This window comes from Somniosus microcephalus, unplaced genomic scaffold (genome assembly GCF_052327205.1).
Source record: "Somniosus microcephalus isolate GS21.2 unplaced genomic scaffold, FLI_Smic_1.0 scaffold59, whole genome shotgun sequence".
Classification (NCBI taxonomy): domain Eukaryota; kingdom Metazoa; phylum Chordata; class Chondrichthyes; order Squaliformes; family Somniosidae; genus Somniosus; species Somniosus microcephalus.
In genome coordinates this window covers 343,994-625,876 of record NW_028225246.1, presented here as the reverse complement: position 1 = coordinate 625,876, position 281,883 = coordinate 343,994, and the positions used below count along the sequence as shown (strand labels likewise).

Below are 281,883 nucleotides of genomic sequence, written 5' to 3'. Positions count from 1 at the left end.
AGCATTACTATATATATCTAACCCGTGCAGCACCTGCCTTGGGAATGTTTGATGGGACAGTGTAGAGGCAGCTTTTTGTCTGTATCTAACCTGTGCGGTACCTGCCTTGGGAGTGTTTCATGGGACAGTGTAGAGGGAGCTTTACTCTGTATCTAACCCGTGCAGTACCTGCGTTGGGAGTGTTTGATGGGACAGTGTAGAGGGAGCTTCACTCTGTATCTAACCCGTCTTGTTCCTGCCCTGGGAGTTTTTGATGGGCTGGTTTAAAGAGAGCTTTACTCTATCGATTCTGTAGCAAACCTTGATAGATTGCAAGTCCGGGGATTCAGCACATACACAGCGCAGACGGAAACACGGAACTTGCGGGGCCTCTACCAAGGCCTAAGTCGTTGGTACGGAGACCATGATTTCAGGGCCATTATCTTTGTTTGATGTAATCCTTCACTCCTGTGTATAAGACAGTGAGTCTCACGGCCTAAAATTCATTCAAATCTCAGTAAGAATACCCAGAACAGACTTTAATTGTCTTTTATTTGCTTCATTTTTCTAAGGTGTACCCAGATATCTGCAGACCAACATTCATCCGCATGTGAATCCCTCCTCTGCATTTAAATCAAATCACGGTAACACTTTTATTTAATCTACCGAGGTTCAGTATTGAAATATACCAGGAGATCCAGGCACGTTTTGATAAAGCAGATTAACAATGAGTTCAGTGGGGAAATTTAGCAAACAACAGGCCGATTTTAATATGATAAGGCAGGATCTGTCCAAAGTGGACTAGGAACAGCTACTTGACAACCCTCTGTCTCAGCCCCAAACTAATCCCACTGCCCTGCTCTCTCCTGTTAGCCCTTTATCAATCGCCAACCGAATCCCACTGCCTCGCTCTCTCCCCATAGCCCTGTATCAGTCCCCAACCTAATCCCACTGCCCCGCTCTATCCCCATAGCCTTGTATCAGTCCCCAACCTAATCAGACTGCCGCGCTCTCTCCCCATAGCCCTGTATCAGTCCCCAACCTAATCCCACTGCCCCGCTCTCTCCCCATAGCTCTGTATCAATCCCAAATTAATCCCACTGCCCCGCTCTCTCCCCATAGCTCTGTATCAATCCCAAACTAATCCCACTGCCCCGCTCTCACCCCATAGCCCTGTATCAAATCCCAAACTAATCCCACTGCCCCGCTCTCTCCCCATAGCCCTGTATCAATCCCAAACCTAATCCCACTGCCCCGCTCTCTCCCCATAGCTCTGTATCAATCCCAAATTAATCCCACGACCCCGCTCTCTCCCCATAGCCCTGTATCAATCCCAAACTAATCCCACTGCCCCGCTCTCTCCCCATAGCCCTGTATCAATCCCAAATTAATCCCACGACCCCGCTCTCTCCCCATAGCCCTGTATCAATCTCAAACTAATCCCACTGCCCCGATCTCTCCCGATAGCCCTGTATCAATCCCAAACTAATCCCACTGCCCCGCTCTCTACATAGCCCTGTATCAATCCCCAAACTAATCAAACGTCCCCGCTCTCTCCCCATAGCCCTGTATCAATCCGCAAACTAATCCCACTGCCCCGCTCTCTCCCCATAGCCCTGTATCAATCCGCAAACTAATCCCACTGCCCCGCTCACTCCCCATAGCCCTGTATCAATCCCAAACTAATGCCAGTGCCCCGCTCACTCCCGATAGCCCTGTATCAATCCAAAACTAATCCCCATGCCCAGCTCTCTCCCCATAGCCCTGTATTAATCCCACTGCTCTGCTCTCCCCCCATAGCCCTGAATCAATCCCAAACTAATCCCACTGCCCCACTCTCTCCCCATAGCCCTGTATCAATCCCCAAACTAATCCCACTGCCCCACTCTCTCCCCATAGCCCTGTATCAATCCCCAAACTAATGCCATTGCCCCGCTCTCTCCCCATACACTGTATCAATCCCCAAACTAATCCCACTGCCCTGCTGACTCCCCGTAGCCCTGTATCAATCCCCAATCTAATCCCACTGCCCCGCTCTCTCCCCATAGCCCTGTATCAATCCCGAAGTAATCCCACTGCCTCGCTTTCCCCTCATAGCTCTGTCTTGATCCCAAACTAATCCCACTGCTCTGCTCTCCCCCCATAGCCCTGAATCAATCCCAAACTAATCCCACTGCCCCACTCTCTCCCCATAGCCCTGCATCAATCCCAAACTAACCCCACTGCCACGTTCTCTCCCCATAGTCCTGGGAGTGTTTGATGGGACAGTGTAGAGGGAGCATTGCTATATATATCTAACCCGTGCAGCACCTGTCTTGGGAATGTTTGATGGGACAGTGTAGAGGGAGCTTTTTGTCTGTATCTAACCCGTGCAGTACCTGCCTTGGGAGTGTTTGATGGGACAGTGTAGAGGGAGCTTCACTCTGTATCTAACCTGTGTTGTTCCTGCCCTGGGAGTTTTTGATGGGCTGGTTTAAAGACAGCTTTACTCTATCGATTCTGTAGCAAACCTTGATAGATTGCAAGTCCGGGGATTCAGCGCATACACAGCGCAGACGGAAACACGGAACTTGCGGGGCCTCTACCAAGGCCTAAGTCATTGGTACGGAGACCATGATTTCAGGGCCATTATCTTTGTTTGATGTAATCCTTCTCTCCTGTGTATAAGACAGTGAGTCTCACGGCCTAAAATTCATTCAAATCTCAGTAGGAATACCCAGAACAGACTTTAATTGTCTTTTATTTGCTTCATTTTTCTAAGGTGTACCCAGATATCTGCAGACCAACATTCATCCGCATGTGAATCCCTCCTCTTCATTTAAATCAAATCACGGTAACACTTTTATTTAATCTACCGAGGTTCAGTATTGAAATATACCAGGAGATCCAGGCACGTTTTGATAAAGCAGATTAACCGTGAGTTCAGTGCGGAAATTCAGCAAACAACACGCCGATTTTAATATGATAAGGCAGGAACTGTCCAAAGTGGACTGGGAACAGCTACTTGACAACCCTCTGTCTCAGTCCCAAACTAATCCCACTGCCCTGCTCTCTCCTGTTAGCCCTTTATCAATCGCCAACCTAATCCCACTGCCCCGCTCTCTCCCCATAGCCCTGTATCAGTCCCCAACCTAATCCCACTGCCGCGCTCTCTCCCCATAGCCCTGTATCAATCACAAACTATTTCCACTGCCCTGCACTCTCCCCATAGCCCTGTATCAATCCCCAACGTAAGCCCACTGCCCGCTTTCTCCCCATAGCCCTGTGTTATATCCAAACAAATCCCACTGCCCGCTTTCTCCCCATAGCCCTGTGTTATATCCAAACTAATCCCACTGCCCCGCTTTCTCCCCATAGCCCTGTATCAATCCCCAAATTAATCCCACTGCCCCGCTTTCTCCCCATAGCTCTGTATCAATCCGAAACAAATCCCACAGCCCCGCTCTCTCCCCATAGCCCTGTATCAATCCCCAACATAAGTCCACTGCCCTGCTTTCTCCCCATAGCCCTGTGTTATATCCAAACAAATCCCACTGCACCGCTCTCTCCCCATAGCCCTGTATCAATCCCAAACTATTCCCAATGCCTCACTCGCTCCCGATAACCCTGTATCAATCCCAAACTAATCAGACTGCCCTGCTCTCACCCCATAGCCCTGTATCAATCCCCAAACTAATCCCACTGCCCTGCTTTCTCCCCATAGCCCTGTATCAATCACAAACTATTTCCACTGCCCTGCTCTCTCCCCATAGCCCTGTATCAATCCCCAACGTAAGCCCACTGCCCGCTTTCTCCCCATAGCCCTGTGTTATAGCCAAACAAATGCCACTGCCCGCTTTCTCCCCATAGCCCTGTGTTATATCCAAACAAATCCCACTGCCCCGCTTTCTCCCCATAGCCCTGTATCAATCCCCAAATTAATCCCACTGCCCCGCTTTCTCCCCATAGCCCTGTATCAATCCCAAACAAATCCCACTGCCCCGCTCTCTCCCCATAGCCCTGTATCAATCCCCAACGTAAGTCCACTGCCCTGCTTTCACCCCATAGCCCTGTGTTATATCCAAACTAATCCCACTGCACCCTCTCTCCCCATAGCCCTGTATCAATCCCAAACTAATCCCACTGCCCAGCTCTCTCCTCTAGCCCTGTATCAATCACAAACTAATCCTACTGCCACGCTCACTCCCCATTGCCCCGGATCAATCCCATGCTTATCCCGCTCCTGATCACTATCCAGTGATCTCTGTGTTAGAGAGATGGGAAATCAGCCAGGATTCCTGCTCCTGATCACTGTCCAGTGACCCATGGGTTAGAGAGAGATGGGAAATCAGCCAGGGTTCCTGCTCCTGATTACTGTCCAGTGACTCCTGGGTTAGAGAGAGGGGAAATCAGCCAGGGTTCCTGCTCCTGATCACTGCCCAGTGACCCCTGGGTTGGAAAGAGGGGAAATCAGCCAGGGTTCCTGCTCCTGATCACTGCCCAGTGACCCCTGGTTTAGAGAGAGGGGGAAATCAGCCGGGGTTCCTGCTCCTGATCACTGCCCAGTGACTCCTGGGTTAGAGAGAGGAGGAAATCAGCCAGGGTTCCTGCTCCTGATCACTGACCAGTGACCACTGGGTTAGAGAGCGGGGAATTCAGCCAGGGTTCCTGCTCCTGATCATTGTCCAGTGACCCCTGGGTTAGAGAGAGGGGAAATCAGCCAGGGTTCCTGCTCCTGATCACTGTCCAGTGACCCCTGAGTTAGAGAGAGGGGAAATCAGCCAGGGTTCCTGCTCCTGATCATTGTCCAGTGACCCCTGGGTTAGAGAGAGGGGAAATCAGCCAGGGTTCTTGCTCCTGATCACTGCCCAGTGACCCCTGGGTTAGAGAGAGAGGTGAAATCAGCCAGGGTTCCTGCTCCTGATCACAGTCCAGTGACCCCTGGGTTAGAGAGAGAGGGGCAATCAGCCAGGGTACCTGCTCCTGATCACTGCCCAATGACCACTGGCTTAGAGAGAGGGGGAATCAGCCAGGGTTCCTGCTCCTGATCGCTGTCCAGTGACCCCTGGGTTAGAGAGAGGGGAAATCAGCCAGGGTTCCTGCTCCTGATCACTGCCCAGTGACCCCTGGGTTAGAGAGAGGGGAAATCAGCCAGGGTTCCTGCTCCTGATCACTGCCCAGTGACCCCTGGTTTAGAGAGAGGGGGAAATCAGCCGGGGTTCCTGCTCCTGATCACTGCCCAGTGACTCCTGGGTTAGAGAGAGCAGGAAATCAGCCAGGGTTCCTGCTCCTGATCACTGACCAGTGACCACTGGGTTAGAGAGCGGGGAATTCAGCCTGGGTTCCTGCTCCTGATCATTGTCCAGTGACCCCTGGGTTAGAGAGAGGGGAAATCAGCCAGGGTTCCTGCTCCTGATCACTGTCCAGTGACCCCTGAGTTAGAGAGAGGGGAAATCAGCCAGGGTTCCTGCTCCTGATCACTGTCCAGTGACCCCTGAGTTAGAGAGAGGGGAAATCAGCCAGGGTTCTTGCTCCTGATCACTGTCCAGTGACCCCTGGGTTAGAGAGAGAGGTGAAATCAGCCAGGGTTCCTGCTCCTGATCACAGTCCAGTGACCCCTGGGTTAGAGAGAGAGGGGAAATCAGCCAGGGTACCTGCTCCTGATCACTGCCCAATGACCACTGGCTTGGAGAGAGGGGGAATCAGCCAGGGTTCCTGCTCCTGATCGCTGTCCAGTGACCCCGGGTTAGAGAGAGGGGAAATCAGCCAGGGTTCCTGCTCCTGATCACTGCCCAGTGACCCCTGGGTTAGAGAGAGGGGAAATCAGCCAGGGTTCGTGCTCCTGATCACTGTCCAGTGACCCCTGGGTTAGAGAGAGGGGAAATCAGCCAGGGTTCCTGCTCCTGATCACTGCCCAGTGACCCCTGGGTTAGAGAGAGGTGAAATCAGCCAGGGTTCCTGCTCCTGATCACTGTCCAGTGACCCCTGGGTTAGAGAGAGGTGAAATCAGCCAGGGTTCCTGCTCCTGATCACTGTCCAGTGACCCCTGGGTTAGAGAGAGAGGGGAAATCAGCCAGGGTTCCTGCTCCTGATCACTGCCCAGTGACCCCTGGGTTAGAGAGAGAGGGAAATCAGCCAGGGTTCCTGCTCCTGATCACTGTCCAGTGACCCCTGGGTTAGAGAGAGAGGTGAAATCAGCCAGGGTTCCTGCTCCTGATCACTGCCCAGTGACCCCTGGGTTAGAGAGAGAGGGAAATCAGCCAGGGTTCCTGCTCCTGATCACTGTCCAGTGACCCCTGGGTTAGAGAGAGAGGTGAAATCAGCCAGGGTTCCTGCTCCTGATCACTGCCCAGTGACCCCTGGGTTAGAGAGAGGGGAAATCAGCCAGGGTTCCTGCTCCTGATCATTGTCCAGTGAACCCTGGGTTGAGAGAGTGGAAATCAGCCTGGGTTCCTGCTCCTGATCACAGTCCAGTGACCCCTGGGTTAGAGAGAGAGGGGAAATCAGCCAGGGTTCATGCTCCTGATCACTGTCCAGTGACTCCTGGGTTAGAGAGTGGAAATCAGCCAGGGTTCCTGCTCCTGATCACTATCCAGAGATCCCTGGGTTAGAGAGAGGGGAAATCAGCCAGGGTTCCTGCTCCTGATCACAGTCCAGTGACCCCTGGGTTAGAGAGAGAGGGAAATCAGCCAGGGTTCCTGCTCCTGATCACAGTCCAGTGACCCCTGGGTTAGAGAGAGAGCGAAAACAGCCAGGGTTCATGCTCCTGATCACAGTCCAGTGACCCCTGGGTTAGAGAGAGGGAAAATCAGCCGGGGTTCCAGCTCCTGATCACTGCCCAGTGACCCCTGGGTTAGAGAGAGAGGGAAATCAGCCAGGGTTCCTGCTCCTGATCACTGCACAGTGAACCCTGGGTTAGAGAGAGAGGGAAATCAGCCAGGGTTCATGCTCCTGATCACAGTCCAGTGACCCCTGGGTTAGAGAGAGGGGAAATCAGCCAGGGTTCATGCTCCTGACCACTATCCACTGACCCCTGGGTTAGAGAGAGAGGGAAATCAGCCAGGATTCCTGCTCCTGATCACAGTCCAGTGAACCCTGGGTTAGAGAGAGGGGAAATCAGCCAGGGTTCATGCTCCTGATCACTATCCACTGACCCCTGGGTTAGAGAGAGGTGAAATCAGCCAGGATTCCTGCTCCTGATCACTGCCCAGTGACCCCTGGGTTAGAGAGAGAGGGAAATCAGCCAGTGTTCCTGCTCCTGATCACTGCCCAGTGAACCCTGGGTGAGAGAGAGTGGAAATCAGCCTGGGTTCCTGCTCCTGATCACTGCCCAGTGACCCCTGGGTTAGAGAGAGAGGGGAATTCAGCCAGGGTTCCTGCTCCTGATCACTGTCCAGTGACCCCTGGGTTAGAGAGGGGAAATCAGCCAGGGTTTCTGCTCCTGTTCACTGCCCAGTGACCCCTGGGTTAGAGAGAGGGGAAATCAGCCAGGGTTCCTGCTCCTGATCACTGCCCAGTGACCCCTGGGTTAGAGAGAGGGGAAATCAGCCAGGGTTCCTGCTCCTGATCACAGTCCAGTGACCCCTGGTTTAGAGAGAGAGGGCAATCAGCCTGGGTTCCTGCTCCTGATCACAGTCCAGTGAACCCTGGGTTAGAGTGAGAGGGCAATCAGCCTGGGTTCCTGCTGCTGATCACTGCCCAGTGACCCCTGAGTTAGAGAGAGAGGAAATCAGCTGGGGTTCCTGCTCCTGATCACAGTCCAGTGACACCTGGGTGAGAGAGAGTGGGAAATCAGCCAGGGTTCGTGCTCCTGATCACTGTCCAGTGACTCCTGGGTTAGAGAGAGGGGAAATCAGCCTGGGTTCCAGCTCCTGATTACAGTCCAGTGAACCCTGGGTTAGAGAGAGGGGAAATCAGCCAGGGTTCCTGCTCCTGATTACAGTCCAGTGACCCCTGGGTTAGAGAGAGGGGGAACCAGCCAGGGTTCCTGCTCCTGATCACTGTCCAGTGACTCCTGGGTTAGAGAGAGGGGAAATCAGCCAGGGTTCCTGCTCCTGATCATTGTCCAGTGACCCCTGGGTTAGAGAGACAGGTGAAATCAGCCAGGGTTCATGCTCCTGATCACTATCCAGTGACCCCTGGTTAGAGAGAGAGGGAAATCAGCGAGAGTTCCTGCTCCTGATCATTGTCCATTAACCCCTGGGTTAGAGAGAGGGGAAACCAGCCCGGGTTCCAGCTCCTGATCACTATCCAGTGACCCCTGAGTTAGAGAGAGGGGGAACCAGCCAGGGTTCCTGCTCCTGATCACTGTCCAGTGACCCCTGGGTTAGAGAGAGAGGGGAAATCAGCCAGGGTTCCTGCTCCTGATCACTGTCCAGTGACCCCTGGGTTAGAGAGAGAGGGGAAATCAGCCAGGGTTCCTGCTCCTGATCACTGCCCAGTGACCCCTGGGTTAGAGAGAGGGGAAATCAGCCAGGGTTCCTGCTCCTGATCACTGCCCAGTGACCCCTGGGTTAGAGAGAGAGGGAAATCAGCCAGGGTTCCTGCTCCTGATCACTGTCCAGTGACCCCTGGGTTAGAGAGAGAGGTGAAATCAGCCAGGGTTCCTGCTCCTGATCACTGCCCAGTGACCCCTGGGTTAGAGAGAGAGGGAAATCAGCCAGGGTTCCTGCTCCTGATCACTGTCCAGTGACCCCTGGGTTAGAGAGAGAGGTGAAATCAGCCAGGGTTCCTGCTCCTGATCACTGCCCAGTGACCCCTGGGTTAGAGAGAGGGGAAATCAGCCAGGGTTCCTGCTCCTGATCACTATCCAGAGATCCCTGGGTTAGAGAGTGGGGAAATCAGCCAGGGTTCCTGCTCCTGATCACAGTCCAGTGACCCCTGGGTTAGAGAGAGAGGGAAATCAGCCAGGGTTCCTGCTCCTGATCACAGTCCAGTGACCCTTGGGTTAGAGAGAGAGCGAAATCAGCCAGGGTTCATGCTCCTGATCACAGTCCAGTGACCCCTGGGTTAGAGAGAGGGAAAATCAGCCGGGGTTCCAGCTCCTGATCACTGCCCAGTGACCCCTGGGTTAGAGAGAGAGGGAAATCAGCCAGGGTTCCTGCTCCTGATCACTGCACAGTGAACCCTGGGTTAGAGAGAGAGGGAAATCAGCCAGGGTTCATGCTCCTGATCACAGTCCAGTGACCCCTGGGTTAGAGAGAGGGGAAATCAGCCAGGGTTCATGCTCCTGATCACTATCCACTGACCCCTGGGTTAGAGAGAGAGGGAAATCAGCCAGGATTCCTGCTCCTGATCACAGTCCAGTGAACCCTGGGTTAGAGAGAGGGGAAATCAGCCAGGGTTCATGCTCCTGATCACTATCCACTGACCCCTGGGTTAGAGAGAGGTGAAATCAGCCAGGATTCCTGCTCCTGATCACTGCCCAGTGACCCCTGGGTTAGAGAGAGAGGGAAATCAGCCAGTGTTCCTGCTCCTGATCACTGCCCAGTGAACCCTGGGTTAGAGAGAGAGGGGAATTCAGCCAGGGTTCCTGCTCCTGATCACTGCCCAGTGACCCCTGGGTTAGAGAGAGAGGGGAATTCAGCCAGGGTTCCTGCTCCTGATCACTGTCCAGTGACCCCTGGGTTAGAGAGGGGAAATCAGCCAGGGTTTCTGCTCCTGATCACTGCCCAGTGACCCCTGGGTTAGAGAGAGAGGAAATCAGCCAGGGTTCCTGCTCCTGATCACTGCCCAGTGACCCCTGGGTTAGAGAGAGGGGAAATCAGCCAGGGTTCCTGCTCCTGATCACAGTCCAGTGACCCCTGGTTTAGAGAGAGAGGGCAATCAGCCTGGGTTCCTGCTGCTGATCACTGCCCAGTGACCCCTGAGTTAGAGAGAGAGGAAATCAGCTGGGGTTCCTGCTCCTGATCACAGTCCAGTGACCCCTGGGATAGAGAGAGAGGGAAATCAGCCAGGGTTCCTGCTCCTGATCACAGTCCAGTGACACCTGGGTGAGAGAGAGAGGGAAATCAGCCAGGGTTCGTGCTCCTGATCACTGTCCAGTGACTCCTGGGTTAGAGAGAGGGGAAATCAGCCCGGGTTCCAGCTCCTGATTACAGTCCAGTGAACCCTGGGTTAGAGAGAGGGGAAATCAGCCAGGGTTCCTACTCCTGATTACAGTCCAGTGACCCCTGGGTTAGAGAGAGGGGGAACCAGCCAGGGTTCCTGCTCCTGATCACTGTCCAGTGACTCCTGGGTTAGAGAGAGGGGAAATCAGCCAGGGTTCCTGCTCCTGATCATTGTCCAGTGACCCCTGGGTTAGAGAGACAGGTGAAATCAGCCAGGGTTCATGCTCCTGATCACTATCCAGTGACCCCTGGTTAGAGAGAGAGGGAAATCAGCGAGAGTTCCTGCTCCTGATCATTGTCCATTAACCCCTGGGTTAGAGAGAGGGGAAACCAGCCCGGGTTCCAGCTCCTGATCACTATCCAGTGACCCCTGAGTTAGAGAGAGGGGGAACCAGCCAGGGTTCCTGCTCCTGATCACTGTCCAGTGACCCCTGGGTTAGAGAGAGAGGGGAAATCAGCCAGGGTTCCTGCTCCTGATCACTGTCCAGTGACCCCTGGGTTAGAGAGAGAGGGGAAATCAGCCAGGGTTCCTGCTCCTGATCACAGTCCAGTGACCCCTGGGTTAGAGAGAGGGGAAATCAGCCAGGGTTCGTGCTCCTGATCACTGTCCAATGACCCTTGGGTTAGAGAGAGAGGTGAAAGCAGCCAGGGTTCCTGCTCCTGATTACAGTCCAGTGAACCCTGGGTTAGAGAGAGAGGGGAAATCAGCCAGGGTTCTTGCTCCTGATCACTGTCCAGTGACCCCTGGGTTAGAGAGAGAGGTGAAATCAGCCAGGGTTCCTGCTCCTGATCACAGTCCAGTGACCCCTGGGTTAGAGAGAGAGGGGAAATCAGCCAGGGTACCTGCTCCTGATCACTGCCCAATGACCACTGGCTTGGAGAGAGGGGGAATCAGCCAGGGTTCCTGCTCCTGATCGCTGTCCAGTGACCCCTGGGTTAGAGAGAGGGGAAATCATCCAGGGTTCCTGCTCCTGATCACTGCCCAGTGACCCCTGGGTTAGAGAGAGGGGAAATCAGCCAGGGTTCCTGCTCCTGATCACTGCCCAGTGACCCCTGGGTTAGAGAGAGAGGGAAATCAGTCGGGTTCCTGCTCCTGATCACTGTCCAGTGACCCCTGGGTTAGAGAGAGAGGTGAAATCAGCCAGGGTTCCTGCTCCTGATCACTGCCCAGTGACCCCTGGGTTAGAGAGAGAGGGAAATCAGCCAGGGTTCCTGCTCCTGATCACTGTCCAGTGACCCCTGGGTTAGAGAGAGAGGTGAAATCAGCCAGGGTTCCTGCTCCTGATCACTGCCCAGTGACCCCTGGGTTAGAGAGAGGGGAAATCAGCCAGGGTTCCTGCTCCTGATCATTGTCCAGTGAACCCTGGGTTGAGAGAGTGGAAATCAGCCTGGGTTCCTGCTCCTGATCACAGTCCAGTGACCCCTGGGTTAGAGAGAGAGGGGAAATCAGCCAGGGTTCATGCTCCTGATCACTGTCCAGTGACTCCTGGGTTAGAGAGTGGAAATCAGCCAGGGTTCCTGCTCCTGATCACTATCCAGAGATCCCTGGGTTAGAGAGAGGGGAAATCAGCCAGGGTTCCTGCTCCTGATCACAGTCCAGTGACCCCTGGGTTAGAGAGAGAGGGAAATCAGCCAGGGTTCCTGCTCCTGATCACAGTCCAGTGACCCCTGGGTTAGAGAGAGAGCGAAATCAGCCAGGGTTCATGCTCCTGATCACAGTCCAGTGACCCCTGGGTTAGAGAGAGGGAAAATCAGCCGGGGTTCCAGCTCCTGATCACTGCCCAGTGACCCCTGGGTTAGAGAGAGAGGGAAATCAGCCAGGGTTCCTGCTCCTGATCACTGCACAGTGAACCCTGGGTTAGAGAGAGGGGAAATCAGCCAGGGTTCATGCTCCTGATCACTATCCACTGACCCCTGGGTTAGAGAGAGAGGGAAATCAGCCAGGATTCCTGCTCCTGATCACAGTCCAGTGAACCCTGGGTTAGAGAGAGGGGAAATCAGCCAGGGTTCATGCTCCTGATCACTATCCACTGACCCCTGGGTTAGAGAGAGGTGAAATCAGCCAGGATTCCTGCTCCTGATCACTGCCCAGTGACCCCTGGGTTAGAGAGAGAGGGAAATCAGCCAGTGTTCCTGCTCCTGATCACTGCCCAGTGAACCCTGGGTTAGAGAGAGAGGGGCATTCAGCCAGGGTTCCTGCTCCTGATCACTGTCCAGTGACCCCTGGGTTAGAGAGGGGAAATCAGCCAGGGTTTCTGCTCCTGGTCACTGCCCAGTGACCCCTGGGTTAGAGAGAGGGGAAATCAGCCAGGGTTCCTGCTCCTGATCACTGCCCAGTGACCCCTGGGTTAGAGAGAGGGGAAATCAGCCAGGGTTCCTGCTCCTGATCACAGTCCAGTGACCCCTGGTTTAGAGAGAGAGGGCAATCAGCCTGGGTTCCTGCTGCTGATCACTGCCCAGTGACCCCTGGGTTAGAGAGAGGTGAAATCAGCCCGGGTTTCTGCTCCTGATCACTGCCCAGTGACCCCTGAGTTAGAGAGAGAGGAAATCAGCTGGGGTTCCTGCTCCTGATCACAGTCCAGTGACCCCTGGGATAGAGAGAGAGGGAAATCAGCCAGGGTTCCTGCTCCTGATCACAGTCCAGTGACACCTGGGTGAGAGAGAGAGGGAAATCAGCCAGGGTTCGTGCTCCTGATCACTGTCCAGTGACTCCTGGGTTAGAGAGAGGGGAAATCAGCCAGGGTTCCTGCTCCTGATTACAGTCCAGTGACCCCTGGGTTAGAGAGAGGGGGAACCAGCCAGGGTTCCTGCTCCTGATCACTGTCCAGTGACTCCTGGGTTAGAGAGAGGGGAAATCAGCCAGGGTTCTTGCTCCTGATCATTGTCCAGTGACCCCTGGGTTAGAGAGACAGGTGAAATCAGCCAGGGTTCTTGCTCCTGATCACTATCCAGTGACCCCTGGTTAGAGAGAGAGGGAAATCAGCGAGAGTTCCTGCTCCTGATCATTGTCCATTAACCCCTGGGTTAGAGAGAGGGGAAACCAGCCCGGGTTCCAGCTCCTGATCACTATCCAGTGACCCCTGAGTTAGAGAGAGGGGGAACCAGCCAGGGTTCCTGCTCCTGATCACTGTCCAGTGACCCCTGGGTTAGAGAGAGAGGGGAAATCAGCCAGGGTTCCTGCTCCTGATCACTGTCCAGTGACCCCTGGGTTAGAGAGAGGGGAAATCAGCCAGGGTTCGTGCTCCTGATCACTGTCCAACGACCCTTGGGTTAGAGAGAGAGGTGAAAGCAGCCAGGGTTCCTGCTCCTGATTACAGTCCAGTGAACCCTGGGTTAGAGAGAGAGGGGAAATCAGCCAGGGTTCCTGCTCCTGATCACAGTCCAGTGACCCCTCGGTTAGAGAGAGGGGAAATCAGCCAGGGTTCCTGCTCCTGATCACTGCCCAGTGACCTCTGGGTTAGAGAGAGAGGGGAAATCAGCCAGGGTTCCTGCTCCTGATCACTATCCAGTGACCCCTGAGTTAGAGAGAGGAGGAAATCAGCCAGGGTTCCTGCTCCTGAACACTATCCAGTGACGCCTGGTTAGAGAGAAGGGAAGTCAGCCTGGGTTCCTGCTCCTGATCACTGCCCAGTGACCCCTGGGTTAGAGAGAGAGGGAAATCAGCCAGGGTTCATGCTCCTGATCACTATCCAGTGACCCCTGGGTTAGAGAGAGGGGAAATCAGCCCGGGTTCCTGCTCCTGATCACTGCCCAGTGACCCCTGGGTTAGAGAGAGAGGGAAATCAGCCAGGATTCATGCTCCTGATCACTGCCCAGTTACCCCTGGGTTAGAGAGAGGGGAAATCAGCCAGGGTTCCTGCTCCTGATCACAGCCCAGTGACCCCTGGTTTAGAGAGAGGGGGAACCAGCCAGGGTTCCTGCTCCTGATCACTGTCCAGTGACCCCTGGGTTAGAGAGAGGGGAAATCAGCCAGGGTTCCTGCTCCTGATCACAGTCCAGTGACCCCTGGGTTAGAGAGAGGGGAAATCAGCCAGGGTTCGTGCTCCTGATCACTGTCCAATGACCCTTGGGTTAGAGAGAGATGAAAGCAGCCAGGGTTCCTGCTCCTGATTACAGTCCAGTGAACCCTGGGTTAGAGAGAGAGGGGAAATCAGCCAGGGTTCCTGCTCCTGATCACAGTCCAGTGACCCCTCGGTTAGAGAGAGGGGAAATCAGCCAGGGTTCCTGCTCCTGATCACTGTCCAGTGACCCCTGGGTTAGAGAGAGAGGGGAAATCAGCCAGGGTTCCTGCTCCTGATCACTGCCCAGTGACCTCTGGGTTAGAGAGAGAGGGGAAATCAGCCAGGATTCATGCTCCTGATCACTGTCCAGTGACCCCTGGGTTAGAGAGAGGGGAAATCAGCCTGGGTTCCTGCTCCTGATCACTGCCCAGTGACCCCTGGTTTAGAGAGAGAGGGGAAATCAGCCAGGGTTCCTGCTCCTGATCACAGTCCAGTGACCCCTGGGTTAGAGAGACAGGTGAAATCAGCCAGGGTTCCTGCTCCTTATCACAGTCCAGTGACACCTGGTTTAGAGAGAGAGGGGAAATCAGCCAGGGTTCATGCTCCTGATCACTATCCAGTGACCCCTGGGTTAGAGAGAGGGGAAACAGCCAGGGTTCCTGCTCCTGATCATTGTCCAGTGACCCCTGGGTTAGAGAGAGAGGGAAATCAGCCAGGGTTCCAGGTCCTGATCACTATCCAGTGACCTAGAGAGAGGGGGAACCATCCAGGGTTCATGCTCCTGATCATTGTCCAGTGACCCGTGGGTTAGAGAGAGGGGAAATGAGCCAGGGTTCGTGCTCCTGATCTCTGTCCAGTGATCCCTGGGTTAGAGAGAGGGGAAATCAGGCAGGGTTCCTGCTCCTGATCACTGCCCAGTGACCCCTGGGTTAGAGAGAGGGGAAAATCAGCCAGGGTTCCTGCTCCTGATCATTGTCCAGTGACCCCTGGGTTAGAGAGAGAGGGAAATCAGCCAGGGTTATTTAAATCATGTTGCGAGAAAGGGAAGTAGTTTGTGCCCCCGTTTGTACCTCAGACTCTTAGAGACGGAGGGAACGGCAACAGAAAAAGAGGAAACAACATCTCCAAAAACTGATCCCAGCTCATCGCCAAGGCTGGGGATAGATAACCTCGCCGCCTTCTTAGGAAGTTTAACCACTTTATTCACTTTCTGATTGGAGCTCCGTTTGGAATTAGACTTTATTTTGTCGGATGTTTAACGACAGCATTGAAGGGGGAAGGAGAAACTTGGAGCAACTTCTTCTGTCAAAGCTGCAGTGAGACTTGAAAGATTTTAACGATTTTTAATGAACTTTTCACCAAAAATGAGTGTAAAAAACACTTTTTCCCCCTAAGTTTCGAACATGATTTTGGAAGAGACTGAAGCAAAAGCCAATTTCCCCCTCACCTAAACAAGTTTCAACCAGGTCTTGAAGTCCAAACGCTTTTAAAGTGCTCTGAAATGGTTAAAATGTTTTCAAATTGAAATATCTCAAGATTTGATTTTGAGTGATTGACTAAAGTGAGTAGCTTTACACAAACTTGCAACCATGGTGTTGTGGAGGGGGAAGGTAGGGGAGGATTTGTAGGAGTTACAGATTACTTTTTAATGACTTTTTAAAAATATACCATTAAGACATTTAGGAAGAGAACCAAGAAAGGGGAAAAACACAAACCATTTTATAATGTCTCGTTCGATAGTCCTAACAAGTCGCAGGAATAACGTAAATATAGATTTCCTCTTAAACATTTAGTGGAGTGTTAATTGAAGCAAGAGTTATGTAATGATGTATAAAAATTGCAGGAAGCTACTTTAGAAGAAACCACTCTTTGTTTATTGAGAGAGACACAGAAAATACATTGATTAAAGTGATAACGTACAATTCGATTTGGTTTGAATGTTTGAAATAGGAGATTAAAATTTGTGAGTATAATGAAGTTTGTTTCCTGCTTTTAATTGCGAAGTACCTAAAATAATTCAACACTCCTTGTGACAAGAGCAGGGATTAATATTGTGGAGAATGTTTGAGAGAAAAACATTAGAAGCGAAATTGGTCAATTATAAATCTTTACGTCAACATATCAGTAAACATTTGCAAGTCAGTCTGACTGGTTTTGCTGTCCAGGAAGAAAAACAAGTGTTTATTTCTGTTAAGTCATAGCTTTGCCTGCTTTTTGTTCATAATTCAGTGACACAAATTGTGTGTATATTTGTAAATTGTAAAATAACAGCAATAAATCACATTTCTGTGACATTCTTTCTGTCTTAAACGATTCAATTTGTGGCTCGGAATCTAGAAGCTTCTTTACCTGAAAGGTTTGAATGGTTAAAGTTGATCTCAGCTATCAAAAGCTGTTTGCGACATTCCTGCATTGTGGAACAGCATGATGTCTTTGCAGAGACAGGAATTCGCATTGTTGAATGGAGGTTTTTCTGATCAGTTGCATCCTGTGTAGATCAGAAACAGGTAAAGATGTTCATAGTAAACAGCCCAAGACAATGAAATGCTAAAACAATGTCTGGCCAATGTCAGAGACTTCAAGCACAGGACATGTGGAATATACAAAACCCCATAGCCCTGTATCAATCCCAAACTAATCACACTGCCCCGATCTCTCCCGATAGCCCTGTATCAATCCCAAACTATTCCCAATGCCTCGCTCTCTCCCCATAGCCCTGTATCAATCCCCAAACTAATCCCACTGCCCCGCTCTCTCCCCATAGCCCTGTATCAATCCGCAAACTAATCCCGCTGCCCCGCTCACTCCCCATAGCCCTGTATGAATCCAAAACTAATCCCAAAGCCCCACTCTCTCCCCATAGTCCTGTATCAATCCCAAACTAATCCCAATGCCCCGCTCTCTCCCCATAGCCCTGTTTCAATCCCCAAACTAATCCCACTGCCCCGCTCTCTCCCCATAGCCCTGTATCAATCCCAAACTAATCCCACTGCCCCGCTCTCTCCCCATAGCCCTTTATCAATCCCAAACTAATCCCACTGCCCTGCTCTCTCCCCACAGCCCTGTATCAATCCCAAACTAATCCCACTGCCCCGCTCTATCCCCATAGCCCTGTATCAATCCCTAAACTAATCCCACTGCCCTGCTCTCTCCCCATAGCCCTGTATCAATCCCCAAACTAATCCCACTGCCCCGCTCTCTCCCCATACCCTGTATCAATCCCCAAACTAATCCCACGGCCCTGCTGACTCCCCATAGCCCTGTATCAATCCCCAATCTAATCCCACTGCCCCGCTCTCTCCCCATAGCCCTGTATCAATCCCAAACTAATCCCAGTGCCTCGCTTTCCCCCCATAGCTCTGTCTTGATCCCAAACTAACCCCACTGCCCTGCTCTCCCCCCATAGCCCTGCATCAATTCCAAACTAATCCCTCTGCCCCAGTCTCTGCCCATAGCCCTGCATCATTCCCAAACTAACCCCACTGCCACGTTCTCTCCCCATACCCCTGGGAGTGTTTGATGGGACAGTGTAGAGGGAGCATTACTATATATATCTAACCCGTGCAGCACCTGCCTTGGGAATGTTTGATGGGACAGTGTAGAGGGAGCTTTTTGTCTGTATCTAACCCGTGCGGTACCTGCCTTGGGAGTGTTTGATGGGACAGTGTAGAGGGAGCATTACTCTATATCTAACCCGTGCTGTACCTGCCTTGGGAGTGTTTGATGGGACAGCATAGAGGGAGCTTTACTCTGTATCTGACCCGTGCAGTCCCTGCCATGGGAGTGTTTGATGGGACAGTGTAGAGGGAGCTTCACTCTGTATCTAACCCGTGTTGTTCCTGCCCTGGGAGTTTTTGATGGGCTGGTTTAAAGAGAGCTTTTCTCTATCGATTCTGTAGCAAACCTTGATAGATTGCAAGTCCGGGGATTCAGCGCACACACAGCGCAGACGGAAACACGGAACTTGCGGGGCCTCTACCAAGGCCTAAGTCGTTGGTACGGGGACCATGATTTCAGGGCCATTATCTTTGTTTGATGTAATCCTTCACTCCTGTGCATAAGACAGTGAGTCTCACGGCCTAAAATTCATTCAAATCTCAGTAAAAATACCCAGAACAGACTTTAATTGTCTTTTATTTGCTTCATTTTTCTACGGTGTACCCAGATATCTGCAGACCAACATTCATCCGCATGTGAATCCCTCCTCTGCATTAAATCAATTCACGGTAACACTTTCATTTAATCTACCGAGGTTCAGTATTGAAATATACCAGGAGATCCAGGCACGTTTTGATAAAGCAGATTAACAATGAGTTCAGTGGGGAAATTTAGCAAACAACAGGCCGATTTTAATATGATAAGGCAGGATCTGTCCAAAGTGGACTGGGAACAGCTACTTGACAACCCTCTGTCTCAGTCCCAAACTAATCCCACTGCCCTGCTCTCTCCTGTTAGCCCTTTATCAATCGCCAACCTAATCCCACTGCCCCGCTCTCTCCCCATAGCCCTGTATCAGTCCGCAACCTAATCCCACTGCCCCGCTCTCTCCCGATTGCCCTGTATCAGTCCCCAACCTAATCCCACTGCCCTGCTCTCCCCCCATAGCCCTACATCAATCCTAAACTAATCCCACTGCCCCGCTCTCTCCCCATAGTCCTGCATCAATCCCAAACTAATCCCACTGCCCCGCTATCTCCCCATAGCCCTGTATCAATCCCCAAAACTAATCCCATTGCCCCGCTCTCTCCCCATAGCCGTTTATCAATCCCAAACTAATCCAACTGCCCCGCTCTCTCCCCATAGCCCTGTATCAATCCCAAACTATTCCCACTGCCCCGCTCTCTCCCTATAGCCCTGTATCAATCCCAAACTAATCCCACTGCCCCGCTCACTCCCCATAGCCCTGTATCAATCCGCAAACTAATCCCACTGCCCCGCTCACTCCCCAAAGCCCTGTATCAATCCCAAACTAATCCCAGTGCCCCGCTCACTCCCGATAGGCCTGTATCAATCCTAAACTAATCCCAAAGCCCCACTCCCTCCCCATAGCCCTGTATCAATCCCAAACTAATCACACTGCCCCGATCTCTCCCGATAGCCCTGTATCAATCCCAAACTATTCCCAATGCCTCGCTCGCTCCCGATAACCCTGTATCAATTCCAAACTAATCACACTGCCCCGCTCTCTCCCCATAGCCCTGTATCAATCCCCAAACTAATCCCACTGCCCCGCTCTCTCCCGATAGCCCTGTATCAATCCCAAACTATTCCCAATGCCTCGCTCGCTCCCGATAACCCTGTATCAATCCCAAACTAATCAGACTGCCCTGCTCTCACCCCATAGCCCTGTATCAATCCCCAAACGAATCCACTGCCCCGCTCTCTTCCGATTGCCCTGTATCAATTCCAAACTAATCACACTGCCCCGCTCTCTCCCCAAAGCCCTGTATCAATCCCCAAACTAATCCCACTGCCCCGCTCTCTCCCCATAGCTCTGTATCAATCCCAAACTAATCCCACTGCCCTGCACTCTCCCCATAGCCCTGTATCAATCCCAAACAAATCACACTGCCCCGCTCTCACCCCATAGCCCTGTATCAAATCCCAAACTAATCCCACTGCCCCGCTCTCTCCGGATAGCCCTGTATCAATCCCAAACTAGTCCCACTGCCCCGCTCACTCCCCATAGCCCTGTATCAATCCCCAAACTAATCCCACTGCCCCGCTCTCTCCCCATAGCCCTGTATCAATCCCCAAGCTAATCCCACTGTCCCGCTATCTCCCCATAGTCCTGTATCAATCCCAAACTAATCAAACTGCCCCGCTGTCTCCCCATTGCCCTGTATCAATCCCAAACTATTCCCACTGCCCCGCTCACTCCCCATAGCCCTGTATCAATCCCCAAACTAATCCCACTGCCCCGCTCTCTCCCCATAGCCCTGTATCAATCCGCAAAATAATCCCACTGCCCCGCTCACTCCCCATAGCCCTGTATCAATCACAAACTAATCCCAGTGCCCCGCTCACTCCCGATAGCCCTGTATCAATCCAAAACTAATCCCAATGCCCTGCTCTCTCCCCATAGCCCTGTTTCAATCCCCAAACTAATTCCACTGCCCTGCTCTCTCCCCATAGCCCTGTATCAATCCCAAACTAATCCCACTGCCCCGCTCTCTCCCCATAGCCCTGTATCAATCCCAAACTAATCCCACTGCCCCGCTCTCTCCCCATAGCCCTGTATCAATCCCCAAACTAATCCCACTGCCCTGCTCTCTCCCCATAGCCCTGCATTAATCCCCAAACTAATCCCACTGCCCCGCTCTCTCCCCATAGCTCTGTATCAATCCCAAACTAATCCCACTGCCCTGCACTCTCCCCATAGCCCTGTATCAATCCCAAACAAATCACACTGCCCCGCTCTCACCCCATAGCCCTGTATCAAATCCCAAACTAATCCCACTGCCCCGCTCTCTCCGGATAGCCCTGTATCAATCCCAAACTATTCCCACTGCCCCGCTCACTCCCCATAGCCCTGTATCAATCGCCAAACTAATCCCACTGCCCCGCTCTCTCCCCATAGCCCTGTATCAATCCCCAAGCTAATCCCACTGTCCCGCTCTCTCCCCATAGTCCTGTATCAATCCCAAACTAATCAAACTGCCCCGCTGTCTCCCCATTGCCCTGTATCAATCCCCAAACCATTCCCACTGCCCCGCTCTCTCCCCATAGCCCTGTATCAATCCGCAAAATAATCCCACTGCCCCGCTCACTCCCCATAGCCCTGTATCAATCACAAACTAATCCCAGTGCCCCGCTCACTCCCGACAGCCCTGTATCAATCCAAAACTAATCCCAAAGCCCCACTCTCTCCCCATAGTCCTGTATCAATCCCAAACTTATCCCAATGCCCCGCTCTCTCCCCATAGCCCTGTTTCAATCCCCAAACTAATTCCACTGCCCTGCTCTCTCCCCATAGCCCTGTATCAATCCCAAACTAATCCCACTGCCCCGCTCTCTCCCCATAGCCCTGTATCAATCCCAAACTAATCCCACTGCCCCGCTCTCTCCCCATAGCCCTGTATCAATCCCCAAACTAATCCCACTGCCCTGCTCTCTCCCCATAGCCCTGTATCAATCCCCAAACTAATCCCACTGCCCTGCTGACTCCCCATAGCCCTGTGTTATATCCAAACAAATCCCACTGCCCGCTTTCTCCCCATAGCCCTGTGTTATATCCAAACTAATCCCACTGCCCCGCTTTCTCCTCATAGCCCTGTGTTATATCCAAACTAATCCCACTGCCCCGCTTTCTCCCCATAGCCCTGTATCAATCCCGAAACTAATCCGACTGCCTTGCTTTCCCCCCATAGCTCTGTCTTGATCCCAAACTAATCCCACTGCCCTGCACTCCCCCCATAGCCCTGAATCAATCCCAAACTAATCCCACTGCCAAACTCTCTCCCCATAGCCCTGCATCAATCCCAAACTTTTCCCAATGCCTCTCTCTCTCCCGATAGCCCTGCATCAATTCCAAACTAATCCCTCTGCCCCACTCTCTGCCCATAGCCCTGCATCATTCCCAAACTAACCCCACTGCCACGTTCTCTCCCCATAGCCCTGGGAGTGTTTGATGGGACAGTGTAGAGGGAGCATTACTCTATATCTAACCCGTGCAGCACCTGCCTTGGGAATGTTTGATGGGACAGTGTAGAGGGAGCTTTTTTATCTGTATCTAACCCGTGCGGTACCTGCCTTGGGAGTGTTTGATGGGACAGTGTAGAGGGAGCTTTACTCTATATCTAACCCGTGCTGTACCTGCCTTGGGAGTGTTTGATGGGACAGCGTAGAGGGAGCTTTACTCTGTATCTAACCCGAGCAGTACCTGCCTTGGGAGTGTTTGATGGGATAGTGTAGAGGGAGCATTACTCTATATCTAACCCATGCTGTACCTGCCTTGGGAGTGTTTGATGGGGCAGTGTAGAGGGAACTTTACTCTGTATCTAACCCGTGCGGTACCTGCCTTGGGAGTGTTTGATGGGACAGTGTAGAGGGAGCTTCACTCTGTATCTAACCCGTGTTGTTCCTGCCCTGGGAGTTTTTGATGGGCTGGTTTAAAGACAGCTTTACTCTATCGATTCTGTAGCAAACCTTGATAGATTGCAAGTCCGGGGATTCAGCGCATACACAGCGCAGACGGAAACACGAAACTTGCGGGGCCTCTACCAAGGCCTAAGTCGTTGGTACGGAGACCATGATTTCAGGGCCATTATCTTTGTTTGATGTAATCCTTCACTCCTGTGTATAAGACAGTGAGTCTCACGGCCTAAAATTCATTCAAATCTCAGTAAGAATACCCAGAATGGACTTTATTTGTCTTTTATTTGCTTCATATTTCTAAGGTGTACCCAGATATCTGCAGACTGCATGTGAATCCCTCCTCTGCATTTAAATCAAATCACGGTAACACTTTTATTTAATCTACCGAGGTTCAGTATTGAAATATACCAGGAGATCCAGGCACGTTTTGATAAAGCAGATTAACAATGAGTTCAGTGGGGAAATTTAGCAAACAACAGGACGATTTTAATATGATAAGGCAGGATCTGTCCAAAGTGGACTGGGAACAGCTACTTGACAACACTCTGTCTCAGTCCCAAACTAATCCCACTGCCCTGCTCTCTCCTGTTAGCCCTTTATCAATCGCCAACCTAATCCCACTGCCCCGCTCTCTCCCTATAGCCCTGTATCAGTCCCCAGCCTAATCCCACTGCCGCGCTCTCTCCCCATAGCCCTGTATCAATCACCACACTAATCCCACTGCCCCGCTCTCTCCTGTTAGCCCTTTATCAATCCCCAACCTAATCCCACTGCCCCGCTCTCTCCCCATAGCCCTGTATCAGTCCCCAGCCTAATCCCACTGCCCTGCTCTCTCCCCATAGCCCTGTATCAATCCCCAAACTAATCCCACTGCCCCGCTCTCTCCCCATACCCTGTATCAATCCCCAAACTAATCCCACTGCCCTGCTGACTCCCCATAGCCCTGTATCAATCCCCAATCTAATCCCACTGCCCCGCTCTCTCCCCATAGCCCTGTATCAATCCCAAAGTAATCCCACTGCCTCGCTTTCCCCCCATAGCTCTGTCTTGATCCCAAACTAATCCCACTGCTCTGCTCTCCCCCCATAGCCCTGAATCAATCCCAAACTAATCCCACTGCCCCACTCTCTCCCCATAGCCCTGCATCAATCCCAAACTAACCCCACTGCCACGTTCTCTCCCCATAGTCCTGGGAGTGTTTGATGGGACAGTGTAGAGGGAGCTTCACTCTGTATCTAACCCGTCTTGTTCCTGCCCTGGGAGTTTTTGATGGGCTGGTTTAAAGAGAGCTTTACTCTATCGATTCTGTAGCAAACCTTGATAGATTGCAAGTCCGGGGATTCAGCACATACACAGCGCAGACGGAAACACGGAACTTGCGGGGCCTCTACCAAGGCCTAAGTCGTTGGTACGGAGACCATGATTTCAGGGCCATTATCTTTGTTTGATGTAATGCTTCACTCCTGTGTATAAGACAGTGAGTCTCACGGCCTAAAATTCATTCAAATCTCAGTAAGAATACCCAGAACAGACTTTAATTGTCTTTTATTTGCTTCATTTTTCTAAGGTGTACCCAGATATCTGCAGACCAACATTCATCCGCATGTGAATCCCTCCTCTGCATTTAAATCAAATCACGGTAACACTTTTATTTAATCTACCGAGGTTCAGTATTGAAATATACCAGGAGATCCAGGCACGTTTTGATAAAGCAGATTAACAATGAGTTCAGTGGGGAAATTTAGGAAACAACAGGCCGATTTTAATATGATAAGGCAGGATCTGTCCAAAGTGGACTGGGAACAGCTATTTGACAACCCTCTGTCTCAGCCCCAAACTAATCCCACTGCCCTGCTCTCTCCTGTTAGCCCTTTATCAATCGCCAACCTAATCCCACTGCCCCGCTCTATCCCCATAGCCTTGTATCAGTCCCCAACCTAATCAGACTGCCGCGCTCTCTCCCCATAGCCCTGTATCAGTCCCCAACCTAATCCCACTGCCCCGCTCTCTCCCCATAGCTCTGTATCAATCCCAAATTAATCCCACTGCCCCGCACTCTCCCCATAGCCCTGTATCAATTACAAACAAATCACACTGCCCCGCTCTCACCCCATAGCCCTGTATCAAATCCCAAACTAATCCCACTGCCCCGCTCTCTCCCCATAGCCCTGTATCAATCCCAAACCTAATCCCACTGCCCCGCTCTCTCCCCATAGCTCTGTATCAATCCCAAATTAATCCCACGACCCCGCTCTCTCCCCATAGCCCTGTATCAATCCCAAACTAATCCCACTGCCCCGCTCTCTCCCCATAGCCCTGTATCAATCCCAAATTAATCCCACGACCCCGCTCTCTCCCCATAGCCCTGTATCAATCTCAAACTAATCCCACTGCCCCGATCTCTCCCGATAGCCCTGTATCAATCCCAAACTAATCCCACTGCCCCGCTCTCTACATAGCCCTGTATCAATCCCCAAACTAATCAAACGTCCCCGCTCTCTCCCCATAGCCCTGTATCAATCCGCAAACTAATCCCACTGCCCCGCTCTCTCCCCATAGCCCTGTATCAATCCGCAAACTAATCCCACTGCCCCGCTCACTCCCCATAGCCCTGTATCAATCCCAAACTAATGCCAGTGCCCCGCTCACTCCCGATAGCCCTGTATCAATCCAAAACTAATCCCAAAGCCCCACTCTCTCCCCATAGTCCTGTATCAATCCCAAACTGATCCCAGTGCCCCGCTCACTCCCGATAGCCCTGTATCAATCCAAAACTAATCCCAAAGCCCCACTCTCTCCCCATTGTCCTGTATCAATCCCAAACTAATCCCAATGCCCCGCTCTCTCCCCATAGCCCTGTTTCAACCCCCAAACTAATCCCACTGCCCCGCTCTCTCCCCATGGCCCTGTATCAATCCCAAACTAATCCCACTGCTCTGCTCTCCCCCCATAGCCCTGAATCAATCCCAAACTAATCCCACTGCCCCACTCTCTCCCCATAGCCCTGTATCAATCCCCAAACTAATCCCACTGCCCTGCTCTCTCCCCATAGCCCTGTATCAATCCCCAAACTAATGCCATTGCCCTGCTGACTCCCCGTAGCCCTGTATCAATCCCCAATCTAATCCCACTGCCCCGCTCTCTCCCCAAAGCCCTGTATCAATCCCGAAGTAATCCCACTGCCTCGCTTTCCCCTCATAGCTCTGTCTTGATCCCAAACTAATCCCACTGCTCTGCTCTCCCCCCATAGCCCTGAATCAATCCCAAACTAATCCCACTGCCCCACTCTCTCCCCATAGCCCTGCATCAATCCCAAACTAACCCCACTGCCACGTTCTCTCCCCATAGTCCTGGGAGTGTTTGATGGGACAGTGTAGAGGGAGCATTGCTATATATATCTAACCCGTGCAGCACCTGCCTTGGGAATGTTTGATGGGACAGTGTAGAGGGAGCTTTTTGTCTGTATCTAACCCGTGCAGTACCTGCCTTGGGAGTGTTTGATGGGACAGTGTAGAGGGAGCTTCACTCTGTATCTAACCTGTGTTGTTCCTGCCCTGGGAGTTTTTGATGGGCTGGTTTAAAGACAGCTTTACTCTATCGATTCTGTAGCAAACCTTGATAGATTGCAAGTCCGGGGATTCAGCGCATACACAGCGCAGACGGAAACACGGAACTTGCGGGGCCTCTACCAAGGCCTAAGTCATTGGTACGGAGACCATGATTTCAGGGCCATTATCTTTGTTTGATGTAATCCTTCTCTCCTGTGTATAAGACAGTGAGTCTCACGGCCTAAAATTCATTCAAATCTCAGTAGGAATACCCAGAACAGACTTTAATTGTCTTTTATTTGCTTCATTTTTCGAAGGTGTACCCAGATATCTGCAGACCAACATTCATCCGCATGTGAATCCCTCCTCTTCATTTAAATCAAATCACGGTAACACTTTTATTTAATCTACCGAGGTTCAGTATTGAAATATACCAGGAGATCCAGGCACGTTTTGATAAAGCAGATTAACCGTGAGTTCAGTGCGGAAATTTAGCAAACAAAAGGCCGATTTTAATATGATAAGGCAGGAACTGTCCAAAGTGGACTGGGAACAGCTACTTGACAACCCTCTGTCTCAGTCCCAAACTAATCCCACTGCCCTGCTCTCTCCTGTTAGCCCTTTATCAATCGCCAACCTAATCCCACTGCCTCGCTCTCTCCCCATAGCCCTGTATCAGTCCCCAACCTAATCCCACTGCCGCGCTCTCTCCCCATAGCCCTGTATCAATCACAAACTATTTCCACTGCCCTGCACTCTCCCCATAGCCCTGTATCAATCCCCAACGTAAGCCCACTGCCCGCTTTCTCCCCATAGCCCTGTGTTATATCCAAACAAATCCCACTGCCCGCTTTCTCCCCATAGCCCTGTGTTATATCCAAACTAATCCCACTGCCCCGCTTTCTCCCCATAGCCCTGTATCAATCCCCAAATTAATCCCACTGCCCCGCTTTCTCCCCATAGCTCTGTATCAATCCGAAACAAATCCCACAGCCCCGCTCTCTCCCCATAGCCCTGTATCAATCCCCAACATAAGTCCACTGCCCTGCTTTCTCCCCATAGCCCTGTGTTATATCCAAACAAATCCCACTGCACCGCTCTCTCCCCATAGCCCTGTATCAATCACAAACTATTTCCACTGCCCTGCACTCTCCCCATAGCCCTGTATCAATCCCCAACGTAAGCCCACTGCCCGCTTTCTCCCCATAGCCCTGTGTTATATCCAAACAAATCCCACTGCCCGCTTTCTCCCCATAGCCCTGTGTTATATCCAAACTAATCCCACTGCCCCGCTTTCTCCCCATAGCCCTGTATCAATCCCCAAATTAATCCCACTGCCCCGCTTTCTCCCCATAGCTCTGTATCAATCCGAAACAAATCCCACAGCCCCGCTCTCTCCCCATAGCCCTGTATCAATCCCCAACTTAAGTCCACTGCCCTGCTTTCTCCCCATAGCCCTGTGTTATATCCAAACAAATCCCACTGCACTGCTCTCTCCCCATAGCCCTGTATCAATCCCAAACTATTCCCAATGCCTCACTCGCTCCCGATAACCCTGTATCAATCCCAAACTAATCAGACTGCCCTGCTCTCACCCCATAGCCCTGTATCAATCCCCAAACTAATCCCACTGCCCTGCTTTCTCCCCATAGCCCTGTATCAATCACAAACTATTTCCACTGCCCTGCTCTCTCCCCATAGCCCTGTATCAATCCCCAACGTAAGCCCACTGCCCGCTTTCGCCCCATAGCCCTGTGTTATAGCCAAACAAATGCCACTGCCCGCTTTCTCCCCATAGCCCTGTGTTATATCCAAACAAATCCCACTGCCCCGCTTTCTCCCCATAGCCCTGTATCAATCCCCAAATTAATCCCACTGCCCCGCTTTCTCCCCATAGCCCTGTATCAATCCCAAACAAATCCCACTGCCCCGCTCTCTCCCCATAGCCCTGTATCAATCCCCAACGTAAGTCCACTGCCCTGCTTTCACCCCATAGCCCTGTGTTATATCCAAACTAATCCCACTGCACCCTCTCTCCCCATAGCCCTGTATCAATCCCAAACTACTCCCACTGCCCAGCTCTCTCCTCTAGCCCTGTATCAATCACAAACTAATCCTACTGCCACGCTCACTCCCCATTGCCCCGGATCAATCCCATGCTTATCCCGCTCCTGATCACTATCCAGTGATCTCTGTGTTAGAGAGATGGGAAATCAGCCAGGATTCCTGCTCCTGATCACTGTCCAGTGACCCATGGGTTAGAGAGAGATGGGAAATCAGCCAGGGTTCCTGCTCCTGATTACTGTCCAGTGACTCCTGGGTTAGAGAGAGGGGAAATCAGCCAGGGTTCCTGCTCCTGATGACTGCCCAGTGACCCCTGGGTTGGAAAGAGGGGAAATCAGCCAGGGTTCCTGCTCCTGATCACTGCCCAGTGACCCCTGGTTTAGAGAGAGGGGGAAATCAGCCGGGGTTCCTGCTCCTGATCACTGCCCAGTGACTCCTGGGTTAGAGAGAGGAGGAAATCAGCCAGGGTTCCTGCTCCTGATGACTGACCAGTGACCACTGGGTTAGAGAGAGGAGGAAATCAGCCAGGGTTCCTGCTCCTGATCACTGACCAGTGACCACTGGGTTAGAGAGCGGGGAATTCAGCCTGGGTTCCTGCTCCTGATCATTGTCCAGTGACCCCTGGGTTAGAGAGAGGGGAAATCAGCCAGGGTTCCTGCTCCTGATCACTGTCCAGTGACCCCTGAGTTAGAGAGAGGGGAAATCAGCCAGGGTTCCTGCTCCTGATCATTGTCCAGTGACCCCTGGGTTAGAGAGAGGGGAAATCAGCCAGGGTTCTTGCTCCTGATCACTGTCCAGTGACCCCTGGGTTAGAGAGAGAGGTGAAATCAGCCAGGGTTCCTGCTCCTGATCACAGTCCAGTGACCCCTGGGTTAGAGAGAGAGGGGAAATCAGCCAGGGTACCTGCTCCTGATCACTGCCCAATGACCACTGGCTTGGAGAGAGGGGGAATCAGCCAGGGTTCCTGCTCCTGATCGCTGTCCAGTGACCCCGGGTTAGAGAGAGGGGAAATCAGCCAGGGTTCCTGCTCCTGATCACTGCCCAGTGACCCCTGGGTTAGAGAGAGGGGAAATCAGCCAGGGTTCCTGCTCCTGATCACTGCCCAGTGACCCCTGGGTTAGAGAGAGAGGGAAATCAGCCAGGGTTCCTGCTCCTGATCACTGTCCAGTGACCCCTGGGTTAGAGAGAGAGGTGAAATCAGCCAGGGTTCCTGCTCCTGATCACTGCCCAGTGACCCCTGGGTTAGAGAGAGGGGAAATAAGCCAGGGTTCCTGCTCCTGATCATTGTCCAGTGAACCCTGGGTTGAGAGAGTGGAAATCAGCCTGGGTTCCTGCTCCTGATCACAGTCCAGTGACCCCTGGGTTAGAGAGAGAGGGGAAATCAGCCAGGGTTCATGCTCCTGATCACTATCCAGAGATCCCTGGGTTAGAGAGAGGGGAAATCAGCCAGGGTTCCTGCTCCTGATCACAGTCCAGTGACCCCTGGGTTAGAGAGAGAGGGAAATCAGCCAGGGTTCCTGCTCCTGATCACAGTCCAGTGACCCCTGGGTTAGAGAGAGAGCGAAATCAGCCAGGGTTCATGCTCCTGATCACAGTCCAGTGACCCCTGGGTTAGAGAGAGGGGAAATCAGCCAGGGTTCATGCTCCTGATCACTATCCACTGACCCCTGGGTTAGAGAGAGAGGGAAAATCAGCCGGGGTTCCAGCTCCTGATCACTGCCCAGTGACCCCTGGGTTAGAGAGAGAGGGAAATCAGCCAGGGTTCCTGCTCCTGATCACTGCACAGTGAACCCTGGGTTAGAGAGAGAGGGAAATCAGCCAGGGTTCATGCTCCTGATCACAGTCCAGTGACCCCTGGGTTAGAGAGAGGGGAAATCAGCCAGGGTTCATGCTCCTGATCACTATCCACTGACCCCTGGGTTAGAGAGAGAGGGAAATCAGCCAGGATTCCTGCTCCTGATCACAGTCCAGTGAACCCTGGGTTAGAGAGAGGGGAAATCAGCCAGGGTTCATGCTCCTGATCACTATCCACTGACCCCTGGGTTAGAGAGAGGTGAAATCAGCCAGGATTCCTGCTCCTGATCACTGCCCAGTGACCCCTGGGTTAGAGAGAGAGGGAAATCAGCCAGTGTTCCTGCTCCTGATCACTGCCCAGTGAACCCTGGGTGAGAGAGAGTGGAAATCAGCCTGGGTTCCTGCTCCTGATCACTGCCCAGTGACCCCTGGGTTAGAGAGAGGGGAAATCAGCCAGGGTTCCTGCTCCTGATCACAGTCCAGTGACCCCTGGTTTAGAGAGAGAGGGCAATCCGCCTGGGTTCCTGCTGCTGATCACTGCCCAGTGACCCCTGAGTTAGAGAGAGAGGAAATCAGCTGGGGTTCCTGCTCCTGATCACAGTCCAGTGACCCCTGGGATAGAGAGAGAGGGAAATCAGCTAGGGTTCGTGCTCCTGATCACTGTCCAGTGACTCCTGGGTTAGAGAGAGAGGGAAATCAGCCAGGGTTCGTGCTCCTGATCACTGTCCAGTGACTCCTGGGTTAGAGAGAGAGGGAAATCAGCCAGGGTTCGTGCTCCTGATCACTGTCCAGTGATCTCTGTGTTAGAGAGAGAGGGAAATCAGCCAGGGTTCCTGCTCCTGATCACAGTCCAGTGACACCTGGGTGAGAGAGAGAGGGAAATCAGCCAGGGTTCGTGCTCCTGATCACTGTCCAGTGACTCCTGGGTTAGAGAGAGGGGAAATCAGCCCGGGTTCCAGCTCCTGATTACAGTCCAGTGAACCCTGGGTTAGAGAGAGGGGAAATCAGCCAGGGTTCCTGCTCCTGATTACAGTCCAGTGACCCCTGGGTTAGAGAGAGGGGGAACCAGCCAGGGTTCCTGCTCCTGATCACTGTCCAGTGACTCCTGGGTTAGAGAGAGGGGAAATCAGCCAGGGTTCCTGCTCCTGATCATTGTCCAGTGACCCCTGGGTTAGAGAGACAGGTGAAATCAGCCAGGGTTCATGCTCCTGATCACTATCCAGTGACCCCTGGTTAGAGAGAGAGGGAAATCAGCGAGAGTTCCTGCTCCTGATCATTGTCCATTAACCCCTGGGTTAGAGAGAGGGGAAACCAGCCCGGGTTCCAGCTCCTGATCACGATCCAGTGACCCCTGAGTTAGAGAGAGGGGGAACCAGCCAGGGTTCCTGCTCCTGATCACTGTCCAGTGACCCCTGGGTTAGAGAGAGAGGGGAAATCAGCCAGGGTTCCTGCTCCTGATCACTGTCCAGTGACCCCTGGGTTAGAGAGAGAGGGGAAATCAGCCAGGGTTCCTGCTCCTGATCACTGCCCAGTGACCCCTGGGTTAGAGAGAGGGGAAATCAGCCAGGGTTCCTGCTCCTGATCACTGCCCAGTGACCCCTGGGTTAGAGAGAGAGGGAAATCAGCCAGGGTTCCTGCTCCTGATCACTGTCCAGTGACACCTGGGTTAGAGAGAGAGGTGAAATCAGCCAGGGTTCCTGCTCCTGATCACTGCCCAGTGACCCCTGGGTTAGAGAGAGAGGGAAATCAGCCAGGGTTCCTGCTCCTGATCACTGTCCAGTGACCCCTGGGTTAGAGAGAGAGGTGAAATCAGCCGGGGTTCCTGCTCCTGATCACAGTCCAGTGACCCCTGGGTTAGAGAGAGAGGGAAATCAGCCAGGGTTCCTGCTCCTGATCACTGCCCAGTGACCCCTGGGTTAGAGAGAGGGGAAATCAGCCAGGGTTCCTGCTCCTGATCATTGTCCAGTGAACCCTGGGTTGAGAGAGTGGAAATCAGCCTGGGTTCCTGCTCCTGATCACAGTCCAGTGACCCCTGGGTTAGAGAGAGAGGGGAAATCAGCCAGGGTTCATGCTCCTGATCACTGTCCAGTGACTCCTGGGTTAGAGAGGGGAAATCAGCCAGGGTTCCTGCTCCTGATCACTATCCAGAGATCCCTGGGTTAGAGAGAGGGGAAATCAGCCAGGGTTCCTGCTCCTGATCACAGTCCAGTGACCCCTGGGTTAGAGAGAGAGGGAAATCAGCCAGGGTTCCTGCTCCTGATCACAGTCCAGTGACCCCTGGGTTAGAGAGAGAGCGAAATCAGCCAGGGTTCATGCTCCTGATCACAGTCCAGTGACCCCTGGGTTAGAGAGAGAGGGAAATCAGCCAGGGTTCCTGCTCCTGATCACAGTCCAGTGACCCCTGGGTTAGAGAGAGGGAAAATCAGCCGGGGTTCCAGCTCCTGATCACTGCCCAGTGACCCCTGGGTTAGAGAGAGAGGGAAATCAGCCAGGGTTCCTGCTCCTGATCACTGCACAGTGAACCCTGGGTTAGAGAGAGGGGATATCAGCCAGGGTTCATGCTCCTGATCACTGCACAGTGAACCCTGGGTTAGAGAGAGAGGGAAATCAGCCAGGGTTCATGCTCCTGATCACAGTCCAGTGACCCCTGGGTTAGAGAGAGGGGAAATCAGCCAGGGTTCATGCTCCTGATCACTATCCACTGACCCCTGGGTTAGAGAGAGAGGGAAATCAGCCAGGATTCCTGCTCCTGATCACAGTCCAGTGAACCCTGGGTTAGAGAGAGGGGAAATCAGCCAGGGTTCATGCTCCTGATCACTATCCACTGACCCCTGGGTTAGAGAGAGGTGAAATCAGCCAGGATTCCTGCTCCTGATCACTGCCCAGTGACCCCTGGGTTAGAGAGAGAGGGAAATCAGCCAGTGTTCCTGCTCCTGATCACTGCCCAGTGAACCCTGGGTGAGAGAGAGTGGAAATCAGCCTGGGTTCCTGCTCCTGATCACTGCCCAGTGACCCCTGGGTTAGAGAGAGGGGAAATCAGCCAGGGTTCCTGCTCCTGATCACAGTCCAGTGACCCCTGGTTTAGAGAGAGAGGGCAATCCGCCTGGGTTCCTGCTGCTGATCACTGCCCAGTGACCCCTGAGTTAGAGAGAGAGGAAATCAGCTGGGGTTCCTGCTCCTGATCACAGTCCAGTGACCCCTGGGATAGAGAGAGAGGGAAATCAGCCAGGGTTCGTGCTCCTGATCACTGTCCAGTGACTCCTGGGTTAGAGAGAGAGGGAAATCAGCCAGGGTTCGTGCTCCTGATCACTGTCCAGTGACTCCTGGGTTAGAGAGAGAGGGAAATCAGCCAGGGTTCGTGCTCCTGATCACTGTCCAGTGATCTCTGTGTTAGAGAGAGAGGGAAATCAGCCAGGGTTCCTGCTCCTGATCACAGTCCAGTGACACCTGGGTGAGAGAGAGAGGGAAATCAGCCAGGGTTCGTGCTCCTGATCACTGTCCAGTGACTCCTGGGTTAGAGAGAGGGGAAATCAGCCCGGGTTCCAGCTCCTGATTACAGTCCAGTGAACCCTGGGTTAGAGAGAGGGGAAATCAGCCAGGGTTCCTGCTCCTGATTACAGTCCAGTGACCCCTGGGTTAGAGAGAGGGGGAACCAGCCAGGGTTCCTGCTCCTGATCACTGTCCAGTGACTCCTGGGTTAGAGAGAGGGGAAATCAGCCAGGGTTCCTGCTCCTGATCATTGTCCAGTGACCCCTGGGTTAGAGAGACAGGTGAAATCAGCCAGGGTTCATGCTCCTGATCACTATCCAGTGACCCCTGGTTAGAGAGAGAGGGAAATCAGCGAGAGTTCCTGCTCCTGATCATTGTCCATTAACCCCTGGGTTAGAGAGAGGGGAAACCAGCCCGGGTTCCAGCTCCTGATCACGATCCAGTGAACCCTGAGTTAGAGAGAGGGGGAACCAGCCAGGGTTCCTGCTCCTGATCACTGTCCAGTGACCCCTGGGTTAGAGAGAGAGGGGAAATCAGCCAGGGTTCCTGCTCCTGATCACTGTCCAGTGACCCCTGGGTTAGAGAGAGAGGGGAAATCAGCCAGGGTTCCTGCTCCTGATCACTGCCCAGTGACCCCTGGGTTAGAGAGAGGGGAAATCAGCCAGGGTTCCTGCTCCTGATCACTGCCCAGTGACCCCTGGGTTAGAGAGAGAGGGAAATCAGCCAGGGTTCCTGCTCCTGATCACTGTCCAGTGACACCTGGGTTAGAGAGAGAGGTGAAATCAGCCAGGGTTCCTGCTCCTGATCACTGCCCAGTGACCCCTGGGTTAGAGAGAGAGGGAAATCAGCCAGGGTTCCTGCTCCTGATCACTGTCCAGTGACCCCTGGGTTAGAGAGAGAGGTGAAATCAGCCGGGGTTCCTGCTCCTGATCACAGTCCAGTGACCCCTGGGTTAGAGAGAGAGGGAAATCAGCCAGGGTTCCTGCTCCTGATCACTGCCCAGTGACCCCTGGGTTAGAGAGAGGGGAAATCAGCCAGGGTTCCTGCTCCTGATCATTGTCCAGTGAACCCTGGGTTGAGAGAGTGGAAATCAGCCTGGGTTCCTGCTCCTGATCACAGTCCAGTGACCCCTGGGTTAGAGAGAGAGGGGAAATCAGCCAGGGTTCATGCTCCTGATCACTGTCCAGTGACTCCTGGGTTAGAGAGGGGAAATCAGCCAGGGTTCCTGCTCCTGATCACTATCCAGAGATCCCTGGGTTAGAGAGAGGGGAAATCAGCCAGGGTTCCTGCTCCTGATCACAGTCCAGTGACCCCTGGGTTAGAGAGAGAGGGAAATCAGCCAGGGTTCCTGCTCCTGATCACAGTCCAGTGACCCCTGGGTTAGAGAGAGAGCGAAATCAGCCAGGGTTCATGCTCCTGATCACAGTCCAGTGACCCCTGGGTTAGAGAGAGAGGGAAATCAGCCAGGGTTCCTGCTCCTGATCACAGTCCAGTGACCCCTGGGTTAGAGAGAGGGAAAATCAGCCGGGGTTCCAGCTCCTGATCACTGCCCAGTGACCCCTGGGTTAGGGAGAGAGGGATTTCAGCCAGGGTTCCTGCTCCTGATCACTGCACAGTGAACCCTGGGTTAGAGAGAGGGGATATCAGCCAGGGTTCATGCTCCTGATCACTGCACAGTGAACCCTGGGTTAGAGAGAGAGGGAAATCAGCCAGGGTTCATGCTCCTGATCACAGTCCAGTGACCCCTGGGTTAGAGAGAGGGGAAATCAGCCAGGGTTCATGCTCCTGATCACTATCCACTGACCCCTGGGTTAGAGAGAGAGGGAAATCAGCCAGGATTCCTGCTCCTGATCACAGTCCAGTGAACCCTGGGTTAGAGAGAGGGGAAATCAGCCAGGGTTCATGCTCCTGATCACTATCCACTGACCCCTGGGTTAGAGAGAGGTGAAATCAGCCAGGATTCCTGCTCCTGATCACTGCCCAGTGACCCCTGGGTTAGAGAGAGAGGGAAATCAGCCAGTGTTCCTGCTCCTGATCACTGCCCAGTGAACCCTGGGTGAGAGAGAGTGGAAATCAGCCTGGGTTCCTGCTCCTGATCACTGCCCAGTGACCCCTGGGTTAGAGAGAGAGGGGAATTCAGCCAGGCTTCCTGCTCCTGATCACTGTCCAGTGACCCCTGGGTTAGAGAGGGGAAATCAGCCAGGGTTTCTGCTCCTGATCACTGCCCAGTGACCCCTGGGTTAGAGAGAGGGGAAATCAGCCAGGGTTCCTGCTCCTGATCACTGCCCAGTGACCCCTGGGTTAGAGAGAGGGAAAATCAGCCGGGTTCCTGCTCCTTATCACAGTCCAGTGACCCCTGGTTTAGAGAGAGAGGGCAATCAGCCTGGGTTCCTGCTGCTGATCACTGCCCAGTGACCCCTGAGTTAGAGAGAGAGGAAATCAGCTGGGGTTCCTGCTCCTCATCACAGTCCAGTGACCCCTGGGTTAGAGAGAGGGGAAATCAGCCAGGGTTCGTGCTCCTGATCACTGTCCAATGACCCTTGGGTTAGAGAGAGATGAAAGCAGCCAGGGTTCCTGCTCCTGATTACAGTCCAGTGAACCCTGGGTTAGAGAGAGAGGGGAAATCAGCCAGGGTTCCTGCTCCTGATCACAGTCCAGTGACCCCTCGGTTAGAGAGAGGGGAAATCAGCCAGGGTTCCTGCTCCTGATCACTGTCCAGTGACCCCTGGGTTAGAGAGAGAGGGGAAATCAGCCAGGGTTCCTGCTCCTGATCACTGCCCAGTGACCTCTGGGTTAGAGAGAGAGGGGAAATCAGCCAGGATTCATGCTCCTGATCACTGTCCAGTGACCCCTGGGTTAGAGAGAGGGGAAATCAGCCTGGGTTCCTGCTCCTGATCACTGCCCAGTGACCCCTGGGTTAGAGAGAGGGGAAATCAGCCTGGGTTCCTGCTCCTGATCACTGCCCAGTGACCCCTGGTTTAGAGAGAGAGGGGAAATCAGCCAGGGTTCCTGCTCCTGATCACAGTCCAGTGACCCCTGGGTTAGAGAGACAGGTGAAATCAGCCAGGGTTCCTGCTCCTTATCACAGTCCAGTGACACCTGGGTTAGAGAGAGAGGGGAAATCAGCCAGGGTTCATGCTCCTGATCACTATCCAGTGACCCCTGGGTTAGAGAGAGGGGAAATCAGCCAGGGTTCCTGCTCCTGATCATTGTCCAGTGGCCCCTGGGTTAGAGAGAGAGGGAAATCAGCCAGGGTTCCAGCTCCTGATCACTATCCAGTGACCTAGAGAGAGGGGGAACCATCCAGGGTTCATGCTCCTGATCATTGTCCAGTGACCCGTGGGTTAGAGAGAGGGGAAATGAGCCAGGGTTCGTGCTCCTGATCTCTGTCCAGTGATCCCTGGGTTAGAGAGAGGGGAAATCAGGCAGGGTTCCTGCTCCTGATCACTGCCCAGTGACCCCTGGGTTAGAGAGAGGGGAAAATCAGCCAGGGTTCCTGCTCCTGATCATTGTCCAGTGACCCCTGGGTTAGAGAGAGAGGGAAATCAGCCAGGGTTATTTAAATCATGTTGCGAGAAAGGGAAATAGTTTGTGCCCCCGTTTGTACCTCAGACTCTTAGAGACGGAGGGAACGGCAACAGAAAAAGAGGAAACAACATCTCCAAAAACTGATCCCAGCTCATCGCCAAGGCTGGGGATAGATAACCTCGCCGCCTTCTTCGGAAGTTTAACCACTTTATTCACTTTCTGATTGGAGCTCCGTTTGGAATTAGACTTTATTTTGTCGGATGTTTAACGACAGCATTGAAGGGGGAAGGAGAAACTTGGAGCAACTTCTTCTGTCAAAGCTGCAGTGAGACTTGAAAGATTTTAACGATTTTTAATGAACTTTTCACCAAAAATGAGTGTAAAAAACACTTTTTCCCCCTAAGTTTCGAACATGATTTTGGAAGAGACTGAAGCAAAAGCCAATTTCCCCCTCACCTAAACAAGTTTCAACCAGGTCTTGAAGTCCAAACGCTTTTAAAGTGCTCTGAAATGGTTAAAATGTTTTCAAATTGAAATATCTCAAGATTTGATTTTGAGTGATTGACTGAAGTGAGTAGCTTTACACAAACTTGCAACCATGGTGTTGAGGAGGGGGAAGGTAGGGGAGGATTTGTAGGAGTTACAGATTACTTTTTAATGACTTTTTAAAAATATACCATTAAGACATTTAGGAAGAGAACCAAGAAAGGGGAAAAACACAAACCATTTTATAATGTCTGTCGTTCGATAGTCCTAACAAGTCGCAGGAATAACGTAAATATAGATTTCCTCTTAAACATTTAGTGGAGTGTTAATTGAAGCAAGAGTTATGTAATGATGTATAAAAATTGCAGGAAGCTACTTTAGAAGAAACCACTCTTTGTTTATTGAGAGAGACACAGAAAATACATTGATTAAAGTGATAACGTACAATTCGATTTGGTTTGAATGTTTGAAATAGGAGATTAAAATTTGTGAGTATAATGAAGTTTGTTTCCTGCTTTTAATTGCGAAGTACCTAAAATAATTCAACACTCCTTGTGACAAGAGCAGGGATTAATATTGTGGAGAATGTTTGAGAGAAAAACATTAGAAGCGAAATTGGTCAATTATAAATCTTTACGTCAACATATCAGTAAACATTTGCAAGTCAGTCTGACTGGTTTTGCTGTCCAGGAAGAAAAACAAGTGTTTATTTCTGTTAAGTCATAGCTTTGCCTGCTTTTTATTTATAATTCAGTGACACAAATTGTGTGTATATTTGTAAATTGTAAAATAACAGCAATAAATCACATTTCTGTGACATTCTTTCTGTCTTAAACGATTCAATTTGTGGCTCGGAATCTAGAAGCTTCTTTACCTGAAAGGTTTGAATGGTTAAAGTTGATCTCAGCTATCAAAAGCTGTTTGCGACATTCCTGCATTGTGGAACAGCATGATGTCTTTGCAGAGACAGGAATTCGCATTGTTGAATGGAGGTTTTTCTGATCTGTTGCATCCTGTGTAGATCAGAAACAGGTAAAGATGTTCATAGTAAACAGCCCAAGACAATGAAATGCTAAAACAATGTCTGGCCAATGTCAGAGACTTCAAGCACAGGACATGTGGAATATACAAAACCCCATAGCCCTGTATCAATCCCAAACTAATCACACTGCCCCGATCTCTCCCGATAGCCCTGTATCAATCCCAAACTATTCCCAATGCCTCGCTCTCTCCCCATAGCCCTGTATCAATCCCCAAACTAATCCCACTGCCCCGCTCTCTCCCCATAGCCCTGTATCAATCCGCAAACTAATCCCGCTGCCCCGCTCACTCCCCATAGCCCTGTATCAATCCCAAACTAATCCCAGTGCCCCGCTCACTCCCGATAGCCCTGTATGAATCCAAAACTAATCCCAAAGCCCCACTCTCTCCCCATAGTCCTGTATCAATCCCAAACTAATCCCAATGCCCAGCTCTCTCCCCATAGCCCTGTTTCAATCCCCAAACTAATCCCACTGCCCCGCTCTCTCCCCATAGCCCTGTATCAATCCCAAACTAATCCCACTGCCCCGCTCTCTCCCCATAGCCCTTTATCAATCCCAAACTAATCCCACTGCCTTGCTCTCTCCCCATAGCCCTGTATCAATCCCAAACTAATCCCACTGCCCCGCTCTATCCCCATAGCCCTGTATCAATCCCCAAACTAATCCCACTGCCCTGCTCTCTCCCCATAGCCCTGTATCAATCCCCAAACTAATCCCACTGCCCCGCTCTCTCCCCATACCCTGTATCAATCCCCAAACTAATCCCACGGCCCTGCTGACTCCCCATAGCCCTGTATCAATCCCCAATCTAATCCCACTGCCCCGCTCTCTCCCCATAGCCCTGTATCAATCCCAAACTAATCCCAGTGCCTCGCTTTCCCCCCATAGCTCTGTCTTGATCCCAAACTAACCCCACTGCCCTGCTCTCCCCCCATAGCCCTGCATCAATTCCAAACTAATCCCTCTGCCCCAGTCTCCGCCCATAGCCCTGCATCATTCCCAAACTAACCCCACTGCCACGTTCTCTCCCCATAGCCCTGGGAGTGTTTGATGGGACAGTGTAGAGGGAGCATTACTATATATATCTAACCCGTGCAGCACCTGCCTTGGGAATGTTTGATGGGACAGTGTAGAGGGAGGTTTTTGTCTGTATCTAACCCGTGCGGTACCTGCCTTGGGAGTGTTTGATGGGACAGTGTAGAGGGAGCATTACTCTATATCTAACCCGTGCTGTACCTGCCTTGGGAGTGTTTGATGGGACAGCATAGAGGGAGCTTTACTCTGTATCTGACCCGTGCAGTCCCTGCCATGGGAGTGTTTGATGGGACAGTGTAGAGGGAGCTTCACTCTGTATCTAACCCGTGTTGTTCCTGCCCTGGGAGTTTTTGATGGGCTGGTTTAAAGAGAGCTTTTCTCTATCGATTCTGTAGCAAACCTTGATAGATTGCAAGTCCGGGGATTCAGCGCATACACAGCGCAGACGGAAACACGGAACTTGCGGGGCCTCTACCAAGGCCTAAGTCGTTGGTACGGGGACCATGATTTCAGGGCCATTATCTTTGTTTGATGTAATCCTTCACTCCTGTGCATAAGACAGTGGGTCTCACGGCCTAAAATTCATTCAAATCTCAGTAAAAATACCCAGAACAGACTTTAATTGTCTTTTATTTGCTTCATTTTTCTACGGTGTACCCAGATATCTGCAGACCAACATTCATCCGCATGTGAATCCCTCCTCTGCATTAAATCAATTCTCGGTAACACTTTCATTTAATCTACCGAGGTTCAGTATTAAAATATACCAGGAGACCCAGGCACGTTTTGATAAAGCAGATTAACAATGAGTTCAGTGGGGAAATTTAGCAAACAACAGGCCGATTTTAATATGATAAGGCAGGATCTGTCCAAAGTGGACTGGGAACAGCTACTTGACAACCCTCTGTCTCAGTCCCAAACTAATCCCACTGCCCTGCTCTCTCCTGTTAGCCCTTTATCAATCGCCAACCTAATCCCACTGCCTCGCTCTCTCCCCATAGCCCTGTATCAGTCCCCAACCTAATCCCACTGACCCGCTCTCCCCCCATAGCCCTACATCAATCCTAAACTAATCCCACTGCCCCGCTCTCTCCCCATAGTCCTGCATCAATCCCAAACTAATCACACTGCCCCGCTATCTCCCCAAAGCCCTGTATCAATCCCCAAAACTAATCCCATTGCCCCGCTCTCTCCCCATAGCCGTTTATCAATCCCAAACTAATCCAACTGCCCCGCTCTCTCCCCATAGCCCTGTATCAATCCCAAACTAATCCCACTGCCCCGCTCACTCCCCATAGCCCTGTATCAATCCGCAAACTAATCCCACTGCCCCGCTCACTCCCCAAAGCCCTGTATCAATCCCAAACTAATCCCAGTGCCCCGCTCACTCCCGATAGGCCTGTATCAATCCTAAACTAATCCCAAAGCCCCACTCCCTCCCCATAGCCCTGTATCAATCCCAAACTAATCACACTGCCCCGATCTCTCCCGATAGCCCTGTATCAATCCCAAACTATTCCCAATGCCTCGCTCGCTCCCGATAACCCTGTATCAATCCCAAACTAATCAGACTGCCCTGCTCTCACCCCAAAGCCCTGTATCAATCCCGAAACGAATCCCACTGCCCCGCTCTCTTCCGATTGCCCTGTATCAATTCCAAACTAATCACACTGCCCCGCTCTCTCCGGATAGCCCTGTATCAATCCCAAACGATTCCCACTGCCCCGCTCACTCCCCATAGCCCTGTATCAATCCCCAAACTAATCCCACTGCCCCGCTCTCTCCCCATAGCCCTGTATCAATCCCCAAGCTAATCCCACTGTCCCGCTCTCTCCCCATAGTCCTGTATCAATCCCAAACGAATCAAACTGCCCCGCTGTCTCCCCATTGCCCTGTATCAATCCCCAAACTAATCCCACTGCCCCGCTCTCTCCCCATAGCCCTGTATCAATCCGCAAAATAATCCCACTGCCCCGCTCACTCCCCATAGCCCTGTATCAATCACAAACTAATCCCAGTGCCCTGCTCACTCCCGATAGCCCTGTATCAATCCCAAACTAATCCCACTGCCCCGCTCTCTCCCCATAGCCCTGTATCAATCCCAAACTAATCCCACTGCCCCGCTCTCTCCCCATAGCCCTGTATCAATCCGCAAAATAATCCCACTGCCCCGCTCACTCCCCATAGCCCTGTATCAATCCCAAACTAATCCCAGTGCACCGCTCACTCCCGATAGCCGTGTATCAATCCAAAACTAATCCCAAAGCCCCACTCTGTCCCCATAGTCCTGTATCAATCCCAAACTAATCCCAATGCCCCGCTCTCTCCCCATAGCCCTGTTTCAATCCCCAAACTAATCCCGCTGCCCCGCTCTCTCCCCATAGCCCTGTATCAATCACCAAACTAATCCCACTGCCCCGCTTTCTCCCCATAGCCCTGTATCAATCCCGAAACTAATCCCACTGCCCCGCTTTCTCCCCATAGCCCTGTATCAATCCCAAACAAATCCCACTGCCCCGCTCTCTCCCCATAGCCCTGTATCAATCACCAAACTAATCCCACTGCCCCGCTTTCTCCCCATAGCCCTGTATCAATCCCGAAACTAATCCCACTGCCCCGCTTTCTCCCCATAGCCCTGTATCAATCACCAAACTAATCCCACTGCCCCGCTTTCTCCCCATAGCCCTGTATCAATCACAAACTATTTCCACTGCCCTGCTTTCTCCCCAAAGCCCTGTATCAATCCCAAACAAATCCCACTGCCCCGCTCTCTCCCCATAGCCCTGTATCAATCCCCAAACTAATCCCACTGCCCCGCTCTCTCCCCATAGCCCTGTATCAATCCCCAAACTAATCCCACTGCCCCGCTCTCTCCCCATAGTCCTGTACCAACCCCAAACTAATCCCACTGCCCCGCTCTCTCACCATAGCCCTGTATCAATCCCAAACTAATCCCACTGCCTCGCTTTCCCCCCATAGCTCTGTCTTGATCCCAAACTAATCCCACTGCCCTGCTCTCCCCCCATAGCCCTGAATCAATCCCAAACTAATCCCACTGCCCCACTCTCTCCCCATAGCCCTGCCTCAATCCCAAACTTTTCCCAATAGCCCTGCATCAATTCCAAACTAATCCCTCTGCCCCACTCTCTGCCCATAGCCCTGCATCATTCCCAAACTAACCCCACTGCTACGTTCTCTCCCCATATCCCTGGGAGTGTTTGATGGGACAGTGTAGAGGGAGCATTACTATATATATCTAACCCGTGCAGCACCTGCCTTGGGAATGTTTGATGGGACAGTGTAGAGGCAGCTTTTTGTCTGTATCTAACCTGTGCGGTACCTGCCTTGGGAGTGTTTCATGGGACAGTGTAGAGGGAGCATTACTCTATATGTAACCCGTGCTGTACCTGCCTTGGGAGTGTTTGATGGGACAGCGTAGAGGGAGCTTTACTCTGTATCTAACCCGTGCAGTACCTGCGTTGGGAGTGTTTGATGGGACAGTGTAGAGGGAGCTTCACTCTGTATCTAACCCGTCTTGTTCCTGCCCTGGGAGTTTTTGATGGGCTGGTTTAAAGAGAGCTTTACTCTATCGATTCTGTAGCAAACCTTGATAGATTGCAAGTCCGGGGATTCAGCACATACACAGCGCAGACGGAAACACGGAACTTGCGGGGCCTCTACCAAGGCCTAAGTCGTTGGTACGGAGACCATGATTTCAGGGCCATTATCTTTGTTTGATGTAATCCTTCACTCCTGTGTATAAGACAGTGAGTCTCACGGCCTAAAATTCATTCAAATCTCAGTAGGAATACCCAGAACAGACTTTAATTGTCTTTTATTTGCTTCATTTTTCTAAGGTGTACCCAGATATCTGCAGACCAACATTCATCCGCATGTGAATCCCTCCTCTGCATTTAAATCAAATCACGGTAACACTTTTATTTAATCTACCAAGGTTCAGTATTGAAATATACCAGGAGATCCAGGCACGTTTTGATAAAGCAGATTAACAATGAGTTCAGTGGGGAAATTTAGCAAACAACAGGCCGATTTTAAGGCAGGATCTGTCCAACGTGGACTAGGAACAGCTACTTGACAACCCTCTGTCTCAGCCCCAAACTAATCCCACTGCCCTGCTCTCTCCTGTTAGCCCTTTATCAATCGCCAACCGAATCCCACTGCCTCGCTCTCTCCCCATAGCCCTGTATCAGTCCCCAACCTAATCCCACTGCCCCGCTCTCTCCCCATAGCTCTGTATCAATCCCAAATTAATCCCACTGCCCCGCACTCTCCCCATAGCCCTGTATCAATTACAAACAAATCACACTGCCCCGCTCTCACCCCATAGCCCTGTATCAAATCCCAAACTAATCCCACTGCCCCGCTCTCTCCCCATAGCCCTGTATCAATCCCAAACTAATCCCACTGCCCCGCTCTCTCCCCATAGCCCTGTATCAATCCCAAATTAATCCCACGACCCCGCTCTCTCCCCATAGCCCTGTATCAATCTCAAACTAATCCCACTGCCTCGATTTCTCCCGATAGCCCTGTATCAATCCCAAACTAATCCCACTGCCCCGCTCTCTCCCCATAGCCCTGTATCAATCCGCAAACTAATCCCACTGCCCCGCTCTCTCCCCATAGCCCTGTATCAATCCGCAAACTAATCCCACTGCCCCGCTCACTCCCCATAGCCCTGTATCAATCCCAAACTAATGCCAGTGCCCCGCTCACTCCCGATAGCCCTGTATCAATCCAAAACTAATCCCAAAGCCCCACTCTCTCCCCATAGTCCTGTATCAATCCCAAACTAATCCCAGTGCCCCGTTCACTCCCGATAGCCCTGTATCAATCCAAAACTAATCCCAAAGCCCCACTCTCTCCCCATTGTCCTGTATCAATCCCAAACTAATCCCAATGCCCCGCTCTCTCCCCATAGCCCTGTTTCAACCCCCAAACTAATCCCACTGCCCCGCTCTCTCCCCATGGCCCTGTATCAATCCCAAACTAATCCCACTGCTCTGCTCTCCCCCCATAGCCCTGAATCAATCCCAAACTAATCCCACTGCCCCACTCTCTCCCCATAGCCCTGTATCAATCCCCAAACTAATCCCACTGCCCTGCTCTCTCCCCATAGCCCTGTATCAATCCCCAAACTAATCCCACTGCCCCGCTCTCTCCCCATACCCTGTATCAATCCCCAAACTAATCCCACTGCCCTGCTGACTCCCCGTAGCCCTGTATCAATCCCCAATCTAATCCCACTGCCCCGCTCTCTCCCCATGGCCCTGTATCAATCCCAAACTAATCCCACTGCTCTGCTCTCCCCCCATAGCCCTGAATCAATCCCAAACTAATCCCACTGCCCCACTCTCTCCCCATAGCCCTGTCTCAATCCCCAAACTAATCCCACTGCCCTGCTCTCTCCCCATAGCCCTGTATCAATCCCCAAACTAATCCCACTGCCCCGCTCTCTCCCCATACCCTGTATCAATCCCCAAACTAATCCCACTGCCCTGCTGACTCCCCGTAGCCCTGTATCAATCCCCAATCTAATCCCACTGCCCCGCTCTCTCCCCAAAGCCCTGTATCAATCCCAAAGTAATCCCACTGCCTCGCTTTCCCCCCATAGCTCTGTCTTGATCCCAAACTAATCCCACTGCTCTGCTCTCCCCCCATAGCCCTGAATCAATCCCAAACTAATCCCACTGCCCCACTCTCTCCCCATAGCCCTGCATCAATCCCAAACTAACCCCACTGCCACGTTCTCTCCCCATAGTCCTGGGAGTGTTTGATGGGACAGTGTAGAGGGAGCATTACTATATATATCTAACCCGTGCAGCACCTGCCTTGGGAATGTTTGATGGGACAGTGTCGAGGGAGCTTTTTGTCTGTATCTAACCCGTGCAGTACCTGCCTTGGGAGTGTTTGATGGGACAGTGTAGAGGGAGCTTCACTCTGTATCTAACCCGTGTTGTTCCTGCCCTGGGAGTTTTTGATGGGCTGGTTTAAAGAGAGCTTTACTCTATCGATTCTGTAGCAAACCTTGATAGATTGCAAGTCCGGGGATTCAGCGCATACACAGCGCAGACGGAAACACGGAACTTGCGGGGCCTCTACCAAGGCCTAAGTCATTGGTACGGAGACCATGATTTCAGGGCCATTATCTTTGTTTGATGTAATCCTTCTCTCCTGTGTATAAGACAGTGAGTCTCACGGCCTAAAATTCATTCAAATCTCAGTAGGAATACCCAGAACAGACTTTAATTGTCTTTTATTTGCTTCATTTTTCTAAGGTGTACCCAGATATCTGCAGACCAACATTCATCCGCATGTGAATCCCTCCTCTTCATTTAAATCAAATCACGGTAACACTTTTATTTAATCTACCGAGGTTCAGTATTGAAATATACCAGGAGATCCAGGCACGTTTTGATAAAGCAGATTAACCGTGAGTTCAGTGGGGAAATTTAGCAAACAACAGGCCGATTTTAATATGATAAGGCAGGATCTGTCCAAAGTGGACTAGGAACAGCTACTTGACAACCCTCTGTCTCAGTCCCAAACTAATCCCACTGCCCTGCTCTCTCCTGTTAGCCCTTTATCAATCGCCAACCTAATCCCACTGCCCCGCTCTCTCCCCATAGCCCTGTATCAGTCCCCAACCTAATCCCACTGCCGCGCTCTCTCCCCATAGCCCTGTATCAATCACAAACTATTTCCACTGCCCTGCACTCTCCCCATAGCCCTGTATCAATCCCCAACGTAAGCCCACTGCCCGCTTTCTCCCCATAGCCCTGTGTTATATCCAAACAAATCCCACTGCCCGCTTTCTCCCCATAGCCCTGTGTTATATCCAAACTAATCCCACTGCCCCGCTTTCTCCCCATAGCCCTGTATCAATCCCCAAATTAATCCCACTGCCCCGCTTTCTCCCCATAGCTCTGTATCAATCCGAAACAAATCCCACAGCCCCGCTCTCTCCCCATAGCCCTGTATCAATCCCCAACATAAGTCCACTGCCCTGCTTTCTCCCCATAGCCCTGTGTTATATCCAAACAAATCCCACTGCACCGCTCTCTCCCCATAGCCCTGTATCAATCCCAAACTATTCCCAATGCCTCACTCGCTCCCGATAACCCTGTATCAATCCCAAACTAATCAGACTGCCCTGCTCTCACCCCATAGCCCTGTATCAATCCCCAAACTAATCCCACTGCCCTGCTTTCTCCCCATAGCCCTGTATCAATCACAAACTATTTCCACTGCCCTGCTCTCTCCCCATAGCCCTGTATCAATCCCCAACGTAAGCCCACTGCCCGCTTTCTCCCCATAGCCCTGTGTTATAGCCAAACAAATGCCACTGCCCGCTTTCTCCCCATAGCCCTGTGTTATATCCAAACAAATCCCACTGCCCCGCTTTCTCCCCATAGCCCTGTATCAATCCCCAAATTAATCCCACTGCCCCGCTTTCTCCCCATAGCCCTGTATCAATCCCAAACAAATCCCACTGCCCCGCTCTCTCCCCATAGCCCTGTATCAATCCCCAACGTAAGTCCACTGCCCTGCTTTCACCCCATAGCCCTGTGTTATATCCAAACTAATCCCACTGCACCCTCTCTCCCCATAGCCCTGTATCAATCCCAAACTAATCCCACTGCCCAGCTCTCTCCTCTAGCCCTGTATCAATCACAAACTAATCCTACTGCCACGCTCACTCCCCATTGCCCCGGATCAATCCCATGCTTATCCCGCTCCTGATCACTATCCAGTGATCTCTGTGTTAGAGAGATGGGAAATCAGCCAGGATTCCTGCTCCTGATCACTGTCCAGTGACCCATGGGTTAGAGAGAGATGGGAAATCAGCCAGGGTTCCTGCTCCTGATTACTGTCCAGTGACTCCTGGGTTAGAGAGAGGGGAAATCAGCCAGGGTTCCTGCTCCTGATCACTGCCCAGTCACCCCTGGGTTGGAAAGAGGGGAAATCAGCCAGGGTTCCTGCTCCTGATCACTGCCCAGTGACCCCTGGTTTAGAGAGAGGGGGAAATCAGCCGGGGTTCCTGCTCCTGATCACTGCCCAGTGACTCCTGGGTTAGAGAGAGGAGGAAATCAGCCAGGGTTCCTGCTCCTGATCACTGACCAGTGACCACTGGGTTAGAGAGCGGGGAATTCAGCCAGGGTTCCTGCTCCTGATCATTGTCCAGTGACCCCTGGGTTAGAGAGAGGGGAAATCAGCCATGGTTCTTGCTCCTGATCACTGTCCAGTGACCCCTGGGTTAGAGAGGGGAAATCAGCCAGGGTTCCTGCTCCTGATCACTATCCAGAGATCCCTGGGTTAGAGAGAGGGGAAATCAGCCAGGGTTCCTGCTCCTGATCACAGTCCAGTGACGCCTGGGTTAGAGAGAGAGGGGAAATCAGCCAGGGTTCCTGCTCCTGATCACAGTCCAGTGACCCCTGGGTTAGAGAGAGAGGGGAAATCAGACAGGGTTCTTGCTCCTGATCACTATCCAGAGATCCCTGGGTTAGAGAGAGGGGAAATCAACCAGGGTTCCTGCTGCTGGTCACTGCCCAGTGACCCCTGGGTTAGAGAGAGGGGAAATCAGCCAGGGTTCCTGCTCCTGATCACTGTCCAGTGACTCCTGGGTTAGAGAGGGGAAATCAGCCAGGGTTCATGCTCCTGATCACTATCCAGAGATCCCTGGGTTAGAGAGAGGGGAAATCAGCCAGGGTTCCTGCTCCTGATCACTGCCCATTGACCCCTGGGTTAGAGAGAGAGGGAAATCAGCCAGGGTTCCTGCTCCTGATCACTGCCCATTGACCCCTGGGTTAGAGAGAGAGGGAAATCAGCCAGGATTCATGCTCCTGATCACAGTCCAGTGACCCCTGGGTTAGAGAGAGAGGGAAATCAGCCAGGGCTCATGCTCCTGATCACAGTCCAGTGACCCCTGGGTTAGAGAGAGGGGAAATCAGCCAGGGTTCATGCTCCTGATCACTATCCACTGACCCCTGGGTTAGAGAGAGGGGAAATCAGCCAGGATTCCTGCTCCTGATCAATGCCCAGTGACCCCTGGGTTAGAGAGAGAGGGAAATCAGCCAGGGTTCCTGCTCCTGATCACTGCCCAGTGAACCCTGGGTTAGAGAGAGTGGAAATCAGCCAGGGTTCCTGCTCCTGATCACTGCCCAGTGACCCCTGGGTTAGAGAGAGAGGGGAATTCAGCCTGGGTTCCTGCTCCTGATCACTGCCCAGTGACCCCTGGGTTAGAGAGAGAGGGGAATTCAGCCAGGGTTCCTGCTCCTGATCACTGTCCAGTGACCCCTGGGTTAGAGAGGGGAAATCAGCCAGGGTTCCTGCTCCTGATCACTGCCCAGTGACCCCTGAGTTAGAGAGAGAGGAAATCAGCTGGGGTTCCTGCTCCTGATCACAGTCCAGTGACCCCTGGGATAGAGAGAGAGGGAAATCAGCCAGGGTTCCTGCTCCTGATCACTGTCCAGTGACCCCTGGGTTAGAGAGAGGGGGAAATCAGCCAGGGTTCCTGCTCCTGATCATTGTCCAGTGAACCCTGGGTTAGAGAGAGAGGGAAATCAGCCAGGGTTCCTGCTCCTGATCACAGTCCAGTGACACCTGGGTGAGAGAGAGAGGGAAATCAGCCAGGGTTCGTGCTCCTGATCACTGTCCAGTGACTCCTGGGTTAGAGAGAGGGGAAATCAGCCCGGGTTCTAGCTCCTGATCACTGTCCAGTGACCCCTGGGTTAGAGAGAGGGGGAAATCAGCCAGGGTTCCTGCTCCTGATCACAGTCCAGTGACACCTGGGTGAGAGAGAGAGGGAAATCAGCCACGGTTCGTGCTCCTGATCACTGTCCAGTGACTCCTGGGTTAGAGAGAGGGGAAATCAGCCCGGGTTCCAGCTCCTGATTACAGTCCAGTGACCCCTGGGTTAGAGAGAGGGGGAACCAGCCAGGGTTCCTGCTCCTGATCACTGTCCAGTGACTCCTGGGTTAGAGAGAGGGGAAATCAGCCAGGGTTCCTGCTCCTGATCATTTTCCAGTGACCCCTGGGTTAGAGAGACAGGTGAAATCAGCCAGGGTTCCTGCTCCTGATCACTATCCAGTGACCCCTGGTTAGAGAGAGAGGGAAATCAGCGAGAGTTGCTGCTCCTGATCATTGTCCAGTAACCCCTGGGTTAGAGAGAGGGGAAACCAGCCCGGGTTCCAGCTCCTGATCACTATCCAGTGACCTGTGCGTTAGAGAGAGGGGGAACCAGCCAGGGTTCCTGCTCCTGATCACTGTCCAGTGACCCCTGGGTTAGAGAGAGAGGGGAAATCAGCCAGGGTTCGTGCTCCTGATCACTGTCCAACGACCCTTGGGTTAGAGAGAGAGGTGAAAGCAGCCAGGGTTCCTGCTCCTGATTACAGTCCAGTGAACCCTGGGTTAGAGAGAGAGGGGAAATCAGCCAGGGTTCCTGCTCCTGATCACAGTCCAGTGACCCCTCGGTTAGAGAGAGGGGAAATCAGCCAGGGTTCCTGCTCCTGATCACTGCCCAGTGACCTCTGGGTTAGAGAGAGAGGGGAAATCAGCCAGTGTTCCTGCTCCTGATCACTATCCAGTGACCCCTGAGTTAGAGAGAGGAGGAAATCAGCCAGGGTTCCTGCTCCTGAACACTATCCAGTGACGCCTGGTTAGAGAGAAGGGAAGTCAGCCTGGGTTCCTGCTCCTAATCACTGCCCAGTGACCCCTGGGTTAGAGAGAGAGGGAAATCAGCCAGGGTTCCTGCTCCTGATCACAGTCCAGTGACCCCTGGTTTAGAGAGAGGGGGAACCAGCCAGGGTTCCTGCTCCTGATCACTGTCCAGTGACCCCTGGGTTAGAGATAGAGGGGAAATCAGCCAGGGTTCCTGCTCCTGATCACAGTCCAGTGACCCCTGGGTTAGAGAGAGGGGAAATCAGCCAGGGTTCGTGCTCCTGATCACTGTCCAATGACCCTTGGGTTAGAGAGAGATGAAAGCAGCCAGGGTTCCTGCTCCTGATTACAGTCCAGTGAACCCTGGGTTAGAGAGAGAGGGGAAATCAGCCAGGGTTCCTGCTCCTGATCACTATCCAGTGACCCCTCGGTTAGAGAGAGGGGAAATCAGCCTGGGTTCCTGCTCCTGATCACTGCCCAGTGACCTCTGGGTTAGAGAGAGAGGGGAAATCAGCCAGGGTTCCTGCTCCTGATCACAGTCCAGTGACCCCTCGGTTAGAGAGAGGGGAAATCAGCCTGGGTTCCTGCTCCTGATCACTGCCCAGTGACCTCTGGGTTAGAGAGAGAGGGGAAATCAGCCAGGATTCATGCTCCTGATCACTGTCCAGTGACCCCTGGGTTAGAGAGAGGGGAAATCAGCCTGGGTTCCTGCTCCTGATCACTGCCCAGTGACCCCTGGTTTAGAGAGAGAGGGGAAATCAGCCAGGGTTCCTGCTCCTGATCACAGTCCAGTGACCCCTGGGTTAGAGAGACAGGTGAAATCAGCCAGGGTTCCTGCTCCTTATCACAGTCCAGTGACACCTGGGTTAGAGAGAGAGGGGAAATCAGCCAGGGTTCATGCTCCTGATCACTATCCAGTGACCCCTGGGTTAGAGAGAGGGGAAATCAGCCAGGGTTCCTGCTCCTGATCATTGTCCAGTGGCCCCTGGGTTAGAGAGAGAGGGAAATCAGCCAGGGTTCCAGCTCCTGATCACTATCCAGTGACCTAGAGAGAGGGGGAACCATCCAGGGTTCATGCTCCTGATCATTGTCCAGTGACCCGTGGGTTAGAGAGAGGGGAAATGAGCCAGGGTTCGTGCTCCTGATCTCTGTCCAGTGATCCCTGGGTTAGAGAGAGGGGAAATCAGGCAGGGTTCCTGCTCCTGATCACTGCCCAGTGACCCCTGGGTTAGAGAGAGGGGAAAATCAGCCAGGGTTCCTGCTCCTGATCATTGTCCAGTGACCCCTGGGTTAGAGAGAGAGGGAAATCAGCCAGGGTTATTTAAATCATGTTGCGAGAAAGGGAAATAGTTTGTGCCCCCGTTTGTACCTCAGACTCTTAGAGACGGAGGGAACGGCAACAGAAAAAGAGGAAACAACATCTCCAAAAACTGATCCCAGCTCATCGCCAAGGCTGGGGATAGATAACCTCGCCGCCTTCTTCGGAAGTTTAACCACTTTATTCACTTTCTGATTGGAGCTCCGTTTGGAATTAGACTTTATTTTGTCGGATGTTTAACGACAGCATTGAAGGGGGAAGGAGAAACTTGGAGCAACTTCTTCTGTCAAAGCTGCAGTGAGACTTGAAAGATTTTAACGATTTTTAATGAACTTTTCACCAAAAATGAGTGTAAAAAACACTTTTTCCCCCTAAGTTTCGAACATGATTTTGGAAGAGACTGAAGCAAAAGCCAATTTCCCCCTCACCTAAACAAGTTTCAACCAGGTCTTGAAGTCCAAACGCTTTTAAAGTGCTCTGAAATGGTTAAAATGTTTTCAAATTGAAATATCTCAAGATTTGATTTTGAGTGATTGACTGAAGTGAGTAGCTTTACACAAACTTGCAACCATGGTGTTGAGGAGGGGGAAGGTAGGGGAGGATTTGTAGGAGTTACAGATTACTTTTTAATGACTTTTTAAAAATATACCATTAAGACATTTAGGAAGAGAACCAAGAAAGGGGAAAAACACAAACCATTTTATAATGTCTGTCGTTCGATAGTCCTAACAAGTCGCAGGAATAACGTAAATATAGATTTCCTCTTAAACATTTAGTGGAGTGTTAATTGAAGCAAGAGTTATGTAATGATGTATAAAAATTGCAGGAAGCTACTTTAGAAGAAACCACTCTTTGTTTATTGAGAGAGACACAGAAAATACATTGATTAAAGTGATAACGTACAATTCGATTTGGTTTGAATGTTTGAAATAGGAGATTAAAATTTGTGAGTATAATGAAGTTTGTTTCCTGCTTTTAATTGCGAAGTACCTAAAATAATTCAACACTCCTTGTGACAAGAGCAGGGATTAATATTGTGGAGAATGTTTGAGAGAAAAACATTAGAAGCGAAATTGGTCAATTATAAATCTTTACGTCAACATATCAGTAAACATTTGCAAGTCAGTCTGACTGGTTTTGCTGTCCAGGAAGAAAAACAAGTGTTTATTTCTGTTAAGTCATAGCTTTGCCTGCTTTTTATTTATAATTCAGTGACACAAATTGTGTGTATATTTGTAAATTGTAAAATAACAGCAATAAATCACATTTCTGTGACATTCTTTCTGTCTTAAACGATTCAATTTGTGGCTCGGAATCTAGAAGCTTCTTTACCTGAAAGGTTTGAATGGTTAAAGTTGATCTCAGCTATCAAAAGCTGTTTGCGACATTCCTGCATTGTGGAACAGCATGATGTCTTTGCAGAGACAGGAATTCGCATTGTTGAATGGAGGTTTTTCTGATCTGTTGCATCCTGTGTAGATCAGAAACAGGTAAAGATGTTCATAGTAAACAGCCCAAGACAATGAAATGCTAAAACAATGTCTGGCCAATGTCAGAGACTTCAAGCACAGGACATGTGGAATATACAAAACCCCATAGCCCTGTATCAATCCCAAACTAATCACACTGCCCCGATCTCTCCCGATAGCCCTGTATCAATCCCAAACTATTCCCAATGCCTCGCTCTCTCCCCATAGCCCTGTATCAATCCCCAAACTAATCCCACTGCCCCGCTCTCTCCCCATAGCCCTGTATCAATCCGCAAACTAATCCCGCTGCCCCGCTCACTCCCCATAGCCCTGTATCAATCCCAAACTAATCCCAGTGCCCCGCTCACTCCCGATAGCCCTGTATGAATCCAAAACTAATCCCAAAGCCCCACTCTCTCCCCATAGTCCTGTATCAATCCCAAACTAATCCCAATGCCCAGCTCTCTCCCCATAGCCCTGTTTCAATCCCCAAACTAATCCCACTGCCCCGCTCTCTCCCCATAGCCCTGTATCAATCCCAAACTAATCCCACTGCCCCGCTCTCTCCCCATAGCCCTTTATCAATCCCAAACTAATCCCACTGCCTTGCTCTCTCCCCATAGCCCTGTATCAATCCCAAACTAATCCCACTGCCCCGCTCTATCCCCATAGCCCTGTATCAATCCCCAAACTAATCCCACTGCCCTGCTCTCTCCCCATAGCCCTGTATCAATCCCCAAACTAATCCCACTGCCCCGCTCTCTCCCCATACCCTGTATCAATCCCCAAACTAATCCCACGGCCCTGCTGACTCCCCATAGCCCTGTATCAATCCCCAATCTAATCCCACTGCCCCGCTCTCTCCCCATAGCCCTGTATCAATCCCAAACTAATCCCAGTGCCTCGCTTTCCCCCCATAGCTCTGTCTTGATCCCAAACTAACCCCACTGCCCTGCTCTCCCCCCATAGCCCTGCATCAATTCCAAACTAATCCCTCTGCCCCAGTCTCCGCCCATAGCCCTGCATCATTCCCAAACTAACCCCACTGCCACGTTCTCTCCCCATAGCCCTGGGAGTGTTTGATGGGACAGTGTAGAGGGAGCATTACTATATATATCTAACCCGTGCAGCACCTGCCTTGGGAATGTTTGATGGGACAGTGTAGAGGGAGGTTTTTGTCTGTATCTAACCCGTGCGGTACCTGCCTTGGGAGTGTTTGATGGGACAGTGTAGAGGGAGCATTACTCTATATCTAACCCGTGCTGTACCTGCCTTGGGAGTGTTTGATGGGACAGCATAGAGGGAGCTTTACTCTGTATCTGACCCGTGCAGTCCCTGCCATGGGAGTGTTTGATGGGACAGTGTAGAGGGAGCTTCACTCTGTATCTAACCCGTGTTGTTCCTGCCCTGGGAGTTTTTGATGGGCTGGTTTAAAGAGAGCTTTTCTCTATCGATTCTGTAGCAAACCTTGATAGATTGCAAGTCCGGGGATTCAGCGCATACACAGCGCAGACGGAAACACGGAACTTGCGGGGCCTCTACCAAGGCCTAAGTCGTTGGTACGGGGACCATGATTTCAGGGCCATTATCTTTGTTTGATGTAATCCTTCACTCCTGTGCATAAGACAGTGGGTCTCACGGCCTAAAATTCATTCAAATCTCAGTAAAAATACCCAGAACAGACTTTAATTGTCTTTTATTTGCTTCATTTTTCTACGGTGTACCCAGATATCTGCAGACCAACATTCATCCGCATGTGAATCCCTCCTCTGCATTAAATCAATTCTCGGTAACACTTTCATTTAATCTACCGAGGTTCAGTATTAAAATATACCAGGAGACCCAGGCACGTTTTGATAAAGCAGATTAACAATGAGTTCAGTGGGGAAATTTAGCAAACAACAGGCCGATTTTAATATGATAAGGCAGGATCTGTCCAAAGTGGACTGGGAACAGCTACTTGACAACCCTCTGTCTCAGTCCCAAACTAATCCCACTGCCCTGCTCTCTCCTGTTAGCCCTTTATCAATCGCCAACCTAATCCCACTGCCTCGCTCTCTCCCCATAGCCCTGTATCAGTCCCCAACCTAATCCCACTGACCCGCTCTCCCCCCATAGCCCTACATCAATCCTAAACTAATCCCACTGCCCCGCTCTCTCCCCATAGTCCTGCATCAATCCCAAACTAATCACACTGCCCCGCTATCTCCCCAAAGCCCTGTATCAATCCCCAAAACTAATCCCATTGCCCCGCTCTCTCCCCATAGCCGTTTATCAATCCCAAACTAATCCAACTGCCCCGCTCTCTCCCCATAGCCCTGTATCAATCCCAAACTAATCCCACTGCCCCGCTCACTCCCCATAGCCCTGTATCAATCCGCAAACTAATCCCACTGCCCCGCTCACTCCCCAAAGCCCTGTATCAATCCCAAACTAATCCCAGTGCCCCGCTCACTCCCGATAGGCCTGTATCAATCCTAAACTAATCCCAAAGCCCCACTCCCTCCCCATAGCCCTGTATCAATCCCAAACTAATCACACTGCCCCGATCTCTCCCGATAGCCCTGTATCAATCCCAAACTATTCCCAATGCCTCGCTCGCTCCCGATAACCCTGTATCAATCCCAAACTAATCAGACTGCCCTGCTCTCACCCCAAAGCCCTGTATCAATCCCGAAACGAATCCCACTGCCCCGCTCTCTTCCGATTGCCCTGTATCAATTCCAAACTAATCACACTGCCCCGCTCTCTCCCCATAGCCCTGTATCAATCCCCAAACTAATCCCACTGCCCCGCTCTCTCCCCATAGCTCTGTATCAATCCCAAACTAATCCCACTGTCCTGCACTCTCCCCATAGCCCTGTATCAATCCCAAACAAATCACACTGCCCCGCTCTCACCCCATAGCCCTGTATCAAATCCCAAACTAATCCCACTGCCCCGCTCTCTCCGGATAGCCCTGTATCAATCCCAAACTATTCCCACTGCCCCGCTCACTCCCCATAGCCCTGTATCAATCCCCAAACTAATCCCACTGCCCCACTCTCTCCCCATAGCCCTGTATCAATCCCCAAGCTAATCCCACTGTCCCGCTCTCTCCCCATAGTCCTGTATCAATCCCAAACGAATCAAACTGCCCCTCTGTCTCCCCATTGCCCTGTATCAATCCCCAAACTAATCCCACTGCCCCGCTCTCTCCCCATAGCCCTGTATCAATCCGCAAAATAATCCCACTGCCCCGCTCACTCCCCATAGCCCTGTATCAATCACAAACTAATCCCAGTGCCCTGCTCACTCCCGATAGCCCTGTATCAATCCCAAACTAATCCCACTGCCCCGCTCTCTCCCCATAGCCCTGTATCAATCCCAAACTAATCCCACTGCCCCGCTCTCTCCCCATAGCCCTGTATCAATCCGCAAAATAATCCCACTGCCCCGCTCACTCCCCATAGCCCTGTATCAATCCCAAACTAATCCCAGTGCACCGCTCACTCCCGATAGCCGTGTATCAATCCAAAACTAATCCCAAAGCCCCACTCTGTCCCCATAGTCCTGTATCAATCCCAAACTAATCCCAATGCCCCGCTCTCTCCACATAGCCCTGTTTCAATCCCCAAACTAATCCCGCTGCCCCGCTCTCTCCCCATAGCCCTGTATCAATCACCAAACTAATCCCACTGCCCCGCTTTCTCCCCATAGCCCTGTATCAATCCCGAAACTAATCCCACTGCCCCGCTTTCTCCCCATAGCCCTGTATCAATCCCAAACAAATCCCACTGCCCCGCTCTCTCCCCATAGCCCTGTATCAATCACCAAACTAATCCCACTGCCCCGCTTTCTCCCCATAGCCCTGTATCAATCCCGAAACTAATCCCACTGCCCCGCTTTCTCCCCATAGCCCTGTATCAATCACCAAACTAATCCCACTGCCCCGCTTTCTCCCCATAGCCCTGTATCAATCACAAACTATTTCCACTGCCCTGCTTTCTCCCCAAAGCCCTGTATCAATCCCAAACAAATCCCACTGCCCCGCTCTCTCCCCATAGCCCTGTATCAATCCCCAAACTAATCCCACTGCCCCGCTCTCTCCCCATAGCCCTGTATCAATCCCCAAACTAATCCCACTGCCCCGCTCTCTCCCCATAGTCCTGTACCAACCCCAAACTAATCCCACTGCCCCGCTCTCTCACCATAGCCCTGTATCAATCCCAAACTAATCCCACTGCCTCGCTTTCCCCCCATAGCTCTGTCTTGATCCCAAACTAATCCCACTGCCCTGCTCTCCCCCCATAGCCCTGAATCAATCCCAAACTAATCCCACTGCCCCACTCTCTCCCCATAGCCCTGCCTCAATCCCAAACTTTTCCCAATAGCCCTGCATCAATTCCAAACTAATCCCTCTGCCCCACTCTCTGCCCATAGCCCTGCATCATTCCCAAACTAACCCCACTGCTACGTTCTCTCCCCATATCCCTGGGAGTGTTTGATGGGACAGTGTAGAGGGAGCATTACTATATATATCTAACCCGTGCAGCACCTGCCTTGGGAATGTTTGATGGGACAGTGTAGAGGCAGCTTTTTGTCTGTATCTAACCTGTGCGGTACCTGCCTTGGGAGTGTTTCATGGGACAGTGTAGAGGGAGCATTACTCTATATGTAACCCGTGCTGTACCTGCCTTGGGAGTGTTTGATGGGACAGCGTAGAGGGAGCTTTACTCTGTATCTAACCCGTGCAGTACCTGCGTTGGGAGTGTTTGATGGGACAGTGTAGAGGGAGCTTCACTCTGTATCTAACCCGTCTTGTTCCTGCCCTGGGAGTTTTTGATGGGCTGGTTTAAAGAGAGCTTTACTCTATCGATTCTGTAGCAAACCTTGATAGATTGCAAGTCCGGGGATTCAGCACATACACAGCGCAGACGGAAACACGGAACTTGCGGGGCCTCTACCAAGGCCTAAGTCGTTGGTACGGAGACCATGATTTCAGGGCCATTATCTTTGTTTGATGTAATCCTTCACTCCTGTGTATAAGACAGTGAGTCTCACGGCCTAAAATTCATTCAAATCTCAGTAGGAATACCCAGAACAGACTTTAATTGTCTTTTATTTGCTTCATTTTTCTAAGGTGTACCCAGATATCTGCAGACCAACATTCATCCGCATGTGAATCCCTCCTCTGCATTTAAATCAAATCACGGTAACACTTTTATTTAATCTACCAAGGTTCAGTATTGAAATATACCAGGAGATCCAGGCACGTTTTGATAAAGCAGATTAACAATGAGTTCAGTGGGGAAATTTAGCAAACAACAGGCCGATTTTAAGGCAGGATCTGTCCAACGTGGACTAGGAACAGCTACTTGACAACCCTCTGTCTCAGCCCCAAACTAATCCCACTGCCCTGCTCTCTCCTGTTAGCCCTTTATCAATCGCCAACCGAATCCCACTGCCTCGCTCTCTCCCCATAGCCCTGTATCAGTCCCCAACCTAATCCCACTGCCCCGCTCTCTCCCCATAGCTCTGTATCAATCCCAAATTAATCCCACTGCCCCGCACTCTCCCCATAGCCCTGTATCAATTACAAACAAATCACACTGCCCCGCTCTCACCCCATAGCCCTGTATCAAATCCCAAACTAATCCCACTGCCCCGCTCTCTCCCCATAGCCCTGTATCAATCCCAAACTAATCCCACTGCCCCGCTCTCTCCCCATAGCCCTGTATCAATCCCAAATTAATCCCACGACCCCGCTCTCTCCCCATAGCCCTGTATCAATCTCAAACTAATCCCACTGCCTCGATTTCTCCCGATAGCCCTGTATCAATCCCAAACTAATCCCACTGCCCCGCTCTCTACATAGCCCTGTATCAATCCCCAAACTAATCAAACGTCCCGCTCTCTCCCCATAGCCCTGTATCAATCCGCAAACTAATCCCACTGCCCCGCTCTCTCCCCATAGCCCTGTATCAATCCGCAAACTAATCCCACTGCCCCGCTCACTCCCCATAGCCCTGTATCAATCCCAAACTAATGCCAGTGCCCCGCTCACTCCCGATAGCCCTGTATCAATCCAAAACTAATCCCAAAGCCCCACTCTCTCCCCATAGTCCTGTATCAATCCCAAACTAATCCCAGTGCCCCGTTCACTCCCGATAGCCCTGTATCAATCCAAAACTAATCCCAAAGCCCCACTCTCTCCCCATTGTCCTGTATCAATCCCAAACTAATCCCAATGCCCCGCTCTCTCCCCATAGCCCTGTTTCAACCCCCAAACTAATCCCACTGCCCCGCTCTCTCCCCATGGCCCTGTATCAATCCCAAACTAATCCCACTGCTCTGCTCTCCCCCCATAGCCCTGAATCAATCCCAAACTAATCCCACTGCCCCACTCTCTCCCCATAGCCCTGTATCAATCCCCAAACTAATCCCACTGCCCTGCTCTCTCCCCATAGCCCTGTATCAATCCCCAAACTAATCCCACTGCCCCGCTCTCTCCCCATACCCTGTATCAATCCCCAAACTAATCCCACTGCCCTGCTGACTCCCCGTAGCCCTGTATCAATCCCCAATCTAATCCCACTGCCCCGCTCTCTCCCCATGGCCCTGTATCAATCCCAAACTAATCCCACTGCTCTGCTCTCCCCCCATAGCCCTGAATCAATCCCAAACTAATCCCACTGCCCCACTCTCTCCCCATAGCCCTGTCTCAATCCCCAAACTAATCCCACTGCCCTGCTCTCTCCCCATAGCCCTGTATCAATCCCCAAACTAATCCCACTGCCCCGCTCTCTCCCCATACCCTGTATCAATCCCCAAACTAATCCCACTGCCCTGCTGACTCCCCGTAGCCCTGTATCAATCCCCAATCTAATCCCACTGCCCCGCTCTCTCCCCAAAGCCCTGTATCAATCCCAAAGTAATCCCACTGCCTCGCTTTCCCCCCATAGCTCTGTCTTGATCCCAAACTAATCCCACTGCTCTGCTCTCCCCCCATAGCCCTGAATCAATCCCAAACTAATCCCACTGCCCCACTCTCTCCCCATAGCCCTGCATCAATCCCAAACTAACCCCACTGCCACGTTCTCTCCCCATAGTCCTGGGAGTGTTTGATGGGACAGTGTAGAGGGAGCATTACTATATATATCTAACCCGTGCAGCACCTGCCTTGGGAATGTTTGATGGGACAGTGTCGAGGGAGCTTTTTGTCTGTATCTAACCCGTGCAGTACCTGCCTTGGGAGTGTTTGATGGGACAGTGTAGAGGGAGCTTCACTCTGTATCTAACCCGTGTTGTTCCTGCCCTGGGAGTTTTTGATGGGCTGGTTTAAAGAGAGCTTTACTCTATCGATTCTGTAGCAAACCTTGATAGATTGCAAGTCCGGGGATTCAGCGCATACACAGCGCAGACGGAAACACGGAACTTGCGGGGCCTCTACCAAGGCCTAAGTCATTGGTACGGAGACCATGATTTCAGGGCCATTATCTTTGTTTGATGTAATCCTTCTCTCCTGTGTATAAGACAGTGAGTCTCACGGCCTAAAATTCATTCAAATCTCAGTAGGAATACCCAGAACAGACTTTAATTGTCTTTTATTTGCTTCATTTTTCTAAGGTGTACCCAGATATCTGCAGACCAACATTCATCCGCATGTGAATCCCTCCTCTTCATTTAAATCAAATCACGGTAACACTTTTATTTAATCTACCGAGGTTCAGTATTGAAATATACCAGGAGATCCAGGCACGTTTTGATAAAGCAGATTAACCGTGAGTTCAGTGGGGAAATTTAGCAAACAACAGGCCGATTTTAATATGATAAGGCAGGATCTGTCCAAAGTGGACTAGGAACAGCTACTTGACAACCCTCTGTCTCAGTCCCAAACTAATCCCACTGCCCTGCTCTCTCCTGTTAGCCCTTTATCAATCGCCAACCTAATCCCACTGCCCCGCTCTCTCCCCATAGCCCTGTATCAGTCCCCAACCTAATCCCACTGCCGCGCTCTCTCCCCATAGCCCTGTATCAATCCCCAACGTAAGCCCACTGCCCGCTTTCTCCCCATAGCCCTGTGTTATATCCAAACAAATCCCACTGCCCGCTTTCTCCCCATAGCCCTGTGTTATATCCAAACTAATCCCACTGCCCCGCTTTCTCCCCATAGCCCTGTATCAATCCCCAAATTAATCCCACTGCCCCGCTTTCTCCCCATAGCTCTGTATCAATCCGAAATAAATCCCACAGCCCCGCTCTCTCCCCATAGCCCTGTATCAATCCCCAACATAAGTCCACTGCCCTGCTTTCTCCCCATAGCCCTGTGTTATATCCAAACAAATCCCACTGCACCGCTCTCTCCCCATAGCCCTGTATCAATCCCAAACTATTCCCAATGCCTCACTCGCTCCCGATAACCCTGTATCAATCCCAAACTAATCAGACTGCCCTGCTCTCACCCCATAGCCCTGTATCAATCCCCAAACTAATCCCACTGCCCTGCTTTCTCCCCATAGCCCTGTATCAATCACAAACTATTTCCACTGCCCTGCTCTCTCCCCATAGCCCTGTATCAATCCCCAACGTAAGCCCACTGCCCGCTTTCTCCCCATAGCCCTGTGTTATAGCCAAACAAATGCCACTGCCCGCTTTCTCCCCATAGCCCTGTGTTATATCCAAACAAATCCCACTGCCCCGCTTTCTCCCCATAGCCCTGTATCAATCCCCAAATTAATCCCACTGCCCCGCTTTCTCCCCATAGCCCTGTATCAATCCCAAACAAATCCCACTGCCCCGCTCTCTCCCCATAGCCCTGTATCAATCCCCAACGTAAGTCCACTGCCCTGCTTTCACCCCATAGCCCTGTGTTATATCCAAACTAATCCCACTGCACCCTCTCTCCCCATAGCCCTGTATCAATCCCAAACTAATCCCACTGCCCAGCTCTCTCCTCTAGCCCTGTATCAATCACAAACTAATCCTACTGCCACGCTCACTCCCCATTGCCCCGGATCAATCCCATGCTTATCCCGCTCCTGATCACTATCCAGTGATCTCTGTGTTAGAGAGATGGGAAATCAGCCAGGATTCCTGCTCCTGATCACTGTCCAGTGACCCATGGGTTAGAGAGAGATGGGAAATCAGCCAGGGTTCCTGCTCCTGATTACTGTCCAGTGACTCCTGGGTTAGAGAGAGGGGAAATCAGCCAGGGTTCCTGCTCCTGATCACTGCCCAGTCACCCCTGGGTTGGAAAGAGGGGAAATCAGCCAGGGTTCCTGCTCCTGATCACTGCCCAGTGACCCCTGGTTTAGAGAGAGGGGGAAATCAGCCGGGGTTCCTGCTCCTGATCACTGCCCAGTGACTCCTGGGTTAGAGAGAGGAGGAAATCAGCCAGGGTTCCTGCTCCTGATCACTGACCAGTGACCACTGGGTTAGAGAGCGGGGAATTCAGCCAGGGTTCCTGCTCCTGATCATTGTCCAGTGACCCCTGGGTTAGAGAGAGGGGAAATCAGCCATGGTTCTTGCTCCTGATCACTGTCCAGTGACCCCTGGGTTAGAGAGGGGAAATCAGCCAGGGTTCCTGCTCCTGATCACTATCCAGAGATCCCTGGGTTAGAGAGAGGGGAAATCAGCCAGGGTTCCTGCTCCTGATCACAGTCCAGTGACCCCTGGGTTAGAGAGAGAGGGGAAATCAGCCAGGGTTCCTGCTCCTGATCACAGTCCAGTGACCCCTGGGTTAGAGAGAGAGGGGAAATCAGACAGGGTTCTTGCTCCTGATCACTATCCAGAGATCCCTGGGTTAGAGAGAGGGGAAATCAACCAGGGTTCCTGCTGCTGGTCACTGCCCAGTGACCCCTGGGTTAGAGAGAGGGGAAATCAGCCAGGGTTCCTGCTCCTGATCACTGTCCAGTGACTCCTGGGTTAGAGAGGGGAAATCAGCCAGGGTTCATGCTCCTGATCACTATCCAGAGATCCCTGGGTTAGAGAGAGGGGAAATCAGCCAGGGTTCCTGCTCCTGATCACTGCCCATTGACCCCTGGGTTAGAGAGAGAGGGAAATCAGCCAGGGTTCCTGCTCCTGATCACTGCCCATTGACCCCTGGGTTAGAGAGAGAGGGAAATCAGCCAGGATTCATGCTCCTGATCACAGTCCAGTGACCCCTGGGTTAGAGAGAGAGGGAAATCAGCCAGGGCTCATGCTCCTGATCACAGTCCAGTGACCCCTGGGTTAGAGAGAGGGGAAATCAGCCAGGGTTCATGCTCCTGATCACTATCCACTGACCCCTGGGTTAGAGAGAGGGGAAATCAGCCAGGATTCCTGCTCCTGATCAATGCCCAGTGACCCCTGGGTTAGAGAGAGAGGGAAATCAGCCAGGGTTCCTGCTCCTGATCACTGCCCAGTGAACCCTGGGTTAGAGAGAGTGGAAATCAGCCTGGGTTCCTGCTCCTGATCACTGCCCAGTGACCCCTGGGTTAGAGAGAGAGGGGAATTCAGCCAGGGTTCCTGCTCCTGATCACTGTCCAGTGACCCCTGGGTTAGAGAGGGGAAATCAGCCAGGGTTCCTGCTCCTGATCACTGCCCAGTGACCCCTGAGTTAGAGAGAGAGGAAATCAGCTGGGGTTCCTGCTCCTGATCACAGTCCAGTGACCCCTGGGATAGAGAGAGAGGGAAATCAGCCAGGGTTCCTGCTCCTGATCACTGTCCAGTGACCCCTGGGTTAGAGAGAGGGGGGAAATCAGCCAGGGTTCCTGCTCCTGATCACAGTCCAGTGACCCCTGGGTTAGAGAGAGAGGGGAAATCAGACAGGGTTCTTGCTCCTGATCACTATCCAGAGATCCCTGGGTTAGAGAGAGGGGAAATCAACCAGGGTTCCTGCTGCTGGTCACTGCCCAGTGACCCCTGGGTTAGAGAGAGGGGAAATCAGCCAGGGTTCCTGCTCCTGATCACTGTCCAGTGACTCCTGGGTTAGAGAGGGGAAATCAGCCAGGGTTCATGCTCCTGATCACTATCCAGAGATCCCTGGGTTAGAGAGAGGGGAAATCAGCCAGGGTTCCTGCTCCTGATCACTGCCCATTGACCCCTGGGTTAGAGAGAGAGGGAAATCAGCCAGGGTTCCTGCTCCTGATCACTGTCCAGTGACCCCTGGGTTAGAGAGAGGGGAAATCAGCCAGGGTTCATGCTCCTGATCACAGTCCAGTGACCCCTGGGTTAGAGAGAGAGGGAAATCAGCCAGGGCTCATGCTCCTGATCACAGTCCAGTGACCCCTGGGTTAGAGAGAGGGGAAATCAGCCAGGGTTCATGCTCCTGATCACTATCCACTGACCCCTGGGTTAGAGAGAGGGGAAATCAGCCAGGATTCCTGCTCCTGATCAATGCCCAGTGACCCCTGGGTTAGAGAGAGAGGGAAATCAGCCAGGGTTCCTGCTCCTGATCACTGCCCAGTGAACCCTGGGTTAGAGAGAGTGGAAATCAGCCTGGGTTCCTGCTCCTGATCACTGCCCAGTGACCCCTGGGTTAGAGAGAGAGGGGAATTCAGCCAGGGTTCCTGCTCCTGATCACTGTCCAGTGACCCCTGGGTTAGAGAGGGGAAATCAGCCAGGGTTCCTGCTCCTGATCACTGCCCAGTGACCCCTGAGTTAGAGAGAGAGGAAATCAGCTGGGGTTCCTGATCCTGATCACAGTCCAGTGACCCCTGGGATAGAGAGAGAGGGAAATCAGCCAGGGTTCCTGCTCCTGATCACTGTCCAGTGACCCCTGGGTTAGAGAGAGGGGGAAATCAGCCAGGGTTCCTGCTCCTGATCACTGTCCAGTGACCCCTGGGTTAGAGAGAGGGGAAATCAGCCAGGGTTCCTGCTCCTGATCACAGTCCAGTGACACCTGGGTGAGAGAGAGAGGGAAATCAGCCAGGGTTCGTGCTCCTGATCACTGTCCAGTGACTCCTGGGTTAGAGAGAGGGGAAATCAGCCCGGGTTCTAGCTCCTGATCACTGTCCAGTGACCCCTGGGTTAGAGAGAGGGGGAAATCAGCCAGGGTTCCTGCTCCTGATCACAGTCCAGTGACACCTGGGTGAGAGAGAGAGGGAAATCAGCCACGGTTCGTGCTCCTGATCACTGTCCAGTGACTCCTGGGTTAGAGAGAGGGGAAATCAGCCCGGGTTCCAGCTCCTGATTACAGTCCAGTGACCCCTGGGTTAGAGAGAGGGGGAACCAGCCAGGGTTCCTGCTCCTGATCACTGTCCAGTGACTCCTGGGTTAGAGAGAGGGGAAATCAGCCAGGGTTCCTGCTCCTGATCATTTTCCAGTGACCCCTGGGTTAGAGAGACAGGTGAAATCAGCCAGGGTTCCTGCTCCTGATCACTATCCAGTGACCCCTGGTTAGAGAGAGAGGGAAATCAGCGAGAGTTGCTGCTCCTGATCATTGTCCAGTAACCCCTGGGTTAGAGAGAGGGGAAACCAGCCCGGGTTCCAGCTCCTGATCACTATCCAGTGACCTCTGCGTTAGAGAGAGGGGGAACCAGCCAGGGTTCCTGCTCCTGATCACTGTCCAGTGACCCCTGGGTTAGAGAGAGAGGGGAAATCAGCCAGGGTTCGTGCTCCTGATCACTGTCCAACGACCCTTGGGTTAGAGAGAGAGGTGAAAGCAGCCAGGGTTCCTGCTCCTGATTACAGTCCAGTGAACCCTGGGTTAGAGAGAGAGGGGAAATCAGCCAGGGTTCCTGCTCCTGATCACAGTCCAGTGACCCCTCGGTTAGAGAGAGGGGAAATCAGCCAGGGTTCCTGCTCCTGATCACTGCCCAGTGACCTCTGGGTTAGAGAGAGAGGGGAAATCAGCCAGGGTTCCTGCTCCTGATCACTATCCAGTGACCCCTGAGTTAGAGAGAGGAGGAAATCAGCCAGGGTTCCTGCTCCTGAACACTATCCAGTGACGCCTGGTTAGAGAGAAGGGAAGTCAGCCTGGGTTCCTGCTCCTAATCACTGCCCAGTGACCCCTGGGTTAGAGAGAGAGGGAAATCAGCCAGGGTTCCTGCTCCTGATCACAGTCCAGTGACCCCTGGTTTAGAGAGAGGGGGAACCAGCCAGGGTTCCTGCTCCTGATCACTGTCCAGTGACCCCTGGGTTAGAGATAGAGGGGAAATCAGCCAGGGTTCCTGCTCCTGATCACAGTCCAGTGACCCCTGGGTTAGAGAGAGGGGAAATCAGCCAGGGTTCGTGCTCCTGATCACTGTCCAATGACCCTTGGGTTAGAGAGAGATGAAAGCAGCCAGGGTTCCTGCTCCTGATTACAGTCCAGTGAACCCTGGGTTAGAGAGAGAGGGGAAATCAGCCAGGGTTCCTGCTCCTGATCACTATCCAGTGACCCCTCGGTTAGAGAGAGGGGAAATCAGCCTGGGTTCCTGGCTCCTGATCACTGCCCAGTGACCTCTGGGTTAGAGAGAGAGGGGAAATCAGCCAGGGTTCCTGCTCCTGATCACAGTCCAGTGACCCCTCGGTTAGAGAGAGGGGAAATCAGCCTGGGTTCCTGCTCCTGATCACTGCCCAGTGACCTCTGGGTTAGAGAGAGAGGGGAAATCAGCCAGGATTCATGCTCCTGATCACTGTCCAGTGACCCCTGGGTTAGAGAGAGGGGAAATCAGCCTGGGTTCCTGCTCCTGATCACTGCCCAGTGACCCCTGGTTTAGAGAGAGAGGGGAAATCAGCCAGGGTTCCTGCTCCTGATCACAGTCCAGTGACCCCTGGGTTAGAGAGACAGGTGAAATCAGCCAGGGTTCCTGCTCCTTATCACAGTCCAGTGACACCTGGGTTAGAGAGAGAGGGGAAATCAGCCAGGGTTCATGCTCCTGATCACTATCCAGTGACCCCTGGGTTAGAGAGAGGGGAAATCAGCCAGGGTTCCTGCTCCTGATCATTGTCCAGTGGCCCCTGGGTTAGAGAGAGAGGGAAATCAGCCAGGGTTCCAGCTCCTGATCACTATCCAGTGACCTAGAGAGAGGGGGAACCATCCAGGGTTCATGCTCCTGATCATTGTCCAGTGACCCGTGGGTTAGAGAGAGGGGAAATGAGCCAGGGTTCGTGCTCCTGATCTCTGTCCAGTGATCCCTGGGTTAGAGAGAGGGGAAATCAGGCAGGGTTCCTGCTCCTGATCACTGCCCAGTGACCCCTGGGTTAGAGAGAGGGGAAAATCAGCCAGGGTTCCTGCTCCTGATCATTGTCCAGTGACCCCTGGGTTAGAGAGAGAGGGAAATCAGCCAGGGTTATTTAAATCATGTTGCGAGAAAGGGAAATAGTTTGTGCCCCCGTTTGTACCTCAGACTCTTAGAGACGGAGGGAACGGCAACAGAAAAAGAGGAAACAACATCTCCAAAAACTGATCCCAGCTCATCGCCAAGGCTGGGGATAGATAACCTCGCCGCCTTCTTCGGAAGTTTAACCACTTTATTCACTTTCTGATTGGAGCTCCGTTTGGAATTAGACTTTATTTTGTCGGATGTTTAACGACAGCATTGAAGGGGGAAGGAGAAACTTGGAGCAACTTCTTCTGTCAAAGCTGCAGTGAGACTTGAAAGATTTTAACGATTTTTAATGAACTTTTCACCAAAAATGAGTGTAAAAAACACTTTTTCCCCCTAAGTTTCGAACATGATTTTGGAAGAGACTGAAGCAAAAGCCAATTTCCCCCTCACCTAAACAAGTTTCAACCAGGTCTTGAAGTCCAAACGCTTTTAAAGTGCTCTGAAATGGTTAAAATGTTTTCAAATTGAAATATCTCAAGATTTGATTTTGAGTGATTGACTGAAGTGAGTAGCTTTACACAAACTTGCAACCATGGTGTTGAGGAGGGGGAAGGTAGGGGAGGATTTGTAGGAGTTACAGATTACTTTTTAATGACTTTTTAAAAATATACCATTAAGACATTTAGGAAGAGAACCAAGAAAGGGGAAAAACACAAACCATTTTATAATGTCTGTCGTTCGATAGTCCTAACAAGTCGCAGGAATAACGTAAATATAGATTTCCTCTTAAACATTTAGTGGAGTGTTAATTGAAGCAAGAGTTATGTAATGATGTATAAAAATTGCAGGAAGCTACTTTAGAAGAAACCACTCTTTGTTTATTGAGAGAGACACAGAAAATACATTGATTAAAGTGATAACGTACAATTCGATTTGGTTTGAATGTTTGAAATAGGAGATTAAAATTTGTGAGTATAATGAAGTTTGTTTCCTGCTTTTAATTGCGAAGTACCTAAAATAATTCAACACTCCTTGTGACAAGAGCAGGGATTAATATTGTGGAGAATGTTTGAGAGAAAAACATTAGAAGCGAAATTGGTCAATTATAAATCTTTACGTCAACATATCAGTAAACATTTGCAAGTCAGTCTGACTGGTTTTGCTGTCCAGGAAGAAAAACAAGTGTTTATTTCTGTTAAGTCATAGCTTTGCCTGCTTTTTATTTATAATTCAGTGACACAAATTGTGTGTATATTTGTAAATTGTAAAATAACAGCAATAAATCACATTTCTGTGACATTCTTTCTGTCTTAAACGATTCAATTTGTGGCTCGGAATCTAGAAGCTTCTTTACCTGAAAGGTTTGAATGGTTAAAGTTGATCTCAGCTATCAAAAGCTGTTTGCGACATTCCTGCATTGTGGAACAGCATGATGTCTTTGCAGAGACAGGAATTCGCATTGTTGAATGGAGGTTTTTCTGATCTGTTGCATCCTGTGTAGATCAGAAACAGGTAAAGATGTTCATAGTAAACAGCCCAAGACAATGAAATGCTAAAACAATGTCTGGCCAATGTCAGAGACTTCAAGCACAGGACATGTGGAATATACAAAACCCCATAGCCCTGTATCAATCCCAAACTAATCACACTGCCCCGATCTCTCCCGATAGCCCTGTATCAATCCCAAACTATTCCCAATGCCTCGCTCTCTCCCCATAGCCCTGTATCAATCCCCAAACTAATCCCACTGCCCCGCTCTCTCCCCATAGCCCTGTATCAATCCGCAAACTAATCCCGCTGCCCCGCTCACTCCCCATAGCCCTGTATCAATCCCAAACTAATCCCAGTGCCCCGCTCACTCCCGATAGCCCTGTATGAATCCAAAACTAATCCCAAAGCCCCACTCTCTCCCCATAGTCCTGTATCAATCCCAAACTAATCCCAATGCCCCGCTCTCTCCCCATAGCCCTGTTTCAATCCCCAAACTAATCCCACTGCCCCGCTCTCTCCCCATAGCCCTGTATCAATCCCAAACTAATCCCACTGCCCCGCTCTCTCCCCATAGCCCTGTATCAATCCCAAACTAATCCCAGTGCCCCGCTCACTCCCCAAAGCCCTGTATCAATCCCAAACTAATCCCAGTGCCCCGCTCACTCCCGATAGGCCTGTATCAATCCTAAACTAATCCCAAAGCCCCACTCCCTCCCCATAGCCCTGTATCAATCCCAAACTAATCACACTGCCCCGATCTCTCCCGATAGCCCTGTATCAATCCCAAACTATTCCCAATGCCTCGCTCGCTCCCGATAACCCTGTATCAATCCCAAACTAATCAGACTGCCCTGCTCTCACCCCATAGCCCTGTATCAATCCCCAAACGAATCCCACTGCCCCGCTCTCTTCCGATTGCCCTGTATCAATTCCAAACTAATCCCACTGCCCCGCTCTCTCCCCATAGCTCTGTATCAATCCCAAACTAATCCCACTGTCCTGCACTCTCCCCATAGCCCTGTATCAATCCCAAACAAATCACACTGCCCCGCTCTCACCCCATAGCCCTGTATCAAATCCCAAACTAATCCCACTGCCCCGCTCTCTCCGGATAGCCCTGTATCAATCCCAAACTATTCCCACTGCCCCGCTCACTCCCCATAGCCCTGTATCAATCCCCAAACTAATCCCACTGCCCCGCTCTCTCCCCATAGCCCTGTATCAATCCCCAAGCTAATCCCACTGTCCCGCTCTCTCCCCATAGTCCTGTATCAATCCCAAACGAATCAAACTGCCCCGCTGTCTCCCCATTGCCCTGTATCAATCCCCAAACTAATCCCACTGCCCCGCTCTCTCCCCATAGCCCTGTATCAATCCGCAAAATAATCCCACTGCCCCGCTCACTCCCCATAGCCCTGTATCAATCACAAACTAATCCCAGTGCCCTGCTCACTCCCGATATCCCTGTATCAATCCAAAACTAATCCCAATGCCCCGCTCTCTCCCCATAGCCCTGTTTCAATCACCAAACTAATTCCACTGCCCTGCTCTCTCCCCATAGCCCTGTATCAATCCCAAACTAATCCCACTGCCCCGCTCTCTCCCCATAGCCCTGTATCAATCCCAAACTAATCCCACTGCCCCGCTCTCTCCCCATCGCCCTGTATCAATCCCCAAACTAATCCCACTGCCCCGCTCTCTCCCCATACCCTGTGTCAATCCCCAAACTAATCCCACGGCCCTGCTGACTCCCCATAGCCCTGTATCAATCCCCAATCTAATCCCACTGCCCCGCTCTCTCCCCATAGCCGTGTATCAATCCCAAACTAATCCCAGTGCCTCGCTTTCCCCCCATAGCTCTGTCTTGATCCCAAACTAACCCCACTGCCCTGCTCTCCCCCCATAGCCCTGCATCAATTCCAAACTAATCCCTCTGCCCCAGTCTCCGCCCATAGCCCTGCATCATTCCCAAACTAACCCCACTGCCACGTTCTCTCCCCATAGCCCTGGGAGTGTTTGATGGGACAGTGTAGAGGGAGCATTACTATATATATCTAACCCGTGCAGCACCTGCCTTGGGAATGTTTGATGGGACAGTGTAGAGGGAGGTTTTTGTCTGTATCTAACCCGTGCGGTACCTGCCTTGGGAGTGTTTGATGGGACAGTGTAGAGGGAGCATTACTCTATATCTAACCCGTGCTGTACCTGCCTTGGGAGTGTTTGATGGGACAGCATAGAGGGAGCTTTACTCTGTATCTGACCCGTGCAGTCCCTGCCATGGGAGTGTTTGATGGGACAGTGTAGAGGGAGCTTCACTCTGTATCTAACCCGTGTTGTTCCTGCCCTGGGAGTTTTTGATGGGCTGGTTTAAAGAGAGCTTTTCTCTATCGATTCTGTAGCAAACCTTGATAGATTGCAAGTCCGGGGATTCAGCGCATACACAGCGCAGACGGAAACACGGAACTTGCGGGGCCTCTACCAAGGCCTAAGTCGTTGCTACGGGGACCATGATTTCAGGGCCATTATCTTTGTTTGATGTAATCCTTCACTCCTGTGCATAAGACAGTGGGTCTCACGGCCTAAAATTCATTCAAATCTCAGTAAAAATACCCAGAACAGACTTTAATTGTCTTTTATTTGCTTCATTTTTCTACGGTGTACCCAGATATCTGCAGACCAACATTCATCCGCATGTGAATCCCTCCTCTGCATTAAATCAATTCTCGGTAACACTTTCATTTAATCTACCGAGGTTCAGTATTAAAATATACCAGGAGATCCAGGCACGTTTTGATAAAGCAGATTAACAATGAGTTCAGTGGGGAAATTTAGCAAACAACAGGCCGATTTTAATATGATAAGGCAGGATCTGTCCAAAGTGGACTGGGAACAGCTACTTGACAACCCTCTGTCTCAGTCCCAAACTAATCCCACTGCCCTGCTCTCTCCTGTTAGCCCTTTATCAATCGCCAACCTAATCCCACTGCCTCGCTCTCTCCCCATAGCCCTGTATCAGTCCCCAACCTAATCCCACTGACCCGCTCTCCCCCCATAGCCCTACATCAATCCTAAACTAATCCCACTGCCCCGCTCTCTCCCCATAGTCCTGCATCAATCCCAAACTAATCACACTGCCCCGCTATCTCCCCAAAGCCCTGTATCAATCCCCAAAACTAATCCCATTGCCCCGCTCTCTCCCCATAGCCGTTTATCAATCCCAAACTAATCCAACTGCCCCGCTCTCTCCCCATAGCCCTGTATCAATCCCAAACTAATCCCACTGCCCCGCTCACTCCCCATAGCCCTGTATCAATCCGCAAACTAATCCCACTGCCCCGCTCACTCCCCAAAGCCCTGTATCAATCCCAAACTAATCCCAGTGCCCCGCTCACTCCCGATAGGCCTGTATCAATCCTAAACTAATCCCAAAGCCCCACTCCCTCCCCATAGCCCTGTATCAATCCCAAACTAATCACACTGCCCCGATCTCTCCCGATAGCCCTGTATCAATCCCAAACTATTCCCAATGCCTCGCTCGCTCCCGATAACCCTGTATCAATCCCAAACTAATCAGACTGCCCTGCTCTCACCCCATAGCCCTGTATCAATCCCCAAACGAATCCCACTGCCCCGCTCTCTTCCGATTGCCCTGTATCAATTCCAAACTAATCACACTGCCCCGCTCTCTCCCCATAGCCCTGTATCAATCCCCAAACTAATCCCACTGCCCCGCTCTCTCCCCATAGCTCTGTATCAATCCCAAACTAATCCCACTGTCCTGCACTCTCCCCATAGCCCTGTATCAATCCCAAACAAATCACACTGCCCCGCTCTCACCCCATAGCCCTGTATCAAATCCCAAACTAATCCCACTGCCCCGCTCTCTCCGGATAGCCCTGTATCAATCCCAAACTATTCCCACTGCCCCGCTCACTCCCCATAGCCCTGTATCAATCCCCAAACTAATCCCACTGCCCCGCTCTCTCCCCATAGCCCTGTATCAATCCCCAAGCTAATCCCACTGTCCCGCTCTCTCCCCATAGTCCTGTATCAATCCCAAACGAATCAAACTGCCCCGCTGTCTCCCCATTGCCCTGTATCAATCCCCAAACTAATCCCACTGCCCTGCTCTCTCCCCATAGCCCTGTATTAATCCCCAAACTAATCCCACTGCCCTGCACTCTCCCCATAGCCCTGTATCAATCCCAAACAAATCACACTGCCCCGCTCTCACCCCATAGCCCTGTATCAAATCCCAAACTAATCCCACTGCCCCGCTCTCTCCGGATAGCCCTGTATCAATCCCAAACTATTCCCACTGCCCCGCTCACTCCCCATAGCCCTGTATCAATCCCCAAACTAATCCCACTGCCCCGCTCTCTCCCCATAGCCCTGTATCAATCCCCAAGCTAATCCCACTGTCCCGCTCTCTCCCCATAGTCCTGTATCAATCCCAAACTAATCAAACTGCCCCGCTGTCTCCCCATTGCCCTGTATCAATCCCCAAACTAATCCCACTGCCCCGCTCTCTCCCCATAGCCCTGTATCAATCCGCAAAATAATCCCACTGCCCCGCTCACTCCCCATAGCCCTGTATCAATCCCAAACTAATCCCAGTGCCCCGCTCACTCCCGATAGTCCTGTATCAATCCCAAACTAATCAAACTGCCCCGCTGTCTCCCCATTGCCCTGTATCAATCCCCAAACTAATCCCACTGCCCCGCTCTCTCCCCATAGCCCTGTATCAATCCGCAAAATAATCCCACTGCCCCGCTCACTCCCCATAGCCCTGTATCAATCCCAAACTAATCCCAGTGCCCCGCTCACTCCCGATAGCCGTGTATCAATCCAAAACTAATCCCAAAGCCCCACTCTGTCCCCATAGTCCTGTATCAATCCCAAACTAATCCCAATGCCCCGCTCTCTCCCCATAGCCCTGTTTCAATCCCCAAACTAATCCCGCTGCCCCGCTCTCTCCCCATAGCCCTGTATCAATCACCAAACTAATCCCGCTGCCCCGCTCTCTCCCCATAGCCCTGTATCAATCACCAAACTAATCCCACTGCCCCGCTTTCTCCCCATAGCCATGTATCAATCCCAAACAAATCCCACTGCCCCGCTCTCTCCCCATAGCCCTGTATCAATCACCAAACTAATCCCACTGCCCCGCTTTCTCCCCATAGCCCTGTATCAATCACAAACTATTTCCACTGCCCTGCTTTCTCCCCAAAGCCCTGTATCAATCCCAAACAAATCCCACTGCCCCGCTCTCTCCCCATAGCCCTGTATCAATCCCCAAACTAATCCCACTGCCCCGCTCTCTCCCCATAGCCGTGTATCAATCCCCAAACTAATCCCACTGCCCCGCTCTCTCCCCATAGTCCTGTACCAACCCCAAACTAATCCCACTGCCCCGCTCTCTCACCATAGCCCTGTATCAATCCCAAACTAATCCCACTGCCTCGCTTTCCCCCCATAGCTCTGTCTTGATCCCAAACTAATCCCACTGCCCTGCTCTCCCCCCATAGCCCTGAATCAATCCCAAACTAATCCCACTGCCCCACTCTCTCCCCATAGCCCTGCCTCAATCCCAAACTTTTCCCAATAGCCCTGCATTAATTCCAAACTAATCCCTCTGCCCCACTCTCTGCCCATAGCCCTGCATCATTCCCAAACTAACCCCACTGCTACGTTCTCTCCCCATAGCCCTGGGAGTGTTTGATGGGACAGTGTAGAGGGAGCATTACTATATATATCTAACCCGTGCAGCACCTGCCTTGGGAATGTTTGATGGGACAGTGTAGAGGCAGCTTTTTGTCTGTATCTAACCTGTGCGGTACCTGCCTTGGGAGTGTTTCATGGGACAGTGTAGAGGGAGCATTACTCTATATGTAACCCGTGCTGTACCTGCCTTGGGAGTGTTTGATGGGACAGCGTAGAGGGAGCTTTACTCTGTATCTAACCCGTGCAGTACCTGCGTTGGGAGTGTTTGATGGGACAGTGTAGAGGGAGCTTCACTCTGTATCTAACCCGTCTTGTTCCTGCCCTGGGAGTTTTTGATGGGCTGGTTTAAAGAGAGCTTTACTCTATCGATTCTGTAGCAAACCTTGATAGATTGCAAGTCCGGGGATTCAGCACATACACAGCGCAGACGGAAACACGGAACTTGCGGGGCCTCTACCAAGGCCTAAGTCGTTGGTACGGAGACCATGATTTCAGGGCCATTATCTTTGTTTGATGTAATCCTTCACTCCTGTGTATAAGACAGTGAGTCTCACGGCCTAAAATTCATTCAAATCTCAGTAGGAATACCCAGAACAGACTTTAATTGTCTTTTATTTGCTTCATTTTTCTAAGGTGTACCCAGATATCTGCAGACCAACATTCATCCGCATGTGAATCCCTCCTCTGCATTTAAATCAAATCACGGTAACACTTTTATTTAATCTACCAAGGTTCAGTATTGAAATATACCAGGAGATCCAGGCACGTTTTGATAAAGCAGATTAACAATGAGTTCAGTGGGGAAATTTAGCAAACAACAGGCCGATTTTAAGGCAGGATCTGTCCAAAGTGGACTAGGAACAGCTACTTGACAGCCCTCTGTCTCAGCCCCAAACTAATCCCACTGCCCTGCTCTCTCCTGTTAGCCCTTTATCAATCGCCAACCGAATCCCACTGCCTCGCTCTCTCCCCATAGCCCTGTATCAGTCCCCAACCTAATCCCACTGCCCCGCTCTCTCCCCATAGCTCTGTATCAATCCCAAATTAATCCCACTGCCCCGCACTCTCCCCATAGCCCTGTATCAATTACAAACAAATCACACTGCCCCGCTCTCACCCCATAGCCCTGTATCAAATCCCAAACTAATCCCACTGCCCCGCTCTCTCCCCATAGCCCTGTATCAATCCCAAATTAATCCCACGACCCCGCTCTCTCCCCATAGCCCTGTATCAATCTCAAACTAATCCCACTGCCTCGATCTCTCCCGATAGCCCTGTATCAATCCCAAACTAATCCCACTGCCCCGCTCTCTACATAGCCCTGTATCAATCCCCAAACTAATCAAACGTCCCCGCTCTCTCCCCATAGCCCTGTATCAATCCGCAAACTAATCCCACTGCCCCGCTCTCTCCCCATAGCCCTGTATCAATCCGCAAACTAATCCCACTGCCCCGCTCACTCCCCATAGCCCTGTATCAATTCCAAACTAATCACACTGCCCCGCTCTCTCCCCATAGCCCTGTATCAATCCCCAAACTAATCCCACTGCCCCGCTCTCTCCCCATAGCTCTGTATCAATCCCAAACTAATCCCACTGTCCTGCACTCTCCCCATAGCCCTGTATCAATCCCAAACAAATCACACTGCCCCGCTCTCACCCCATAGCCCTGTATCAAATCCCAAACTAATCCCACTGCCCCGCTCTCTCCGGATAGCCCTGTATCAATCCCAAACTATTCCCACTGCCCCGCTCACTCCCCATAGCCCAGTATCAATCCCCAAACTAATCCCACTGCCCCGCTCTCTCCCCATAGCCCTGTATCAATCCCCAAGCTAATCCCACTGTCCCGCTCTCTCCCCATAGTCCTGTATCAATCCCAAACGAATCAAACTGCCCCGCTGTCTCCCCATTGCCCTGTATCAATCCCCAAACTAATCCCACTGCCCTGCTCTCTCCCCATAGCCCTGTATTAATCCCCAAACTAATCCCACTGCCCTGCACTCTCCCCATAGCCCTGTATCAATCCCAAACAAATCACACTGCCCCGCTCTCACCCCATAGCCCTGTACCAAATCCCAAACTAATCCCACTGCCCCGCTCTCTCCGGATAGCCCTGTATCAATCCCAAACTATTCCCACTGCCCCGCTCACTCCCCATAGCCCTGTATCAATCCCCAAACTAATCCCACTGCCCCGCTCTCTCCCCATAGCCCTGTATCAATCCCCAAGCTAATCCCACTGTCCCGCTCTCTCCCCATAGTCCTGTATCAATCCCAAACTAATCAAACTGCCCCGCTGTCTCCCCATTGCCCTGTATCAATCCCCAAACTAATCCCACTGCCCCGCTCTCTCCCCATTGCCCTGTATCAATCCGCAAAATAATCCCACTGCCCCGCTCACTCCCCATAGCCCTGTATCAATCCCAAACTAATCCCAGTGCCCCGCTCACTCCCGATAGTCCTGTATCAATCCCAAACTAATCAAACTGCCCCGCTGTCTCCCCATTGCCCTGTATCAATCCCCAAACTAATCCCACTGCCCCGCTCTCTCCCCATAGCCCTGTATCAATCCGCAAAATAATCCCACTGCCCCGCTCACTCCCCATAGCCCTGTATCAATCCCAAACTAATCCCAGTGCCCCGCTCACTCCCGATAGCCGTGTATCAATCCAAAACTAATCCCAAAGCCCCACTCTGTCCCCATAGTCCTGTATCAATCCCAAACTAATCCCAATGCCCCGCTCTCTCCCCATAGCCCTGTTTCAATCCCCAAACTAATCCCGCTGCCCCGCTCTCTCCCCATAGCCCTGTATCAATCACCAAACTAATCCCGCTGCCCCGCTCTCTCCCCATAGCCCTGTATCAATCACCAAACTAATCCCACTGCCCCGCTTTCTCCCCATAGCCATGTATCAATCCCAAACAAATCCCACTGCCCCGCTCTCTCCCCATAGCCCTGTATCAATCACCAAACTAATCCCACTGCCCCGCTTTCTCCCCATAGCCCTGTATCAATCACAAACTATTTCCACTGCCCTGCTTTCTCCCCAAAGCCCTGTATCAATCCCAAACAAATCCCACTGCCCCGCTCTCTCCCCATAGCCCTGTATCAATCCCCAAACTAATCCCACTGCCCCGCTCTCTCCCCATAGCCCTGTATCAATCCCCAAACTAATCCCACTGCCCCGCTCTCTCCCCATAGTCCTGTACCAACCCCAAACTAATCCCACTGCCCCGCTCTCTCACCATAGCCCTGTATCAATCCCAAACTAATCCCACTGCCTCGCTTTCCCCCCATAGCTCTGTCTTGATCCCAAACTAATCCCACTGCCCTGCTCTCCCCCCATAGCCCTGAATCAATCCCAAACTAATCCCACTGCCCCACTCTCTCCCCATAGCCCTGCCTCAATCCCAAACTTTTCCCAATAGCCCTGCATCAATTCCAAACTAATCCCTCTGCCCCACTCTCTGCCCATAGCCCTGCATCATTCCCAAACTAACCCCACTGCTACGTTCTCTCCCCATAGCCCTGGGAGTGTTTGATGGGACAGTGTAGAGGGAGCATTACTATATATATCTAACCCGTGCAGCACCTGCCTTGGGAATGTTTGATGGGACAGTGTAGAGGCAGCTTTTTGTCTGTATCTAACCTGTGCGGTACCTGCCTTGGGAGTGTTTCATGGGACAGTGTAGAGGGAGCATTACTCTATATGTAACCCGTGCTGTACCTGCCTTGGGAGTGTTTGATGGGACAGCGTAGAGGGAGCTTTACTCTGTATCTAACCCGTGCAGTACCTGCGTTGGGAGTGTTTGATGGGACAGTGTAGAGGGAGCTTCACTCTGTATCTAACCCGTCTTGTTCCTGCCCTGGGAGTTTTTGATGGGCTGGTTTAAAGAGAGCTTTACTCTATCGATTCTGTAGCAAACCTTGATAGATTGCAAGTCCGGGGATTCAGCACATACACAGCGCAGACGGAAACACGGAACTTGCGGGGCCTCTACCAAGGCCTAAGTCGTTGGTACGGAGACCATGATTTCAGGGCCATTATCTTTGTTTGATGTAATCCTTCACTCCTGTGTATAAGACAGTGAGTCTCACGGCCTAAAATTCATTCAAATCTCAGTAGGAATACCCAGAACAGACTTTAATTGTCTTTTATTTGCTTCATTTTTCTAAGGTGTACCCAGATATCTGCAGACCAACATTCATCCGCATGTGAATCCCTCCTCTGCATTTAAATCAAATCACGGTAACACTTTTATTTAATCTACCAAGGTTCAGTATTGAAATATACCAGGAGATCCAGGCACGTTTTGATAAAGCAGATTAACAATGAGTTCAGTGGGGAAATTTAGCAAACAACAGGCCGATTTTAAGGCAGGATCTGTCCAAAGTGGACTAGGAACAGCTACTTGACAACCCTCTGTCTCAGCCCCAAACTAATCCCACTGCCCTGCTCTCTCCTGTTAGCCCTTTATCAATCGCCAACCGAATCCCACTGCCTCGCTCTCTCCCCATAGCCCTGTATCAGTCCCCAACCTAATCCCACTGCCCCGCTCTCTCCCCATAGCTCTGTATCAATCCCAAATTAATCCCACTGCCCCGCACTCTCCCCATAGCCCTGTATCAATTACAAACAAATCACACTGCCCCGCTCTCACCCCATAGCCCTGTATCAAATCCCAAACTAATCCCACTGCCCCGCTCTCTCCCCATAGCCCTGTATCAATCCCAAATTAATCCCACGACCCCGCTCTCTCCCCATAGCCCTGTATCAATCTCAAACTAATCCCACTGCCTCGATCTCTCCCGATAGCCCTGTATCAATCCCAAACTAATCCCACTGCCCCGCTCTCTACATAGCCCTGTATCAATCCCCAAACTAATCAAACGTCCCCGCTCTCTCCCCATAGCCCTGTATCAATCCGCAAACTAATCCCACTGCCCCGCTCTCTCCCCATAGCCCTGTATCAATCCGCAAACTAATCCCACTGCCCCGCTCACTCCCCATAGCCCTGTATCAATCCCAAACTAATGCCAGTGCCCCGCTCACTCCCGATAGCCCTGTATCAATCCAAAACTAATCCCAAAGCCCCACTCTCTCCCCATAGTCCTGTATCAATCCCAAACTAATCCCAGTGCCCCGTTCACTCCCGATAGCCCTGTATCAATCCAAAACTAATCCCAAAGCCCCACTCTCTCCCCATTGTCCTGTATCAATCCCAAACTAATCCCAATGCCCCGCTCTCTCCCCATAGCCCTGTTTCAACCCCCAAACTAATCCCACTGCCCCGCTCTCTCCCCATGGCCCTGTATCAATCCCAAACTAATCCCACTGCTCTGCTCTCCCCCCATAGCCCTGAATCAATCCCAAACTAATCCCACTGCCCCACTCTCTCCCCATAGCCCTGTATCAATCCCCAAACTAATCCCACTGCCCTGCTCTCTCCCCATAGCCCTGTATCAATCCCCAAACTAATCCCACTGCCCCGCTCTCTCCCCATACCCTGTATCAATCCCCAAACTAATCCCACTGCCCTGCTGACTCCCCGTAGCCCTGTATCAATCCCCAATCTAATCCCACTGCCCCGCTCTCTCCCCATGGCCCTGTATCAATCCCAAACTAATCCCACTGCTCTGCTCTCCCCCCATAGCCCTGAATCAATCCCAAACTAATCCCACTGCCCCACTCTCTCCCCATAGCCCTCTATCAATCCCCAAACTAATCCCACTGCCCTGCTCTCTCCCCATAGCCCTGTATCAATCCCCAAACTAATCCCACTGCCCCGCTCTCTCCCCATACCCTGTATCAATCCCCAAACTAATCCCACTGCCCTGCTGACTCCCCGTAGCCCTGTATCAATCCCCAATCTAATGCCACTGCCCCGCTCTCTCCCCAAAGCCCTGTATCAATCCCAAAGTAATCCCACTGCCTCGCTTTCCCCCCATAGCTCTGTCTTGATCCCAAACTAATCCCACTGCTCTGCTCTCCCCCCATAGCCCTGAATCAATCCCAAACTAATCCCACTGCCCCACTCTCTCCCCATAGCCCTGCATCAATCCCAAACTAACCCCACTGCCACGTTCTCTCCCCATAGTCCTGGGAGTGTTTGATGGGACAGTGTAGAGGGAGCATTACTATATATATCTAACCCGTGCAGCACCTGCCTTGGGAATGTTTGATGGGACAGTGTCGAGGGAGCTTTTTGTCTGTATCTAACCCGTGCAGTACCTGCCTTGGGAGTGTTTGATGGGCTGGTTTAAAGAGAGCTTTACTCTATCGATTCTGTAGCAAACCTTGATAGATTGCAAGTCCGGGGATTCAGCGCATACACAGCGCAGACGGAAACACGGAACTTGCGGGGCCTCTACCAAGGCCTAAGTCATTGGTACGGAGACCATGATTTCAGGGCCATTATCTTTGTTTGATGTAATCCTTCTCTCCTGTGTATAAGACAGTGAGTCTCACGGCCTAAAATTCATTCAAATCTCAGTAGGAATACCCAGAACAGACTTTAATTGTCTTTTATTTGCTTCATTTTTCTAAGGTGTACCCAGATATCTGCAGACCAACATTCATCCGCATGTGAATCCCTCCTCTTCATTTAAATCAAATCACGGTAACACTTTTATTTAATCTACCGAGGTTCAGTATTGAAATATACCAGGAGATCCAGGCACGTTTTGATAAAGCAGATTAACCGTGAGTTCAGTGGGGAAATTTAGCAAACAACAGGCCGATTTTAATATGATAAGGCAGGATCTGTCCAAAGTGGACTAGGAACAGCTACTTGACAACCCTCTGTCTCAGTCCCAAACTAATCCCACTGCCCTGCTCTCTCCTGTTAGCCCTTTATCAATCGCCAACCTAATCCCACTGCCCCGCTCTCTCCCCATAGCCCTGTATCAGTCCCCAACCTAATCCCACTGCCGCGCTCTCTCCCCATAGCCCTGTATCAATCCCCAACGTAAGCCCACTGCCCGCTTTCTCCCCATAGCCCTGTGTTATATCCAAACAAATCCCACTGCCCGCTTTCTCCCCATAGCCCTGTGTTATATCCAAACTAATCCCACTGCCCCGCTTTCTCCCCATAGCCCTGTATCAATCCCCAAATTAATCCCACTGCCCCGCTTTCTCCCCATAGCTCTGTATCAATCCGAAATAAATCCCACAGCCCCGCTCTCTCCCCATAGCCCTGTATCAATCCCCAACATAAGTCCACTGCCCTGCTTTCTCCCCATAGCCCTGTGTTATATCCAAACAAATCCCACTGCACCGCTCTCTCCCCATAGCCCTGTATCAATCCCAAACTATTCCCAATGCCTCACTCGCTCCCGATAACCCTGTATCAATCCCAAACTAATCAGACTGCCCTGCTCTCACCCCATAGCCCTGTATCAATCCCCAAACTAATCCCACTGCCCTGCTTTCTCCCCATAGCCCTGTATCAATCACAAACTATTTCCACTGCCCTGCTCTCTCCCCATAGCCCTGTATCAATCCCCAACGTAAGCCCACTGCCCGCTTTCTCCCCATAGCCCTGTGTTATAGCCAAACAAATGCCACTGCCCGCTTTCTCCCCATAGCCCTGTGTTATATCCAAACAAATCCCACTGCCCCGCTTTCTCCCCATAGCCCTGTATCAATCCCCAAATTAATCCCACTGCCCCGCTTTCTCCCCATAGCCCTGTATCAATCCCAAACAAATCCCACTGCCCCGCTCTCTCCCCATAGCCCTGTATCAATCCCCAACGTAAGTCCACTGCCCTGCTTTCACCCCATAGCCCTGTGTTATATCCAAACTAATCCCACTGCACCCTCTCTCCCCATAGCCCTGTATCAATCCCAAACTAATCCCACTGCCCAGCTCTCTCCTCTAGCCCTGTATCAATCACAAACTAATCCTACTGCCACGCTCACTCCCCATTGCCCCGGATCAATCCCATGCTTATCCCGCTCCTGATCACTATCCAGTGATCTCTGTGTTAGAGAGATGGGAAATCAGCCAGGATTCCTGCTCCTGATCACTGTCCAGTGACCCATGGGTTAGAGAGAGATGGGAAATCAGCCAGGGTTCCTGCTCCTGATTACTGTCCAGTGACTCCTGGGTTAGAGAGAGGGGAAATCAGCCAGGGTTCCTGCTCCTGATCACTGCCCAGTCACCCCTGGGTTGGAAAGAGGGGAAATCAGCCAGGGTTCCTGCTCCTGATCATCCATACATCATCCATCCATACAAAGGGAGGAATTCCATTAAGACCTATCCCCTTTAATTCCAATAAAATGGCATATTGGCTGTTTCAACAACATTCAGAAAAGGCAGAAGCCATGGAGTTAGAAAGGCTCCGAAGAATCCAGATCTGATTAGATTATTGTCCTAGTTAGGACAAAAGGGGGGAATGTGGAAACTGACATCATACTTAGCATGCTGGGTAGAATAAAATGGCCAAGTAAAAGTAAGCTGATCATTTGGTAACAAGATTCAGACATAATTAAGCTGATCATTTGGTGACAAGATTCAGACATAATTAAGCTGATCATTTGGTAACAAGATTCAGACATAATTAAGCTGATCATTTGGTAACAAGATTCAGACATAATTAAGCTGATCATTTGGTAACAAGATTCAGACTGAACCTCCTGACAGAATATATGATTAACTAACCTTGTCTGGAGATATTTCTGTTCTGCTGACCTTTTGATTGTCCTTCTGCCAAATTCTTAATTTGTTTAACTCTTAATTTGTTTTAAAATGATACAATACCATCACACGTGATTTATAGAACACTTGCTTGTTTGAATGTATAAATATGCTGCATTCACAGATGTTCTCTGGAGTTGTGAGCCTAGCCATTGACTGGGCTCTCGCTCCCCTTATGCAAGTAAAATAAAGCTTTGCTTATCTGACGGTGCTTACGTGTTTCAGAGTCTTACTCGGAGTCAAGATTTCGACAGGAGAGAGTATTCAGTTGCTCTCACTATGGGAAGAGGTTCAGGCAGTCATCTCACCTCATTGAGCACCAGTGCATTCACACTGGGGAGAGACCGTTCACCTGCCCTGTGTGTGAGAAGGGATTCACTAATTCATCCACCCTGCTGATACACCAGCACATTCACACTGCGGAGAGACCGTTCACCTGCCCTGTGTGTGAGAAGGGATTCACTAATTCATCCACCCTGCTGATACACCAGCACATTCACACTGCGGAGAGGCTGTTCACCTGCCCCGTGTGTGAGAAGGGATTCACTAATTCATCCACCCTGCTGATACACCAGCACATTCACACTGCGGAGAGACCATTCACCTGCCCCGTGTGTGAAAAGGGATTCACTAATTCATCCACCCTGCTGATACACCAGCACATTCACACTGCGGTGAGGCCGTTCACCTGCCCCGTGTGTGAGAAGGGATTCACTAATTCCTCTGGCCTTCTGAGACACCAGCGCATTCACACTGGGGAGAGGCCATTCACCTGCTCCGTGTGTGGGAAGAGATTCACTCAGACATCCAACCTGCTGACACACCAGCGAGTTCACACTGGGGAGAGGGCGTTCACCTGCTCAGTGTGTGAGAAGGGATTCAATCAGTCATCCATCCTGCTGAGACACCAGCAAGTTTACAAGTGACTGCAGCGGTTCGATTCTGCTGTTTTTGCTGCTGTTAATCACATCCAGGACTGAACCATGTTCATTCTGACAGTTGGGGTTTGTTTCTGCTGATGTTAATAACCCCTATAACTGGGCTGGATTTTAATATTCTGGATATATAGCTGATTGCGTTGTTGGGGCTGCAGAGTCCCTTTAAGTACTGCTGTCTGATCTTTCCCCTTAATTTCTGATGAGTGTTCCTGAAATATTTTACAATAAAATTATGAACTTTTACTTCAATTGTATATTAATCTTTGCTATAAAATCTACAATTCATTGTCTGAAAGATTCCATTGATTATCATCTCCAATTAGAAAGTGCTGATTAATCCTCGCTGACAACTCTTACTGACTTGCACATTACACACAGTGGCACCTCCGTTATCCACCAGAAAGAAGGGGAATGGGAATTGGTGGAGAATCGAGAGTCCCCAAATGTTGCCCCTCCCGTCTGGTACAGCAATCCCCTCGGCACGGGAATGGAGACAAGTCCAGTTATAGTGGCGGGATGAGTTAAAGGTATTTACTCAGACGGGCGGAAGGTGGGAAGTGGTGTTCCACGGGGATTGGTGCTGGGACCACTGTTGTTCACCATTTACATGAATGATTTGGACTTGGGAATCAGAAGTACAATTTCAAAATTTGCTGATGACACTAAATTGGGGGGTGTAGTTAATACTGAGGAAGACTGCGATAGCATCCTTGTAGAATTATTCAGTTGTGTTCAGTAAATAGCACCATCTGTTAATTTGCTTTGACTGATCACATCACTATATAGTTACGTGAAAAACAGAAATCATTAAAAGCTCCCAATTTCAGAATTGTTAGTTTCAAACTCAACTTCTTCCAAGTACAATCTAACATTTCAAAAATTGTAATGGATGTAGGCGAGATATTGGACTGTTGTCTTACACAATCCAAACACAGTGACACACAGACAGATGGGCAGGTGTAGCTTCACAGCGTATCCTTTCAAGCCTCAGTAAAAAGTGGCAGACTGGCAATCCATTGTTCACTAATGGAGTTGTGATCTTTGTAAATTAAGAAATGGAAATGTGTCAAAGAGTTGATTAACAGAGTGGGGCATCATCTTCCTTTGATTTCTATTTCTGACACCAGGCAACAGAAAAAGGTCATTACAACACGACATAAACAGACTCTTCAGGTGTGAGACATCAGACTTCAGAACAACACGTCTGCCAGCTCTGGCCACAAACCTCAGTACAGTCAACCTTTCAGCAGCTGCAGCCCTGATTAAATAACTAGTAGTTTAACATGTCTAGTAGAACTTTTGTATCAAAATAGAAGAAATGTATTTGTGACACACACACAATTAATAATTAAATCACAATGTGACTGTGAGGATCGATTATCGCATCTTGATACCTTCTATGTCCACCAGTCGAGGAAGGTATCAAGTGAACCGGTGGACACCACCTGCTCCCTCTCCAGGGCCACCCGGGCAGGGACAAGACCATGGGAGAGAGGCAGGCAGCCAGAGTGACCCCCCCATGGGCCCCGTCCATCCTGGGCCTACAAATTGCTGTTTTCACCAGGCCCAAGAGCAGGTCCAGGAGAAGATCCTCCCACTTACCCACCCCCACTCCGCACCAGGCGGCCAAAGATTAGGAGCGTGGGGCTAAAGTGTAACCAAGAGTTGAGGAGCAGCCCCTTCAGGTAACTATACAGGGGCTGCAACCTCTCACACTGAATATATACACGGCACGTGGACTCCTCCATGCCGCAGAAAACACATCTGATCTTGGAGTCCAGAAAGGAGCTTAAACTGTTGCACACGACAGCTCCCTGCAACAGTCTCCACCCCAGATCCCCAATGGTGCTGGGAAGGACTCCCGCATAGAGAGCCCTCCACTGGGGACCCTCGCCTCTGTCAGACAGCAAGATGACTCGCCAGTTTGATTGAGATTGGGCAATAAACAAAATTAATCAAAAAATGACACAGAAACCCGAGTCCCCGGGTCCTCAGCCCTGGTGTGAAGTACGCTGGCCACCAATTTTCCATTACTAACTCGCACCTCAGGCCCCGCCCAGTCTGGTTTAATTACTAAATGTATTCTAACTCAGGTTTCAGGCCTGTCATTCTGAGGGAAACAAGGCCTCATTTATTGCTGTGTCCCACCCGAGCGGCTGTTAATGGCTTTAATAAAATGGCAGCAAGGTTTTTTATAAAGGTGGAAAGAGGTGAAAAACGCAACTAGCGATACCTCAAAACTCATGGACAGAGAAATCCACTTCATCAGCGCCCCTGCGACAGGACTCAATATTCACCCCCTCCACCACTGGTGCACTGTGTCTGCAGTATGTACGGTCTACAAGATGACCACGGTCAGGCCGTGTGGAGTCAAGGGCCAGGCAACAGAATGGATGGAAAGATCGCTACAAACTTCCCTTAACTCCAACCCTCTGATTTCTGTTTTGTAGCCAGCTTTCCATCCATTCTGCTGCCTGGCCCTTCACTCCACATGGCCTGACCTGGGTCATCTTGTCGATCTTACATACTGTTATGGACAGCAAGCTGGTCACAAAACAGAAAACAGAGAGTAGGGGTTGGGAGTAGCTACTCAGACTGGCAAAAGGTGGGAAGTGGTGTTCCACAGGGATCGGCGCTGGGATCACTAATGTTCACCATTTACATAAACGATTTGGACACGTGAATCAGAAGAACAATTTCAAAGTTTGTCGATAACACCAAATTGGGAGGTAGAGTTAATACTGAGGAAGACAAAATGCAAGAAGACATTAATAAATTTCAGAATGGGCGTGTAATTGGCAAATGAATTTCACTGTAGGTCAGTGTGAGGTGGTGTGTTAATGAATTTCACTATGGATCAGTGTCAGGTGGTGTGTTAATGAATTTCACTATAGATCAGTGTGAGGTGGTGTGTTAATGAATATCACTATAGATCAGTGTGTGGTGGTGTGCTAATGAATTTCACTATAGATCAGTGTGAGGTGGTGTGTTAATGAATTTTACTATAGATCAGTGTGAGGGGGTGTGTTAATGAATTTCACTATAGATCAGTGTGAGGCGGTGTGTTAATGAATTTCACTGTAGATCAGTGTGAGGTGGTGTGTTAATGAATTTCACTATAGATCAGCGTGAGGTGGTGTGTTAATGAATTTCACTATAGATCAGTGTGAGGCAGTGTGTTAATGAATTTCACTATAGATCAGTGTGAGGGGGTGTGTTAATGAATTTCACCATAGGTCAGTGTGAGGTGGTGTGTTAATGAATTTCACTGTAGATCAGTGCAAGGGTGTGTGTTAATGAATTTCACTATAGATCAGTGTGAGGTGGTGTGTTAATGAATTTCACTATAGATCAGTGTGAGGTGGTGTGTTTTGGTGGGAATAAGGAGGCCACTCACTACTTGGACAAGGGGGTGAAATTGGGTTGCTTTGTGCCTCCCGCAATATTCAGCAGGAGGTTAGCGGCGGAGGTAGTCGGTAGCTCCCTGCGGCACTGCACCGCCGGCAATGACGTAATCGCCACGCGCAGCACCCCGGCTGCAACCTTGGGTTGCGACCCCTGACCTATCGCCGGACGCTATGTCCGACAGGGTCAGGGGTCGTTTCTGCAGCCGTGGCGATGCCACTTAAAGGGCAGGTGTCGGGCAGCAACTTTTTGTTTTGGCCGACAGCCAGCACCTGCCCCCTTCCCCTTTCTTCTTCGGGGTGTCGGCCGCGATCGCATAGCCCGGCGCTCCTCTTGATCTGACACCCCACTCCCCGGTGGTCCAGCATGGCCCCGGTGTGCGCAGTGCTAGGCCCCTCCCCTTTAATTAGGGAGGGAGGTCTGCTATGACATGGTGCTATGTGCCGACGGGCATGGTGCTGTTACACGAAGCGCCATCAAATTCACTGGTAGCGCCTCAAGAGGGAGGAGAGCGCTTCCAGTAGCACCCTGCCTCCTGCCTGGGGCGCTACCACTGAACTTAATGCGCAGGGGCGCTAACTTTTTCGGGGTGCTAAAATTAGCCCCGGCGCCACCAAATTTCTCCCTAAGAGTCTAAATGGGCTGGAGGAGCAGAGGGATCCAGGGATACAGATACACAAATCACTAAAAGTAGCAACACAGGTTAATAAGGCCGTTAAAAAAAAGCACTGGGCTACATTCGTAAACGAGCCTCCTGTTCCGTGCCTAGGAGCTCTGAACCATGGCAGAGAGCGGCTGGGACACTTTTCTCACACGCCTCGAGATTAACCCGCACGGCAACTTTGCTGTCAGTGAAGAGAGACAAGAAAGACCAATGTGCCGTTTGCTCCTCTCAGTGTGGCCCTGAAGGACTGTGTCCAGGCTGGAGTTCTGTTCCCACCGTACGATCCGCCCCCAGATTGCCCTTTCTGAGCTCCAGCCAGGTGATGCTAAACACTCAGGTGGGAAAGACAAAAATCTACAACAATGTGCTTAAAACAAAGTTGATTTATTTGACATCTATCCAGAATATTAAACTCCAGCCCAGTTCCCGGAGTTATTAACATCAGCAGAAACAATCCCCACCTGTCAGAATGAACATGGTTCAGTCCGGGATGTGATTAACAGCAGCAACAACAGAATCCAACTCCTGCAGTCACTTGTGAACCCGCTGGTGTCTCAGCAGGTGGGATGAGCGAGTGAATCCCTTCCCACACAGAGAGCAGCTGAACGGCCTCTCCCCAGTGTGAACTCGCTGGTGTCTCAGCCGGTGGGATGAGTTAGTGAATCGCTTCCCACACTCAGGGCAGGTGAACGGCCTCTCCCCAGTGTGAACTCGCTGGTGTGTCAGCAGATGGGATGAGCGAGTGAATCCCTTCCTGCACTCAGAGCAGGTGAATGGCCTCTCCACAGTGTGAACTTGTTGGTGTGTCAGCAGGTTGGATGACTCAGTGAATCCCTTCCCACACTCAGAGCAGGTGAACGGCCTCTCCCCAGTGTGAGTGCGCAGGTGTATAGTGAGCTCAGATGACCGCCTGAACCCAGTCCCGCATTGAGAGCACCTGAACGGTCTCTCCCCAGTGTGAACACATTGATGGCGTATCAGTTCCCAGGAACCTTTATAGCACTTCCCACAGTCCGAGCATTTAAAAGGTCTCTCATCAGTGTGAACTTGCTGGTGTCTCAGCAGGTTGGATGAGCGAGTGAATCCCTTCCCACACACGCAGGTGAACGGCCTCTCCCCAGTGTGAACTCGCTGGTGTGTCAGCAGGGTGGATGACTGAGTGAATCCCTTCCCACACTCAGAGCAGGTGAACGGCCTCTCCCCGGTGTGAACTCGCTGGTGTGTCTGAAGCTCAGATGACTGAGTGAATCCCTTCCCACACTCAGAGCACGTGAACGGCCTCTCCCCAGTGTGAACTCGGTGGTGTGTCAGCAGGTGGGATGACTGAGTGAATCCCTTCCCACACTCAGAGCAGGTGAACGGCCTCTGCCCGGTGTGAACACGCTGGTGTCTCAGTAGGTTGGATGAATTGGTGAATCCCTTCCCACACACGGAGCAGGTGAACGGCCTCTCCCCAGTGTGAGTGCGCTGGTGTCCCGATAGGTCAGATGACTGAGTGAATCCCTTCTCACACATGGGGCAGGTGAACGGTCTCTCCCCAGTGTGAACACGCTGGTGTATCAGCAGGTTGGATGACTGAGTGAATCCCTTCTCACACACGGGGCAGGTGAACGGTCTCTCCCCAGTGTGAACACGCTGGTGTATCAGCAGGTTGGATGAATTAGTGAATCCCTTCCCACACTCAGAGCAGGTGAACGGCCTCTCCCCGGTGTGAACGGTGCTTTTTGCTTCCATATTCAAAGGCCGATGATATTCAGTTCCTGATGAATCGAGTGACTGTCAGATCTTGACGTGATGTTTGGTTTGAGTTTCCCGTCTGCAAATCCTTCCCTTCTAATACCCTGTAAAATAAATTTAAAACAGGAAGCGTGAGAGAGAACCCACTAAAGAGGCAGGTTGTGAAATTGAGCTCAACGAAGCTGGTTATTTGTGGGGCCGGCACTAGAAAAAAGTGACCATGAAAGCTGCGGGATTGTCATAAAATCCCACAGGTTCACTAATGTCCCTCAGTGAAGGGAATCTGCCACCTGGTCTGGGACTCTGGCCTCTATGGGAAGAGAGAGAGAGAGGTGGGAGTGGGAGGGGGCAAAGGAGATGGACTTTATACATCTGCAACTCGACCAGAACTTTGACAGAACCTCCAAAACCTGCAACCTCCAGCACCTAGAAGGACAAAGGCAGAAGGTGCATGGGAGCACCATCATCTCCAAGTTCTCCCAGTCACACACCATCCTGACTTGGACATATATCGCCGTTGCACATCATCACTGGGTGAAAATCCTGGAACTCCTTACACAACAGCATTGTGGGAGTACCTTCACCACACGGACTGCAGCGGTTCAAGAAGGCGGCCCACCATCACCTTCTCAAAGGGAAGATGGGGATTGGCAACATATTCTGGTCTTGCGAGCGACGCACACATCCCAAGAATGAATTAAAACAAATCTGTATATGTAAAATGGATTAAAAGCCTCTACAGAAATACTTGTTCCTAAAACAATATTCTTTTACATTGTAGGGACAGTGTCTGTGTAACAACCTAATCTCCCCCAGAATCCACCTCCCTTGACTGTCACACATTGGAAATTGGTGGGTCCTCCTGGACTCAGAAGTACTGGGGGTTAAACCCAGCAGCTTCTCCTCCATCTCCACTCCAGCTCAAACTGAAGCAACAAAAAGACCTACACAGGCGGCCAGGGACCTACCTTCCGTCAGCCTGCAATAAAACTCTTCCTGACAGCCGCTGACTAATGGCGGCCGCAGCATCCACAATTCACCGCGCCCCAGAAACCGCTCTATCCACTGATTTACCCGCTGAGAGTACGCATGCTCCCCGGGGCCGCGGGCCATTCTGGGATCCTGGCTCCTGTCCTTTGCCCCAAGTCGGACTTGGTGGAACCGGCTGAAAAAACCGGGAAGCGGCGGCTCGGATGGGGGAGGCGCTGCACCCTGGGTTTCCTGGTGCCAGGGCCCTGGCCGCACGTCCACCGGGCCCGGCCGCTCTGATTCTGATTGAGTTTTTTGATGAGGAAACAGAGAGGGTTAATGAGGGCAATGCGGTTAACATGTTGTACATGGATTTCCAAAAGGCGTTCGACAAGTGCCACATAATAGGCTTGCCAGCAAAGTTGAAGCCCATGGAATAAAAGGGACAGTGGCAGCATGGATACGGAATTGGCAAAGTGACAGGAAACAGAGTAGTGCTGAACGGTTGTTTTTCAGACTGGAGGAAGGTATACAGTGGTGTTCCCCAGGGGTCGGTACTAGGACCACTGCTTTTCTTGATTGATATATATGTGACGTAGACTTGGGTGTACAGGGCACAGTTTCAAAATATGCAGATGACACAAAACTTGGAAGTATAGTGAACAGTGAGGAGGATAGTGATAGACTTCAAGAGGACATAGACATGCTGGTGGAATGGGCGGACACATTGGCGATGAAGTTTAACGCAGAAAAGTGCGAACTGATATATTTTGGTAGGAAGAATGAGGAGAGGCAATATAAACTAAAGGGTATAAGTCTAAAATGTGTGCATGAACAGAGAGACCTGGGGGTATGTGTGCACAAACCATTGAAGGTGGCAGGGCAGGTTGAGAAAGCAGTTCAAAAAGCGTGCGGGATCCTGGGCTTCATAAATAGAGGCATAGAGTCGAAAAGCAAGGAGGTTATGATGAACCTTTATAAAACACTGGTTTGGCCTCAACTGGAGTATTGTGTCCAATTCTGGGCACCGCATTTTAGGAAGGATGTGAAGGCCTCAGAGAGGGTGCAGAAAAGATTTACAAGAATGGTTCCAGGGATGAGGGACTTCAGTTCGGTGGATAGACTGGAGAAGCTGAGGTTGTTCTCCTTAGAGCAGAGAAGGTTGAGATGAGATTTGATAGAGGTGTTCAAAATCACAAGGGTTCTGGACAGAGTAGATAGAAACTGTTCCCATTGGTGGAAGGGTCGACAACCAGAGGACACAGATTTAAGGTGATTGGCAGAAGAACCAAAGGCGACATGAGGAAAAACTTTTATACTCAGCGAGTGGTTAGGATCTGGAATGCACTGCCTGAAAGGGTAGTGGAGGCAGATTCAATCACGGCTTTCAAAAGGGAATTGGATAAGTACCTGAAGTAAAGGAATTTGCCGAGTTACGGGGAGTGGGACGAGCTGAAGTGGTCTTGCAGAGAGCCGGCACGGGCTCGATGGGCTGAATGGCCTCTTTCTGTGCTGTAACCATTCTGATTCTATAAAATATTAGAAAGTTTGTTCTACAGAAGCACGGGGTTTATCTGCTTTTATTGATGAATTTAAAAAGTCTCTATTAAAACCTGAGCCAGTGTGTTGTGAGCCAAGGAGCCTTGTGTCCAATGCGGGGAATAAAGGCCCACAGCCTCCCCGGGCCCTGAACAAGTGACTGGAGAAACTCGCTGCCCCGCGGATCAGACAATCAGCCGGTGCTAGTCCCGCCCCTCGGGCTCTCCGATTGGTTGGAGGACCCGCCGCCGGCTCGCTCCTCCAGCCCCGTCCCGCTCGCTCCCTATTGGTCGGAAGCTCCCGTCAATCAGGCCCTGGGCCCGGGTCACGTGTCCCCGAGGAGATCACGTGCTCCGTCCAACTGCCGCCACTCGGCCTCTCAGGTTTTTCTATTTCTCTTTATTCTCTCCCGATCCACCACTTCCCCCCCCACCCCGCGTGATTCTCCACCCAATCGGAGCGGAGAAAACTCACTTTGCGTCACTGATCGCGACTCTGGAACCGACACCAAGGCCTTTCCCGGAATGGCCCGCGCCGACTCCGTCCGGCAGGATCCAAGTGCGCAGGCGCAGCTCTGAGTGGGGGAGGGGGGTTGGTCTCCTCTGGGTATGCGCGGTTATTACCCTTGGTGACCGGGAGGGGTCGCTGTGCCGGACTCGGCCCAAACCGCCGCTCCGTGTGCGCATGCGCAGACTATCGTCTGTCAATCAACCATCAGCCAGAAGAGGTCGCTGGTGAGACCAGTGAAGAAAGAAACACTTGCATTTCTATGGCGCCTTTCACCACCACTGAACGCCCCAAAGTGCTTTACAGCCAATGAAGTACTTTTGAAGTGCAGTCACTGTTGTAATGTAGGAAATGCGGCAGTCAAATAGCGCACAGCAAGCTCCCACAAACAGCAATGTGATGATGACCAGAAAATCTATCTTATTGTTAACTCTGTTTCTCTCTCTACGGATGTTGCCTGGCCTGCTGAGTGTTTCCAGCATTTCCTGTTGTTATTTCAGATTTCCAGCATCCGCAGTATTTTGCTATTATCCTTTTGTTACATTGATTGAGGGATAAACATTGGCTAGGACACCGGGGATATTTCCCCTGCTCTTTCCCACATTACAACAGTGACTACACCTCAAAAGTACTCCATTGGCTGTAAAGCACTTCAAGACATCTGCTGGTCATGAAAGCACTATATAAATGCAAGTCTTTCTTTCTCAAAATAGTGTCATGGGATCTTTTACATCCACCTGAGAGAGCAGACAGGGCCTCACTTTAATGTCTCATCTGAAAGACGCCACCTCTGACAGTGCCTCAGTACTACACTGGAGTGTTCGCCTGAATTTTTGTGCTCAAGTCTCTGGAGTGGGACTTGAACCCACAACCTTATGCCTCAGAGGCAAGAGTGCTACCATAGAGTCATAGATTTATACAGCACAGAAAGGGGCCCTTCGGCCCATCGTGTCCGCGCCGGCCATCAAGCCGTCTATTCTAATCCCATTTTCCAGCACTTGGTCCGTAGCCTTGTATGCTATGGCGTATCAAGTGCTCATCTAAATGCTTCTTGAATGTTGTGAGGGTTCCTGCCTCTACCGCCCTTTCAGGCAGTGAGTTCCAGATTCCAACCACCCTCTGGGTGAAAAAGTTTTTCCTCCGATCCCCTCTAAACCTCCTGCCCCTTACCTTGAAACTATGCCCCCTGGTTATTGACCCCTCTACTAAGGGGAAAAGTTCCTTTCTATCTACCCTATCTATGCCCCTCATAATTTTGTACACCTCAATCAGGTCCCCCCTCAGCCTTCTCTGCTCTAAGGAAAACAACCCCAGCCTGTCCAGTCTCTCTTCATAGCTGAAGTGCTCCAGCCCAGGTAACACCCTGGTGAATCTCCTCTGCGCCCTCTCCAATGCAATCACATCCTTCCTATAGTGTGGCAACCAGAACTGCACACAGTATTCCAGCTGTGGCCTAACTAGCGTTTTGTACAGCTCCATCATAACCTCCCTGCTCTTGCCTTCATTAGCCGAGGCATAGAATATAAGCATCCCATATGCCTTCTTAACCACCCTATCTAGCTGTCCTGCTGCCCTCAGGGATCTATGTACATGCACACCAAGGTCCCTCTGATCCTCTGTCCTTCCTAGGGTCCTACCATTCATTGTATATTCCCTTGTTAGTCCTCCCAAAATGCATCTCCTCACACTTTTCAGGGTTAAACTCCATTTGCCACACTGCTGCCCATCTAACCAACCCGTCTATATTCTCCTGTAGCCTGAGGCTTCCCTCCTCGCTATTTACCATTCCACCAATTTTTGTGTCATTTGCGAACTTACTGATCATACCTCCTACATTCATATCTTAATCATTAATGTACACTACAAACAGCAAAGGACCCAGACCCTGTGGTACACCAGTGGACACAGGCTTCCAGTCACGAAAACAACCTTCAACCATCACCCTCTGCCTCCTGCCACTAAGCCAATTTTGAATCCAATGTGCCAAATTGCCCTGGATCCCATGGGCTTTTACCTTCTTGACCAGTCTCCCTTGTGGGACTTTGTCAAAAGCCTTACTAAAGTCAATGTAGACCACATCAACTGGACTGCCCTCATCCACACACCTAGTCGCCCCCATCGAAAAATTCAGTCAAATTGGTTAGACATGATCTCCCCCTGACAAAGCCATGCTGACTATCCTTGATTAATCCTTGCCTCTCCAAGTGGAGACTAATTCTGTCCCTCAGAAGTTTTTCCAATAATTTCCCTACCACTGATGTTAGGCTCACTGGCCTGTAATTCCCTGGTTTATCCCTACTACTACCCTTCTTGAATAATGGTACTACGTTAGCTGTTCTCCAGTCCTCTGGCACCTCCCCTGTGGTCAGAGAGGTTCTGAAAATTTGTGTCAGAGCCCCTGCAATCTCCTCCCTTGCCTCACACAGCAGGCTGGGATATATCTCATCTGGGCCTGGGGGTTTATCCACTTTTAAGCCCGCTAAAACCACTAGTACCTCCTCCCTCTCAATACTAATTTGTTCAAGTATATCACAATCCCCCTGCCTGATTTCTATGCCTGCATCGTCCTTCTCCATAGTGAACACAGATGCAAAATATTAATTTAAAACCTCACCTACATCTTCTGGCTCTACACACAGATTGCCACTTTGGTCCCTAATGGGCTCTACTCTTTCCCCGGTTATCCTCTTGCCCTTAATATACTGATAAAACACCTTGCGATTTTCCTTTATTTTGCCTGCCAGTGTTTTTTCATGACCCCTCTTCGTTCTCCTAATTTCTTTTTTAAGTACCCCCCTGCACTTTCTATGCTCCTCTAGGACTTCCACTGTTTTTAGTCCTTTGTATCTGCCAAAAGCCTTCCTTTTTTTCCGAAACCATTCTTGTATGTCCCTCGACATCCAGGGTTCCCTGGGCTTGTTGGTCCCACCCTTGACCTTTACGGGAACATGTTGGCGTTGTACTCTCCCTATTTCCTTTCTGAAAGTCTCCCACTGCTCTGATGTGGATTTTCCTACAAGTAGCTGATCCCAGTCCACTTTGGCCAGATCCTGCCTTATCATATTAAAATCGGCCTTCCCCCAATTTAGAACCTTTATTTCCGGTCCATCTTTGTCCTTTTCCATAACTACTTTAAATCTCACCAAATTATGGTCACTGTCACCAAAATGCTCTCCTACTAACCCTTCTACCACTTGCCCTGCTACATTCTGTCGAATTAGGTCCAGTACTGTAATGTATGTACCTTTAAGGGGAGAACTACTTTTTACAGCTCCTGTATACTGTAAGTACCGGCAGTGACCACACCTGTATATAAACCCTGAGTAGTGATCTGTACAGTTAGTTTTAGAGTAACCCTCATTCAGTAAACACCTGTTGAATCGTTCTCTGCAGTCTTTTGTCTGATTATTGAAGGACACAACATTAAGATACACGGATCTAACAGTGGCGACGAGCAAGTTCGAACCTACCTGCAACTCCGGATCACCTCCTAGGGATTCGCTCCTGGAGAACAGTGGAAGAAGATCGAGTCCAGAAGCACGGGCTTCGACCACGGGCAACCGCCCAGTCATCCAGCGGAGATTTGAGCATCGCAGGGGAGGCTGTCGAGAGCCAGGCTTGGCTTTCCAGTCACGGTGGTCCAGCAAAACGGGCTGGCAACAGGTACTGCGCAGATACTTTCCGGACAGCGACGGGCTAGAGCCCGACCGAGCGGCACAGAAAAAGGCCGAGCAGCGTTGACGGGGGAGAGAGGGCAGAGCGCACAGGGCGCAGCCGGTGTTCAGGACCGAGCGGCGTCAACGGGGGAGAGAGGTGAGAGAGAGCAGAGCGCAGCCGGTGTTCAAGGGCCGAGCAGCGTCAACGGGGGAGAGAGGCGTGCAGGAAAACGCGCAGAGCGCAGCTGGTGTTCAAGGGACGAGCAGCGTCAATGGGGGAGAGGCGCGCGTAGGAAAACGCGAAGCGCTGCCATTGCCACGAGGACCACAGAGAGCGGCGTTGGCAGCAGCGCAGGAGCAGCGCACGAAACCCACAGGGCGTCACCATTTGCCACGAGGACCGGCGAGAGCGGCATTGGCAGCAGCGCGGGAGACGCAATTTTAAGCCGCAGCGGGGAAGAAGGGAAAGCGCGGGAGACACCATTTTAAGCTAGTCTACCCACACCCAAAAATGCCGAAGAGTGGCAGTATCACAGCGTACGACAATGAAGTCGAAGATTGGACGACATATGTCGAACGCATAGAAATATACTGCAAGGCGAATGAAGGAAGTGCCAGGTGACAAGAAAGCGCTGGTATTGTTGAATTCAATGGGTGCAAAAACGTACGGCTTACTACGAAACCTAGTAACCCCAGAGAAGCCAGTAGAAAAGGATTTTGAAAACATAGTGTCAATCCTACAGGACCACTTAAACCCCACACCGCTGCTAATAGCAGAAAGATTTAAGTTTCACAAAAGGAACCAGCATAAAGATGAAAGTAATGCTGAGTATTTAACGGAACTCCGCAAGCTATCGAAACACTGCCAGTTTGGAACGGGACTAGCAGATACTTTAAGGGACAAATTTGTGTGTGGGCTTCAAAGTGAAGGAACCCAGAAATGGCTTCTATCAGAAAAGGATCTTACGCTGGACAAGGCTTTCAGCATTGCAGTATCACACGAAGCAGCAGCACGGGGCGCTGCAGAGATACAATGGAGACCGCAAGAATATGGCACAAATGAAATGTCATACGGAACAGTGAAGTGCTATCGCTGCGGCAGAACAACACACGACCATAATGATTGCTGGTTCAAGGACAAAGTGTGCAGACAGTGTGGAAAAGTAGGACACATAGCAAGAGTCTGCAGGTCGGGAAAGAAAACCAGCAGCAAGAAATCTCCACAGGAGAAGTACAAGAAGGTACATAAGGTGATGGAGAGTAGTTCAGACAAACAGAAGAGTGATACAGACTCCGGAAGCAAGGAGCTGGGTTGTCTGAAACTACATAATGTGATCAAAACGGAGGATCACCAAACTATCTGGGTCACGCTCAAGATAGCAGGAGTCCAAGTGAAAATGGAATTGGACACAGGATCAGCCATAACAGTCATAAACCGAAGGGACTACAAGCGGCTATTCTCACATATACCCTTGAGGGATACAAAGATTGTCTTGAAGACGTACACGGGGCAAAAAGTCTACCCCAAAGGAAAAATAAGGGTGAAAGTTATATATAACGGCAAGGAAACACCAAAAATGGACCTATATGTATTGCCAGATGGAGGACCACTACTACTAGGACGTGAATGGATCCGGAAGGTACAGCTAGATTGGCATTCCATACAGGCACTGACTGTGGCTGACAAAAAGGATGATGACGTCACACCTGGGCGACTGTCAAAGATCCTAACTGACGTGAAAGAAGTGTTCCAGCAAGGACTCGGAACACTAAAAGGCATGACAGCGATGATTAAAATTGAAGAAAACGCAAGCCCAAAATTTTTTAAGGCCAGACCGGTACCTTATGCGATCCGCCCAGCCGTCGAAGCAGAGCTGGAGAGTCTGGAACGTTCAGGTGTACTGTCCAAGGTAGGCTGGAGCGAGTGGGCTACACCCATTGTCCCTGTGATGAAAAAGTCATTGAGCAGCACGCCTGGGGAACCAAGGAAGGTTCGCATCCGTGGGGACTTTAAGGTAACAGTGAACCCGGTCCTTCACACCGTACAATATCCACTTCCGCGGATTGAAGATATTTTCGCCTCGCTATCTGGAGGGAAACGCTTCACTAAGATTGATCTGGCCCAGGCGTATCTGCAAATGGAGGTAGAAGAAGCATCAAAAAAATACCTCACAATCAAGAACATAAGAACATAAGAACAGAAGAAATAGGAGCAGGAGTAGGCCAATCGGCCCCTCGAGCCTGCTCCACCATTCAATAAGATCATGGCTGATCTGATCCTAACCTCAAATCTTCTATCACTCTCCATCCACCCGAGCCCATGTGATCTCCCGGGAGAGGCGAAAAACCAGATAAAAGACCCAATGGCCAATTTGGGAGAAAAGAATCTGGGAAATTCCTCTCCGACCCATCTAGGCGATCGAAACTCGTCCAGGAGATCACTCTGTCCCTATATATTCTCCAGTACTTACCTTCTGTAAAGGCGATCTCCACCCCAGCCAGGAACAGGAATAAAACCATCTCCTGAAATCTAACACAGAATTAGAACACAGTAGGAGCAGAACCAGGCTACACGGCCCCTGGGCCCACTCCACTACCCACAGGGCCATGACCATTCCAAACCTAGACTCATGTCCAATTTCCTGCCTGCTCCCCGTAACCCTTAATTCCCTTTACTTCTAGGAAACTATCTATTTCTGTTTTAAATTTATTTAATAATGTAGCTTCCACAGCTTTCTGGGGCAGCAAATTCCACAAACCTACCACCCTCTGAGTGAAGAAGTTTCTCCTCATCTCAGTTTTGAAAGAGCAGCCCCTTATTCTAAGATTATGCCCCCTAGTTCTAGTTTCACCCATCATTGGGAACATCCTCACCGCATCCACCCGATCAAGCCCCTTCACAATCTTATATGTTTCAATAAGATCGCCTCTCATTCTTCTGAACTCCAATGAGTAGAGTTCCAATCTACTCAACCTCTCCTCATATGACCATCCCCTCAGCCCCGGGATTAACCGAGTGAACCTTCTTTGTACTGACTTGAGAGCAAGTATGTCTTTTCTTAAGTATGGACACCAAAACTGTATGCAGTATTCCAGGTGCGGTCTCACCAATACCTTGTACAACTGCAGCAATACCTCCCTGTTTTTATATTCTATCCCCCTAGCAATAAAAGCCAACATTCCATTGGCCTTCTTGATCACTTGCTGCACCTGCATACTAACTTTTTGAGTTTCGTGCACCAGGACCCCCAGATCCCTTTGTACTACAGTACTTTCCAGTTTCTTGCCATTAAGATAATAACTTGCTCTATGATTTTTCCTGCCAAAGTGCATAACCTCACACTTTCCAGTATTGTATTCCATCTGCCAAATCTCTGCCCACTTACTTAGCCTGTCTATGTCCCTTTGCAGGTTTTTTATGTCCTCCTCACTCACTACTTTCCGTCCCATCTTTGTATCATCTGCAAACTTTGATATGTTACACTCGGTCCCCTCCTCCAAATCGTTAATATAGATTGTAAAGAGTTGGGGACCCAGCACTGACCCCTGCGGAACACCACTAGTTACTGGTTGTCAGTCTGAGAACGAACCATTTATCCCAATTCTCTGCTTTCTGTTAGCGAGCCAATCCGCTACGCACGCCAGAATATTACCCCCAATCCCGTGATTTTTTATCTTGACCAATAATCTTGTGTGTGGCACCTTGTCAAATGCCTTTTGGAAGTCTAAACACACTACGTCCACTGGTTCCCCTTTATCCACCCTGTATGTTACTTCCTCAAAAAACTCAAGCAAATTTGTCAAACATGACTTCCCCTTCATGAAACAATGCTGAGTTTGTCCTATTAAATTATGTTTATCCAAATGTCCCGTTACTGTCTCCTTAATAATGGACTCTAACATTTTACCAACCACAGATGTTAGGCTAACAGGTCTATAGTTTCCAGCCTTCTGCCTACTACCCTTTTTAAATAAGGGTGTTACATTAGCAGTATTCCAATCTGCCGGGACCTTTGCTGAGTCCAGGGAGTTTTGGACAATTATTACCAATGCATCCACAATCCCTACCGCCACTTCCCTCAAGACCCTAGGATGCAAGCCATCAGGTCCAGGGGATTTATCCGCCTTGAGTACCATTATTTTACCAAGTACCACTTCCTTAGTGGTTTTAATCGTATTTAGCTCCTCCCCCGCTAGGGCCCCCTGTTTGTCCAGTGTTGGGATATTCTTAGTGTCCTCTACCATAAAGTCTGATACAAAATAATTGTTCAGCGTTTGCCATCTCCATGTTTCCCACCATTAATTTCCCGGTCTCATCCTCTAAGGGACCAACATTTACTTTAGTCACCCTTTTTCTTTTTATATAACTATAGAAACTTTTGCTGTCTGTTTTTATATTTTTTGCTAATTGACTTTCATAATCTATCTTCCCTTTCTTAATCAATCTTTTAGTTATGTTTTGCTGTCTTTTAAAGACTTCCCAATCTTCTATCCTCCCACTAGATTTGGCTACCTTATATGCCCTTGTTTTTAGTCGGATACTATCCTTAATTACTTTACTTTGCCACGGATGGCTATCTTTTCTTTTACACCCTTTTTTCCTCAGTGGAATATATTTTTTTTGGAAGTTGTAAAATAACTCCTTAAATGTACACGACTGATCATGTACCGTCTTACCCTTTAATCTATTTTCCCAGTCCACTCTAATCAATTCCGCTCTCATACCTTCATAGTCTCCTTTATTCAAGCTCAGCACGCTTATTTGAGATCCAACCTTCTCACCCTCTAATTGAATATGGAATTCAACCATGTTATAGTCACTCATTCCAAGGGGATCCTTTCCTAGGACATTTTTAATTAATCCTGTCTCATTACACAGGACCAAATCTAAGGTTGCTTGCCCCCTGGTTGGTTCAGTTACATACTGCTCAAGAAACCCATCCCTAATACACTCAATGAACTCATCCTCAAGGCTGTTTTGCCCAATTTGATTTGTCCAGTTAATATAATTAAAATCCCCCATAATTATAGATGTTCCCTTATTGCAAGCCTCAACTATTTCCTGATTAATACTCCGTCCAACAGAGTTGCAACTGTTCGAAGGCCTATAGACTACATCCACTAGTGTTTTTTTCCCCTTATTATTCCTTATCTCCACCCAAACTGTTTCACTATCCTGCTCCTTTGACCCAATATCATTTCTCTGTATTACAGTGATTCCTTCCTTTATTAACATAGCCACCCCACCTCCCCTCCCTTCCTGCCTGTCCTTCCTGATTGTTAAATAACCTGGTATGTTTAATTCCCAGTCATGGTCACCCTGCAGCCATGTTTCTGTAATGGCCACAAGATCATACCCATATGTCGTTATTTGTGCCATTAACTCATTCATTTTGTTACGAATGGTACGTGCATTCAGATAAAGAACTTTCAAATATGTTTTGTAACACTTAGTTCCTGTTTTTTCCCCTTTTAGTACTTTACTTTTTACTCCATACCTTCTGTCCCTTCCTGACACGTTCTGTTTTTTAATTCCCCCACTGCTACCTAAGTCTATGACCTTCTTTGTTGTCATTTCTATTATTTGCTCTCTAGAAACCTCCCCCCAACTAATTAGTTTAAAGCCCTCTCTACAGCCCTAGTTATATGATTCGCCAGGACTCTAGTCCCAGCACTGGCCAAGTGGAGTCCATCCCAACGGAACAGCTCCCTCCTGTCCCAGTACTGGTGCCAGTGTCCCAAGAAGCAAAACCCATTTCACAGCAGCAATCACAGCAACCTCACAGTGCAGATAGAGGCCATTTCGGCCCATCGAGCCTGCACCGACACATATCCCACCCGATCCCCGTAACCCCTACACCAACACATATCCCACCCTATCCCCGTAACCCCACGTATTTAATCCCCCTAACACTAAGGGTCAATTTTATCATAGCCAATCAACCTAACCCGCACATCTTTGGACTGTGGGAGGAAACCGGAGCACCCGCACGCAAACATGGGAAGAATGTGCAAACTCCACACAGACAGTCACCCGAGGCCGGATTCGAACCCAGGTTCCTGGCGCTGTGAGGCAACAGTGCTAACCACTATGCCGCACCAGTCTTTGAGCCACGCACTTAACTCTTTAATTTTATTTATCCTAGCCAAATTCGCTCGTGGCTCAGGTAATAACCCAGAGACTATTACCCTTGAGGTTCTGTTTTTTAATTTGACCCCTAGCTGCTCATACTCCTTTAACAGAACCGTCTTCGTTGTCCTATCTACGTCGTTTGTACCAACATGGACCACGACAACTGGATCCTCCCCCTCCCACTCCAAGTTTCTTTCCAGCCCAGAAGAGATGCCCTTAACCCTGGCACCGGGCAGGCAACACAGCCTTCGGGACTCCCGCTCTTGACTGCAGAGAACCCTATCTATCCCCCTAATGATACTATCCCCAACCACTACAACATTTCTTTTTACTCCCTCCACTTGAATGGCCCCCTGTACCACGGTGCTGTGGCCAGGTTGCTCATCCTCCCTGCAGTCCCCGCTCCCGCCCTCACAGGGAATCAACACCCATAAAGGTCTCTACCAATACAACTGGCTGGTATTCGGGGTAGCATCAGCTCCCGCTATTTGGCAGAGGGCAATGGAACAAGTCCTGCAAGGGATCCCAGGGACCCAGTGTTATTTGGACGACATCCTGGTCATGGGCGAAAATGACAGTGATCACCTTGCCAACCTGGAGCAGGTGCTCACTAGATTGCAGGAATATGGGCTGTGAGCTAACCGCCCCAAATGCGAGTTTTTTAGAAAACAGATCTCGTATTGTGGCCACGTTATCAATAAAGAGGGGTTACATAAGAACATAAGAAATAGGAGCGGGAGTAGGCCAATCGGCCCCTCGAGCCTGCTCCGCCATTCAATAAGATCATGGCTGATCTGATCCTAACCGCCAATCTACTATCACAGAACCATCTCCTGAATCTAACAGAATTAGACACACGAAATAGGAGCAGGATCAGTCCCCAGAGAAGATTGAGGCAGTAGTCAAGGCTCCAGCACTGGAAAATGTGTCACAACTGAGGTCGTTCCTCGGGCTGGTAAACTACTACCATAAGTTCTTGCCAAATTTGTCTACAATACTACACCCACTGAACACCCTACTGCAAACTGGGGTGCCATGGAAGTGGAGTGACGAATGTAGACGAGCTTTCCAGAAGAGCAAAACACTAATCACATCGAAAGAGGTATTGGCCCATTACAACCCGGCATTACCAATTCGGTTGGCATGTGATGCGTCACCCTACGGCATTGGAGTGGTGTTGTCGCACAAATTCTCAGACGGCTCAGAGAGGCCAATAGCCTTTGCGTCACGATCACTAACCTCAGCCGAGCGTAACTATGCCCAGATTGACAGGGAAGCCCTCAGCCTAGTGTGGGGAGTGAAAAAGTTCAATCACTATCTGCATGGGCAGAAGTTCACCTTGCTGACTGACCACCAACCACTTATCTCCATCTTTAATCCAAAGAAGGGCGTTCCGGTGATGACTGCACAACGGCTACAAAGATGGTCCCTTTTTCTAGGGGCGCACCAATATGAAATCGAGTATAAGGGCACGAAACAGCATGGAAACGCTGATGGGCTATCACACCTGCCACTGCCTACTGCGGAGGAAGCACCAGCAGTGGATCCTGTCAAAATATTTCATTCGACTATAATTGAATGCTTGCCAGTAACTAACTCTAGTATAAAGAAGGAGACCCGAAATGACCTGACACTGTCTCGGGTATATGATTTGACGGTGAAGGGATGGCCAGCACATGGCGACTCACTGTTGCCAGCATTCTCATCCAGAAGAGAACAGCTGTCAGTATGCCAGGCGACCTTGATGTGTGGATCCCGAGTGGTAATTCCACCCAAGTTAAGGGAGAGCGTGCTCAATGAGCTTCACAAAGGTCATCTGGGAGGGGTAAAAGTGAAAAGCCTAGCCAGGGCTTATGTCTGGTGGCCGGGAATCGATAAACAAATCGAGGACCTGACGAAGAGCTGCTCAGGATGCCAGAAAGTCCAAAATGCACCACCACAGGCCCCTCTACACCCATGGGAGTGGCCCTCATCTCCATGGCAATGGGTGCATATTGATTTTGCTGGTCCATTCATGGACTCAATGTTTTTAATAGCCGTGGATGCGCACTCGAAATGGCCTGAGGTCATCAAAATGTCCTCCACCACCACGGAGAAAACTATTGCAGTCCTACGGACCATTTTTGCCAGGAATGGCTTGCCAGAACAGATTTGCTCCGACAATGGAACACAGTTTGTGTCCGAAGCGTTCCGGAGGTTCTTGAAAAAGAATGGGGTAAGGCATTACACATCCGCCCCGTATCATCCAGCCACAAATGGATTGGCTGAGCGGTTCGGACAAACCTTTAAGAAGGCAATAAAGGCTATGTACAATGACAACATTCTGCTGCAGCACAAGGTGGACAATTTCCTGTTTGCCTACCGGAATGCGACACATGCAGTCACCAACCAGGCCCCAGCCATGATGTTCTTTAAGCGAAGGTTAAGATCTCGCCTGGACTTGCTCAGACGAAACGTACGAAGAGATGTTGAGAGTAAGCAATTCCAGCACATCCATGAGAAGCCAACAAGGAGCTTCAATGTAGGGCAACCAGTCTTGGCCCGCGACTACCGAACAGAAAAATGGCAGCCAGGAACGATATGCACAGGGCAGGGCCCACTAATGTACACAGTGGACGTTGGGGAGAGCATCGTGAGATGCCATGCTGACCAGATCCTAGAGTCACAAGAACAAGTCAACCCCATGCCTCGCCCATACGTACCTGGTGATGAACCCGACATACAGGTAGCATCTACCCCAGAAACAGTAGCATCGGAAGCTGATGAACCAACAGACGACAGGGGGCCAGAATCGCCTCCGCACCAAGAGCAAGACACTTGGGAAAGGCGCTATCCAGAAAGGATCAGGAAGCCTCCCCAAAGACTGCATTTATAAATAGACTATTTTCAGCTAATGTTGCATGTTAAAAGTGCTAATTGTAATTAGTTTGATATTTAATTGTTAAATGAGTGTTATGGTACTGTTAATCTAAAAGTGGAGGAATTGTAATGTATGTACCTTTAAGGGGAGAACTACTTTTTACAGCTCCTGTATACTGTAGTACCGGCAGTGACCACACCTGTATATAAACCCTGACTGGTGATCTGTACAGTTAGTTTTAGAGCAACCCTCATTCAGTAAACACCTGTTGAATCGTTCTCTGCCGTCTTTTGTCTGATTATTGAAGGACACAACATTAAGATACACGGATCTAACAAGTACTGCCCCCTCTCTTGTAGGACTTTCTACATGTTGGCTGAAAAAGCTCTCCTGGATGCACTTTAAGAATTCCACACCCTCTAAGCCTTTCACACTCTGACTATCCCAGTTGATATTGGGGAGGTTGAAATCCCCAACAATTATTACCCTATTATTTCGACACTTCTCGGAGATTTGCCTACATATCTGTTCCTCAATCTCCCCCTGACTGTTTGGAGGCCAAAAGTACACTCCCAGCAAAGTGCTTGCCCCCTTTTTCTTTTTAAGTTCTACCCATATGGCCTCATTAGAGGAACCTGCTAAGGTATCATCCCTCCTTACAGCAGAAATTGACTCCTTGATTGATATTACTAACCTGATTTTTGGTCAACTCTTGGAGTATTCACGTTTAATAAATCTGCGGGAGAAGGAGTCGCTTCACTTGTACTGGTGCCTGGGGCCTGATCACCTTCCCCAGGAGCAAGGCCTTGACGCTGACTTTGTTCACTTGTACTGGTTCCTGGGGTCTGATCACCTTCCTCAGGAGCAGGGCCTTGATTCTGGGGGTGTTCTGTTGCACCGCTTGGTGTACTTGAGAAGAGCCCCATCAGGGCGAGTGCGGTAGGGTCAGGGGGTGAGTGCGGGAGGGTCAGGGGGTGAGTGCGGGAGGGTCAGGGGACGAGTGCGGAAGGGTCAGGGGGCGAGAGCGGGAGGGTCAGGGGGCGAGTGCGGGAAGGTCAGGGGGCAAGTGCGGGAGGGTCAGGGGGCGAGTGCGGGAGCATCCATCTCCAGGGCCAGTGTGTATCTGAGTCAATGGGACTCACTGTGACCTTTCTCCCCAGTCCATCTCCAGGATCAGTGTGTATCTGAGTCAATGGGACCCTCTCTGACCATTCTCCCCAGTCCATCTCCAGGACCAGTGTGTATCTGAGTCAATGGGACTCTCTCTGACCTTTCTCCCCAGTCCATCTCCAGGATCAGTGTGTATCTGAGTCAATGGGACCCTCTCTGACCTTTCTCCCCAGTCCATCTCCAGGACCAGTGTGTATCTGTGTCAATGGGATTCTCTGACCATCCTCCCCAGTCCATCTACAGGACCAGTGTGTATCTGAGTAAATGGGAATCTCTCTGACCTTTCTCCCCAGTCCATCTACAGGACCAGTGTGTATCTGAGTAAATGGGAATCTCTCTGACCGTTCTCCCCAGTCCATCTCCAGGACCAGTGTGTATCTGGGTCAATGGGACTCTCTCTGACCTTTCTCCCCAGTCCAACTCCAGAACCAGTGTGTATCTGACTCAATGTGACTTTCTGACCTTTCTCCCCAGTCCATCTACAGGACCAGTGCATATTTGAGTCAATGGGACTCCCTCTGACCTTTCTCCCCAGTCCATCTCCAGGACCAGTGTGTATCTGGGTCAATGGGACTCTCTCTGACCTTTCTCCCCAGTCCATCTCCAGGACCAGTGTGTATCTGAGTCAATGGGACTCTCTCTGACCTTTCTCCCCAGTCCATCTCCAGGACCAGTGTGTATCTGAGTCAATGGGACTCTCTCTGACCTTTCTCCCCAGTCCATTTCCAGGACCAGTGCGTATCTGAGACAATGGGACACTCTCTCAGCTTTCTCCCCAGTCCATCTCCAGGACCAGTGTGTATCTGAGTCAATGGGACTCTGACCTCTCTCCCCAGTCGATCTCCAGGACCAGTGTGTATCTGAGTCAATGGAACACTCTCTCACCTCTCTCCCCAGTCCATCTCCAGGACCAGTGTGTATCTGAGTCAATGGAACTCTCTCTGAACTTTCTCCCCAGTCTATCTCCAGGACCAGTGTGTATCTGAGTCAATGGGACTCTCTCTGAACTTTCTCCCCAGTCCATCTCCAGGACCAGTGTGTATCTGAGTCAATGGGACTCTCTCTGACCTATCTCCCCAGTCCATCTCCAGGACCAGTGTATATCTGAGTCAATGGGACTCTCTCTCACCTTTCTCCCCAGTCCATCTCCAGGACCAGTGTGTATCTGAGTCAATGGAACTCTCTCTGAACTTTCTCCCCGGTCCATCTCCAGGACCAGTGTGTATCTGAGTCAATGGGACTCTCTCTGAACTTTCTCCCCAGTCCATCTCCAGGACCAGTCTCTATCTGTGTCAATGGGACACCCTCTGACCTTTCTCCCCAGTCCATCTCCAGGACCAGTGTGTATCTGAGTCAATGGGACTCTCTCTGACCTTTCTCCCCAGTCCATCTCCAGGACCAGTCTCTATCTGTGTCAATGGGACACCCTCTGACCTTTCTCCCCAGTCCATCTCCAGGACCAGTGTGTATCTGAGTCAATGGGACTCTCTCTGACCTTTCTCCCCAGTCCATCTCCAGGACCAGTGAGTATCTGAGTCAATGGGACTCTCTCACCTTTCTCGCCAGTCCATCTCCAGGACCAGTGTGTATCTGAGTCAATGGGACTCTCTCTGACCTTTCTCCCCAGTCCATCTCCAGGACCAGTGTGTATCTGAGTCAATGGGACTCTCTCTGACCTTTCTCCCCAGTCCATCTCCAGGACCAGTGTGTATCTGAGTCAATGGGACTCTCTCTGACCTTTCTCCCCAGTCCATCTCCAGGACCAGTGTGTATCTGAGTCAATGGGACTCTCTCTGACCTTTCTCCACAGTCCATCTCCAGGACCAGTGTGTATCTGAGTCAATGAGACTCTCTCTGACCTTTCTCCTCAGTCCAACTCCAGGACCGGTGTGTATCTGAGTCAATGGGACTCTCTGACCATTCTCCCCAGTCCATCTCCAGGACCAGTGTGTATCTGAGTCAATGGGACTCTCTCTGACCTTTCTCCCCAGTCCATCTCCAGGACCAGTGTGTATCTGAGTCAATGGGACTCTCTCTGACCTTTCTCCCCAGTCCATCTCCAGGACCAGTGTGTATCTGAGTCAATGGGACTCTCTGACCTTTCTCCTCAGTCCATCTCCAGGGCCAGTGTGTATCTGAGTCAATGGGACTCTCTGACCTTTCTCCCCAGTCCATCTCCAGGACCAGTGTGTATCTGAGTCAATGGGACTCTCTCTGACATTTCTCCCCAGTCCATCTCCAGGACCAGTGTGTATCTGAGTCAATGGGACTCTCTCTGACCTTTCTCCCCAGTCGAACTCCAGGACCAGTGTGTATCTGAGTCAATGGGACTCTCTGACCTTTCTCCCCAGTCCATCTCCAGGACCAGTGTGTATCTGAGTCAATGGGACTCTCTCTGACCTTTCTCCCCAGTCCATCTCCAGGACCAGTGTGTATCTGAGTCAATGGGACCCTCTCTGACCTTTATCCCCAGTCCATCTCCTGGACCAGTGTGTATCTGAGTCAATGGGACTCTCCCTGACCTTTCTCTCCAGTCCATCTCCAGGACCAGTGTGTATCTGAGTCAATGGGACTCTCTCTGACCTTTCCCTCCAGTCCATCTCCAGGACCAATGTGTATCTGAGTCAATGGGACTCTCTCTGACATTTCTCCCCAGTCCATCTCCAGGACCAGTGTGTATCTGAGTCAATGGGACTCTCTCTGACCTTTCTCCCCAGTCCATCTCCAGGACCAGTGTGTATCTGAGTCAATGGGACTCTCTCTGACCTTTCTCCCCAGTCCATCTCCAGGACCAGTGCGTATCTGAGTCAATGGGCCTCTCTCTGACCTTTCTCCCCAGTCCATCTCCAGGACCAGTGTGTATCTGAGTCAATGGGCCTCTCTGACCTTTCTCCCCAGTCTATCTCCAGGACCAGTGTGTATCTGAGTCAATGGGACTCTCTCTGACCTTTCTCCCCGGTCCATCTCCAGGACCAGTGTGTATCTGAGTCAATGGAACTCTCTCTGACCTTTCTCCCCAGTCCATCTCCAGGACCAGTGTGTATCTGAGTCAATGGGATTCTCTCTGACCTTTCTCCCCAGTCCATCTCCAGGACCAGTGTGAATCTGAGTCAATGGTACTCTCTCTGACCTTTCTCCCCAGTCCATCTCCAGGACCAGTGTGTATCTGAGTCAATGGGATTCTCTCTGACCTTTCTCCCCAGTCCATCTCCAGGACCAGTGTGAATCTGAGTCAATGGGACTCTCTCTGACCTTTCTCCCCAGTCCATCTCCAGGACCAGTGTGCATCTGAGTCAATGGGACTCTCTCTGACCTTTCTCCCCAGTCCATCTCCAGGACCAGTGTGTATCTGAGTCAATGGGACTCTCTCTGACCTTTCTCCCCAGTCCATCTCCAGGACCAGTGTGCATCTGAGTCAATGGGACTCTCTCTGACGTTTCTCCCCAGTCCATCTCCAGGACCAGTGTGTATCTGAGTCAATGGGACTCTCTCTGACCTTTCTCCCCAGTCCATCTCCAGGACCAGTGTGTATCTGAGTGAATGGGATCCTCTCTGACCTTTCTCCCCAGTCCATCTCCAGGACCAGTGTGTACTTGAGTCAACGAGACTCTGTCTGACCTTTCTCCCCAGTCCATCTCCAGGACCAGTGTGTATCTGAGTCAATGGGACTCTCTCTGACCTTTCTCCCCAGTCCATCTGCAGGACCAGTGTGTATCGGAGTCAATGGGACCCTCTCTGACCATTCTCCCCAGTCTATGTCCAGGACCAGTGTGTATCTGAGTCAATGGGACTCTCTCTGACCTCTCTCCCCAGTCTATCTCCAGGACCAGTGTGTATCTGAGTCAATGCGACTTTCTCCGCAGTCCATCTCCAGGACCAGTGTGTATGAGTTAATGGTACTCTCTCTGACCTTTCTCCCCAGTCCATCTCCAGGACCAGTGTGTATCTGAGTCAATGGGACTCTCTCTGACCTTTCTCCCCAGTCCATCTCCAGGACCAGTGTGTATCTGTGTCAATGGGACTCTCTCTGACCTTTCTCCCCAGTCCATCTCCAGGACCAGTGTGTATCTGAGTCAATGGGACTCTCTCTGACCTATCTCCCCAGTCCATCTCCAGGACCAGTGTGTATCTGAGTCAATGGGACTCTCTCTTACCTTTCTCCCCGGTCCATCTCCAGGTCCAGTGTGTATCTGAGTCATTGGGACTCTCTCTGACCTTTCTCCCCAGTCCATCTCCAGGACCAGTGTGTATCTGAGTCAATGGGCCTCTCTCTGACCTTTCTCCCCAGTCCATCTCCAGGACCAGTGTGTATCTGAGTCAATGGGCCTCTCTCTGACCTTTCTCCCCAGTCCATCTCCAGGACCAGTGTGTATCTGAGTCAATGGGACTCTCTCTGACCTTTCTCCCCAGTCTATATCCGGGACCAGTGTGTATCTGAGTCAATGGGACTCTCTCTGACCTTTCTCCCCAGTCTATATCCGGGACCAGTGTGTATCTGAGTCAATGGGACTCTCTCTGACCTTTCTCCCCAGTCTATATCCGGGTCCAGTGTGTATCTGAGTCAATGGGACTCTCTCTGACCTTTCTCCCCAGTCTATATCCGGGACCAGTGTGTATCTGAGTCAATGGGACTTTCTCTTACCTTGCTCCACAGTCGATCTCTGGAAGCTCTTTGAATCGGAAGGGTTCTCTCTGGTTGGTGCTCACAATCCTGTGTTGGTTCAGCTGCTGTCGTTCCTCAGTCTACAATCCCTGTTTACTCTCAGCTGAGCACCTTCCTCAATCACACCATCATTCACCGGGAGATCTAATTGTGGCAGAGCAGCAAATAAGAACAATATTGAAAGCGTGAAATAATGTAATGTAGTCTTTTAATCTGCTTACTAATAATTCAATTTGAAGGCCGAGTATTTGTTTGATTTTGTGCCTTTCCTCAGATCCCCAGTTGCGGGGCTGTGTGTTTAGTTTGGAGATTCTCCTGACAGTAAATTTTCGGCCTCCTGAGACTCCCCCATTCTCACTGCTCTGGGCGGAAATGCGCCATTTTCTGTGCGAGTTACTGACCGGAGCGGTGACCTAAACTCGGGGCTGAGCAGCCGCTGTCGGGCCGAGATCCCTCAGTCACAGAGCGGGCCCTGTAACCCAGGCAACCAGCCTGTTTCTCAGCGGCTAGCGCCGCTCGGCCCAGCACACAGCTAACCCAGGTTCAGCAGGGGAGCGGCACTGCGCCTGCGCCGGAGGGCAGGGGAGCGGCACTGCGCCTGCGCGGGAGGGCAGGGGAGCGGCACTGCGCCTGCGCCGGAGGGCAGGGGAGCGGCACTGCGCCTGCGCGGGAGGGCAGGCGAGCGGCACTGCGCCTGCGCCGGAGGGCAGGGGAGGGGCACTGCGCCTGCGCGGGAGGGCAGGGGAGCGGCACTGCGCCTGCGCCGGAGGGCAGGGGAGCGGCACTGCGCCTGCGCGGGAGGGCAGGCGAGCGGCACTGCGCCTGCGCCGGAGGGCAGGGGATCTGCAGTGCGCCTGCGCCGGAGGGAGGGCAAGGGAGCGGCACTGCGCCTGCGCGGAAGGGCAAGGGAGCGGCACTGCGCCTGCGCGGAAGGGCGAGGGAGCGGCACTGCGCCTGCGCGGGAGGTAGGGCAAGGGAGCACCACTGCGCCTGCGCGGGAGCGAGAAAGGGAGCGACACTGCGCCTGCGCGCTAGCGAGTAAGGGAGCGGCACTGCGCCTACGCCGGAGTGCACGGGAGCGGCAGTGCGCCTGCGCCGGAGAGAGGGAGAAAAGGAGCGGCACTGCGCCTGCGCGGGAGAGGGCAAAGGAGCGTCACTGCGCCTGCGCGGGAGAGTGTAAGGGAGCGGCACTGCGCCTGCGCGGGAGAGAGTAAGGGTGCGGCACTGCGCCTGCGCTGGAGAGAGTAAGGGAGCGGCACTGCGCCTGCGCTGGAGAGAGTAGGGGAGCAGCACTGCGCCTGCGCGGCAGGTTGATGTCGCACGAACGCATCACTGTCGCTCCCAGTGGTGGGAGGACTACATCGCAACATATTGTCAGGAGGCGGCGATTCAGCCCCTCCAGCCTGTTCCACCAGCCAATTCCATTCACTCCAGCTGATTTCAAGAAAGGGCTGAGCATACTGGATACAACAAGCACCCGACAACACCCCGGACTAGCCGCGCCTCTAGCCAAGCTATTCCAGTACAGCTACAACACTGACATCGACCCGACAATGTGGAAAACTGCCCAGGTATGTCCTGTCCACAAAAAGCAGGACAAATCCAACCTGGCCAATTACCGCCCCATCAGTCGACCCGCAATTATCAGCAAAGTGATGGAAGGTCTCATCGACAGTGCTATCAAGCAGCACTGACTCACCAATAACCTGCTCAATGATGCCCAGTTTGGGTTCCGCCAAGACCATTTGGCTCCCAACCTCATTACAGTCTTGGTCCAAATATGGACAAAGGAGCTGAATACCAGAGGTGAGGGGAGGTGAGAGTGACTGCCCTCGGCATCAAGGCTGCATTTGACCAACTGTGGCATCAAGGAGCCCTAGTAAAACTGAAGTCAATGGGAATCGGGGGGGGGAACCTCCACTGGCTGGAGTCTTACCTAGCACAAAGGAAGATGGCTGTGGTGATTGAAGGTCAATCATCTCAGCCCCAGGACATTGCTGCAGGAGTTCCTCAGGGCCGTGACCTAGACCCAACCATCTTCAGCTGCTTCATCAACGACCTTCCCTCCAACATGAGGTCAGAAATGGGGATGTTCGCTGATGACTGCAGCGAGGTGATTTACTTTCTATGTTACCTTACACTGTACACACACAGCCCGAGAATGGCCTCTCCCTTCCCCCACTCACTCCATGTTCCGGAAATATTTCCTGCTTCAATCTGTCTCGTACAAACAGCCCCGACTGCCACTGAACTTACCCCGACACAAAGCCCATCTGCGGACACAGTCCCAGTGCGATGAGCTGCTGTGAGGAGGCTGCTGTTTGCTTCCTTACTCGTGTCGTGATATATCCACTCCCTGATGTGTTCAGCGATCATCAGCCAAGCACAGAAGAAACGGCCCCCGCTGGCAGAGCTGGGGGAGGGGAGCTCGCAGGGGCCCTTCCTGTCACTTTAAACACTGTGTGGGGAGAGGGGGAGGAGCAGGCAAGTTTTTATCACGCATGCTCAGACCTCTCTCCTGATGCAAATTAAAAGAAGCAACAGCAAAAAAAAACAACTTTGAACTTATATAGCACGTTTAAATTAATAAATCGTCCCAATGAGCTTGACAGGAGCGTTATCAAAGAAACATTGTCACTGAGACAGATAAGGAGATATTAGGAGAGGGGAAAGTGACTCTGGACACACGTCAGTTGCTGCCGGTGAGTGTGAGAGTGGCTCGAATCCTGTCCCTCAGAGCGATTTGTTTCCCCAATACTGTATGGAAGGATGGAGGGGAAAAAGCTCTGTCAATCTCTGACACTGAACTGCTGCTGAGTGGGGAGTTTAATCAGTCTCTGCCTGTCTCCGCTGGGTGAGTCGCCGACAGATACCAGACAAGTTCCCTGGCCTGTGTGACTGTCAGCCCCTGTGTCTGTCTCTGTGCCTTGTGTACAGGATCAATCCCCAGTCCCTCTATCCCCCAGCCCTGCCTGTTATATCTGGATCGATGCCGAACCTCTCAGTTTTCGGTCTATTGAAACCGAGTTCAGGGCATGTGTGGTGAACAGAATGTCTCAGTATTTCTGTGAATAATACTATCCTCTAAAAGCAGGCTAGGATCCACACAGACAAACTGTGACACGTTCCTGCTCCTAAATCTCGGTAACAGAGAGTGCGTGGACAGCCTGGCTCAGAATATGAACATTCAGTCTGATACAGTCTCTCTGTCTCTCTCTCTCTGGTTGCTGTCTCTGGGTGTTGAGAATGGAATGCATTGGACCCCAGTTGCTCTGTTCTGTTCCTCAGTTTCAGAGAGAGAGAGAGAGAGAGAAGCTAGAGGGGCTAGGACAAATAAAATTAGAGAGTTAAATGCGTGGCTCAAAGACTGGTGTGGGAGAAATGGGTTTTACTTCCTGGGACACTGGCACCAGTACTGGGGCAGGAGGGAGCTGTTCCGTTGGGATGGGCTTCACTTGGCCAGTGCTGGGACTAGAGTCCTGGTGGATCATATAACTAGGGCTGTAGAGAGGGCTTTAAACTAACTAGTGGGGGGGAGGTTCCTAGAGAGCAAATAATAAAAATGACAACAGAGAAGGTAATAGACTTAGGTAGCAGTGGGGAAATTAAAAACCAGAGCGTGTCAGGAAGGGGGAGAAGGTATGGAGTAAAAGGTAAAGTAATAAAAAGGGCAAAAGCAGGAACTAAGTGTCACAAAACATATTTGAACGTTCTCTATCTGAATGCACGTAGCATTCGTAACAAAATAGACGAGTTAATGGCACAAATAACTACATATGGGTATGATCTTGTGGCCATTACAGAAACATGGCTGCAGGGTGACAATGCCTGGGAATTAAACAGACCAAGTTATTTAAGAACATAAGAACATAAGAAATAGGAGCAGGAGTAGGCCAATCGGCCCCTTGAGCCTGCTCCGCCATTCAATAAGATCATGGCTGATCTGATCCTAACCGCCAATCCACCATCACAGAACCATCTCCTGAATCTAACAGAATTAGACACACGAAATAGGAGCAGGATCAGGCTACACGGCCCCTGGGCCCGCTCCGCTACCCACAGGGCCATGACCGATCCAAACCTAGACTCATGTCCAAATTCCTCGGCCTCGGGCGACTGCCTGTGTGGAGTTTGCACATTCTCCCCGTGTTTGCGTGGGTTTTCTCCGGGTGCTCTGGTTTCCTCCCACAGTCTAAAGATGTGCGGGTTAGGTTGATTGGCCATGATAAAAATTGACCTTTAGTGTTAGGGGGGATTAAATACTTCGGGTTACGGGGTTACGGGGATAGGGCTTGGGTGGGATGGCTGTTGGTGTAGGGACCGGGTGCTAAGGTTTGGATGATCAGCCATGATCTCGTTGAATGGCGGAGCAGGCTCGAAGGGCCGAATGGCCTACTCCTGCTCCTATCTTCTATGTTTCTATGATGTAGCTTCTACAGCTTTTTGGGGCAGCATATTCCATGGACCTACCACCCTCTCAGTGAAGTAGTTCCTCCTCATCTCAGTTTTGAAAGAGCAGCCGCTTATTCGAAGACTATGCCCCCTAGTTCTAGTTTCACCCATCATCGGGAACATCTTCCCCGCATCCACCCGATCCAACCCCTTCACAATCTTACATGTTTCAATAAGATCGCCTCTCATTCTTCTGAATTCCAATCAGTAGAGTCCCAATCTACTCAACCTCTCCTCATATGTCCATCCCCTCATCCCTGGGATTAACTGAGTGAACCTTTTTGTACTGACTCGAGAGCAAGTATGTCCTTTCTTAAGTATGGACACCAAAACTGTACGCTCTACGATTTTTCCTGCCAAAGTGCATAACCTCACACTTTCCAGTACTGTATTCCATCTGCCAAATCTCTGCCCACTTACTTAGCCTGTCGATGTCCCCTTGCAGGTTTTTTATGTCCTCCTCACTCACTACTTTCCCTCCCATCTTAGTATCATCTGCAAACTTTGATATGTTACACTCGGTCCCCTCCTCCAAATCGTTAATATAGATTGTAAAGAGTTGGGGACCCAGCACTGACCCCTGCGGAACACCACTAGATACTGATTTAGCACTGACTGAGCTGGGAAACTCCAACTAACCCCGAGAATCGGCAGCACATGCCGAGCGGAGAGGAAAACCTGTCCCAGGAACTGTAAATCTGGGAACAGATTGTGCTGTGAATGAGCAGAGTGAACATTGTGTCAACGAGAGGGTGTTAAAGGGGCGGGTGGGTTAGACTAGTGTCACTGTGTTTGTGTGTCCGTGCTCATCGCCGGATTTCAGAGACACTCTTCTGTAAACTTCAAAGATTTCCCTGTCATAGGATCGCCCTGCTCCCCTGCTCATCCCTGAAGTGGGAATTAAACGTGAAGTTTTATTTGATTTCAAATTTCAGTCAAAAAACAGAGGACATGTCGGCGATGGGGTGAGAGAGCGCGATCAGTGCAGCAAAGAAACGGTTTTAAATCGAAATTGCTGCCTTTAATTCTGATGAAACTTTCTCGGCAGCAAACACCCCGGTCTTCGAGACAGAAAGAGGCCAATCTGGGAATGTGGAGTGCCCGAGTTTAATTGGAATCGGAGAGTTAATGAGGAGAGAGAAACAGAGAGAGGCTGGAGGGGCCGGGAGCTGACAGCAGGATGTCTCCGCCCCGTCCACTCGCTGCCTTTAAGTTGCTCTGTGCCGCCGCCTCTCGTCTCATTTCTGACCCAGCTCTGACTGTCAGAGAGATTTTCTACAGAGTCGCCGACATGACCGAGATCGCAGCCGCCGAAACGGCTCCTCCTGCCGCCGCCGCTCAAACCAAGGCTCCCAGCAAGAAGAAGAAGGCGGCTCCCCGCTCCAAGCCAGCCGGTCCCACGTTGGGCGAACAGATCCTCAAGGTTGTGGTGAGTGGCAGCGATCGCAAGAGGATGTCCCGTGCGGTGATAAAGAAGGCTCTGGCTGCCAAAGGCGTCGATGTGCTGAAGCTCCGGTCCCAGATCAATTTAAGTGTCAAGAGGACAGTGTTAAACGGCTTCCTGGAGCAGACCAAGGGCACGGGCGCCACGGGTTCCTTCAGGCTCGCTAAGAAGGAATCCCAGTGGAAAGAGGGAAAGAAGGTGAAGAAACCAGCAGCCAAGAAATCTGCAGTAACGAAACCAGCAGCCAAGAAATCTCCAGCCAAGAAGTCTGCAGTGAAGAAACCAGCGGCCAAGAAATCTGCAGTAACGAAACCAGCAGCCAAGAAATCTCCAGCCAAGAAGTCTGCAGTGAAGAAACCAGCGGCCAAGAAATCTCCAGCCAAGATACCTGCAGCCAAGAAACCAGCAACCAAGAAATCGCCAGCCAAAAAACCAGCAGCCAAGAAACCAGCAGCCAAGAAATCTCCAGCCAATAAACCAGCAGCCAAGAAAAGGAGCGCCAAGAAGGCATCAACGTCACAAAAGACAGCGAAAGCGGCGGCTGGGAAGAAGACGGCGGTGAAGAAGACTAAGAGCCCCAAGAAGGCCACAGGCGGAATGGTGAAGGCAGCCAAGAAGGTGGAAAAACCCAAGGCCAATCCCAAATCAGCAAAGTCTCAGAAAGCAGCGACCAAAAGAAAATTAAAAGGACAACTTGTAAACATCTGAACACAAAGGCTCTTTTCAGAGCCACCCATGTCTTTCCAAAAAGAGCTGATCACAGAATCAGGTGATCCATGTCCTGGGGCCGGGCTCAGATTCCCGATTGAAATAATTTCAAATGAACCCCGGCTCCCTGGTGTAGGGGTTTCGCAAAATCCCTCAGCCCCGAAGATCAGGAAATATTAATCCACATCGTGGACGAAGACTTTGCGTGATTTAAATTGCCTCTGGGTTGGACAATGTTTTAAAACATACCCAGAATCGCAGGGGGGCTGCGTTGAGCTGGGAGGCGCATGGTGAACACCAGAATCGAGGAACTTTGTGGGAAAATATCGCACACTCTTTAAGACAGCACATTTTATTTTAAAAATGTAGTCTTGAGTTTTGAACTGTGTAAATTGCCCAGGGCATAAAAATGGCTGAACAGGAACAGAATTTTGAGCAGGAAAAAGGACAGACAGGCCATTAGCATTTGAATGGGTCCCGAGCTGTCAATCACCCTGTGGTATTGGGCGGGTCAGGTAACCTACAAGCTGTTTGTTTACAGAAACTGCTGCAAGAATGTTTACACAAGGAAGTAACCACTTGAGACTGCAGTTTCAGTGACCACAATGGGTTTCTGTTTACATAGTGATACAACCCCATTCAAACCCATCAGGATGAATGAAGACACGTTCAAAACCCCTGCAGTTTTATCGACAGCCATCACAGATAATGGCAACTTTATTCAAACCCATCCCAGACAAGTGGATGGTTTGGATCCCTTTGTTTTAGCCCAGAAAGCTCCGGATGTGGGCGGGAACATTTCGGCCCCAAAATTGGGGTATATAGAGATAGGTTCTCGGAGGCATCTCTCTCTCTCTCTCGCCTGCCTCCGTGTGCCTTCTACAGCGTGGGAGTCTGTCCGAAGAAGTAAGAACACCAGCGGTATACTTTTAAAACACTGGGGTGTTTCTTTACTTCAGGCCAGTGAAGATCTCGTGGGGCACGGAGCTGGCATTATAGTGGTGAGCATACATTTTTCTGGCCTTCCACAAGGCAACTTAGGGTAGGCTTAGGGGTGGGGGTCAAGTGGTGATTTCATTAAGAATTGTTATTTTAGTCGTTTTCCCTCGTTGTGTCCGTTTTTCCCCCCTCCCCTATTTAAGCCATTTTAATGTGATTACTTTAATCGTGTGGTGTAGTTTCTTTAGTTTAATAAAATTTGACTTTCTCTCATCCAGACCATTTGTCCGTTTTAATATATCATTAATTATAAGTTCCTCCAGTCAGAACTGGAAGGGGTGGTTTAGCGATTCGAAACCGCTGACTGGAATTGGCCACAGATGAAGGCAAAGGCTGCCTGACCAGGTAAATTACCGTAAACCAGGTAAAGGAAGGTAAATTACCATAAACCAGGTAAAGGATGCCCCCCTACACTGGTGACTCGCTGACATTCGCTGGACCCACCCCTCCCCCAGTGTCTGCAATAAAACACAGTGTTACGGGGCGCTGTGGGTGCCCGTGTGTCACGCGGCACAAAAGCCCACTCAGAGTCCGGAAAGTACCTTCAACACAATTTTATTACAAGTTAACAGGGGAACCCCTATCCATAGACAGATGTTCCCCGATTGTTACAATCCATTGCCTTTGATACCGTTTTTGCTCTAAGTCGTGGCTTACATCAGACAGTTGGCTTCGGGTGCAAACTCTTGCGACGCTTGTGCACATTCTGACCTTTACATTAGTCTTGTGACCCCATACATTATCTTCACCTCATTCCTTAATTAGTAACTAATGGTTTGGGTACCTTACTCAATTCGTAACTCAGAGTATGACCATTTGACCACATTACACCACACTTCCCTCTGGGACATGTACAAAACAAGTCTTTATATGGTTGGATGTATGCTCGGTTCCTTGATTCCCTTATTTTTAACTAATGAGCCCCTTTCTCCCTTTTAACCCTTTCAGTCCCCCCTTTTGGTCCTGATTAATTCCTTTTAATCATTGACCAACCCAATTATTTCTCCTATTATGGTGTCCTGCCGGGGTGGTGATCAAATCCAACCCATTGGGTCACCTTGTTTATATAATCATGTTATCCTGATTTCTATGCCTCCTACATCTTTACCATCTGCATATTATCCATCCACTTACATAGGTTTTAATCATTAAGTTTATTAGTACTATACATCCGTTAAGCAGTTCTTTCTCCCAAGCCTTCGCTCGTTCATAGTAATAGTCCGTCTGCTCGATGGGAATCTGCCCAGGAGGTTTCTGCAACAATCACCACCGAACAGCACACATTGCTATTTTATCAAGGCTGTGTACATTTCTTCCATCTCCTTTCTACGTTTTTTACAGGCGGTGCATGCTGCTATTCCTAGTCCTATTGCCAAAGCCAATTGTACTATCACTAATATGTGAGAAGTAATGCAGATCCATGGGTGGATGTTGACATTCATCCCCCAATCCCACAGCTTCTTATACCATGGGACTTCCTGTAGTTCTACTTCTATGTTCCTTTCTAGTTCCCCAAGATCCTTTTGCAACCTTACGTATTGTTTCACCATTTTACTTAAGCCCTCTTTTATCTCTTGCATATCCTCTTGCAGGCGAGTTATCGGAGCCCCCACCGGGTCTTCATAATTGACCAATTCGTCCATTAAACTATCTGGCACATTTAGTTTCATTTCTTCCCTTGAGTGCACATACACCAATCTGGATCTTTGGTGTGAAGCAGAAGTTAGGCATTGTGATCACACATACAAGGTTACTATCTTGGTACTCAGCCTCTGTGGTGGCTATACAATACTCCCCTCTGCCTCTATATCCCAAGCGGGTGTAATGGTGACTGACATGTGAAACTTCCAACATGTACCTCTCTGTCTTATTGTTGCTGCACTCATCCTTAGGGCCTTCTCCTACCGGATGTGGGTGTATCGTAAGCATACCTCTCCCATGGCATCCGTTTAGGGAGACTCCTCTTACAGTACCATTCTTCCTGATGGCATAGGTATCAATTGGATAGTATCGGAGGTACGTCTCACCCTTCACTGGGCCTATGTTTGTTACCTGGTATCGTGGGTGTGGAGCCATGTCTAGTCTCACCATTGGTATCATGAGTACCATGCCAATCATTGCTGTCACTTCTGCTTCGCATTTTTGCACACTGGATATACTCTAGTCATCCCCTTGAGGGTACAAGCACTGAGAGGGCCTGGATTCTGGCTCAGGCCATAGAGCTGTGTGCTGTTAATCCAGTCTGGTACCTCACCCCGCTGTATCTGTGCCAGATTATGTCTTAACCGTCCGGTGGTCCATTGGCCACAGGCATGGCATGAGCCTCTCCCTACATCATTTTTGCCTGTTACTCATCTCTATGGCTTAATTTGTTGATAGTGCTGGCATGGTCTTCTTCAACTTTGATTCCTTTGAGTAATTTCCTTATCGTATGTCCTCCCAACTCTGATTCTTGTTGGACCAAACCGGTTTCTTTCTCTAAAATCTGTTGTATTACCCTTTTTAATTGTTCCACACTACTCTGGACTCCTTATATATCTAGGGCATTAATGAATGACGTCCCGTATTTATTCCCATGAGTACATCATTTCCTAAGCCCCTCTTAATTCTTTGGTGGATGCAGCATGTCCCCTGAAACTAGTAGCCCCTGTTGCATCAGCAGCTTGGTTAATTACATCCCTTACCATATATGCATATAATTTTCTAACTTTAGTAAATCTTTCACAATATCCTGGCCATTGTAGCATGGTTAAGTTCATTAGTACCGGTACAATTTCATGTCTCACATTATCATACAATTGCTCTCCCTTGGTAAATAACACCAGTCCATTTTTGGGCCCAGGCGTCAATTTCGGACACCTTTGTTCTTCAGGTGTCATTGTGATTGGGGGTATTGTTGGTTTTAGGGTTACTTCTTGTGGTGTGATCCCTGTTGTTGTTGGTTGTGGTGCTGTAACAGTTCCTCGTGGAGTCTCCACTAGGGGATCTTAACTTGCTGTCCATTTCTTCCAGCCCGTTATTTGGACTTACAAGTGTTAGCATCAGAGTCGTTATAATAATCCATCTCACTGGATCCATGTTTATCTGTAATTTAAACCGAGGTCGGGTCATCTTCTGAGCTCTTTCCCCGAGAGGAGAGGGTGGAATGGGGCTTTTTAGTGTTAAACACATTATTTGACCCTTATGTCTCTGGGTCCTCCGGTTCCTGCGGATTTAAGGTTACTGGTTTCACCTGGGTCCAGTGTTTCCAACTGGTCCCTCCTTTTTCTTTGATACATACACTGGTTAATGTTTTGTATGCAATCTCATATGGACCTCCCCACCGTGCACCTAACCCCTTTTTATGCCAGATTTCCTTTTCACCCTTACTTTCTTCTTTTTGGACCTGGGCTATATCTATTGTACCTTTCACTGTCTGCAGGCTAGCCATTTGCTGTTCTGGTTGGTAGCACGGTGGCATAGTGGGCAGCACGGTGGCATAGTGGTTAGCACTGTTGCCTCACAGCGCCAGGGACCCGGGTTCGAATCCAGCCTCAGGCGACTGTCTGTGTGGAGTTTGCACATTCTCCCCGTGTTTGCGTGGGTTTACTCCGGGTGCTCCGGTTTCCTCCCACAGTCCAAAGATGTGCGGGTTAGGTTGATTGGCTATGATAAATTGACCCTTAGTGTTAGGGGGATTAAATACGTGGGGTTACGGGGATAGGGTGGGATATGTATTGGTGTAGGGGTTACGGGGATCGGGTGGGATATGTGTCGGTGCAGGCTCGATGGGCCGAAATGGCCTCTATCTGCACTGTGTGGTTTCTGTGATTTCTGTGATTTCATGTGCAGCCAAATTTGCTGCCTCGTCTGCCTGGTGATTACCTTCAATGTCCTTATCCCATACCCCTCTAAGGAACTGATGTGCTTTTACTTTAATTATGGTTACTTCTTCGGGTAATTCCACTGCTTCCTGTAGAGCTTTTACCCATTCTAAATTCTTCACTGGTTCACCGGTGGTCCCTATGTATCCATGATTGGCCCATGCTGTCATATAATCATGCACTATCCCAAAGGCATACCGACTATCAGTATAAATGTTAACTATTTTTCCTTGGCTAACCCTATGTCCAAGATATTGAACCTCTTTCCTTGCCACCTGGGCCTTCCCCGGCAATGCCTTCAATCCTGTTTTCTGCAGGGCTCCCAAGGTTTTGGCTAATGTTACCAGGTGATCCGTTATATTCTCCAAGGCTAATAGTATATCATCTACATACTGGAGGATAGTAAATCTTTCGGCAGTCAAGTCTATTCCTTCCACAATTTGTGCCATTGCCTTGTGGAATATTGCAGGGCTATTGTGGAATCCCTGTGGCAATTGGGTCCATGTATATTGTTTCCCGCCCACTGTAAAGGCTAATTTATTCTGGGCCGTCTGATCAATTGGTATACTCCAAAAACCATTCACTATATCCAATACTGTAAAGACTTTGGCTTCCGGAGGTATCTCGTACATTATCGTGTTTGGGTTGCTTACTATGGGATCGATTTTGGGTGTTACCTTGTTTAAAGCGGTATAATCTATCGTCATTCAGTGTGATGCATCTGGCTTTTTAACTGGCCATACCGGACTATTAGTGGTTGACTCAATTTGCTTTATTATACCTGTTTCTTCCAGCGTCTTTACTATTTCTTGGATTGCTTCCTCAGCTTCCTTTTTATAGGGTACTGTTTATGTGCCCTTTATTCTTCTCCTGGTATAGCAATGGGATCCATTTTTAATCTACCACAATCTTGCTTAGTCTTAGCCCAGACTCCCGGGAATAGGCTACAAATTAGTTCCCCAGCATTGGTTTTGTCCCATTGTTGCATCATTTGGGTGGCTGCCGCCACCCGGGCATGTGCTTTAAGACCCAGCCATGGCCTTCCCATCTCATTTTCCCACCTGATTGAATGTTCTCGAGGCCTTAAAACTATTTCTAACACCCTTCGGATATCCATTCCTAGGATTGTTCCTTCCGGGTTGGGGCATACCCAAAATTGCACTGGCACCAATCCTCCCAGCATTTCTACCTCGCTTTGTTTTCCTATCAATTTTCTATCCCCCACTCCACCAATTATTATTGTATTCTTATTTGTGGGTAATTTAATGTCGGTTATCGATACTTTGGCTCCTGTATCTATTAACATTTGGCGCTGCCTGCCCCCTAACCGCCCATTAATATACATTCATGGCGCCTCTGTCCCAACTCCGGGGGTTGCCCAGCCTCACTTTGAATGCATCGCTCTCCTCACCAACTGGACTACCTCGTCCTCGCTCCATCCTTGCGAGGGGCTATTCCCTAGGGCTCCAGTTTTCTGCCAAGGGGCTTTTCCTTCCGCACCTCCCCCCTTAGCCCAACACATTTCCCTTGTGTGGCCCTTTCTTCCACAATTCCTGCATTCTTCTGACCTCCTTCCACTTTCTGTTTCCTTTTTCTTAGGGCAATCCTTAACCTGGTGGCCTTCTTTTCTGCATCCGTAGCATTGTCTTCCTGTACCTGATGCGGCCGCCACTCTTCCCTCTTTTTTTGCCCCTCTATCCTTATTTTTATTTTCTATTTCTCCTGCCCACTTAATTACTTTGGCATAATCCTTTCCCACTGGGAGTCCTAATTTCAGAACCTCCTGATGTTCTGGTCCTAATCCTTCTTTTAGAATTCGGAGGAATACTTCATCATCCCGACTTCGGTATGGTCCCAGTCCTGAATATTCTGTACTTGTCATTCACATATTTCACAACTGACTCCCCTTTCTCCTGTCTTCAGCTTAAAATTATTCCCCAGTTATTATCTCCTTCACCCAGTTTCTCTTTTACCTGAGCCATAAAGTGCCTAATGCGGTTTGACCTTTCTCCCTGATCACTTTTCGTCCATATCCCATCCCTATAGTCTCCGGGCAGTTGCTCCAAATATGTCCCTGGTAATTTTGCTCTTACCATAACGTGGACATCTTTCTCATGGAGGTTATGGACCATTATCATCTGTTCCAGTTTTTTCCAAAATTCCGTATTAGCACGTGTGGGTTTCAGTTCTGGCAATTGATCCAGAACCATTTGTAACTCCATGGGGTTAAAAGGCCTATGATCTTCCACCATTCTGGTGGTTTCAGTAGGTTTTGTGTCTGCGCCTGCCTCGGCTGGTGGTGGAGTTTTTACTGTCACATGCCGACGACGGACTGGGGCAACCCTAGCTTCTTCTATTGCCTCCTTTTCTTCCTGACTATATTTGAATTCTTCTAATGAGGGATAGGCAGGGGGCTGACCTAGAGGTAATTCCGGGTTGCGTTCAACCACCCAGGACCATTTATCCTCAGGGTCTCCTGTATTAATGGCCTCCAATAAATGCTGTGCCATACTTTTTACTTGGGCTGCCTCTACCTGCTTCTTTAATAATTCTACCTGCCGTGTTAACTGCTGTATTTGTTCTTTCAGTTGTTTTTCTAGGTCTTCCTTATCCTTCATTGTTTTATGTAGGTCCTTACACCTCTCTTTCCATTTTTGTTTCTTTTCTCCCCGTCTTTTCCCTATGGCTAAACATACTACTATCACTTTTTCTTCTTTATTTCCTTTTTCTGCCTGCCACCATTGTTCTTGATATAGCTCTTTAGCGTTTTCATCAAACCCATGTTTTTCCATTTTCTTTAATATTCCCATGTTTTTCCACAAGTACCTCATCGGGGGTTTTACATCTTACTCCTTCTTTCAGTGGCTTCAGTTGCTTACGTGCCTCTGGCACTGTTACCTTTGCGGTCGCCATCCCTCTTTCTTGGGTTTCGACTGACTTCACAATCCCATGATCACGGCTTACGTTCACTACGCCCTTTTAACCCCTGGCCATCACGTGGGGCTACTGTCGTCTTAATTTCGGCTCAGGCTGGGTGTCTGAGATATGCCCTGTCACCCGATCTTGTCGATCAACCAGCTTCTGCCCAACTTTCTTTCCTGCTTATGGCTTCCACCTATCTGGTGTCCCTATTTTAGTTACAGTTCCTCGTAACTTTTACAACGGTCCTTTTCACCCATCAGTCACTCCCTCTAAGAGTACCTGACACTCATGCATGCACTTCCCCGTAAGTCAGTTTTTCTGCTTCCCTTTTCCCACCGGTTGTCTTTATGCTGTAAAGCACGTTCTGGACTCCTCCCTTATTTTCAGATTCTTTTGATCTCAAGTGGCGGTGTTCCATTAATGGACTGCTTGGGTTTCCCCCGATGTTCCCGGAGCCACTGGCAGGTCCTGCCAACTACGCCAAGTTGTTACGGGGAGCCGTGGGTGCCCGTATGTCACGCAACACAAAAGCCCACTCAGAATCTGGAAAGCACCTTCAACACAATTTTATTACAAGTTAACAGGGGAACACCTATCCGTGGACTTTGCCTTTTATTCAGTTTTTGCTCTAAGTCGTGGCTTACATCAGAAAGTTGGCTTTGGTGCAAATTCTTGCGACCCGTGTGCACATTCTAACTGTTTCCATTAGTCTTAGGACCCCATACGTTATCTTCACCTCATTCCTTAATTAGTAACTAATGGTTTGTTTACCTTACACAATTCGTAACTGAGAGTTTGACCATTTGACCACATTTCAACATACTTCCGTCTGGGACATGTACAAAACACTCTTTGTATGGTTGGATGCATTCTCAGTTACTTAATTCCCTTATTTTTAGCTAATGAGCCCCTTTCTCCCTTTTAACCCTTTCAGTAAAGCTCCATCTATATTGCCCCACCAAACACACCCAGGGCAGATACAGCACGGGTTAGATACAGAGTTAAGCTCCCTCTACACTGACCCATCAAAAACTCCCAGTGCAGGTACAGCACAGATGAGATACAGAGTAAAGCTCCCTCTACACTGTACCATCAAAAACTCCCAGTGCAGGTACAGCACAGATGAGATACAGAGTAAAGCTCCCTCTACACTGTACCATCAAACACTCCCAGAGCAGGTACAGCACAGGTCAGCTACAGAGTCAAGCTCCCTCAACACTGTCCCATCAAATACTCCCAGGGCAGGTACAGCACAGGTTAGTGTAGTGTATGTACCTTTAAGAGGAACTATGTTTTTTTGAAGCCCCTGTGTACTGTAGTACCGGTAGTGACCACTCGGGTATATAAGCCTGTATAGCGTCTTGTATAGTTAGATCACCTCCAGACTTTGTTCAGTAAACACTTGTTAAATCAACTCCTGCATTCCGTGTCTCCATTAACACACAGATTCAACAGTTAGATTGAGAGAAAAGCTCCCTCTACACTGTCCCGCCAAACACTACCAGGGCAGGTAGAGCATGGGTTAGATACAGAGTAAAGTTCCCTCTGCACTGTTCCATCTACACTCCCAGGGCTTGTCCAGCACTGGTTAGATAAAGAGTAAAGCTCGCTCTACACTGTCCCATCAAACACTGCTAGGGCAGGTACAGCATGGGTTAGATACAGAGTAAAGCTCCCTCGACACATTCCCATCAAACACTACCAGGGCAGGTGCTGCCCGGGTTCGATACAGAGTAAATCTCCATCTACACGGCCCCATCAAACACTCACAGAGCAGGAACAGCACGGGATAGATACGGAGTAAAGCTCCATTTACACTGTCTATTCAAGCACTCCCAGGGCAGGTACAGCATGCGTTAGATACAGAGTACAGCTCCCTCAACACTGTCCCATAAAAAATTCCAAGTCCAGGTACAGCACGGGTTAGACACAGTGTAAAGCTCCCTCTGCACTGATCCATGAAACAATCCCAGGGCAGGTACAGCACGGCATAGATACAGAGTAAAGCTCCCTCCACACTGTCCCATCAAACAGTCCCAAGGCAGGTACAGCACGGTTTAGATGCAGTGTAAAGCTCCATCTAGACTGCCCCATCAAACACTCACAGGAGAGGTACAGCACGGGTTAGATACAGAGTAAATCTCCCTCTACACTGTGCCATCAAACACTCCCAGGGCACGTATGGCATGTGGTAGATACAGAGTAAAACTCCCTCGACACTATCTCATCAAGCATTTCCATTGCAGGTCCAAAACGGTGTTAGATACAAAGTAAACCCCCCTCTACACTGTCCCATTAAACACTCCCAGGGCAGGTACAGCACGGGTTAGATACTGAGTAAAGCTCCATCTACACTGTCCCATCAAACACTCCCAGGGCAGGAACATCACATGTTTGATACAGAGTAAATCACGATCTACACAATCGCGTTAGACTCTCCTAGGGCAGGTACAGCACGGGTTAGATACAGAGTAAAGCTCCCTCTACACTCTCCCATCAAACACTTCCAGGGCAGGTAAAGCACGGGTTAGATGCAAAGTAAACCTCCCTCTACACTGTCCCATCAAACACTCCTAGGGCAGGTACAGCACGGGTTAGATACAGAGTAAAGCTCCCTCTACACTCTCCCATCAAACACTTCCAGGGCAGGTAAAGCACGGGTTAGATGCAAAGTAAACCTCCCTCTACACTCTCCCATTAAACACTCCCAGGGCAGGTACAGCACGGGATAGATACAGAATAAAACACCCGCTACATTGTCAAATCAAACACTCCCAGGGCAGGTACAGCACGGGTTAGATACAGAGTAAAGCTCACTCTACACTGTACCATGAAACACTCCCAGGGCAGGAACAGCACGGGTTTGATACAGAGTAAAGCTACCGCCACACAATCGCGTCAAACTGTCCTCGGGCAGGTGCAGCACGAGTTAGATACAGAGTAACGCTCCCTCTACGCTGTCCCATCAAACACTCCCGGGGCAGGTACAGCAAATGGTAGTTAAAGAGTAAATCTCCATCTACATTGTCCCATCTCATACTCCCAGTGCAGTTACAGCACTGGTTAGGTACATAGCAAAGCTCCCTCTACACTGTCCCATCAAACACTCCCAGGGCAGGTACAGCACGGGTTAGATACAGAGGTAAGCTCCCTCTACACTGACCCATCAAACACTCCCAGGGCAGGTACAGCACGGGTTCGATACAGAGTAAAGCTCCCTCTACACTGACCCCACAAATACTCCCAGGGCAGGTGCATACGCTGGTTAGATACAGAGTAAAGCTACATCTACACTGTCCAATCAAAAACTCCCAAGGCGTGTTTGCAGGCTGACATGGCTGCACGATGTCACAAGGACACTCTGTATTACGACACCGACAATGGGACACACACAAAATGAAACACAGGAATCCGGAAAGGGTGTTTCTGGCCACACAAATGGAGGGACAGAGAAAGACACTGGTGAAACAAAAGAGAGAGAGAGAGACAGACAGAGCGATTAACACGAGGCAGAGACAGAGACTGAGGGAAAACCGAGACTGCGAGAGAAACAGAGAGGGAGGTAGACAGCCAGGGAAACGGAGACTGAGATGAAAAGAGAGACTTGCATGATGGTGCGTTCTGCTGTGCAAAGAAATTCCCTGTAGTGTAAAGATGTTCCCTGTTATATAAAATTGGTCCCTCCTGTGTAAAGATGATCGCTGCTGTGTATAGATTTTCCCTGTTGTTTAGAGATTTTGTCTGCTTTGTAAAGATGTCCGCTATTGAGTAATGTGTTTCCTGTTGTGTAAAGGTTCTCCGTGTTGTGTAACGGGGTTCCGTTTTGTGTGAAGGTATTGCCTGTTGTGTAAAGGCCAAGAGCACCATCTGGTGCTGGCGACACGGCGCTGCAGGAATGCGTTGAGAGAAAGGGTAAGGCCAAGTTTGCAGCATTTGCAGCTTATGTTGGTGCGAATAAAGTGTTTTGAAAGTTGTGTTGCAGGTTCTTGTGTTTTTTGCAAGAAGGAAGTTGCTGTAAGTAAAGCATAAATTGTGATAACAAAACCTGACGCACTGAGCCTGAAATTTATCATAATTTAAGAGAAGAGAACAATAGGAAAAATTTGCCCTCCTAATCACAACTTCCCCAGACTAATGGTATGAAAAACACATCTGACTCTCATCCTGAAGTCAGAGTCCAGATCCCCTCCCCACCCTTTTCGTTTGCAGAATGGATCTTCTCTTAACCATGTCTTAATGTAACTTTCGCTGTCTGGATAGGTTCGATTGACAAAAAGATACTGGTGTTAAATTAATTGGATTGCAGCACAGGAACAAATGGGAGGTGCTGTTGAACCGGCAAGATTGGAAGGGCGAACGGGGAAACGACGGAGAGATGGTGGGTGCGAGAGTGACAGCAACGGGGGGCGCGGTCGATAGATTGCAAGAAATGGAAGAAAGAGTAAACGTGGTGCACATCTGAATAAGTGAGAGGCAGCAGGTGTGGGGACGAGTGAGTGAACGGTCTGAATCCAGTTGGTTGGGTGACGGTGTTTGCAGTGTTCGGTGCGGGGTTCGGGCCAATTATGGAGCAGAGGAAATTCTGCGATTCGGATCAGCCTGTCAATAGCAACTGAAGGAAAAGGTGACCCAAAACCGGCATGCCTGCCTGGTTTACTGCTGGTGGTGAAGCGACGAAATTTATAAATGTCGCAATATCTGGCAGCGGTGGGATTCGAACCCACGCCCCCGAAGAGACTGGAGCCTTAGTCCAGCGCCTTAGACCGCTCGGCCACGCTACCACGTCAGTGCGCTAAGGAATCTGAAACTAGTGACTGGTGATTGAAATGTGGCCTGGTCTTGTAAATAGCAGGGGAAACAAACGGAAATTAAATTCGTGGACGGCAAACTCACTTCTGATGCAACCCACTATATCAGAAGCAGCTACGTGTTCACAAGGCAACGCTAATAAATAAAAGTTTGCTGCAACACACCCATTGTAAATTTCATTCAAAATTTATCCCTGTTGTGTGTTGGAAGCAGGAAGTTGGTGTAAGTAAAGTGTGATAAAATTAAGTGCGTTTGATTGGGGTAGCAATAGAGCATTTTATTGTTGGTGTATATAAGAATGCAACTAGCAGAAGAAGGCTTACGATCAATCGACCTCTGGGTTATGGGACCAGCACGCTTCCGCTGCTACACTCTGCTGTCGGTTAACAAACAATCCCGGCTGGTGCTTAGGTTCCGATGCCCCACAGTGCTGTGTGTTAGCGAGACAAATTTCAGCATCCAGCCTGTGTTGAAAACTATAGCACGGCCCTGAAACCGCCCAGAGACCCGGACCCCGCAGCACCCGTGTTTGCAGGCTGACATGGCTGCACGATGTCACAAGGACACTCTGTATTACGACACCGACAATGGGACACACACAAAATGACACACAGGAATCCGGAAAGGGTGTTTCTGGCCACACAAATGGAGGGACAGAGAAAGACACTGGTGAAACAAAAGAGAGAGAGAGAGACAGACAGAGCGATTAACACGAGGCAGAGACAGAGACTGAGGGAAAACCGAGGCTGCGAGAGAAACAGAGAGGGAGGTAGACAGCCAGGGAAACGGAGACTGAGATGAAGAGAGAGACTTGCATGAAGGTGCGTTCTGCTGTGCAAAGAAATTCCCTGTAGTTCCCTGTTTCTAAAATTGTTCCCTCCTGTGTAAAGATGATCGCTGCTGATTATAGATTTTCCCTGTTGTTTAGAGATTTTGTCTGCTTTGTAAAGATGTCCGCTATTGAGTAATGTGTTTGCTGTTGTGTAAAGGTTCTCCGTGTTGTGTAACGGGGTTCCGTTTTGTGTGAAGGTATTGCCTGTTGTGTAAAGGCCAAGAGCACCATCTGGTGCTGGCGACACGGCGCTGCAGGAATGCGTTGAGAGAAAGGGTAAGGCCAAGGCTGCTCCAAGTTTGCAGCAGTTGCAGCTTATGTTGGTGCGAATAAAGTGTTTTGAAAGTTGTGTTGCAGGTTCTTGTGTTTTTTGCAAGAAGGAAGTTGCTGTAAGTAAAGCATAAATTGTGATAACAAAACCTGACGCACTGAGCCTGAAATTTATCATAATTTAAGAGAAGAGAACAATAGGAAAAATTTGCCCTCCTAATCACAACTTCCCCAGACTAATGGTATGAAAAACACATCTGACTCTCATCCTGAAGTCAGAGTCCAGATCCCCTCCCCACCCTTTTCGTTTGCAGAATGGATCTTCTCTTAACCATGTCTTAATGTAACTTTCGCTGTCTGGATAGGTTCGATTGACAAAAAGATACTGGTGTTAAATTAATTGGATTGCAGCACAGGAACAAATGGGAGGTGCTGTTGAACCGGCAAGATTGGAAGGGCGAACGGGGAAACGACGGAGAGATGGTGGGTGCGAGAGTGACAGCAACGGGGGGCGCGGTCGATAGATTGCAAGAAATGGAAGAAAGAGTAAACGTGGTGCACATCTGAATAAGTGAGAGGCAGCAGGTGTGGGGACGAGTGAGTGAACGGTCTGAATCCAGTTGGTTGGGTGACGGTGTTTGCAGTGTTCGGTGCGGGGTTCGGGCCAATTATGGAGCAGAGGAAATTCTGCGATTCGGATCAGCCTGTCAATAGCAACTGAAGGAAAAGGTGACCCAAAACCGGCATGCCTGCCTGGTTTACTGCTGGTGGTGAAGCGACGAAATTTATAAATGTCGCAATATCTGGCAGCGGTGGGATTCGAACCCACGCCACCGAAGAGACTGGAGCCTTAATCCAGCGCCTTAGACCGCTCGGCCACGCTACCACGTCAGTGCGCTGAGGAATCTGAAACTAGTGACTGGTGATTGAAATGTGGCCTGGTCTTGTAAATAGCAGGGGAAACGAAAGGAAATTAAATTCGTGGACGGCAAACTCACTTCTGATGCAACCCACTATATCAGAAGCAGCTACGTGTTCACAAGGCAACACTAATAAATAAAAGTTTGCTGCAACACACCCATTGTAAATTTCATTCAAAATTTATCCCTCTTGTGTGTTGCAAGCAGGAAGTTGGTGTAAGTAAAGTGTGATAAAATTAAGTGCGTTGGATTGGGGTAGCAATAGAGCATTTTATTGTTGGTGTATATAAGAATGCAACTAGCAGAAGAAGGCTTACGATCAATCGACCTCTGGGTTATGGGACCAGCACGCTTCCGCTGCTACACTCTGCTGTCGGTTAGCAAACAATCCCGGCTGGTGCTTAGGTTCCGATGCCCCACAGTGCTGTGTGTTAGCGAGACAAATTTCAGCATCCAGCCTGTGTTGAAAACTATAGCATGGCCCTGAAACCGCCCAGAGACCCGGACCCCGCAGCACCCGTGTTTGCAGGCTGACATGGCTGCACGATGTCACAAGGACACTCTGTATTACGACACCGACAATGGGACACACACAAAATGACACACAGGAATCCGGAAAGGGTGTTTCTGGCCACACAAATGGAGGGACAGAGAAAGACACTGAAGAAACCAAAGAGAGAGAGAGAGAGACAGACAGAGCGATTAACACGAGGCAGAGACAGAGACTGAGGGAAAACCGAGGCTGCGAGAGAAACAGAGAGGGAGGTAGACAGCCAGGGAAACGGAGACTGAGATGAAGAGAGAGACTTGCATGAAGGTGCGTTCTGCTGTGCAAAGAAATTCCCTGTAGTGTAAAGATGTTCCCGGTTATATAAAATTGTTCCCTCCTGTGTAAAGATGATCGCTGCTGTGTGTAGATTTTCCCTGTTGTTTAGAGATTTTGTCTGCTTTGTAAAGATGTCCGCTATTGAGTAATGTGTTTCCTGTTGTGTAAAGGTTCTCCGTGTTGTGTAACGGGCTTCCGTTTTGTGTGAAGGTATTGCCTGTTGTGTAAAGGCCAAGAGCACCATCTGGTGCTGGCGACACGGCGCTGCAGGAATGCGTTGAGAGAAAGGGTAAGGCCAAGGCTGCTCCAAGTTTGCAGCATTTGCAGCTTATGTTGGTGCGAATAAAGTGTTTTGAAAGTTGTGTTGCAGGTTCTTGTGTTTTTTGCAAGAAGGAAGTTGCTGTAAGTAAAGCATAAATTGTGATAACAAAACCTGACGCACTGAGCCTGAAATTTATCATAATTTAAGAGAAGAGAACAATAGGAAAAATTTGCCCTCCTAATCACAACTTCCCCAGACTAATGGTATGAAAAACACATCTGACTCTCATCCTGAAGTCAGAGTCCAGATCCCCTCCCCACCCTTTTCTTTTGCAGAATGGATCTTCTCTTAACCATGTCTTAATGTAACTTTCGCTGTCTGGATAGGTTCGATTGACAAAAAGATACTGGTGTTAAATTAATTGGATTGCAGCACAGGAACAAATGGGAGGTGCTGTTCAACCGGCAAGATTGGAAGGGCGAACGGGGAAACGACGGAGAGATGACAGCAATGGGGGGCGCGGTCGATAGATTGCAAGAAATGGAAGAAAAATGTAAACGTGGTGTACATCTGAATAAGTGAGAGGCAGCAGGTGTGGGGACGAGTGAGTGAACGGTCTGAATCCAGTTGGTTGGGTGACGGTGTTTGAAGTGTTCGGTGCGGGGTTCAGGCCAATTATGGAGCAGAGGAAATTCTGCGATTCGGATCAGCCTGTCAATAGCAACTGAAGGAAACGGTGACCCAAAACCGGCATGCCTGCCTGGTTTACTGCTGGTGGTGAAGCGACGAAATTTATAAATGTCGCAATATCTGGCAGCGGTGGGATTCGAACCCACGCCCCCGAAGAGACTGGAGCCTTAGTCCAGCGCCTTAGACCGCTCGGCCACGCTACCACGTCAGTGCGCTAAGGAATCTGAAACTAGTGACTGGTGATTGAAATGTGGCCTGGTCTTGTAAATAGCAGGGGAAACAAACGGAAATTAAATTCGTGGACGGCAAACTCACTTCTGATGCAACCCACTATATCAGAAGCAGCTACGTGTTCACAAGGCAACGCTAATAAATAAAAGTTTGCTGCAACACACCCATTGTAAATTTCATTCAAAATTTATCCCTGTTGTGTGTTGGAAGCAGGAAGTTGGTGTAAGTAAAGTGTGATAAAATTAAGTGCGTTTGATTGGGGTAGCAATAGAGCATTTTATTGTTGGTGTATATAAGAATGCAACTAGCAGAAGAAGGCTTACGATCAATCGACCTCTGGGTTATGGGACCAGCACGCTTCCGCTGCTACACTCTGCTGTCGGTTAACAAACAATCCCGGCTGGTGCTTAGGTTCCGATGCCCCACAGTGCTGTGTGTTAGCGAGACAAATTTCAGCATCCAGCCTGTGTTGAAAACTATAGCACGGCCCTGAAACCGCCCAGAGACCCGGACCCCGCAGCACCCGTGTTTGCAGGCTGACATGGCTGCACGATGTCACAAGGACACTCTGTATTACGACACCGACAATGGGACACACACAAAATGACACACAGGAATCCGGAAAGGGTGTTTCTGGCCACACAAATGGAGGGACAGAGAAAGACACTGGTGAAACAAAAGAGAGAGAGAGAGACAGACAGAGCGATTAACACGAGGCAGAGACAGAGACTGAGGGAAAACCGAGGCTGCGAGAGAAACAGAGAGGGAGGTAGACAGCCAGGGAAACGGAGACTGAGATGAAGAGAGAGACTTGCATGAAGGTGCGTTCTGCTGTGCAAAGAAATTCCCTGTAGTTCCCTGTTTCTAAAATTGTTCCCTCCTGTGTAAAGATGATCGCTGCTGATTATAGATTTTCCCTGTTGTTTAGAGATTTTGTCTGCTTTGTAAAGATGTCCGCTATTGAGTAATGTGTTTGCTGTTGTGTAAAGGTTCTCCGTGTTGTGTAACGGGGTTCCGTTTTGTGTGAAGGTATTGCCTGTTGTGTAAAGGCCAAGAGCACCATCTGGTGCTGGCGACACGGCGCTGCAGGAATGCGTTGAGAGAAAGGGTAAGGCCAAGGCTGCTCCAAGTTTGCAGCAGTTGCAGCTTATGTTGGTGCGAATAAAGTGTTTTGAAAGTTGTGTTGCAGGTTCTTGTGTTTTTTGCAAGAAGGAAGTTGCTGTAAGTAAAGCATAAATTGTGATAACAAAACCTGACGCACTGAGCCTGAAATTTATCATAATTTAAGAGAAGAGAACAATAGGAAAAATTTGCCCTCCTAATCACAACTTCCCCAGACTAATGGTATGAAAAACACATCTGACTCTCATCCTGAAGTCAGAGTCCAGATCCCCTCCCCACCCTTTTCGTTTGCAGAATGGATCTTCTCTTAACCATGTCTTAATGTAACTTTCGCTGTCTGGATAGGTTCGATTGACAAAAAGATACTGGTGTTAAATTAATTGGATTGCAGCACAGGAACAAATGGGAGGTGCTGTTGAACCGGCAAGATTGGAAGGGCGAACGGGGAAACGACGGAGAGATGGTGGGTGCGAGAGTGACAGCAACGGGGGGCGCGGTCGATAGATTGCAAGAAATGGAAGAAAGAGTAAACGTGGTGCACATCTGAATAAGTGAGAGGCAGCAGGTGTGGGGACGAGTGAGTGAACGGTCTGAATCCAGTTGGTTGGGTGACGGTGTTTGCAGTGTTCGGTGCGGGGTTCGGGCCAATTATGGAGCAGAGGAAATTCTGCGATTCGGATCAGCCTGTCAATAGCAACTGAAGGAAAAGGTGACCCAAAACCGGCATGCCTGCCTGGTTTACTGCTGGTGGTGAAGCGACGAAATTTATAAATGTCGCAATATCTGGCAGCGGTGGGATTCGAACCCACGCCCCCGAAGAGACTGGAGCCTTAGTCCAGCGCCTTAGACCGCTCGGCCACGCTACCACGTCAGTGCGCTAAGCAATCTGAAACTAGTGACTGGTGATTGAAATGTGGCCTGGTCTTGTAAATAGCAGGGGAAACAAACGGAAATTAAATTCGTGGACGGCAAACTCACTTCTGATGCAACCCACTATATCAGAAGCAGCTACGTGTTCACAAGGCAACGCTAATAAATAAAAGTTTGCTGCAACACACCCATTGTAAATTTCATTCAAAATTTATCCCTGTTGTGTGTTGGAAGCAGGAAGTTGGTGTAAGTAAAGTGTGATAAAATTAAGTGCGTTTGATTGGGGTAGCAATAGAGCATTTTATTGTTGGTGTATATAAGAATGCAACTAGCAGAAGAAGGCTTACGATCAATCGACCTCTGGGTTATGGGACCAGCACGCTTCCGCTGCTACACTCTGCTGTCGGTTAACAAACAATCCCGGCTGGTGCTTAGGTTCCGATGCCCCACAGTGCTGTGTGTTAGCGAGACAAATTTCAGCATCCAGCCTGTGTTGAAAACTATAGCACGGCCCTGAAACCGCCCAGAGACCCGGACCCCGCAGCACCCGTGTTTGCAGGCTGACATGGCTGCACGATGTCACAAGGACACTCTGTATTACGACACCGACAATGGGACACACACAAAATGACACACAGGAATCCGGAAAGGGTGTTTCTGGCCACACAAATGGAGGGACAGAGAAAGACACTGGTGAAACAAAAGAGAGAGAGAGAGACAGACAGAGCGATTAACACGAGGCAGAGACAGAGACTGAGGGAAAACCGAGGCTGCGAGAGAAACAGAGAGGGAGGTAGACAGCCAGGGAAACGGAGACTGAGATGAAGAGAGAGACTTGCATGAAGGTGCGTTCTGCTGTGCAAAGAAATTCCCTGTAGTTCCCTGTTTCTAAAATTGTTCCCTCCTGTGTAAAGATGATCGCTGCTGATTATAGATTTTCCCTGTTGTTTAGAGATTTTGTCTGCTTTGTAAAGATGTCCGCTATTGAGTAATGTGTTTGCTGTTGTGTAAAGGTTCTCCGTGTTGTGTAACGGGGTTCCGTTTTGTGTGAAGGTATTGCCTGTTGTGTAAAGGCCAAGAGCACCATCTGGTGCTGGCGACACGGCGCTGCAGGAATGCGTTGAGAGAAAGGGTAAGGCCAAGGCTGCTCCAAGTTTGCAGCAGTTGCAGCTTATGTTGGTGCGAATAAAGTGTTTTGAAAGTTGTGTTGCAGGTTCTTGTGTTTTTTGCAAGAAGGAAGTTGCTGTAAGTAAAGCATAAATTGTGATAACAAAACCTGACGCACTGAGCCTGAAATTTATCATAATTTAAGAGAAGAGAACAATAGGAAAAATTTGCCCTCCTAATCACAACTTCCCCAGACTAATGGTATGAAAAACACATCTGACTCTCATCCTGAAGTCAGAGTCCAGATCCCCTCCCCACCCTTTTCGTTTGCAGAATGGATCTTCTCTTAACCATGTCTTAATGTAACTTTCGCTGTCTGGATAGGTTCGATTGACAAAAAGATACTGGTGTTAAATTAATTGGATTGCAGCACAGGAACAAATGGGAGGTGCTGTTCAACCGGCAAGATTGGAAGGGCGAACGGGGAAACGACGGAGAGATGACAGCAATGGGGGGCGCGGTCGATAGATTGCAAGAAATGGAAGAAAAATGTAAACGTGGTGTACATCTGAATAAGTGAGAGGCAGCAGGTGTGGGGACGAGTGAGTGAACGGTCTGAATCCAGTTGGTTGGGTGACGGTGTTTGCAGTGTTCGGTGCGGGGTTCAGGCCAATTATGGAGCAGAGGAAATTCTGCGATTCGGATCAGCCTGTCAATAGCAACTGAAGGAAAAGGTGACCCAAAACCGGCATGCCTGCCTGGTTTACTGCTGGTGGTGAAGCGACGAAATTTATAAATGTCGCAATATCTGGCAGCGGTGGGATTCGAACCCACGCCACCGAAGAGACTGGAGCCTTAATCCAGCGCCTTAGACCGCTCGGCCACGCTACCACGTCAGTGCGCTGAGGAATCTGAAACTAGTGACTGGTGATTGAAATGTGGCCTGGTCTTGTAAATAGCAGGGGAAACGAAAGGAAATTAAATTCGTGGACGGCAAACTCACTTCTGATGCAACCCACTATATCAGAAGCAGCTACGTGTTCACAAGGCAACACTAATAAATAAAAGTTTGCTGCAACACACCCATTGTAAATTTCATTCAAAATTTATCCCTCTTGTGTGTTGCAAGCAGGAAGTTGGTGTAAGTAAAGTGTGATAAAATTAAGTGCGTTGGATTGGGGTAGCAATAGAGCATTTTATTGTTGGTGTATATAAGAATGCAACTAGCAGAAGAAGGCTTACGATCAATCGACCTCTGGGTTATGGGACCAGCACGCTTCCGCTGCTACACTCTGCTGTCGGTTAGCAAACAATCCCGGCTGGTGCTTAGGTTCCGATGCCCCACAGTGCTGTGTGTTAGCGAGACAAATTTCAGCATCCAGCCTGTGTTGAAAACTATAGCATGGCCCTGAAACCGCCCAGAGACCCGGACCCCGCAGCACCCGTGTTTGCAGGCTGACATGGCTGCACGATGTCACAAGGACACTCTGTATTACGACACCGACAATGGGACACACACAAAATGACACACAGGAATCCGGAAAGGGTGTTTCTGGCCACACAAATGGAGGGACAGAGAAAGACACTGAAGAAACCAAAGAGAGAGAGAGAGAGACAGACAGAGCGATTAACACGAGGCAGAGACAGAGACTGAGGGAAAACCGAGGCTGCGAGAGAAACAGAGAGGGAGGTAGACAGCCAGGGAAACGGAGACTGAGATGAAGAGAGAGACTTGCATGAAGGTGCGTTCTGCTGTGCAAAGAAATTCCCTGTAGTTCCCTGTTTCTAAAATTGTTCCCTCCTGTGTAAAGATGATCGCTGCTGATTATAGATTTTCCCTGTTGTTTAGAGATTTTGTCTGCTTTGTAAAGATGTCCGCTATTGAGTAATGTGTTTGCTGTTGTGTAAAGGTTCTCCGTGTTGTGTAACGGGGTTCCGTTTTGTGTGAAGGTATTGCCTGTTGTGTAAAGGCCAAGAGCACCATCTGGTGCTGGCGACACGGCGCTGCAGGAATGCGTTGAGAGAAAGGGTAAGGCCAAGGCTGCTCCAAGTTTGCAGCAGTTGCAGCTTATGTTGGTGCGAATAAAGTGTTTTGAAAGTTGTGTTGCAGGTTCTTGTGTTTTTTGCAAGAAGGAAGTTGCTGTAAGTAAAGCATAAATTGTGATAACAAAACCTGACGCACTGAGCCTGAAATTTATCATAATTTAAGAGAAGAGAACAATAGGAAAAATTTGCCCTCCTAATCACAACTTCCCCAGACTAATGGTATGAAAAACACATCTGACTCTCATCCTGAAGTCAGAGTCCAGATCCCCTCCCCACCCTTTTCGTTTGCAGAATGGATCTTCTCTTAACCATGTCTTAATGTAACTTTCGCTGTCTGGATAGGTTCGATTGACAAAAAGATACTGGTGTTAAATTAATTGGATTGCAGCACAGGAACAAATGGGAGGTGCTGTTCAACCGGCAAGATTGGAAGGGCGAACGGGGAAACGACGGAGAGATGACAGCAATGGGGGGCGCGGTCGATAGATTGCAAGAAATGGAAGAAAAATGTAAACGTGGTGTACATCTGAATAAGTGAGAGGCAGCAGGTGTGGGGACGAGTGAGTGAACGGTCTGAATCCAGTTGGTTGGGTGACGGTGTTTGAAGTGTTCGGTGCGGGGTTCAGGCCAATTATGGAGCAGAGGAAATTCTGCGATTCGGATCAGCCTGTCAATAGCAACTGAAGGAAACGGTGACCCAAAACCGGCATGCCTGCCTGGTTTACTGCTGGTGGTGAAGCGACGAAATTTATAAATGTCGCAATATCTGGCAGCGGTGGGATTCGAACCCACGCCCCCGAAGAGACTGGAGCCTTAATCCAGCGCCTTAGACCGCTCGGCCACGCTACCACGTCAGTGCATTAAGGAATCTGAAACTAGTGACTGGTGATTGAAATGTGGCCTGGTCTTGTAAATAGCAGGGGAAACGAAAGGAAATTAAATTCGTGGACGGCAAACTCACTTCTGATGCAACCCACTATATCAGAAGCAGCTACGTGTTCACAAGGCAACGCTAATAAATAAAAGTTTGCTGCAACACACCCATTGTAAATTTCATTCAAAATTTATCCCTGTTGTGTGTTGCAAGCAGGAAGTTGGTGTAAGTAAAGTGTGATAAAATTAAGTGCGTTTGATTGGGGTAGCAATAGAGCATTTTATTGTTGGTGTATATAAGAATGCAACTAGCAGAAGAAGGCTTACGATCAATCGACCTCTGGGTTATGGGACCAGCACGCTTCCGCTGCTACACTCTGCTGTCGGTTAACAAACAATCCCGGCTGGTGCTTAGGTTCCGATGCCCCACAGTGCTGTGTGTTAGCGAGACAAATTTCAGCATCCAGCCTGTGTTGAAAACTATAGCATGGCCCTGAAACCGCCCAGAGACCCGGACCCCGCAGCACCCGTGTTTGCAGGCTGACATGGCTGCACGATGTCACAAGGACACTCTGTATTACGACACCGACAATGGGACACACACAAAATGACACACAGGAATCCGGAAAGGGTGTTTCTGGCCACACAAATGGAGGGACAGAGAAAGACACTGAAGAAACCAAAGAGAGAGAGAGACAGACAGAGCGATTAACACGAGGCAGAGACAGAGACTGAGGGAAAACCGAGACTGCGAGAGAAACAGAGAGGGAGGTAGACAGCCAGGGAAACGGAGACTGAGATGAAGAGAGAGACTTGCATGAAGGTGCGTTCTGCTGTGCAAAGAAATTCCCTGTAGTGTAAAGATGTTCCCGGTTATATAAAATTGTTCCCTCCTGTGTAAAGATGATCGCTGCTGTGTGTAGATTTTCCCTGTTGTTTAGAGATTTTGTCTGCTTTGTAAAGATGTCCGCTATTGAGTAATGTGTTTCCTGTTGTGTAAAGGTTCTCCGTGTTGTGTAACGGGCTTCCGTTTTGTGTGAAGGTATTGCCTGTTGTGTAAAGGCCAAGAGCACCATCTGGTGCTGGCGACACGGCGCTGCAGGAATGCGTTGAGAGAAAGGGTAAGGCCAAGGCTGCTCCAAGTTTGCAGCATTTGCAGCTTATGTTGGTGCGAATAAAGTGTTTTGAAAGTTGTGTTGCAGGTTCTTGTGTTTTTTGCAAGAAGGAAGTTGCTGTAAGTAAAGCATAAATTGTGATAACAAAACCTGACGCACTGAGCCTGAAATTTATCATAATTTAAGAGAAGAGAACAATAGGAAAAATTTGCCCTCCTAATCACAACTTCCCCAGACTAATGGTATGAAAAACACATCTGACTCTCATCCTGAAGTCAGAGTCCAGATCCCCTCCCCACCCTTTTCTTTTGCAGAATGGATCTTCTCTTAACCATGTCTTAATGTAACTTTCGCTGTCTGGATAGGTTCGATTGACAAAAAGATACTGGTGTTAAATTAATTGGATTGCAGCACAGGAACAAATGGGAGGTGCTGTTCAACCGGCAAGATTGGAAGGGCGAACGGGGAAACGACGGAGAGATGACAGCAATGGGGGGCGCGGTCGATAGATTGCAAGAAAGAGTAAACGTGGTGCACATCTGAATAAGTGAGAGGCAGCAGGTGTGGGGACGAGTGAGTGAACGGGCTGAATTCAGTTGGTTGGGTGATGGTGTTTGTAGTGTTCAGGCCAATTATGGAGCAGAGGAAATTCTGCGATTCGGATCAGCCTGTCAATAGCAACTGAAGGAAACGGTGACCCAAAACCGGCATGCCTGCCTGGTTTACTGCTGGTGGTGAAGCGACGAAATTTATAAATGTCGCAATATCTGGCAGCGGTGGGATTGTCGAACCCACGCCCCCGAAGAGACTGGAGCCTTAATCCAGCGCCTTAGACCGCTCGGCCACGCTACCACGTCAGTGCATTAAGGAATCTGAAACTAGTGACTGGTGATTGAAATGTGGCCTGGTCTTGTAAATAGCAGGGGAAACGAAAGGAAATTAAATTCGTGGACGGCAAACTCACTTCTGATGCAACCCACTATATCAGAAGCAGCTACGTGTTCACAAGGCAACGCTAATAAATAAAAGTTTGCTGCAACACACCCATTGTAAATTTCATTCAAAATTTATCCCTGTTGTGTGTTGCAAGCAGGAAGTTGGTGTAAGTAAAGTGTGATAAAATTAAGTGCGTTTGATTGGGGTAGCAATAGAGCATTTTATTGTTGGTGTATATAAGAATGCAACTAGCAGAAGAAGGCTTACGATCAATCGACCTCTGGGTTATGGGACCAGCACGCTTCCGCTGCTACACTCTGCTGTCGGTTAACAAACAATCCCGGCTGGTGCTTAGGTTCCGATGCCCCACAGTGCTGTGTGTTAGCGAGACAAATTTCAGCATCCAGCCTGTGTTGAAAACTATAGCATGGCCCTGAAACCGCCCAGAGACCCGGACCCCGCAGCACCCGTGTTTGCAGGCTGACATGGCTGCACGATGTCACAAGGACACTCTGTATTACGACACCGACAATGGGACACACACAAAATGACACACAGGAATCCGGAAAGGGTGTTTCTGGCCACACAAATGGAGGGACAGAGAAAGACACTGAAGAAACCAAAGAGAGAGAGAGACAGACAGAGCGATTAACACGAGGCAGAGACAGAGACTGAGGGAAAACCGAGACTGCGAGAGAAACAGAGAGGGAGGTAGACAGCCAGGGAAACGGAGACTGAGATGAAGAGAGAGACTTGCATGAAGGTGCGTTCTGCTGTGCAAAGAAATTCCCTGTAGTGTAAAGATGTTCCCGGTTATATAAAATTGTTCCCTCCTGTGTAAAGATGATCGCTGCTGTGTGTAGATTTTCCCTGTTGTTTAGAGATTTTGTCTGCTTTGTAAAGATGTCCGCTATTGAGTAATGTGTTTCCTGTTGTGTAAAGGTTCTCCGTGTTGTGTAACGGGCTTCCGTTTTGTGTGAAGGTATTGCCTGTTGTGTAAAGGCCAAGAGCACCATCTGGTGCTGGCGACACGGCGCTGCAGGAATGCGTTGAGAGAAAGGGTAAGGCCAAGGCTGCTCCAAGTTTGCAGCATTTGCAGCTTATGTTGGTGCGAATAAAGTGTTTTGAAAGTTGTGTTGCAGGTTCTTGTGTTTTTTGCAAGAAGGAAGTTGCTGTAAGTAAAGCATAAATTGTGATAACAAAACCTGACGCACTGAGCCTGAAATTTATCATAATTTAAGAGAAGAGAACAATAGGAAAAATTTGCCCTCCTAATCACAACTTCCCCAGACTAATGGTATGAAAAACACATCTGACTCTCATCCTGAAGTCAGAGTCCAGATCCCCTCCCCACCCTTTTCTTTTGCAGAATGGATCTTCTCTTAACCATGTCTTAATGTAACTTTCGCTGTCTGGATAGGTTCGATTGACAAAAAGATACTGGTGTTAAATTAATTGGATTGCAGCACAGGAACAAATGGGAGGTGCTGTTCAACCGGCAAGATTGGAAGGGCGAACGGGGAAACGACGGAGAGATGACAGCAATGGGGGGCGCGGTCGATAGATTGCAAGAAAGAGTAAACGTGGTGCACATCTGAATAAGTGAGAGGCAGCAGGTGTGGGGACGAGTGAGTGAACGGGCTGAATTCAGTTGGTTGGGTGATGGTGTTTGTAGTGTTCAGGCCAATTATGGAGCAGAGGAAATTCTGCGATTCGGATCAGCCTGTCAATAGCAACTGAAGGAAACGGTGACCCAAAACCGGCATGCCTGCCTGGTTTACTGCTGGTGGTGAAGCGACGAAATTTATAAATGTCGCAATATCTGGCAGCGGTGGGATTGTCGAACCCACGCCCCCGAAGAGACTGGAGCCTTAATCCAGCGCCTTAGACCGCTCGGCCACGCTACCACGTCAGTGCATTAAGGAATCTGAAACTAGTGACTGGTGATTGAAATGTGGCCTGGTCTTGTAAATAGCAGGGGAAACGAAAGGAAATTAAATTCGTGGACGGCAAACTCACTTCTGATGCAACCCACTATATCAGAAGCAGCTACGTGTTCACAAGGCAACGCTAATAAATAAAAGTTTGCTGCAACACACCCATTGTAAATTTCATTCAAAATTTATCCCTGTTGTGTGTTGCAAGCAGGAAGTTGGTGTAAGTAAAGTGTGATAAAATTAAGTGCGTTTGATTGGGGTAGCAATAGAGCATTTTATTGTTGGTGTATATAAGAATGCAACTAGCAGAAGAAGGCTTACGATCAATCGACCTCTGGGTTATGGGACCAGCACGCTTCCGCTGCTACACTCTGCTGTCGGTTAACAAACAATCCCGGCTGGTGCTTAGGTTCCGATGCCCCACAGTGCTGTGTGTTAGCGAGACAAATTTCAGCATCCAGCCTGTGTTGAAAACTATAGCATGGCCCTGAAACCGCCCAGAGACCCGGACCCCGCAGCACCCGTGTTTGCAGGCTGACATGGCTGCACGATGTCACAAGGACACTCTGTATTACGACACCGACAATGGGACACACACAAAATGACACACAGGAATCCGGAAAGGGTGTTTCTGGCCACACAAATGGAGGGACAGAGAAAGACACTGAAGAAACCAAAGAGAGAGAGAGACAGACAGAGCGATTAACACGAGGCAGAGACAGAGACTGAGGGAAAACCGAGACTGCGAGAGAAACAGAGAGGGAGGTAGACAGCCAGGGAAACGGAGACTGAGATGAAGAGAGAGACTTGCATGAAGGTGCGTTCTGCTGTGCAAAGAAATTCCCTGTAGTGTAAAGATGTTCCCGGTTATATAAAATTGTTCCCTCCTGTGTAAAGATGATCGCTGCTGTGTGTAGATTTTCCCTGTTGTTTAGAGATTTTGTCTGCTTTGTAAAGATGTCCGCTATTGAGTAATGTGTTTCCTGTTGTGTAAAGGTTCTCCGTGTTGTGTAACGGGCTTCCGTTTTGTGTGAAGGTATTGCCTGTTGTGTAAAGGCCAAGAGCACCATCTGGTGCTGGCGACACGGCGCTGCAGGAATGCGTTGAGAGAAAGGGTAAGGCCAAGGCTGCTCCAAGTTTGCAGCATTTGCAGCTTATGTTGGTGCGAATAAAGTGTTTTGAAAGTTGTGTTGCAGGTTCTTGTGTTTTTTGCAAGAAGGAAGTTGCTGTAAGTAAAGCATAAATTGTGATAACAAAACCTGACGCACTGAGCCTGAAATTTATCATAATTTAAGAGAAGAGAACAATAGGAAAAATTTGCCCTCCTAATCACAACTTCCCCAGACTAATGGTATGAAAAACACATCTGACTCTCATCCTGAAGTCAGAGTCCAGATCCCCTCCCCACCCTTTTCTTTTGCAGAATGGATCTTCTCTTAACCATGTCTTAATGTAACTTTCGCTGTCTGGATAGGTTCGATTGACAAAAAGATACTGGTGTTAAATTAATTGGATTGCAGCACAGGAACAAATGGGAGGTGCTGTTCAACCGGCAAGATTGGAAGGGCGAACGGGGAAACGACGGAGAGATGACAGCAATGGGGGGCGCGGTCGATAGATTGCAAGAAATGGAAGAAAAATGTAAACGTGGTGTACATCTGAATAAGTGAGAGGCAGCAGGTGTGGGGACGAGTGAGTGAACGGTCTGAATCCAGTTGGTTGGGTGACGGTGTTTGAAGTGTTCGGTGCGGGGTTCAGGCCAATTATGGAGCAGAGGAAATTCTGCGATTCGGATCAGCCTGTCAATAGCAACTGAAGGAAACGGTGACCCAAAACCGGCATGCCTGCCTGGTTTACTGCTGGTGGTGAAGCGACGAAATTTATAAATGTCGCAATATCTGGCAGCGGTGGGATTCGAACCCACGCCCCCGAAGAGACTGGAGCCTTAATCCAGCGCCTTAGACCGCTCGGCCACGCTACCACGTCAGTGCATTAAGGAATCTGAAACTAGTGACTGGTGATTGAAATGTGGCCTGGTCTTGTAAATAGCAGGGGAAACGAAAGGAAATTAAATTCGTGGACGGCAAACTCACTTCTGATGCAACCCACTATATCAGAAGCAGCTACGTGTTCACAAGGCAACGCTAATAAATAAAAGTTTGCTGCAACACACCCATTGTAAATTTCATTCAAAATTTATCCCTGTTGTGTGTTGCAAGCAGGAAGTTGGTGTAAGTAAAGTGTGATAAAATTAAGTGCGTTTGATTGGGGTAGCAATAGAGCATTTTATTGTTGGTGTATATAAGAATGCAACTAGCAGAAGAAGGCTTACGATCAATCGACCTCTGGGTTATGGGACCAGCACGCTTCCGCTGCTACACTCTGCTGTCGGTTAACAAACAATCCCGGCTGGTGCTTAGGTTCCGATGCCCCACAGTGCTGTGTGTTAGCGAGACAAATTTCAGCATCCAGCCTGTGTTGAAAACTATAGCATGGCCCTGAAACCGCCCAGAGACCCGGACCCCGCAGCGCCCGTGTTTGCAGGCTGACATGGCTGCACGATGTCACAAGGACACTCTGTATTACGACACCGACAATGGGACACACACAAAATGACACACAGGAATCCGGAAAGGGTGTTTCTGGCCACACAAATGGAGGGACAGAGAAAGACACTGAGGAAACCAAAGAGAGAGAGAGACAGACAGAGCGATTAACACGAGGCAGAGACAGAGACTGAGGGAAAACCGAGACTGCGAGAGAAACAGAGAGGGAGGTAGACAGCCAGGGAAACGGAGACTGAGATGAAGAGAGAGACTTGCATGAAGGTGCGTTCTGCTGTGCAAAGAAATTCCCTGTAGTGTAAAGATGTTCCCGGTTATATAAAATTGTTCCCTCCTGTGTAAAGATGATCGCTGCTGTGTGTAGATTTTCCCTGTTGTTTAGAGATTTTGTCTGCTTTGTAAAGATGTCCGCTATTGAGTAATGTGTTTCCTGTTGTGTAAAGGTTCTCCGTGTTGTGTAACGGGCTTCCGTTTTGTGTGAAGGTATTGCCTGTTGTGTAAAGGCCAAGAGCACCATCTGGTGCTGGCGACACGGCGCTGCAGGAATGCGTTGAGAGAAAGGGTAAGGCCAAGGCTGCTCCAAGTTTGCAGCATTTGCAGCTTATGTTGGTGCGAATAAAGTGTTTTGAAAGTTGTGTTGCAGGTTCTTGTGTTTTTTGCAAGAAGGAAGTTGCTGTAAGTAAAGCATAAATTGTGATAACAAAACCTGACGCACTGAGCCTGAAATTTATCATAATTTAAGAGAAGAGAACAATAGGAAAAATTTGCCCTCCTAATCACAACTTCCCCAGACTAATGGTATGAAAAACACATCTGACTCTCATCCTGAAGTCAGAGTCCAGATCCCCTCCCCACCCTTTTCTTTTGCAGAATGGATCTTCTCTTAACCATGTCTTAATGTAACTTTCGCTGTCTGGATAGGTTCGATTGACAAAAAGATACTGGTGTTAAATTAATTGGATTGCAGCACAGGAACAAATGGGAGGTGCTGTTCAACCGGCAAGATTGGAAGGGCGAACGGGGAAACGACGGAGAGATGACAGCAATGGGGGGCGCGGTCGATAGATTGCAAGAAAGAGTAAACGTGGTGCACATCTGAATAAGTGAGAGGCAGCAGGTGTGGGGACGAGTGAGTGAACGGGCTGAATTCAGTTGGTTGGGTGATGGTGTTTGTAGTGTTCAGGCCAATTATGGAGCAGAGGAAATTCTGCGATTCGGATCAGCCTGTCAATAGCAACTGAAGGAAACGGTGACCCAAAACCGGCATGCCTGCCTGGTTTACTGCTGGTGGTGAAGCGACGAAATTTATAAATGTCGCAATATCTGGCAGCGGTGGGATTCGAACCCACGCCCCCGAAGAGACTGGAGCCTTAATCCAGCGCCTTAGACCGCTCGGCCACGCTACCACGTCAGTGCATTAAGGAATCTGAAACTAGTGACTGGTGATTGAAATGTGGCCTGGTCTTGTAAATAGCAGGGGAAACGAAAGGAAATTAAATTCGTGGACGGCAAACTCACTTCTGATGCAACCCACTATATCAGAAGCAGCTACGTGTTCACAAGGCAACGCTAATAAATAAAAGTTTGCTGCAACACACCCATTGTAAATTTCATTCAAAATTTATCCCTGTTGTGTGTTGCAAGCAGGAAGTTGGTGTAAGTAAAGTGTGATAAAATTAAGTGCGTTTGATTGGGGTAGCAATAGAGCATTTTATTGTTGGTGTATATAAGAATGCAACTAGCAGAAGAAGGCTTACGATCAATCGACCTCTGGGTTATGGGACCAGCACGCTTCCGCTGCTACACTCTGCTGTCGGTTAACAAACAATCCCGGCTGGTGCTTAGGTTCCGATGCCCCACAGTGCTGTGTGTTAGCGAGACAAATTTCAGCATCCAGCCTGTGTTGAAAACTATAGCATGGCCCTGAAACCGCCCAGAGACCCGGACCCCGCAGCACCCGTGTTTGCAGGCTGACATGGCTGCACGATGTCACAAGGACACTCTGTATTACGACACCGACAATGGGACACACACAAAATGACACACAGGAATCCGGAAAGGGTGTTTCTGGCCACACAAATGGAGGGACAGAGAAAGACACTGAAGAAACCAAAGAGAGAGAGAGACAGACAGAGCGATTAACACGAGGCAGAGACAGAGACTGAGGGAAAACCGAGACTGCGAGAGAAACAGAGAGGGAGGTAGACAGCCAGGGAAACGGAGACTGAGATGAAGAGAGAGACTTGCATGAAGGTGCGTTCTGCTGTGCAAAGAAATTCCCTGTAGTGTAAAGATGTTCCCGGTTATATAAAATTGTTCCCTCCTGTGTAAAGATGATCGCTGCTGTGTGTAGATTTTCCCTGTTGTTTAGAGATTTTGTCTGCTTTGTAAAGATGTCCGCTATTGAGTAATGTGTTTCCTGTTGTGTAAAGGTTCTCCGTGTTGTGTAACGGGCTTCCGTTTTGTGTGAAGGTATTGCCTGTTGTGTAAAGGCCAAGAGCACCATCTGGTGCTGGCGACACGGCGCTGCAGGAATGCGTTGAGAGAAAGGGTAAGGCCAAGGCTGCTCCAAGTTTGCAGCATTTGCAGCTTATGTTGGTGCGAATAAAGTGTTTTGAAAGTTGTGTTGCAGGTTCTTGTGTTTTTTGCAAGAAGGAAGTTGCTGTAAGTAAAGCATAAATTGTGATAACAAAACCTGACGCACTGAGCCTGAAATTTATCATAATTTAAGAGAAGAGAACAATAGGAAAAATTTGCCCTCCTAATCACAACTTCCCCAGACTAATGGTATGAAAAACACATCTGACTCTCATCCTGAAGTCAGAGTCCAGATCCCCTCCCCACCCTTTTCTTTTGCAGAATGGATCTTCTCTTAACCATGTCTTAATGTAACTTTCGCTGTCTGGATAGGTTCGATTGACAAAAAGATACTGGTGTTAAATTAATTGGATTGCAGCACAGGAACAAATGGGAGGTGCTGTTCAACCGGCAAGATTGGAAGGGCGAACGGGGAAACGACGGAGAGATGACAGCAATGGGGGGCGCGGTCGATAGATTGCAAGAAAGAGTAAACGTGGTGCACATCTGAATAAGTGAGAGGCAGCAGGTGTGGGGACGAGTGAGTGAACGGGCTGAATTCAGTTGGTTGGGTGATGGTGTTTGTAGTGTTCAGGCCAATTATGGAGCAGAGGAAATTCTGCGATTCGGATCAGCCTGTCAATAGCAACTGAAGGAAACGGTGACCCAAAACCGGCATGCCTGCCTGGTTTACTGCTGGTGGTGAAGCGACGAAATTTATAAATGTCGCAATATCTGGCAGCGGTGGGATTCGAACCCACGCCCCCGAAGAGACTGGAGCCTTAATCCAGCGCCTTAGACCGCTCGGCCACGCTACCACGTCAGTGCATTAAGGAATCTGAAACTAGTGACTGGTGATTGAAATGTGCCTGGTCTTGTAAATAGCAGGGGAAACGAAAGGAAATTAAATTCGTGGACGGCAAACTCACTTCTGATGCAACCCACTATATCAGAAGCAGCTACGTGTTCACAAGGCAACGCTAATAAATAAAAGTTTGCTGCAACACACCCATTGTAAATTTCATTCAAAATTTATCCCTGTTGTGTGTTGCAAGCAGGAAGTTGGTGTAAGTAAAGTGTGATAAAATTAAGTGCGTTTGATTGGGGTAGCAATAGAGCATTTTATTGTTGGTGTATATAAGAATGCAACTAGCAGAAGAAGGCTTACGATCAATCGACCTCTGGGTTATGGGACCAGCACGCTTCCGCTGCTACACTCTGCTGTCGGTTAACAAACAATCCCGGCTGGTGCTTAGGTTCCGATGCCCCACAGTGCTGTGTGTTAGCGAGACAAATTTCAGCATCCAGCCTGTGTTGAAAACTATAGCATGGCCCTGAAACCGCCCAGAGACCCGGACCCCGCAGCACCCGTGTTTGCAGGCTGACATGGCTGCACGATGTCACAAGGACACTCTGTATTACGACACCGACAATGGGACACACACAAAATGACACACAGGAATCCGGAAAGGGTGTTTCTGGCCACACAAATGGAGGGACAGAGAAAGACACTGAAGAAACCAAAGAGAGAGAGAGACAGACAGAGCGATTAACACGAGGCAGAGACAGAGACTGAGGGAAAACCGAGACTGCGAGAGAAACAGAGAGGGAGGTAGACAGCCAGGGAAACGGAGACTGAGATGAAGAGAGAGACTTGCATGAAGGTGCGTTCTGCTGTGCAAAGAAATTCCCTGTAGTGTAAAGATGTTCCCGGTTATATAAAATTGTTCCCTCCTGTGTAAAGATGATCGCTGCTGTGTGTAGATTTTCCCTGTTGTTTAGAGATTTTGTCTGCTTTGTAAAGATGTCCGCTATTGAGTAATGTGTTTCCTGTTGTGTAAAGGTTCTCCGTGTTGTGTAACGGGCTTCCGTTTTGTGTGAAGGTATTGCCTGTTGTGTAAAGGCCAAGAGCACCATCTGGTGCTGGCGACACGGCGCTGCAGGAATGCGTTGAGAGAAAGGGTAAGGCCAAGGCTGCTCCAAGTTTGCAGCATTTGCAGCTTATGTTGGTGCGAATAAAGTGTTTTGAAAGTTGTGTTGCAGGTTCTTGTGTTTTTTGCAAGAAGGAAGTTGCTGTAAGTAAAGCATAAATTGTGATAACAAAACCTGACGCACTGAGCCTGAAATTTATCATAATTTAAGAGAAGAGAACAATAGGAAAAATTTGCCCTCCTAATCACAACTTCCCCAGACTAATGGTATGAAAAACACATCTGACTCTCATCCTGAAGTCAGAGTCCAGATCCCCTCCCCACCCTTTTCTTTTGCAGAATGGATCTTCTCTTAACCATGTCTTAATGTAACTTTCGCTGTCTGGATAGGTTCGATTGACAAAAAGATACTGGTGTTAAATTAATTGGATTGCAGCACAGGAACAAATGGGAGGTGCTGTTCAACCGGCAAGATTGGAAGGGCGAACGGGGAAACGACGGAGAGATGACAGCAATGGGGGGCGCGGTCGATAGATTGCAAGAAAGAGTAAACGTGGTGCACATCTGAATAAGTGAGAGGCAGCAGGTGTGGGGACGAGTGAGTGAACGGGCTGAATTCAGTTGGTTGGGTGATGGTGTTTGTAGTGTTCAGGCCAATTATGGAGCAGAGGAAATTCTGCGATTCGGATCAGCCTGTCAATAGCAACTGAAGGAAACGGTGACCCAAAACCGGCATGCCTGCCTGGTTTACTGCTGGTGGTGAAGCGACGAAATTTATAAATGTCGCAATATCTGGCAGCGGTGGGATTGTCGAACCCACGCCCCCGAAGAGACTGGAGCCTTAATCCAGCGCCTTAGACCGCTCGGCCACGCTACCACGTCAGTGCATTAAGGAATCTGAAACTAGTGACTGGTGATTGAAATGTGGCCTGGTCTTGTAAATAGCAGGGGAAACGAAAGGAAATTAAATTCGTGGACGGCAAACTCACTTCTGATGCAACCCACTATATCAGAAGCAGCTACGTGTTCACAAGGCAACGCTAATAAATAAAAGTTTGCTGCAACACACCCATTGTAAATTTCATTCAAAATTTATCCCTGTTGTGTGTTGCAAGCAGGAAGTTGGTGTAAGTAAAGTGTGATAAAATTAAGTGCGTTTGATTGGGGTAGCAATAGAGCATTTTATTGTTGGTGTATATAAGAATGCAACTAGCAGAAGAAGGCTTACGATCAATCGACCTCTGGGTTATGGGACCAGCACGCTTCCGCTGCTACACTCTGCTGTCGGTTAACAAACAATCCCGGCTGGTGCTTAGGTTCCGATGCCCCACAGTGCTGTGTGTTAGCGAGACAAATTTCAGCATCCAGCCTGTGTTGAAAACTATAGCATGGCCCTGAAACCGCCCAGAGACCCGGACCCCGCAGCACCCGTGTTTGCAGGCTGACATGGCTGCACGATGTCACAAGGACACTCTGTATTACGACACCGACAATGGGACACACACAAAATGACACACAGGAATCCGGAAAGGGTGTTTCTGGCCACACAAATGGAGGGACAGAGAAAGACACTGAAGAAACCAAAGAGAGAGAGAGACAGACAGAGCGATTAACACGAGGCAGAGACAGAGACTGAGGGAAAACCGAGACTGCGAGAGAAACAGAGAGGGAGGTAGACAGCCAGGGAAACGGAGACTGAGATGAAAAGAGAGACTTGCATGAAGGTGCGTTCTGCTGTGCAAAGAAATTCCCTGTAGTGTAAAGATGTTCCCGGTTATATAAAATTGTTCCCTCCTGTGTAAAGATGATCGCTGCTGTGTGTAGATTTTCCCTGTTGTTTAGAGATTTTGTCTGCTTTGTAAAGATGTCCGCTATTGAGTAATGTGTTTCCTGTTGTGTAAAGGTTCTCCGTGTTGTGTAACGGGCTTCCGTTTTGTGTGAAGGTATTGCCTGTTGTGTAAAGGCCAAGAGCACCATCTGGTGCTGGCGACACGGCGCTGCAGGAATGCGTTGAGAGAAAGGGTAAGGCCAAGGCTGCTCCAAGTTTGCAGCATTTGCAGCTTATGTTGGTGCGAATAAAGTGTTTTGAAAGTTGTGTTGCAGGTTCTTGTGTTTTTTGCAAGAAGGAAGTTGCTGTAAGTAAAGCATAAATTGTGATAACAAAACCTGACGCACTGAGCCTGAAATTTATCATAATTTAAGAGAAGAGAACAATAGGAAAAATTTGCCCTCCTAATCACAACTTCCCCAGACTAATGGTATGAAAAACACATCTGACTCTCATCCTGAAGTCAGAGTCCAGATCCCCTCCCCACCCTTTTCTTTTGCAGAATGGATCTTCTCTTAACCATGTCTTAATGTAACTTTCGCTGTCTGGATAGGTTCGATTGACAAAAAGATACTGGTGTTAAATTAATTGGATTGCAGCACAGGAACAAATGGGAGGTGCTGTTCAACCGGCAAGATTGGAAGGGCGAACGGGGAAACGACGGAGAGATGACAGCAATGGGGGGCGCGGTCGATAGATTGCAAGAAAGAGTAAACGTGGTGCACATCTGAATAAGTGAGAGGCAGCAGGTGTGGGGACGAGTGAGTGAACGGTCTGAATTCAGTTGGTTGGGTGATGGTGTTTGTAGTGTTCGGTGCGGGGTTCAGGCCAATTATGGAGCAGAGGAAATTCTGCGATTCGGATCAGCCTGTCAATAGCAACTGAAGGAAACGGTGACCCAAAACCGGTATGCCTGCCTGGTTTACTGCTGGTGGTGAAGCGACGAAATTTATAAATGTCGCAATATCTGGCAGCGGTGGGATTCGAACCCACGCCCCCGAAGAGACTGGAGCCTTAATCCAGCGCCTTAGACCGCTCGGCCACGCTACCACGTCAGTGCATTAAGGAATCTGAAACTAGTGACTGGTGATTGAAATGTGGCCTGGTCTTGTAAATAGCAGGGGAAACGAAAGGAAATTAAATTCGTGGACGGCAAACTCACTTCTGATGCAACCCACTATATCAGAAGCAGCTACGTGTTCACAAGGCAACGCTAATAAATAAAAGTTTGCTGCAACACACCCATTGTAAATTTCATTCAAAATTTATCCCTGTTGTGTGTTGCAAGCAGGAAGTTGGTGTAAGTAAAGTGTGATAAAATTAAGTGCGTTTGATTGGGGTAGCAATAGAGCATTTTATTGTTGGTGTATATAAGAATGCAACTAGCAGAAGAAGGCTTACGATCAATCGACCTCTGGGTTATGGGACCAGCACGCTTCCGCTGCTACACTCTGCTGTCGGTTAACAAACAATCCCGGCTGGTGCTTAGGTTCCGATGCCCCACAGTGCTGTGTGTTAGCGAGACAAATTTCAGCATCCAGCCTGTGTTGAAAACTATAGCATGGCCCTGAAACCGCCCAGAGACCCGGACCCCGCAGCACCCGTGTTTGCAGGCTGACATGGCTGCACGATGTCACAAGGACACTCTGTATTACGACACTGACAATGGGACACACACAAAATGACACACAGGAATCCGGAAAGGGTGTTTCTGGCCACACAAATGGAGGGACAGAGAAAGACACTGAGGAAACCAAAGAGAGAGAGAGACAGACAGAGCGATTAACACGAGGCAGAGACAGAGACTGAGGGAAAACCGAGACTGCGAGAGAAACAGAGAGGGAGGTAGACAGCCAGGGAAACGGAGACTGAGATGAAGAGAGAGACTTGCATGAAGGTGCGTTCTGCTGTGCAAAGAAATTCCCTGTAGTGTAAAGATGTTCCCTGTTATATAAAATTGTTCCCTCCTGTGTAAAGATGATCGCTGCTGATTATAGATTTTCCCTGTTGTTTTGAGATTTTGTCTGCTTTGTAAAGATGTCCGCTATTGAGTAATGTGTTTGCTGTTGTGTAAAGGTTCTCCGTGTTGTGTAACGGGGTTCCGTTTTGTGTGAAGGTATTGCCTGTTGTGTAAAGGCCAAGAGCACCATCTGGTGCTGGCGACACGGCGCTGCAGGAATGCGTTGAGAGAAAGGGTAAGGCCAAGGCTGCTCCAAGTTTGCAGCATTTGCAGCTTATGTTGGTGCGAATAAAGTGTTTTGAAAGTTGTGTTGCAGGTTCTTGTGTTTTTTGCAAGAAGGAAGTTGCTGTAAGTAAAGCATAAATTGTGATAACAAAACCTGACGCACTGAGCCTGAAATTTATCATAATTTAAGAGAAGAGAACAATAGGAAAAATTTGCCCTCCTAATCACAACTTCCCCAGACTAATGGTATGAAAAACACATCTGACTCTCATCCTGAAGTCAGAGTCCAGATCCCCTCCCCACCCTTTTCTTTTGCAGAATGGATCTTCTCTTAACCATGTCTTAATGTAACTTTCGCTGTCTGGATAGCAACTGAAGGAAAAGGTGACCCAAAACCGGCATGCCTGCCTGGTTTACTGCTGGTGGTGAAGCGACGAAATTTATAAATGTCGCAATATCTGGCAGCGGTGGGATTCGAACCCACGCCCCCGAAGAGACTGGAGCCTTAATCCAGCGCCTTAGACCGCTCGGCCACGCTACCACGTCAGTGCGCTAAGGAATCTGAAACTAGTGACTGGTGATTGAAATGTGGCCTGCTCTTGTAAATAGCAGGGGAAACGAAAGGAAATTAAATTCGTGGACGGCAAACTCACTTCTGATGCAACCCACTATATCAGAAGCAGCTACGTGTTCACAAGGCAACACTAATAAATAAAAGTTTGCTGCAACACACCCATTGTAAATTTCATTCAAAATTTATCCCTGTTGTGTGTTGCAAGCAGGAAGTTGGTGTAAGTAAAGTGTGATAAAATTAAGTGCGTTTGATTGGGGTAGCAATAGAGCATTTTATTGTTGGTGTATATAAGAATGCAACTAGCAGAAGAAGGCTTACGATCAATCGACCTCTGGGTTATGGGACCAGCACGCTTCCGCTGCTACACTCTGCTGTCGGTTAGCAAACAATCCCGGCTGGTGCTTAGGTTCCGATGCCCCACAGTGCTGTGTGTTAGCGAGACAAATTTCAGCATCCAGCCTGTGTTGAAAACTATAGCATGGCCCTGAAACCGCCCAGAGACCCGGACACCGCAGCACCCGTGTTTGCAGGCTGACATGGCTGCACGATGTCACAAGGACACTCTGTATTACGACACCGACAATGGGACACACACAAAATGACACACAGGAATCCGGAAAGGGTGTTTCTGGCCACACAAATGGAGGGACAGAGAAAGACACTGAAGAAACCAAAGAGAGAGAGAGACAGACAGAGCGATTAACACGAGGCAGAGACAGAGACTGAGGGAAAACCGAGACTGCGAGAGAAACAGAGAGGGAGGTAGACAGCCAGGGAAACGGAGACTGAGATGAAAAGAGAGACTTGCATGAAGGTGCGTTCTGCTGTGCAAAGAAATTCCCTGTAGTGTAAAGATGTTCCCGGTTATATAAAATTGTTCCCTCCTGTGTAAAGATGATCGCTGCTGTGTGTAGATTTTCCCTGTTGTTTAGAGATTTTGTCTGCTTTGTAAAGATGTCCGCTATTGAGTAATGTGTTTCCTGTTGTGTAAAGGTTCTCCGTGTTGTGTAACGGGCTTCCGTTTTGTGTGAAGGTATTGCCTGTTGTGTAAAGGCCAAGAGCACCATCTGGTGCTGGCGACACGGCGCTGCAGGAATGCGTTGAGAGAAAGGGTAAGGCCAAGGCTGCTCCAAGTTTGCAGCATTTGCAGCTTATGTTGGTGCGAATAAAGTGTTTTGAAAGTTGTGTTGCAGGTTCTTGTGTTTTTTGCAAGAAGGAAGTTGCTGTAAGTAAAGCATAAATTGTGATAACAAAACCTGACGCACTGAGCCTGAAATTTATCATAATTTAAGAGAAGAGAACAATAGGAAAAATTTGCCCTCCTAATCACAACTTCCCCAGACTAATGGTATGAAAAACACATCTGACTCTCATCCTGAAGTCAGAGTCCAGATCCCCTCCCCACCCTTTTCTTTTGCAGAATGGATCTTCTCTTAACCATGTCTTAATGTAACTTTCGCTGTCTGGATAGGTTCGATTGACAAAAAGATACTGGTGTTAAATTAATTGGATTGCAGCACAGGAACAAATGGGAGGTGCTGTTCAACCGGCAAGATTGGAAGGGCGAACGGGGAAACGACGGAGAGATGACAGCAATGGGGGGCGCGGTCGATAGATTGCAAGAAAGAGTAAACGTGGTGCACATCTGAATAAGTGAGAGGCAGCAGGTGTGGGGACGAGTGAGTGAACGGGCTGAATTCAGTTGGTTGGGTGATGGTGTTTGTAGTGTTCGGTGCGGGGTTCAGGCCAATTATGGAGCAGAGGAAATTCTGCGATTCGGATCAGCCTGTCAATAGCAACTGAAGGAAACGGTGACCCAAAACCGGCATGCCTGCCTGGTTTACTGCTGGTGGTGAAGCGACGAAATTTATAAATGTCGCAATATCTGGCAGCGGTGGGATTCGAACCCACGCCCCCGAAGAGACTGGAGCCTTAATCCAGCGCCTTAGACCGCTCGGCCACGCTACCACGTCAGTGCATTAAGGAATCTGAAACTAGTGACTGGTGATTGAAATGTGGCCTGGTCTTGTAAATAGCAGGGGAAACGAAAGGAAATTAAATTCGTGGACGGCAAACTCACTTCTGATGCAACCCACTATATCAGAAGCAGCTACGTGTTCACAAGGCAACGCTAATAAATAAAAGTTTGCTGCAACACACCCATTGTAAATTTCATTCAAAATTTATCCCTGTTGTGTGTTGCAAGCAGGAAGTTGGTGTAAGTAAAGTGTGATAAAATTAAGTGCGTTTGATTGGGGTAGCAATAGAGCATTTTATTGTTGGTGTATATAAGAATGCAACTAGCAGAAGAAGGCTTACGATCAATCGACCTCTGGGTTATGGGACCAGCACGCTTCCGCTGCTACACTCTGCTGTCGGTTAACAAACAATCCCGGCTGGTGCTTAGGTTCCGATGCCCCACAGTGCTGTGTGTTAGCGAGACAAATTTCAGCATCCAGCCTGTGTTGAAAACTATAGCATGGCCCTGAAACCGCCCAGAGACCCGGACCCCGCAGCACCCGTGTTTGCAGGCTGACATGGCTGCACGATGTCACAAGGACACTCTGTATTACGACACTGACAATGGGACACACACAAAATGACACACAGGAATCCGGAAAGGGTGTTTCTGGCCACACAAATGGAGGGACAGAGAAAGACACTGAGGAAACCAAAGAGAGAGAGAGACAGACAGAGCGATTAACACGAGGCAGAGACAGAGACTGAGGGAAAACCGAGACTGCGAGAGAAACAGAGAGGGAGGTAGACAGCCAGGGAAACGGAGACTGAGATGAAGAGAGAGACTTGCATGAAGGTGCGTTCTGCTGTGCAAAGAAATTCCCTGTAGTGTAAAGATGTTCCCTGTTATATAAAATTGTTCCCTCCTGTGTAAAGATGATCGCTGCTGATTATAGATTTTCCCTGTTGTTTTGAGATTTTGTCTGCTTTGTAAAGATGTCCGCTATTGAGTAATGTGTTTGCTGTTGTGTAAAGGTTCTCCGTGTTGTGTAACGGGGTTCCGTTTTGTGTGAAGGTATTGCCTGTTGTGTAAAGGCCAAGAGCACCATCTGGTGCTGGCGACACGGCGCTGCAGGAATGCGTTGAGAGAAAGGGTAAGGCCAAGGCTGCTCCAAGTTTGCAGCATTTGCAGCTTATGTTGGTGCGAATAAAGTGTTTTGAAAGTTGTGTTGCAGGTTCTTGTGTTTTTTGCAAGAAGGAAGTTGCTGTAAGTAAAGCATAAATTGTGATAACAAAACCTGACGCACTGAGCCTGAAATTTATCATAATTTAAGAGAAGAGAACAATAGGAAAAATTTGCCCTCCTAATCACAACTTCCCCAGACTAATGGTATGAAAAACACATCTGACTCTCATCCTGAAGTCAGAGTCCAGATCCCCTCCCCACCCTTTTCTTTTGCAGAATGGATCTTCTCTTAACCATGTCTTAATGTAACTTTCGCTGTCTGGATAGCAACTGAAGGAAAAGGTGACCCAAAACCGGCATGCCTGCCTGGTTTACTGCTGGTGGTGAAGCGACGAAATTTATAAATGTCGCAATATCTGGCAGCGGTGGGATTCGAACCCACGCCCCCGAAGAGACTGGAGCCTTAATCCAGCGCCTTAGACCGCTCGGCCACGCTACCACGTCAGTGCGCTAAGGAATCTGAAACTAGTGACTGGTGATTGAAATGTGGCCTGCTCTTGTAAATAGCAGGGGAAACGAAAGGAAATTAAATTCGTGGACGGCAAACTCACTTCTGATGCAACCCACTATATCAGAAGCAGCTACGTGTTCACAAGGCAACACTAATAAATAAAAGTTTGCTGCAACACACCCATTGTAAATTTCATTCAAAATTTATCCCTGTTGTGTGTTGCAAGCAGGAAGTTGGTGTAAGTAAAGTGTGATAAAATTAAGTGCGTTTGATTGGGGTAGCAATAGAGCATTTTATTGTTGGTGTATATAAGAATGCAACTAGCAGAAGAAGGCTTACGATCAATCGACCTCTGGGTTATGGGACCAGCACGCTTCCGCTGCTACACTCTGCTGTCGGTTAGCAAACAATCCCGGCTGGTGCTTAGGTTCCGATGCCCCACAGTGCTGTGTGTTAGCGAGACAAATTTCAGCATCCAGCCTGTGTTGAAAACTATAGCATGGCCCTGAAACCGCCCAGAGACCCGGACACCGCAGCACCCGTGTTTGCAGGCTGACATGGCTGCACGATGTCACAAGGACACTCTGTATTACGACACCGACAATGGGACACACACAAAATGACACACAGGAATCCGGAAAGGGTGTTTCTGGCCACACAAATGGAGGGACAGAGAAAGACACTGAAGAAACCAAAGAGAGAGAGAGACAGACAGAGCGATTAACACGAGGCAGAGACAGAGACTGAGGGAAAACCGAGACTGCGAGAGAAACAGAGAGGGAGGTAGACAGCCAGGGAAACGGAGACTGAGATGAAAAGAGAGACTTGCATGAAGGTGCGTTCTGCTGTGCAAAGAAATTCCCTGTAGTGTAAAGATGTTCCCGGTTATATAAAATTGTTCCCTCCTGTGTAAAGATGATCGCTGCTGTGTGTAGATTTTCCCTGTTGTTTAGAGATTTTGTCTGCTTTGTAAAGATGTCCGCTATTGAGTAATGTGTTTCCTGTTGTGTAAAGGTTCTCCGTGTTGTGTAACGGGCTTCCGTTTTGTGTGAAGGTATTGCCTGTTGTGTAAAGGCCAAGAGCACCATCTGGTGCTGGCGACACGGCGCTGCAGGAATGCGTTGAGAGAAAGGGTAAGGCCAAGGCTGCTCCAAGTTTGCAGCATTTGCAGCTTATGTTGGTGCGAATAAAGTGTTTTGAAAGTTGTGTTGCAGGTTCTTGTGTTTTTTGCAAGAAGGAAGTTGCTGTAAGTAAAGCATAAATTGTGATAACAAAACCTGACGCACTGAGCCTGAAATTTATCATAATTTAAGAGAAGAGAACAATAGGAAAAATTTGCCCTCCTAATCACAACTTCCCCAGACTAATGGTATGAAAAACACATCTGACTCTCATCCTGAAGTCAGAGTCCAGATCCCCTCCCCACCCTTTTCTTTTGCAGAATGGATCTTCTCTTAACCATGTCTTAATGTAACTTTCGCTGTCTGGATAGGTTCGATTGACAAAAAGATACTGGTGTTAAATTAATTGGATTGCAGCACAGGAACAAATGGGAGGTGCTGTTCAACCGGCAAGATTGGAAGGGCGAACGGGGAAACGACGGAGAGATGACAGCAATGGGGGGCGCGGTCGATAGATTGCAAGAAAGAGTAAACGTGGTGCACATCTGAATAAGTGAGAGGCAGCAGGTGTGGGGACGAGTGAGTGAACGGGCTGAATTCAGTTGGTTGGGTGATGGTGTTTGTAGTGTTCGGTGCGGGGTTCAGGCCAATTATGGAGCAGAGGAAATTCTGCGATTCGGATCAGCCTGTCAATAGCAACTGAAGGAAACGGTGACCCAAAACCGGCATGCCTGCCTGGTTTACTGCTGGTGGTGAAGCGACGAAATTTATAAATGTCGCAATATCTGGCAGCGGTGGGATTCGAACCCACGCCCCCGAAGAGACTGGAGCCTTAATCCAGCGCCTTAGACCGCTCGGCCACGCTACCACGTCAGTGCATTAAGGAATCTGAAACTAGTGACTGGTGATTGAAATGTGGCCTGGTCTTGTAAATAGCAGGGGAAACGAAAGGAAATTAAATTCGTGGACGGCAAACTCACTTCTGATGCAACCCACTATATCAGAAGCAGCTACGTGTTCACAAGGCAACGCTAATAAATAAAAGTTTGCTGCAACACACCCATTGTAAATTTCATTCAAAATTTATCCCTGTTGTGTGTTGCAAGCAGGAAGTTGGTGTAAGTAAAGTGTGATAAAATTAAGTGCGTTTGATTGGGGTAGCAATAGAGCATTTTATTGTTGGTGTATATAAGAATGCAACTAGCAGAAGAAGGCTTACGATCAATCGACCTCTGGGTTATGGGACCAGCACGCTTCCGCTGCTACACTCTGCTGTCGGTTAACAAACAATCCCGGCTGGTGCTTAGGTTCCGATGCCCCACAGTGCTGTGTGTTAGCGAGACAAATTTCAGCATCCAGCCTGTGTTGAAAACTATAGCATGGCCCTGAAACCGCCCAGAGACCCGGACCCCGCAGCACCCGTGTTTGCAGGCTGACATGGCTGCACGATGTCACAAGGACACTCTGTATTACGACACTGACAATGGGACACACACAAAATGACACACAGGAATCCGGAAAGGGTGTTTCTGGCCACACAAATGGAGGGACAGAGAAAGACACTGAGGAAACCAAAGAGAGAGAGAGACAGACAGAGCGATTAACACGAGGCAGAGACAGAGACTGAGGGAAAACCGAGACTGCGAGAGAAACAGAGAGGGAGGTAGACAGCCAGGGAAACGGAGACTGAGATGAAGAGAGAGACTTGCATGAAGGTGCGTTCTGCTGTGCAAAGAAATTCCCTGTAGTGTAAAGATGTTCCCTGTTATATAAAATTGTTCCCTCCTGTGTAAAGATGATCGCTGCTGATTATAGATTTTCCCTGTTGTTTTGAGATTTTGTCTGCTTTGTAAAGATGTCCGCTATTGAGTAATGTGTTTGCTGTTGTGTAAAGGTTCTCCGTGTTGTGTAACGGGGTTCCGTTTTGTGTGAAGGTATTGCCTGTTGTGTAAAGGCCAAGAGCACCATCTGGTGCTGGCGACACGGCGCTGCAGGAATGCGTTGAGAGAAAGGGTAAGGCCAAGGCTGCTCCAAGTTTGCAGCATTTGCAGCTTATGTTGGTGCGAATAAAGTGTTTTGAAAGTTGTGTTGCAGGTTCTTGTGTTTTTTGCAAGAAGGAAGTTGCTGTAAGTAAAGCATAAATTGTGATAACAAAACCTGACGCACTGAGCCTGAAATTTATCATAATTTAAGAGAAGAGAACAATAGGAAAAATTTGCCCTCCTAATCACAACTTCCCCAGACTAATGGTATGAAAAACACATCTGACTCTCATCCTGAAGTCAGAGTCCAGATCCCCTCCCCACCCTTTTCTTTTGCAGAATGGATCTTCTCTTAACCATGTCTTAATGTAACTTTCGCTGTCTGGATAGCAACTGAAGGAAAAGGTGACCCAAAACCGGCATGCCTGCCTGGTTTACTGCTGGTGGTGAAGCGACGAAATTTATAAATGTCGCAATATCTGGCAGCGGTGGGATTCGAACCCACGCCCCCGAAGAGACTGGAGCCTTAATCCAGCGCCTTAGACCGCTCGGCCACGCTACCACGTCAGTGCGCTAAGGAATCTGAAACTAGTGACTGGTGATTGAAATGTGGCCTGCTCTTGTAAATAGCAGGGGAAACGAAAGGAAATTAAATTCGTGGACGGCAAACTCACTTCTGATGCAACCCACTATATCAGAAGCAGCTACGTGTTCACAAGGCAACACTAATAAATAAAAGTTTGCTGCAACACACCCATTGTAAATTTCATTCAAAATTTATCCCTGTTGTGTGTTGCAAGCAGGAAGTTGGTGTAAGTAAAGTGTGATAAAATTAAGTGCGTTTGATTGGGGTAGCAATAGAGCATTTTATTGTTGGTGTATATAACAATGCAACTAGCAGAAGAAGGCTTACGATCAATCGACCTCTGGGTTATGGGACCAGCACGCTTCCGCTGCTACACTCTGCTGTCGGTTAGCAAACAATCCCGGCTGGTGCTTAGGTTCCGATGCCCCACAGTGCTGTGTGTTAGCGAGACAAATTTCAGCATCCAGCCTGTGTTGAAAACTATAGCATGGCCCTGAAACCGCCCAGAGACCCGGACACCGCAGCACCCGTGTTTGCAGGCTGACATGGCTGCACGATGTCACAAGGACACTCTGTATTACGACACCGACAATGGGACACACACAAAATGACACACAGGAATCCGGAAAGGGTGTTTCTGGCCACACAAATGGAGGGACAGAGAAAGACACTGAAGAAACCAAAGAGAGAGAGAGACAGACAGAGCGATTAACACGAGGCAGAGACAGAGACTGAGGGAAAACCGAGACTGCGAGAGAAACAGAGAGGGAGGTAGACAGCCAGGGAAACGGAGACTGAGATGAAAAGAGAGACTTGCATGAAGGTGCGTTCTGCTGTGCAAAGAAATTCCCTGTAGTGTAAAGATGTTCCCGGTTATATAAAATTGTTCCCTCCTGTGTAAAGATGATCGCTGCTGTGTGTAGATTTTCCCTGTTGTTTAGAGATTTTGTCTGCTTTGTAAAGATGTCCGCTATTGAGTAATGTGTTTCCTGTTGTGTAAAGGTTCTCCGTGTTGTGTAACGGGCTTCCGTTTTGTGTGAAGGTATTGCCTGTTGTGTAAAGGCCAAGAGCACCATCTGGTGCTGGCGACACGGCGCTGCAGGAATGCGTTGAGAGAAAGGGTAAGGCCAAGGCTGCTCCAAGTTTGCAGCATTTGCAGCTTATGTTGGTGCGAATAAAGTGTTTTGAAAGTTGTGTTGCAGGTTCTTGTGTTTTTTGCAAGAAGGAAGTTGCTGTAAGTAAAGCATAAATTGTGATAACAAAACCTGACGCACTGAGCCTGAAATTTATCATAATTTAAGAGAAGAGAACAATAGGAAAAATTTGCCCTCCTAATCACAACTTCCCCAGACTAATGGTATGAAAAACACATCTGACTCTCATCCTGAAGTCAGAGTCCAGATCCCCTCCCCACCCTTTTCTTTTGCAGAATGGATCTTCTCTTAACCATGTCTTAATGTAACTTTCGCTGTCTGGATAGGTTCGATTGACAAAAAGATACTGGTGTTAAATTAATTGGATTGCAGCACAGGAACAAATGGGAGGTGCTGTTCAACCGGCAAGATTGGAAGGGCGAACGGGGAAACGACGGAGAGATGACAGCAATGGGGGGCGCGGTCGATAGATTGCAAGAAAGAGTAAACGTGGTGCACATCTGAATAAGTGAGAGGCAGCAGGTGTGGGGACGAGTGAGTGAACGGGCTGAATTCAGTTGGTTGGGTGATGGTGTTTGTAGTGTTCGGTGCGGGGTTCAGGCCAATTATGGAGCAGAGGAAATTCTGCGATTCGGATCAGCCTGTCAATAGCAACTGAAGGAAACGGTGACCCAAAACCGGCATGCCTGCCTGGTTTACTGCTGGTGGTGAAGCGACGAAATTTATAAATGTCGCAATATCTGGCAGCGGTGGGATTCGAACCCACGCCCCCGAAGAGACTGGAGCCTTAATCCAGCGCCTTAGACCGCTCGGCCACGCTACCACGTCAGTGCATTAAGGAATCTGAAACTAGTGACTGGTGATTGAAATGTGGCCTGGTCTTGTAAATAGCAGGGGAAACGAAAGGAAATTAAATTCGTGGACGGCAAACTCACTTCTGATGCAACCCACTATATCAGAAGCAGCTACGTGTTCACAAGGCAACGCTAATAAATAAAAGTTTGCTGCAACACACCCATTGTAAATTTCATTCAAAATTTATCCCTGTTGTGTGTTGCAAGCAGGAAGTTGGTGTAAGTAAAGTGTGATAAAATTAAGTGCGTTTGATTGGGGTAGCAATAGAGCATTTTATTGTTGGTGTATATAAGAATGCAACTAGCAGAAGAAGGCTTACGATCAATCGACCTCTGGGTTATGGGACCAGCACGCTTCCGCTGCTACACTCTGCTGTCGGTTAACAAACAATCCCGGCTGGTGCTTAGGTTCCGATGCCCCACAGTGCTGTGTGTTAGCGAGACAAATTTCAGCATCCAGCCTGTGTTGAAAACTATAGCATGGCCCTGAAACCGCCCAGAGACCCGGACCCCGCAGCACCCGTGTTTGCAGGCTGACATGGCTGCACGATGTCACAAGGACACTCTGTATTACGACACTGACAATGGGACACACACAAAATGACACACAGGAATCCGGAAAGGGTGTTTCTGGCCACACAAATGGAGGGACAGAGAAAGACACTGAGGAAACCAAAGAGAGAGAGAGACAGACAGAGCGATTAACACGAGGCAGAGACAGAGACTGAGGGAAAACCGAGACTGCGAGAGAAACAGAGAGGGAGGTAGACAGCCAGGGAAACGGAGACTGAGATGAAGAGAGAGACTTGCATGAAGGTGCGTTCTGCTGTGCAAAGAAATTCCCTGTAGTGTAAAGATGTTCCCTGTTATATAAAATTGTTCCCTCCTGTGTAAAGATGATCGCTGCTGATTATAGATTTTCCCTGTTGTTTTGAGATTTTGTCTGCTTTGTAAAGATGTCCGCTATTGAGTAATGTGTTTGCTGTTGTGTAAAGGTTCTCCGTGTTGTGTAACGGGGTTCCGTTTTGTGTGAAGGTATTGCCTGTTGTGTAAAGGCCAAGAGCACCATCTGGTGCTGGCGACACGGCGCTGCAGGAATGCGTTGAGAGAAAGGGTAAGGCCAAGGCTGCTCCAAGTTTGCAGCATTTGCAGCTTATGTTGGTGCGAATAAAGTGTTTTGAAAGTTGTGTTGCAGGTTCTTGTGTTTTTTGCAAGAAGGAAGTTGCTGTAAGTAAAGCATAAATTGTGATAACAAAACCTGACGCACTGAGCCTGAAATTTATCATAATTTAAGAGAAGAGAACAATAGGAAAAATTTGCCCTCCTAATCACAACTTCCCCAGACTAATGGTATGAAAAACACATCTGACTCTCATCCTGAAGTCAGAGTCCAGATCCCCTCCCCACCCTTTTCTTTTGCAGAATGGATCTTCTCTTAACCATGTCTTAATGTAACTTTCGCTGTCTGGATAGCAACTGAAGGAAAAGGTGACCCAAAACCGGCATGCCTGCCTGGTTTACTGCTGGTGGTGAAGCGACGAAATTTATAAATGTCGCAATATCTGGCAGCGGTGGGATTCGAACCCACGCCCCCGAAGAGACTGGAGCCTTAATCCAGCGCCTTAGACCGCTCGGCCACGCTACCACGTCAGTGCGCTAAGGAATCTGAAACTAGTGACTGGTGATTGAAATGTGGCCTGCTCTTGTAAATAGCAGGGGAAACGAAAGGAAATTAAATTCGTGGACGGCAAACTCACTTCTGATGCAACCCACTATATCAGAAGCAGCTACGTGTTCACAAGGCAACACTAATAAATAAAAGTTTGCTGCAACACACCCATTGTAAATTTCATTCAAAATTTATCCCTGTTGTGTGTTGCAAGCAGGAAGTTGGTGTAAGTAAAGTGTGATAAAATTAAGTGCGTTTGATTGGGGTAGCAATAGAGCATTTTATTGTTGGTGTATATAACAATGCAACTAGCAGAAGAAGGCTTACGATCAATCGACCTCTGGGTTATGGGACCAGCACGCTTCCGCTGCTACACTCTGCTGTCGGTTAGCAAACAATCCCGGCTGGTGCTTAGGTTCCGATGCCCCACAGTGCTGTGTGTTAGCGAGACAAATTTCAGCATCCAGCCTGTGTTGAAAACTATAGCATGGCCCTGAAACCGCCCAGAGACCCGGACACCGCAGCACCCGTGTTTGCAGGCTGACATGGCTGCACGATGTCACAAGGACACTCTGTATTACGACACCGACAATGGGACACACACAAAATGACACACAGGAATCCGGAAAGGGTGTTTCTGGCCACACAAATGGAGGGACAGAGAAAGACACTGAAGAAACCAAAGAGAGAGAGAGACAGACAGAGCGATTAACACGAGGCAGAGACAGAGACTGAGGGAAAACCGAGACTGCGAGAGAAACAGAGAGGGAGGTAGACAGCCAGGGAAACGGAGACTGAGATGAAAAGAGAGACTTGCATGAAGGTGCGTTCTGCTGTGCAAAGAAATTCCCTGTAGTGTAAAGATGTTCCCGGTTATATAAAATTGTTCCCTCCTGTGTAAAGATGATCGCTGCTGTGTGTAGATTTTCCCTGTTGTTTAGAGATTTTGTCTGCTTTGTAAAGATGTCCGCTATTGAGTAATGTGTTTCCTGTTGTGTAAAGGTTCTCCGTGTTGTGTAACGGGCTTCCGTACTGTGTGAAGGTATTGCCTGTTGTGTAAAGGCCAAGAGCACCATCTGGTGCTGGCGACACGGCGCTGCAGGAATGCGTTGAGAGAAAGGGTAAGGCCAAGGCTGCTCCAAGTTTGCAGCATTTGCAGCTTATGTTGGTGCGAATAAAGTGTTTTGAAAGTTGTGTTGCAGGTTCTTGTGTTTTTTGCAAGAAGGAAGTTGCTGTAAGTAAAGCATAAATTGTGATAACAAAACCTGACGCACTGAGCCTGAAATTGATCATAATTTAAGAGAAGAGAACAATAGGAAAAATTTGCCCTCCTAATCACAACTTCCCCAGACTAATGGTATGAAAAACACATCTGACTCTCATCCTGAAGTCAGAGTCCAGATCCCCTCCCCACCCTTTTCTTTTGCAGAATGGATCTTCTCTTAACCATGTCTTAATGTAACTTTCGCTGTCTGGATAGGTTCGATTGACAAAAAGATACTGGTGTTAAATTAATTGGATTGCAGCACAGGAACAAATGGGAGGTGCTGTTCAACCGGCAAGATTGGAAGGGCGAACGGGGAAACGACGGAGAGATGACAGCAATGGGGGGCGCGGTCGATAGATTGCAAGAAAGAGTAAACGTGGTGCACATCTGAATAAGTGAGAGGCAGCAGGTGTGGGGACGAGTGAGTGAACGGGCTGAATTCAGTTGGTTGGGTGATGGTGTTTGTAGTGTTCGGTGCGGGGTTCAGGCCAATTATGGAGCAGAGGAAATTCTGCGATTCGGATCAGCCTGTCAATAGCAACTGAAGGAAACGGTGACCCAAAACCGGCATGCCTGCCTGGTTTACTGCTGGTGGTGAAGCGACGAAATTTATAAATGTCGCAATATCTGGCAGCGGTGGGATTCGAACCCACGCCCCCGAAGAGACTGGAGCCTTAATCCAGCGCCTTAGACCGCTCGGCCACGCTACCACGTCAGTGCGCTAAGCAATCTGAAACTAGTGACTGGTGATTGAAATGTGGCCTGGTCTTGTAAATAGCAGGGGAAACGAAAGGAAATTAAATTCGTGGACGGCAAACTCACTTCTGATGCAACCCACTATATCAGAAGCAGCTACGTGTTCACAAGGCAACGCTAATAAATAAAAGTTTGCTGCAACACACCCATTGTAAATTTCATTCAAAATTTATCCCTGTTGTGTGTTGCAAGCAGGAAGTTGGTGTAAGTAAAGTGTGATAAAATTAAGTGCGTTTGATTGGGGTAGCAATAGAGCATTTTATTGTTGGTGTATATAAGAATGCAACTAGCAGAAGAAGGCTTACGATCAATCGACCTCTGGGTTATGGGACCAGCACGCTTCCGCTGCTACACTCTGCTGTCGGTTAGCAAACAATCCCGGCTGGTGCTTAGGTTCCGATGCCCCACAGTGCTGTGTGTTAGCGAGACAAATTTCAGCATCCAGCCTGTGTTGAAAACTATAGCATGGCCCTGAAACCGCCCAGAGACCCGGACACCGCAGCACCCGTGTTTGCAGGCTGACATGGCTGCACGATGTCACAAGGACACTCTGTATTACGACACCGACAATGGGACACACACAAAATGACACACAGGAATCCGGAAAGGGTGTTTCTGGCCACACAAATGGAGGGACAGAGAAAGACACTGAAGAAACCAAAGAGAGAGAGAGACAGACAGAGCGATTAACACGAGGCAGAGACAGAGACTGAGGGAAAACCGAGACTGCGAGAGAAACAGAGAGGGAGGTAGACAGCCAGGGAAACGGAGACTGAGATGAAAAGAGAGACTTGCATGAAGGTGCGTTCTGCTGTGCAAAGAAATTCCCTGTAGTGTAAAGATGTTCCCGGTTATATAAAATTGTTCCCTCCTGTGTAAAGATGATCGCTGCTGTGTGTAGATTTTCCCTGTTGTTTAGAGATTTTGTCTGCTTTGTAAAGATGTCCGCTATTGAGTAATGTGTTTCCTGTTGTGTAAAGGTTCTCCGTGTTGTGTAACGGGCTTCCGTTTTGTGTGAAGGTATTGCCTGTTGTGTAAAGGCCAAGAGCACCATCTGGTGCTGGCGACACGGCGCTGCAGGAATGCGTTGAGAGAAAGGGTAAGGCCAAGGCTGCTCCAAGTTTGCAGCATTTGCAGCTTATGTTGGTGCGAATAAAGTGTTTTGAAAGTTGTGTTGCAGGTTCTTGTGTTTTTTGCAAGAAGGAAGTTGCTGTAAGTAAAGCATAAATTGTGATAACAAAACCTGACGCACTGAGCCTGAAATTTATCATAATTTAAGAGAAGAGAACAATAGGAAAAATTTGCCCTCCTAATCACAACTTCCCCAGACTAATGGTATGAAAAACACATCTGACTCTCATCCTGAAGTCAGAGTCCAGATCCCCTCCCCACCCTTTTCTTTTGCAGAATGGATCTTCTCTTAACCATGTCTTAATGTAACTTTCGCTGTCTGGATAGCAACTGAAGGAAAAGGTGACCCAAAACCGGCATGCCTGCCTGGTTTACTGCTGGTGGTGAAGCGACGAAATTTATAAATGTCGCAATATCTGGCAGCGGTGGGATTCGAACCCACGCCCCCGAAGAGACTGGAGCCTTAATCCAGCGCCTTAGACCGCTCGGCCACGCTACCACGTCAGTGCATTAAGGAATCTGAAACTAGTGACTGGTGATTGAAATGTGGCCTGCTCTTGTAAATAGCAGGGGAAACGAAAGGAAATTAAATTCGTGGACGGCAAACTCACTTCTGATGCAACCCACTATATCAGAAGCAGCTACGTGTTCACAAGGCAACGCTAATAAATAAAAGTTTGCTGCAACACACCCATTGTAAATTTCATTCAAAATTTATCCCTGTTGTGTGTTGCAAGCAGGAAGTTGGTGTAAGTAAAGTGTGATAAAATTAAGTGCGTTTGATTGGGGTAGCAATAGAGCATTTTATTGTTGGTGTATATAAGAATGCAACTAGCAGAAGAAGGCTTACGATCAATCGACCTCTGGGTTATGGGACCAGCACGCTTCCGCTGCTACACTCTGCTGTCGGTTAGCAAACAATCCCGGCTGGTGCTTAGGTTCCGATGCCCCACAGTGCTGTGTGTTAGCGAGACAAATTTCAGCATCCAGCCTGTGTTGAAAACTATAGCATGGCCCTGAAACCGCCCAGAGACCCGGACACCGCAGCACCCGTGTTTGCAGGCTGACATGGCTGCACGATGTCACAAGGACACTCTGTATTACGACACCGACAATGGGACACACACAAAATGACACACAGGAATCCGGAAAGGGTGTTTCTGGCCACACAAATGGAGGGACAGAGAAAGACACTGAAGAAACCAGAGAGAGAGACAGACAGAGCGATTAACACGAGGCAGAGACAGAGACTGAGGGAAAACCGAGACTGCGAGAGAAACAGAGAGGGAGGTAGACAGCCAGGGAAACGGAGACTGAGATGAAAAGAGAGACTTGCATGAAGGTGCGTTCTGCTGTGCAAAGAAATTCCCTGTAGTGTAAAGATGTTCCCGGTTATATAAAATTGTTCCCTCCTGTGTAAAGATGATCGCTGCTGTGTGTAGATTTTCCCTGTTGTTTAGAGATTTTGTCTGCTTTGTAAAGATGTCCGCTATTGAGTAATGTGTTTCCTGTTGTGTAAAGGTTCTCCGTGTTGTGTAACGGGCTTCCGTTTTGTGTGAAGGTATTGCCTGTTGTGTAAAGGCCAAGAGCACCATCTGGTGCTGGCGACACGGCGCTGCAGGAATGCGTTGAGAGAAAGGGTAAGGCCAAGGCTGCTCCAAGTTTGCAGCATTTGCAGCTTATGTTGGTGCGAATAAAGTGTTTTGAAAGTTGTGTTGCAGGTTCTTGTGTTTTTTGCAAGAAGGAAGTTGCTGTAAGTAAAGCATAAATTGTGATAACAAAACCTGACGCACTGAGCCTGAAATTTATCATAATTTAAGAGAAGAGAACAATAGGAAAAATTTGCCCTCCTAATCACAACTTCCCCAGACTAATGGTATGAAAAACACATCTGACTCTCATCCTGAAGTCAGAGTCCAGATCCCCTCCCCACCCTTTTCTTTTGCAGAATGGATCTTCTCTTAACCATGTCTTAATGTAACTTTCGCTGTCTGGATAGGTTCGATTGACAAAAAGATACTGGTGTTAAATTAATTGGATTGCAGCACAGGAACAAATGGGAGGTGCTGTTCAACCGGCAAGATTGGAAGGGCGAACGGGGAAACGACGGAGAGATGACAGCAATGGGGGGCGCGGTCGATAGATTGCAAGAAAGAGTAAACGTGGTGCACATCTGAATAAGTGAGAGGCAGCAGGTGTGGGGACGAGTGAGTGAACGGGCTGAATTCAGTTGGTTGGGTGATGGTGTTTGTAGTGTTCGGTGCGGGGTTCAGGCCAATTATGGAGCAGAGGAAATTCTGCGATTCGGATCAGCCTGTCAATAGCAACTGAAGGAAACGGTGACCCAAAACCGGCATGCCTGCCTGGTTTACTGCTGGTGGTGAAGCGACGAAATTTATAAATGTCGCAATATCTGGCAGCGGTGGGATTCGAACCCACGCCCCCGAAGAGACTGGAGCCTTAATCCAGCGCCTTAGACCGCTCGGCCACGCTACCACGTCAGTGCATTAAGGAATCTGAAACTAGTGACTGGTGATTGAAATGTGGCCTGGTCTTGTAAATAGCAGGGGAAACGAAAGGAAATTAAATTCGTGGACGGCAAACTCACTTCTGATGCAACCCACTATATCAGAAGCAGCTACGTGTTCACAAGGCAACGCTAATAAATAAAAGTTTGCTGCAACACACCCATTGTAAATTTCATTCAAAATTTATCCCTGTTGTGTGTTGCAAGCAGGAAGTTGGTGTAAGTAAAGTGTGATAAAATTAAGTGCGTTTGATTGGGGTAGCAATAGAGCATTTTATTGTTGGTGTATATAAGAATGCAACTAGCAGAAGAAGGCTTACGATCAATCGACCTCTGGGTTATGGGACCAGCACGCTTCCGCTGCTACACTCTGCTGTCGGTTAACAAACAATCCCGGCTGGTGCTTAGGTTCCGATGCCCCACAGTGCTGTGTGTTAGCGAGACAAATTTCAGCATCCAGCCTGTGTTGAAAACTATAGCATGGCCCTGAAACCGCCCAGAGACCCGGACCCCGCAGCATCCGTGTTTGCAGGCTGACATGGCTGCACGATGTCACAAGGACACTCTGTATTACGACACTGACAATGGGACACACACAAAATGACACACAGGAATCCGGAAAGGGTGTTTCTGGCCACACAAATGGAGGGACAGAGAAAGACACTGAGGAAACCAAAGAGAGAGAGAGACAGACAGAGCGATTAACACGAGGCAGAGACAGAGACTGAGGGAAAACCGAGACTGCGAGAGAAACAGAGAGGGAGGTAGACAGCCAGGGAAACGGAGACTGAGATGAAGAGAGAGACTTGCATGAAGGTGCGTTCTGCTGTGCAAAGAAATTCCCTGTAGTGTAAAGATGTTCCCTGTTATATAAAATTGTTCCCTCCTGTGTAAAGATGATCGCTGCTGATTATAGATTTTCCCTGTTGTTTTGAGATTTTGTCTGCTTTGTAAAGATGTCCGCTATTGAGTAATGTGTTTGCTGTTGTGTAAAGGTTCTCCGTGTTGTGTAACGGGGTTCCGTTTTGTGTGAAGGTATTGCCTGTTGTGTAAAGGCCAAGAGCACCATCTGGTGCTGGCGACACGGCGCTGCAGGAATGCGTTGAGAGAAAGGGTAAGGCCAAGGCTGCTCCAAGTTTGCAGCATTTGCAGCTTATGTTGGTGCGAATAAAGTGTTTTGAAAGTTGTGTTGCAGGTTCTTGTGTTTTTTGCAAGAAGGAAGTTGCTGTAAGTAAAGCATAAATTGTGATAACAAAACCTGACGCACTGAGCCTGAAATTTATCATAATTTAAGAGAAGAGAACAATAGGAAAAATTTGCCCTCCTAATCACAACTTCCCCAGACTAATGGTATGAAAAACACATCTGACTCTCATCCTGAAGTCAGAGTCCAGATCCCCTCCCCACCCTTTTCTTTTGCAGAATGGATCTTCTCTTAACCATGTCTTAATGTAACTTTCGCTGTCTGGATAGCAACTGAAGGAAAAGGTGACCCAAAACCGGCATGCCTGCCTGGTTTACTGCTGGTGGTGAAGCGACGAAATTTATAAATGTCGCAATATCTGGCAGCGGTGGGATTCGAACCCACGCCCCCGAAGAGACTGGAGCCTTAATCCAGCGCCTTAGACCGCTCGGCCACGCTACCACGTCAGTGCGCTAAGGAATCTGAAACTAGTGACTGGTGATTGAAATGTGGCCTGCTCTTGTAAATAGCAGGGGAAACGAAAGGAAATTAAATTCGTGGACGGCAAACTCACTTCTGATGCAACCCACAAGGCAACACTAATAAATAAAAGTTTGCTGCAACACACCCATTGTAAATTTCATTCAAAATTTATCCCTCTTGTGTGTTGCAAGCAGGAAGTTGGTGTAAGTAAAGTGTGATAAAATTAAGTGCGTTTGATTGGGGTAGCAATAGAGCATTTTATTGTTGGTGTATATAAGAATGCAACTAGCAGAAGAAGGCTTACGATCAATCGACCTCTGGGTTATGGGACCAGCACGCTTCCGCTGCTACACTCTGCTGTCGGTTAGCAAACAATCCCGGCTGGTGCTTAGGTTCCGATGCCCCACAGTGCTGTGTGTTAGCGAGACAAATTTCAGCATCCAGCCTGTGTTGAAAACTATAGCATGGCCCTGAAACCGCCCAGAGACCCGGACCCCGCAGCACCCGTGTTTGCAGGCTGACATGGCTGCACGATGTCACAAGGACACTCTGTATTACGACACCGACAATGGGACACACACAAAATGACACACAGGAATCCGGAAAGGGTGTTTCTGGCCACACAAATGGAGGGACAGAGAAAGACACTGAAGAAACCAAAGAGAGAGAGAGAGAGACAGACAGAGCGATTAACACGAGGCAGAGACAGAGACTGAGGGAAAACCGAGACTGCGAGAGAAACAGAGAGGGAGGTAGACAGCCAGGGAAACGGAGACTGAGATGAAGAGAGAGACTTGCATGAAGGTGCGTTCTGCTGTGCAAAGAAATTCCCTGTAGTGTAAAGATGTTCCCGGTTATATAAAATTGTTCCCTCCTGTGTAAAGATGATCGCTGCTGATTATAGATTTTCCCTGTTGTTTAGAGATTTTGTCTGCTTTGTAAAGATGTCCGCTATTGAGTAATGTGTTTGCTGTTGTGTAAAGGTTCTCCGTGTTGTGTAACGGGGTTCCGTTTTGTGTGAAGGTATTGCCTGTTGTGTAAAGGCCAAGAGCACCATCTGGTGCTGGCGACACGGCGCTGCAGGAATGCGTCGAGAGAAAGGGTAAGGCCAAGGCTGCTCCAAGTTTGCAGCATTTGCAGCTTATGTTGGTGCGAATAAAGTGTTTTGAAAGTTGTGTTGCAGGTTCTTGTGTTTTTTGCAAGAAGGAAGTTGCTGTAAGTAAAGCAGAAATTGTGATAACAAAACCTGACGCACTGAGCCTGAAATTTATCATAATTTAAGAGAAGAGAACAATAGGAAAAATTTGCCCTCCTAATCACAACTTCCCCAGACTAATGGTATGAAAAACACATCTGACTCTCATCCTGAAGTCAGAGTCCAGATCCCCTCCCCACCCTTTTCTTTTGCAGAATGGATCTTCTCTTAACCATGTCTTAATGTAACTTTCGCTGTCTGGATAGGTTCGATTGACAAAAAGATACTGGTGTTAAATTAATTGGATTGCAGCACAGGAACAAATGGGAGGTGCTGTTGAACCGGCAAGATTGGAAGGGCGAACGGGGAAACGACGGAGAGATGGTGGGTGCGAGAGTGACAGCAATGGGGGGCGCGGTCGATAGATTGCAAGAAATGGAAGAAAGAGTAAACGTGGTGTACATCTGAATAAGTGAGAGGCAGCAGGTGTGGGGACGAGTGAGTGAACGGTCTGAATTCAGTTGGTTTGGTGATGGTGTTTGTAGTGTTCGGTGCGGGGTTCGGGCCAATTATGGAGCAGAGGAAATTCTGCGATTCGGATCAGCCTGTCAATAGCAACTGAAGGAAAAGGTGACCCAAAACCAGCATGCCTGCCTGGTTTACTGCTGGTGGTGAAGCGACGAAATTTATAAATGTCGCAATATCTGGCAGCGGTGGGATTCGAACCCACGCCCCCCGAAGAGACTGGAGCCTTAGTCCAGCGCCTTAGACCGCTCGGCCACGCTACCACGTCAGTGCGCTAAGGAATCTGAAACTAGTGACTGGTGATTGAAATGTGGCCTGGTCTTGTAAATAGCAGGGGAAACAAAAGGAAATTAAATTCGTGGACGGCAAACTCACTTCTGATGCAACCCACTATATCAGAAGCAGCTACGTGTTCACAAGGCAACGCTAATAAATAAAAGTTTGCTGCAACACACCTATTGTAAATTTCATTCAAAATTTATCCCTGTTGTGTGTTGCAAGCAGGAAGTTGGTGTAAGTAAAGTGTGATAAAATTAAGTGCGTTTGATTGGGGTAGCAATAGAGCATTTTATTGTTGGTGTATATAAGAATGCAACTAGCAGAAGAAGGCTTACGATCAATCCGACCTCTGGGTTATGGGACCAGCACGCTTCCGCTGCTACACTCTGCTGTCGGTTAACAAACAATCCCGGCTGGTGCTTAGGTTCCGATGCCCCACAGTGCTGTGTGTTAGCGAGACAAATTTCAGCATCCAGCCTGTGTTGAAAACTATAGCATGGCCCTGAAACCGCCCAGAGACCCGGACCCCGCAGCACCCGTGTTTGCAGGCTGACATGGCTGCACGATGTCACAAGGACACTCTGTATAACGACACCGACAATGGGACACACACAAAATGACACACAGGAATCCGGAAAGGGTGTTTCTGGCCACACAAACGGAGGGACAGAGAAAGACACTGAAGAAACCAAAGAGAGAGAGAGACAGACAGAGCGATTAACACGAGGCAGAGACAGAGACTGAGGGAAAACCGAGACTGCGAGAGAAACAGAGAGGGAGGTAGACAGCCAGGGAAACGGAGACTGAGATGAAGAGGGAGACTTGCATGAAGGTGCGTTCTGCTGTGCAAAGAAATTCCCTGTAGTGTAAAGATGTTCCCTGTTATATAAAATTGTTCCCTCCTGTGTAAAGATGATCGCTGCTGATTATAGATTTTCCCTGTTGTTTAGAGATTTTGTCTGCTTTGTAAAGATGTCCGCTATTGAGTAATGTGTTTCCTGTTGTGTAAAGGTACTCCGTGTTGTGTAACGGGGTTCCGTTTTGTGTGAAGGTATTGCCTGTTGTGTAAAGGCCAACAGCACCATCTGGTGCTGACGACACGGCGCTGCAGGAATGCGTTGAGAGAAAGGGTAAGGCCAAGGCTGCTCCAAGTTTGCAGCATTTGCAGCTTATGTTGGTGCGAATAAAGTGTTTTGAAAGTTGTGTTGCAGGTTCTTGTGTTTTTTGCAAGAAGGAAGTTGCTGTAAGTAAAGCATAAATTGTGATAACAAAACCTGACGCACTGAGCCTGAAATATATCATAATTTAAGAGAAGAGAACAATAGGAAAAATTTGCCCTCCTAATCACAACTTCCCCAGACTAATGGTATGAAAAACACATCTGACTCTCATCCTGAAGTCAGAGTCCAGATCCCCTCCCCACCCTTTCCTTTTGCAGAATGGATCTTCTCTTAACCATGTCTTAATGTAACTTTCGCTGTCTGGATAGGTTCGGTTGACAAAAAGATACTGGTGTTAAATTAATTGGATTGCAGCACAGGAACAAATGGGAGGTGCTGTTCAACCGGCAAGATTGGAAGGGCGAACGGGGAAACGACGGAGAGATGGTGGGTGCGAGAGTGACAGCAATGGGGGGCGCGGTCGATAGGTTGCAAGAAATGGAAGAAAGAGTAAACGTGGTGCACATCTGAATAAGTGAGAGGCAGCAGGTGTGGGGACGAGTGAGTGAACGGTCTGAATCCAGTTGGTTGGGTGACGGTGTTTGAAGTGTTCGGCCAATTATGTAGCAGAGGAAATTCTGCGATTCGGATCAGCCTGTCAATAGCAACTGAAGGAAAAGGTGACCCAAAACCGGCATGCCTGCCTGGTTTACTGCTGGTGGTGAAGCGACGAAATTTATAAATGTCGCAATATCTGGCAGCGGTGGGATTCGAACCCACGCCCCCGAAGAGACTGGAGCCTTAATCCAGCGCCTTAGACCGCTCGGCCACGCTACCACGTCAGTGCGCTAAGGAATCTGAAACTAGTGACTGGTGATTGAAATGTGGCCTGGTCTTGTAAATAGCAGGGGAAACAAAAGGAAATTAAATTCGTGGACGGCAAACTCACTTCTGATGCAACCCACTATATCAGAAGCAGCTACGTGTTCACAAGGCAACGCTAATAAATAAAAGTTTGCTGCAACACACCTATTGTAAATTTCATTCAAAATTTATCCCTGTTGTGTGTTGCAAGCAGGGAGTTGGTGTAAGTAAAGTGTGATAAACTTACACTTGCTACCCCGTTTGATTGGGGTAGCAATAGAGCATTTTATTGTTGGTGTATATAAGAATGCAACTAGCAGAAGAAGGCTTACGATCAATCGACCTCTGGGTTATGGGACCAGCACGCTTCCGCTGCTACACTCTGCTGTCGGTTAGCAAACAATCCCGGCTGGTGCTCAGGTTCCGATGCCCCACAGTGCTGTGTGTTAGCGAGACAAATTTCAGCATCCAGCCTGTGTTGAAAACTATAGCATGGCCCTGAAACCGCCCAGAGACCCGGACCCCGCAGCACCCGTGTTTGCAGGCTGACATGGCTGCACGATGTCACAAGGACACTCTGTATTACGACACCGACAATGGGACACACACAAAATGACACACAGGAATCCGGAAAGGGTGTTTCTGGCCACACAAATGGAGGGACAGAGAAAGACACTGAAGAAACCAAAGAGAGAGAGAGAGACAGACAGACAGAGCGATTAACACGAGGCAGTGACAGAGACTGAGGGAAAACCGAGACTGCGAGAGAAACAGAGAGGGAGGTAGACAGCCAGGGAAACGGAGACTGAGATGAAGAGAGAGACTTGCATGAAGGTGCGTTCTGCTGTGCAAAGAAATTCCCTGTAGTGTAAAGATGTTCCCTGTTATATAAAATTGTTCCCTCCTGTGTAAAGATGATCGCTGCTGATTATAGATTTTCCCTGTTGTTTAGAGATTTTGTCTGCTTTGTAAAGATGTCCGCTATTGAGTAATGTGTTTGCTGTTGTGTGAAGGATCTCCGTGTTGTGTAACGGGGTTCCGTTTTGTGTGAAGGTATTGCCTGTTGTGTAAAGGCCAAGAGCACCATCTGGTGCTGGCGACACGGCGCTGCAGGAATGCGTTGAGAGAAAGGGTAAGGCCAAGGCTGCTCCAAGTTTGCAGCATTTGCAGCTTATGTTGGTGCGAATAAAGTGTTTTGAAAGTTGTGTTGCAGGTTCTTGTGTTTTTTGCAAGAAGGAAGTTGCTGTAAGTAAGGCATAAATTGTGATAACAAAACCTGACGCACTGAGCCTGAAATTTATCATAATTTAAGAGAAGAGAACAATAGGAAAAATTTGCCCTCCTAATCACAACTTCCCCAGACTAATGGTATGAAAAACACATCTGACTCTCATCCTGAAGTCAGAGTCCAGATCCCCTCCCCCACCCTTTTCTTTTGCAGAATGGATCTTCTCTTAACCATGTCTTAATGTAACTTTCGCTGTCTGGATAGGTTCGATTGACAAAAAGATACTGCTGTTAAATTAATTGGATTGCAGCACAGGAACAAATGGGAGGTGCTGTTGAACCGGCAAGATTGGAAGGGCGAACGGGGAAAGGACGGAGAGATGGTGGGTGCGAGAGTGACAGCAATGGGGGGCGCGGTCGATAGATTGCAAGAAATGGAAGAAAGAGTAAACGTGGTGTACATCTGAATAAGTGAGAGGCAGCAGGTGTGGGGACGAGTGAGTGAACGGTCTGAATCCAGTTGGTTGGGTGACGGTGTTTGCAGTGTTCGGTGCGGGGTTCAGGCCAATTATGGAGCAGAGGAAATTCTGCGATTCGGATCAGCCTGTCAATAGCAACTGAAGGAAAAGGTGACCCAAAACCGGCATGCCTGCCTGGTTTACTGCTGGTGGTGAAGCGACGAAATTTATAAATGTCGCAATATCTGGCAGCGGTGGGATTCGAACCCACGCCCCCGAAGAGACTGGAGCCTTAATCCAGCGCCTTAGACCGCTCGGCCACGCTACCACGTCAGTGCGCTAAGGAATCTGAAACTAGTGACTGGTGATTGAAATGTGGCCTGGTCTTGTAAATAGCAGGGGAAACAAAAGGAAATTAAATTCGTGGACGGCAAACTCACTTCTGATGCAACCCACTATATCAGAAGCAGCTACGTGTTCACAAGGCAACACTAATAAATAAAAGTTTGCTGCAACACACCCATTGTAAATTTCATTCAAAATTTATCCCTCTTGTGTGTTGCAAGCAGGAAGTTGGTGTAAGTAAAGTGTGATAAAATTAAGTGCGTTTGATTGGGGTAGCAATAGAGCATTTTATTGTTGGTGTATATAAGAATGCAACTAGCAGAAGAAGGCTTACGATCAATCGACCTCTGGGTTATGGGACCAGCACGCTTCCGCTGCTACACTCTGCTGTCGGTTAGCAAACAATCCCGGCTGGTGCTTAGGTTCCGATGCCCCACAGTGCTGTGTGTTAGCGAGACAAATTTCAGCATCCAGCCTGTGTTGAAAACTATAGCATGGCCCTGAAACCGCCCAGAGACCCGGACCCCGCAGCACCCGTGTTTGCAGGCTGACATGGCTGCACGATGTCACAAGGACACTCTGTATTACGACACCGACAATGGGACACACACAAAATGACACACAGGAATCCGGAAAGGGTGTTTCTGGCCACACAAATGGAGGGACAGAGAAAGACACTGAAGAAACCAAAGAGAGAGAGAGAGAGACAGACAGAGCGATTAACACGAGGCAGAGACAGAGACTGAGGGAAAACCGAGACTGCGAGAGAAACAGAGAGGGAGGTAGACAGCCAGGGAAACGGAGACTGAGATGAAGAGAGAGACTTGCATGAAGGTGCGTTCTGCTGTGCAAAGAAATTCCCTGTAGTGTAAAGATGTTCCCGGTTATATAAAATTGTTCCCTCCTGTGTAAAGATGATCGCTGCTGATTATAGATTTTCCCTGTTGTTTAGAGATTTTGTCTGCTTTGTAAAGATGTCCGCTATTGAGTAATGTGTTTGCTGTTGTGTAAAGGTTCTCCGTGTTGTGTAACGGGGTTCCGTTTTGTGTGAAGGTATTGCCTGTTGTGTAAAGGCCAAGAGCACCATCTGGTGCTGGCGACACGGCGCTGCAGGAATGCGTCGAGAGAAAGGGTAAGGCCAAGGCTGCTCCAAGTTTGCAGCATTTGCAGCTTATGTTGGTGCGAATAAAGTGTTTTGAAAGTTGTGTTGCAGGTTCTTGTGTTTTTTGCAAGAAGGAAGTTGCTGTAAGTAAAGCATAAATTGTGATAACAAAACCTGACGCACTGAGCCTGAAATTTATCATAATTTAAGAGAAGAGAACAATAGGAAAAATTTGCCCTCCTAATCACAACTTCCCCAGACTAATGGTATGAAAAACACATCTGACTCTCATCCTGAAGTCAGAGTCCAGATCCCCTCCCCACCCTTTTCTTTTGCAGAATGGATCTTCTCTTAACCATGTCTTAATGTAACTTTCGCTGTCTGGATAGCAACTGAAGGAAAAGGTGACCCAAAACCGGCATGCCTGCCTGGTTTACTGCTGGTGGTGAAGCGACGAAATTTATAAATGTCGCAATATCTGGCAGCGGTGGGATTCGAACCCACGCCCCCCGAAGAGACTGGAGCCTTAATCCAGCGCCTTAGACCGCTCGGCCACGCTACCACGTCAGTGCGCTAAGGAATCTGAAACTAGTGACTGGTGATTGAAATGTGGCCTGGTCTTGTAAATAGCAGGGGAAACAAAAGGAAATTAAATTCGTGGACGGCAAACTCACTTCTGATGCAACCCACTATATCAGAAGCAGCTACGTGTTCACAAGGCAACACTAATAAATAAAAGTTTGCTGCAACACACCCATTGTAAATTTCATTCAAAATTTATCCCTCTTGTGTGTTGCAAGCAGGAAGTTGGTGTAAGTAAAGTGTGATAAAATTAAGTGCGTTTGATTGGGGTAGCAATAGAGCATTTTATTGTTGGTGTATATAAGAATGCAACTAGCAGAAGAAGGCTTACGATCAATCGACCTCTGGGTTATGGGACCAGCACGCTTCCGCTGCTACACTCTGCTGTCGGTTAGCAAACAATCCCGGCTGGTGCTTAGGTTCCGATGCCCCACAGCGCTGTGTGTCAGCGAGACAAATTTCAGCATCCAGCCTGTGTTGAAAACTATAGCATGGCCCTGAAACCGCTCAGAGACCCGGACCCCGCAGCACCCGTGTTTGCAGGCTGACATGGCTGCACGATGTCACAAGGACACTCTGTATTACGACACCGACAATGGGACACACACAAAATGACACACAGGAATCCGGAAAGGGTGTTTCTGGCCACACAAATGGAGGGACAGAGAAAGACACTGAAGAAACCAAAGAGAGAGAGAGACAGACAGAGCGATTAACACGAGGCAGTGACAGAGACTGAGGGAAAACCGAGGCTGCGAGAGAAACAGAGAGGGAGGTAGACAGCCAGGGAAACGGAGACTGAGATGAAGCGAGAGACTTGCATGAAGGTACGTTCTGCTGTGCAAAGAAATTCCCTGTAGTGTAAAGATGTTCCCTGTTATATAAAATTGTTCCCTCCTGTGTAAAGATGATCGCTGCTGATTATAGATTTTCCCTGTTGTTTAGAGATTTTGTCTGCTTTGTAAAGATGTCCGCTATTGAGTAATGTGTTTGCTGTTGTGTAAAGGTTCTCCGTGTTGTGTAACGGGCTTCCGTTTTGTGTGAAGGTATTGCCTGTTGTGTAAAGGCCAAGAGCACCATCTGGTGCTGGCGACACGGCGCTGCAGGAATGCGTTGAGAGAAAGCGTAAGGCCAAGGCTGCTCCAAGTTTGCAGCATTTGCAGCTTATGTTGGTGCGAATAAAGTGTTTTGAAAGTTGTGTTGCAGGTTCTTGTGTTTTTTGCAAGAAGGAAGTTGCTGTAAGTAAAGCATAAATTGTGATAACAAAACCTGACGCACTGAGCCTGAAATTTATCATAATTTAAGAGAAGAGAACAATAGGAAAAATTTGCCCTCCTAATCACAACTTCCCCAGACTAATGGTATGAAAAACACATCTGACTCTCATCCTGAAGTCAGAGTCCAGATCCCCTCCCCACCCTTTTCTTTTGCAGAATGGATCTTCTCTTAACCATGTCTTAATGTAACTTTCGCTGTCTGGATAGCAACTGAAGGAAAAGGTGACCCAAAACCGGCATGCCTGCCTGGTTTACTGCTGGTGGTGAAGCGACGAAATTTATAAATGTCGCAATATCTGGCAGCGGTGGGATTCGAACCCACGCCCCCCGAAGAGACTGGAGCCTTAATCCAGCGCCTTAGACCGCTCGGCCACGCTACCACGTCAGTGCGCTAAGGAATCTGAAACTAGTGACTGGTGATTGAAATGTGGCCTGGTCTTGTAAATAGCAGGGGAAACAAAAGGAAATTAAATTCGTGGACGGCAAACTCACTTCTGATGCAACCCACTATATCAGAAGCAGCTACGTGTTCACAAGGCAACACTAATAAATAAAAGTTTGCTGCAACACACCCATTGTAAATTTCATTCAAAGCAGGAAGTTGGTGTAAGTAAAGTGTGATAAAATTAAGTGCGTTTGATTGGGGTAGCAATAGAGCATTTTATTGTTGGTGTATATAAGAATGCAACTAGCAGAAGAAGGCTTACGATCAATCGACCTCTGGGTTATGGGACCAGCACGCTTCCGCTGCTACACTCTGCTGTCGGTTAACAAACAATCCCGGCTGGTGCTTAGGTTCCGATGCCCCACAGTGCTGTGTGTTAGCGAGACAAATTTCAGCATCCAGCCTGTGTTGAAAACTGTAGCACGGCCCTGAAACCGCCCAGAGACCCGGACCCCGCAGCACCCGTGTTTGCAGGCTGACATGGCTGCACGATGTCACAAGGACACTCTGTATTACGACACCGACAATGGGACACACACAAAATGACACACAGGAATCCGGAAAGGGTGTTTCTGGCCACACAAATGGAGGGACAGAGAAAGACACTGAAGAAACCAAAGAGAGAGAGAGACAGACAGACACGAGGCAGAGACAGAGACTGAGGGAAAACCGAGACTGCGAGAGAAACAGAGAGGGAGGTAGACAGCCAGGGAAACGGAGACTGAGATGAAGAGAGAGACTTGCATGAAGGTGCGTTCTGCTGTGCAAAGAAATTCCCTGTAGTGTAAAGATGTTCCCTGTTATATAAAATTGTTCCCTCCTGTGTAAAGATGATCGCTGCTGATTCTAGATTTTCCCTGTTGTTTAGAGATTTTGTCTGCTTTGTAAAGATGTCCGCTATTGAGTAATGTGTTTGCTGTTGTGTAAAGGTTCTCCGTGTTGTGTAACGGGCTTCCGTTTTGTGTGAAGGTATTGCCTGTTGTGTAAAGGCCAAGAGCACCATCTGGTGCTGGCGACACGGCGCTGCAGGAATGCGTTGAGAGAAAGGGTAAGGCCAAGGCTGCTCCAAGTTTGCAGCATTTGCAGCTTATGTTGGTGCGAATAAAGTGTTTTGAAAGTTGTGTTGCAGGTTCTTGTGTTTTTTGCAAGAAGGAAGTTGCTGTAAGTAAAGCATAAATTGTGATAACAAAACCTGACGCACTGAGCCTGAAATTTATCATAATTTAAGAGAAGAGAACAATAGGAAAAATTTGCCCTCCTAATCACAACTTCCCCAGACTAATGGTATGAAAAACACATCTGACTCTCATCCTGAAGTCAGAGTCCAGATCCCCTCCCCACCCTTTTCTTTTGCAGAATGGATCTTCTCTTAACCATGTCTTCATGTAACTTTCGCTGTCTGGATAGGTTCGATTGACAAAAAGATACTGGTGTTAAATTAATTGGATTGCAGCACAGGAACAAATGGGAGGTGCTGTTCAACCGGCAAGATTGGAAGGGCGAACGGGGAAACGACGGAGAGATGGTGGGTGCGAGAGTGACAGCAATGGGGGGCGCGGTCGATAGATTGCAAGAAATGGAAGAAAGAGTAAACGTGGTGTACATCTGAATAAGTGAGAGGCAGCAGGTGTGGGGACGAGTGAGTGAACGGTCTGAATTCAGTTGGTTTGGTGATGGTGTTTGTAGTGTTCGGTGCGGGGTTCGGGCCAATTATGGAGCAGAGGAAATTCTGCGATTCGGATCAGCCTGTCAATAGCAACTGAAGGAAAAGGTGACCCAAAACCGGCATGCCTGCCTGGTTTACTGCTGGTGGTGAAGCGACGAAATTTATAAATGTCGCAATATCTGGCAGCGGTGGGATTCGAACCCACGCCCCCGAAGAGACTGGAGCCTTAATCCAGCGCCTTAGACCGCTCGGCCACGCTACCACGTCAGTGCGCTAAGGAATCTGAAACTAGTGACTGGTGATTGAAATGTGGCCTGCTCTTGTAAATAGCAGGGGAAACAAAAGGAAATTAAATTCGTGGACGGCAAACTCACTTCTGATGCAACCCACTATATCAGAAGCAGCTACGTGTTCACAAGGCAACACTAATAAATAAAAGTTTGCTGCAACACACCCATTGTAAATTTCATTCAAAATTTATCCCTCTTGTGTGTTGCAAGCAGGAAGTTGGTGTAAGTAAAGTGTGATAAAATTAAGTGCGTTTGATTGGGGTAGCAATAGAGCATTTTATTGTTGGTGTATATAAGAATGCAACTAGCAGAAGAAGGCTTACGATCAATCGACCTCTGGGTTATGGGACCAGCACGCTTCCGCTGCTACACTCTGCTGTCGGTTAGCAAACAATCCCGGCTGGTGCTTAGGTTCCGATGCCCCACAGCGCTGTGTGTCAGCGAGACAAATTTCAGCATCCAGCCTGTGTTGAAAACTATAGCATGGCCCTGAAACCGCTCAGAGACCCGGACCCCGCAGCACCCGTGTTTGCAGGCTGACATGGCTGCACGATGTCACAAGGACACTCTGTATTACGACACCGACAATGGGACACACACAAAATGACACACAGGAATCCGGAAAGGGTGTTTCTGGCCACACAAATGGAGGGACAGAGAAAGACACTGAAGAAACCAAAGAGAGAGAGAGACAGACAGAGCGATTAACACGAGGCAGTGACAGAGACTGAGGGAAAACCGAGACTGCGAGAGAAACAGAGAGGGAGGTAGACAGCCAGGGAAACGGAGACTGAGATGAAGCGAGAGACTTGCATGAAGGTACGTTCTGCTGTGCAAAGAAATTCCCTGTAGTGTAAAGATGTTCCCTGTTATATAAAATTGTTCCCTCCTGTGTAAAGATGATCGCTGCTGATTATAGATTTTCCCTGTTGTTTAGAGATTTTGTCTGCTTTGTAAAGATGTCCGCTATTGAGTAATGTGTTTGCTGTTGTGTAAAGGTTCTCCGTGTTGTGTAACGGGCTTCCGTTTTGTGTGAAGGTATTGCCTGTTGTGTAAAGGCCAAGAGCACCATCTGGTGCTGGCGACACGGCGCTGCAGGAATGCGTTGAGAGAAAGGGTAAGGCCAAGGCTGCTCCAAGTTTGCAGCATTTGCAGCTTATGTTGGTGCGAATAAAGTGTTTTGAAAGTTGTGTTGCAGGTTCTTGTGTTTTTTGCAAGAAGGAAGTTGCTGTAAGTAAAGCATAAATTGTGATAACAAAACCTGACGCACTGAGCCTGAAATTTATCATAATTTAAGAGAAGAGAACAATAGGAAAAATTTGCCCTCCTAATCACAACTTCCCCAGACTAATGGTATGAAAAACACATCTGACTCTCATCCTGAAGTCAGAGTCCAGATCCCCTCCCCACCCTTTTCTTTTGCAGAATGGATCTTCTCTTAACCATGTCTTAATGTAACTTTCGCTGTCTGGATAGCAACTGAAGGAAAAGGTGACCCAAAACCGGCATGCCTGCCTGGTTTACTGCTGGTGGTGAAGCGACGAAATTTATAAATGTCGCAATATCTGGCAGCGGTGGGATTCGAACCCACGCCCCCGAAGAGACTGGAGCCTTAATCCAGCGCCTTAGACCGCTCGGCCACGCTACCACGTAAGTGCGCTAAGGAATCTGAAACTAGTGACTGGTGATTGAAATGTGGCCTGGTCTTGTAAATAGCAGGGGAAACAAAAGGAAATTAAATTCGTGGACGGCAAACTCACTTCTGATGCAACCCACTATATCAGAAGCAGCTACGTGTTCACAAGGCAACACTAATAAATAAAAGTTTGCTGCAACACACCCATTGTAAATTTCATTCAAAATTTATCCCTCTTGTGTGTTGCAAGCAGGAAGTTGGTGTAAGTAAAGTGTGATAAAATTAAGTGCGTTTGATTGGGGTAGCAATAGAGCATTTTATTGTTGGTGTATATAAGAATGCAACTAGCAGAAGAAGGCTTACGATCAATCGACCTCTGGGTTATGGGACCAGCACGCTTCCGCTGCTACACTCTGCTGTCGGTTAGCAAACAATCCCGGCTGGTGCTTAGGTTCCGATGCCCCACAGTGCTGTGTGTCAGCGAGACAAATTTCAGCATCCAGCCTGTGTTGAAAACTATAGCATGGCCCTGAAACCGCCCAGAGACCCGGACCCCGCAGCACCCGTGTTTGCAGGCTGACATGGCTGCACGATGTCACAAGGACACTCTGTATTACGACACCGACAATGGGACACACACAAAATGACGCACAGGAATCCGGAAAGGGTGTTTCTGGCCACACAAATGGAGGGACAGAGAAAGACACTGAAGAAACCAAAGAGAGAGAGAGACAGACAGAGCGATTAACACGAGGCAGTGACAGAGACTGAGGGAAAACCGAGACTGCGAGAGAAACAGAGAGGGAGGTAGACAGCCAGGGAAACGGAGACTGAGATGAAGAGAGAGACTTGCATGAAGGTGCGTTCTGCTGTGCAAAGAAATTCCCTGTAGTGTAAAGATGTTCCCTGTTATATAAAATTGTTCCCTCCTGTGTAAAGATGATCGCTGCTGATTATAGATTTTCCCTGTTGTTTAGAGATTTTGTCTGCTTTGTAAAGATGTCCGCTATTGAGTAATGTGTTTGCTGTTGTGTAAAGGTTCTCCGTGTTGTGTAACGGGCTTCCGTTTTGTGTGAAGGTATTGCCTGTTGTGTAAAGGCCAAGAGCACCATCTGGTGCTGGCGACACGGCGCTGCAGGAATGCGTTGAGAGAAAGGGTAAGGCCAAGGCTGCTCCAAGTTTGCAGCATTTGCAGCTTATGTTGGTGCGAATAAAGTGTTTTGAAAGTTGTGTTGCAGGTTCTTGTGTTTTTTGCAAGAAGGAAGTTGCTGTAAGTAAAGCATAAATTGTGATAACAAAACCTGACGCACTGAGCCTGAAATTTATCATAATTTAAGAGAAGAGAACAATAGGAAAAATTTGCCCTCCTAATCACAACTTCCCCAGACTAATGGTATGAAAAACACATCTGACTCTCATCCTGAAGTCAGAGTCCAGATCCCCTCCCCACCCTTTTCTTTTGCAGAATGGATCTTCTCTTAACCATGTCTTAATGTAACTTTCGCTGTCTGGATAGCAACTGAAGGAAAAGGTGACCCAAAACCGGCATGCCTGCCTGGTTTACTGCTGGTGGTGAAGCGACGAAATTTATAAATGTCGCAATATCTGGCAGCGGTGGGATTCGAACCCACGCCCCCCGAAGAGACTGGAGCCTTAATCCAGCGCCTTAGACCGCTCGGCCACGCTACCACGTCAGTGCGCTAAGGAATCTGAAACTAGTGACTGGTGATTGAAATGTGGCCTGGTCTTGTAAATAGCAGGGGAAACAAAAGGAAATTAAATTCGTGGACGGCAAACTCACTTCTGATGCAACCCACTATATCAGAAGCAGCTACGTGTTCACAAGGCAACACTAATAAATAAAAGTTTGCTGCAACACACCCATTGTAAATTTCATTCAAAATTTATCCCTCTTGTGTGTTGCAAGCAGGAAGTTGGTGTAAGTAAAGTGTGATAAAATTAAGTGCGTTTGATTGGGGTAGCAATAGAGCATTTTATTGTTGGTGTATATAAGAATGCAACTAGCAGAAGAAGGCTTACGATCAATCGACCTCTGGGTTATGGGACCAGCACGCTTCCGCTGCTACACTCTGCTGTCGGTTAGCAAACAATCCCGGCTGGTGCTTAGGTTCCGATGCCCCACAGCGCTGTGTGTCAGCGAGACAAATTTCAGCATCCAGCCTGTGTTGAAAACTATAGCATGGCCCTGAAACCGCTCAGAGACCCGGACCCCGCAGCACCCGTGTTTGCAGGCTGACATGGCTGCACGATGTCACAAGGACACTCTGTATTACGACACCGACAATGGGACACACACAAAATGACACACAGGAATCCGGAAAGGGTGTTTCTGGCCACACAAATGGAGGGACAGAGAAAGACACTGAAGAAACCAAAGAGAGAGAGAGACAGACAGAGCGATTAACACGAGGCAGTGACAGAGACTGAGGGAAAACCGAGACTGCGAGAGAAACAGAGAGGGAGGTAGACAGCCAGGGAAACGGAGACTGAGATGAAGCGAGAGACTTGCATGAAGGTACGTTCTGCTGTGCAAAGAAATTCCCTGTAGTGTAAAGATGTTCCCTGTTATATAAAATTGTTCCCTCCTGTGTAAAGATGATCGCTGCTGATTATAGATTTTCCCTGTTGTTTAGAGATTTTGTCTGCTTTGTAAAGATGTCCGCTATTGAGTAATGTGTTTGCTGTTGTGTAAAGGTTCTCCGTGTTGTGTAACGGGCTTCCGTTTTGTGTGAAGGTATTGCCTGTTGTGTAAAGGCCAAGAGCACCATCTGGTGCTGGCGACACGGCGCTGCAGGAATGCGTTGAGAGAAAGGGTAAGGCCAAGGCTGCTCCAAGTTTGCAGCATTTGCAGCTTATGTTGGTGCGAATAAAGTGTTTTGAAAGTTGTGTTGCAGGTTCTTGTGTTTTTTGCAAGAAGGAAGTTGCTGTAAGTAAAGCATAAATTGTGATAACAAAACCTGACGCACTGAGCCTGAAATTTATCATAATTTAAGAGAAGAGAACAATAGGAAAAATTTGCCCTCCTAATCACAACTTCCCCAGACTAATGGTATGAAAAACACATCTGACTCTCATCCTGAAGTCAGAGTCCAGATCCCCTCCCCACCCTTTTCTTTTGCAGAATGGATCTTCTCTTAACCATGTCTTAATGTAACTTTCGCTGTCTGGATAGCAACTGAAGGAAAAGGTGACCCAAAACCGGCATGCCTGCCTGGTTTACTGCTGGTGGTGAAGCGACGAAATTTATAAATGTCGCAATATCTGGCAGCGGTGGGATTCGAACCCACGCCCCCGAAGAGACTGGAGCCTTAATCCAGCGCCTTAGACCGCTCGGCCACGCTACCACGTAAGTGCGCTAAGGAATCTGAAACTAGTGACTGGTGATTGAAATGTGGCCTGGTCTTGTAAATAGCAGGGGAAACAAAAGGAAATTAAATTCGTGGACGGCAAACTCACTTCTGATGCAACCCACTATATCAGAAGCAGCTACGTGTTCACAAGGCAACACTAATAAATAAAAGTTTGCTGCAACACACCCATTGTAAATTTCATTCAAAATTTATCCCTCTTGTGTGTTGCAAGCAGGAAGTTGGTGTAAGTAAAGTGTGATAAAATTAAGTGCGTTTGATTGGGGTAGCAATAGAGCATTTTATTGTTGGTGTATATAAGAATGCAACTAGCAGAAGAAGGCTTACGATCAATCGACCTCTGGGTTATGGGACCAGCACGCTTCCGCTGCTACACTCTGCTGTCGGTTAGCAAACAATCCCGGCTGGTGCTTAGGTTCCGATGCCCCACAGTGCTGTGTGTCAGCGAGACAAATTTCAGCATCCAGCCTGTGTTGAAAACTATAGCATGGCCCTGAAACCGCCCAGAGACCCGGACCCCGCAGCACCCGTGTTTGCAGGCTGACATGGCTGCACGATGTCACAAGGACACTCTGTATTACGACACCGACAATGGGACACACACAAAATGACGCACAGGAATCCGGAAAGGGTGTTTCTGGCCACACAAATGGAGGGACAGAGAAAGACACTGAAGAAACCAAAGAGAGAGAGAGACAGACAGAGCGATTAACACGAGGCAGTGACAGAGACTGAGGGAAAACCGAGACTGCGAGAGAAACAGAGAGGGAGGTAGACAGCCAGGGAAACGGAGACTGAGATGAAGAGAGAGACTTGCATGAAGGTGCGTTCTGCTGTGCAAAGAAATTCCCTGTAGTGTAAAGATGTTCCCTGTTATATAAAATTGTTCCCTCCTGTGTAAAGATGATCGCTGCTGATTATAGATTTTCCCTGTTGTTTAGAGATTTTGTCTGCTTTGTAAAGATGTCCGCTATTGAGTAATGTGTTTGCTGTTGTGTAAAGGTTCTCCGTGTTGTGTAACGGGCTTCCGTTTTGTGTGAAGGTATTGCCTGTTGTGTAAAGGCCAAGAGCACCATCTGGTGCTGGCGACACGGCGCTGCAGGAATGCGTTGAGAGAAAGGGTAAGGCCAAGGCTGCTCCAAGTTTGCAGCATTTGCAGCTTATGTTGGTGCGAATAAAGTGTTTTGAAAGTTGTGTTGCAGGTTCTTGTGTTTTTTGCAAGAAGGAAGTTGCTGTAAGTAAAGCATAACTTGTGATAACAAAACCTGACGCACTGAGCCTGAAATTTATCATAATTTAAGAGAAGAGAACAATAGGAAAAATTTGCCCTCCTAATCACAACTTCCCCAGACTAATGGTATGAAAAACACATCTGACTCTCATCCTGAAGTCAGAGTCCAGATCCCCTCCCCACCCTTTTCTTTTGCAGAATGGATCTTCTCTTAACCATGTCTTAATGTAACTTTCGCTGTCTGGATAGCAACTGAAGGAAAAGGTGACCCAAAACCGGCATGCCTGCCTGGTTTACTGCTGGTGGTGAAGCGACGAAATTTATAAATGTCGCAATATCTGGCAGCGGTGGGATTCGAACCCACGCCCCCGAAGAGACTGGAGCCTTAATCCAGCGCCTTAGACCGCTCGGCCACGCTACCACGTAAGTGCGCTAAGGAATCTGAAACTAGTGACTGGTGATTGAAATGTGGCCTGGTCTTGTAAATAGCAGGGGAAACAAAAGGAAATTAAATTCGTGGACGGCAAACTCACTTCTGATGCAACCCACTATATCAGAAGCAGCTACGTGTTCACAAGGCAACACTAATAAATAAAAGTTTGCTGCAACACACCCATTGTAAATTTCATTCAAAATTTATCCCTCTTGTGTGTTGCAAGCAGGAAGTTGGTGTAAGTAAAGTGTGATAAAATTAAGTGCGTTTGATTGGGGTAGCAATAGAGCATTTTATTGTTGGTGTATATAAGAATGCAACTAGCAGAAGAAGGCTTACGATCAATCGACCTCTGGGTTATGGGACCAGCACGCTTCCGCTGCTACACTCTGCTGTCGGTTAGCAAACAATCCCGGCTGGTGCTTAGGTTCCGATGCCCCACAGTGCTGTGTGTCAGCGAGACAAATTTCAGCATCCAGCCTGTGTTGAAAACTATAGCATGGCCCTGAAACCGCCCAGAGACCCGGACCCCGCAGCACCCGTGTTTGCAGGCTGACATGGCTGCACGATGTCACAAGGACACTCTGTATTACGACACCGACAATGGGACACACACAAAATGACGCACAGGAATCCGGAAAGGGTGTTTCTGGCCACACAAATGGAGGGACAGAGAAAGACACTGAAGAAACCAAAGAGAGAGAGAGACAGACAGAGCGATTAACACGAGGCAGTGACAGAGACTGAGGGAAAACCGAGACTGCGAGAGAAACAGAGAGGGAGGTAGACAGCCAGGGAAACGGAGACTGAGATGAAGAGAGAGACTTGCATGAAGGTGCGTTCTGCTGTGCAAAGAAATTCCCTGTAGTGTAAAGATGTTCCCTGTTATATAAAATTGTTCCCTCCTGTGTAAAGATGATCGCTGCTGATTATAGATTTTCCCTGTTGTTTAGAGATTTTGTCTGCTTTGTAAAGATGTCCGCTATTGAGTAATGTGTTTGCTGTTGTGTAAAGGTTCTCCGTGTTGTGTAACGGGCTTCCGTTTTGTGTGAAGGTATTGCCTGTTGTGTAAAGGCCAAGAGCACCATCTGGTGCTGGCGACACGGCGCTGCAGGAATGCGTTGAGAGAAAGGGTAAGGCCAAGGCTGCTCCAAGTTTGCAGCATTTGCAGCTTATGTTGGTGCGAATAAAGTGTTTTGAAAGTTGTGTTGCAGGTTCTTGTGTTTTTTGCAAGAAGGAAGTTGCTGTAAGTAAAGCATAAATTGTGATAACAAAACCTGACGCACTGAGCCTGAAATTTATCATAATTTAAGAGAAGAGAACAATAGGAAAAATTTGCCCTCCTAATCACAACTTCCCCAGACTAATGGTATGAAAAACACATCTGACTCTCATCCTGAAGTCAGAGTCCAGATCCCCTCCCCACCCTTTTCTTTTGCAGAATGGATCTTCTCTTAACCATGTCTTCATGTAACTTTCGCTGTCTGGATAGCAACTGAAGGAAAAGGTGACCCAAAACCGGCATGCCTGCCTGGTTTACTGCTGGTGGTGAAGCGACGAAATTTATAAATGTCGCAATATCTGGCAGCGGTGGGATTCGAACCCACGCCCCCGAAGAGACTGGAGCCTTAATCCAGCGCCTTAGACCGCTCGGCCACGCTACCACGTAAGTGCGCTAAGGAATCTGAAACTAGTGACTGGTGATTGAAATGTGGCCTGGTCTTGTAAATAGCAGGGGAAACAAAAGGAAATTAAATTCGTGGACGGCAAACTCACTTCTGATGCAACCCACTATATCAGAAGCAGCTACGTGTTCACAAGGCAACACTAATAAATAAAAGTTTGCTGCAACACACCCATTGTAAATTTCATTCAAAATTTATCCCTCTTGTGTGTTGCAAGCAGGAAGTTGGTGTAAGTAAAGTGTGATAAAATTAAGTGCGTTTGATTGGGGTAGCAATAGAGCATTTTATTGTTGGTGTATATAAGAATGCAACTAGCAGAAGAAGGCTTACGATCAATCGACCTCTGGGTTATGGGACCAGCACGCTTCCGCTGCTACACTCTGCTGTCGGTTAGCAAACAATCCCGGCTGGTGCTTAGGTTCCGATGCCCCACAGTGCTGTGTGTCAGCGAGACAAATTTCAGCATCCAGCCTGTGTTGAAAACTATAGCATGGCCCTGAAACCGCCCAGAGACCCGGACCCCGCAGCACCCGTGTTTGCAGGCTGACATGGCTGCACGATGTCACAAGGACACTCTGTATTACGACACCGACAATGGGACACACACAAAATGACGCACAGGAATCCGGAAAGGGTGTTTCTGGCCACACAAATGGAGGGACAGAGAAAGACACTGAAGAAACCAAAGAGAGAGAGAGACAGACAGAGCGATTAACACGAGGCAGTGACAGAGACTGAGGGAAAACCGAGACTGCGAGAGAAACAGAGAGGGAGGTAGACAGCCAGGGAAACGGAGACTGAGATGAAGAGAGAGACTTGCATGAAGGTGCGTTCTGCTGTGCAAAGAAATTCCCTGTAGTGTAAAGATGTTCCCTGTTATATAAAATTGTTCCCTCCTGTGTAAAGATGATCGCTGCTGATTATAGATTTTCCCTGTTGTTTAGAGATTTTGTCTGCTTTGTAAAGATGTCCGCTATTGAGTAATGTGTTTGCTGTTGTGTAAAGGTTCTCCGTGTTGTGTAACGGGCTTCCGTTTTGTGTGAAGGTATTGCCTGTTGTGTAAAGGCCAAGAGCACCATCTGGTGCTGGCGACACGGCGCTGCAGGAATGCGTTGAGAGAAAGGGTAAGGCCAAGGCTGCTCCAAGTTTGCAGCATTTGCAGCTTATGTTGGTGCGAATAAAGTGTTTTGAAAGTTGTGTTGCAGGTTCTTGTGTTTTTTGCAAGAAGGAAGTTGCTGTAAGTAAAGCATAAATTGTGATAACAAAACCTGACGCACTGAGCCTGAAATTTATCATAATTTAAGAGAAGAGAACAATAGGAAAAATTTGCCCTCCTAATCACAACTTCCCCAGACTAATGGTATGAAAAACACATCTGACTCTCATCCTGAAGTCAGAGTCCAGATCCCCTCCCCACCCTTTTCTTTTGCAGAATGGATCTTCTCTTAACCATGTCTTAATGTAACTTTCGCTGTCTGGATAGCAACTGAAGGAAAAGGTGACCCAAAACCGGCATGCCTGCCTGGTTTACTGCTGGTGGTGAAGCGACGAAATTTATAAATGTCGCAATATCTGGCAGCGGTGGGATTCGAACCCACGCCCCCGAAGAGACTGGAGCCTTAATCCAGCGCCTTAGACCGCTCGGCCACGCTACCACGTAAGTGCGCTAAGGAATCTGAAACTAGTGACTGGTGATTGAAATGTGGCCTGGTCTTGTAAATAGCAGGGGAAACAAAAGGAAATTAAATTCGTGGACGGCAAACTCACTTCTGATGCAACCCACTATATCAGAAGCAGCTACGTGTTCACAAGGCAACACTAATAAATAAAAGTTTGCTGCAACACACCCATTGTAAATTTCATTCAAAATTTATCCCTCTTGTGTGTTGCAAGCAGGAAGTTGGTGTAAGTAAAGTGTGATAAAATTAAGTGCGTTTGATTGGGGTAGCAATAGAGCATTTTATTGTTGGTGTATATAAGAATGCAACTAGCAGAAGAAGGCTTACGATCAATCGACCTCTGGGTTATGGGACCAGCACGCTTCCGCTGCTACACTCTGCTGTCGGTTAGCAAACAATCCCGGCTGGTGCTTAGGTTCCGATGCCCCACAGTGCTGTGTGTCAGCGAGACAAATTTCAGCATCCAGCCTGTGTTGAAAACTATAGCATGGCCCTGAAACCGCCCAGAGACCCGGACCCCGCAGCACCCGTGTTTGCAGGCTGACATGGCTGCACGATGTCACAAGGACACTCTGTATTACGACACCGACAATGGGACACACACAAAATGACGCACAGGAATCCGGAAAGGGTGTTTCTGGCCACACAAATGGAGGGACAGAGAAAGACACTGAAGAAACCAAAGAGAGAGAGAGACAGACAGAGCGATTAACACGAGGCAGTGACAGAGACTGAGGGAAAACCGAGACTGCGAGAGAAACAGAGAGGGAGGTAGACAGCCAGGGAAACGGAGACTGAGATGAAGAGAGAGACTTGCATGAAGGTGCGTTCTGCTGTGCAAAGAAATTCCCTGTAGTGTAAAGATGTTCCCTGTTATATAAAATTGTTCCCTCCTGTGTAAAGATGATCGCTGCTGATTATAGATTTTCCCTGTTGTTTAGAGATTTTGTCTGCTTTGTAAAGATGTCCGCTATTGAGTAATGTGTTTGCTGTTGTGTAAAGGTTCTCCGTGTTGTGTAACGGGCTTCCGTTTTGTGTGAAGGTATTGCCTGTTGTGTAAAGGCCAAGAGCACCATCTGGTGCTGGCGACACGGCGCTGCAGGAATGCGTTGAGAGAAAGGGTAAGGCCAAGGCTGCTCCAAGTTTGCAGCATTTGCAGCTTATGTTGGTGCGAATAAAGTGTTTTGAAAGTTGTGTTGCAGGTTCTTGTGTTTTTTGCAAGAAGGAAGTTGCTGTAAGTAAAGCATAAATTGTGATAACAAAACCTGACGCACTGAGCCTGAAATTTATCATAATTTAAGAGAAGAGAACAATAGGAAAAATTTGCCCTCCTAATCACAACTTCCCCAGACTAATGGTATGAAAAACACATCTGACTCTCATCCTGAAGTCAGAGTCCAGATCCCCTCCCCACCCTTTTCTTTTGCAGAATGGATCTTCTCTTAACCATGTCTTCATGTAACTTTCGCTGTCTGGATAGCAACTGAAGGAAAAGGTGACCCAAAACCGGCATGCCTGCCTGGTTTACTGCTGGTGGTGAAGCGACGAAATTTATAAATGTCGCAATATCTGGCAGCGGTGGGATTCGAACCCACGCCCCCGAAGAGACTGGAGCCTTAATCCAGCGCCTTAGACCGCTCGGCCACGCTACCACGTAAGTGCGCTAAGGAATCTGAAACTAGTGACTGGTGATTGAAATGTGGCCTGGTCTTGTAAATAGCAGGGGAAACAAAAGGAAATTAAATTCGTGGACGGCAAACTCACTTCTGATGCAACCCACTATATCAGAAGCAGCTACGTGTTCACAAGGCAACACTAATAAATAAAAGTTTGCTGCAACACACCCATTGTAAATTTCATTCAAAATTTATCCCTCTTGTGTGTTGCAAGCAGGAAGTTGGTGTAAGTAAAGTGTGATAAAATTAAGTGCGTTTGATTGGGGTAGCAATAGAGCATTTTATTGTTGGTGTATATAAGAATGCAACTAGCAGAAGAAGGCTTACGATCAATCGACCTCTGGGTTATGGGACCAGCACGCTTCCGCTGCTACACTCTGCTGTCGGTTAGCAAACAATCCCGGCTGGTGCTTAGGTTCCGATGCCCCACAGTGCTGTGTGTCAGCGAGACAAATTTCAGCATCCAGCCTGTGTTGAAAACTATAGCATGGCCCTGAAACCGCCCAGAGACCCGGACCCCGCAGCACCCGTGTTTGCAGGCTGACATGGCTGCACGATGTCACAAGGACACTCTGTATTACGACACCGACAATGGGACACACACAAAATGACGCACAGGAATCCGGAAAGGGTGTTTCTGGCCACACAAATGGAGGGACAGAGAAAGACACTGAAGAAACCAAAGAGAGAGAGAGACAGACAGAGCGATTAACACGAGGCAGTGACAGAGACTGAGGGAAAACCGAGACTGCGAGAGAAACAGAGAGGGAGGTAGACAGCCAGGGAAACGGAGACTGAGATGAAGAGAGAGACTTGCATGAAGGTGCGTTCTGCTGTGCAAAGAAATTCCCTGTAGTGTAAAGATGTTCCCTGTTATATAAAATTGTTCCCTCCTGTGTAAAGATGATCGCTGCTGATTATAGATTTTCCCTGTTGTTTAGAGATTTTGTCTGCTTTGTAAAGATGTCCGCTATTGAGTAATGTGTTTGCTGTTGTGTAAAGGTTCTCCGTGTTGTGTAACGGGCTTCCGTTTTGTGTGAAGGTATTGCCTGTTGTGTAAAGGCCAAGAGCACCATCTGGTGCTGGCGACACGGCGCTGCAGGAATGCGTTGAGAGAAAGGGTAAGGCCAAGGCTGCTCCAAGTTTGCAGCATTTGCAGCTTATGTTGGTGCGAATAAAGTGTTTTGAAAGTTGTGTTGCAGGTTCTTGTGTTTTTTGCAAGAAGGAAGTTGCTGTAAGTAAAGCATAAATTGTGATAACAAAACCTGACGCACTGAGCCTGAAATTTATCATAATTTAAGAGAAGAGAACAATAGGAAAAATTTGCCCTCCTAATCACAACTTCCCCAGACTAATGGTATGAAAAACACATCTGACTCTCATCCTGAAGTCAGAGTCCAGATCCCCTCCCCACCCTTTTCTTTTGCAGAATGGATCTTCTCTTAACCATGTCTTCATGTAACTTTCGCTGTCTGGATAGGTTCGATTGACAAAAAGATACTGGTGTTAAATTAATTGGATTGCAGCACAGGAACAAATGGGAGGTGCTGTTCAACCGGCAAGATTGGAAGGGCGAACGGGGAAACGACGGAGAGATGGTGGGTGCGAGAGTGACAGCAATGGGGGGCGCGGTCGATAGATTGCAAGAAATGGAAGAAAGAGTAAACGTGGTGTACATCTGAATAAGTGAGAGGCAGCAGGTGTGGGGACGAGTGAGTGAACGGTCTGAATCCAGTTGGTTGGGTGACGGTGTTTGAAGTGTTCGGTGCGGGGTTCGGGCCAATTATGGAGCAGAGGAAATTCTGCGATTCGGATCAGCCTGTCAATAGCAACTGAAGGAAAAGGTGACCCAAAACCGGCATGCCTGCCTGGTTTACTGCTGGTGGTGAAGCGACGAAATTTATAAATGTCGCAATATCTGGCAGCGGTGGGATTCGAACCCACGCCCCCGAAGAGACTGGAGCCTTAATCCAGCGCCTTAGACCGCTCGGCCACGCTACCACGTCAGTGCGCTAAGGAATCTGAAACTAGTGACTGGTGATTGAAATGTGGCCTGCTCTTGTAAATAGCAGGGGAAACAAAAGGAAATTAAATTCGTGGACGGCAAACTCACTTCTGATGCAACCCACTATATCAGAAGCAGCTACGTGTTCACAAGGCAACACTAATAAATAAAAGTTTGCTGCAACACACCCATTGTAAATTTCATTCAAAATTTATCCCTCTTGTGTGTTGCAAGCAGGAAGTTGGTGTAAGTAAAGTGTGATAAAATTAAGTGCGTTTGATTGGGGTAGCAATAGAGCATTTTATTGTTGGTGTATATAAGAATGCAACTAGCAGAAGAAGGCTTACGATCAATCGACCTCTGGGTTATGGGACCAGCACGCTTCCGCTGCTACACTCTGCTGTCGGTTAGCAAACAATCCCGGCTGGTGCTTAGGTTCCGATGCCCCACAGCGCTGTGTGTCAGCGAGACAAATTTCAGCATCCAGCCTGTGTTGAAAACTATAGCATGGCCCTGAAACCGCTCAGAGACCCGGACCCCGCAGCACCCGTGTTTGCAGGCTGACATGGCTGCACGATGTCACAAGGACACTCTGTATTACGACACCGACAATGGGACACACACAAAATGACACACAGGAATCCGGAAAGGGTGTTTCTGGCCACACAAATGGAGGGACAGAGAAAGACACTGAAGAAACCAAAGAGAGAGAGAGACAGACAGAGCGATTAACACGAGGCAGTGACAGAGACTGAGGGAAAACCGAGACTGCGAGAGAAACAGAGAGGGAGGTAGACAGCCAGGGAAACGGAGACTGAGATGAAGCGAGAGACTTGCATGAAGGTACGTTCTGCTGTGCAAAGAAATTCCCTGTAGTGTAAAGATGTTCCCTGTTATATAAAATTGTTCCCTCCTGTGTAAAGATGATCGCTGCTGATTATAGATTTTCCCTGTTGTTTAGAGATTTTGTCTGCTTTGTAAAGATGTCCGCTATTGAGTAATGTGTTTGCTGTTGTGTAAAGGTTCTCCGTGTTGTGTAACGGGCTTCCGTTTTGTGTGAAGGTATTGCCTGTTGTGTAAAGGCCAAGAGCACCATCTGGTGCTGGCGACACGGCGCTGCAGGAATGCGTTGAGAGAAAGGGTAAGGCCAAGGCTGCTCCAAGTTTGCAGCATTTGCAGCTTATGTTGGTGCGAATAAAGTGTTTTGAAAGTTGTGTTGCAGGTTCTTGTGTTTTTTGCAAGAAGGAAGTTGCTGTAAGTAAAGCATAAATTGTGATAACAAAACCTGACGCACTGAGCCTGAAATTTATCATAATTTAAGAGAAGAGAACAATAGGAAAAATTTGCCCTCCTAATCACAACTTCCCCAGACTAATGGTATGAAAAACACATCTGACTCTCATCCTGAAGTCAGAGTCCAGATCCCCTCCCCACCCTTTTCTTTTGCAGAATGGATCTTCTCTTAACCATGTCTTAATGTAACTTTCGCTGTCTGGATAGCAACTGAAGGAAAAGGTGACCCAAAACCGGCATGCCTGCCTGGTTTACTGCTGGTGGTGAAGCGACGAAATTTATAAATGTCGCAATATCTGGCAGCGGTGGGATTCGAACCCACGCCCCCCGAAGAGACTGGAGCCTTAATCCAGCGCCTTAGACCGCTCGGCCACGCTACCACGTCAGTGCGCTAAGGAATCTGAAACTAGTGACTGGTGATTGAAATGTGGCCTGGTCTTGTAAATAGCAGGGGAAACAAAAGGAAATTAAATTCGTGGACGGCAAACTCACTTCTGATGCAACCCACTATATCAGAAGCAGCTACGTGTTCACAAGGCAACACTAATAAATAAAAGTTTGCTGCAACACACCCATTGTAAATTTCATTCAAAATTTATCCCTCTTGTGTGTTGCAAGCAGGAAGTTGGTGTAAGTAAAGTGTGATAAAATTAAGTGCGTTTGATTGGGGTAGCAATAGAGCATTTTATTGTTGGTGTATATAAGAATGCAACTAGCAGAAGAAGGCTTACGATCAATCGACCTCTGGGTTATGGGACCAGCACGCTTCCGCTGCTACACTCTGCTGTCGGTTAGCAAACAATCCCGGCTGGTGCTTAGGTTCCGATGCCCCACAGCGCTGTGTGTCAGCGAGACAAATTTCAGCATCCAGCCTGTGTTGAAAACTATAGCATGGCCCTGAAACCGCTCAGAGACCCGGACCCCGCAGCACCCGTGTTTGCAGGCTGACATGGCTGCACGATGTCACAAGGACACTCTGTATTACGACACCGACAATGGGACACACACAAAATGACACACAGGAATCCGGAAAGGGTGTTTCTGGCCACACAAATGGAGGGACAGAGAAAGACACTGAAGAAACCAAAGAGAGAGAGAGACAGACAGAGCGATTAACACGAGGCAGTGACAGAGACTGAGGGAAAACCGAGGCTGCGAGAGAAACAGAGAGGGAGGTAGACAGCCAGGGAAACGGAGACTGAGATGAAGCGAGAGACTTGCATGAAGGTACGTTCTGCTGTGCAAAGAAATTCCCTGTAGTGTAAAGATGTTCCCTGTTATATAAAATTGTTCCCTCCTGTGTAAAGATGATCGCTGCTGATTATAGATTTTCCCTGTTGTTTAGAGATTTTGTCTGCTTTGTAAAGATGTCCGCTATTGAGTAATGTGTTTGCTGTTGTGTAAAGGTTCTCCGTGTTGTGTAACGGGCTTCCGTTTTGTGTGAAGGTATTGCCTGTTGTGTAAAGGCCAAGAGCACCATCTGGTGCTGGCGACACGGCGCTGCAGGAATGCGTTGAGAGAAAGGGTAAGGCCAAGGCTGCTCCAAGTTTGCAGCATTTGCAGCTTATGTTGGTGCGAATAAAGTGTTTTGAAAGTTGTGTTGCAGGTTCTTGTGTTTTTTGCAAGAAGGAAGTTGCTGTAAGTAAAGCATAAATTGTGATAACAAAACCTGACGCACTGAGCCTGAAATTTATCATAATTTAAGAGAAGAGAACAATAGGAAAAATTTGCCCTCCTAATCACAACTTCCCCAGACTAATGGTATGAAAAACACATCTGACTCTCATCCTGAAGTCAGAGTCCAGATCCCCTCCCCACCCTTTTCTTTTGCAGAATGGATCTTCTCTTAACCATGTCTTAATGTAACTTTCGCTGTCTGGATAGCAACTGAAGGAAAAGGTGACCCAAAACCGGCATGCCTGCCTGGTTTACTGCTGGTGGTGAAGCGACGAAATTTATAAATGTCGCAATATCTGGCAGCGGTGGGATTCGAACCCACGCCCCCCGAAGAGACTGGAGCCTTAATCCAGCGCCTTAGACCGCTCGGCCACGCTACCACGTCAGTGCGCTAAGGAATCTGAAACTAGTGACTGGTGATTGAAATGTGGCCTGGTCTTGTAAATAGCAGGGGAAACAAAAGGAAATTAAATTCGTGGACGGCAAACTCACTTCTGATGCAACCCACTATATCAGAAGCAGCTACGTGTTCACAAGGCAACACTAATAAATAAAAGTTTGCTGCAACACACCCATTGTAAATTTCATTCAAAATTTATCCCTCTTGTGTGTTGCAAGCAGGAAGTTGGTGTAAGTAAAGTGTGATAAAATTAAGTGCGTTTGATTGGGGTAGCAATAGAGCATTTTATTGTTGGTGTATATAAGAATGCAACTAGCAGAAGAAGGCTTACGATCAATCGACCTCTGGGTTATGGGACCAGCACGCTTCCGCTGCTACACTCTGCTGTCGGTTAACAAACAATCCCGGCTGGTGCTTAGGTTCCGATGCCCCACAGTGCTGTGTGTTAGCGAGACAAATTTCAGCATCCAGCCTGTGTTGAAAACTGTAGCACGGCCCTGAAACCGCCCAGAGACCCGGACCCCGCAGCACCCGTGTTTGCAGGCTGACATGGCTGCACGATGTCACAAGGACACTCTGTATTACGACACCGACAATGGGACACACACAAAATGACACACAGGAATCCGGAAAGGGTGTTTCTGGCCACACAAATGGAGGGACAGAGAAAGACACTGAAGAAACCAAAGAGAGAGAGAGACAGACAGAGCGATTAACACGAGGCAGAGACAGAGACTGAGGGAAAACCGAGACTGCGAGAGAAACAGAGAGGGAGGTAGACAGCCAGGGAAACGGAGACTGAGATGAAGAGAGAGACTTGCATGAAGGTGCGTTCTGCTGTGCAAAGAAATTCCCTGTAGTGTAAAGATGTTCCCTGTTATATAAAATTGTTCCCTCCTGTGTAAAGATGATCGCTGCTGATTCTAGATTTTCCCTGTTGTTTAGAGATTTTGTCTGCTTTGTAAAGATGTCCGCTATTGAGTAATGTGTTTGCTGTTGTGTAAAGGTTCTCCGTGTTGTGTAACGGGCTTCCGTTTTGTGTGAAGGTATTGCCTGTTGTGTAAAGGCCAAGAGCACCATCTGGTGCTGGCGACACGGCGCTGCAGGAATGCGTTGAGAGAAAGGGTAAGGCCAAGGCTGCTCCAAGTTTGCAGCATTTGCAGCTTATGTTGGTGCGAATAAAGTGTTTTGAAAGTTGTGTTGCAGGTTCTTGTGTTTTTTGCAAGAAGGAAGTTGCTGTAAGTAAAGCATAAATTGTGATAACAAAACCTGACGCACTGAGCCTGAAATTTATCATAATTTAAGAGAAGAGAACAATAGGAAAAATTTGCCCTCCTAATCACAACTTCCCCAGACTAATGGTATGAAAAACACATCTGACTCTCATCCTGAAGTCAGAGTCCAGATCCCCTCCCCACCCTTTTCTTTTGCAGAATGGATCTTCTCTTAACCATGTCTTCATGTAACTTTCGCTGTCTGGATAGGTTCGATTGACAAAAAGATACTGGTGTTAAATTAATTGGATTGCAGCACAGGAACAAATGGGAGGTGCTGTTCAACCGGCAAGATTGGAAGGGCGAACGGGGAAACGACGGAGAGATGGTGGGTGCGAGAGTGACAGCAATGGGGGGCGCGGTCGATAGATTGCAAGAAATGGAAGAAAGAGTAAACGTGGTGTACATCTGAATAAGTGAGAGGCAGCAGGTGTGGGGACGAGTGAGTGAACGGTCTGAATTCAGTTGGTTTGGTGATGGTGTTTGTAGTGTTCGGTGCGGGGTTCGGGCCAATTATGGAGCAGAGGAAATTCTGCGATTCGGATCAGCCTGTCAATAGCAACTGAAGGAAAAGGTGACCCAAAACCGGCATGCCTGCCTGGTTTACTGCTGGTGGTGAAGCGACGAAATTTATAAATGTCGCAATATCTGGCAGCGGTGGGATTCGAACCCACGCCCCCGAAGAGACTGGAGCCTTAATCCAGCGCCTTAGACCGCTCGGCCACGCTACCACGTAAGTGCGCTAAGGAATCTGAAACTAGTGACTGGTGATTGAAATGTGGCCTGGTCTTGTAAATAGCAGGGGAAACAAAAGGAAATTAAATTCGTGGACGGCAAACTCACTTCTGATGCAACCCACTATATCAGAAGCAGCTACGTGTTCACAAGGCAACACTAATAAATAAAAGTTTGCTGCAACACACCCATTGTAAATTTCATTCAAAATTTATCCCTCTTGTGTGTTGCAAGCAGGAAGTTGGTGTAAGTAAAGTGTGATAAAATTAAGTGCGTTTGATTGGGGTAGCAATAGAGCATTTTATTGTTGGTGTATATAAGAATGCAACTAGCAGAAGAAGGCTTACGATCAATCGACCTCTGGGTTATGGGACCAGCACGCTTCCGCTGCTACACTCTGCTGTCGGTTAGCAAACAATCCCGGCTGGTGCTTAGGTTCCGATGCCCCACAGCGCTGTGTGTCAGCGAGACAAATTTCAGCATCCAGCCTGTGTTGAAAACTATAGCATGGCCCTGAAACCGCTCAGAGACCCGGACCCCGCAGCACCCGTGTTTGCAGGCTGACATGGCTGCACGATGTCACAAGGACACTCTGTATTACGACACCGACAATGGGACACACACAAAATGACACACAGGAATCCGGAAAGGGTGTTTCTGGCCACACAAATGGAGGGACAGAGAAAGACACTGAAGAAACCAAAGAGAGAGAGAGACAGACAGAGCGATTAACACGAGGCAGTGACAGAGACTGAGGGAAAACCGAGACTGCGAGAGAAACAGAGAGGGAGGTAGACAGCCAGGGAAACGGAGACTGAGATGAAGCGAGAGACTTGCATGAAGGTACGTTCTGCTGTGCAAAGAAATTCCCTGTAGTGTAAAGATGTTCCCTGTTATATAAAATTGTTCCCTCCTGTGTAAAGATGATCGCTGCTGATTATAGATTTTCCCTGTTGTTTAGAGATTTTGTCTGCTTTGTAAAGATGTCCGCTATTGAGTAATGTGTTTGCTGTTGTGTAAAGGTTCTCCGTGTTGTGTAACGGGCTTCCGTTTTGTGTGAAGGTATTGCCTGTTGTGTAAAGGCCAAGAGCACCATCTGGTGCTGGCGACACGGCGCTGCAGGAATGCGTTGAGAGAAAGGGTAAGGCCAAGGCTGCTCCAAGTTTGCAGCATTTGCAGCTTATGTTGGTGCGAATAAAGTGTTTTGAAAGTTGTGTTGCAGGTTCTTGTGTTTTTTGCAAGAAGGAAGTTGCTGTAAGTAAAGCATAAATTGTGATAACAAAACCTGACGCACTGAGCCTGAAATTTATCATAATTTAAGAGAAGAGAACAATAGGAAAAATTTGCCCTCCTAATCACAACTTCCCCAGACTAATGGTATGAAAAACACATCTGACTCTCATCCTGAAGTCAGAGTCCAGATCCCCTCCCCACCCTTTTCTTTTGCAGAATGGATCTTCTCTTAACCATGTCTTAATGTAACTTTCGCTGTCTGGATAGCAACTGAAGGAAAAGGTGACCCAAAACCGGCATGCCTGCCTGGTTTACTGCTGGTGGTGAAGCGACGAAATTTATAAATGTCGCAATATCTGGCAGCGGTGGGATTCGAACCCACGCCCCCGAAGAGACTGGAGCCTTAATCCAGCGCCTTAGACCGCTCGGCCACGCTACCACGTAAGTGCGCTAAGGAATCTGAAACTAGTGACTGGTGATTGAAATGTGGCCTGGTCTTGTAAATAGCAGGGGAAACAAAAGGAAATTAAATTCGTGGACGGCAAACTCACTTCTGATGCAACCCACTATATCAGAAGCAGCTACGTGTTCACAAGGCAACACTAATAAATAAAAGTTTGCTGCAACACACCCATTGTAAATTTCATTCAAAATTTATCCCTCTTGTGTGTTGCAAGCAGGAAGTTGGTGTAAGTAAAGTGTGATAAAATTAAGTGCGTTTGATTGGGGTAGCAATAGAGCATTTTATTGTTGGTGTATATAAGAATGCAACTAGCAGAAGAAGGCTTACGATCAATCGACCTCTGGGTTATGGGACCAGCACGCTTCCGCTGCTACACTCTGCTGTCGGTTAGCAAACAATCCCGGCTGGTGCTTAGGTTCCGATGCCCCACAGTGCTGTGTGTCAGCGAGACAAATTTCAGCATCCAGCCTGTGTTGAAAACTATAGCATGGCCCTGAAACCGCCCAGAGACCCGGACCCCGCAGCACCCGTGTTTGCAGGCTGACATGGCTGCACGATGTCACAAGGACACTCTGTATTACGACACCGACAATGGGACACACACAAAATGACGCACAGGAATCCGGAAAGGGTGTTTCTGGCCACACAAATGGAGGGACAGAGAAAGACACTGAAGAAACCAAAGAGAGAGAGAGACAGACAGAGCGATTAACACGAGGCAGTGACAGAGACTGAGGGAAAACCGAGACTGCGAGAGAAACAGAGAGGGAGGTAGACAGCCAGGGAAACGGAGACTGAGATGAAGAGAGAGACTTGCATGAAGGTGCGTTCTGCTGTGCAAAGAAATTCCCTGTAGTGTAAAGATGTTCCCTGTTATATAAAATTGTTCCCTCCTGTGTAAAGATGATCGCTGCTGATTATAGATTTTCCCTGTTGTTTAGAGATTTTGTCTGCTTTGTAAAGATGTCCGCTATTGAGTAATGTGTTTGCTGTTGTGTAAAGGTTCTCCGTGTTGTGTAACGGGCTTCCGTTTTGTGTGAAGGTATTGCCTGTTGTGTAAAGGCCAAGAGCACCATCTGGTGCTGGCGACACGGCGCTGCAGGAATGCGTTGAGAGAAAGGGTAAGGCCAAGGCTGCTCCAAGTTTGCAGCATTTGCAGCTTATGTTGGTGCGAATAAAGTGTTTTGAAAGTTGTGTTGCAGGTTCTTGTGTTTTTTGCAAGAAGGAAGTTGCTGTAAGTAAAGCATAAATTGTGATAACAAAACCTGACGCACTGAGCCTGAAATTTATCATAATTTAAGAGAAGAGAACAATAGGAAAAATTTGCCCTCCTAATCACAACTTCCCCAGACTAATGGTATGAAAAACACATCTGACTCTCATCCTGAAGTCAGAGTCCAGATCCCCTCCCCACCCTTTTCTTTTGCAGAATGGATCTTCTCTTAACCATGTCTTAATGTAACTTTCGCTGTCTGGATAGCAACTGAAGGAAAAGGTGACCCAAAACCGGCATGCCTGCCTGGTTTACTGCTGGTGGTGAAGCGACGAAATTTATAAATGTCGCAATATCTGGCAGCGGTGGGATTCGAACCCACGCCCCCGAAGAGACTGGAGCCTTAATCCAGCGCCTTAGACCGCTCGGCCACGCTACCACGTAAGTGCGCTAAGGAATCTGAAACTAGTGACTGGTGATTGAAATGTGGCCTGGTCTTGTAAATAGCAGGGGAAACAAAAGGAAATTAAATTCGTGGACGGCAAACTCACTTCTGATGCAACCCACTATATCAGAAGCAGCTACGTGTTCACAAGGCAACACTAATAAATAAAAGTTTGCTGCAACACACCCATTGTAAATTTCATTCAAAATTTATCCCTCTTGTGTGTTGCAAGCAGGAAGTTGGTGTAAGTAAAGTGTGATAAAATTAAGTGCGTTTGATTGGGGTAGCAATAGAGCATTTTATTGTTGGTGTATATAAGAATGCAACTAGCAGAAGAAGGCTTACGATCAATCGACCTCTGGGTTATGGGACCAGCACGCTTCCGCTGCTACACTCTGCTGTCGGTTAGCAAACAATCCCGGCTGGTGCTTAGGTTCCGATGCCCCACAGTGCTGTGTGTCAGCGAGACAAATTTCAGCATCCAGCCTGTGTTGAAAACTATAGCATGGCCCTGAAACCGCCCAGAGACCCGGACCCCGCAGCACCCGTGTTTGCAGGCTGACATGGCTGCACGATGTCACAAGGACACTCTGTATTACGACACCGACAATGGGACACACACAAAATGACGCACAGGAATCCGGAAAGGGTGTTTCTGGCCACACAAATGGAGGGACAGAGAAAGACAGTGAAGAAACCAAAGAGAGAGAGAGACAGACAGAGCGATTAACACGAGGCAGAGACAGAGACTGAGGGAAAACCGAGACTGCGAGAGAAACAGAGAGGGAGGTAGACAGCCAGGGAAACGGAGACTGAGATGAAGAGAGAGACTTGCATGAAGGTGCGTTCTGCTGTGCAAAGAAATTCCCTGTAGTGTAAAGATGTACCCTGTTATATAAAATTGTTCCCTCCTGTGTAAAGATGATCGCTGCTGATTATAGATTTTCCCTGTTGTTTAGAGATTTTGTCTGCTTTGTAAAGATGTCCGCTATTGAGTAATGTGTTTCCTGTTGTGTAAAGGTTCTCCGTGTTGTGTAACGGGGTTCCGTTTTGTGTGAAGGTATTGCCTGTTGTGTAAAGGCCAAGAGCACCATCTGGTGCTGGCGACACGGCGCTGCAGGAATGCGTTGAGAGAAAGGGTAAGGCCAAGGCTGCTCCAAGTTTGCAGCATTTGCAGCTTATGTTGGTGCGAATAAAGTGTTTTGAAAGTTGTGTTGCAGGTTCTTGTGTTTTTTGCAAGAAGGAAGTTGCTGTAAGTAAAGCATAAATTGTGATAACAAAACCTGACGCACTGAGCCTGAAATTTATCATAATTTAAGAGAAGAGAACAATAGGAAAAATTTGCCCTCCTAATCACAACTTCCCCAGACTAATGGTATGAAAAACACATCTGACTCTCATCCTGAAGTCAGAGTCCAGATCCCCTCCCCACCCTTTTCGTTTGCAGAATGGATCTTCTCTTAACCATGTCTTAATGTAACTTTCGCTGTCTGGATAGGTTCGATTGACAAAAAGATACTGGTGTTAAATTAATTGGATTGCAGCACAGGAACAAATGGGAGGTGCTGTTCAACCGGCAAGATTGGAAGGGCGAACGGGGAAACGACGGAGAGATGGTGGGTGGGAGAGTGACAGCAATGGGGGGGGCGCGGTCGATAGATTGCAAGAAATGGAAGAAAGAGTAAACGTGGTGTGCATCTGAATAAGTGAGAGGCAGCAGCTGTGGGGACGAGTGAGTGAACGGTCTGAATTCAGTTGGTTGGGTGTTCGGTGCGGGGTTCAGGCCAATTATGGAGCAGAGGAAATTCTGCGATTCGGATCAGCCTGTCAATAGCAACTGAAGGAAAAGGTGACCCAAAACCGGCATGCCTGCCTGGTTTACTGCTGGTGGTGAAGCGACGAAATTTATAAATGTCGCAATATCTGGCAGCGGTGGGATTCGAACCCACGCCCCCGAAGAGACTGGAGCCTTAGTCCAGCGCCTTAGACCGCTCGGCCACGCTACCACGTCAGTGCGCTAAGGAATCTGAAACTAGTGACTGGTGATTGAAATGTGGCCTGGTCTTGTAAATAGCAGGGGAAACAAAAGGAAATTAAATTCGTGGACGGCAAACTCACTTCTGATGCAACCCACTATATCAGAAGCAGCTACGTGTTCACAAGGCAACACTAATAAATAAAAGTTTGCTGCAACACACCCATTGTAAATTTCATTCAAAATTTATCCCTCTTGTGTGTTGCAAGCAGGAAGTTGGTGTAAGTAAAGTGTGATAAAATTAAGTGCGTTTGATTGGGGTAGCAATAGAGCATTTTATTGTTGGTGTATATAAGAATGCAACTAGCAGAAGAAGGCTTACGATCAATCGACCTCTGGGTTATGGGACCAGCACGCTTCCGCTGCTACACTCTGCTGTCGGTTAGCAAACAATCCCGGCTGGTGCTTAGGTTCCGATGCCCCACAGTGCTGTGTGTCAGCGAGACAAATTTCAGCATCCAGCCTGTGTTGAAAACTATAGCATGGCCCTGAAACCGCCCAGAGACCCGGACCCCGCAGCACCCGTGTTTGCAGGCTGACATGGCTGCACGATGTCACAAGGACACTCTGTATTACGACACCGACAATGGGACACACACAAAATGACGCACAGGAATCCGGAAAGGGTGTTTCTGGCCACACAAATGGAGGGACAGAGAAAGACAGTGAAGAAACCAAAGAGAGAGAGAGACAGACAGAGCGATTAACACGAGGCAGAGACAGAGACTGAGGGAAAACCGAGACTGCGAGAGAAACAGAGAGGGAGGTAGACAGCCAGGGAAACGGAGACTGAGATGAAGAGAGAGACTTGCATGAAGGTGCGTTCTGCTGTGCAAAGAAATTCCCTGTAGTGTAAAGATGTACCCTGTTATATAAAATTGTTCCCTCCTGTGTAAAGATGATCGCTGCTGATTATAGATTTTCCCTGTTGTTTAGAGATTTTGTCTGCTTTGTAAAGATGTCCGCTATTGAGTAATGTGTTTCCTGTTGTGTAAAGGTTCTCCGTGTTGTGTAACGGGGTTCCGTTTTGTGTGAAGGTATTGCCTGTTGTGTAAAGGCCAAGAGCACCATCTGGTGCTGGCGACACGGCGCTGCAGGAATGCGTTGAGAGAAAGGGTAAGGCCAAGGCTGCTCCAAGTTTGCAGCATTTGCAGCTTATGTTGGTGCGAATAAAGTGTTTTGAAAGTTGTGTTGCAGGTTCTTGTGTTTTTTGCAAGAAGGAAGTTGCTGTAAGTAAAGCATAAATTGTGATAACAAAACCTGACGCACTGAGCCTGAAATTTATCATAATTTAAGAGAAGAGAACAATAGGAAAAATTTGCCCTCCTAATCACAACTTCCCCAGACTAATGGTATGAAAAACACATCTGACTCTCATCCTGAAGTCAGAGTCCAGATCCCCTCCCCACCCTTTTCGTTTGCAGAATGGATCTTCTCTTAACCATGTCTTAATGTAACTTTCGCTGTCTGGATAGGTTCGATTGACAAAAAGATACTGGTGTTAAATTAATTGGATTGCAGCACAGGAACAAATGGGAGGTGCTGTTCAACCGGCAAGATTGGAAGGGCGAACGGGGAAACGACGGAGAGATGGTGGGTGGGAGAGTGACAGCAATGGGGGGGGCGCGGTCGATAGATTGCAAGAAATGGAAGAAAGAGTAAACGTGGTGTGCATCTGAATAAGTGAGAGGCAGCAGCTGTGGGGACGAGTGAGTGAACGGTCTGAATTCAGTTGGTTGGGTGTTCGGTGCGGGGTTCAGGCCAATTATGGAGCAGAGGAAATTCTGCGATTCGGATCAGCCTGTCAATAGCAACTGAAGGAAAAGGTGACCCAAAACCGGCATGCCTGCCTGGTTTACTGCTGGTGGTGAAGCGACGAAATTTATAAATGTCGCAATATCTGGCAGCGGTGGGATTCGAACCCACGCCCCCGAAGAGACTGGAGCCTTAGTCCAGCGCCTTAGACCGCTCGGCCACGCTACCACGTCAGTGCGCTAAGGAATCTGAAACTAGTGACTGGTGATTGAAATGTGGCCTGGTCTTGTAAATAGCAGGGGAAACAAAAGGAAATTAAATTCGTGGACGGCAAACTCACTTCTGATGCAACCCACTATATCAGAAGCAGCTACGTGTTCACAAGGCAACACTAATAAATAAAAGTTTGCTGCAACACACCCATTGTAAATTTCATTCAAAATTTATCCCTCTTGTGTGTTGCAAGCAGGAAGTTGGTGTAAGTAAAGTGTGATAAAATTAAGTGCGTTTGATTGGGGTAGCAATAGAGCATTTTATTGTTGGTGTATATAAGAATGCAACTAGCAGAAGAAGGCTTACGATCAATCGACCTCTGGGTTATGGGACCAGCACGCTTCCGCTGCTACACTCTGCTGTCGGTTAGCAAACAATCCCGGCTGGTGCTTAGGTTCCGATGCCCCACAGTGCTGTGTGTCAGCGAGACAAATTTCAGCATCCAGCCTGTGTTGAAAACTATAGCATGGCCCTGAAACCGCCCAGAGACCCGGACCCCGCAGCACCCGTGTTTGCAGGCTGACATGGCTGCACGATGTCACAAGGACACTCTGTATTACGACACCGACAATGGGACACACACAAAATGACGCACAGGAATCCGGAAAGGGTGTTTCTGGCCACACAAATGGAGGGACAGAGAAAGACACTGAAGAAACCAAAGAGAGAGAGAGACAGACAGAGCGATTAACACGAGGCAGTGACAGAGACTGAGGGAAAACCGAGACTGCGAGAGAAACAGAGAGGGAGGTAGACAGCCAGGGAAACGGAGACTGAGATGAAGAGAGAGACTTGCATGAAGGTGCGTTCTGCTGTGCAAAGAAATTCCCTGTAGTGTAAAGATGTTCCCTGTTATATAAAATTGTTCCCTCCTGTGTAAAGATGATCGCTGCTGATTATAGATTTTCCCTGTTGTTTAGAGATTTTGTCTGCTTTGTAAAGATGTCCGCTATTGAGTAATGTGTTTGCTGTTGTGTAAAGGTTCTCCGTGTTGTGTAACGGGCTTCCGTTTTGTGTGAAGGTATTGCCTGTTGTGTAAAGGCCAAGAGCACCATCTGGTGCTGGCGACACGGCGCTGCAGGAATGCGTTGAGAGAAAGGGTAAGGCCAAGGCTGCTCCAAGTTTGCAGCATTTGCAGCTTATGTTGGTGCGAATAAAGTGTTTTGAAAGTTGTGTTGCAGGTTCTTGTGTTTTTTGCAAGAAGGAAGTTGCTGTAAGTAAAGCATAAATTGTGATAACAAAACCTGACGCACTGAGCCTGAAATTTATCATAATTTAAGAGAAGAGAACAATAGGAAAAATTTGCCCTCCTAATCACAACTTCCCCAGACTAATGGTATGAAAAACACATCTGACTCTCATCCTGAAGTCAGAGTCCAGATCCCCTCCCCACCCTTTTCTTTTGCAGAATGGATCTTCTCTTAACCATGTCTTAATGTAACTTTCGCTGTCTGGATAGCAACTGAAGGAAAAGGTGACCCAAAACCGGCATGCCTGCCTGGTTTACTGCTGGTGGTGAAGCGACGAAATTTATAAATGTCGCAATATCTGGCAGCGGTGGGATTCGAACCCACGCCCCCGAAGAGACTGGAGCCTTAATCCAGCGCCTTAGACCGCTCGGCCACGCTACCACGTAAGTGCGCTAAGGAATCTGAAACTAGTGACTGGTGATTGAAATGTGGCCTGGTCTTGTAAATAGCAGGGGAAACAAAAGGAAATTAAATTCGTGGACGGCAAACTCACTTCTGATGCAACCCACTATATCAGAAGCAGCTACGTGTTCACAAGGCAACACTAATAAATAAAAGTTTGCTGCAACACACCCATTGTAAATTTCATTCAAAATTTATCCCTCTTGTGTGTTGCAAGCAGGAAGTTGGTGTAAGTAAAGTGTGATAAAATTAAGTGCGTTTGATTGGGGTAGCAATAGAGCATTTTATTGTTGGTGTATATAAGAATGCAACTAGCAGAAGAAGGCTTACGATCAATCGACCTCTGGGTTATGGGACCAGCACGCTTCCGCTGCTACACTCTGCTGTCGGCTAGCAAACAATCCCGGCTGGTGCTTAGGTTCCGATGCCCCACAGTGCTGTGTGTCAGCGAGACAAATTTCAGCATCCAGCCTGTGTTGAAAACTATAGCATGGCCCTGAAACCGCCCAGAGACCCGGACCCCGCAGCACCCGTGTTTGCAGGCTGACATGGCTGCACGATGTCACAAGGACACTCTGTATTACGACACCGACAATGGGACACACACAAAATGACGCACAGGAATCCGGAAAGGGTGTTTCTGGCCACACAAATGGAGGGACAGAGAAAGACAGTGAAGAAACCAAAGAGAGAGAGAGACAGACAGAGCGATTAACACGAGGCAGAGACAGAGACTGAGGGAAAACCGAGACTGCGAGAGAAACAGAGAGGGAGGTAGACAGCCAGGGAAACGGAGACTGAGATGAAGAGAGAGACTTGCATGAAGGTGCGTTCTGCTGTGCAAAGAAATTCCCTGTAGTGTAAAGATGTACCCTGTTATATAAAATTGTTCCCTCCTGTGTAAAGATGATCGCTGCTGATTATAGATTTTCCCTGTTGTTTAGAGATTTTGTCTGCTTTGTAAAGATGTCCGCTATTGAGTAATGTGTTTCCTGTTGTGTAAAGGTTCTCCGTGTTGTGTAACGGGGTTCCGTTTTGTGTGAAGGTATTGCCTGTTGTGTAAAGGCCAAGAGCACCATCTGGTGCTGGCGACACGGCGCTGCAGGAATGCGTTGAGAGAAAGGGTAAGGCCAAGGCTGCTCCAAGTTTGCAGCATTTGCAGCTTATGTTGGTGCGAATAAAGTGTTTTGAAAGTTGTGTTGCAGGTTCTTGTGTTTTTTGCAAGAAGGAAGTTGCTGTAAGTAAAGCATAAATTGTGATAACAAAACCTGACGCACTGAGCCTGAAATTTATCATAATTTAAGAGAAGAGAACAATAGGAAAAATTTGCCCTCCTAATCACAACTTCCCCAGACTAATGGTATGAAAAACACATCTGACTCTCATCCTGAAGTCAGAGTCCAGATCCCCTCCCCACCCTTTTCGTTTGCAGAATGGATCTTCTCTTAACCATGTCTTAATGTAACTTTCGCTGTCTGGATAGGTTCGATTGACAAAAAGATACTGGTGTTAAATTAATTGGATTGCAGCACAGGAACAAATGGGAGGTGCTGTTCAACCGGCAAGATTGGAAGGGCGAACGGGGAAACGACGGAGAGATGACAGCAATGGGGGGCGCGGTCGATAGATTGCAAGAAATGGAAGAAAGAGTAAACGTGGTGTACATCTGAATAAGTGAGAGGCAGCAGGTGTGGGGACGAGTGAGTGAACGGTCTGAATTCAGTTGGTTTGGTGACGGTGTTTGTAGTGTTCGGTGCGGGGTTCAGGCCAATTTATGGAGCACAGGAAATTCTGCGATTCGGATCAGCCTGTCAATAGCAAGTGAAGGAAAAGGTGACCCAAAACCGGCATGCCTGCCTGGTTTACTGCTGGTGGTGAAGCGACGAAATTTATAAATGTCGCAATATCTGGCAGCGGTGGGATTCGAACCCACGCCCCCGAAGAGACTGGAGCCTTAATCCAGCGCCTTAGACCGCTCGGCCACGCTACCACGTCAGTGCGCTAAGGAATCTGAAACTAGTGACTGGTGATTGAAATGTGGCCTGGTCTTGTAAATAGCAGGGGAAACAAAAGGAAATTAAATTCGTGGACGGCAAACTCACTTCTGATGCAACCCACTATATCAGAAGCAGCTACGTGTTCACAAGGCAACGCTAATAAATAAAAGTTTGCTGCAACACACCCATTGTAAATTTCATTCAAAATTTATCCCTGTTGTGTGTTGCAAGCAGGAAGTTGGTGTAAGTAAAGTGTGATAAAATTAAGTGCGTTTGATTGGGGTAGCAATAGAGCATTTTATTGTTGGTGTATATAAGAATGCAACTAGCAGAAGAAGGCTTACGATCAATCGACCTCTGGGTTATGGGACCAGCACGCTTCCGCTGCTACACTCTGCTGTCGGTTAGCAAACAATCCCGGCTGGTGCTTAGGTTCCGATGCCCCACAGTGCTGTGTGTTAGCGAGACAAATTTCAGCATCCAGCCTGTGTTGAAAACTATAGCATGGCCCTGAAACCGCCCAGAGACCCGGACCCCGCAGCACCCGTGTTTGCAGGCTGACATGGCTGCACGATGTCACAAGGACACTCTGTATTACGACACCGACAATGGGACACACACAAAATGACACACAGGAGTCCGGAAACGGTGTTTCTGGCCACACAAATGGAGGGACAGAGTAAGACACTGAAGAAACCAAAGAGAGAGAGAGACAGACAGAGCGATTAACACGAGGCAGAGACAGAGACTGAGGGAAAACCGAGACTGCGAGAGAAACAGAGAGGGAGGTAGACAGCCCGGGAAACGGAGACTGAGATGAAGCGAGAGACTTGCATGAAGGTGCGTCCTGCTGTGCAAAGAAATTCCCTGTAGTGTAAAGATGTTCCCTGTTATATAAAATTGTTCCCTCCTGTGTAAAGATGATCGCTGCTGATTATAGATTTTCCCTGTTGTTTAGAGATTTTGTCTGTTTTGTAAAGATGTCCGCTATTGAGTAATGTGTTTCCTGTTGTGTAAAGCTTCTCCGTGTTGTGTAACGGGGTTCCGTTTTGTGTGAAGGTATTGCCTGTTGTGTAAAGGCCAAGAGCACCATCTGGTGCTGGCGACACGGCGCTGCAGGAATGCGTTGAGAGAAAGGGTAAGGCCAAGGCTGCTCCAAGTTTGCAGCATTTGCAGCTTATGTTGGTGCGAATAAAGTGTTTTGAAAGTTGTGTTGCAGGTTCTTGTGTTTTTTGCAAGAAGGAAGTTGCTGTAAGTAAAGCATAAATTGTGATAACAAAACCTGACGCACTGAGCCTGAAATTTATCATAATTTAAGAGAAGAGAACAATAGGAAAAATTTGCCCTCCTAATCACAACTTCCCCAGACTAATGGTATGAAAAACACATCTGACTCTCATCCTGAAGTCAGAGTGCAGATCCCCTCCCCACCCTTTCCTTTTGCAGAATGGATCTTCTCTTAACCATGTCTTAATGTAACTTTCGCTGTCTGGATAGGTTCGGTTGACAAAAAGATACTGGTGTTAAATTAATTGGATTGCAGCACAGGAACAAATGGGAGGTGCTGTTGAACCGGCAAGATTGGAAGGGCGAACGGGGAAACGACGGAGAGATGACAGCAATGGGCGGCGCGGTCGATAGATTGCAAGAAATGGAAGAAAGAGTAAACGTGGTGTACATCTGAATAAGTGAGAGGCAGCAGGTGTGGGGACGAGTGAGTGAACGGTCTGAATTCAGTTGGTTGGGTGACGGTGTTTGTCGTGTTCGGTGCGGGGTTCGGGACAATTATGGAGCAGAGGAAATTCTGCGATTCGGATCAGCCTGTCAATAGCAACTGAAGGAAAAGGTGACCCAAAACCGGCATGCCTGCCTGGTTTACTGCTGGTGGTGAAGCGACGAAATTTATAAATGTCGCAATATCTGGCAGCGGTGGGATTCGAACCCACGCCCCCGAAGAGACTGGAGCCTTAATCCAGCGCCTTAGACCGCTCGGCCACGCTACCACGTCAGTGCGCTAAGGAATCTGAAACTAGTGACTGGTGATTGAAATGTGGCCTGGTCTTGTAAATAGCAGGGGAAACAAAAGGAAATTAAATTCGTGGACGGCAAACTCACTTCTGATGCAACCCACTATATCAGAAGCAGCTACGTGTTCACAAGGCAACACTAATAAATAAAAGTTTGCTGCAACACACCCATTGTAAATTTCATTCAAAATTTATCCCTGTTGTGTGCTGCAAGCAGGAAGTTGGTGTAAGTAAAGTGTGATAAAATTAAGTGCGTTTGATTGGGGTAGCAATAGAGCATTTTATTGTTGGTGTATATAAGAATGCAACTAGCAGAAGAAGGCTTACGATCAATCGACCTCTGGGTTATGGGACCAGCACGCTTCCGCTGCTACACTCTGCTGTCGGTTAGCAAACAATCCCGGCTGGTGCTTAGGTTCCGATGCCCCACAGTGCTGTGTGTTAGCGAGACAAATTTCAGCATCCAGCCTGTGTTGAAAACTATAGCACGGCCCTGAAACCGCCCAGAGACCCGGACCCCGCAGCACCCGTGTTTGCAGGCTGACATGGCTGCACGATGTCACAAGGACACTCTGTATTACGACACCGATAATGGGACACACACAAAATGACACACAGGAATCCGGAAAGGGTGTTTCTGGCCACACAAATGGAGGGACAGAGAAAGACACTGAAGAAACCAAAGAGAGAGAGAGACAGACAGAGCGATTAACACGAGGCAGAGACAGAGACTGAGGGAAAACCGAGACTGCGAGAGAAACAGAGAGGGAGGTAGACAGCCCGGGAAACGGAGACTGAGATGAAGAGAGAGACTTGCATGAAGGTGCGTCCTGCTGTGCAAAGAAATTCCCTGTAGTGTAAAGATGTTCCCTGTTATATAAAATTGTTCCCTCCTGTGTAAAGATGATCGCTGCTGATTATAGATTTTCCCTGTTGTTTAGAGATTTTGTCTGTTTTGTAAAGATGTCCGCTATTGAGTAATGTGTTTCCTGTTGTGTAAAGCTTCTCCGTGTTGTGTAACGGGCTTCCGTTTTGTGTGAAGGTATTGCCTGTTGTGTAAAGGCCAAGAGCACCATCTGGTGCTGGCGACACGGCGCTGCAGGAATGCGTTGAGAGAAAGGGTAAGGCCAAGGCTGCTCCAAGTTTGCAGCATTTGCAGCTTATGTTGGTGCGAATAAAGTGTTTTGAAAGTTGTGTTGCAGGTTCTTGTGTTTTTTGCAAGAAGGAAGTTGCTGTAAGTAAAGCATAAATTGTGATAACAAAACCTGACGCACTGAGCCTGAAATTTATCATAATTTAAGAGAAGAGAACAATAGGAAAAATTTGCCCTCCTAATCACAACTTCCCCAGACTAATGGTATGAAAAACACATCTGACTCTCATCCTGAAGTCAGAGTCCAGATCCCCTCCCCACCCTTTTCTTTTGCAGAATGGATCTTCTCTTAACCATGTCTTCATGTAACTTTCGCTGTCTGGATAGGTTCGATTGACAAAAAGATACTGGTGTTAAATTAATTGGATTGCAGCACAGGAACAAATGGGAGGTGCTGTTCAACCGGCAAGATTGGAAGGGCGAACGGGGAAACGACGGAGAGATGGTGGGTGCGAGAGTGACAGCAATGGGGGGCGCGGTCGATAGATTGCAAGAAATGGAAGAAAGAGTAAACGTGGTGTACATCTGAATAAGTGAGAGGCAGCAGGTGTGGGGACGAGTGAGTGAACGGTCTGAATCCAGTTGGTTGGGTGACGGTGTTTGAAGTGTTCGGTGCGGGGTTCGGGCCAATTATGGAGCAGAGGAAATTCTGCGATTCGGATCAGCCTGTCAATAGCAACTGAAGGAAAAGGTGACCCAAAACCGGCATGCCTGCCTGGTTTACTGCTGGTGGTGAAGCGACGAAATTTATAAATGTCGCAATATCTGGCAGCGGTGGGATTCGAACCCACGCCCCCGAAGAGACTGGAGCCTTAATCCAGCGCCTTAGACCGCTCGGCCACGCTACCACGTCAGTGCGCTAAGGAATCTGAAACTAGTGACTGGTGATTGAAATGTGGCCTGGTCTTGTAAATAGCAGGGGAAACAAAAGGAAATTAAATTCGTGGACGGCAAACTCACTTCTGATGCAACCCACTATATCAGAAGCAGCTACGTGTTCACAAGGCAACACTAATAAATAAAAGTTTGCTGCAACACACCCATTGTAAATTTCATTCAAAATTTATCCCTGTTGTGTGCTGCAAGCAGGAAGTTGGTGTAAGTAAAGTGTGATAAAATTAAGTGCGTTTGATTGGGGTAGCAATAGAGCATTTTATTGTTGGTGTATATAAGAATGCAACTAGCAGAAGAAGGCTTACGATCAATCGACCTCTGGGTTATGGGACCAGCACGCTTCCGCTGCTACACTCTGCTGTCGGTTAGCAAACAATCCCGGCTGGTGCTTAGGTTCCGATGCCCCACAGTGCTGTGTGTTAGCGAGACAAATTTCAGCATCCAGCCTGTGTTGAAAACTATAGCACGGCCCTGAAACCGCCCAGAGACCCGGACCCCGCAGCACCCGTGTTTGCAGGCTGACATGGCTGCACGATGTCACAAGGACACTCTGTATTACGACACCGATAATGGGACACACACAAAATGACACACAGGAATCCGGAAAGGGTGTTTCTGGCCACACAAATGGAGGGACAGAGAAAGACACTGAAGAAACCAAAGAGAGAGAGAGACAGACAGAGCGATTAACACGAGGCAGAGACAGAGACTGAGGGAAAACCGAGACTGCGAGAGAAACAGAGAGGGAGGTAGACAGCCCGGGAAACGGAGACTGAGATGAAGAGAGAGACTTGCATGAAGGTGCGTCCTGCTGTGCAAAGAAATTCCCTGTAGTGTAAAGATGTTCCCTGTTATATAAAATTGTTCCCTCCTGTGTAAAGATGATCGCTGCTGATTATAGATTTTCCCTGTTGTTTAGAGATTTTGTCTGTTTTGTAAAGATGTCCGCTATTGAGTAATGTGTTTCCTGTTGTGTAAAGCTTCTCCGTGTTGTGTAACGGGCTTCCGTTTTGTGTGAAGGTATTGCCTGTTGTGTAAAGGCCAAGAGCACCATCTGGTGCTGGCGACACGGCGCTGCAGGAATGCGTTGAGAGAAAGGGTAAGGCCAAGGCTGCTCCAAGTTTGCAGCATTTGCAGCTTATGTTGGTGCGAATAAAGTGTTTTGAAAGTTGTGTTGCAGGTTCTTGTGTTTTTTGCAAGAAGGAAGTTGCTGTAAGTAAAGCATAAATTGTGATAACAAAACCTGACGCACTGAGCCTGAAATTTATCATAATTTAAGAGAAGAGAACAATAGGAAAAATTTGCCCTCCTAATCACAACTTCCCCAGACTAATGGTATGAAAAACACATCTGACTCTCATCCTGAAGTCAGAGTCCAGATCCCCTCCCCACCCTTTTCTTTTGCAGAATGGATCTTCTCTTAACCATGTCTTCATGTAACTTTCGCTGTCTGGATAGGTTCGATTGACAAAAAGATACTGGTGTTAAATTAATTGGATTGCAGCACAGGAACAAATGGGAGGTGCTGTTCAACCGGCAAGATTGGAAGGGCGAACGGGGAAACGACGGAGAGATGGTGGGTGCGAGAGTGACAGCAATGGGGGGCGCGGTCGATAGATTGCAAGAAATGGAAGAAAGAGTAAACGTGGTGTACATCTGAATAAGTGAGAGGCAGCAGGTGTGGGGACGAGTGAGTGAACGGTCTGAATCCAGTTGGTTGGGTGACGGTGTTTGAAGTGTTCGGTGCGGGGTTCGGGCCAATTATGGAGCAGAGGAAATTCTGCGATTCGGATCAGCCTGTCAATAGCAACTGAAGGAAAAGGTGACCCAAAACCGGCATGCCTGCCTGGTTTACTGCTGGTGGTGAAGCGACGAAATTTATAAATGTCGCAATATCTGGCAGCGGTGGGATTCGAACCCACGCCCCCGAAGAGACTGGAGCCTTAATCCAGCGCCTTAGACCGCTCGGCCACGCTACCACGTCAGTGCGCTAAGGAATCTGAAACTAGTGACTGGTGATTGAAATGTGGCCTGGTCTTGTAAATAGCAGGGGAAACAAAAGGAAATTAAATTCGTGGACGGCAAACTCACTTCTGATGCAACCCACTATATCAGAAGCAGCTACGTGTTCACAAGGCAACACTAATAAATAAAAGTTTGCTGCAACACACCCATTGTAAATTTCATTCAAAATTTATCCCTCTTGTGTGTTGCAAGCAGGAAGTTGGTGTAAGTAAAGTGTGATAAAATTAAGTGCGTTTGATTGGGGTAGCAATAGAGCATTTTATTGTTGGTGTATATAAGAATGCAACTAGCAGAAGAAGGCTTACGATCAATCGACCTCTGGGTTATGGGACCAGCACGCTTCCGCTGCTACACTCTGCTGTCGGTTAGCAAACAATCCCGGCTGGTGCTTAGGTTCCGATGCCCCACAGCGCTGTGTGTCAGCGAGACAAATTTCAGCATCCAGCCTGTGTTGAAAACTATAGCATGGCCCTGAAACCGCTCAGAGACCCGGACCCCGCAGCACCCGTGTTTGCAGGCTGACATGGCTGCACGATGTCACAAGGACACTCTGTATTACGACACCGACAATGGGACACACACAAAATGACACACAGGAATCCGGAAAGGGTGTTTCTGGCCACACAAATGGAGGGACAGAGAAAGACACTGAAGAAACCAAAGAGAGAGAGAGACAGACAGAGCGATTAACACGAGGCAGTGACAGAGACTGAGGGAAAACCGAGACTGCGAGAGAAACAGAGAGGGAGGTAGACAGCCAGGGAAACGGAGACTGAGATGAAGCGAGAGACTTGCATGAAGGTACGTTCTGCTGTGCAAAGAAATTCCCTGTAGTGTAAAGATGTTCCCTGTTATATAAAATTGTTCCCTCCTGTGTAAAGATGATCGCTGCTGATTATAGATTTTCCCTGTTGTTTAGAGATTTTGTCTGCTTTGTAAAGATGTCCGCTATTGAGTAATGTGTTTGCTGTTGTGTAAAGGTTCTCCGTGTTGTGTAACGGGCTTCCGTTTTGTGTGAAGGTATTGCCTGTTGTGTAAAGGCCAAGAGCACCATCTGGTGCTGGCGACACGGCGCTGCAGGAATGCGTTGAGAGAAAGGGTAAGGCCAAGGCTGCTCCAAGTTTGCAGCATTTGCAGCTTATGTTGGTGCGAATAAAGTGTTTTGAAAGTTGTGTTGCAGGTTCTTGTGTTTTTTGCAAGAAGGAAGTTGCTGTAAGTAAAGCATAAATTGTGATAACAAAACCTGACGCACTGAGCCTGAAATTTATCATAATTTAAGAGAAGAGAACAATAGGAAAAATTTGCCCTCCTAATCACAACTTCCCCAGACTAATGGTATGAAAAACACATCTGACTCTCATCCTGAAGTCAGAGTCCAGATCCCCTCCCCACCCTTTTCTTTTGCAGAATGGATCTTCTCTTAACCATGTCTTCATGTAACTTTCGCTGTCTGGATAGGTTCGATTGACAAAAAGATACTGGTGTTAAATTAATTGGATTGCAGCACAGGAACAAATGGGAGGTGCTGTTCAACCGGCAAGATTGGAAGGGCGAACGGGGAAACGACGGAGAGATGGTGGGTGCGAGAGTGACAGCAATGGGGGGCGCGGTCGATAGATTGCAAGAAATGGAAGAAAGAGTAAACGTGGTGTACATCTGAATAAGTGAGAGGCAGCAGGTGTGGGGACGAGTGAGTGAACGGTCTGAATTCAGTTGGTTTGGTGACGGTGTTTGAAGTGTTCGGTGCGGGGTTCGGGCCAATTATGGAGCAGAGGAAATTCTGCGATTCGGATCAGCCTGTCAATAGCAACTGAAGGAAAAGGTGACCCAAAACCGGCATGCCTGCCTGGTTTACTGCTGGTGGTGAAGCGACGAAATTTATAAATGTCGCAATATCTGGCAGCGGTGGGATTCGAACCCACGCCCCCGAAGAGACTGGAGCCTTAATCCAGCGCCTTAGACCGCTCGGCCACGCTACCACGTCAGTGCGCTGAGGAATCTGAAACTAGTGACTGGTGATTGAAATGTGGCCTGGTCTTGTAAATAGCAGGGGAAACAAAAGGAAATTAAATTCGTGGACGGCAAACTCACTTCTGATGCAACCCACTATATCAGAAGCAGCTACGTGTTCACAAGGCAACACTAATAAATAAAAGTTTGCTGCAACACACCCATTGTAAATTTCATTCAAAATTTATCCCTCTTGTGTGTTGCAAGCAGGAAGTTGGTGTAAGTAAAGTGTGATAAAATTAAGTGCGTTTGATTGGGGTAGCAATAGAGCATTTTATTGTTGGTGTATATAAGAATGCAACTAGCAGAAGAAGGCTTACGATCAATCGACCTCTGGGTTATGGGACCAGCACGCTTCCGCTGCTACACTCTGCTGTCGGTTAGCAAACAATCCCGGCTGGTGCTTAGGTTCCGATGCCCCACAGTGCTGTGTGTTAGCGAGACAAATTTCAGCATCCAGCCTGTGTTGAAAACTATAGCACGGCCCTGAAACCGCCCAGAGACCCGGACCCCGCAGCACCCGTGTTTGCAGGCTGACATGGCTGCACGATGTCACAAGGACACTCTGTATTACGACACCGATAATGGGACACACACAAAATGACACACAGGAATCCGGAAAGGGTGTTTCTGGCCACACAAATGGAGGGACAGAGAAAGACACTGAAGAAACCAAAGAGAGAGAGAGACAGACAGAGCGATTAACACGAGGCAGAGACAGAGACTGAGGGAAAACCGAGACTGCGAGAGAAACAGAGAGGGAGGTAGACAGCCCGGGAAACGGAGACTGAGATGAAGAGAGAGACTTGCATGAAGGTGCGTCCTGCTGTGCAAAGAAATTCCCTGTAGTGTAAAGATGTTCCCTGTTATATAAAATTGTTCCCTCCTGTGTAAAGATGATCGCTGCTGATTATAGATTTTCCCTGTTGTTTAGAGATTTTGTCTGTTTTGTAAAGATGTCCGCTATTGAGTAATGTGTTTCCTGTTGTGTAAAGCTTCTCCGTGTTGTGTAACGGGCTTCCGTTTTGTGTGAAGGTATTGCCTGTTGTGTAAAGGCCAAGAGCACCATCTGGTGCTGGCGACACGGCGCTGCAGGAATGCGTTGAGAGAAAGGGTAAGGCCAAGGCTGCTCCAAGTTTGCAGCATTTGCAGCTTATGTTGGTGCGAATAAAGTGTTTTGAAAGTTGTGTTGCAGGTTCTTGTGTTTTTTGCAAGAAGGAAGTTGCTGTAAGTAAAGCATAAATTGTGATAACAAAACCTGACGCACTGAGCCTGAAATTTATCATAATTTAAGAGAAGAGAACAATAGGAAAAATTTGCCCTCCTAATCACAACTTCCCCAGACTAATGGTATGAAAAACACATCTGACTCTCATCCTGAAGTCAGAGTCCAGATCCCCTCCCCACCCTTTTCTTTTGCAGAATGGATCTTCTCTTAACCATGTCTTCATGTAACTTTCGCTGTCTGGATAGGTTCGATTGACAAAAAGATACTGGTGTTAAATTAATTGGATTGCAGCACAGGAACAAATGGGAGGTGCTGTTCAACCGGCAAGATTGGAAGGGCGAACGGGGAAACGACGGAGAGATGGTGGGTGCGAGAGTGACAGCAATGGGGGGCGCGGTCGATAGATTGCAAGAAATGGAAGAAAGAGTAAACGTGGTGTACATCTGAATAAGTGAGAGGCAGCAGGTGTGGGGACGAGTGAGTGAACGGTCTGAATCCAGTTGGTTGGGTGACGGTGTTTGAAGTGTTCGGTGCGGGGTTCGGGCCAATTATGGAGCAGAGGAAATTCTGCGATTCGGATCAGCCTGTCAATAGCAACTGAAGGAAAAGGTGACCCAAAACCGGCATGCCTGCCTGGTTTACTGCTGGTGGTGAAGCGACGAAATTTATAAATGTCGCAATATCTGGCAGCGGTGGGATTCGAACCCACGCCCCCGAAGAGACTGGAGCCTTAATCCAGCGCCTTAGACCGCTCGGCCACGCTACCACGTCAGTGCGCTAAGGAATCTGAAACTAGTGACTGGTGATTGAAATGTGGCCTGGTCTTGTAAATAGCAGGGGAAACAAAAGGAAATTAAATTCGTGGACGGCAAACTCACTTCTGATGCAACCCACTATATCAGAAGCAGCTACGTGTTCACAAGGCAACACTAATAAATAAAAGTTTGCTGCAACACACCCATTGTAAATTTCATTCAAAATTTATCCCTCTTGTGTGTTGCAAGCAGGAAGTTGGTGTAAGTAAAGTGTGATAAAATTAAGTGCGTTTGATTGGGGTAGCAATAGAGCATTTTATTGTTGGTGTATATAAGAATGCAACTAGCAGAAGAAGGCTTACGATCAATCGACCTCTGGGTTATGGGACCAGCACGCTTCCGCTGCTACACTCTGCTGTCGGTTAGCAAACAATCCCGGCTGGTGCTTAGGTTCCGATGCCCCACAGCGCTGTGTGTCAGCGAGACAAATTTCAGCATCCAGCCTGTGTTGAAAACTATAGCATGGCCCTGAAACCGCTCAGAGACCCGGACCCCGCAGCACCCGTGTTTGCAGGCTGACATGGCTGCACGATGTCACAAGGACACTCTGTATTACGACACCGACAATGGGACACACACAAAATGACACACAGGAATCCGGAAAGGGTGTTTCTGGCCACACAAATGGAGGGACAGAGAAAGACACTGAAGAAACCAAAGAGAGAGAGAGACAGACAGAGCGATTAACACGAGGCAGTGACAGAGACTGAGGGAAAACCGAGACTGCGAGAGAAACAGAGAGGGAGGTAGACAGCCAGGGAAACGGAGACTGAGATGAAGCGAGAGACTTGCATGAAGGTACGTTCTGCTGTGCAAAGAAATTCCCTGTAGTGTAAAGATGTTCCCTGTTATATAAAATTGTTCCCTCCTGTGTAAAGATGATCGCTGCTGATTATAGATTTTCCCTGTTGTTTAGAGATTTTGTCTGCTTTGTAAAGATGTCCGCTATTGAGTAATGTGTTTGCTGTTGTGTAAAGGTTCTCCGTGTTGTGTAACGGGCTTCCGTTTTGTGTGAAGGTATTGCCTGTTGTGTAAAGGCCAAGAGCACCATCTGGTGCTGGCGACACGGCGCTGCAGGAATGCGTTGAGAGAAAGGGTAAGGCCAAGGCTGCTCCAAGTTTGCAGCATTTGCAGCTTATGTTGGTGCGAATAAAGTGTTTTGAAAGTTGTGTTGCAGGTTCTTGTGTTTTTTGCAAGAAGGAAGTTGCTGTAAGTAAAGCATAAATTGTGATAACAAAACCTGACGCACTGAGCCTGAAATTTATCATAATTTAAGAGAAGAGAACAATAGGAAAAATTTGCCCTCCTAATCACAACTTCCCCAGACTAATGGTATGAAAAACACATCTGACTCTCATCCTGAAGTCAGAGTCCAGATCCCCTCCCCACCCTTTTCTTTTGCAGAATGGATCTTCTCTTAACCATGTCTTCATGTAACTTTCGCTGTCTGGATAGGTTCGATTGACAAAAAGATACTGGTGTTAAATTAATTGGATTGCAGCACAGGAACAAATGGGAGGTGCTGTTCAACCGGCAAGATTGGAAGGGCGAACGGGGAAACGACGGAGAGATGGTGGGTGCGAGAGTGACAGCAATGGGGGGCGCGGTCGATAGATTGCAAGAAATGGAAGAAAGAGTAAACGTGGTGTACATCTGAATAAGTGAGAGGCAGCAGGTGTGGGGACGAGTGAGTGAACGGTCTGAATTCAGTTGGTTTGGTGACGGTGTTTGAAGTGTTCGGTGCGGGGTTCGGGCCAATTATGGAGCAGAGGAAATTCTGCGATTCGGATCAGCCTGTCAATAGCAACTGAAGGAAAAGGTGACCCAAAACCGGCATGCCTGCCTGGTTTACTGCTGGTGGTGAAGCGACGAAATTTATAAATGTCGCAATATCTGGCAGCGGTGGGATTCGAACCCACGCCCCCGAAGAGACTGGAGCCTTAATCCAGCGCCTTAGACCGCTCGGCCACGCTACCACGTCAGTGCGCTGAGGAATCTGAAACTAGTGACTGGTGATTGAAATGTGGCCTGGTCTTGTAAATAGCAGGGGAAACAAAAGGAAATTAAATTCGTGGACGGCAAACTCACTTCTGATGCAACCCACTATATCAGAAGCAGCTACGTGTTCACAAGGCAACACTAATAAATAAAAGTTTGCTGCAACACACCCATTGTAAATTTCATTCAAAATTTATCCCTCTTGTGTGTTGCAAGCAGGAAGTTGGTGTAAGTAAAGTGTGATAAAATTAAGTGCGTTTGATTGGGGTAGCAATAGAGCATTTTATTGTTGGTGTATATAAGAATGCAACTAGCAGAAGAAGGCTTACGATCAATCGACCTCTGGGTTATGGGACCAGCACGCTTCCGCTGCTACACTCTGCTGTCGGTTAGCAAACAATCCCGGCTGGTGCTTAGGTTCCGATGCCCCACAGCGCTGTGTGTCAGCGAGACAAATTTCAGCATCCAGCCTGTGTTGAAAACTATAGCATGGCCCTGAAACCGCTCAGAGACCCGGACCCCGCAGCACCCGTGTTTGCAGGCTGACATGGCTGCACGATGTCACAAGGACACTCTGTATTACGACACCGACAATGGGACACACACAAAATGACACACAGGAATCCGGAAAGGGTGTTTCTGGCCACACAAATGGAGGGACAGAGAAAGACACTGAAGAAACCAAAGAGAGAGAGAGACAGACAGAGCGATTAACACGAGGCAGTGACAGAGACTGAGGGAAAACCGAGACTGCGAGAGAAACAGAGAGGGAGGTAGACAGCCAGGGAAACGGAGACTGAGATGAAGCGAGAGACTTGCATGAAGGTACGTTCTGCTGTGCAAAGAAATTCCCTGTAGTGTAAAGATGTTCCCTGTTATATAAAATTGTTCCCTCCTGTGTAAAGATGATCGCTGCTGATTATAGATTTTCCCTGTTGTTTAGAGATTTTGTCTGCTTTGTAAAGATGTCCGCTATTGAGTAATGTGTTTGCTGTTGTGTAAAGGTTCTCCGTGTTGTGTAACGGGCTTCCGTTTTGTGTGAAGGTATTGCCTGTTGTGTAAAGGCCAAGAGCACCATCTGGTGCTGGCGACACGGCGCTGCAGGAATGCGTTGAGAGAAAGGGTAAGGCCAAGGCTGCTCCAAGTTTGCAGCATTTGCAGCTTATGTTGGTGCGAATAAAGTGTTTTGAAAGTTGTGTTGCAGGTTCTTGTGTTTTTTGCAAGAAGGAAGTTGCTGTAAGTAAAGCATAAATTGTGATAACAAAACCTGACGCACTGAGCCTGAAATTTATCATAATTTAAGAGAAGAGAACAATAGGAAAAATTTGCCCTCCTAATCACAACTTCCCCAGACTAATGGTATGAAAAACACATCTGACTCTCATCCTGAAGTCAGAGTCCAGATCCCCTCCCCACCCTTTTCTTTTGCAGAATGGATCTTCTCTTAACCATGTCTTAATGTAACTTTCGCTGTCTGGATAGCAACTGAAGGAAAAGGTGACCCAAAACCGGCATGCCTGCCTGGTTTACTGCTGGTGGTGAAGCGACGAAATTTATAAATGTCGCAATATCTGGCAGCGGTGGGATTCGAACCCACGCCCCCCGAAGAGACTGGAGCCTTAATCCAGCGCCTTAGACCGCTCGGCCACGCTACCACGTCAGTGCGCTAAGGAATCTGAAACTAGTGACTGGTGATTGAAATGTGGCCTGGTCTTGTAAATAGCAGGGGAAACAAAAGGAAATTAAATTCGTGGACGGCAAACTCACTTCTGATGCAACCCACTATATCAGAAGCAGCTACGTGTTCACAAGGCAACACTAATAAATAAAAGTTTGCTGCAACACACCCATTGTAAATTTCATTCAAAATTTATCCCTCTTGTGTGTTGCAAGCAGGAAGTTGGTGTAAGTAAAGTGTGATAAAATTAAGTGCGTTTGATTGGGGTAGCAATAGAGCATTTTATTGTTGGTGTATATAAGAATGCAACTAGCAGAAGAAGGCTTACGATCAATCGACCTCTGGGTTATGGGACCAGCACGCTTCCGCTGCTACACTCTGCTGTCGGTTAGCAAACAATCCCGGCTGGTGCTTAGGTTCCGATGCCCCACAGCGCTGTGTGTCAGCGAGACAAATTTCAGCATCCAGCCTGTGTTGAAAACTATAGCATGGCCCTGAAACCGCTCAGAGACCCGGACCCCGCAGCACCCGTGTTTGCAGGCTGACATGGCTGCACGATGTCACAAGGACACTCTGTATTACGACACCGACAATGGGACACACACAAAATGACACACAGGAATCCGGAAAGGGTGTTTCTGGCCACACAAATGGAGGGACAGAGAAAGACACTGAAGAAACCAAAGAGAGAGAGAGACAGACAGAGCGATTAACACGAGGCAGTGACAGAGACTGAGAGAAAACCGAGACTGCGAGAGAAACAGAGAGGGAGGTAGACAGCCAGGGAAACGGAGACTGAGATGAAGCGAGAGACTTGCATGAAGGTACGTTCTGCTGTGCAAAGAAATTCCCTGTAGTGTAAAGATGTTCCCTGTTATATAAAATTGTTCCCTCCTGTGTAAAGATGATCGCTGCTGATTATAGATTTTCCCTGTTGTTTAGAGATTTTGTCTGCTTTGTAAAGATGTCCGCTATTGAGTAATGTGTTTGCTGTTGTGTAAAGGTTCTCCGTGTTGTGTAACGGGCTTCCGTTTTGTGTGAAGGTATTGCCTGTTGTGTAAAGGCCAAGAGCACCATCTGGTGCTGGCGACACGGCGCTGCAGGAATGCGTTGAGAGAAAGGGTAAGGCCAAGGCTGCTCCAAGTTTGCAGCATTTGCAGCTTATGTTGGTGCGAATAAAGTGTTTTGAAAGTTGTGTTGCAGGTTCTTGTGTTTTTTGCAAGAAGGAAGTTGCTGTAAGTAAAGCATAAATTGTGATAACAAAACCTGACGCACTGAGCCTGAAATTTATCATAATTTAAGAGAAGAGAACAATAGGAAAAATTTGCCCTCCTAATCACAACTTCCCCAGACTAATGGTATGAAAAACACATCTGACTCTCATCCTGAAGTCAGAGTCCAGATCCCCTCCCCACCCTTTTCTTTTGCAGAATGGATCTTCTCTTAACCATGTCTTCATGTAACTTTCGCTGTCTGGATAGGTTCGATTGACAAAAAGATACTGGTGTTAAATTAATTGGATTGCAGCACAGGAACAAATGGGAGGTGCTGTTCAACCGGCAAGATTGGAAGGGCGAACGGGGAAACGACGGAGAGATGGTGGGTGCGAGAGTGACAGCAATGGGGGGCGCGGTCGATAGATTGCAAGAAATGGAAGAAAGAGTAAACGTGGTGTACATCTGAATAAGTGAGAGGCAGCAGGTGTGGGGACGAGTGAGTGAACGGTCTGAATCCAGTTGGTTTGGTGAAGGTGTTTGAAGTGTTCGGTGCGGGGTTCGGGCCAATTATGGAGCAGAGGAAATTCTGCGATTCGGATCAGCCTGTCAATAGCAACTGAAGGAAAAGGTGACCCAAAACCGGCATGCCTGCCTGGTTTACTGCTGGTGGTGAAGCGACGAAATTTATAAATGTCGCAATATCTGGCAGCGGTGGGATTCGAACCCACGCCCCCGAAGAGACTGGAGCCTTAATCCAGCGCCTTAGACCGCTCGGCCACGCTACCACGTCAGTGCGCTAAGGAATCTGAAACTAGTGACTGGTGATTGAAATGTGGCCTGGTCTTGTAAATAGCAGGGGAAACAAAAGGAAATTAAATTCGTGGACGGCAAACTCACTTCTGATGCAACCCACTATATCAGAAGCAGCTACGTGTTCACAAGGCAACACTAATAAATAAAAGTTTGCTGCAACACACCCATTGTAAATTTCATTCAAAATTTATCCCTCTTGTGTGTTGCAAGCAGGAAGTTGGTGTAAGTAAAGTGTGATAAAATTAAGTGCGTTTGATTGGGGTAGCAATAGAGCATTTTATTGTTGGTGTATATAAGAATGCAACTAGCAGAAGAAGGCTTACGATCAATCGACCTCTGGGTTATGGGACCAGCACGCTTCCGCTGCTACACTCTGCTGTCGGTTAGCAAACAATCCCGGCTGGTGCTTAGGTTCCGATGCCCCACAGCGCTGTGTGTCAGCGAGACAAATTTCAGCATCCAGCCTGTGTTGAAAACTATAGCATGGCCCTGAAACCGCTCAGAGACCCGGACCCCGCAGCACCCGTGTTTGCAGGCTGACATGGCTGCACGATGTCACAAGGACACTCTGTATTACGACACCGACAATGGGACACACACAAAATGACACACAGGAATCCGGAAAGGGTGTTTCTGGCCACACAAATGGAGGGACAGAGAAAGACACTGAAGAAACCAAAGAGAGAGAGAGACAGACAGAGCGATTAACACGAGGCAGTGACAGAGACTGAGGGAAAACCGAGACTGCGAGAGAAACAGAGAGGGAGGTAGACAGCCAGGGAAACGGAGACTGAGATGAAGCGAGAGACTTGCATGAAGGTACGTTCTGCTGTGCAAAGAAATTCCCTGTAGTGTAAAGATGTTCCCTGTTATATAAAATTGTTCCCTCCTGTGTAAAGATGATCGCTGCTGATTATAGATTTTCCCTGTTGTTTAGAGATTTTGTCTGCTTTGTAAAGATGTCCGCTATTGAGTAATGTGTTTGCTGTTGTGTAAAGGTTCTCCGTGTTGTGTAACGGGCTTCCGTTTTGTGTGAAGGTATTGCCTGTTGTGTAAAGGCCAAGAGCACCATCTGGTGCTGGCGACACGGCGCTGCAGGAATGCGTTGAGAGAAAGGGTAAGGCCAAGGCTGCTCCAAGTTTGCAGCATTTGCAGCTTATGTTGGTGCGAATAAAGTGTTTTGAAAGTTGTGTTGCAGGTTCTTGTGTTTTTTGCAAGAAGGAAGTTGCTGTAAGTAAAGCATAAATTGTGATAACAAAACCTGACGCACTGAGCCTGAAATTTATCATAATTTAAGAGAAGAGAACAATAGGAAAAATTTGCCCTCCTAATCACAACTTCCCCAGACTAATGGTATGAAAAACACATCTGACTCTCATCCTGAAGTCAGAGTCCAGATCCCCTCCCCACCCTTTTCTTTTGCAGAATGGATCTTCTCTTAACCATGTCTTCATGTAACTTTCGCTGTCTGGATAGGTTCGATTGACAAAAAGATACTGGTGTTAAATTAATTGGATTGCAGCACAGGAACAAATGGGAGGTGCTGTTCAACCGGCAAGATTGGAAGGGCGAACGGGGAAACGACGGAGAGATGGTGGGTGCGAGAGTGACAGCAATGGGGGGCGCGGTCGATAGATTGCAAGAAATGGAAGAAAGAGTAAACGTGGTGTACATCTGAATAAGTGAGAGGCAGCAGGTGTGGGGACGAGTGAGTGAACGGTCTGAATCCAGTTGGTTGGGTGACGGTGTTTGAAGTGTTCGGTGCGGGGTTCGGGCCAATTATGGAGCAGAGGAAATTCTGCGATTCGGATCAGCCTGTCAATAGCAACTGAAGGAAAAGGTGACCCAAAACCGGCATGCCTGCCTGGTTTACTGCTGGTGGTGAAGCGACGAAATTTATAAATGTCGCAATATCTGGCAGCGGTGGGATTCGAACCCACGCCCCCGAAGAGACTGGAGCCTTAATCCAGCGCCTTAGACCGCTCGGCCACGCTACCACGTCAGTGCGCTAAGGAATCTGAAACTAGTGACTGGTGATTGAAATGTGGCCTGCTCTTGTAAATAGCAGGGGAAACAAAAGGAAATTAAATTCGTGGACGGCAAACTCACTTCTGATGCAACCCACTATATCAGAAGCAGCTACGTGTTCACAAGGCAACACTAATAAATAAAAGTTTGCTGCAACACACCCATTGTAAATTTCATTCAAAATTTATCCCTCTTGTGTGTTGCAAGCAGGAAGTTGGTGTAAGTAAAGTGTGATAAAATTAAGTGCGTTTGATTGGGGTAGCAATAGAGCATTTTATTGTTGGTGTATATAAGAATGCAACTAGCAGAAGAAGGCTTACGATCAATCGACCTCTGGGTTATGGGACCAGCACGCTTCCGCTGCTACACTCTGCTGTCGGTTAGCAAACAATCCCGGCTGGTGCTTAGGTTCCGATGCCCCACAGCGCTGTGTGTCAGCGAGACAAATTTCAGCATCCAGCCTGTGTTGAAAACTATAGCATGGCCCTGAAACCGCTCAGAGACCCGGACCCCGCAGCACCCGTGTTTGCAGGCTGACATGGCTGCACGATGTCACAAGGACACTCTGTATTACGACACCGACAATGGGACACACACAAAATGACACACAGGAATCCGGAAAGGGTGTTTCTGGCCACACAAATGGAGGGACAGAGAAAGACACTGAAGAAACCAAAGAGAGAGAGAGACAGACAGAGCGATTAACACGAGGCAGTGACAGAGACTGAGGGAAAACCGAGACTGCGAGAGAAACAGAGAGGGAGGTAGACAGCCAGGGAAACGGAGACTGAGATGAAGCGAGAGACTTGCATGAAGGTACGTTCTGCTGTGCAAAGAAATTCCCTGTAGTGTAAAGATGTTCCCTGTTATATAAAATTGTTCCCTCCTGTGTAAAGATGATCGCTGCTGATTATAGATTTTCCCTGTTGTTTAGAGATTTTGTCTGCTTTGTAAAGATGTCCGCTATTGAGTAATGTGTTTGCTGTTGTGTAAAGGTTCTCCGTGTTGTGTAACGGGCTTCCGTTTTGTGTGAAGGTATTGCCTGTTGTGTAAAGGCCAAGAGCACCATCTGGTGCTGGCGACACGGCGCTGCAGGAATGCGTTGAGAGAAAGGGTAAGGCCAAGGCTGCTCCAAGTTTGCAGCATTTGCAGCTTATGTTGGTGCGAATAAAGTGTTTTGAAAGTTGTGTTGCAGGTTCTTGTGTTTTTTGCAAGAAGGAAGTTGCTGTAAGTAAAGCATAAATTGTGATAACAAAACCTGACGCACTGAGCCTGAAATTTATCATAATTTAAGAGAAGAGAACAATAGGAAAAATTTGCCCTCCTAATCACAACTTCCCCAGACTAATGGTATGAAAAACACATCTGACTCTCATCCTGAAGTCAGAGTCCAGATCCCCTCCCCACCCTTTTCTTTTGCAGAATGGATCTTCTCTTAACCATGTCTTAATGTAACTTTCGCTGTCTGGATAGCAACTGAAGGAAAAGGTGACCCAAAACCGGCATGCCTGCCTGGTTTACTGCTGGTGGTGAAGCGACGAAATTTATAAATGTCGCAATATCTGGCAGCGGTGGGATTCGAACCCACGCCCCCCGAAGAGACTGGAGCCTTAATCCAGCGCCTTAGACCGCTCGGCCACGCTACCACGTCAGTGCGCTAAGGAATCTGAAACTAGTGACTGGTGATTGAAATGTGGCCTGGTCTTGTAAATAGCAGGGGAAACAAAAGGAAATTAAATTCGTGGACGGCAAACTCACTTCTGATGCAACCCACTATATCAGAAGCAGCTACGTGTTCACAAGGCAACACTAATAAATAAAAGTTTGCTGCAACACACCCATTGTAAATTTCATTCAAAATTTATCCCTCTTGTGTGTTGCAAGCAGGAAGTTGGTGTAAGTAAAGTGTGATAAAATTAAGTGCGTTTGATTGGGGTAGCAATAGAGCATTTTATTGTTGGTGTATATAAGAATGCAACTAGCAGAAGAAGGCTTACGATCAATCGACCTCTGGGTTATGGGACCAGCACGCTTCCGCTGCTACACTCTGCTGTCGGTTAGCAAACAATCCCGGCTGGTGCTTAGGTTCCGATGCCCCACAGCGCTGTGTGTCAGCGAGACAAATTTCAGCATCCAGCCTGTGTTGAAAACTATAGCATGGCCCTGAAACCGCTCAGAGACCCGGACCCCGCAGCACCCGTGTTTGCAGGCTGACATGGCTGCACGATGTCACAAGGACACTCTGTATTACGACACCGACAATGGGACACACACAAAATGACACACAGGAATCCGGAAAGGGTGTTTCTGGCCACACAAATGGAGGGACAGAGAAAGACACTGAAGAAACCAAAGAGAGAGAGAGACAGACAGAGCGATTAACACGAGGCAGTGACAGAGACTGAGGGAAAACCGAGGCTGCGAGAGAAACAGAGAGGGAGGTAGACAGCCAGGGAAACGGAGACTGAGATGAAGCGAGAGACTTGCATGAAGGTACGTTCTGCTGTGCAAAGAAATTCCCTGTAGTGTAAAGATGTTCCCTGTTATATAAAATTGTTCCCTCCTGTGTAAAGATGATCGCTGCTGATTATAGATTTTCCCTGTTGTTTAGAGATTTTGTCTGCTTTGTAAAGATGTCCGCTATTGAGTAATGTGTTTGCTGTTGTGTAAAGGTTCTCCGTGTTGTGTAACGGGCTTCCGTTTTGTGTGAAGGTATTGCCTGTTGTGTAAAGGCCAAGAGCACCATCTGGTGCTGGCGACACGGCGCTGCAGGAATGCGTTGAGAGAAAGGGTAAGGCCAAGGCTGCTCCAAGTTTGCAGCATTTGCAGCTTATGTTGGTGCGAATAAAGTGTTTTGAAAGTTGTGTTGCAGGTTCTTGTGTTTTTTGCAAGAAGGAAGTTGCTGTAAGTAAAGCATAAATTGTGATAACAAAACCTGACGCACTGAGCCTGAAATTTATCATAATTTAAGAGAAGAGAACAATAGGAAAAATTTGCCCTCCTAATCACAACTTCCCCAGACTAATGGTATGAAAAACACATCTGACTCTCATCCTGAAGTCAGAGTCCAGATCCCCTCCCCACCCTTTTCTTTTGCAGAATGGATCTTCTCTTAACCATGTCTTCATGTAACTTTCGCTGTCTGGATAGGTTCGATTGACAAAAAGATACTGGTGTTAAATTAATTGGATTGCAGCACAGGAACAAATGGGAGGTGCTGTTCAACCGGCAAGATTGGAAGGGCGAACGGGGAAACGACGGAGAGATGGTGGGTGCGAGAGTGACAGCAATGGGGGGCGCGGTCGATAGATTGCAAGAAATGGAAGAAAGAGTAAACGTGGTGTACATCTGAATAAGTGAGAGGCAGCAGGTGTGGGGACGAGTGAGTGAACGGTCTGAATCCAGTTGGTTGGGTGACGGTGTTTGAAGTGTTCGGTGCGGGGTTCGGGCCAATTATGGAGCAGAGGAAATTCTGCGATTCGGATCAGCCTGTCAATAGCAACTGAAGGAAAAGGTGACCCAAAACCGGCATGCCTGCCTGGTTTACTGCTGGTGGTGAAGCGACGAAATTTATAAATGTCGCAATATCTGGCAGCGGTGGGATTCGAACCCACGCCCCCGAAGAGACTGGAGCCTTAATCCAGCGCCTTAGACCGCTCGGCCACGCTACCACGTCAGTGCGCTAAGGAATCTGAAACTAGTGACTGGTGATTGAAATGTGGCCTGCTCTTGTAAATAGCAGGGGAAACAAAAGGAAATTAAATTCGTGGACGGCAAACTCACTTCTGATGCAACCCACTATATCAGAAGCAGCTACGTGTTCACAAGGCAACACTAATAAATAAAAGTTTGCTGCAACACACCCATTGTAAATTTCATTCAAAATTTATCCCTCTTGTGTGTTGCAAGCAGGAAGTTGGTGTAAGTAAAGTGTGATAAAATTAAGTGCGTTTGATTGGGGTAGCAATAGAGCATTTTATTGTTGGTGTATATAAGAATGCAACTAGCAGAAGAAGGCTTACGATCAATCGACCTCTGGGTTATGGGACCAGCACGCTTCCGCTGCTACACTCTGCTGTCGGTTAGCAAACAATCCCGGCTGGTGCTTAGGTTCCGATGCCCCACAGCGCTGTGTGTCAGCGAGACAAATTTCAGCATCCAGCCTGTGTTGAAAACTATAGCATGGCCCTGAAACCGCTCAGAGACCCGGACCCCGCAGCACCCGTGTTTGCAGGCTGACATGGCTGCACGATGTCACAAGGACACTCTGTATTACGACACCGACAATGGGACACACACAAAATGACACACAGGAATCCGGAAAGGGTGTTTCTGGCCACACAAATGGAGGGACAGAGAAAGACACTGAAGAAACCAAAGAGAGAGAGAGACAGACAGAGCGATTAACACGAGGCAGTGACAGAGACTGAGGGAAAACCGAGACTGCGAGAGAAACAGAGAGGGAGGTAGACAGCCAGGGAAACGGAGACTGAGATGAAGCGAGAGACTTGCATGAAGGTACGTTCTGCTGTGCAAAGAAATTCCCTGTAGTGTAAAGATGTTCCCTGTTATATAAAATTGTTCCCTCCTGTGTAAAGATGATCGCTGCTGATTATAGATTTTCCCTGTTGTTTAGAGATTTTGTCTGCTTTGTAAAGATGTCCGCTATTGAGTAATGTGTTTGCTGTTGTGTAAAGGTTCTCCGTGTTGTGTAACGGGCTTCCGTTTTGTGTGAAGGTATTGCCTGTTGTGTAAAGGCCAAGAGCACCATCTGGTGCTGGCGACACGGCGCTGCAGGAATGCGTTGAGAGAAAGGGTAAGGCCAAGGCTGCTCCAAGTTTGCAGCATTTGCAGCTTATGTTGGTGCGAATAAAGTGTTTTGAAAGTTGTGTTGCAGGTTCTTGTGTTTTTTGCAAGAAGGAAGTTGCTGTAAGTAAAGCATAAATTGTGATAACAAAACCTGACGCACTGAGCCTGAAATTTATCATAATTTAAGAGAAGAGAACAATAGGAAAAATTTGCCCTCCTAATCACAACTTCCCCAGACTAATGGTATGAAAAACACATCTGACTCTCATCCTGAAGTCAGAGTCCAGATCCCCTCCCCACCCTTTTCTTTTGCAGAATGGATCTTCTCTTAACCATGTCTTAATGTAACTTTCGCTGTCTGGATAGCAACTGAAGGAAAAGGTGACCCAAAACCGGCATGCCTGCCTGGTTTACTGCTGGTGGTGAAGCGACGAAATTTATAAATGTCGCAATATCTGGCAGCGGTGGGATTCGAACCCACGCCCCCCGAAGAGACTGGAGCCTTAATCCAGCGCCTTAGACCGCTCGGCCACGCTACCACGTCAGTGCGCTAAGGAATCTGAAACTAGTGACTGGTGATTGAAATGTGGCCTGGTCTTGTAAATAGCAGGGGAAACAAAAGGAAATTAAATTCGTGGACGGCAAACTCACTTCTGATGCAACCCACTATATCAGAAGCAGCTACGTGTTCACAAGGCAACACTAATAAATAAAAGTTTGCTGCAACACACCCATTGTAAATTTCATTCAAAATTTATCCCTCTTGTGTGTTGCAAGCAGGAAGTTGGTGTAAGTAAAGTGTGATAAAATTAAGTGCGTTTGATTGGGGTAGCAATAGAGCATTTTATTGTTGGTGTATATAAGAATGCAACTAGCAGAAGAAGGCTTACGATCAATCGACCTCTGGGTTATGGGACCAGCACGCTTCCGCTGCTACACTCTGCTGTCGGTTAGCAAACAATCCCGGCTGGTGCTTAGGTTCCGATGCCCCACAGCGCTGTGTGTCAGCGAGACAAATTTCAGCATCCAGCCTGTGTTGAAAACTATAGCATGGCCCTGAAACCGCTCAGAGACCCGGACCCCGCAGCACCCGTGTTTGCAGGCTGACATGGCTGCACGATGTCACAAGGACACTCTGTATTACGACACCGACAATGGGACACACACAAAATGACACACAGGAATCCGGAAAGGGTGTTTCTGGCCACACAAATGGAGGGACAGAGAAAGACACTGAAGAAACCAAAGAGAGAGAGAGACAGACAGAGCGATTAACACGAGGCAGTGACAGAGACTGAGGGAAAACCGAGGCTGCGAGAGAAACAGAGAGGGAGGTAGACAGCCAGGGAAACGGAGACTGAGATGAAGCGAGAGACTTGCATGAAGGTACGTTCTGCTGTGCAAAGAAATTCCCTGTAGTGTAAAGATGTTCCCTGTTATATAAAATTGTTCCCTCCTGTGTAAAGATGATCGCTGCTGATTATAGATTTTCCCTGTTGTTTAGAGATTTTGTCTGCTTTGTAAAGATGTCCGCTATTGAGTAATGTGTTTGCTGTTGTGTAAAGGTTCTCCGTGTTGTGTAACGGGCTTCCGTTTTGTGTGAAGGTATTGCCTGTTGTGTAAAGGCCAAGAGCACCATCTGGTGCTGGCGACACGGCGCTGCAGGAATGCGTTGAGAGAAAGGGTAAGGCCAAGGCTGCTCCAAGTTTGCAGCATTTGCAGCTTATGTTGGTGCGAATAAAGTGTTTTGAAAGTTGTGTTGCAGGTTCTTGTGTTTTTTGCAAGAAGGAAGTTGCTGTAAGTAAAGCATAAATTGTGATAACAAAACCTGACGCACTGAGCCTGAAATTTATCATAATTTAAGAGAAGAGAACAATAGGAAAAATTTGCCCTCCTAATCACAACTTCCCCAGACTAATGGTATGAAAAACACATCTGACTCTCATCCTGAAGTCAGAGTCCAGATCCCCTCCCCACCCTTTTCTTTTGCAGAATGGATCTTCTCTTAACCATGTCTTCATGTAACTTTCGCTGTCTGGATAGGTTCGATTGACAAAAAGATACTGGTGTTAAATTAATTGGATTGCAGCACAGGAACAAATGGGAGGTGCTGTTCAACCGGCAAGATTGGAAGGGCGAACGGGGAAACGACGGAGAGATGGTGGGTGCGAGAGTGACAGCAATGGGGGGCGCGGTCGATAGATTGCAAGAAATGGAAGAAAGAGTAAACGTGGTGTACATCTGAATAAGTGAGAGGCAGCAGGTGTGGGGACGAGTGAGTGAACGGTCTGAATCCAGTTGGTTGGGTGACGGTGTTTGAAGTGTTCGGTGCGGGGTTCGGGCCAATTATGGAGCAGAGGAAATTCTGCGATTCGGATCAGCCTGTCAATAGCAACTGAAGGAAAAGGTGACCCAAAACCGGCATGCCTGCCTGGTTTACTGCTGGTGGTGAAGCGACGAAATTTATAAATGTCGCAATATCTGGCAGCGGTGGGATTCGAACCCACGCCCCCGAAGAGACTGGAGCCTTAATCCAGCGCCTTAGACCGCTCGGCCACGCTACCACGTCAGTGCGCTAAGGAATCTGAAACTAGTGACTGGTGATTGAAATGTGGCCTGCTCTTGTAAATAGCAGGGGAAACAAAAGGAAATTAAATTCGTGGACGGCAAACTCACTTCTGATGCAACCCACTATATCAGAAGCAGCTACGTGTTCACAAGGCAACACTAATAAATAAAAGTTTGCTGCAACACACCCATTGTAAATTTCATTCAAAATTTATCCCTCTTGTGTGTTGCAAGCAGGAAGTTGGTGTAAGTAAAGTGTGATAAAATTAAGTGCGTTTGATTGGGGTAGCAATAGAGCATTTTATTGTTGGTGTATATAAGAATGCAACTAGCAGAAGAAGGCTTACGATCAATCGACCTCTGGGTTATGGGACCAGCACGCTTCCGCTGCTACACTCTGCTGTCGGTTAGCAAACAATCCCGGCTGGTGCTTAGGTTCCGATGCCCCACAGCGCTGTGTGTCAGCGAGACAAATTTCAGCATCCAGCCTGTGTTGAAAACTATAGCATGGCCCTGAAACCGCTCAGAGACCCGGACCCCGCAGCACCCGTGTTTGCAGGCTGACATGGCTGCACGATGTCACAAGGACACTCTGTATTACGACACCGACAATGGGACACACACAAAATGACACACAGGAATCCGGAAAGGGTGTTTCTGGCCACACAAATGGAGGGACAGAGAAAGACACTGAAGAAACCAAAGAGAGAGAGAGACAGACAGAGCGATTAACACGAGGCAGTGACAGAGACTGAGGGAAAACCGAGACTGCGAGAGAAACAGAGAGGGAGGTAGACAGCCAGGGAAACGGAGACTGAGATGAAGCGAGAGACTTGCATGAAGGTACGTTCTGCTGTGCAAAGAAATTCCCTGTAGTGTAAAGATGTTCCCTGTTATATAAAATTGTTCCCTCCTGTGTAAAGATGATCGCTGCTGATTATAGATTTTCCCTGTTGTTTAGAGATTTTGTCTGCTTTGTAAAGATGTCCGCTATTGAGTAATGTGTTTGCTGTTGTGTAAAGGTTCTCCGTGTTGTGTAACGGGCTTCCGTTTTGTGTGAAGGTATTGCCTGTTGTGTAAAGGCCAAGAGCACCATCTGGTGCTGGCGACACGGCGCTGCAGGAATGCGTTGAGAGAAAGGGTAAGGCCAAGGCTGCTCCAAGTTTGCAGCATTTGCAGCTTATGTTGGTGCGAATAAAGTGTTTTGAAAGTTGTGTTGCAGGTTCTTGTGTTTTTTGCAAGAAGGAAGTTGCTGTAAGTAAAGCATAAATTGTGATAACAAAACCTGACGCACTGAGCCTGAAATTTATCATAATTTAAGAGAAGAGAACAATAGGAAAAATTTGCCCTCCTAATCACAACTTCCCCAGACTAATGGTATGAAAAACACATCTGACTCTCATCCTGAAGTCAGAGTCCAGATCCCCTCCCCACCCTTTTCTTTTGCAGAATGGATCTTCTCTTAACCATGTCTTAATGTAACTTTCGCTGTCTGGATAGCAACTGAAGGAAAAGGTGACCCAAAACCGGCATGCCTGCCTGGTTTACTGCTGGTGGTGAAGCGACGAAATTTATAAATGTCGCAATATCTGGCAGCGGTGGGATTCGAACCCACGCCCCCCGAAGAGACTGGAGCCTTAATCCAGCGCCTTAGACCGCTCGGCCACGCTACCACGTCAGTGCGCTAAGGAATCTGAAACTAGTGACTGGTGATTGAAATGTGGCCTGGTCTTGTAAATAGCAGGGGAAACAAAAGGAAATTAAATTCGTGGACGGCAAACTCACTTCTGATGCAACCCACTATATCAGAAGCAGCTACGTGTTCACAAGGCAACACTAATAAATAAAAGTTTGCTGCAACACACCCATTGTAAATTTCATTCAAAATTTATCCCTCTTGTGTGTTGCAAGCAGGAAGTTGGTGTAAGTAAAGTGTGATAAAATTAAGTGCGTTTGATTGGGGTAGCAATAGAGCATTTTATTGTTGGTGTATATAAGAATGCAACTAGCAGAAGAAGGCTTACGATCAATCGACCTCTGGGTTATGGGACCAGCACGCTTCCACTGCTACACTCTGCTGTCGGTTAGCAAACAATCCCGGCTGGTGCTTAGGTTCCGATGCCCCACAGCGCTGTGTGTCAGCGAGACAAATTTCAGCATCCAGCCTGTGTTGAAAACTATAGCATGGCCCTGAAACCGCTCAGAGACCCGGACCCCGCAGCACCCGTGTTTGCAGGCTGACATGGCTGCACGATGTCACAAGGACACTCTGTATTACGACACCGACAATGGGACACACACAAAATGACACACAGGAATCCGGAAAGGGTGTTTCTGGCCACACAAATGGAGGGACAGAGAAAGACACTGAAGAAACCAAAGAGAGAGAGAGACAGACAGAGCGATTAACACGAGGCAGTGACAGAGACTGAGGGAAAACCGAGACTGCGAGAGAAACAGAGAGGGAGGTAGACAGCCAGGGAAACGGAGACTGAGATGAAGCGAGAGACTTGCATGAAGGTACGTTCTGCTGTGCAAAGAAATTCCCTGTAGTGTAAAGATGTTCCCTGTTATATAAAATTGTTCCCTCCTGTGTAAAGATGATCGCTGCTGATTATAGATTTTCCCTGTTGTTTAGAGATTTTGTCTGCTTTGTAAAGATGTCCGCTATTGAGTAATGTGTTTGCTGTTGTGTAAAGGTTCTCCGTGTTGTGTAACGGGCTTCCGTTTTGTGTGAAGGTATTGCCTGTTGTGTAAAGGCCAAGAGCACCATCTGGTGCTGGCGACACGGCGCTGCAGGAATGCGTTGAGAGAAAGGGTAAGGCCAAGGCTGCTCCAAGTTTGCAGCATTTGCAGCTTATGTTGGTGCGAATAAAGTGTTTTGAAAGTTGTGTTGCAGGTTCTTGTGTTTTTTGCAAGAAGGAAGTTGCTGTAAGTAAAGCATAAATTGTGATAACAAAACCTGACGCACTGAGCCTGAAATTTATCATAATTTAAGAGAAGAGAACAATAGGAAAAATTTGCCCTCCTAATCACAACTTCCCCAGACTAATGGTATGAAAAACACATCTGACTCTCATCCTGAAGTCAGAGTCCAGATCCCCTCCCCACCCTTTTCTTTTGCAGAATGGATCTTCTCTTAACCATGTCTTCATGTAACTTTCGCTGTCTGGATAGGTTCGATTGACAAAAAGATACTGGTGTTAAATTAATTGGATTGCAGCACAGGAACAAATGGGAGGTGCTGTTCAACCGGCAAGATTGGAAGGGCGAACGGGGAAACGACGGAGAGATGGTGGGTGCGAGAGTGACAGCAATGGGGGGCGCGGTCGATAGATTGCAAGAAATGGAAGAAAGAGTAAACGTGGTGTACATCTGAATAAGTGAGAGGCAGCAGGTGTGGGGACGAGTGAGTGAACGGTCTGAATCCAGTTGGTTGGGTGACGGTGTTTGAAGTGTTCGGTGCGGGGTTCGGGCCAATTATGGAGCAGAGGAAATTCTGCGATTCGGATCAGCCTGTCAATAGCAACTGAAGGAAAAGGTGACCCAAAACCGGCATGCCTGCCTGGTTTACTGCTGGTGGTGAAGCGACGAAATTTATAAATGTCGCAGTATCTGGCAGCGGTGGGATTCGAACCCACGCCCCCGAAGAGACTGGAGCCTTAATCCAGCGCCTTAGACCGCTCGGCCACGCTACCACGTCAGTGCGCTAAGGAATCTGAAACTAGTGACTGGTGATTGAAATGTGGCCTGCTCTTGTAAATAGCAGGGGAAACAAAAGGAAATTAAATTCGTGGACGGCAAACTCACTTCTGATGCAACCCACTATATCAGAAGCAGCTACGTGTTCACAAGGCAACACTAATAAATAAAAGTTTGCTGCAACACACCCATTGTAAATTTCATTCAAAATTTATCCCTCTTGTGTGTTGCAAGCAGGAAGTTGGTGTAAGTAAAGTGTGATAAAATTAAGTGCGTTTGATTGGGGTAGCAATAGAGCATTTTATTGTTGGTGTATATAAGAATGCAACTAGCAGAAGAAGGCTTACGATCAATCGACCTCTGGGTTATGGGACCAGCACGCTTCCGCTGCTACACTCTGCTGTCGGTTAGCAAACAATCCCGGCTGGTGCTTAGGTTCCGATGCCCCACAGCGCTGTGTGTCAGCGAGACAAATTTCAGCATCCAGCCTGTGTTGAAAACTATAGCATGGCCCTGAAACCGCTCAGAGACCCGGACCCCGCAGCACCCGTGTTTGCAGGCTGACATGGCTGCACGATGTCACAAGGACACTCTGTATTACGACACCGACAATGGGACACACACAAAATGACACACAGGAATCCGGAAAGGGTGTTTCTGGCCACACAAATGGAGGGACAGAGAAAGACACTGAAGAAACCAAAGAGAGAGAGAGACAGACAGAGCGATTAACACGAGGCAGTGACAGAGACTGAGGGAAAACCGAGACTGCGAGAGAAACAGAGAGGGAGGTAGACAGCCAGGGAAACGGAGACTGAGATGAAGCGAGAGACTTGCATGAAGGTACGTTCTGCTGTGCAAAGAAATTCCCTGTAGTGTAAAGATGTTCCCTGTTATATAAAATTGTTCCCTCCTGTGTAAAGATGATCGCTGCTGATTATAGATTTTCCCTGTTGTTTAGAGATTTTGTCTGCTTTGTAAAGATGTCCGCTATTGAGTAATGTGTTTGCTGTTGTGTAAAGGTTCTCCGTGTTGTGTAACGGGCTTCCGTTTTGTGTGAAGGTATTGCCTGTTGTGTAAAGGCCAAGAGCACCATCTGGTGCTGGCGACACGGCGCTGCAGGAATGCGTTGAGAGAAAGGGTAAGGCCAAGGCTGCTCCAAGTTTGCAGCATTTGCAGCTTATGTTGGTGCGAATAAAGTGTTTTGAAAGTTGTGTTGCAGGTTCTTGTGTTTTTTGCAAGAAGGAAGTTGCTGTAAGTAAAGCATAAATTGTGATAACAAAACCTGACGCACTGAGCCTGAAATTTATCATAATTTAAGAGAAGAGAACAATAGGAAAAATTTGCCCTCCTAATCACAACTTCCCCAGACTAATGGTATGAAAAACACATCTGACTCTCATCCTGAAGTCAGAGTCCAGATCCCCTCCCCACCCTTTTCTTTTGCAGAATGGATCTTCTCTTAACCATGTCTTAATGTAACTTTCGCTGTCTGGATAGCAACTGAAGGAAAAGGTGACCCAAAACCGGCATGCCTGCCTGGTTTACTGCTGGTGGTGAAGCGACGAAATTTATAAATGTCGCAATATCTGGCAGCGGTGGGATTCGAACCCACGCCCCCCGAAGAGACTGGAGCCTTAATCCAGCGCCTTAGACCGCTCGGCCACGCTACCACGTCAGTGCGCTAAGGAATCTGAAACTAGTGACTGGTGATTGAAATGTGGCCTGGTCTTGTAAATAGCAGGGGAAACAAAAGGAAATTAAATTCGTGGACGGCAAACTCACTTCTGATGCAACCCACTATATCAGAAGCAGCTACGTGTTCACAAGGCAACACTAATAAATAAAAGTTTGCTGCAACACACCCATTGTAAATTTCATTCAAAATTTATCCCTCTTGTGTGTTGCAAGCAGGAAGTTGGTGTAAGTAAAGTGTGATAAAATTAAGTGCGTTTGATTGGGGTAGCAATAGAGCATTTTATTGTTGGTGTATATAAGAATGCAACTAGCAGAAGAAGGCTTACGATCAATCGACCTCTGGGTTATGGGACCAGCACGCTTCCACTGCTACACTCTGCTGTCGGTTAGCAAACAATCCCGGCTGGTGCTTAGGTTCCGATGCCCCACAGCGCTGTGTGTCAGCGAGACAAATTTCAGCATCCAGCCTGTGTTGAAAACTATAGCATGGCCCTGAAACCGCTCAGAGACCCGGACCCCGCAGCACCCGTGTTTGCAGGCTGACATGGCTGCACGATGTCACAAGGACACTCTGTATTACGACACCGACAATGGGACACACACAAAATGACACACAGGAATCCGGAAAGGGTGTTTCTGGCCACACAAATGGAGGGACAGAGAAAGACACTGAAGAAACCAAAGAGAGAGAGAGACAGACAGAGCGATTAACACGAGGCAGTGACAGAGACTGAGGGAAAACCGAGACTGCGAGAGAAACAGAGAGGGAGGTAGACAGCCAGGGAAACGGAGACTGAGATGAAGCGAGAGACTTGCATGAAGGTACGTTCTGCTGTGCAAAGAAATTCCCTGTAGTGTAAAGATGTTCCCTGTTATATAAAATTGTTCCCTCCTGTGTAAAGATGATCGCTGCTGATTATAGATTTTCCCTGTTGTTTAGAGATTTTGTCTGCTTTGTAAAGATGTCCGCTATTGAGTAATGTGTTTGCTGTTGTGTAAAGGTTCTCCGTGTTGTGTAACGGGCTTCCGTTTTGTGTGAAGGTATTGCCTGTTGTGTAAAGGCCAAGAGCACCATCTGGTGCTGGCGACACGGCGCTGCAGGAATGCGTTGAGAGAAAGGGTAAGGCCAAGGCTGCTCCAAGTTTGCAGCATTTGCAGCTTATGTTGGTGCGAATAAAGTGTTTTGAAAGTTGTGTTGCAGGTTCTTGTGTTTTTTGCAAGAAGGAAGTTGCTGTAAGTAAAGCATAAATTGTGATAACAAAACCTGACGCACTGAGCCTGAAATTTATCATAATTTAAGAGAAGAGAACAATAGGAAAAATTTGCCCTCCTAATCACAACTTCCCCAGACTAATGGTATGAAAAACACATCTGACTCTCATCCTGAAGTCAGAGTCCAGATCCCCTCCCCACCCTTTTCTTTTGCAGAATGGATCTTCTCTTAACCATGTCTTCATGTAACTTTCGCTGTCTGGATAGGTTCGATTGACAAAAAGATACTGGTGTTAAATTAATTGGATTGCAGCACAGGAACAAATGGGAGGTGCTGTTCAACCGGCAAGATTGGAAGGGCGAACGGGGAAACGACGGAGAGATGGTGGGTGCGAGAGTGACAGCAATGGGGGGCGCGGTCGATAGATTGCAAGAAATGGAAGAAAGAGTAAACGTGGTGTACATCTGAATAAGTGAGAGGCAGCAGGTGTGGGGACGAGTGAGTGAACGGTCTGAATCCAGTTGGTTGGGTGACGGTGTTTGAAGTGTTCGGTGCGGGGTTCGGGCCAATTATGGAGCAGAGGAAATTCTGCGATTCGGATCAGCCTGTCAATAGCAACTGAAGGAAAAGGTGACCCAAAACCGGCATGCCTGCCTGGTTTACTGCTGGTGGTGAAGCGACGAAATTTATAAATGTCGCAATATCTGGCAGCGGTGGGATTCGAACCCACGCCCCCGAAGAGACTGGAGCCTTAATCCAGCGCCTTAGACCGCTCGGCCACGCTACCACGTCAGTGCGCTAAGGAATCTGAAACTAGTGACTGGTGATTGAAATGTGGCCTGGTCTTGTAAATAGCAGGGGAAACAAAAGGAAATTAAATTCGTGGACGGCAAACTCACTTCTGATGCAACCCACTATATCAGAAGCAGCTACGTGTTCACAAGGCAACACTAATAAATAAAAGTTTGCTGCAACACACCCATTGTAAATTTCATTCAAAATTTATCCCTCTTGTGTGTTGCAAGCAGGAAGTTGGTGTAAGTAAAGTGTGATAAAATTAAGTGCGTTTGATTGGGGTAGCAATAGAGCATTTTATTGTTGGTGTATATAAGAATGCAACTAGCAGAAGAAGGCTTACGATCAATCGACCTCTGGGTTATGGGACCAGCACGCTTCCGCTGCTACACTCTGCTGTCGGTTAGCAAACAATCCCGGCTGGTGCTTAGGTTCCGATGCCCCACAGCGCTGTGTGTCAGCGAGACAAATTTCAGCATCCAGCCTGTGTTGAAAACTATAGCATGGCCCTGAAACCGCTCAGAGACCCGGACCCCGCAGCACCCGTGTTTGCAGGCTGACATGGCTGCACGATGTCACAAGGACACTCTGTATTACGACACCGACAATGGGACACACACAAAATGACACACAGGAATCCGGAAAGGGTGTTTCTGGCCACACAAATGGAGGGACAGAGAAAGACACTGAAGAAACCAAAGAGAGAGAGAGACAGACAGAGCGATTAACACGAGGCAGTGACAGAGACTGAGGGAAAACCGAGACTGCGAGAGAAACAGAGAGGGAGGTAGACAGCCAGGGAAACGGAGACTGAGATGAAGCGAGAGACTTGCATGAAGGTACGTTCTGCTGTGCAAAGAAATTCCCTGTAGTGTAAAGATGTTCCCTGTTATATAAAATTGTTCCCTCCTGTGTAAAGATGATCGCTGCTGATTATAGATTTTCCCTGTTGTTTAGAGATTTTGTCTGCTTTGTAAAGATGTCCGCTATTGAGTAATGTGTTTGCTGTTGTGTAAAGGTTCTCCGTGTTGTGTAACGGGCTTCCGTTTTGTGTGAAGGTATTGCCTGTTGTGTAAAGGCCAAGAGCACCATCTGGTGCTGGCGACACGGCGCTGCAGGAATGCGTTGAGAGAAAGGGTAAGGCCAAGGCTGCTCCAAGTTTGCAGCATTTGCAGCTTATGTTGGTGCGAATAAAGTGTTTTGAAAGTTGTGTTGCAGGTTCTTGTGTTTTTTGCAAGAAGGAAGTTGCTGTAAGTAAAGCATAAATTGTGATAACAAAACCTGACGCACTGAGCCTGAAATTTATCATAATTTAAGAGAAGAGAACAATAGGAAAAATTTGCCCTCCTAATCACAACTTCCCCAGACTAATGGTATGAAAAACACATCTGACTCTCATCCTGAAGTCAGAGTCCAGATCCCCTCCCCACCCTTTTCTTTTGCAGAATGGATCTTCTCTTAACCATGTCTTCATGTAACTTTCGCTGTCTGGATAGGTTCGATTGACAAAAAGATACTGGTGTTAAATTAATTGGATTGCAGCACAGGAACAAATGGGAGGTGCTGTTCAACCGGCAAGATTGGAAGGGCGAACGGGGAAACGACGGAGAGATGGTGGGTGCGAGAGTGACAGCAATGGGGGGCGCGGTCGATAGATTGCAAGAAATGGAAGAAAGAGTAAACGTGGTGTACATCTGAATAAGTGAGAGGCAGCAGGTGTGGGGACGAGTGAGTGAACGGTCTGAATTCAGTTGGTTTGGTGACGGTGTTTGAAGTGTTCGGTGCGGGGTTCGCGCCAATTATGGAGCAGAGGAAATTCTGCGATTCGGATCAGCCTGTCAATAGCAACTGAAGGAAAAGGTGACCCAAAACCGGCATGCCTGCCTGGTTTACTGCTGGTGGTGAAGCGACGAAATTTATAAATGTCGCAATATCTGGCAGCGGTGGGATTCGAACCCACGCCCCCGAAGAGACTGGAGCCTTAATCCAGCGCCTTAGACCGCTCGGCCACGCTACCACGTCAGTGCGCTAAGGAATCTGAAACTAGTGACTGGTGATTGAAATGTGGCCTGGTCTTGTAAATAGCAGGGGAAACAAAAGGAAATTAAATTCGTGGACGGCAAACTCACTTCTGATGCAACCCACTATATCAGAAGCAGCTACGTGTTCACAAGGCAACACTAATAAATAAAAGTTTGCTGCAACACACCCATTGTAAATTTCATTCAAAATTTATCCCTCTTGTGTGTTGCAAGCAGGAAGTTGGTGTAAGTAAAGTGTGATAAAATTAAGTGCGTTTGATTGGGGTAGCAATAGAGCATTTTATTGTTGGTGTATATAAGAATGCAACTAGCAGAAGAAGGCTTACGATCAATCGACCTCTGGGTTATGGGACCAGCACGCTTCCGCTGCTACACTCTGCTGTCGGTTAGCAAACAATCCCGGCTGGTGCTTAGGTTCCGATGCCCCACAGCGCTGTGTGTCAGCGAGACAAATTTCAGCATCCAGCCTGTGTTGAAAACTATAGCATGGCCCTGAAACCGCTCAGAGACCCGGACCCCGCAGCACCCGTGTTTGCAGGCTGACATGGCTGCACGATGTCACAAGGACACTCTGTATTACGACACCGACAATGGGACACACACAAAATGACACACAGGAATCCGGAAAGGGTGTTTCTGGCCACACAAATGGAGGGACAGAGAAAGACACTGAAGAAACCAAAGAGAGAGAGAGACAGACAGAGCGATTAACACGAGGCAGTGACAGAGACTGAGGGAAAACCGAGACTGCGAGAGAAACAGAGAGGGAGGTAGACAGCCAGGGAAACGGAGACTGAGATGAAGCGAGAGACTTGCATGAAGGTACGTTCTGCTGTGCAAAGAAATTCCCTGTAGTGTAAAGATGTTCCCTGTTATATAAAATTGTTCCCTCCTGTGTAAAGATGATCGCTGCTGATTATAGATTTTCCCTGTTGTTTAGAGATTTTGTCTGCTTTGTAAAGATGTCCGCTATTGAGTAATGTGTTTGCTGTTGTGTAAAGGTTCTCCGTGTTGTGTAACGGGCTTCCGTTTTGTGTGAAGGTATTGCCTGTTGTGTAAAGGCCAAGAGCACCATCTGGTGCTGGCGACACGGCGCTGCAGGAATGCGTTGAGAGAAAGGGTAAGGCCAAGGCTGCTCCAAGTTTGCAGCATTTGCAGCTTATGTTGGTGCGAATAAAGTGTTTTGAAAGTTGTGTTGCAGGTTCTTGTGTTTTTTGCAAGAAGGAAGTTGCTGTAAGTAAAGCATAAATTGTGATAACAAAACCTGACGCACTGAGCCTGAAATTTATCATAATTTAAGAGAAGAGAACAATAGGAAAAATTTGCCCTCCTAATCACAACTTCCCCAGACTAATGGTATGAAAAACACATCTGACTCTCATCCTGAAGTCAGAGTCCAGATCCCCTCCCCACCCTTTTCTTTTGCAGAATGGATCTTCTCTTAACCATGTCTTAATGTAACTTTCGCTGTCTGGATAGCAACTGAAGGAAAAGGTGACCCAAAACCGGCATGCCTGCCTGGTTTACTGCTGGTGGTGAAGCGACGAAATTTATAAATGTCGCAATATCTGGCAGCGGTGGGATTCGAACCCACGCCCCCCGAAGAGACTGGAGCCTTAATCCAGCGCCTTAGACCGCTCGGCCACGCTACCACGTCAGTGCGCTAAGGAATCTGAAACTAGTGACTGGTGATTGAAATGTGGCCTGGTCTTGTAAATAGCAGGGGAAACAAAAGGAAATTAAATTCGTGGACGGCAAACTCACTTCTGATGCAACCCACTATATCAGAAGCAGCTACGTGTTCACAAGGCAACACTAATAAATAAAAGTTTGCTGCAACACACCCATTGTAAATTTCATTCAAAATTTATCCCTCTTGTGTGTTGCAAGCAGGAAGTTGGTGTAAGTAAAGTGTGATAAAATTAAGTGCGTTTGATTGGGGTAGCAATAGAGCATTTTATTGTTGGTGTATATAAGAATGCAACTAGCAGAAGAAGGCTTACGATCAATCGACCTCTGGGTTATGGGACCAGCACGCTTCCGCTGCTACACTCTGCTGTCGGTTAGCAAACAATCCCGGCTGGTGCTTAGGTTCCGATGCCCCACAGCGCTGTGTGTCAGCGAGACAAATTTCAGCATCCAGCCTGTGTTGAAAACTATAGCATGGCCCTGAAACCGCTCAGAGACCCGGACCCCGCAGCACCCGTGTTTGCAGGCTGACATGGCTGCACGATGTCACAAGGACACTCTGTATTACGACACCGACAATGGGACACACACAAAATGACACACAGGAATCCGGAAAGGGTGTTTCTGGCCACACAAATGGAGGGACAGAGAAAGACACTGAAGAAACCAAAGAGAGAGAGAGACAGACAGAGCGATTAACACGAGGCAGTGACAGAGACTGAGAGAAAACCGAGACTGCGAGAGAAACAGAGAGGGAGGTAGACAGCCAGGGAAACGGAGACTGAGATGAAGCGAGAGACTTGCATGAAGGTACGTTCTGCTGTGCAAAGAAATTCCCTGTAGTGTAAAGATGTTCCCTGTTATATAAAATTGTTCCCTCCTGTGTAAAGATGATCGCTGCTGATTCTAGATTTTCCCTGTTGTTTAGAGATTTTGTCTGCTTTGTAAAGATGTCCGCTATTGAGTAATGTGTTTGCTGTTGTGTAAAGGTTCTCCGTGTTGTGTAACGGGCTTCCGTTTTGTGTGAAGGTATTGCCTGTTGTGTAAAGGCCAAGAGCACCATCTGGTGCTGGCGACACGGCGCTGCAGGAATGCGTTGAGAGAAAGGGTAAGGCCAAGGCTGCTCCAAGTTTGCAGCATTTGCAGCTTATGTTGGTGCGAATAAAGTGTTTTGAAAGTTGTGTTGCAGGTTCTTGTGTTTTTTGCAAGAAGGAAGTTGCTGTAAGTAAAGCATAAATTGTGATAACAAAACCTGACGCACTGAGCCTGAAATTTATCATAATTTAAGAGAAGAGAACAATAGGAAAAATTTGCCCTCCTAATCACAACTTCCCCAGACTAATGGTATGAAAAACACATCTGACTCTCATCCTGAAGTCAGAGTCCAGATCCCCTCCCCACCCTTTTCTTTTGCAGAATGGATCTTCTCTTAACCATGTCTTCATGTAACTTTCGCTGTCTGGATAGGTTCGATTGACAAAAAGATACTGGTGTTAAATTAATTGGATTGCAGCACAGGAACAAATGGGAGGTGCTGTTCAACCGGCAAGATTGGAAGGGCGAACGGGGAAACGACGGAGAGATGGTGGGTGCGAGAGTGACAGCAATGGGGGGCGCGGTCGATAGATTGCAAGAAATGGAAGAAAGAGTAAACGTGGTGTACATCTGAATAAGTGAGAGGCAGCAGGTGTGGGGACGAGTGAGTGAACGGTCTGAATCCAGTTGGTTTGGTGAAGGTGTTTGAAGTGTTCGGTGCGGGGTTCGGGCCAATTATGGAGCAGAGGAAATTCTGCGATTCGGATCAGCCTGTCAATAGCAACTGAAGGAAAAGGTGACCCAAAACCGGCATATGCCTGCCTCCCCCCCAATACCCCTGTGATACTCTCTTCCCCCCCCCCCGCGCTACTCTCCCCCCAGCTTGTCTAATACCCGTGATATTCGCTTCCTCCCCCCGTCTAATACCCGATACCCTTCCCCCCCAATACCCCTGTGATACTCTCTTCCCCCCCCAATACCCCTGTGATACTCTCTTCTCTCCCGTGTCTAATACCCCTGTGATACTCTCTTTCCCCCCCCCAATACCCCTGTGATACTCTCTTCCCCCCCCCCCAATACCCCTGTGATACTCTCTTCCCCCCCCAATACCCCTGTGATACTCTCTTCCCCCCCCAATACCCCTGTGATACTCTCTTCCCCCCCCAATACCCCTGTGATACTCTCTTCCCCCCCCAATAACCCTGTGATACTCTCTTCCCCCCCCCAATACCCCTGTGATACTCTCTTCCCCCCCCAATACCCCTGTGATACTCTCTTCCCCCCCCCAATACCCCTGTGATACTCTCTTCCCCCCCCCAATACCCCTGTGATACTCTCTTCCCCCCCCCAATACCCCTGTGATACTCTCTTCCCCCCAGCTCGTCTCATACCCGTGATACTCTCTTTCCCCCCCCCCCATACCCCTGTGATACTCTCTTCCCCCCCCCAATACCCCTGTGATACTCTCTTCCCCCCAGCTCGTCTCATACCCGTGATACTCTCTTTCCCCCCCCCATACCCCTGTGATACTCTCTTCCCCCCCCAATACCCCTGTGATACTCTCTTCCCCCCCCCCAATACCCCTGTGATACTCTCTTCCCCCCCCAACACCCCTGTGATACTCTCTTCCCCCCCCAACACCCCTGTGATACTCTCTTCCCCCCAGCTCGTCTCATACCCGTGATACTCTCTTTCCCCCCCCCCATACCCCTGTGATACTCTCTTCCCCCCAGCTCGTCTAATACCCGTGATACTCTCTTCCCCCCCCCCAATACCCCTGTGATACTCTCTTCTCTCCCTTGTCTAATACCCGTGATACTCTTCCCCCCAGTTCATCTAATACCTGTGATACTCTCTTCCCCCCCCAATACCCGTGATACTATCTTTCCCCCCCCCCCCAATACCACTGTGATACTCTCTTCTCTCCCTTGTCTAATACCCGTGATACTCTTCCCCCCAGCTCGTCTAATACCCCTGTGATACTCTCTTCCCCCCCCCCCCCCCCCCCAATACCCCTGTGATACTCTCTTTCCCCCCCCCCCCCCAATACCACTGTGATACTCTCTTCTCTCCCGTGTCTAATACCCCTGTGATACTCTTCCCCCCAGCTCGTCTAATACCCCCGTGATACTCTCTTTCCCCCCCCCAATACCCCTGTGATACTCTCTTTCCCCCCCCCCCAATACCCCTGTGATACTCTCTTTCCCCCCCCAAATACCCGTGATACTCTCTTCTCTCCCGTGTCTAATACCACTGTGATACTCTCTTCCCCCCAGCTCGTCTAATACCCCTGTGATACTCTCTTCCCCCCCACCAATACCCCTGTGATACTCTCTTCCCCCCCCCAATACCACTGTGATACTCTCTTCCCCCCAGCTCGTCTAATACCTGTGATACTCTCTTCCCCCCCCCCCCCCCCCCCATACCCCTGTGATACTCTTTCCCCCCCCCCCAATACCACTGATACTCGCTTCTCTCCCGTGTCTAATACCCCTGTGATACTCTCTTCCCCCCCCCCCCCAATACCCCTGTGATACTCTCTTTCCCCCCCCCCCCCCCAATACCCCTGTGATACTCTCTTTCCCCCCCCCCCCCAATACCCCTGTGATACTCTCTTCCCCCCCCCCCCCAATACCCCTGTGATACTCTCTTCTCTCCCGTGTCTAATACCCCTGTGATACTCTCTTTCCCCCCCCCCAATACCCCTGTGATACTCTCTTCCCCCCCCCCCCCAATACCACTGTGATACTCTCTTTCCCCCCCCCCAATACCCCCTGTGATACTCTCTTCCCCCCCCCCCCCCAATACCACTGTGATACTCTCTTCTCTCCCGTGTCTAATACCCCTGTGATACTCTCTTCCCCCCCCCCCAATACCCCTGTGATACTCTCTTCTCTCCCGTGTCTAATACCCCTGTGATACTCTCTTCCCCCCCCCCCCCCAATACCACTGTGATACTCTCTTCTCGCCCGTGTCTAATACCCCTGTGATACTCTCTTCCCCCCCCCCCAATACCCCTGTGATACTCTCTTCTCTCCCGTGTCTAATACCCCTGTGATACTCTCTTTCCCCCACCCCCAATACCCCTGTGATACTCTCTTCTCTCCCGTGTCTAATACCCCTGTGATACTCTCTTTCCCCCACCCCCAATACCCCTGTGATACTCTCTTTCCCCCACCCCCAATACCCCTGTGATACTCTCTTCCCCCACCCCCAATACCCCTGTGATACTCTCTTCTCTCCCGTGTCTAATACCCCTGTGATACTCTCTTTCCCCCACCCCCAATACCCCTGTGATACTCTCTTCTCTCCCGTGTCTAATACCCCTGTGATACTCTCTTCTCTCCCGTGTCTAATACCCCTGTGATACTCTCTTTCCCCCACCCCCAATACCCCTGTGATACTCTCTTCTCTCCCGTGTCTAATACCCCTGTGATACACTCTTCTCCCCCGTCTAATTCCGCTGTGACTATAGCTCCGTGACATCCCCCCTATAATACAACCCATTAAAATCCCCCATAATACCCCTGCATACTACACCCTCGTGAAGTTACCCCACCGTGAAACTCTCCACCTATAATTTTCCCCCGTTTAATCCCCCTGTGAATTCCCCCCACTTGTAGAATTCCCCTCGCCTATCCTGCGCCCCCCCTGCTGTATTATCCACCCGTGTGCCACTCCTGTACAATAACTCCCCCTGTATAATTCACCCCATCTCCCCGTACACTCCGCCCCCTGTACCTCTCTCCCTCTGTGGAACTCCTTCCCTCCTCCCCCTTGGTGAAACTCCACAGCCCCCCCTGTATAAGACCCCCATATCTCCATCAATGTATAATCCCCCCCGCCCGCCCTGTCAATCTCCCTCCCCACCGCTGGTGAAACTCCACAGCCCCCCCTGTATAAGACCCCCATATATCTCCATCCACGTATAATCCCCCCCGCCCTGTCAATCTCCCTCCCCACCGCTGGTGAAACTCCACAGCCCCCCCCTGTATAAGACCCCCATATATCTCCATCCACGTATAATCCCCCCGCCCGCCCTGTCAATCTCCCTCCCCACCGCTGGTGAAACTCCACAGCCCCCGCTGTATAAGACCCCCATATCTCCATCCCTGTTTAATCGCCCCGCCCGCCCTGTCAATCTCCCTCCCCACCGCTGGTGAAACTTTATTTTGCCCCGTGTGTGAATCACTCACTTACCTGATGAGGCTCCAAATCACAACTCTCTTTAATTTGCTTTAATTCACGTCCAAACAAACAAACAATGTAAAACACTCCCCCCACGCCGAGCACAAAATGGCTGACCCCCCCGCACCAAGCACAAAATGGCTTCCCCCCTGCACCGAGCACAAAATGGCTTCCCCCCTGCACCAAGCACAAAATGGCTGCCTCCCCCCTGCACCGAGCACAAAATGGCTGCCTCCCCCCTGCACCAAGCACAAAATGGCTGCCTCCCCCCCGCACCAAGCACAAAATGGCTGCCTCCCCCCTGCACCGAGCACAAAATGGCCGCCTCCCCCCTGCACCAAGCACAAAATGGCTGCTGCCGCTCACTCAGTCGGTGGCTGTATAATGAGTGTCTGGAACCTAATTGGAGAGAGATTGAGAAGCCTGGAATACAGGAGGGTGAGAGTGTGAGATGGGGGGGCAGTAGAGATCGGGGGGGGGTGCAGACGTGGAGCAAGAGATGACGGACATTCCCAACCTTCCCGCACAGTACCGTCCCGGCTCCGGGTATGTTCCTCACTGCAGGAAGATGTTTCCCCCTCCCCCCAACCCCCATCAGTGTAGTGGGAAACAAAACCTGAGCTGGGTGTCCCTGAACAGAGAAAAGACACACAGCGATTTGGGTGACATAGGAGGCCATTCAGCCCTTCGAGCCTGGCCCACCAATGTTGGATCGTGGCTGATCTGCACCTCGACTCCACCTACCCACAGGAGCGAGGCAGAGACGTAAAGGGAAAGAAACTGTTTGACTTGGCGTTATACAACAAACCGGGTGATGGTGAATCAGCCTCCCGTTTCACATCTCGCCCTACTGTAACATTGATGGAAATCAACCTCGGGAGAGATGTGACGCAGGATTCTGGTTTATTGTCACTGGGTTCACACTGTGGCACCGGGTCAACATCTGGCCCAGTGAGAGGGACTGAGGAGCAGAAAGCAGAGATACGGAAAGTGAGAAGGACAAAGAGGCAGAACAGAGTGAGAGGGAGCGAGATTGGGAATAAGAGAGAGGGAGCCAGAACCAGTGAGAGGAGCGGAGAGCAGAAGGCAGAGAAACTGAGATTCAAAATAGAAAGAGACAGGCAGATGGACAAAGAGAGAGGGAGAGAGTGGCTGGCAGAGAGAGAGAGAGAGAGAGAGAGAGAGAGAGAGAGAGATACTGAAATAGAGAGTTGGAGATCGAGAAAGACAGAGAGTGCTGCAGAGAAAGAGTTGGAGAGGCAGAGATATCAAGAAAGATGGAGATAGAAAGAAGATTGGAGAGGGAGATGAAGGGATGCAAAGATTGACGTTGCAGGAAGAGATGAAGAACAATGGAGAGAGAGAGAGACTGACGGAGAGATACAGATATAACGAAAGATGTGCCGATACAGAGATGTGACTCGAGAGGGAGGGAGGTGGAGAGTGGAATATACAGCTTACATTGGGCGATCTGGAGAACTAACTCCAGTGGAAATTCAATCCCCCCGATGTGTCTACGGGGACAGGTGTCTCTGACTGACTGTACAGCCTGGCCTGCGTGTGTCTCTGTCACTGGTCCCAGGCTGTAAGGGACAGACAGAGAGATGGGGAAATAGGGAGAGAGAGAGAGAGGGAATTGTACAAGTTTACAGCACAGAAGGAGGCCATTCGGCCCCTCGTGTCTGTGCCGGCCGATTTATAAAGCTATCCAGCCTAATCCCACTCTCCTGCTCTGGGTCCGTCGCCTTATCGGTTACGGCACTTCTAGTGCATATATGGCCCCTGGTTATTGACCTCTCTGCTGGGGGAGAGCAGTCCTTCCCATCCACTCTATCTAGGCCCCCTCATCATTTTATACACCTCCATTTAACCTCCCTCAGTCTCTATTCCAAAGAAAACCAACCCAGCCTATCCAGTCTTTCCTCATAGCTAATAAAGGAAAGTATCTAGTCTGCCATCTTCAGTGCCTTTTCTACAGAGGTAACGAGAGAGAGAGGGTGGTGCAGAAAGATGTACAAGTTACATTGGGGGGAGCAAGCGATGGCAATGAATCGCGGGGTGATAAACAGACACATTGGGGGCCAGGCAGGCAGCCTGTGCTGAGGGGGCCTCGGTCACTCTCCTCCCTCTGAAGGAAGCACTTCTCCAGGATTCCACCTCCCAAAAGACTCTCTGCATTGTCACGTTGTAGCTTCTGGAGAGAGAGAAATGAAAATTGATTAAAAGAAATCACGCAATGAATTAAAAAAACTACATGCACAGCTCTGACCCAGGAAATTGAGTTTTTTTTTGCTGATTTGTCATCATTTACTGGTTTCTAAAAATGTCCCAATCCTCTGGCCTAACACTAATCTTGGCAACATTGCCTGCCTTTTCTTTCAATGTGATCCCATCTTTAACTCCCTTAGTTAGCCACGGATGGTGCATCCTCCTCGTAGAGCCTTTCTTTCTCACTGGAATACACCTTTGCTGAGATTGATGAAATATCTCCTTAAATGTCTGCCACTGCTGAGCTAGCGTCTTACCCTTTCATCTATTTTCCCAGTCCGCTTCAGCCAACTCTCTCCTCGGACCCTTGTAATTGCCTTTATTTCAGTTTAGGACACTAGTTTCAGACCCAAGTTTCTCACCCTCAAAATGAATTTGAAATTCTACCAATCACTCTTTCTTAGGGGATCCTTTACTATGAGATCATTAATTAATCCTGTCTCATTACACATTACCAGATCTAAAATAGCATCTCCCACTTCTGGCATTTAACACTCACCTCCATCTGCGTCCCCCCCTCCCTCTCCCTCTCTCTCTCTCTCCCCCCCATCGCTTGTTCTCTCTCCCCCTCTCTCTGTTCCTATCCAGCTCCCCATCTCTCTCGCTCTTTTTCATTCACTCATCTGCTCTCTCTCTCTGATTCTTTCCCTCTATCTCAGCTTTAATCTTGATTAAAATGTATTCTGAAATGTTTCTCTCTCACCATTTAAAATAACGACAAATCCAATTGCATTTTTTATGTTAAGGGGGAAAAATTCGGTTGCAATGCAAAAAGAGAGAGAGCGAGCGAGAGAAAGCTCGAGAGAAACAACAACAACAATTATATTTGTATAGTGCCTTTAATGTAGTTAAACCTCCCAGGGAGCTGCACAGGAGTGTTATAAAACACAATGACATCGAGCCACATAAGAGAAAGATGGCGAGAGAGAGAGAGAGACAAAGGTGGCGAGAGAGAGACAGAGAAAGCTGGCGAGAGAGAGAGACAGAGAAAGCTGGAGAGAGAGAGAGAGAGACAGAGAAAGCTGCAGAGAGAGAGAGACAGAAAGCTGGAGAGAGACAGAGAAAGCTGGTGAGAGAGAGAGACAGAGAAAGCTGGCGAGAGAGAGAGACAGAGAAAGCTGGAGAGAGAGAGAGAGAGACAGAGAAAGCTGCAGAGAGAGAGAGACAGAAAGCTGGAGAGAGACAGAGAAAGCTGGAGAGAGACAGAAAGCTGTGGAGAGAGAGACAGAAAGCTAGAGAGAGACAGAAAGCTGGAGAGAGGGAGACAGAAAGCTGGAGAGAGAGAGACAGAAAGCTGGAGAGAGAGAGAGACAGAGAAAGCTGGAGAGAGAGAGACAGAAAGCTGGAGAGAGAGAGACAGAAAGCTGGAGAGAGAGAGAGACAGAGAAAGCTGGAGAGAGAGACAGAGAAAGCTGGAGAGAGACAGAAAGCTGGAGAGAGAGAAAGCTAGAGAGAGAGACAGAAAGCTGGAGAGAGAGAGACAGAAAGCTAGAGAGAGACAGAGAAAGCTGGAGAGAGAGAGACAGAAAGCTAGAGAGAGAGACAGAGAAAGCTGGAGAGAGAGACAGAAAGCTGGAGAGAGAGACAGAAAGTTGGCGAGAGAGAGACAGAGAAAGCTGGCGAGAGAGACAGAGAAAGCTGGCGAGAGAGAGACAGAGAAAGCTGGCGAGAGACAGAGAAAGCTGGCGAGAGAGACAGAGAAAGCTGGCGAGAGAGAGACAGAGAAAGCTGGAGAGACAGAGAAAGCTGGCGAGAGAGACAGAGAAAGCTGGCGAGAGAGACAGAGAAAGCTGGCGAGAGAGAGACAGAGAAAGCTGGCGAGAGAGAGAGACAGAGAAAGCTGGAGAGACTGAGAAAGCTGGAGAGAGAGACTGAGAAAGCTGGCGAGAGAGAGACAGAGAAAGCTGGCGAGAGAGAGACAGAGAAAGCTGGAGAGAGAGACAGAAAGCTGGAGAGAGAGAGACAGAAAGCTGGCGAGAGAGACAGAGAAAGCTGGCGAGAGAGACAGAGAAAGCTGGCGAGAGAGACAGAGAAAGCTGGCGAGAGAGACAGAGAAAGCTGGCGAGAGAGACAGAGAAAGCTGGCGAGAGAGACAGAGAAAGCTGGCGAGAGAGACAGAGAAAGCTGGCGAGAGAGAGAGACAGAGAAAGCTGGCGAGAGAGACAGAGAAAGCTGGCGAGAGAGACAGAGAAAGCTGGCGAGAGAGACAGAGAAAGCTGGCGAGAGAGACAGAGAAAGCTGGAGAGAGAGAGACAGAAAGCTGGCGAGAGAGAGACAGAAAGCTGGAGAGAGAGAGACAGAGAAAGCTGGCGAGAGAGAGAGACAGAGAAAGCTGGCGAGAGAGAGAGACAGAGAAAGCTGGCGAGAGAGAGAGACAGAGAAAGCTGGCGAGAGAGAGAGACAGAGAAAGCTGGCGAGAGAGAGAGAGAAAGCTGGCGAGAGAGAGAGAGAGAAAGAAAGCTGGTGAGAGAGAGACGGAAAGCTGGAGTGAAATAGACACTAATAAATCCACAATCGGAACCACAGTAACATGAATTAAAATGTCTACCGCACATCTCATTGAAGCCTCAAATTAATAGCACTGCGCAAACCACCAGCATTATTGTGGAATTATAACACAGGTTGACGCTGAGGACTTTGATTTCCTCTTGGGGGGCCTCTTTGTCCCGCACCAGGGGTTAACGTGTTTGTGCCACATTGCAAGGCCAGGGCTGCTTTAAACCTGTTGAAAACTCCAGGCCTACAATCCAGCAGGAACAAGTTAACCCCAGGCCCCAGAATCCCAGGCTCCCCGAGAGGAAATGAAAGGCCGGGGTATTAAACAGACACAAACTCACGTGGGCCCATTGGGTGCAGCCTCTGGCGAAGGCCTCGGATTGTCCACTGCGGAGGAAGCTATTGTCCCAGGTATTCCTCGTCCCAAAGCGCTCTCGCTCTCTCTGCATCTTGGTACAGCTTTGCAAATATAATAAATGTCCTTGGGAGAATAGAGAGAGAAATGAGATTGATTAATAAACAAAGCAATGATTAAAAAAAGCACAGCAAGAGCCCAGGGCTCCGTCTCTCAGTTACACAGACAATCTCCCAACAACATCCCATTACAAACAATTACATTACATTAGAAACCAGAGGATCTAAAGAGTTAAAGATGGAGACAGAGAATTTGCACACAGCATACACACACACAGCAGACTGAGAGAAATGGCCCTTCTGGAGGAAGGAGTTATTAGGACTGGGACTCCCACCCCCAGGACTGGGACCCTCCCACCCCCAGGACTGGGACCCACCCACCCTCAGGACTGGGACCCTCCCACCCCCAGGACTGGGACCCTCCCACCCCCAGGACTGGGACCCACCCACCCTCAGGACTGGGACCCTCCCACCCCCAGGACTGGGACCCTCCCACCCCCAGGACTGGGACCCTCCCACCCCCAGGACTGGGACCCACCCACCCCCAGGACTGGGACCCTCCCACCCCCAGGTCAGCAGATTGCAGAGTCCACCCCTTGAGCCATTGACATGTTGGCTTTGCTCCCTAGGGGGTCTGTCTATTGACATGCTAATCCATGGATAGCCCAGGGCAGCACTCTGGCAAGGGAAATAACTACAGGAAATGCTGGAAAAACTCAGCAGGCCAGGCAACGACTGCAGAGAAATTAGAGTCAACGTTTCGGGTCAAAACCCTTTGTCATTACCTTTACATTGCAAATGACTAGAATAATGATCAGTGATATTACATTGCAATATTCCATTACATTGCAAATGACTAGAATATTGATCAGTGATATTACATTGCAAATGACTAGAATATTGATCAGTGATATTACATTGCAATATTCCATTACATTGCAAATGACTAGAATATTGATCAGTGATATTCCATTGCAATATTCCATTATATTGCAAATGACTAGAATATTGATCAGTGATATTACATTGCAAATGACTAGAATATTGATCAGTGATATTCCATTGCAATATTCCATTACATTGCAAATGACGAGAATAATGATCAGTGATATTACATTGCAATATTCCATTACATTGCAAATGACTAGAATATTGATCAGTGATATTCCATTGCAATATTCCATTATATTGCAAATGACTAGAATATTGATCAGTGATATTCCATTGCAATATTCCATTACATTGCAAATGACTAGAATATTGATCAGTGATATTACATTGCAAATGACTAGAATATTGATCAGTGATATTACATTGCAAATGACTAGAATATTGATCAGTGATATTACATTGCAATATTCCATTACATTGCAAATGACTTGAATATTGATCAGTGATATTACATTGCAAATGACTAGAATATTGATCAGTGATATTCCATTGCAAATGACTAGAATATTGATCAGTGATATTACATTGCAATATTCCATTACATTGCAAATGACTAGAATATTGATCAGTGATATTACATTGCAAATTACTTGAATATTGATCAGTGATATTACATTGCAATATTCCATTACATTGCAAATGACTTGATTATTGATCAGTGATATTACATTGCAAATGACTAGAATATTGATCAGTGATATTCCATTGCAAATGACTAGAATATTGATCAGTGATATTACATTGCAATATTCCATTACATTGCAAATGACTTGAATATTGATCAGTGATATTACATTGCAAATGACTAGAATATTGATCAGTGATATTCCATTGCAAATGACTAGAATATTGATCAGTGATATTACATTGCAATATTCCATTACATTGCAAATGACTAGAATATTGATCAGTGATATTACATTGCAAATTACTTGAATATTGATCAGTGATATTACATTGCAATATTCCATTACATTGCAAATGACTTGATTATTGATCAGTGATATTACATTGCAAATGACTAGAATATTGATCAGTGATATTACATTGCAAATGACTAGAATATTGATCAGTGATATTACATTGCAAATGACTAGAATATTGATCAGTGATATTACATTGCAATATTCCATTACATTGCAAATGACTTGAATATTGATCAGTGATATTACATTGCAAATGACTAGAATATTGATCAGTGATATTACATTGCAAATGACTAGAATATTGATCAGTGATATTACATTGCAAATGACTAGAATATTGATCAGTGATATTACATTGCAAATTACTTGAATATTGATCAGTGATATTCCATTGCAATATTCCATTACATTGCAAATGACTAGAATATTGATCAGTGATATTCCATTGCAAATGACTAGAATATTGATCAGTGATATTACATCGCAAATGACTAGAATATTGATCACTGATATTACATTGCAATATTCCATTACATTGCAAATGACTAGAATATTGATCAGTGATATTACATTGCAATATTCCTTTACATTGGAAATTACTAGAATATTGATCAGTGATATTCCATTGCAAATGACTAGAATATTGATCAGTGATATTACATTGCAAATGACAAGAATATTGATCAGTGATATTACATTGCAAATGACTAGAATATTGATCAGTGATATTCCATCGCAAATGACTAGAATATTGATCTGTGATATTCCATCGCAATGTTCCATTCCAGTGCAAATGACTAGAATGTTGCTCAGTGTGTGTGTCTCTCTGTCTGTCTCTCCCTCTGTGCAACTCTCTCTCGCTGTCTCTATCTCTGTCTCTCGCTCTCTGTCTCTCACTCTATGTCTCCCTGGGTCTCTTATCGCTCTTTCTGTCTCTTGCTCTCTCTCTCGCTGTCTCTGTCTCTCGCTCTCTATGTCTCTCTGTCGCTCTCTGACTCTCTCTCTCTCTGTCGCTCTCTCTCTGTCCCTCCCTCTCTCTCTCTCTCTCTGTCTCTCTCTCTCTCTGTCTCTCTCTCTCTGTACCTCACTCTCTCTCTGTCCCTCTCTCTCTCTCTCTGTCTCTCTCTCTCCCTGTCCCCCTCTCTCTCTCTGTCCCTCTCTCTCTGTCCCTCTCTCTCTCTGTCCCTCTCTCTATCTCTGTCCCTATCTCTCTCTGTCCCCGTCTCTCTGTCGCTCTCTCTCTCTGTACCTCACTCTCTTTCTCTGTCCCTCTCTCTCTGTCCCTCTCTGTCTCTCTCTCTCTCTGTCCCTCTCCCTCTCTGTCCCTCTCCCTCTCTGTCCCTCTCCCTCTCTGTCCCTCTCCCTCTCTGTCCCTCTCTCTCTCTGTCCCTCTCTCTCTCTGTCCCTCTCTCTCTGTCCCTCTCTCTCTGTCCCTCTCTGTCTCTCCCTCTCTGTCTCTCTCTCTCTGTCTCTCTCTGTCCCTCTCTCTCTGTCCCTCTCTCTCTGTCCCTCTCTCTCTGTCTCTCTCTCTCTGTCTCTCTCTCTCTGTCCCTCTCTCTCTGTCTCTCTCTCCCTCTCCCTCTCTCTCTGTCCCTCTCTCTCTCTCTCTGTCCCTCTCTCTCTCTCTCTCTGTCACTCTCTGTCTCTCTCTCTCTCTCTCTCTCTCTCTCTCTCTGTCCCTCTCTCTCTCTCTGTCCCTCTCTCTCTCTGTCCCTCTCTCTCTCTCTCTCTGTCCCTCTCTCTCTCTCTCTGTCCCTCTCTCTCTCTGTCCCTCTCTCTCTCTGTCCCTCTCTCTCTCTTCGCTCTCTCTCTCTGTCGCTCCCTCTGTCGCTCTCTCTCTCTGTCGCTCTCTCTCTCTGTCCCTCTCTCTCTCTGTCCCTCTGTCCCTCTCTCTCTCTGTCCCTCTCTCTCTCTGTCACTCTCTCTCTCTGTCCCTCTCTCTGTCTCTCTCTCTCTCTGTCCCTCTCTCTCTCTCTGTCTCTCTCTCTCTCTCGCTCTCTGTCCCTCTCTCTCTCAGTTCAGTTCAGTTCAAATGCTTTATTGGCATGAAAGTTTACAGAGAACCATATTGCCAAAGCTTACATAGCAAAAAGGTACAGTTTTCCAACATTCTGTAGGTGTCAATCGATTTGACATTTGTTGGGTACATACAATATTACTTTTAAACAATATTAATTTTAAACAGTCTTTCTACTTCATTTGGTACGTTCAATATTAATTTTAAACAGTCTTACTTTTAAACAGTCCTCAGGTTGTGACATGTTGTTACATATTTGGCCCCAAGGTATGGTCTGTCTCCTTCTCCTAGGACTAATCTCAATTTTGACAGATCATCCAATTCCTTGAAATCTGGGGTTGTTTGGCTTAGCTTGTTGAATAATATGTTTCTTGATGTGTTGAATTTTTCGCATTTTAGGAGGAAATGCATTTCTGTTTCAACCTCGCCAGCCATACATTGATCGCATATTCTATTCTCTCTAGGCTGCCAGGATTTCTTGTATCTGCCTTTTTCAATTTCCAGTTGGTGGTCGCTTAGTCTGTACCTGGTGAGGGTCTGTCTCTGTTTTGTGTCTCTGATGGTCGTGAGGTAGTCTGCCAGTTTATATTCTCTTTTTAGGGCCCGGTAACATTCTAATCTGCTTTGGCTTTCGGTTATTTTGTTCCAATGTTCCAGGTAGGTTTCTTTGCATTTTTTAATGATTTGGTTCACTCGGATTGGTGTTTGGACGGCTGTGTTGGTCTGGGGCTGGTCAGGGTCCGGCTGAGTACTTAGTTTCAGTAGCAGCTGACTCAGGGGACTCTTTTCTGGGTTTAGCTCTTGGGTCTGAAAGGCTTTGAAATGAAGGGTGTCTGGGGAGCTAGATTTGAGGTGATTTAGGAAGTTTAGTGCTCGTTTTTGGATGTTTATTATCAGTGGGTATCTGCCTAGTTCGGCTCTGCATGCATTTGTTGGCGTTTTTCTTTGGGTGCGAAGGATGCTTCGGCAGAATTCTCTCTGCCTCTCTTTCTCTGCCTCTCTCTCTCTCTCTCTCTCTCTCCCTCTCTCTCTCTGTCCCTCTCTCTCTCTCTGTCTCTCTCTCTGTCTCTCTCTCTCTGTCCCTCTCTCTCTCTGTGTCTCTCTGTCTCTGTCCCTCTCTCTCTGTCCCTCTCTCTCTGTCCCTCTCTCTCTCTGTCCCTCTCTCTCTCTGTCCCTCTCTCTCTCTGTCCCTCTCTCTCTCTGTGTCTCTCTGTCCCTCTCTCTCTCTGTCTCTCTCTCTCTGTCTCTCTCTCTTTTGGGATTGATACAGGGCTATCGGGAGAGAGTGGGACAGTGGGATTACTTTGGGATTGATTTTGGGCTATGGGGAGAGAGCGTGGCAGTGGGATTAGTTTCAGGATTGATACAGGGCTGTGGGGAGAGAGTGGGGCAGTGGGATTAGTTTGCGGATTGATACAGGGCTATGGGGAGAGCGCGGGGCAGTGGGATTAGTTTGCGGATTGATACAGGGCTATGGGGAGAGAGCGGGGCAGTGTGATTAGTTTGGGAATGATACAGGACTATGGGGAGAGAGCGGGGCATTGTGATTAGTTTGGGATTGATACAGGGCTATCGGGAGAAAGCGGGCCTTTGAGATTAGTTTGGGATTGATACAGGGCTATCGGGAGAGAGTGGGACAGTGGGATTACTTTGGGATTGATTTTGGGCTATGGGGAGAGAGCGTGGCAGTGGGATTAGTATCAGGATTGATACAGGGCTGTGGGGAGAGAGTGGGGCAGTGGGATTAGTTTGCGGATTGATACAGGGCTATCGGGAGAGAGCAGGGCAGTGAGATTAGTTTGGGATTGATACAGGGCTATCGGGAGTGAGCGGGGCAGTGGGATTAATACAGGGCTATGGGGAGAGAGCTGGGCATTGGGATTAGTTTGGGATTGATACAGGACTATGGGGAGAGAGTGGGGCTTAGGGATTTGTTTTGGATTGATACAGGGCTATCGGGAGTGAGCGGGGCACTGGGATTAGTTTGGGATTGATACAGGGCTATGGGGAGAGAGCGGGGCAGTGGGATTAGTTTGCGGATTGATACAGGGCTATGGGGAGAGAGCGGGGCAGTGGGATTAGTTTGGGGATTGATGCAGGGCTATGGGGAGAGAGCGGGGCAGTTTGATTAGTTTGGTAATTGATACAGGGCTATGGAGAGAGCGGGGCAGTGGGATTAGTTTGGGATTGATACAGGGCTATTGGGAGAGATCGGGGCAGTGGGATTAGTTTGAGATTGATACAGGGCTATGGGGAGAGAGCAGGGCAGTGGGATTAGTTTGGGAATTGATACAGGGCTATGGGGTGAGAGCGGGGCAGTGTGATTTGTTTGGGATTGATACAGGGCTATGGGGAGAGAGCGGGGCAGTGGGATTAATACAGGGCTATGGGGAGAGAGATGGGCAGTGGGATTAGTTTGGGGATTGAAACAGGGCTATGGGGAGAGAGCGGGGCATTGGGATTAGTTTGGGATTGATACAGGACTATGGGGAGAGAGTGGGGCTTAGGGATTCGTTTTGGATTGATACAGGGCTATCGGGAGTGAGCGGGGCACTGGGATTAGTTTGGGATTGATACAGGGCTATGGGGAGAGAGCGGGGCAGTGGGATTAGTTTGCGGATTGATACAGGGCTATGGGGAGAGAGCGGGGCAGTTTGATTAGTTTGGTAATTGATACAGGGCTATGGAGAGAGCGGGGCAGTGGGATTAGTTTGGGATTGATACAGGGCTATCGGAAGAGATCGGGGCAGTGGGATTAGTTTGAGATTGATACAGGGCTATGGGGAGAGAGCGGGTCAGTGGGATTAGTTTGGGAATTGATACAGGGCTATGGGGTGAGTGCGGGGCAGTGTGATTTGTTTGGGATTGATACAGGGCTATGGGGAGAGAGCGGGCAGTGGGATTAGTTTGGGGATTGATACAGGGCTATGGGGCGTGAGCGGGGCAGTGGGATTAGTTTGGGATTGATACAGGGCTATAGGGAGAGAGCGGGGCAGTGGGATTAGTTTGGGATTGATACAGGGCTATGGGGAGAGAGCGGGGCAGTGGGATTAGTTTGGGATTGATACAGGGCTATGGGGAGAGAGCGGGGCAGTTGGATTAGTTTGGGATTGATAAAGGGCTATGGGGAGAGAATGGGGCAGTGGGATTATTTTTGGGGATTGATACAGGGCTGTGGGGAGAGAGTGGGGCAGTGGGATGAGTTTGCGGATTGATACAGGGCTATCGGGAGAGAGCAGGGCAGTGAGATTAGTTTGGGATTGATACAGGGCTATCGGGAGTGAGCGGGGCAGTGGGATTAATACAGGGCTACGGGGAGAGAGATGGGCAGTGGGATTAGTTTGGGGATTGAAACAGGGCTATGGGGAGAGAGCGGGGCATTGGGATTAGTTTGGGATTGATACAGGACTATGGGGAGAGAGTGGGGCTTAGGGATTCGTTTTGGATTGATACAGGGCTATCAGGAGTGAGCGGGGCACTGGGATTAGTTTGGGATTGATACAGGGCTATGGGGAGAGAGCGGGGCAGTGGGATTAGTTTGCGGATTGATACAGGGCTATGGGGAGAGAGCGGGGCAGTGGGATTAGTTTGGGGATTGATACAGGGCTATGGGGAGAGAGCGGGGCAGTTTGATTAGTTTGGGAATTGATACAGGGCTATGGGGTGAGAGCGGGGCAGTGTGATTTGTTTGGGATTGATACAGGGCTATGGGGAGAGAGCGGGCAGTGGGATTAGTTTGGGGATTGATACAGGGCTATGGGGAGAGAGCGGGGCAGTGTGATTAGTTTGGGATTGATACAGGGCTATGGGGAGAGAGCGGGGCAGTGGGATTAGTTTGGGATTGATACAGGGCTATGGGGAGAGAGCGGGGCAGTTGGATTAGTTTGGGATTGATAAAGGGCTATGGGGAGAGCAGGGCAGTGGGATTATTTTTGGGGATTGATACAGGACTATGGGAAGAGAGCGTGGCAGTGGGATTAGTTTAGGATTGATGTAGGGCTATGGGGTGAGAGCAGGGCAGTCTGATTAGTTTGGGATTGATACAGGGTTATCGGGAGCGAGCGAGGCATTGGGAATAGTTTGGGATTGATACAGGGCTATCGGGAGAGATCGGGGCAGTGTGATTAGTTTGGGATTGATACAGGGCTATGGGGAGAGAGTGGGGCTTTGGGATTAGTTTGGGATTGATACAGGGCTATGGGGAGAGAGCGGTGCAGTGGGATTAGTTTGGATATAACACAGGGCTATGGGGAGAAAGCGGGGCAGTGGGCTTACATTGGGGACTGATACAGGGCTATGGGGAGAGAGCGGGGCAGTGGGATTTGTTTGGATATAACACAGGGCTATGGGGAGAAAGCAGGGCAGTGGACTTGCGTTGGGGATTGATACAGGGCTATGGGGAGAGAGCGGGGCAGTGGGATTTGTTTGGGATTGATACAGGGCTATGGGGAGAAAGCGGGGCAGTGGGATTAATTTGGGGATTGATACAGGGCTATGGGGAGAGAGCGGGGCAGTGGGATTAGGTTGGGGACTGATACAGGGCTATGGGGAGAGAACGGGGCAGTGGGATTCGGTTGGCGATTGATAAAGGGCTATGGGGGGAGAGCAGGGCAGTGGGATTAGTTTGGGATCAAGACAGAGCTATGGGGGGAAAGCGAGGCAGTGGGATTAGTTTGGGGATTGATACAGGGCTATGGGGAGAGAGCGGTGCAGTGGGATTAGTTTGGATATAACACAGGGCTATGGGGAGAAAGCGGGGCAGTGGGCTTACATTGGGGACTGATACAGGGCTATGGGGAGAGAGCGGGGCAGTGGGATTTGTTTGGATATAACACAGGGCTATGGGGAGAAAGCAGGGCAGTGGACTTGCGTTGGGGATTGATACAGGGCTATGGGGAGAGAGCGGGGCAGTGGGATTCGATTGGGGATTGATACATGGTTATGGGGAGTCAGCAGGGCAGTGGGATTAGTTTGGGGATTGATACAGGGTATGGGGAGAGAGCGGGGCAGTGGGATTAGTTTCGGGATTGATACAGGGTATGGGGAGAGAGCGGGGCAGTGTGATTAGTTTGGGATTGATACAGGGCTATGGGGTTTTGTATATTCCACATGTCCTGTGCTTGAAGTCTCTGACCTTGGCCAGACATTGTTTAAGCATTTCATTGTCTTGGTCTGTTTACTATGAACACCTTTAGCTGTTTCTGATGTACAGATCAGAAAAACCTCCATTCAACAATGCGAATTCCTGTCTCTGCAAAGACATCATACTGTTCCACAATGCAGGAATGTCGCAAACAGCTTTTGATAGCTGAGATCAACTTTAACCATTCAAACTTTTCAGGTAAAGAAGCTTCTAGATTCCGCGCCACAAATTGAATCGTTTAAGACAGAAAGAATGTCACAGAAATGTGATTTATTGCTGTTATTTTACAATTTACAAATATACACACAATTTGTGTCACTGAATTATAAACAAAAAAAGCAGGCAAAGCTATGACTTAACAGAAATAAACACTTGTTTTTCTTCCTGGACAGCAAAACCAGTCAGACTGACTTGCAAATGTTTACTGATATGTTGACGTAAAGATTTATAATTTACCAATTTCGCTTCTAATGTTTTTCTCTCAAACATTCTCCACAATATTAATCCCTGCTCCTGTCACAAGGAGTGTTGAATTATTTTAGGTACTTCGCAATTAAAAGCAGGAAACATACTTCATTATACTCACAAATTTTAATCTCCTATTTCAAACATTCAAACCAAATCGAATTGTACGTTATCACTTTAATCAAAGTATTTTCTGTGTCTCTCTCAATAAACAAAGAGTGGTTTCTTCTAAAGTAGCTTCCTGCAATTATTATACATCATTACATAACTCTTGCTTCAATTAACACTCCACTAAATGTTTAAGAGGAAATCTATATCTACGTTATTCCTGCGACTTGTTAGGACTATCGAACGACAGACATTATGAAATGGTTTGTGTTTTTCCCCTTTCTTGGTTCTCTTCCAAAATGTCTTAATGGTATATTTTTAAAAAGTCATTAAAAAGTAATATGTAACTCCTACAAATCCTCCCCTACCTTCCCCCTCCTCAACACCATGGTTGCATGTTTGTGTAAAGCTACTCACTTCAGTCAATCACTCAAAATCAAACCTTGAGATATTTCAATTTGAAAACATTTTAACCATTTCAGAGCTCTTTAAAAGCGTTTGGACTTCAAGACCTGGTTGAAACTTGTTTAGGTGAGGGGGAAATTGGCTTTTGCTTCAGTCTCTTCCAAAATCATGTTCGAAACTTAGGGGGAAAAAGTGTTTTTTACACTCATTTTTGGTGAAAAGTTCATTAAAAATGTTTAAATTCTTTCAAGTCTCACTGCAGCTTTGACAGAAGAAGTTGCTCCAAGTTTCTCCTTCCCCCTTCAATGCTGTCGTTAAACATCCGACAAAATAAAGTCTAATTCCAAACGGAGCTCCAATCAGAAAGTGAATAAAGTGGTTAAACTTCCTAAGAAGGCGGCGAGGTTATCTATCCCCAGCCTTGGCGATGAGTTGGGATCAGTTTTTGGAGATGTTGTTTCCTCTTTTTCTGTTGCCGTTCCCTCCGTCTCTAAGACCCTGAGGTACAAACGGGGGCACAAACTATTTCCCTTTCTCGCAACATGATTGAAATAACCCTGGCTGATTTCCCTCTCTCTCTAACCCAGGGGTCACTGGACAATGATCAGGAGCAGGAACCCTGGCTGATTTTCCCCTCTCTCCAACCCAGGGATCACTGGCCAGTGATCAGGAGCAGGAACCCTGGCTGATTTCCCCTCTCTCTCTAACCCAGGGGTCACTGGGCAGTGATCAGGAGCAGGAACCCTGGCTGATTTCCCCTCTCTCTAACCCAACGGGTTCCCAAACTAATCCCAAACTAATCAAACTGCCCCGCTTTCTCCCCATAGCCCTGTATCAATCCCCAAACTAATCCCACTGCCCCGCTCTCTCCCCATAGCCCTGTATCAATCCGCAAACTAATCCCACTGCCCCGCTCACTCCCCATAGCCCTGTATCAATCCCAAACTAATCCCAGTGCCCCGCTCACTCCCGATAGCCCTGTATCAATCCAAAACTAATCCCAAAGCCTCACTCTGTCCCCATAGTCCTGTATCAATCCCAAACTAATCCCAATGCCCCGCTCTCTCCCCATAGCCCTGTTTCAATCCCCAAACTACTCCCACTGCCCCGCTCTCTCCCCATAGCCCTGTATCAATCACCAAACTAATCCCACTGCCCCGCTTTCTCCCCATAGCCCTGTATCAATCCCGAAACTAATCCCACTGCCCCACTCTGTCCCCATAGTCCTGTATCAATCCCAAACTAATCCCAATGCCCCGCTCTCTCCCCATAGCCCTGTTTCAATCCCCAAACTAATCCCGCTGCCCCGCTCTCTCCCCATAGCCCTGTATCAATCACCAAACTAATCCCACTGCCCCGCTTTCTCCCCATAGCCCTGTATCAATCCCGAAATTAATCCCACTGCCCCGCTTTCTCCCCATAGCCCTGTATCAATCCCAAACAAATCCCACTGCCCCGCTCTCTCCCCATAGCTCTGTATCAATCACCAAACTAATCCCACTGCCCCGCTTTCTCCCCATAGCCCTGTATCAATCCCGAAACTAATCCCACTGCCCCGCTTTCTCCCCATAGCCCTGTATCAATCACCAAACTAATCCCACTGCCCCGCTTTCTCCCCATAGCCCTGTATCAATCACAAACTATTTCCACTGCCCCGCTTTCTCCCCAAAGCCCTGTATCAATCCCAAACAAATCCCACTGCCCCGCTCTCTCCCCATAGCCCTGTATCAATCCCCAAACTAATCCCACTGCCCCGCTCTCTCCCCATAGCCCTGTATCAATCCCCAAACTAATCCCACTGCCCCGCTCTCTCCCCATAGTCCTGTACCAACCCCAAACTAATCCCACTGCCCCGCTCTCTCACCATAGCCCTGTATCAATCCCAAACTAATCCCACTGCCTCGCTTTCCCCCCATAGCTCTGTCTTGATCCCAAACTAATCCCACTGCCCTGCTCTCCCCCCATAGCCCTGAATCAATCCCAAACTAATCCCACTGCCCCACTCTCTCCCCATAGCCCTGCCTCAATCCCAAACTTTTCCCAATAGCCCTGCATCAATTCCAAACTAATCCCTCTGCCCCACTCTCTGCCCATAGCCCTGCATCATTCCCAAACTAACCCCACTGCTACGTTCTCTCCCCATAGCCCTGGGAGTGTTTGATGGGACAGTGTAGAGGGAGCATTACTATATATATCTAACCCGTGCAGCACCTGCCTTGGGAATGTTTGATGGGAAAGTGTAGAGGCAGCTTTTTGTCTGTATCTTACCTGTGCGGTACCTGCCTTGGGAGTGTTTCATGGGACAGTGTAGAGGGAGCTTTACTCTGTATCTAACCCGTGCAGTACCTGCGTTGGGAGTGTTTGATGGGACAGTGTAGAGGGAGCTTCACTCTGTATCTAACCCGTCTTGTTCCTGCCCTGGGAGTTTTTGATGGGCTGGTTTAAAGAGAGCTTTACTCTATCGATTCTGTAGCAAACCTTCATAGATTGCAAGTCCGGGGATTCAGCACATACACAGCGCAGACGGAAACACGGAACTTGCGGGGCCTCTACCAAGGCCTAAGTCGTTGGTACGGAGACCATGATTTCAGGGCCATTATCTTTGTTTGATGTAATCCTTCACTCCTGTGTATAAGACAGTGAGTCTCACGGCCTAAAATTCATTCAAATCTCAGTAAGAATACCCAGAACAGACTTTAATTGTCTTTTATTTGCTTCATTTTTCTAAGGTGTACCCAGATATCTGCAGACCAACATTCATCATATGGTGTTGGGTAAGTTGAGGGGACTGAAGGCCGACAAATCCCCGGGGCCTGATAAACTACATCCTAGGGTACTTAAGGAGGTGGCCCTGGAGATAGCAGATGCTCTAAGGATCATCTTCCGGAACTCCATTGACTCGGGAACAGTACCCGTGGATTGGAGGGTAGCTAATGTTACCCCAATATTTAAAAAGGGGGGTAGAGAGAAAGCAGGGAATTATAGACCAGTAAGCCTTACATCGGTTGTGGGCAAAATGCTAGAGTCCATTATTAAGGATAAAATAGCGGAGCACTTGACAAATGGGGAAAGGATCGGACAGAGTCAACATGGATTTACAAAGGGTAAATCGTGTTTGACTAATCTGCTGGAATTTTTTGAGGAAGTAACTGGTAAAATAGATGGGGGAGAGCCAGTGGATGTGGTGTACCTTGACTTCCAGAAAGCCTTCGATAAGGTTCCACACAAAAGATTATCATGCAAAATTAAGGCTCATGGGATTGGGGGCAAAGTATTAACGTGGATAGAGAACTGGCTGGCGGATAGAAAACAGAGAGTTGGAATAAACGGCTCGTTTTCAGAGTGGCAGGCAGTGACCAGCGGGGTGCCGCAAGGATCTGTCCTGGGACCCCAGCTGTTCACAATATATATAAATGATCTGGATCAGGGAATTGGATGCAATCTTTCCAAATTCGCTGACGACACTAAACTAGGAGGAGGGGTGGGCTCTGATGAGGATGTCAGGAGGCTACAGTGCGATTTGGACAGGTTGGGGGAATGGGCGGATACGTGGCAGATGCACTATAATGTGGATAAATGCGAGGTTATCCACTTTGGGGGTAAAAACAAGAGGGTAGATTATTATCTAAATGGCAATAGATTGGGAGATGGGGAAGTGCAGAGGGACCTGGGTGTTCTTGTGCACCAGTCACTGAAGGAGAGCATGCAGGTGCAACAGGCGATTAAGAAGGCAAATGGTATGTTGGCCTTCATATCAAGGGGGTTCGAGTATAGGAATAGGGATACCTTACTACAGCTGTACAAGGTGCTGGTGAGACCGCATCTGGAGTATTGTGTACAGTTTTGGTCGCCCCATCTGCGGAAGGATGTTCTTGCCATGGAAAGAGTGCAGCGGCGATTCACCAGGCTGATACCTGGAATGGCGGGAATGACCTACGAGGAGAGATTGAATAGTTTGGGCTTGTACTCACTGGAGTTTAGAAGATTGAGAGGGGATCTCATCGAAACATATAAAATTATGGCAGGCCTGGACAGGCTGAATTCAGAGAGAATGTTTCCAATGGCAGGGGAGCACAGAACCAGGGGCCACAGTCTAAAAATAGCGGGCAAATCATTTAAAACAGAGATGAGGAAGAATTTCTTCACTCAAAGAGTGGTGAGCCTGTGGAATTCCCTGCCACAGAGGGCTGTGAAGGCTAATTCAATAAATATTTTCAAGAGAGAATTGGATATATTTCTGAAGGCTAAGGGGATTAAGGGTTACGGAGAAAAGGCGGGGACGGGGTACTGAACTGGTAAGATCAGCTAAGATCTCAGATGAAGATCAGCCATGATCTCATTGAATGGCGGAGCAGGCTCGAAGGGCCGAATGGCCTACTCCTGTTCCTATCTCTATGTTTCTATGTTTCATCCGCATGTGAATCCCTCCTCTGCATTTAAATCAAATCACGGTAACACTTTTATTTAATCTACCGAGGTTCAGTATTGAAATATACCAGGAGATCCAGGCACGTTTTGATAAAGCAGATTAACAATGAGTTCAGTGGGGAAATTTAGCAAACAACAGGCCGATTTTAATATGATAAGGCAGGATCTGTCCAAAGTGGACTGGGAACAGCTACTTGACAACCCTCTGTCTCAGCCCCAAACTAATCCCACTGCCCTGCTCTCTCCTGTTAGCCCTTTATCAATCGCCAACCTAATCCCACTGCCCCGCTCTATCCCCATAGCCTTGTATCAGTCCCCAACCTAATCAGACTGCCCCGCTCTCTCCCCATAGCTCTGTATCAATCCCAAATTAATCCCACTGCCCCGCACTCTCCCCATAGCCCTGTATCAATTACAAACAAATCACACTGCCCCGCTCTCACCCCATAGCCCTGTATCAAATCCCAAACTAATCCCACTGCCCCACTCTCTCCCCATAGCCCTGTATCAATCCCAAACCTAATCCCACTGCCCCACTCTCTCCCCATAGCCCTGTATCAATCCCAAACCTAATCCCACTGCCCCGCTCTCTCCCCATAGCCCTGTATCAATCCCAAACCTAATCCCACTGCCCCGCTCTCTCCCCATAGCTCTGTATCAATCCCAAATTAATCCCACGACCCCGCTCTCTCCCCATAGCCCTGTATCAATCCCAAACTAATCCCACTGCCCCGCTCTCTCCCCATAGCCCTGTATTAATCCCACGACCCCGCTCTCTCCCCATAGCCCTGTATCAATCTCAAACTAATCCCACTGCCCCGATCTCTCCCGATAGCCCTGTATCAATCCCAAACTAATCCCACTGCCCCGCTCTCTACATAGCCCTGTATCAATCCCCAAACTAATCAAACGTCCCCGCTCTCTCCCCATAGCCCTGTATCAATCCGCAAACTAATCCCACTGCCCCGCTCTCTCCCCATAGCCCTGTATCAATCCGCAAACTAATCCCACTGCCCCGCTCACTCCCCATAGCCCTGTATCAATCCCAAACTAATGCCAGTGCCCCGCTCACTCCCGATAGCCCTGTATCAATCCAAAACTAATCCCAAAGCCCCACTCTCTCCCCATAGTCCTGTATCAATCCCAAACTAATCCCAGTGCCCCGCTCACTCCCGATAGCCCTGTATCAATCCAAAACTAATCCCAAAGCCCCACTCTCTCCCCATAGTCCTGTATCAATCCCAAACTAATCCCAGTGCCCCGCTCACTCCCGATAGCCCTGTATCAATCCAAAACTAATCCCAAAGCCCCACTCTCTCCCCATTGTCCTGTATCAATCCCAAACTAATCCCAATGCCCCGCTCTCTCCCCATAGCCCTGTTTCAACCCCCAAACTAATCCCACTGCCCTGCTCTCTCCCCATGGCCCTGTATCAATCCCAAACTAATCCCACTGCTCTGCTCTCCCCCCATAGCCCTGAATCAATCCCAAACTAATCCCACTGCCCCACTCTCTCCCCATAGCCCTGTATCAATCCCCAAACTAATCCCACTGCCCTGCTCTCTCCCCATAGCCCTGTATCAATCCCCAAACTAATCCCATTGCCCCGCTCTCTCCCCATACCCTGTATCAATCCCCAAACTAATACCACTGCCCTGCTGACTCCCCGTAGCCCTGTATCAATCCCCAATCTAATCCCACTGCCCCGCTCTCTCCCCAAAGCCCTGTATCAATCCCGAAGTAATCCCACTGCCTCGCTTTCCCCTCATAGCTCTGTCTTGATCCCAAACTAATCCCACTGCTCTGCTCTCCCCCCATAGCCCTGAATCAATCCCAAACTAATCCCACTGCCCCACTCTCTCCCCATAGCCCTGCATCAATCCCAAACTAACCCCACTGCCACGTTCTCTCCCCATCGTCCTGGGAGTGTTTGATGGGACAGTGTAGAGGGAGCTTTTTGTCTGTATCTAACCCGTGCAGTACCTGCCTTGGGAGTGTTTGATGGGACAGTGTAGAGGGAGCTTCACTCTGTATCTAACTTGTGTTGTTCCTGCCCTGGGAGTTTTTGATGGGCTGGTTTAAAGACAGCTTTACTCTATCGATTCTGTAGCAAACCTTGATAGATTGCAAGTCCGGGGATTCAGCGCATACACAGCGTAGACGGAAACACGGAACTTGCGGGGCCTCTACCAAGGCCTAAGTCATTGGTACGGAGACCATGATTTCAGGGCCATTATCTTTGTTTGATGTAATCCTTCTCTCCTGTGTATAAGACAGTGAGTCTCACGGCCTAAAATTCATTCAAATCTCAGTAGGAATACCCAGAACAGACTTTAATTGTCTTTTATTTGCTTCATTTTTCTAAGGTGTACCCAGATATCTGCAGACCAACATTCATCCGCATGTGAATCCCTCCTCTTCATTTAAATCAAATCACGGTAACACTTTTATTTAATCTACCGAGGTTCAGTATTGAAATATACCAGGAGATCCAGGCACGTTTTGATAAAGCAGATTAACCGTGAGTTCAGTGGGGAAATTTAGCAAACAACAGGCCGATTTTAATATGATAAGGCAGGATCTGTCCAAAGTGGACTAGGAACAGCTACTTGACAACCCTCTGTCTCAGTCCCAAACTAATCCCACTGCCCTGCTCTCTCCTGTTAGCCCTTTATCAATCGCCAACCTAATCCCACTGCCCCGCTCTCTCCCCATAGCCCTGTATCAGTCCCCAACCTAATCCCACTGCCGCGCTCTCTCCCCATAGCCCTGTATCAATCACAAACTATTTCCACTGCCCTGCACTCTCCCCATAGCCCTGTATCAATCCCCAATGTAAGCCCACTGCCCGCTTTCTCCCCATAGCCCTGTGTTATATCCAAACAAATCCCACTGCCCGCTTTCTCCCCATAGCCCTGTGTTATATCCAAACTAATCCCACTGCCCCGCTTTCTCCCCATAGCCCTGTATCAATCCCCAAATTAATCCCACTGCCCCGCTTTCTCCCCATAGCTCTGTATCAATCCGAAACAAATCCCACAGCCCCACTCTCTCCCCATAGCCCTGTATCAATCCCCAACATAAGTCCACTGCCCTGCTTTCTCCCCATAGCCCTGTGTTATATCCAAACAAATCCCACTGCACCGCTCTCTCCCCATAGCCCTGTATCAATCCCAAACTATTCCCAATGCCTCACTCGCTCCCGATAACCCTGTATCAATCCCAAACTAATCAGACTGCCCTGCTCTCACCCCATAGCCCTGTATCAATCCCCAAACTAATCCCACTGCCCTGCTTTCTCCCCATAGCCCTGTATCAATCACAAACTATTTCCACTGCCCTGCTCTCTCCCCATAGCCCTGTATCAATCCCCAACGTATGCCCACTGCCCGCTTTCTCCCCATAGCCCTGTGTTATAGCCAAACAAATGCCACTGCCCGCTTTCTCCCCATAGCCCTGTGTTATATCCAAACAAATCCCACTGCCCCGCTTTCTCCCCATAGCCCTGTATCAATCCCCAAATTAATCCCACTGCCCCGCTTTCTCCCCATAGCCCTGTATCAATCCCAAACAAATCCCACTGCCCCGCTCTCTCCCCATAGCCCTGTATCAATCCCCAACGTAAGTCCACTGCCCTGCTTTCACCCCATAGCCCTGTGTTATATCCAAACTAATCCCACTGCACCCTCTCTCCCCATAGCCCTGTATCAATCCCAAACTAATCCCACTGCCCAGCTCTCTCCTCTAGCCCTGTATCAATCACAAACTAATCCTACTGCCACGCTCACTCCCCATTGCCCCGGATCAATCCCATGCTTATCCCGCTCCTGATCACTATCCAGTGATCTCTGTGTTAGAGAGATGGGAAATCAGCCAGGATTCCTGCTCCTGATCACTGTCCAGTGACCCATGGGTTAGAGAGAGATGGGAAATCAGCCAGGGTTCCTGCTCCTGATTACTGTCCAGTGACTCCTGGGTTAGAGAGAGGGGAAATCAGCCAGGGTTCCTGCTCCTGATCACTGCCCAGTCACCCCTGGGTTGGAAAGGGGAAATCAGCCAGGGTTCCTGCTCCTGATCACTGCCCAGTGACCCCTGGTTTAGAGAGAGGGGGAAATCAGCCGGTGTTCCTGCTCCTGATCACTGCCCAGTGACTCCTGGGTTAGGGAGAGGAGGAAATCAGCCAGGGTTCCTGCTCCTGATCACTGACCAGTGACCACTGGGTTAGAGAGCGGGGAATTCAGCCAGGGTTCCTGCTCCTGATCATTGTCCAGTGACCCCTGGGTTAGAGAGAGGGGAAATCAGCCAGGGTTCCTGCTCCTGATCACTGTCCAGTGACCCCTGAGTGAGAGAGAGGGGAAATCAGCCAGGGTTCCTGCTCCTGATCATTGTCCAGTGACCCCTGGGTTAGAGAGAGCGGAAATCAGCCAGGGTTCTTGCTCCTGATCACTGTCCAGTGACCCCTGGGTTAGAGAGAGAGGTGAAATCAGCCAGGGTTCCTGCTCCTGATCACAGTCCAGTGACCCCTGGGTTAGAGAGAGAGGGGAAATCAGCCAGGGTACCTGCTCCTGATCACTGCCCAATGACCACTGGCTTAGAGAGAGGGGGAATCAGCCAGGGTTCCTGCTCCTGTTCGCTGTCCAGTGACCCCTGGGTTAGAGAGAGGGGAAATCAGCCAGGGTTCCTGCTCCTGATCACTGTCCAGTGACCCCTGGGTTAGAGAGAGAGGGAAATCAGCCAGGGTTCCTGCTCCTGATCACTGTCCAGTGACCCCTGGGTTAGAGAGAGAGGTGAA

At 48.6% G+C, this 281,883-nt stretch overlaps 2 protein-coding genes and 61 non-coding genes across 65 annotated transcripts; 1 reads left to right on the top strand and 62 right to left on the bottom strand.

The window, feature by feature from the left end:
- Positions 1–88,153: 88,153 nt before the first annotated feature.
- On the bottom strand, positions 88,154–111,558 carry LOC147083617 (uncharacterized). Of its 3 annotated transcripts, none has more exons than XM_085980174.1 (3): positions 110,969–111,558; positions 91,872–91,990; positions 88,154–89,596 (listed from the first exon to the last, which is right to left on the bottom strand). In XM_085980174.1, the coding sequence occupies exon 3, from the start codon at positions 89,487–89,489 to the stop codon at positions 88,287–88,289; it is 1,203 nt and encodes a 400-aa protein (XP_085836300.1). In that variant the 5' UTR covers positions 89,490–89,596; positions 91,872–91,990; positions 110,969–111,558; the 3' UTR covers positions 88,154–88,286. The 3 variants fall into 3 exon arrangements, with proteins under 3 accessions (XP_085836300.1, XP_085836299.1, XP_085836297.1); XM_085980173.1 differs by lacking the exon at positions 91,872–91,990 and having other exon boundaries at positions 110,969–111,133; positions 111,211–111,558; XM_085980171.1 differs by lacking the exon at positions 91,872–91,990.
- Positions 111,559–116,732: 5,174 nt separating this feature from the next.
- LOC147083616 (uncharacterized) lies at positions 116,733–117,593 on the top strand. The gene has a single exon (XM_085980170.1). The coding sequence runs from the start codon at positions 116,733–116,735 to the stop codon at positions 117,591–117,593; it is 861 nt and encodes a 286-aa protein (XP_085836296.1).
- A 12,483-nt stretch (positions 117,594–130,076) lies between these two features.
- Positions 130,077–130,158, bottom strand: trnal-aag (transfer RNA leucine (anticodon AAG)). The gene has a single exon. It is a non-coding gene; the product is annotated as a tRNA-Leu (tRNA).
- A 3,949-nt stretch (positions 130,159–134,107) lies between these two features.
- Positions 134,108–134,189, bottom strand: trnal-aag (transfer RNA leucine (anticodon AAG)). The gene has a single exon. It is a non-coding gene; the product is annotated as a tRNA-Leu (tRNA).
- A 1,934-nt stretch (positions 134,190–136,123) lies between these two features.
- trnal-aag (transfer RNA leucine (anticodon AAG)) lies at positions 136,124–136,205 on the bottom strand. Its single transcript has one exon. It is a non-coding gene; the product is annotated as a tRNA-Leu (tRNA).
- Positions 136,206–140,129: 3,924 nt separating this feature from the next.
- trnal-aag (transfer RNA leucine (anticodon AAG)) lies at positions 140,130–140,211 on the bottom strand. Its single transcript has one exon. It is a non-coding gene; the product is annotated as a tRNA-Leu (tRNA).
- A 5,911-nt stretch (positions 140,212–146,122) lies between these two features.
- On the bottom strand, positions 146,123–146,204 carry trnal-aag (transfer RNA leucine (anticodon AAG)). The gene has a single exon. It is a non-coding gene; the product is annotated as a tRNA-Leu (tRNA).
- Positions 146,205–148,111: 1,907 nt separating this feature from the next.
- Positions 148,112–148,193, bottom strand: trnal-aag (transfer RNA leucine (anticodon AAG)). Its single transcript has one exon. It is a non-coding gene; the product is annotated as a tRNA-Leu (tRNA).
- Positions 148,194–150,100: 1,907 nt separating this feature from the next.
- Positions 150,101–150,182, bottom strand: trnal-aag (transfer RNA leucine (anticodon AAG)). The gene has a single exon. It is a non-coding gene; the product is annotated as a tRNA-Leu (tRNA).
- A 3,909-nt stretch (positions 150,183–154,091) lies between these two features.
- trnal-aag (transfer RNA leucine (anticodon AAG)) lies at positions 154,092–154,173 on the bottom strand. The gene has a single exon. It is a non-coding gene; the product is annotated as a tRNA-Leu (tRNA).
- A 1,594-nt stretch (positions 154,174–155,767) lies between these two features.
- On the bottom strand, positions 155,768–155,849 carry trnal-aag (transfer RNA leucine (anticodon AAG)). The gene has a single exon. It is a non-coding gene; the product is annotated as a tRNA-Leu (tRNA).
- A 1,919-nt stretch (positions 155,850–157,768) lies between these two features.
- On the bottom strand, positions 157,769–157,850 carry trnal-aag (transfer RNA leucine (anticodon AAG)). The gene has a single exon. It is a non-coding gene; the product is annotated as a tRNA-Leu (tRNA).
- A 1,594-nt stretch (positions 157,851–159,444) lies between these two features.
- trnal-aag (transfer RNA leucine (anticodon AAG)) lies at positions 159,445–159,526 on the bottom strand. Its single transcript has one exon. It is a non-coding gene; the product is annotated as a tRNA-Leu (tRNA).
- Positions 159,527–161,445: 1,919 nt separating this feature from the next.
- Positions 161,446–161,527, bottom strand: trnal-aag (transfer RNA leucine (anticodon AAG)). Its single transcript has one exon. It is a non-coding gene; the product is annotated as a tRNA-Leu (tRNA).
- Positions 161,528–163,121: 1,594 nt separating this feature from the next.
- Positions 163,122–163,203, bottom strand: trnal-aag (transfer RNA leucine (anticodon AAG)). Its single transcript has one exon. It is a non-coding gene; the product is annotated as a tRNA-Leu (tRNA).
- A 1,919-nt stretch (positions 163,204–165,122) lies between these two features.
- On the bottom strand, positions 165,123–165,204 carry trnal-aag (transfer RNA leucine (anticodon AAG)). Its single transcript has one exon. It is a non-coding gene; the product is annotated as a tRNA-Leu (tRNA).
- Positions 165,205–166,798: 1,594 nt separating this feature from the next.
- Positions 166,799–166,880, bottom strand: trnal-aag (transfer RNA leucine (anticodon AAG)). The gene has a single exon. It is a non-coding gene; the product is annotated as a tRNA-Leu (tRNA).
- A 1,919-nt stretch (positions 166,881–168,799) lies between these two features.
- trnal-aag (transfer RNA leucine (anticodon AAG)) lies at positions 168,800–168,881 on the bottom strand. Its single transcript has one exon. It is a non-coding gene; the product is annotated as a tRNA-Leu (tRNA).
- A 1,594-nt stretch (positions 168,882–170,475) lies between these two features.
- On the bottom strand, positions 170,476–170,557 carry trnal-aag (transfer RNA leucine (anticodon AAG)). Its single transcript has one exon. It is a non-coding gene; the product is annotated as a tRNA-Leu (tRNA).
- Positions 170,558–172,472: 1,915 nt separating this feature from the next.
- Positions 172,473–172,554, bottom strand: trnal-aag (transfer RNA leucine (anticodon AAG)). Its single transcript has one exon. It is a non-coding gene; the product is annotated as a tRNA-Leu (tRNA).
- Positions 172,555–174,148: 1,594 nt separating this feature from the next.
- Positions 174,149–174,230, bottom strand: trnal-aag (transfer RNA leucine (anticodon AAG)). Its single transcript has one exon. It is a non-coding gene; the product is annotated as a tRNA-Leu (tRNA).
- Positions 174,231–176,151: 1,921 nt separating this feature from the next.
- On the bottom strand, positions 176,152–176,234 carry trnal-aag (transfer RNA leucine (anticodon AAG)). Its single transcript has one exon. It is a non-coding gene; the product is annotated as a tRNA-Leu (tRNA).
- A 1,931-nt stretch (positions 176,235–178,165) lies between these two features.
- Positions 178,166–178,247, bottom strand: trnal-aag (transfer RNA leucine (anticodon AAG)). The gene has a single exon. It is a non-coding gene; the product is annotated as a tRNA-Leu (tRNA).
- A 1,958-nt stretch (positions 178,248–180,205) lies between these two features.
- trnal-aag (transfer RNA leucine (anticodon AAG)) lies at positions 180,206–180,287 on the bottom strand. Its single transcript has one exon. It is a non-coding gene; the product is annotated as a tRNA-Leu (tRNA).
- A 1,598-nt stretch (positions 180,288–181,885) lies between these two features.
- trnal-aag (transfer RNA leucine (anticodon AAG)) lies at positions 181,886–181,968 on the bottom strand. Its single transcript has one exon. It is a non-coding gene; the product is annotated as a tRNA-Leu (tRNA).
- Positions 181,969–183,562: 1,594 nt separating this feature from the next.
- trnal-aag (transfer RNA leucine (anticodon AAG)) lies at positions 183,563–183,645 on the bottom strand. The gene has a single exon. It is a non-coding gene; the product is annotated as a tRNA-Leu (tRNA).
- A 1,911-nt stretch (positions 183,646–185,556) lies between these two features.
- On the bottom strand, positions 185,557–185,638 carry trnal-aag (transfer RNA leucine (anticodon AAG)). Its single transcript has one exon. It is a non-coding gene; the product is annotated as a tRNA-Leu (tRNA).
- A 1,594-nt stretch (positions 185,639–187,232) lies between these two features.
- Positions 187,233–187,314, bottom strand: trnal-aag (transfer RNA leucine (anticodon AAG)). Its single transcript has one exon. It is a non-coding gene; the product is annotated as a tRNA-Leu (tRNA).
- A 1,594-nt stretch (positions 187,315–188,908) lies between these two features.
- On the bottom strand, positions 188,909–188,991 carry trnal-aag (transfer RNA leucine (anticodon AAG)). The gene has a single exon. It is a non-coding gene; the product is annotated as a tRNA-Leu (tRNA).
- Positions 188,992–190,585: 1,594 nt separating this feature from the next.
- Positions 190,586–190,667, bottom strand: trnal-aag (transfer RNA leucine (anticodon AAG)). Its single transcript has one exon. It is a non-coding gene; the product is annotated as a tRNA-Leu (tRNA).
- A 1,594-nt stretch (positions 190,668–192,261) lies between these two features.
- Positions 192,262–192,343, bottom strand: trnal-aag (transfer RNA leucine (anticodon AAG)). Its single transcript has one exon. It is a non-coding gene; the product is annotated as a tRNA-Leu (tRNA).
- A 1,594-nt stretch (positions 192,344–193,937) lies between these two features.
- On the bottom strand, positions 193,938–194,019 carry trnal-aag (transfer RNA leucine (anticodon AAG)). The gene has a single exon. It is a non-coding gene; the product is annotated as a tRNA-Leu (tRNA).
- Positions 194,020–195,613: 1,594 nt separating this feature from the next.
- Positions 195,614–195,695, bottom strand: trnal-aag (transfer RNA leucine (anticodon AAG)). The gene has a single exon. It is a non-coding gene; the product is annotated as a tRNA-Leu (tRNA).
- A 1,594-nt stretch (positions 195,696–197,289) lies between these two features.
- Positions 197,290–197,371, bottom strand: trnal-aag (transfer RNA leucine (anticodon AAG)). Its single transcript has one exon. It is a non-coding gene; the product is annotated as a tRNA-Leu (tRNA).
- A 1,943-nt stretch (positions 197,372–199,314) lies between these two features.
- trnal-aag (transfer RNA leucine (anticodon AAG)) lies at positions 199,315–199,396 on the bottom strand. The gene has a single exon. It is a non-coding gene; the product is annotated as a tRNA-Leu (tRNA).
- Positions 199,397–200,990: 1,594 nt separating this feature from the next.
- On the bottom strand, positions 200,991–201,073 carry trnal-aag (transfer RNA leucine (anticodon AAG)). Its single transcript has one exon. It is a non-coding gene; the product is annotated as a tRNA-Leu (tRNA).
- A 1,594-nt stretch (positions 201,074–202,667) lies between these two features.
- On the bottom strand, positions 202,668–202,750 carry trnal-aag (transfer RNA leucine (anticodon AAG)). The gene has a single exon. It is a non-coding gene; the product is annotated as a tRNA-Leu (tRNA).
- Positions 202,751–204,693: 1,943 nt separating this feature from the next.
- On the bottom strand, positions 204,694–204,775 carry trnal-aag (transfer RNA leucine (anticodon AAG)). Its single transcript has one exon. It is a non-coding gene; the product is annotated as a tRNA-Leu (tRNA).
- Positions 204,776–206,369: 1,594 nt separating this feature from the next.
- trnal-aag (transfer RNA leucine (anticodon AAG)) lies at positions 206,370–206,451 on the bottom strand. The gene has a single exon. It is a non-coding gene; the product is annotated as a tRNA-Leu (tRNA).
- Positions 206,452–208,045: 1,594 nt separating this feature from the next.
- Positions 208,046–208,127, bottom strand: trnal-aag (transfer RNA leucine (anticodon AAG)). Its single transcript has one exon. It is a non-coding gene; the product is annotated as a tRNA-Leu (tRNA).
- Positions 208,128–210,057: 1,930 nt separating this feature from the next.
- On the bottom strand, positions 210,058–210,139 carry trnal-aag (transfer RNA leucine (anticodon AAG)). The gene has a single exon. It is a non-coding gene; the product is annotated as a tRNA-Leu (tRNA).
- Positions 210,140–212,069: 1,930 nt separating this feature from the next.
- Positions 212,070–212,151, bottom strand: trnal-aag (transfer RNA leucine (anticodon AAG)). The gene has a single exon. It is a non-coding gene; the product is annotated as a tRNA-Leu (tRNA).
- A 1,594-nt stretch (positions 212,152–213,745) lies between these two features.
- On the bottom strand, positions 213,746–213,827 carry trnal-aag (transfer RNA leucine (anticodon AAG)). Its single transcript has one exon. It is a non-coding gene; the product is annotated as a tRNA-Leu (tRNA).
- Positions 213,828–215,756: 1,929 nt separating this feature from the next.
- On the bottom strand, positions 215,757–215,838 carry trnal-aag (transfer RNA leucine (anticodon AAG)). Its single transcript has one exon. It is a non-coding gene; the product is annotated as a tRNA-Leu (tRNA).
- Positions 215,839–217,766: 1,928 nt separating this feature from the next.
- Positions 217,767–217,848, bottom strand: trnal-aag (transfer RNA leucine (anticodon AAG)). The gene has a single exon. It is a non-coding gene; the product is annotated as a tRNA-Leu (tRNA).
- A 1,943-nt stretch (positions 217,849–219,791) lies between these two features.
- On the bottom strand, positions 219,792–219,873 carry trnal-aag (transfer RNA leucine (anticodon AAG)). The gene has a single exon. It is a non-coding gene; the product is annotated as a tRNA-Leu (tRNA).
- A 1,943-nt stretch (positions 219,874–221,816) lies between these two features.
- Positions 221,817–221,898, bottom strand: trnal-aag (transfer RNA leucine (anticodon AAG)). Its single transcript has one exon. It is a non-coding gene; the product is annotated as a tRNA-Leu (tRNA).
- A 1,943-nt stretch (positions 221,899–223,841) lies between these two features.
- Positions 223,842–223,923, bottom strand: trnal-aag (transfer RNA leucine (anticodon AAG)). The gene has a single exon. It is a non-coding gene; the product is annotated as a tRNA-Leu (tRNA).
- A 1,943-nt stretch (positions 223,924–225,866) lies between these two features.
- Positions 225,867–225,948, bottom strand: trnal-aag (transfer RNA leucine (anticodon AAG)). The gene has a single exon. It is a non-coding gene; the product is annotated as a tRNA-Leu (tRNA).
- Positions 225,949–227,891: 1,943 nt separating this feature from the next.
- On the bottom strand, positions 227,892–227,973 carry trnal-aag (transfer RNA leucine (anticodon AAG)). The gene has a single exon. It is a non-coding gene; the product is annotated as a tRNA-Leu (tRNA).
- A 1,594-nt stretch (positions 227,974–229,567) lies between these two features.
- trnal-aag (transfer RNA leucine (anticodon AAG)) lies at positions 229,568–229,650 on the bottom strand. The gene has a single exon. It is a non-coding gene; the product is annotated as a tRNA-Leu (tRNA).
- A 1,943-nt stretch (positions 229,651–231,593) lies between these two features.
- Positions 231,594–231,675, bottom strand: trnal-aag (transfer RNA leucine (anticodon AAG)). The gene has a single exon. It is a non-coding gene; the product is annotated as a tRNA-Leu (tRNA).
- Positions 231,676–233,618: 1,943 nt separating this feature from the next.
- Positions 233,619–233,700, bottom strand: trnal-aag (transfer RNA leucine (anticodon AAG)). Its single transcript has one exon. It is a non-coding gene; the product is annotated as a tRNA-Leu (tRNA).
- Positions 233,701–235,294: 1,594 nt separating this feature from the next.
- trnal-aag (transfer RNA leucine (anticodon AAG)) lies at positions 235,295–235,377 on the bottom strand. Its single transcript has one exon. It is a non-coding gene; the product is annotated as a tRNA-Leu (tRNA).
- A 1,943-nt stretch (positions 235,378–237,320) lies between these two features.
- On the bottom strand, positions 237,321–237,402 carry trnal-aag (transfer RNA leucine (anticodon AAG)). The gene has a single exon. It is a non-coding gene; the product is annotated as a tRNA-Leu (tRNA).
- A 1,594-nt stretch (positions 237,403–238,996) lies between these two features.
- trnal-aag (transfer RNA leucine (anticodon AAG)) lies at positions 238,997–239,079 on the bottom strand. The gene has a single exon. It is a non-coding gene; the product is annotated as a tRNA-Leu (tRNA).
- A 1,943-nt stretch (positions 239,080–241,022) lies between these two features.
- On the bottom strand, positions 241,023–241,104 carry trnal-aag (transfer RNA leucine (anticodon AAG)). Its single transcript has one exon. It is a non-coding gene; the product is annotated as a tRNA-Leu (tRNA).
- A 1,594-nt stretch (positions 241,105–242,698) lies between these two features.
- On the bottom strand, positions 242,699–242,781 carry trnal-aag (transfer RNA leucine (anticodon AAG)). Its single transcript has one exon. It is a non-coding gene; the product is annotated as a tRNA-Leu (tRNA).
- A 1,943-nt stretch (positions 242,782–244,724) lies between these two features.
- trnal-aag (transfer RNA leucine (anticodon AAG)) lies at positions 244,725–244,806 on the bottom strand. Its single transcript has one exon. It is a non-coding gene; the product is annotated as a tRNA-Leu (tRNA).
- A 1,594-nt stretch (positions 244,807–246,400) lies between these two features.
- Positions 246,401–246,483, bottom strand: trnal-aag (transfer RNA leucine (anticodon AAG)). Its single transcript has one exon. It is a non-coding gene; the product is annotated as a tRNA-Leu (tRNA).
- Positions 246,484–248,426: 1,943 nt separating this feature from the next.
- Positions 248,427–248,508, bottom strand: trnal-aag (transfer RNA leucine (anticodon AAG)). Its single transcript has one exon. It is a non-coding gene; the product is annotated as a tRNA-Leu (tRNA).
- Positions 248,509–250,451: 1,943 nt separating this feature from the next.
- trnal-aag (transfer RNA leucine (anticodon AAG)) lies at positions 250,452–250,533 on the bottom strand. The gene has a single exon. It is a non-coding gene; the product is annotated as a tRNA-Leu (tRNA).
- Positions 250,534–252,127: 1,594 nt separating this feature from the next.
- On the bottom strand, positions 252,128–252,210 carry trnal-aag (transfer RNA leucine (anticodon AAG)). Its single transcript has one exon. It is a non-coding gene; the product is annotated as a tRNA-Leu (tRNA).
- Positions 252,211–281,883: the final 29,673 nt, after the last annotated feature.

Excerpts from the sequence above, each read along its gene's own strand:
- LOC147083616 (XM_085980170.1), top strand. The coding sequence starts at position 116,733 with ATGACCGAGATCGCAGCCGCCGAAACGGCTCCTCCTGCCGCCGCCGCT.
- LOC147083617 (XM_085980174.1), bottom strand. The coding sequence starts at position 89,489 with ATGGAAGCAAAAAGCACCGTTCACACCGGGGAGAGGCCGTTCACCTGC.